This window comes from Gambusia affinis, linkage group LG02, assembly GCF_019740435.1.
Source record: "Gambusia affinis linkage group LG02, SWU_Gaff_1.0, whole genome shotgun sequence".
NCBI classification, from domain to species: domain Eukaryota; kingdom Metazoa; phylum Chordata; class Actinopteri; order Cyprinodontiformes; family Poeciliidae; genus Gambusia; species Gambusia affinis.
In genome coordinates this window covers 1858985-2091114 of record NC_057869.1, presented here as the reverse complement: position 1 = coordinate 2091114, position 232130 = coordinate 1858985, and the positions used below count along the sequence as shown (strand labels likewise).

Genomic DNA, 232130 nt, shown 5'->3' with positions numbered 1-232130 from the left:
CAAACTGGGATCTCTCCTGAGTGAGAAACAGAACCAGGAAGACGATGTCTAACCCAAAAGACGAGCTCTTCAAGCTGCTGCTCCTCCCCAGTGAGGAGGACGAGCCGGGCGGCGACGACGACGCCTCGCCGAGGAGCAACACGCGCCTGCAGGCCGCCATACGGGAGACCGGCTTCAAACTGCCAACCAAAACCCGGCGCCCGGCCGAACTGGGCCCAGTGCTCGTCAACAACTGGGTCACCAGCAGACCGGGCTCCTCCAGGAACCTGAAAACGGCTTCTGGCCGCACAAGACGCGAGTAAGTAAGTACCTGCAGGAGCGCCGGGCCGCCGAGGGACGAATGTGACCTAATCAAAGCCCTTTGGTTTCCAGAAGCTGCCAGGCGATGGACGACGGCGGCGACATCTACCCGACCGGCCGCGTGTCCAGGAGCTTCATCCTGAGGAAATCCATCCGGCAAACCTTCAAGCTCTGACGCCTCAGGAAATAAAACTGCTTGGATCCAAACATTTCAGGCTGGTTGTGTCGAAATGTAGCAGAGAAACTTTACAAATGTGAGGCTCGGGGGCCACTGGAGGCCCGGCTGGGGATTTTCTGCGGCCGTGAAAGAAACAAATTTGTCCCGTCAGCAGAAGAAGATGATGCAGATGGAGAATTATTTTCTTAAATTTTAGAACGAAGGTATGAACCGAAAATTAAAATCATCACATAAAGGTTAGTTACTATGAGGCAGGCTAAGAAATGTTTTATTATAAATCATAAAATTACATGAATGAAGTCATACTGGAAGAAATAAAAATAATATAAGAATAAAGTTATAAAATTATCAGAATAAAGTTATAAACCTTTGGGAATAGTCGAGAATAAAGTCAAAATTATGAGAATAAGGTCATAAAGTTATAATAACTGTCAAATGAAACAACACAAAGAATTAATTTCTGTTATTAGATAAAACCACATTTATCTAATCTGCTTTTAATTACGTTATTAAAACTTGACTGAATACAGCGAAGCTTCTCAGATAGAGGATTACCGAAATCATGTTTTTATTTCTAAGAATAAATTAAATCTTCATTTTTGTTCAATCAAACCCAAAATAGATGAAGTTTAGTAACTACAAAAAAAAACTATTTTATGTGTTTAAAATATTTCATGTTTAGTTTATTGTTGGCCTGAATATCAGATTCTAAATAAACGTTTTGGACGGGATTCATCCCAGTGTTTAAGCTGTGATTTCTGTGTGAAGGTGTGAGATGCAGAGCCGGCGCCGCTGGTCCGGTTCTGATGTGTGTTCGCTCTCTGCCAGCTCGGATCCGTCTCGTTAAGCAGTCACACCTCCCAGAAGGCCGCGCTCTGCCCGCTCGCTGTTCGCCCGATAATTAGAGCCGCCGGCCGGATGAAGCGGACTTTGTTTTTTTACAGCCTGGCTGTGAATATAGAGGTTCTGCTGGTGTCCCGCTGCGCTGATCTGAACGGACTTAACAGAACCTGTCAGCTCCAGACACAACAGGAAGCAATTCAGTGATCAACAGGAACTTTCCTGCATCTGCTTCTTTAGACACATTCCTGCAGGAATGAATTTTCCCACTGAACCGAACCTCTTACAACAGGAAGTGAGATCAGCTGCCATTAAAACGCAGATGACACTGAACTTCACGTCTGGTTCAGTTACTACAGCGAGAAACTAGAGATCAGGCTGAAATCTGGGTCTATGCTGCAAAAATACTAAATATTACCAAATATTTTTAGTCTAGATTCTGGTGCCAATATCTTAAAGTTTGAAGTGTGGGGCTGGAAAGCACATAATACTGTCCCTTTAATGCAGGAATGTGGGTTTAATGAAAATATGCTAAAAACCTGTTTAAAGGTTGTTTTCCAAAGGTGTTTTCAATCCAACAGAAACTGAACAGCTGCATTCATACTGAGGCTAAATTACGCCCAGGTGGACTAATTAGGCGACTAATGAGGGAGGAAATCCCATCGCTTCTTTATTTTATACCTGCCTCTGTTGTTTCACCTTCACCATCCTGGTTCTGCTTTTCTCTGGTAAATATTCCTGCAGCTCTTCGTCTTCATTATTGCTCAGCTGCCAGTGGGATTTCTACCCTCTTCTTCCTTAAATTGATACAAAACGAAGCTAAATTCACTGCATAAACGGGAGGAAATTGTCTGGAAATCATAAGCAAATCAAGGTCAAAGGTCACTGTTACCGTTCAGGAACATCCCGAACTTTACAGCAGTTCTGGATGTTCCTGTTTAATTTTAACATTAAATGGTTAAAAATGAAACATTTTGCTGAGCATCATCTGTACCTAAACACACACGTTGCCATGGAGACCGCTTCCTGGTTTGCTGTTGTCCTCAGGCAAAATATTCAATTTACCATAATGGTGTTTTGTTGCTTCAGGGCTACAGTTACAAACGAAAAGGTTTCCATTATTTAGTGAAGAAATGAAATGCATTAACATGTTTTTCTATTTAAGTGTAAGATTTTTTTTTCATATGGAAAAGGGAGAGGAAGTGTTTCCAGTCGGAAAACAATCCACCCAGTCTGACCGCTGGAGGCCGAGACGAAAACCAAAAACAGGAAAAATAAAGTTGTTTTAAGCAGGAAAGGCAAGTTTATTAATATGGAAATATTCATACGCAACAACATCCAAACAGGAAGAAAAATAACAAATCATTAAAGAAAATGTTTTAAATTACACATTTTAAATTCAATAAAGTTTGAAACTTTTTTTAGTCAGATAATTTCTATTTAAATATTCCTATTTCTATATTTAGTCTGAATGATTTTCAGATTAAACTCTTCCACTGAATGGACCTGCAGAACCCACCGTTCAACCAACGATTCAACCCGGTAACTGAAAAGTTACCGGGTTCATCAACTGGTACCAATTTGGCTCCAATTCCTCCCCTCCTCATTTCTATATTCTTTACACCAAATGTTTTATAAACATTAATGTTGTTTCCACATATCATCTCCAATGTCCGCTGGACTTCGGGTTGCTCCGTGTCAGCTGTTTGGGATTCCCCTCTGTAATTTCCCCTCAGAAAGCAGGAGGAGAATCCGGCTTTCTGATTGGCTGCCTGTCACATTCAACAGGCTGCGTTAAGCTCCCAGTGGGGGAAAACCCCTGATTTAGATCGGAGCGCCACAACGATCTACCGTAACACACCACACACTACAGGATGATCGGTTATGAAACCACAAGAGACAATCTGAGAACATCAACGTTCTCAGATTGTCTTGAGGGGAAAATGTAGGAGTGAACTAACGTGTAGTGTGAACTATTGCATCAGGTAGTCGATGTTCCATCTTCTCTATTTAAATCTAATGATTACTGAAGGACAATATGGTTTACAGACTTCATAATCTGAACTCATTTGGTTGAATCCAGTATTTATTTACACTTTGGTGTTTTTATTCTAGTACATTTTTGTTAATGGAGACTGAGAATCCATTTTATTTTTATTTTTGGTTGTTTTGTTTATTTTATCAGTTCCAGTGTTAAATGGTCTTTTGAAAATAAAGTGTATCTATCTTTGGCAGGAAATCACATGAATTATTATGTCATTTCCATTAAATCAGTGTAAAAAGGTCTTCAAACAATATTATCGTTTATCACAATAATCTTTGAGACAATTAATCATTCAGCAAAATTTGCTATCGTGACAGGCCTAAATATATATCTATACATATAGATATATGTATCTAGATACATATATCTATACGTATAGACATATATATACATATATATATGTATACATAGATATATGTGTACATATACATATATGTATATGTACACATACACACATATATCTATACGTATAGATATATGTATCTACATACATATATTACGTATCTATACGTAATCTGCACTCTTGTGTATGTGTACATATATATATCTATACATATATCTATGTATAGATATATATATGTATATATATATCGATCTATATATAGATATAGATCTATATCTATATATAGTTATATAGTATTGATATTTATATATAGATCGACATACATACATATTTATATGTATGTATATATATGTGTACATATACATATATGTATATGTACACATATATCTAAGTATAGATATATATGTATGTATATATATACATACATATAAATATGTATATATATATCGATCTATATATAGATATAGATCTATATCTATATATAGTTATATAGTATTGATATTTATATATAGATCGACATACATACATATTTATATGTATGTATATATATGTGTACATATACATATATGTATATGTACACATATATCTAAGTATAGATATATATGTATGTATATATATACATACATATAAATATGTATATATATATCGATCTATATATAGATATAGATCTATATATCTATATCTATATATAGTTATATAGTATTGATATTATAAAAGTGTCAATTTGCATTCACTAAATCTTTTTAGATTGTGGCAGGAAGCCGGAGCACCCGGAGAGAAACCTGCAAACTATTTATAAAGTTTAATTACAAAATTTTTATCCGCACCTAAAGAGAATTTAGAGACCAATTAGACAGACGTGATTTTAGACTGTGAGGAAGTCAAAGCGCCTGGAGAGAAACGTCAGACAAAAAACTGGTAAAATCCATTCACTAGAAGTACAAAAGTTTCCAATGCTTGCTTTTAAAATCCCAATATAGAAACATGAAAACAGAACAAACCAATGCCAAGAGAGAAAAGTGTGGAATTAGTAGCCCAGTAAAAAACAAGACAAGGAAAAAACACCCACCACAACAAACTAAACAAAAACAAAAATATTGGCATAACACCCTCCCAGAAAGTTTCTTCTATCCCGCCGTATGTTTCAGGACCCCAGTTTTCTATCTGACTCTCTCCCATTTCTGCTTCCTCAAAATGGCCGCTTGTTTCGTCTTCTGCACTATTCTGTTCCTGTTCATCCAAATGTGGAGGTTGTGGCTCCTCTCCAGAACTTTCTTCATCATTTTGGAGAGGAGGGCCAGGAGAAACCGTCACACTGTGTGTGTTTAGGTGGACGCTGTGGGGTTCTTCTACATTCGCTCGCTTCTCGTAGACATAAATAAACCCCCTTTCATACATGTCCTCACTGCAGGGTTCACCAGCAGGGAGGACATGTTCATCCACCACCTTGACAGTCTGTTGTCCGCGAATCAAATATGTGTAGAAATGTTCTGACTCGGCATCTCCACAAATGATGGACGACAGACTGTACAACTCGGTTCCAGTTTCTCCTGGAACCTCCAGGACTGGACTGGGAATCACTCGGTATCTTCTCTTGACCCACCGTGGCAGAAACAGCACGATCACATTGTTGTTGCTCAGGACATTCTTCCGGTTTAAGCCGGACCTGCAGCTGAAACAATCAGGCTGGCCCCACAAATTTATCCAATTATTAAAAAGTAAAGCGGTGTTGTTGAGCGAAGTCGAGGACGGAAGAACCACGATGGGGCTGTTATTCAGGAGCTGTGAGAACGACGACCCACATCCTGTACAAGTGTTCTCACAGTACATTTCACAATCTGTGCTGCCGCCGTACGAGTCGAGCCAAACAAGAACCGACTCCAGCAAACAAGAGATTTGAAATTGTTTTCCCAGCTCTGGTGATGGTTCCCTTTCCCGCAGTTCCATCAAAACCAGGGAGATTTCTGCTGGGGAGAAGTGATATCCAGGTTTGTGGACGGCAGTATGGATCAGACTGGCACAGTTTGGGATTGACGAAGCCTCTCTGAACAGGTGTCTCTGGGCCAGACACCGTCTGGTGACGCTCAGGTTCAGAACACTCTGAAACCCGGCATTCATCCAGCTGTTGTTGTAGTGGTTTACAAACCTACAGATGTCCTCCGTCTGTCTCATTCTGCTTTGTTCCTCGTGTTCAACTTTCCCATCCGGGTCAGTTTGTTCCTGAGGAACAGTGCAGGAATGGTTTCCGACGACTTTCCTCTCATTGTGAGAGACAACTACCCCGTCCGGGGTAGTTTTGTCTTTAGGAAACATTAAAGAACCATCGTTAGCTGGGGTTTCATTGCTGTTCCTGTCTGTTAAACCAGCCTCCCCGTCCGGGGGGCAGTTCAGTTCAGGTTCAACAGAAACCCCACGCTTTGACAATGAGTTCTTAGACAGATCTAGGACTCTGTTCTCATTGTAAACTCTACAACCCTCTGAAATGAATTCCTCGTCCGAGGAACTGTTCAAATCAGAGGTGCTGGAAAATGTGCCGTTGATCGATTTCATCTCTGACAAAGCCAAAGATGAAATCGACGAAATCAGAGGTTCCTCCGTGAGTTCAGTCCCTGAAGAAACTTTCCCAGCCGGGTCAGTTTGTTCTGTGGGAACAATGGGCAAATTGTTCCCAAAGACTGAACTCACATCCTGAGTTGCGACGGGAGACGATGTCTTGGTCAAATCCAAAACCGAGGCTTCATAGTCCACTTTCTGGTTGACAGACCAAACTGACCCGGCCGGGTCAGTTTGGTCTTGGGGAACCGTGGAAAGTTGGTTCCCAATGGAAGTCGTCTTGTCATCAGTACTGCCTTCTGAAATCTCCGTAAAATTAATATCATTGTCTTCGAAGATAAGTGGCTCCTGTTCTAGGCAAACTGACCCAGCCGGGTCCGTTTGCTCTTTGGGAACAGTTGTAGGTTTGTTCCCAGAGGAAGTGCTCTCGTCCTGAGAGACACTCTGGTCCAAGTCCTTTCCTGGCAGGTAATGGTCACACAATTTCTTCATACCTGTTGTAACCAGGTATCCAAGTCCCCAACCGAGTGGAAAAATCAAGGGGTAAGGCATCTCCGATATACTAAAAATCTTTGACCAACACGAAGCTGAGTTTCACTGAACTGTTTGGATCCTGACTGACGATGAACTGAGTTACACACATTTAAAGTCTCATAGACCTTCTATGAGGTCATCAGAGAAGGTCTGTGAGGTCATCATAGAAGGTCTGTGAGGTCATCAATGACCTCACTGGAACTCTGGTGCAAGGTCTTGCTTCTGGTCGTTGCTATGGAAACGGTCACATCAGTTCTGCATGACTCAAACTATAGATGAAATAATGACTAAATATTTGTATAATGTCATTTCTTTTAATTTATTTAACATAAAGAGATTGACAATAGATTTTTATATGATTGAATTGTTTCATTTGTAGTTTTCTGTATCTGCTGTGGTATAAATTGTCTTAACCCAATTATCCATTACTATTTTTAACACAATCCTTTGGTAAACTAGCTGTACCAAACTATGGTCCGGGGATCCCAGTTTGAGAAAGAATCTAATCTATTCTACTATTATCTGACACTTTGATTGCTCTGATTTAAGGGGATAAATCAGATGAGATTAACAACAATTTCCCAAAATGAAAAAAAGAAATGAAATGATCTATTCAGTTTGTCTTCAAGCAGCGAAAAGGTGCATAGACCTTGCAGTAATAGTGATGTAGACTATATTTTATTAAATGATAACCTGATAAAGAAAAACCTACTTTGAAATATATATTTCAGGACTGTCAGCGTTAATGACAATCAATACATGTGATTAATGATCTGAAAAGTTTAACTTGTTAATGTTCCTTCCACTGAAGCACCAATTTACTGTTAACAAAATGACTCATTTTAAACCGTCTTGAATATAAATCATAGAAAACTGAGACTAAGAATCCATTTTATTTTTGTTTTTGGTTGTTTTGTTTATTTTATCAGTTCCAGTGTTAAATGTTCTTTTTAAAATAAAGTGTATCTATTTTTGGTAGGAAATCACATTATTATGTTATTTCCATTAAATCAGTGTAAAAAGGTCTTCAAACAATATTATCGTCTATCGCGATAATTTTAGAGACAATTAATCGCTCAGCAAAATTTGCTATTGTGACAGGCCTAGAATTTAACTAAATTTACACAAAAAATGTCATAATTTGAACAGTAATGTAAAGATAACATCTTTAAAGACAATTTTAGAAAGTTTATCTGCAAAAAACCCAGACGGTTTAGTTACTCTATTTTTTTCTAATAGATGATACACTCTGTCCTCTCTTTCAATGTTTAACTCTCTGTCTCTTAAATTCAGTTTATTATTCAGATCAGTTTGAAAAAGTCTCAAACTAACTCGGTGCAACCTGCTGAGTTCCTTAAATAGAAATCTTTGTAACTAATTTGAATAAAAAAACTGAACTTGCTGTGTTTTTTAAATTTGAAGTCTGCCTGTATAATTAGACTGAAATGAACTTTTTTTGTAAAGTGCTTTGAGCCATTTGCTGTGATATGAATGAACTGAATTGTATCTCTATGATCTCTCTCTGTTTGTTTGCCACCAGCGATATTTAAATCTTTTCGTTTCTCAGGTAACTTTGTGGGAAGCTAGCTGCAGGAGTCAGCTCAGTGGTTCTTCATGCTTTCTGCTGGCGTTTGAAGTTCAGACATGGTGAACCGGTGAGATGAACACGCCTGGTTGAATTCCTAATTCTGCAGTTTAAGTTCAGTGTGAAAGATGAAATTATCATCTGATCCTCTGCAGGTTTCTAAAACAGATAAACGTGAATATAGATGAGCAGGAAGCAGAAACCGCTGCTGCCGTCTGTCAAAAAACAAATGCACTCAAGAAAAGTTAAGTCACCCAATAAGTTACTCAAGTTAGAGTAAAAAGTATTTGATTAGACAGATACTGAAATAGAGTAACTGCGTATTCGTAACACCTGAAGTAACATTTATAAATGAGACTGACAAAAATATTATGATTTGTCCAAATTCTGGCATTTCAGACACAAAAAAATTCAAATAAACATTTAAAAACTACGACAGAGGATTTAAATCAAATATGAAAATAAAACCATAAAATTAAGAGAATAAAGTTGACATTTTATGAGAATAAAGACATATTATGTTTATTTTATATCGTGCAATATTATAACTTTTTATAATAAAATAAAATAAAATTACAAGAATAAAGTAAAAAAAATTTAAATAAAGTCATTACAGGAATCAAATTTTAAGAGAATAAAGTCATAATATTCTGACTTTATTCTCATTATTATGACTATCCTTGTATTATTTTGACTTTATTCTCTTACGACTTTATTATCCTATTATTCTATTATTTAGACTCTAGTAATTTTATGACGTCATTCTTGTAGGGCTGTTGTAAACAAATATTTATTAATGAAGTAATCTATCAATTATGCTTATGATTAATCAATTAATCGGATAAAAATTATGAAATAAAATATTGGTAAATCTGGTATAACAGCAGTGTTACTATCGGATATGAATATCAGTCCAATTTTTCATATTTTTATAGTTTAGAAACGGGGGACTGCGGCAGATTAGAGGCGGGTGGGAGAGGAAATAGACCAGGAGACACGCGAGTCCAGGGGGTAAAGACGGACGAACAAACCTAATGTACAGGATGTGGGGGGGACAGGACCGGTAGACCAGGGGACGACAGGCCGCCTTTGTTCAGAAACTCGCCTACCAACCATGAACCGCCACCTGTTTGTTCAGACCGGGATGATATAAAATTTATTGTGCGGTTCGTCCGTAAAGCTACACTTTCACTGTAACCGTCAGCTACTCACCGCCCGCCGTGTTCAGTCTATCCGCTCACCTGTATAAATACCTGCAGCTCTTCCCGCCGTTCGCTTTCAACCAGCAGCTCCTGGAGGAGAGAGGCTGCCGTCCTCCAGGCATCATGTTAAGGTGCTTATTGGTCCCCAAAAACGATGAAAACCCGGCCGTTATGACCAATAAAATCCCGACGGCCGAACTTGAAAATTGTACATTATGCCGCTAGCACTTAGCTTTGGTCAACAACTCAAGCGGAAGTCAGAGCTCCGCGCAACGCAAATAATGTTCCGGCCGGAACACGGTGCTAAATAATAAAACATTAATTAACGAAGATTCAGGCAGGTAAATTTTCCTTGAGGAATTTTAATGGTCAAGGTACTCGAATAATTCGAGGAATCGTTTCAGCCCTACATTCTTGTATTTTTTTTATTTTACATTTTTAAGATATTTTTTATATTTATATATGTATACATTGATGAATGGTATTTTATCCAAACGCCTCAGCAAACTGAAAACAGGATTGGAACAACAAAGATGGCATATAAACAAGAGGTCTCACTTCCGTATAAACTGCTGAAAACAAATTATTTCCCTTAAAATGTGTTTTTTCTTCATTCACTGAAGTTAATCATAGAATATCCAGAAACTTAAAGTACATTTTTCCAAAAAACAGTTACTCAAGTCAATGTAATTCAGTAAATGTAACTAGTTACTACCAGATCCAGACCTGCTGTTTAAACTCCCTCTCTCCGTCTCCAGGCCGCAGGATCCAGTCTGACCGATTCTCTCTCGCTATCCAGCTTCCCCTGCCGCTCAGCATGACTTCCCAGAATCCCCTGTGGCGTGAGAAGAGAAGCAGCTCTGGTTTCTGATTGCACTGCGGAGTCTGAGTGGAGGTAAAGATCTGACACTGATCACTTCCTGCTGCGCTCTCACCTTCACCCTCTCCACTTTATTCTGCCTCCTCCATTTTCTCCTTCACGCTGTTTTCAATTGGATATTCAGAGCAGGTTGGACAAACTATAGACCTTCTAAAACATCAAAGTTCACACATTAAAGCTGCAGTAAGTAACTTTTATTTAAAAAATATTTTTCTTACGTATTTGCTAAAACATTCACTTTATTGTGACGGTATAATACGAGACAAATAATCTCTGAAAAAAATCAATCTCCTACATCTTCTCCTTGAGTTACTGCTGAAGAAATGAACCAAAATCAACCAATCAGAGCCAAGAGTCTTAACGCTGCCAATCAACCTTATGAAGGCGCTCACAGATAAAATCACAAAGTGCTTCACAAAACATGTAGGAAAAGCACATCAAACGTAACATGAAATTAAATTAAAAGCTTGTGTGCACAAATAAGACTTTAGCTGCGTTTTAAAATAATGTGTGGATGAAACGTAAAAACAATGGGAGAGAATTTGGAGAGTAACAGCTTGAAACAACCAATCTCTTTTCTACAGTTTCCAGAGTTTAAAATGTCATTTTCTATGGTTTTCATATGATCCCGCGGGCGGAACAATCCCCAGTAAACGGCCAGATTTTCCTCTCTTACTGCAGAGGATTAAAGATCATCACGGACTGAATCACTGTAAAGGAATTCCAGGTAAACAACCTCTGTCAGGTGATTCACTTCCTGCTTACACAATGTTTCCTGGTTTTCCTGCCAGTCATTTCTTTACAGTCAGACGTAAAACAGAACTGCTAAAAACTTGTTACAGTAAAAACTGTTTAGCTTTTCCTGGGTTGTGGTTTTCATTCTGGGTCCAAACTGTGCCGACGGAGCTACAGTGGAACGGTTTAGCTCAAAGCCGAATCGTGTTGAAGTGGCTTAGTCAAAGTCTAGACCTGAGTCAAAGAGAGAATATGTTGTAAAAACGTTACTTTGAGTAGAAGAATCAGTGAAAAGTTTTTAAAACATTTGACTCAGGATGGTTGAATATAAATGCACACCACACTTTTCAGTTTTTCTTTTGTGAAAGTTGTTTTTTTACACACTTTTAGCTGAAAACAGACACATTTACAAACCAACAAATCCAGGCATGATTTCTATTTGAGTTTCTCTCTCTCTAAATGTCGGGTTTTTATCTGTATTTCCTCATAAATCATGTAGTTTCCTGTGTCAGGTTGCGGTTGCTATGCACACAGGTGTCTCCTCCGGCGGCGAAGGGCGACTAGAATACAAATACTTCTTAATTAAGGGCTAATTTCCCGCTCCATTGATTCCAGCTCCCACGTTGCTGCGCCGCTCCGCTCAGAGGATCAATGAGCACACAGGCTGAACCCCCAAAGTACATACATGTGGATTTGGCTGCAGGCGTTTCTTTCTATTATTATTATTTCTCTCCTGAATCCAGGATTTTTTTAGGTTTCATGGATTTGTTTTGGAGGAGAGTCAGAAAGGAGGACGGTTACAGAAACCCAGGATATCAATGAGGAGCGAAGATGCCTCAGATTTATCAGCACTCGGTCGGGTCGATGGCAACTGATCATAAATGCTTCATTATATTCACAATCTGAGATACAAAGTCTAATAAATAAAGATCAAGATGATGGAAACAGGTGGAAATAAGTTCAAACAGTAACAGAGTTTTAGGACAAGACAAATTAAACAATTAAAAAACTAATTCTGAGGATAAACTCATAATATGACGAGAGTAAAGTCAAAGTATTCCAAATATATAGTTGTAATATTAAATATTATGTATATATGAATGTGTGCTGTGGCTCAGTTGATTGACACCAAATTTGTTTGATTCAAAGAAGGTGGGGGGTTGACCTTTATTGACCTCTGGAAGCATTCATTAATATCTTTACAATGATGGCAGCATAAAGGAAAGTTTTTGCTGCACAACATTTGACACCAATTTCTTTTGCTGCTGAAATGCTTGAAAATTTCATTTTATTTGGTTTTGACCTTTAAAATATAAGGCAGCGCAAAATAATATTTTGCGGCACAAACGTAGCCGGGTTTTTTGACACCTAACTTGTCTGTTTTGAGGAATGAGGTGGGGGGCTTGTTGACCTTTCATGACCTCTGGAAACATTTAATATCTTTAAAATGCAGCACAAATGAAAATTTTGCTACCCAAACGTAACATGAATGCTAGAAAATTTAATTGGATCTGAATAGTGTGAGGTCAAAAAGATTGTCCTTCTAACTTTCAATCTTTGACTTTCAAGCTCTGCTGCAGCACAAAATCTTTGCTGCACAAACGTAGCAGAATTATCTGACATCATTTTTCTGATCTGAAGAAGGTGGGGAGCTGGTTGACCTTTCCTGATCTCTGGAAGCATGTATTAATATTAAAATGAATGCAGCGCAAACTAAAATTTGTGCTGCAGAAACATAGCACAAATGTTTGACAACAATTTAGTTTGATTTGGTTAAAGTGGGGAGTCTGGTTGACCTTTTGACCTTTACACTTTCATTTAAACCTTCAAAGCAAAAGCAGCACAAATAAAAAAAAATATGTTGCATTTTCTGTGCAACAAAACTGTCAGTTTCTGAATATGGGTGTCAGAATTGGCACCAATTTTGTGGGATTACAATAAAGTGGTGAGTCTGGTTGGTTCAATAATATCGTCAAAAAAGCAACACAAACTGTTTTTTGCTGCACAAATGTAGCAGAATGGATTGACACCAGGTTAATAAGAGTTGTACAGTAAACTTGCACAATAATTTAAGTACTTTATAATACTGGATTTAATTTAGAAGTGAAGTGAAACTGTTCTGCTGCTGTTGGTTGTAAAGTAAAACATTTAATCACCAGAAACGCTTCACAGCGGTGAAAGTTTGCAGGTTTAATCGTTCAGCCACAGAACAGCGTCTCATCTCGTCTTTATGTGTTTATGTGAAAATCCTTGAAGCTGCTTGCGAACTGGGAACCAACAAAAACAACAGATGGAGATTATTCACAGGAAGGCGAAGCGTTGTCGGCGGCCTCTCGCCCACGTCCTCAACAGAAACGTCTCAAACTCTTTCAGACGCAAATAACTGATGAAAAGTGGGATTCACAAAGTTAGAGAATGAAAAGTTCAGGTTTTCTGTCCTGATTCTTCAGCGTCTGAGAACCAAAACAAGTCAAACTTCTCCATTTAAGCTCCAACCGCCGCCGCCGCGCTCAGGTCTCATTTATCACAGCTTGTTGTGCGGCAGCAGAGAAAGCAATTCTCTAAAAGTTTAAAGGCTTCCCCACCTTGGCAGGTTGCAGCTCCATCACTTAGCGGCTGTCTGCCTGGACGCCAGGCCCCCCGCCTGCAGCGCCGATCAGGCTGCTGTCCGTAACTGGACGCCACTCAGGATGAAAGCGCCGACCGGCTTAAGAAAAACACTCCATTTAACTCGCCTCACCTCATCTTCACTCTGATTTTTAATCTTGGGCTTCGGCACGATCAGACCAAACAAATTAAACAGGATCTAAAATCCGTCTTTTCATCCACTTTTAGTTTGTTTACGCATCAAAAAAGTCTGAGATTTACCAGGATTTACTGATTATAAAATCAGAACAAATCTCAAAATGTTGGGACGTTTTATTGATTGATTCTAGTTTCATCATTATTTCTTTCTTGTTCCTGCTTTAGTTTGGTGATTCTAGTTTTATTATGTTCCTTTTGTCTCGTCATATTTTAGTGTTAGATTCATTTATTAGACTCCTGTGTGCTCTCTCGCCCCGGTGCCACTTTCTCTCTCTTCTCACACCTGCAACCTGTTTCTACTTAGCAATCTAATCAATATAATAAATCTGATCAATATAATAAATCTGATAAATCTGATGAGTCATTTGTTCCATGTTGTAATGATGTTGTGATGTCCCACTGTCTAATCTTCCTGGATTTCTGGTTTTTGTTCTCCTCTGGCTCCCTGTGCTCCCTTCTTCTTTTTTGTTAGTTTTTTTTTTTTTTTTTTTTTTTTTAATTATTATTTTATTATTTCTTCAGATTCATTTCCTGCCTCAACCTTTCTGCATTTGGCTCGCCTTCACTAAACATAAATTATGACAAAAATGAATTAAATAAGTTAGTTTTCTGAAGAATACAATAGAATATTTATTCTTATTCTAATAACAAAAGATTATACAACAAAATTTGGGTGAAATCCCCAAGTAAAGACAATGTTTCACTTAAAGAAAATCTCTACTGGATTTTACTACTGATGGAGACGACAAAGAGGACAACAGGAAATGGCAATGCATGACTTTTAATAACTTATCACGTGAACAAACGTATTTACGTGATTTAATTGCGTTTCTTATTTAACTGGAACACTGAAGTTGTGAAATTGTGTTTTGCACAATATGACAATAAAAACCCAACTTAAATCAGTATAAAGAGATTTAAATATTTTAGATTTTTCTATATTTATGCATCAAAAGAAAAGGTGAATAAAGACTAGTAATTATTTATTACATTCGTTGGTCCAGCTGCAGACAGGAAGTGCTAATCTGCTGTCGGAGTTGGAACAACAGCAGTAAATCTCATGAATTTGTTGAAGAAAACATCTTGTGTTTTGTTTTCTTGCTGGTAAGTTATTTAATGTTGCTTTCTTCAGGGTTTTATTTGATTGTTTGTCACCTTGAGCCCATCAGGAACGCTCCTCCGTCGCCGGGGATGTTCAGTATCTCCGCCGGTGACACGCTTCCCGTTGAGGAATCTGCCCTGGAGTCACTTTCCTTTCATGTTTCTTATCATCTCCCACTTTTCCAGCCAGATCACGACGCAACACGTCAAGCTTATCGCCACCTTCCCCATCTTCAGATGTGTTTATCCGACTCCCCACACCTTAAAGTGGCTTTGTGCTGCTCAGATTTATCTCAAATTAAACTTCTTATCTTGCTGCACACATAACACTGCAGGAATAGTGGAGAATTTGTCACATATTACAGCTGTCAGCTTTATCTCACGGCAAAAATGATGCAAACTGCAGCAGAAACACAGAAGCCCAAACCTTCACTTGTTTCTGTTGCAGAAATATGCATTCATCAGGTTATAAAATAAATATAATTCCTTCAAGTTAAAGATAAATCAACATTTTATTTTTATTGATTGATCCAAAACATCAATACTAGTGTGGGAAAATTTATGCTTTAGTTTCAAATTTCCTCCTGATGTTTATTTTAGTTTTTGTATCATATCATTGTTTCTCAACTCCACCTCAAAAAATATCTTGTTCTGATTTGCTCTCAAATTATAAGTTTTTCACATTATTTAGAAAACAATGCGCACAGATTTGTTTGTTTTCCCTGTTGCTTCAGTCTGTCATGTTGACATGTAATCAAAATATTTTGTAGACGCCTGTCCACGATGTCCAGATCCTGTCCACGATGTCCAGATCCTGTCCACGTTTTCCAGATCCTGTCCACGTTTTCCAGATCCTGTCCACGTTGTCCAGATCCTGTCCACGTTTTCCAGATCCTGTCCACGTTTTCCAGATCCTGTCCACGTTTTCCAGATCCTGTCCACGTTGTCCAGATCCTGTCCACGTTTTCCAGATCCTGTCCACCTTTTCCAGATCCTGTCCACCTTTTCCAGATCCTGTCCACGTTGTCCAGATCCTGTCCACGTTTTCCAGATCCTGTCCACGTTTTTAACAAAATAATTCAAAGGAAAAAGTACAAATTTGTTCATTTTTGAGCTTGAAAAGTCAAAACTTTGTTAGAAAACAATTAAAAGAATTAGAGATCTATTTCAGATTAAACAAAAAATCATGGACATTTCTGAGCTCGAAAAGTTGCTTGAAAAAAATTCAGGAATTTCCTAGAAAATCTTGAAAATGTAAAAGTTGAAGAGTTGTAAATTTTCAAGAAAAGAATCAGAAAGTTAGAGATGAACCTCGTACATTTTCTAGAACAAACTTGGAAATTATTGACCTGGAAAATTTGCTTGAAAAATATGTGAATTTTTAAAATGAACCTCAGTAACTCTCTACAAAACTATTGGAAATTTTTGCGTTTTCTGTTCTCACGATTTTTGACTTTTGCAGCTCAGAAATTTTGCTTTTTCTAGAAAATTTCTGAGTTTAAAAAATCAAGAATTTGCTAAAAAAAAAAAAAAAATTTTGCGATTGATTTCAAAATCTCAGATTTGTTTGGCAGAAAACTCCTTGTTTATTTTCCATCCTGTCACTCCGGTGCTCTTCCCTCTCCTAGTGCCTCAGAGTTTCTTGTAGCCGTCAGTCGCCTCTGGGCGCCATCGACCGTCCGGCCTCCTCTCTGAGCTCCAGGACTAAAACACCCGGTAATTCACACAAACACGAGGACCTCCACTTAAACTAAAAGTCGATGAAGCTCTGCTGCTTTTGAACAGCAAAGGAGACGGAGGGCAGTGAGGAGCGTCCGGACGTTAGAGACTCTGACCGTTTGGTTTTTATTTAGCCGTTAATGGCCGAGGTGAGCGTCCGATGCAGAGAAATAATGAGGCAGATCGATTCCCATCGACCTATAGGCGATTCCTCTAACACCGATACCTCAGGGAAGACTCATCTGGTCCCACAAAAGAAAGAGAGTAACTGGAAATAATATTCAGGAGAGAAGCGCTGGGATAGAACTATTGATTCTTGTCATAAATTATAAAAATATTGATCGTTTTAATGCTCTGGGCCGCTGCAGTTGTTTTATTTATGTCGGGCTGCATCCAGCTCAGGTTGGTTTCTTATAAAACAAGTTGTGGGTTTAAAAGGATTTTGGCAAAAACACAAATATGTAAATCATCTATTTAGGAAAAACTTCAAAATTAAAAAGCAAAGTTTTGATAATTCATTAAAAACAACAGTGTTGGGGGTTTATTGTTAATCAGATTGGCTTCAGATATGAATAAAAATAACATGAAAAAAAAACAGAATTAGTTTTATTCTGTTGTAAAAACTTCAAAATGAAACGCAAATAAGTTTTGCTTAACTAAAATAATAAGAAGGACTTTTTCTACACTCTGTTGCTATAGCAACAGACTAACCCAAAACTATTGGCTCATCTCCCGATACACAAATGAACTCAATGAGCTCATCTTACTCGAGAGCTGATATCCCATAATATGACGTCATCCACACCTAAAACACCTTCAGCTCTTCAGTTTTTATGTTTATGGGGATTTTGGATCATTTCCCCAGAAATGCATTCATGAGGTCAGACACTGATGTTGGAAGAGAACTCCTAGCTTCTCGTCCAACATTGACTGTGTTTGTATTAACCATAGAATTGTAAAAATTGGAATTAGGAAAATAAATTTACCTAAAAGAAAGACTAATTATTATTTTTTCCCCACCAGGGGGTCTTTTTATGGGCTCTACTGTCCCTTATTCAAAAGTAGGCTGACAGGAAAGGGGGAAGACATGCGGCAAACGTCGGCCGGGTCCGGGAATCGAACCCGCATCCGCCATGTCGAGGACTGAAGGCCTCCAAATGTGGGTCACGCTATCCCCTACGCCACCACAGCACGCCCAAAAGACTAATTTTAACTCATATTTATGGATAAAAGGTTTTTGCAGTGGCGATTTTTCAGGCGTATCGAACCACTTTGTTCGCATCACGAGTCATGTGATCAACAGCCGGATGTTGCTAGATTCAAAAACACAGAAGACAACAGGAAGTGGTGTGAGGATGACGGTTTGTTTGGTTCTTTTGGACAACGAAGAGCGGGCTCCTCCAGAGCATCACTGAGATCAGTTCATTTTAAAAGCTGAGTCTTTCCAACGTGTTGAATCCATCGCTCTTCTATAAAAATCTTTCTCACCTCACTGAGTCAAACCAATCAAACCCCTAGAGCAACCTGTTCCCCTCCTGGCCTGTGGGGGCGCTGCACCAAGAGCCACTGAAGGAAACGACACAGAATGTAAGTAAAAATGGAAAAAAGTTTTTGCTTACCACTAAAACCAGATTTTAGTGGTTGGAGGATTTCTCTCTAGTGTTTGGTTAAAGACCAGGAGCCATTTCTCCCGCTAGCGCAGGGCTAGCATGTTTGTTTTAGTTGTTTTTACCCAGAATGCTCAGTAGTCCACTTCACAATCCAGCTGCCTTCATTCATAACTCTGAAGGCTGATTAATATATTTATCTAAAACTGTCTTTGATATAAAATATTTAATTGTTACCAAAAAAGCAAAACAGAAACTAAGGTGGGGAAGTACACTAGATATACAAGGTAGTACATGAAACATGTTGTTTTCTTTCTGTTTTTCTTGGAGGTTTTGCTCTTCAGGAGGAAGAAATAGGAAGAAACATCAAAGGAGGACAAAGGTGATCTTCACAGGTCCTTCGCTGTCAAGGCTGTGGCGGGAAATTGTGTTGATTACAAAAACAGCCCATGATTCTACATTCTCATTCAGGAAACGTACCGACAACACAGACAAACGAGGCTCAAATGAAAGATGATTAGCATTTATTTCCTCTGGAGGCCACGGCCGACCCCCTGCGGAGCGCTTCATCAGCTTCCTGTCGGTCAGGTGGGAGCGGCGACTCGTTCGCTCCAGAATGGGGGAAATAACACAACAACCAGGTGCTCTTGTTGTTTTCTCTCAGCCCAGAAGCTTTTCAACCAGTCTGTGTTTGAGAACAATTTTCAGGCAGCAGAAACCTCTAATTTTACAGGGAATTAGTTTTGCTGTGGCCTCTCTCCCACCAGGCTCCCCCGCTGCTGTCAACTGGAGATGTGAGACAAACAAAGGATCCGTCCGACCCTGCAGCTGCGCGGCGCCGCCCACACACGCTGCGATGGAGCAAATTAAAATACGCCCTTAGCTGCTCTGTTTCTGTTCAGCTGTCAAGTCAATTCAAAGTTTTAAAATGTCAATAAATATAACATCTACGCAACGTGGGAGCTACTTAGCAAAAATAAAAACTCAGGTGAAAGGTTGGACAGCAGGGGGCAGCAGCTTGTTGCAGTGACGTTAGACACTAAATTATAGATTTGGGGTTAAAATCAATAAAACCAAAAGATATTTCTGAAAAACTTTCTAAAAACAATCAAAGAGGTGAAGCACATCAAGCAATCATAAATCTATAAATCTATAAATCTGAAAATATAAATGTCGTTCACTAAACTGGAAATGATCCGCTCCATCTTGTGCAAAAAGCAGCCAAGGAAACACATCGACACTTCTGACCAATGAAACATTCAAAGTTTCAACAGATTGTGAAGAACAAACTCTTCACCTGAACAACAAGGTGTCTGGCTAGCAGATTAAAGCTACATGAGCTAAGCTAATTTTGCTAGTTGGTTCAGTATCTGATATTCATCTTAGTTTTACACAGAGGTTGGTAAAGTACTGAGAAACTGTGATCCAGTAATAGTTGTGATGTATTTATATTGTTGATAAGTTACGTAAGAATGAAGCCAGAGCTAGTTCTACGTTCGTAGCTTGTTTACTGTTGTCATAGCAACCACCTACCAAGATGGCTGCCAGTTACGTCACATGAGAAGTACGAGAATAAAGTCATAATATTATAGGAATAAAGTTTGAATGATACAAGAGTAAAGACTAATCATTATTTCCTCTCAGTACGGCCCTGGTACTCCACTGCATTTAAATCCTTTATTTAGTTTGAATAAACAATAAAAATTAACAAAACAAGTAATCATACAATTTTACATTATTAGTTTGAAAAGAAGCTGGTTGGAAATATAAGCTCTTATGATCTCCTCCCATCAACCTTCAAACATTTAAATCTTAAATTATTCCCACATTGAATGAATTATTTTATTATGAATTATTTATACATTTTTAATATCAACAAAAGCATTTTTGGTATTTATAATATGGATCCTACACAACATGTTTCCCAATAAGCCCCAATTTGAAGAGTTTTTAAACTATGAGCTTCATTAAATGTTTGTGTTATTTAATCTACTTCTTAGTCTGTGACTGTTTCACTGTGAACTAGATTACGATTAATTCTCTGTATTGTAACAGCAGCAGTAAACATGTTTGTCATTAATCCCAGTAACCTCGTCAGGCTCTCGTTTCAGCCGCCGCTCTCCTCTGATGCTTCAGCCTCGCAGCGCCTCGCTGCGCCTCTGTATCTATTAGTGGATTCAGACCCCAGAAAACATTAATTATGCTTTCATCTTTCTGCAGGAATGACAGCTGAGGAGGTGAAAGGAGTCACCAGAGTCTCTCCATCCGGCGGCCGGCTCCAGCCTCCAGCGCGGCGCACTCCAGAGGTTGTATTTGTCTAATTGAATTAGCGCCTGTGGCCTCTTGAATGTGCAGCATCAACAAGGGTTTAATGGGAGTCAAAGCTTGGAAAGGAGCAATAATTCGCTGGCAAACAACACTATGAAGAATGCCAGCCCCAGATTAGTGCTGACAAACTGTAATTGGATTTCCTGTACACTTAATTGAATTGGACTAAATGAGCATTTGCAGTTTGTTTGGTTTTTTGTTGTTGCCATGAAATCAGGCTACAGCCAGAATGGAGAGGAGGGCAGAGAGCCAGACATTTACCCCAGTAAAGGTAAAAAATGTTTGGTAAAAAAGCTGCTCAAGTCCTGAGTGACGGGTCAAATAATCAATATTTTAATATTTAACGTTTACATAATTAGATGGACCAAAATATAAACCTAAGTGGAAAGTTTTGTATAATCCTGAATTACTTTTATGTAAGTAATTCAAGTAAAAGTAAAAAGTTCCAATCAAAAAAAATATTTGGTAAAAAGTAACAAATTATCAATTATTTAGTATTTAAAATTTACATCAGCTGAAAGACCAAAATATAAAGTTAAGAGGAAAATTTGGCATTTTAAGGACCGAAGTGACAACAATTCATATAAGTAACAAAAAATAACAACATCAGGTAAAAGAAAATGTTTAAAATCAGTTTGAAATGTTAAAAACTGTCTGGTAAATTTTTAATTAAATCTTGTTTGTTTTTCATTCAGTGGGTAGAAAATCCAGAAATTATACTGAAGTAAAACCAGAGATAAAATAAAATAACTCAAATAAAACTAAGAAAGTACAAAAATACTCCAAAAATTGTCTAAATTAAAAGTGTAATTACTATCCAACTTACTTCCTGTGGCTGATTCTACTTCCTGTTGCTGATTCGACTTCCTGTTGCTGATTCTACTTCCTGTTGCTGATTCTACTTCCTGTTGCTGATTCTACTTCCTGTGGCTGATTCTACTTCCTGTTGCTGATTCGACTTCCTGTGGCTGATTCGACTTCCTGGTTCTGATTCTACTTCCTGATGCTGATTCTACTTCCTGGTTCTGATTCTACTTCCTGTTGCTGATTCTACTTCCTGGTTCTGATTCGGCCGGTTTCTCTATTTGCCTTTTCTCCTCTCTAAACTGTAAAATTGATGGACTGAAGTCGTTTCTATCAGAATAAAGTTTACCGATAGAAATGATTTGGTTTCAAAGTGGAGGATCTGAAACTTTCCTCCCAGCTGGCAGCCAGTCGGTTCCTCCTCCCTACACCCTCCCACACAGAACCGGGCCGCCGGTGAACGGGCCTGAACTTTGTTCTGCTGCTCCTGGTGGGCAGAGCGGGATGACCTGCTCCACACCAGATGCAAAACAAACTCATCAGAGCGAACAACCTCTAAACGTTCCCAAACATCCGCTCAACGTGGGTGAATACTCTCAGCAGAGCTCATTTCTTCTCATTTTAAATTCCTCCTCTTCCAAAATGCCGTCTTAAACCTGATTTATTTTATGCAAAGCAGCCGCTAATCACTGCAGCCGACACCAGTTGTGTGGGAAACGACATCAGATCCGCCCAGAGGGGCAGAGCACCGAAACCTGCACTGAAGTAAGAGCAGCACTTCTTCAACAGTAAAAGTAAAAAGCACAGTGGAGTAAAAGTACATTTTCACCAAAAAGTTACTGAAGTACGTTCTTTGAAATTATCAGGTGGTTTTTGTGGGTCTTTCTTTTCAGGGTCCATTAAGCTACTGACCTGGATTTGTAACAGAACTAGAGGAATACTTATGTGATACCAGTAGTCTTCATTTCCAAAGACTACTGGGAAGTTCTAGAAAGGTTCTGAGAAAGTTCAGGAAAGATCCAGAAAGCAATCTTGGTTTTAAAACCGTGCAGTCTGTTATTTTTCACCCTGGCTGCTCCGTTCTGATGGTACCTTTCCCTCTGGCTCAGCGGGTCTCTCAGTCGTTTGGCTGCAGTTTCCAACCGATCTGAGATCTGAGTCCATTTACCACTCAGGTGAATCCCTCCTCATTCTGGACCAGCCAGAACTCATTTCTGATCCGTGTTTATGTGTAACCAAGTAAACTCCGCGTTGGACTGTTTCCTTTAACCTTTTAGTCAGTAAGGAAAGGTTGACATGAAGTCTGAGCTTTCAGAAATAATGTAGTAAATTTATAGAAGCTAATAAGTGAAATGTGGAAATGGGCGACAGTGTGAAGGTCCTCAGTAACGATTGGTCACATGAAGTCTTTTAAACACCTGAAACCTTCAGGTGTTTAAAACGTTTTGCAGAGCTGAAAGCTAGCAGCCGCCTGCAGTACGCTAATCTCTGATATTTCTTTAGCCTCCAATTTGTTGTCATTAAAGTGCCTTTAATGAGCAGTTAACGCTACGCTGTGTTTCCTGCATCTCGATATCGACGGCGTAAAAACACCAAACAGGACGAGTCATGCACCAGCGAGTTTGCAGAGCAGCGTGGGTAATTAGGCGCCCGGACTAATTAATCATCCGACTCCCTCTGCTCTCCCAAAGAGCAGATTAGCAGCGAGTTGCTTCTGTAATTTCTTACATTGATCAAAGGTTTTCACGTCTTCAGAAGGAAAAACAACCAAAGAGGACGTTCTGCTGTTCCTGCCAGCTCTCATCGTAGCTAATCCAGTTGAATAACGTCTGATGAGTGAGTCAGGAAAGAGGCGTTTTGACTGACAGCTGGAGGAACGTTGAGTTTTTTCTCTCAGCTGTGCTAAATGATGCTACGCTGCGCAGCTGTTCCTGCTGGTTCAGAGGAAACAGAAACACCTGTAGACAGTTTTCCTGTCAGGTCAGAGGTCAATCTCTCTTTCTGTCATTGTTTCATTTCTTTGTTGGATGGTTAACCTGTGATGTGATAAAAACATCGATCCTCCTGCTGATGGACTCGCTCTGTGCTTGAGGCTGGCGTCTGATTGGTCGACTTAAACTTTTGAAGCATCAGCAGAACTTCACAGAGCTCAAATCTGAATTCATTTTATTTGTTGTTTTGTTTATTTATTTTGGATATTTTAAATATCCAGCGTTAAATGCTCGTTAGAATTTAAAGAGGATATTTTGGTGCATTTCTGTGTCATTACTGTTATGTTACATGAAAATGATTTCAAATCAACAATATCATTGTTTATCTCAATAACTTCTGGGACAATTTATCGTCCATCAAACTCGATATCATGACAGTCATAATTGTACATTTCATGTTAAAATGTTCATCTGACAGAAGGATATTTATCTTTTGAGAAAGTTTTAAACGAATACGACATGATGCATATTTTGAATTAAAGTTTCTTTCCTAACGGCGTGAGAATCTGAGATTGATAACTGAATCGTATCGACAGGTTCAGTTGGATTTAATCTTTTCGTCCTCAGATGAAGTTCAGATGAAGTTACAGACGGGTGGAAAACATCTTCAGCTGTTCTGGACCAGAGTTCATCTTTTTGCTCCGCACCAGAAGTCGATTATTCAGGCCTCCCCAAACGAACCGGGCTTTCTGGGTAAACGAACTGGAGTTTGAACTCTTAACGAAGTTTATCAAGAAAAGCCAGAAGACGTCAATGAGAAACCTAGGAGACGTAGCGAATGGTACTCTGCACAGAAAAGGTTTCCACTCCAGTCCAGTGCAGGTGAATGTCTGTAACCAAAGAAATGAAACTCATTTTTTAATTTATTCTCTTCACATCACTGCTGGAACCAAATGGTTTCATGTTTGTTCTTGAGCTGCAGAAGAGAAACCAGCTGATGGTTGTTTACTGAAACATCTGGTTCTGGCCTCAAGTGGAATAAAGTTTAATAACAAAACAACAACAAAAGCTCATGAGATTCATGCAGCAGAGCTTTTCTTTTCCCACTGAAGGTTTTCTGATCCTTAACCAGACGGGTGATCAGCTTTCTGAATGGTTGCATATTTTGCTTTCCTTCTCAGCAGAGGCTGTTTCTGCATATTTTCCTTCTTCACGCGTGTTCATCCAGTCCGACTGGCACCTGATAACGGCGACAGAATCACAGAGTGGGGCCGACCTGCTGTAAGAAGAGATAAGGAGCCGTAGATGAAAGTAACGAGGAGCCAAATGTCACAGCCGTGAGGAGCCGCGCTGAGAAACAACTCTGACATTTCTCTGCAGTGTGAAAGCAAAGGAGGCTCTGCATGCAAGTCACATAAATATTAATAAAAACAACACAAATAAAAGTAGAAAAACGGACAAATAATTCACATCAGCCCTGTTCAGTTCACTTTAATCAACTCCAGTTCGTTTGTCTAGAAACTTTGGTTCGTTTGTGGAGGTGTGAATGAGTAATCGAGTTCTAATCTGGTTCGGTTTGAATGGATATGTGAACGCCACGCGGACCGGAGACCGCTGCTTCCTCACAGCTGAAAGTGGACTACAGCACAGCATTCTGGGTAAATACAGCCAAAACAAACATGCTAGCCTAGCGCTAGCAGGAGAAATGGGTCGTGGTCTTTAGCCAAAAGCAAAAGATAAATCCTCCAACCGCTAAAATCTGACGCCTCCATTTTACATTTGGTGAAGAAGGAAGTTGAGCTCAGTTTTTCTTTCTTCAGAGGTTTTTGTGTCGCTTCCTTCAGTGGTTCTTGGTGCAGCGCCCCCACAGGCCAGGAGGGCAACAGGTTTCTCAACTAGTTTGGTTCGTCTGACCACAGCAGCTCAAAATGTAACAAATGTTGCCAACCAAACCGAGTCTACCGAACTGTTGGGGGTGAAAACACCCTTACAATTAAGAAGAGTTGGTTTTGTTACTGACTACTTGTCTGGTCTTTAAATCAGCCTAGATTTGATCGTGAACATTTTAATCTTCATTTTAAACCTGATGTTGAGGAAAGCAGAGGCTGAAATTCTGAAGCTCGTAAATTCAGGACAGTTTACAGGTTGAATGAAAAGATAAAATCTTTTGGATAAGATTCGTGACAGAAAGAGTAATTAGCAGAACACGCTTATGCTGGACACACTGTTCAGAATCAACCATGTCCAGGTTTCAGTCATCAAGGTGATTATTTGAGAGGAAGATGAAGTAAATCTCCAGTTTCTCCCTCTTGGATCTTGAGGGAGATCAACCTTCAGAGGCTGAGTGACGGTTTGAGAGCAGAAACTGTCAGTCTGTAGGTTCAGGACTTAAAGCAGCTGATCCATGAATCCACACAAAGACGCTCAGGACCGTCAACACTTCATGTAGCTGGAGGGATTTTTTTTGTTTTTCCTGTTCTGACTGCAGAAAGAACAAAGTTTGACAGGAACCAACATGACAGCACTTCAGGATCAGAGGAGATCCCATCGTCTTCTCCCATCATGCTCTGCAGAGACGAGAAGTGACGTCTATGTTAAACCTGAAGCTGAAACGTTGATGGATGTGAAACAATGGCTGACCTGAAAACAAGAGGAGACAGTTTCTGAGTGAAACCGGATTAAAATGCAGCCGGTGAGAACCGAATCAAACAGAAAGTGTTCAATCCGCAGCAGATTTCCCAGATTACGACTCATTTCTGGGGATTTGTGGCGCAGTGTGTGTGGAGATAAGAATGGCTTCATAAGCAGATGGAGGGAACGTTTAACACGGCAATAATATAAACATGAGCTGCTTCAGTAAAACACACAACAACCAGGAGCCTCAGTTCCTGTAGCTGGATGAAAACCTGGAGAGGATGAGGAGAGGAACGATACCGGCTCTCCACAAAAACGTTTACATTTAAAATAAACTAAAACTGGATGATGGATGGATACAAAGTGTCATTGTAGAGAAAAGAGGGTACATTTCTGTAAAAAAAATTTTTTTGTTTCAAATGTTGGAAATATTTTAATTTTGAAACTTGTTTTTTTTTTCTAGAAAATTAATCTCTACTTTTCTGAAGTTTCTGGTGGAAATACTCTGCCTTTTATTTTATTTTCTATTTACAATGGCATCAATACACTGTCTTAAAAAAGGTTTTGGATCAACAAATAAAAATCAATTTAGAAAAAAATAGAAATAATTTGGGTTGGTTTACTGGATTGATTTTAGGTTTCCAGAAGAATCCAGCTCTGAGGTGAGAATGTAAAAGTTTAAAGCGGAGAACGGGAGCCCCGCCTGCCTCCATCATTCATTACGTCTGATCTCATCTGGGTTGGTTCTCCACGTCTGAGGCGGTTCTGCATGTGAGCTGCTGGGTGTTTAGTTTGGCAGAATAAAGAGAATAATCTGCCAGGTTTGAATCGCTTCACACCGAGACAATCAAAGCGTCTGGTCTCAGCCTCACTCCTTTTTATTTACTGCAGGAGAATCACTTCTTCTCTTTCTTCACCTCAGACAGAAATGTTGAAAAATGTCAACATTTAGGCATTAGATCAGTCATTTTACCTGATGTTTATCCAGTTAGCCTTTATGCATTCGGTCATGTGACAAAGCGCTACACAGGGCTGGAATTGCTGCGCTGTCTCTTTAAGACAACGGGGGTCTGGAGTTTGAATCCGTCTTTTCTCCACCGGACTGCTGGGTTGATTTCATCCTATTTTCACCATGTTACAGTTTCAAACTGAATATTTCATTTAGTTTACCAGATAAATACTCAGATTGGAACTAAGTACTTAGTTAGCATTGAGCTAAATAATTAGTTTAAAAACTGACAACATATTTAGCTTGGGAATATTTATAAATAACCTAAATATTTCTCTGACTACATAAATAGTTTGGAGCTAAATATTTAGTTTACACTGTGACATCACTACAGACAGGATTGAGGCTGTTTGAGCTACATTTGGTAGCTTTCCTTTAATTCAGCTCAGTTGAGTCCGGTGGAAAAGCAGATCACTTTCCGCTGTTTACACAAACTGAACGTGTAATTAGAGCGAAGCCAAACGTGTCTGAAGCTTTTTCATCCTCCTGAAAACACTCAGATCAGATCAGGTAGATGTTCCCTGTGTTTGATGAGACAGGTGAAGTTCTCCTCCCTGTTCACATTTCAAAGAGACCAGGAGCAGCTGAAACACGCCAAGATCCCGTTTCTTCCAGCGCCTCCCTCCTACCGCAGATCAGAGGAGCAGAGGTTTTAAAATGCTAATCCCGTCGACCTCGAAGCCCTGCGGCGCCAGCTGAGAGAGCGGGGCGCGTCTCTCATGAGCCTCCCGTCACTCAATAATCAAACAAACAGACAGAACCTCCTCACATACCTCTACAGCAGCCTGCCTCCCTACAACCCCACAGCGCTCAGGAACACGTGTCGAAAACAGCGACACGCTGCAGACAGCAGGATTGCATCAGCCGGCGTCTCCTGGGACGTGAAAAGAGTTTAACCAGAAAACGGCTCACCATGTCCAGACTCTTCATATCAGAGTCATTTCCTCTCTTCATGATGGAAACTCTGGACACAATGCTCAGGCAGGCGGCGGTGTTTAGTTGATGCTAACTGGTTCAATATTTCCACATAAAGCTCTTTCCTGTCACTGTACAGCTGGACAGGAAGTCGTGTCTCATAAACCATAATCCTAGAAGAGGAAGGATGAGATCTACGATGTTTTCACAGCCGACAGTCCAGATAAACTTCATCATCTGCTCCACCTCCAGCTGCTCTGAGTCAAACCAACCTGTTCCCCTCCTGGCCTGTGGGGGCGCTGCACCAAGAGCCACTGAAGGAAACGACAAAGACATTTGAGGAAAACACTGAGTGCAACTTCCTTCTTCACAAAATGGAGTGGCGTCAGATTTTAGCGGTCGGAGGATTCCTCTTTTCTCCCACTAGCGCTAGGCTAGCACATTTGTTTTGGTTGTATTTACCCAGAATGCCCTGCACCGTAGTCCACTTCCTGCTGTTTGAGCAGTCTCTGGTCTGTTTGGTGTTCACATATGCATTAAAACCGCTCCAAAGCCAGACCCAGGTTTGTGGGTGGACCAGAGTTCGATAGTTTGGTTGATTACAGATTCACGTCTCTCCCATCAAATTGAACAAACGGATTAAAGCGACTGAACTGGGCTGGTGGGAATGAACCCGGAAAGTCCAGGCTCCAGAGAAAACAGGAATATATGAAATGCTCCAGAAGGGAAGAATAGATTCACAAACTGAGACTTTAAGAGTGTTGAACTGCTGACTTCCTTCTTTATACTTTGATCCTGGTTCAGATCCAGTGAAGGATGTCGGCTAATCTCCTTTTAGGATAATTAATCACTTTTATAAAAGACCAGTTTCAAATGCCTTGTAGCAAAGGTCAGGGAGACTCCAGAAAGAGAATCTGGAATCTTCCCACTTTGACTGGAAGCAGACTCTGGAGCGTTTTCAGAGTCCTGTTTCCCCGGCGGACCTCGCTGTCTGGGATTTGGAGCTTCAGTTCTGTCTTCTTACAAATCCGGGTTCCCTGAGGAGAGTAGAGAACATGTCTGCTTTCCCACAGAGCCGCTGTCAAAAATCCCGGCTCTTCTTCCCCGTGTGGAGGAGGGCAGAGTTATCCATTTCCAGGAGTGAATTTAAAGATGGAGGGAAGTCTTGACATGTGGCCAAAGTAGACGCAAAGTCCAGCGAAATGGTCCGTCTGGCACAGGAACAAGCAGCGAACAGCTGTGATTAATGTCTGTAACCTTCACTGTCCCACATCCATAACTTTGGGTAAACAGCACCGCCATCCACAGGAACCCAGAACATCATCACATTCATCCCTACGATTATGGAAATCTCCTCCAACAATGAATGTCTAAATCTGAAACCCGTGTTAGACTGTGGAGCAGGCGATGAATATTTAAGCTCCGTCGCTCATCAGAAGGGTTTCAAAATGTATTTCCATGTATTCTGTCTTCAAATTTCAGAAAAATATCCTTTAGAGAAACAAATACATACAAATACCTAAAGCAGGAAAACTAAACGCTGCAGCTAACATGAACCAAAGACCCAACATGGACGACCCAACATGGACGACACAACATGGAAGACCCAACATGGACGACCCAACATGGACGACCCAACATGGACGACACAACATGGACGACCCAACATGGACGACACAACATGGACGACCCAACATGGACGACCCAACATGGAAGACCCAACATGGAAGACACAACATGGACGACACAACATGGACGACACAACATGGACGACCCAACATGGAAGACCCAACATGGAAGACCCAACATGGACGACCCAACATGGACGACCCAACATGGACGACCCAACATGGAAGACCCAACATGGAAGACCCAACATGGACGACACAACATGGACGACCCAACATGGACGACCCAACATGGACGACACAACATGGACGACCCAACATGGACGACACAACATGGACGACCCAACATGGACGACCCAACATGGAAGACCCAACATGGAAGACACAACATGGACGACACAACATGGACGACACAACATGGACGACCCAACATGGAAGACCCAACATGGAAGACCCAACATGGACGACCCAACATGGACGACCCAACATGGACGACCCAACATGGACGACACAACATGGACGACCCAACATGGAAGACCCAACATGGAAGACACAACATGGACGACCCAACATGGACGACCCAACATGGACGACACAACATGGAAGACCCAACATGGACGACCCAACATGGACGACCCAACATGGACGACACAACATGGACGACCCAACATGGACGACACAACATGGACGACCCAACATGGAAGACCCAACATGGAAGACCCAACATGGACGACCCAACATGGACGACCCAACATGGAAGACCCAACATGGAAGACACAACATGGACGACACAACATGGACGACACAACATGGACGACCCAACATGGAAGACCCAACATGGAAGACCCAACATGGACGACCCAACATGGACGACCCAACATGGACGACCCAACATGGAAGACCCAACATGGAAGACACAACATGGACGACACAACATGGACGACACAACATGGACGACCCAACATGGAAGACCCAACATGGACGACCCAACATGGGCGACCCAACATGGACGACACAACATGGACGACCCAACATGGAAGACCCAACATGGAAGACACAACATGGACGACCCAACATGGAAGACCCAACATGGACGACCCAACATGGAAGACCCAACATGGACGACCCAACATGGACGACCCAACATGGAAGACCCAACATGGAAGACCCAACATGGACGACCCAACATGGACGACCCAACATGGAAGACCCAACATGGAAGACACAACATGGACGACCCAACATGGACGACCCAACATGGACGACCCAACATGGACGACACAACATGGACGACCCAACATGGACGACCCAACATGGACGACACAACATGGACGACCCAACATGGAAGACCCAACATGGACGACCCAACATGGACGACCCAACATGGACGACACAACATGGACGACCCAACATGGAAGACCCAACATGGACGACCCAACATGGACGACCCAACATGGAAGACCCAACATGGAAGACACAACATGGACGACACAACATGGACGACACAACATGGACGACCCAACATGGAAGACCCAACATGGAAGACCCAACATGGACGACCCAACATGGACGACCCAACATGGACGACCCAACATGGACGACACAACATGGACGACCCAACATGGAAGACCCAACATGGACGACCCAACATGGAAGACCCAACATGGAAGACCCAACATGGAAGACCCAACATGGACGACCCAACATGGACGACCCAACATGGACGACCCAACATGGACGACCCAACATGGACGACCCAACATGGAAGCTGCCAGAATGAATCAAAGTTCCAGTTTTTATTAATCAAAGGCGAATCTGAACAGAAATCTAAAGAAACTCAGTGATTCAGATGTTTGTGGAAGTTTGAAACAACAGCAGCAGATCTTTCATCGTTCAGTGGTTTATAAACTAGGAACAGTTTTGGGTGGCGTAGAACCAGATGGTGTAGAATCTGCATAATAATCCCTTTACTTCACACAACCTGAGCTGCTCCATGTCCAGGTAATCAGACTCACCTGTTCGCCGCTGCGTCACTGGCCTCTCCCAGTGTTTATATTCGCAGCTCTGAGCTGTTTTCTGTCTCCATGTAGATCTACAGACTTCAGAGAGTTTGGAAATTGTTTCTAAAATTTATCTCTAATATAATTCTGCTTCTGCACTGTGATAATAAACAGGTAACCCACTGATGTTAAAATATTCATGTCAGTATCTAAAATAAATACTGTTAACTTTATTACCATCCCAGATTCTCTTTGTTTATAAAACAAACAAAATCCTGATTCTGCAAATGTCTTCATCATCCATCCAGTGTTGCAAATTCATCTTCGAATTAGAAAAAACCCACAGTGTGTTTTAGTAAAATGTCCATATTTGATAAAGTGAGAACTGACTGGCTCGTTACCCAGCCATGCCTGCAGCTCACTGAAATTGTACACATCTCAAAAAATGTCGGAGCGTGATTGCATCTCTGCAATTTGAGTGAAAATTGGTTTTGAGGCTCGCAATGGTGAACAGATCCACGGCTATTTGTGGTTCTGTGTTGCAGCTGCGAAAAGAAACGCAGAACAATAAGAGCGATAGACTTTAAGCACCAGAAAGCATCTGGATGACCAAACTGCTTCTCGCTGCTTCGCGGCGCTTATTAGCCTGCGGCGGATGAAAAGGAAACATCAAAAACTAACATCACGAAACAACCTAATGCAATGTTTTGTTTCGTGATGTTAGTTTGGAGAGGCTCCCTCTTTTCTAGACAAGGGTTTTCAATAAAAGCAGCTTTTTCCAAGGTGATGCGGATTTTTACTGACCTGAGAATAAATATGGAGACTGCATTGAGCTGGATGTTTGAAAAAAGGCCACTCCACACCGGAGAAAGAAAGAGACGGCAGGGACGAGAAAATAAGGTGGAGATGAAAAGCAGGATTTTTTTCAAGGTAGACGGGCAGAGGGAGTATAAAAGAATGGATGAGCTGAGTCACGATGCACGCCAACTTCACAATGTCATGAAAAAGTAAAAGGATTTCCATGGACTTAGGGAAACTTTCATTATTACGCTGCAGGAAAAAAATATAGAAAAAAGCCTCTATTTTCCCTTTTCATGTATTCAGGCTCCTAAAAAATGCCACATTTTGCTTTTAGATCCTCTGGCATCTTTTTTAAACTGTCTTATAAAACTTAACAAGTGTATGAAGAGTTGCAAAGCCTAAGATTGGTTCCCTGCTGTGAGGAACTCTTACTAAAATGGTTTATTTTTCTTTATAAATATTTATACCCCCCATTAAAAATTTTAAGTTGTTTTTTTTTATCTTCTGAGGCAGATTTACAGATTGCATCTAAATCCCAGGTACAGATTAGAGTTAATCCTTAAATTTAGTGTTTGAATTTAAAACCATTTTGTCCCTCCAGGGCTTCTGTTGCCACTTAGCAGGTTTCACAGGATCAGGCCAGTCCAGATCAAAGATTGTCAGTATGAAATTCAGAAGAGTTGGAAAACTGAATATTTTCTTCTGGAGTACCGAAGCAGCCAATGTGTCTGAAAACGTCGATGTTTACGAACAACACGGCTTTGCTTCCCGTCGCTGCTCAACCAAACACGCTGCTGGAGAACAGAGCAGCTTTTAGGAGCCTTCCAGGCACATTGAGCCATTTTATACCACAATCATGTAACTTTATTAATTTAGTTTTAAAAAATGCCAGACGTCTCAAATATGACGTAAAAGAAATTTCATTTTATAATTCAATGTCTTGAAATTGGGCCTCTGTCTCTTTAAAAATTCCATCTCTTTCTGAAATGAATGCAGCAGTTCCACCAGCTGTTTGCTAATTGCAGCAGGCTAGTCTGAAGGAGCTCAGAGGGGGAGGAGCTGTGCCTTGAAGGCGGGGCTGGGTTCTCCAGGCGTTTTGCGCAGCTGAATGGTTGCCATGGAGATTTATAAAACATGCATGGAAGAATCAAAGCAACAGTCCAGGTTTGTTTCTGATGAGAATAACTTTCTAACATGATTTAAAGCTCAAAAAAGTCAATTTTACATCATACTCCCGCTTTAAAAGACAAGAACAAAAGTTCAGTTCGATTCAGTTTCTTAAAAAATGTTGTCTTAAAACACGTTATAAAAAAGTACATTCAATCACACAAACATGCCATTTGATCGCAGTTATCAATCAGTCGATTGAACTCAGATAATTATTCTAATTAGTTAAAAAAGTTTCTAAGGAAACCCAGCAGATGGTGTCAGTTTCCTGCAGCCTTCACTCCTCTTGAACGTAGCACCAACAGGTAATCACTTGCGTTCTGTTGTCGACACCCTCATATCTGGGCTGAGCATGCACATGGCGACAGTAGAGAGGAAAAACTCTCCTTTAACATGAAGAAACCTCCAGCAGAACCAGAACCTGGCTCAGTACCAGCAGCCATCTGCCGCCACCAACTGGAGGTTTGAGAGGTTGCTAATGCTTTGTGGTAGCTAGCATTGCTAGCAGTGTTAGCACTGCACAGTTATATTACAGTAAACCAAAGGAAAACTGAAGTGTTTCAGTGTTGCATTTGTTTTTTAACACTTGTTGCATAAAATGCTATTAATTCCCTTTTAACCAAAAACCTAATACTTATGCATTAGGTTTTACATAATAGCTTTCAAATTAATTCTGTGCATTGAAGATGAAGGAGGCCTTTTTATTGATTTTTGTTTTTGTTAAGCAGTGCCTGCAAATTCTCAGACACTGAATTTGCATCATCAGTTTTATAAAACTGACTTATTTCTTGAAAACCTGGATTTGAAATAACATGTAGAACTATTTTTTGTTCCTCTGTGGTCTACTTCTTATTTATATTCACACAAAACCTGACTTTCTAACTTTGCAAATTCTTCTGGCTGGTTTTTGTGGACGAGGCGAGAAGATCTGCTGCTGAGATTCACTGAGAAAATAAAACGAAGCACCAGAAGGAATAATCCGACTGGGACTTAATTTGGTGCAGATGTCATGTATGGCCCAGGGATCGGACCAAAACGCAGACAGGAAAGTGGAAATCTCATGACAACCAATTTAATAAAGAGTTCAAAAAAACACTTACAGCAAGATTTCTCAAGGGAGAAGAACGGGTGACATGAGCGGGAATCCGACACGAAACATGGAAACAGAAAGAAATATATGCAGATGGAGAAATGAAGGAAATGGGAAACAGCTGGAGGGAATTAGCAGCCGAAGATGGAAGCTAATGGATGCTGACACTAGGGGGCAGACACAACACAGCCAAACAACTAAAACTAACAAAGAGAAACTGAACTATGAAGATCTAGGAAGAAATAAAATCTACAAGAACAGAAACACGACAGAGAAGCACCTAAAAATAAATCTACGTAGTAATAAACCAAGATGGCTGACAGGAAATAAACAAACACCAAAGCTAAGGAAATACACAAAAAGATACAAGAATGAACTAAAAACCAAAAACAAGGGATGAAGCAAAACCAAATATTAGTAAATGATAAGGAATTGATCAAAATCAGAAACAAAGATTATATTCAAAAGTAAATAGATCTATTAATCAAAGTCCAATAATCATGAGGAAATGATCTAATGTTTCAGCTAGCAGTGAGCTAACAGATCCAACGAATGTTTCTAATGTTTTATTTAGCAATAAGCTAACAGATCCAACAAACATTCTAATGCGTCAGTTAGCAATGGGCTAACACATCCGATTAGCATTTCCACTGCACTTAGAATTGAACTAACAGATAAATGTTTGTAATGTTTCCGTTAGCAGTGAGCTAACACCTCAGCCTTAGTTGATGTCAAGTTAGAGTCAATATGATGAGAAACATAAAGTCAGATTTACCGTCACACATGAGCACAAACATCGCAACATTTCATGCAAACAGTTGGAAAGTCCTGCAGACAGTGACTGAAAGAACGAGGCCCACAGATGAGGATTTGATGTGCATCATAATCCACATGAGGCGAGATACTCATGGGATCCAGATCGAATGGATGAACAGAGGGAGCATGAAGTTGGATTGTGCTGTAAGAATGATAATCACTGCAGGATGGTGATTAGCTTTACATTTCTAGGCCTTCTTGTTTTTTAATAAAATGTAATAAACAGAATATTGTGAGTTTAAAAACATCCTTTAAAATAAACAACAGAATCATGAGGATAACCTCCATGAGGCTTGAATGGAGAGTGAATCACGGATAATTATAATTATTTCTGTCACAAGCAGCAAACAGAGGCTGAACCACAGAAACTCAGTTTCCAGCAGATTATTGGGCTCTGCTGCTCTTTCATCCTGTTGTCCTCTCATCCTCTGCAGCTCCTCTGTAAAGCTCCATAATTGCACGTCGTGTCAAGGGAGAAGAACAGGTGAACTTTAAAACGGACACAATTAAAACCTTAAAATTAGCATCTTTTAATCTCAGATATCTCTAATGTTAAACATCTCTGTAGTGGCGATCGTTTGCCAAACCAAACATCCAATAAAAGTTCCTTCAGCCACTTTAAGGCACTGGGGTCCAGTTTCTGTACGCAGGCAAAAGAAGGTTCAATGTCCAAACTTGTTGATTGTTCTGGATGATTTATTTTTCCTATTTCAGCAAACAATTACAGTTCAAACTTTCCTTTGTCCTCATGCTGCCTCTCTTGCTCTGGTAAAACCCACCGGCCCCAAACCCAAAACCTGCTGGTCCTTTAAGAGGCCCCTCACTTACAGGAAGTGGACCAACCCACATGACTTCCTCTTACTTAGAAAAAATAAATATGAAAAATGATAAAACTAAAAATAAATAGAATCAACAACTATTAACCTGCAAATAAACTCTGTAAATAATACAAAAAATATAAATTTAAGAAAAAACTAACTAAATTCAAATGGATAAAGAAATAAAGAATAAAAAGCTCCAACAATCTCAGTGCTTTAATAACTTCCAGCTTTAGTAATATAATGTTTGTTTACCCAATTCATTCTCTTGCAGGGAGACTTTTATCATCATTTTCCTGTTTATAGGAGAATCTATGTGATACATTAGCACTACCCGCTCCTTTTAAAACAGACGAATTACTGTGAACCATTTTCTGGTTTACTGAGTATTGATTTGGTAATAAGATTTTTTTCCCCTCATGGCTTTAACTCCTGCTCCTATCTGGGTTTGTCTGTGTTAGCTGTGACTAAAAATGAATCATCAAACTGTTTCCAAAACCAGAGCTCAGTAAAAGCTGCTGAGGCTTCATGTGAGGCTTGTAAGAAAGCACTTTCCTTTATTCCTACTTTGTCAGGGGTCCTTTTTGATTTTTGTCCTTTTTTACCCACATGGATTTTCTGAAAGCGTTTCATAGTCCTTTCGTCATCGCAGAGACTTTAGCGCCGCTGTTTTTTTTGTCAACAGTGAGGAACTGAAAGGTCACGGCTGTGATATCCCACTGCAGCTCTGCGTGTGGGAGCTGCGCCCCAACATATTTTCACTCGGTTTGGCCTCTGCAGACACAATAACAAAGCAGCGGCGGACTCAGAAACATCAGAGCGCGTGACGAGGTCAAGGCTCTTCACCGGCAGAAAAATCAGTTTTATGTCTGAAGATGAAGAGCTTACAGGACATGAAGAGTCCCTAACACAAACAGCTGCAGCCAGAGGTTTCTCCACTCCAATGTTAAGAAAATCACCGTTTTGAACCAGAACCGACGAAAATTATTTTTATTAACAAGAATAAAATGTTAAATGAGTTTAACTCCTGGCCTGTTTTATCCAGTTTAGAACAGGTTTGGATGTGTGTTTGTGTCGGAGCAGCCAACTGAGTCTCAGCTGTTTACCTGGCGCAGCATGATGCTTCCACCACCGTGCTTCACACCTGGCCTGCTTGGCCGTTGTCCCATCTGACCGCAACATAATTCTGGAAGAGAAGAAATGAGTTAAGCATTTTTTTCTGGTTTAATACTGGAATCACGTTGTGGTTTGGTTAACCAAAGAGTTATCTGGAGAATTAACCAAAAATAAATCAGCATTTTATAGGTTGACCTTTGTTTACGCTGGTTGTCTCATTTAAATCCAAGATCTAATTTAGAAGAAAGACATTTTTTAATTTAAAAATAAATAAAACCTTCCAGTAACAGTACAAGTAATGAAGAAATTCAACTGAATTAAATACGCTAATGAAACATGAGCTAAAAACAAGATCACGTTTTATTAAAAAAATATGAAAGCTCTGATTACTTTTGCTGCAATCAAATGAATAAAAATAAATACAATATTAGAAATAATAAAAAAGTATATACATGTTACAGCTGGAACGATTAATCATGATTAATCAATTATTAAAACAGTCACTAACTAATTTAGTAACCAATTAATTGTTAGTTTGAGTATTTTTTCCATTTGATGAAAAAATAACAAACTGTACATACTGGTCTATATAATCTAACTATACAATTGTTTTGCATTTTAGATTTATGTAATATTTTATAATACATAAATCTAAATGGTTACATGAAAAATTTGCTGAACCTGCCATTTTTTTTTTACAATGATTACACAATTATTAGAATAATTGATCAATAAAATAATTATCTGTGGCCCAAAGAAGTATAAATATATATGTTAAAACAATATCAACAGTAATAAAAAGCAACAACTATAAAGTCCAGAAATCCTGAGTCAAGGTTTACAAATCACAACCCCCTCTGTCTGCAATCAGAATATAATAGGTTTGTGTAGCAAGCAATATAAATATTCTAATATAAATATTAGAATAAGGACTTGATTAAAATTTGTAATCCAAGTTAATTTATTAAAAATAAGCAACATTTTCAATTCAAAACCACTTTAGTGCAAATAAATTATTGAATAGACAAATCAGCTCAATAGACAACATATTTATTGTTTTAAAATGAAATGTTATTTAGGTTATTAAACTATCAGACTGGCGCAAAGTTCTGTTCAGTGTTTCAGGAACTTCTTTGGAAATGTGGACTATGGACTTCGATGTTAGCGTTGGGATGTCTGTGCTGCTGCTACATGTTAGCATGAGTTGCTAATGTAGGTTTAAATAGCTTTGCTGATATGCTAACTGCTTTTAGCACAGCTTGAACAACAATAGTCTTTTTCAGCGACCCATTAAATTGTTTTTGGAGCTCAATTTGACACCCGGTGACAAATAGAAGCGTCTTTCTCATCCATCCACAGGTGTTAGCTGATGTTGTAGCATTGCGTCAGAATTACGGGCGTACCAGAAACGCCCGCTCAGAATATAAAGGTTCCAGGTCGGAACTTTAATTGTGCGATAAATGTGGTTAGAAATAAATAATAATAATAATAATAATAATAATAATAATAATAATAATAATAATAATAATAATAATAATAATAATAATAATAATGTGTTAAAATCTGCATAATGAATCTAAATTAATACGTCATAGTCCCTAATAAATATATATAATAGGAGGTAAATACATTAAAAATGTGTGCATGTACACATTTAAAATTGCCAACCTTTTATAGGTATTCAAGGTTGGCACCTTTAACATGGAGCAAATTAAAAACAATCTCAGGGTACCTAACCTGACAGTTTCATTGGGAGCAGCTCTCTCTGCAGTTATTAAAAACAATCAGCCTAACTTGTGCCAAAGAGGAGATAGAGAAATGACTCCACATGATGTGGTTTAATCCATCCTGGGGGTGAGGGGAGAATAACCATCAATCACTGGGAAAGCTGAAGAGAGCCAGGAACTGCCATACCACTCATTACATGCAATTTGCTGCTCTTCAAGGCTTTTAAATGAGTCTTGGAGAGCAGAAATTGGCTCCCATTAACTTCTGACTGCCGGTTGATTGAGTGTCATCAGCTGCTGCCGGAGCAGCGTCCTGATATCAGGAAGGAGAAAACAGGAGATGACGGACTGTCACATTTTAGGGAAATGTTTTATGACAAAACGCTCCTCAGAGGACCTGCATCAGCAGACGTTTTCATTTTAAATTTTCTTATCCCTATTAAAAGTTTCTTAGCAGAAAAAGATGGAGGTTGGGAAGGAAGTGTGGATGCTACGTAGCTTTAGCGCCTTCCTGTTTACCTCTAAGTGCACAAAGACTCCGATTTAACTATTCTTACTTATTAAATAGTCAATGTTTATGATTCAATTGTGACATGTAATTTAATTACCTGATGGCTGTGATCTTTTTCAGAATCAAAGCTCTTTATTTTATTTTTGGTTCTGAGCTAACTTTAACGAGGCTGGCTAGCTTCAGTTAAATTGATATTTAGAAGATTAATATTTAAATAACGCGCCTCAAAATAATAATTTCATGTCATTGTTCAGATTGTTTTGAGCTGGTTAATCTGCTTTTAAAAGTTTATAAAATGTAAACTTACTTGATAATAGAGTAAATAATGAGGCTTTCTGTCCGGCAGTGACATCACTTCCTGTGTGAATGAGGTATCGCCAAAAACATCAATAAATAGAGTTTCCTGTTTAATCAAGTAACAAATTATGTTTTTAACAACTTTCATTAACAATTAGCATCATTAGCGCAGTTTGTCTCTCTGCTAACCGCTAAACTTGGTTCCAACAGGCTGTGAGTTGTTTTAAATCCTTTAATTTTAAATGTCACATTTTCATAATATATAAGCAGAAAATTAGAATTAACTGAGAAAAATGCTTACATCAATTTTATGGAATAAAATGTGGAATAATATGTTTTATTTAATGATAAAATAAATTGAATAATTGAATAAATTGAATTTTCCTTAATATTCTAATTTATTCTTTATTTGTTCCTTGCAAAAATATTCACAGCCCTTTAAATTTTCCACTTTTTCTTACTGGTCACATGAATAACAAATTAAACTTTTTAAATTCACATTGCAAGAAAGAAAAAAAGAGTTTCTGAAAAGTTGGTGAAAATGACCTTCAAAAGACTTGGAGTGAAAATGTGATTAACCACAGATTCATTATTATCGTTTAAACTGGAAAGGTTTTTGCTGGTAGCTTAAATTTCCACCAAAATTATCAAAATAGCACCGATTTTGGAACGTGTTGGTTTGCACTTATTGGCAGCAATTAAAAGAAAAAAGTTCTCTAACTTTAAAAAAAAAAGGAGATAAATCTGCTGGTTATTGTTGTAGTTTGCAGGATTCATCCTTGTTGGTTGTTTTCTATCTGCAACCATTGAGGCTTTTTCTGATTAGAAATTAATTAAAAACGTTGAAAAATCAAAGGAAAATCAGAGCCAGGAGGAAATCAGGAGCAGGTCAGGAGTTTTCACAGCATCAGCATTAATAATGAAATATTTCATCATTTGGTTTGTCTTACATTTCTGCCACAGAGAGGAATGTTGGGGTGTGGAAATTTAGAGAAGTGACACCAAGCTGTGCAGGTAAAACTAATTTATCATTAAAAAATAAATCATTTCACGGCGAGAGAAAGAACAATCTGAGGTTTAATTTTGGTGGCAAATCTGTGATACGACTTCCTGCCTGGACTAAAGGCAGCATGGAGCAGAAACAGGATTGTTGTGTTGATTGTTTCTGGACAGAGATGAGTTTTTGCAGATGCTAACGGCCTCCTGGAGGGCGAATCACTGCACCTCTGATTCTCCCAGGACAAAAGACGAGTTGAGCAGAGAGACGATCATCCCACAGGAAAGGCAAGATGGCCCAGATTACGGCTGACACAGAACATTTTTACCCACACCGACAGACTGCTGCTGCTGCTGCAGAGTAAAGCTCGTCTATTTATACCCCAAACCTTCATTCTGAGAACAAACAGAAGGAGAACCTGGAGATGATGAGCCATTACTGAGTTTATGCAACATTTATAGACTTTAAAAGCTCAACAAATTATGATAAATGGAGAATTTCTGTTTGAACATAAACGTTTGTTTTAGCATAGCATCTGTTTAATCATGTCTCAATTTTAATGTAAATGTCAGTTCTACCAGACAGCACAGCTTCCAGTTTAGCATAAATTCTGTTTTGTAATTAATTCCGCTTAAATACAAAACAGTAAAATTATTGTTTTAGCTTTAGCTAAGCATAGACATTTTCGCTTTCTCATAAATTCCATTTTAGCATAAATCTCCCTCTGACTTTGGACTTTTTATTAGTATTTAAGACTAAATTTCTGGTTTAGTTTAAATTCCAAGTTAGCGTAGCTTCTTGTTACAAACCCCTGCTTGTACGGAAGGACGTTTGAGTCCAGAATGACCCGAGCGTTGGTCTTGGACCCTAAAAAACACCACCTCCCATTCATCTGACTCACATATTAAGAAAATAAATAGTTTCATTATTAAAACCATCATCTGCCTGAATTTTGTCGCTCAGAAACCAAGCGGCTCCCCGCGGTGTTTTCGTCAGAGCAGCACTCAGCGCCTCTCTGAAGCTCCAGCGGAAATCAGCGTTCTCGTGTCCATTTCCTGCCGGCACTCAGAGCCTCTCCACCTATCGGCTTCGCAGCTTCCTGAGCTCTTCGGCAGCGCCGAAGCACCCATCAGTCTGCGGGAGGCCGCCTGCTGAGCGGCGGCTCTGATGTGAAGTATGGAGATGCTGTGAGTGCACTTCCTGCCATAATGCGCTGGTGATAAGTGAGCAGGAAAGCAGAAGCTCTGATATGAGATTATCTTCTCTGGGTGAAGCGCTGAAGTTTAAAGCGGTTTGGGAACATTTTGTTGCAAAGCACCATCACATCAAGTTGTTGGACTATTTTTAAGCTGCTGCATTGAAAACTTTTACTTATATTTTATGTTAAACAGGCTTCAGCTTCTCTAACTAGATCTGCAGAATCATTTCTGGATCCGACATGTAAGAAATTAGAAATTTAATTTGGTGATTAATGGTGGCAGCTTTGGTTTGTTTTTTAGTTGAGGCAAAGTTTGATTAGACCAGGACTGAAGCTATCAGTTACTTTAAAAATCGATTAATTGGATAAAGAAAATTAATCCGATTGGTCATTTGCAGTTGTTAGGATGTGTATCCATGGCAACACATTGATTGTTTTTGCAGCTGGGAGCAGCTGATTAGCATCTGAAAAGCTGGAATAAACCCCAGAGGAGTTGAAAAGGAGGCAGAGCAGAGCAGCACCAAAGAGCACAGAGACTAAAAGAGGAGCGGCAAAAGCAAAGGAGGTGATTAGCAGAGCACTCAGAAAAACAAGACAAACATAATCATGTTTCCAGAAGAACAGCATCTGCCTGACTCTGTTATGTCTAGCAGAAAGTTTGGTGGAGGGATAACTATGGTGCGACACATCTGAAGGCTGCAGGAGGCCTGGATTGCCCAGTCCTGGTCTGTAAACCTGTTTCAAGTTACATCTGGATTTTTTGCGCTGTAGAACAATCCGTTAACAAAACGTTGTTTATTTTGCAATTATTAACAAGTGATTGCTGTGATAGGTTAGCTATTAGCTAAGCAAACACGGTGGGGGTTTTTCTTAAAACTTTTTTCCTGACCTTGTTATCTGGTTGTCATAGTCCTGACAATTAGTAGCAAACTTTTTCTTTTAAATATTATGCTTATGTTTAAGATTTAGATCGTTATGTTGACAACTTGACAGCTAATGCTAATGCTAGTCATCGTTGGCGAGCAGAAATATGGGGGCAGGATATTGAACGCTGCAACACGTCTACAAACTCAAACTGGGATGAATTAGAGATTAGCTTGTGAGCCTGGTCTTCTCATCCAACATCAGTGTCTGACCTCAGAAATGGTCTCCTTAACGACGACCATAAAAACTCATAAATACACGACTGAACACTGAACAATTTAAAACATCTCAGAAACGTAGAGCAACTGAGTGCAGACCGAGATCTTATCAACTTCATCCGAACTCTTTCCAGAACCACGAGAACTTCCCTGCAGCACAACGTCCTTCAGGACCAAAACACTGAGTGGTTGAAATGCAGCTCAGGTTCACCTTTACAAATAAAATCTGTTGTTGCCACACAAAGAATTTATTATCTTTGTCTCTCTGGATTTCGCAGCGCTGCAAATATTTTTCATTCCTGGAACAATCAGGCGTCGTAAGGAGAAAATAACCCCAGAATCAATATCTGCTCATTGGATTCAACGAATGCATCCCACTGGCAGGCAGGAATGAAAAGGGATTTCATCTGAACTAATAGATTTACGTCTCCAAACTTGGTGTACACGCCTGCTGCCGCTCTGGGCTCATTTCATTAAAAGCTATCGTGTCGAGGTGAGAATCCTGGGCTACATGTGTAGCTCTGCTTCCATTTGTGTCAGACGTTAGCAGAGAACGCGCCGGCAGCCGCCGCCATCGCTCACATTTGTGATTATGTTGAGTGAATAAAATAGGGATATGATGTGAGCTATCAGCCAGCGAATCAATCACTTCTCCTGTCCCTACGTGCTTCTGAGTTTCATTATGAAACATCAGCGAGTCATTTTCCAGCTGAGTGCTGTGAGGCAGCTTCTAATTCCCTAAACTCCAACTGAGTCAATATTGCATCTGAAGTGCGGCTGAACATATGCTCGGCTGCCGGAGACAAGAGTTTAGCTGCAACTCTTTGTCATCATTTCCAAGCCTCTATCTATTTATCTCAACATGCATCATTAGTCCAAACAGGAAGTTATTGCTGCCTCGACATCTGTTCAGCTAAAGCTGAATGTGGAATGAATTCAGACGAGATTTCTGGGAAGAACAGCCACAGTTTTTAGTTAGAAAGAGTAAAAATAACAGCGATAATTTGGGTTAGTTAGTCTGTCATAAGAGAAGATATGGTTCAGTTTTCACCAAGTTATTCATTTTTTAATGTCAGTTTCAGACTAAATGTTTAGTTTAGCAACTAAATGTTTAGCTAACAAAGTAAATATTTACACTGAAACTAAATAATTAGTTATCAGGTCAAAACTTTAATTTGAAGCAAAATATTTAGCTAAAGCTCAAAGCTAAATATTTAGTTTCGCTGCACACTATTAATGCTAATAGGGTATTTATCTTGTTAATTAAATATTTAGGTTGAAGCTAAATGCTTAGGTTTGGAAATTGATATTTAGCTTGCTAGTTAAATATTTAGTAGAAATGCATTTATATTTGCCCAATATTTATATTTATTGGTAAATTTAATTAATAAATGTATTTAGTTGGTATTTAGTTTACCAACAAAATATTTAGTTAGCAGGCTAAATATTCAGTAGGGTTTACCTTCCATCTAAATATTTATCTGGCTGATTTAGCTAAATATTTAGTTTAGTAACTAAATATTTAGAACTTTAGATATAGGAACTGATGAGAAGCAAAATGTGAGTAAAATGTGAAAAGATGGAGGAACCAGAGGAGAATCATGCAGAAAGGAAGTTGAACGTCGAGAGGAGGAAATGACATGAGAAGCAGAAGAGCTAATCACAGGCGAGTAGCTGCAGCCGGTGGAGCAGGTAGACCAGGAAACGAAGGAAGGACAAAGATCAACCAACAGAGAAAACGTAAAGGAAAAACCCTGAAACTGACGATCAGGAAACAGAAATAAGCATCAGTTTAAGTAAACAAAGAATATTTAAACCAACACATGGGATAAACTAAAACGGAGGATCTAAACACCTGAACTGCTGCGTTCATGAATCCGTATCCAAACAGCAGGATATTAAATCTCGTTGTCTGTTTCCTCCTCCGGTTTCTGTGTGACCTGAACAGCAGGCGCTGAGTGTTTGATAAATATTTAAATTCCTCCCGGCGCTGCAGCGAGGAAACATTTACTGCGGACGGAAACTGGAGCTGCTCGGCGGTTAAAGAGACGAGAAGATCTGATCATCCTGCAGCCGCGGGCGACTGAAGTTAAGTGATCAGAAAGTGAAGTCAGGATGAGATTCTCTGGCTGAGCCGCCGGCGCCGTTACTGACCGGAAGACGTTTGGTTCTGTGTGCCAGAGGAAGCAGATCGGACGTTAAATTTAATTCAATTCAGTTTTCTAAACAATGTTGTTGCATTTTATTGGCTAAATAAGATGAATTCTTTCAGGGTTTTCGTTAAAAATTCTGGAATTAATCTAAAAATTTCTGAGTTTCTTATACCAAAATTTCAACTATTAAAACTCAGAAATTAAAAAAAAAAAATTTAAGTAAAATTTCTGTGTAAGCTCAAAATTTCAGATTTTTTTCTAGCAAATTTTCAACAATTCAAACTCAGAAATTTCCATGTTTTTTTTTTTTTTATATTTCTGAGTTTTTTAGATAAAAAAACCCGAAATCTAAAACATTGTACTGGTTGTGCTGTTTTTTCAGGAAATGGCATATTTTCAAGTTTATAAACTAAAATTAACAATTAATTCATTGCTAAGTCAGTTGACATTTATTTCAATAATTAATTAATCCAATTAATTTCACTATTACGGATTAGAAACAAACCAAAATACTATTATTGTTTTTCTTGGAAATTTGTTTGTGCCTAAAATTATCTCCATTCACGCAATCATGAAAGTAAAAACAATTAAATAAAATCCCGTCCCAGTTTTTCTCATCTGTTTTCTCTGTTTTCATGGATTTTTCATATTTATTTGCTCCACCTTCAGAAACAAGTAGGTCACATTGAGACGAACGTCTGGATCACGTTTCCTCTGGGAAAACGGCGAGGAGGAGAAGTTTCTTTGCAGCTGATTATCAACGATCTGTCTGCGGGAATCAGCAGAAAAAACTCTGAGTTTTCCTGAGGGAAAAGAAAAGCTGGAGTTTAAACATCACAGCCAAATTCCTGAGGGTCCCACACCTGAAGGCCGACGTTATCCACCAGACAGACTTCAGGAGAAGAAACAAACTTCGGCTCCAGGTAGAAACCTGGAATCGCTCAGCTGGAGAGAAAGAGAAGAAACTTCGTTTGATAACAAAGACCAGAGACGTTCCTGCTGGAGAGACACAGACAGCAGAACCGTCAACCAGGTAGAGATGAAACCATTAATCGTGATTAATCAATTATTGGAATAATTGTCAAGGGATTTAGTAAATGAATGATTGTTAACAAGAGTATGCAAAGTAAAAAAGGCAATTTTTTGAAAGAACAAAAAGCTATGACTGTATAAAAAATATTTTTAGTTTTAGTTTAACTTGGCTAACATCCTGAAAAATAAAAAAATAAAATCTTTTAAGCACCTTTTGCTTAAACTGTTGTGAAACATGGCGAGTTTCTCACATATTGATGTTGGAACAAGTTTTCACTGAAGAATGCTGAACATGAAGCAGAAACATTTTTATTTTCTGATCAAAAAATTATTTGTTTGCATCTTTTAATGTATTTTTAATAATTTATTTAAAAAATGGCTAGATGAAATATACTAATCTGTTTATCTGATTAATTGGCAGAATAATTGATAGAATAATAGATCAGTCTTGCGATCAAACGAGACTCAAAGTCTCTGCAGAGGAAGCGGCTCAGCAGTTCAAACATTTTAAATTAAAAATTAAAAAGCCATAAATCAGCAGCATGTTTGTTACTGGCATGGATAAACTTTCCCAGTTCTCCCACTGATCCGGTTGCACTGGTCCCATCATCAGCGCCTGTCTGGCCCGCTCCATGAACCCAGGATGAACCATATCAAACCATCTGGGCGTCCCACTGTTCCCAGTCCAGACAGACTGGAAACGTTTCCTCCAGAACCAGATTTTCCATCAGATTAGTTTTTATTAACGAGCCGCTAACGGCCAGCGAAGCAGGAAATGAAACCTGATTGGCTCAAACCAGAAGAACCAGTTCAGGAAAAGAACCAGTTCAGGAAAAGAACCAGTTCAGGAAAAGAACCAGTTCAGAAAAAGAACCAGTTCAGGAAAAGAACCAGTTCAGAAAAAGAACCAGTTCAGGAAAAGAACCAGTTCGGAAAATGAACCAGTTCAGAAAAAGAACCAGTTCAGAAAATGAACCAGTTCAGGAAAAGAACCAGTTCAGAAAATGAACCAGTTCAGGAAAAGAACCAGTTCGGAAAATGAACCAGTTCAGAAAAAGAACCAGTTCAGGAAAAGAACCAGTTCGGAAAATGAACCAGTTCAGAAAAAGAACCAGTTCAGAAAATGAACCAGTTCAGGAAAAGAACCAGTTCAGGAAAAGAACCAGTTCAGAAAAAGAACCAGTTCAGGAAAAGAACCAGTTCAGGAAACAGTTTCCTGACTGGTGGAGAGAATCTACATCCAACCGTACATCCATCTGTTCATCCATCCATCCGTTTCCATGGTTACACAGATTGTGCCCAGCTCCTTGTTGCCGTTAGTCTCCTGGTGACTGAATCCATTCAGAATGAATCATTTCATTAATATTTCACTGGGAGCCAAAACTTTCTCCAGTTGAGTAAAAGTTGCGTCGGTTTAATGCGGAGCTGCTTTTCATTTTTCATTTCTGACCGATAATCAGGTTTAATAATTATAATCTGAAATAATCCCTGGAGTTATTGGAGTTATTACATCATCTTGATGTTTATGTTTCCAACAGGTTTTGATTTTTCTCGTCTCCTAAACATTCCTCTGGTTTTCCAGCCAGACTGCGTGAAAAACCGTTTCCGCTCCAACTCTGGTTTCAGTCAGACCCGGTTCTGCCTCACAAACAGAACCAGAACCAACTGGGCCGCTGCGCAGAACCCCCACAGGACTCACCTACTAGCATAAATATGTGTGTGTTTGGAAGCATTAGCAATCCATTACTAAGCCTGTGATTAATGATAGCATTAATGCTGATCATATCTGTCACGGAGACAATCAGCGTTTCAGGCCCTGCGGCTTCCAGAGAGCAGAGGAAGCCGATAAGACCGCACTAGATCAGAAAGGCTCATATTCAGGCAATTAAGATGTCAGAAAGCCATCCTCACTGCGCGGACGGAGAGAAAGCAACTCCAACCAGCAGGCCAATCAAACATCCTGCTGTTGCTCAGAAATGATCAAAATGCTTCAATTTCAATATTTTACATTTCTGAGTGAAGTTTCACTTTTTATCCGTCATAGAAAATACAGAATACATTAAATATAACCCTGTGATACGTCGAGATAAAATCAATTACCTCAAAAAATAATTCATGAATATGTGGAGATAATAATAAAACTCTGAAGTTTAAAGGAAATGAAGGACTTTGAGTAGGCCTGTCTCAAAAGTCATTACATTCCTCTCCAGATCTCCTTTAAGTAAAGCAAAAGGAGCAACTAGCTTCTCCCTACGGTATGCCTGATATGTCGAAAATATAAAATAAATAAAATTTTATTTCACTGATATAGACAGAAGGGAAAAGCTCATTGAACATATGAAATTAAATTAAAAGTCTGCTGGTTTTTTTAGCTGCGTTTTAAAATAATCAGTAGAACTGGAAATGATCAATATTAATCAGGAAATACAATTCTGAGAAACAATCATTTCACTCCCAAAACAGAAATGAATGTTTTTGTTCAAGATGATTTAAGGAATTTAATTTCTTCAGATTAGGGATGCAACTAATGATAATCCAGAACAATCTGTGCTTCACATCGCAATAAAGAAATTGTTGCTAGCGGCGTTGCCAGGTCGGACAGGTTTCCACCCAATCTGGCTGGAAAAAAACAGCTTTGGATGAGTTGTTAAAATCTTTGCTGCTTTGCACATTTTAAAAATGCTTCAGGTGAAAACTCTTTCAGAATAATTGTCACTGTGGGGCAGAAAAGCACAAAACTTTTTTTAAAATGCTGTGTTATTGCACTTATTTTGTAAGTCAGTTTATTTTTAAATATCTAGAATCTGTTGATTGTGACATCATCAATAATCAGTCATGGGTTAATCAAGCCTCACTGTGCAGTAGTATTGGAAAACAGAAATTTTAGGGCAACATCAGGACTTAAAAGGACAAAAAACAACAAAAAAATGTCATTAGAGGTTTAGATTTGGGCAAATTTTGCTTCAAATTTGATTTTGGGCTGAAAACTATCAGTCAGATCTGGCAACAATGCAGGTTGCTTTTTTGAGAAAGAAGTTGCTAAACTGGCAGCAGTGCAACAGTCTGACTAACAGCTAAACCTCCTCCACTCATCACCAGACATGGCCACGCCCCCATTTCATATAGGCCCCGCCCACTTTAGGGGGCGTGGTTATTCTTTCACAGGGCGTAAGTTACATGTTAAAATTTGAAAAAGCAAAGTGTTGCCATGGTCTAGTCAAAGTTTAGACCTCCACATGATTGAAATGCTGCAGTAAATCTTTCTGAGTGAAGAAACATTAGAAAGAAGTTAATTTCAGCTCCTCTTAGTTAATTTGCCATCATTTTTATCGAATTTTCATTGGATCAATGAGGCAATAAACTGCTTTCTGCAACAGGATTACATGTTTTGATCATAATATTAAACTTTATCTGCAGTGAACAGTTGGGAGTTTAAAGCCCTGCAGCAAGAAACTGATAAATATTCATCCGTTGCCACATACTGAGAAAAGCCCTCAGCAAGCTGGACTGTGATATCAGCCCATCTAATGTTTGGAAGGATGTATCGCCCCGCGTCGAGCTGCAAACACGGCTAATGAATTTGATCGCCTGTACCAGTAACGTTGTTTGCTCCTATCAATCCCAGCTTCCCCTCCAGCGCAGATTTTTAATTACGGCGTCTGCAACTCCACCAGCAAAACGTCGGTGGAAGCAGGAGGTTCCCTCCCGCCGAGCCGCCGCTCTCCCCGACAGGAACTCACTCACATCCGTCATCTTTAAAGCAGGAATATAATACGGCTTGTTTTCATAAAGAACTTCCTCAACTTGGCTTTTCAAAGCAGATGTTGATCTTTGCTGTGAGTGGGACAAAACAGCTGGTTCTCCTTAGTCTAAATGACATTTTTCTCTTTTACTCAAAACTTTGTGTTATATCAACATGTGACATGTTCATTTTAAACTGTAAGTGAATCACATGAATAAATAAATAAATGTTTTTTATGTGTAAATATATGTTTGATAAGAAATGCCTCATTTGAAACCCTGTCATGGATTAATTACGTCTCCACATTAGAATGGCATCAAAGTGTCAGTAAAATTTTTAGCTCTTTATTTCTGGTTGGAGACTTTGTACAGCAAGTTGTAAAGTCAAATGTACATTTAAAAAACTAAAAGCAACCAAATGAAAGTTGTCTGTTTGTGCAGGAAGGGGATGTTATTCATCACAGGTCCAAAAATTAAAACATAATTTTGTGCTGAATTAAAAGAAAAGCATCAAGTTCAGCTTCTAGTTTTTTGATCTGGATCAAAGAGTTTCAAAGTGCTTGATATATTTATTCAAGTTTAATCATTTAAATAAAATCTGATTTCGGTGCAGCAAAGTCGACTTTTAACACAGAAATTTGATACATTTCTGCCAAAACTCTCAGAAGATTTCTAGGAAAATCTTGGGAATTTCTGAGTTTCAAAAGTTGTAAATTTGCTACAAAAAACTGAAAAAAAATTCAAGAAAATTTTTTTACATTTCTATTCCAAGTTAAAAATGTTCAACTTTTCAAACTCCTAAAAAAATTCTGACAAAAAGTTTCAACATTTCTGAGTTGTTTGACAGAAATGTAATTAATTTTGAAATGAATGAAACGATCTGGGATTATTTAAGCAATCAAGTCGTTTCCATTCTTTGCATTTTCCATTTCCATATCAGATCATGTATGTCAAGCATCACTGGGTTACTAAGCTTTGGATTTTTTAAAACATTTTCAAGTGAAGACGTTTTCTGGAGCCCCAAGCTCCTGTTCTAACTGTAATTGCCAGAAGTCCTTCTGTTCAGAAATGTAATTTCCTGGGCTCTCCATCCTGCTGGCTGCCGGCCCACGAAGCACTCCAGCTTTAATCACCTCCTGCTTACAACAATCTTTGTCTCTACTAACGTCCCATCCGCTGCTTCACTTTCAGAGCCCGAGTCTGCAGGCACCGGTCCAACAATTAAATCTGAAGGAGACACCTAAAGCTGACACTTTTTCAATAAAAAACCGCCGGGTTGTTTGGTGAAAGTATCTGATCTGTCATTTTAAAGCAAGAGGACTAAAACAGGCGACTCTTTCTGAAAGGCAGCAAAATCCTTCTGGTTTTTTCTCATGTTGAAGAGTGAAAATGAAAGGTTACACTAAAACTAGACATAAAATCTAAAACTATGAATCATGAGAGGAGAAAACCTGGTGGAAAACCCAGGAGGATCTGACAGAAAGCTGATGAACTGAGAGGTTTTTAGGCTGCAGAGGGGATTAGAAACAGCGTTCAGCTCAGATAAATACGTAATAAATACACCAAGAATCTTAAAGTATGAAAACCAAAAGGTGCCAAATCCTAAAATAAAGCATCATTGTAACACAAAAGGTACTCTATAATGAAAAACATCCAGGCTGCTACAGGTGATTCCAGCCAAGCTAGTCATGCTAATAGCTAATTTAAGATGCTAAAACCTGTTTAAAATGGCAAACCTGTTGTTTGTTCTGACATAACCGCCTTCTGTGGCACACAGTGTGACGTCGCCTCTGCTCCAATATAAATAATTCAGGACACCAACAATGAGTGGCGAATTGTTAGCTAATCTGCTAACAGCTAATATTAAATTCAGCTAATTTTGAAAACATTTAGCTACTTAGCTTCCACTAAATAATTTTTTCCTTAAAGCGTTAATTTACTTGTTTGTTTGGTAAACTTCAGTTGAATAAAGTTCAACATCTGTGTCGATGTTTTGTTTATGTTTTCAAGTAATCAGACGGTAATAATCATGCTCTTATTTTGAAGTGGGTGAAGACTGTTTAGGCTGCAGTTTCATTTCCTGTCTCTTCTTTTCTTCAACTTTATCAAACAAGAAACAACCAGAAACAAAATAAAACAGACAGCAGAGAACAAGATATAAACACTAATGTCAAAATGAAACTGGTGCTCAAGAGTTGTCATCTTTCAAGGGCTAGCATTAGCATTAGCTTCTGCTAGACAGTGTGCTGGTGTAGCACTTTAGCATTAGCAGAACTAATGTTTGTGATTAGGACTTTAGTGCAGCTGATGTTTTAGCTAGCAGTGCTCAGCAATGACATTTTCTACAATCCTAAATGTCAGTGATGGAGGCGCAGATGAGAAAGAGAGAAAAGAAGAGAATAGCAAGATTTCACATGCAGATTTACCAATATTATCAACTATGCTAAATTTCTAATAGGTCAGAATTTTTTAAAGGTTTTCTTCTACATCTGTAAAATGGGTTTCTTAAAAATAAATTTCTCCTTTGCTCAACAAAGCGGGCATCAAACGAGTTTTCCCTGGAAAATTTTCATTTTACAGTCAGATGTAATTTAGAGGATTTTAGTGAATTTGAAACATTTCCAGTGATGCAGAGCGAGACAGCTTAAACATTTTAGTATTGAATTTAACAGAAAGTTGTTGTTGTTAGTCGACTCGTTGCCACATGCTCAGATCCAATTTCATTTAAGGACTGCATCAAATCTGAAGTAAACTGAGCTGGTGAATACGAGCCATCTGCATTTTACTGGGAGCGTCTCACTGAAACCACAAAACAGACTTGATGTGAAACCATCAACAAGCACACACTGCAGTTAGTGGCAGCACTAATTAGTGTGCATAATTACAAAATCTGCTGCATCAAAGGCTTTGTAGAGATCAATGAATGAAGCTGTGAGGCTTTCAGGCGCCTGAAACAGTCGCGCTGCGTGAGGAGCTGGAAATCTTCCAGTTTAACAACCCAGAGAGAAGAACGGACAAAACAGGAGCCGGAAACTCCTCCCGAAAAAAAACATCTGAAATTTTGAGATTCGTCTCTTTAATATTCCAGAAAAGACAAAGAAATTCTCTGAGCTCAAAAAGTTGTAAAAAAACTTTTTAAGATTCATTTCAGAAATTATCTAGAAAAAAACAAATAAAAACTTTTCAAGAAAAATCTCAGAAATGTTGAGATGTTTCAGAAAGATTCTTGAAAATTTTTGACTTTTGAAACAAAAAAATGTCCAAAGTCAAACATTTTCAATTGTTTGAGAAAAAAATCCATGTTTTTTCTAGAAAATATGTAAAATTAATCTCAAAATGTTTGAGATTTTTCCTGCAATTCTTTTACTTTTTAAGATCAGAAAATTCCCAGTTTCTTCTAGAAAATCACTGAGATTAATCTAAAACACTTTTTGACTTTTGGAGCTCAGAAATGACATCTTAAGAATTTTTCTAAAAATATGTGAAATTAATCTCAGAATTTCAGAGATTTTTCTTGTAAATCTTGGTCTTTCGTAGCTCAGACATTTTGAAGTGTTGTGCAGAAAACTTTTGACTTTTTGGCCTCATGGAATTTATTTTTGTTTCTTTGAAAATTAATTAAATGAATCTGAAAATGTTTCAGTGTTTGGGCCTAAATGTACTTCTTTCTTTACCGATCAGTGGTCCGAACACGCCGGTGCGTTTGGGAGGAGGACCAACCTGCTGCCTGTTTTTCTCTGCATGCAGTTTGGCGAATCCATCCGAGGCAAACAAACAGCGTGAGGCGTTTTCCACGCCGCCCACCGGCGATCTGCGGCGCGCTGCCCGACGCTCGGCCCTGAAGGAAGATCAAACCCAGATGGACGCTGGCGAACCGCAGCTGAAAAACAAGAACCGGTTCTGATAATCTGAGACACGTCCAGACAACAATCATGTGGATGTTGATAACGGCTGAGAATGTGAGTGAAAAGTGTATAGAAGAGCAGATGGTAGTTTATCTCTCTTCACAAAATGGCTTCACATTACCACCAAATTTAATCTAATCTCCAGAAGTGCGACAGATCCATTTGGATGCGGCGTCAGAGGAGAGCCGGGGGCGCGATGGGTGTGTTTTATCGCTGCCAAGGAGGAAGCTGCTCCATTAATCTGCTCCTCTGGCAGCGCTGCGCCGCAGACTGGAGCCGCGATCAGACGGAGAGGAAGAGGAGGAGAGATGAAAACCTCAGACAGTCTGAGGAAACGGCGTTAACCTGGAGAAATACTGAAACATATCAGGGAAGCAGCAGAAAGGCCTGATTTCAGCCCCATAGAAAACCTGGAACGGATCCATTCAGAGTTGGAAGGTTTTCATTTGGACAAATTTCACAATTTAAAATTAAACAGAACCTGAATAAAGATGCCTGACAGAAGATGAGACTACTCTGTGCTATTGATTAGGATTTAATGAAGAAATAAAAGTTAGAAACCTGTACTGAACAGTAGAGGTTGAGTACAGGTTAGAAACACCTGGGGAAAGAGCGGAAGAACTTTTAAAAACAAACATTTTATACGCTTTTGTTCTTCTATTTGTGTCTCAACTGCCTCTTAAAAAACAAACAACAAAAACACCAGCTGTTTTCTGGGAATAATTTTATGTTTGTTAATGTTTTGAAATTTCAAGAAGAAAAATTTCCCAATTGTTGAGTCACATTCCGCCATTACCGAGCAACCCCGGCTTAGCTCAACCTGTTACCTAGCAACCCCGGCTTAGTTCAACCTGTTACCAAGCAACAAAAGCAGAACTTCAGAACGTTACCTAGCAACCCTAGCCGAGCAACCCGTTACCTAGCAACCAAAGTCAAGTTCTCAGTTCAGCTACATAAAACTGTGAATGTATGAACTTTTGAAAAAACTGAACTTATATAAAAAAAGAACAAATGGAGACTTTTTGCTTTTGAGCAAAGTTCAACTCAGAGTTGTTGCGTTCACATCTTCCCAAACAAACTGGACTGGAGTTGGATTAACGTGGAGATTTGACACGATGTTCGAGAATAAAACAGGGTCAAAGGTCATCCCAAAGTTTCTAACAGCAGCTTTTTCCAAAGGACCAAAAAGTCAAAGGATCTTTTTAATCTATACAGAAATAATTATTCCAGTTTTTTTCTTCATTTAACTGAAGAAAACTTTTGTCATTTCAGCAAAAATATCCAGTTTTGAGAAATCATTAATTCATTCCTCAAAAGAAATTTCATTTTTATTATATTTTACTTAAAACCATGAAAAGCTTTTTCTTTGTGGCTCTTTATTTTGCCCTCTGTGTTAAAAACTATTAAACATCCATACGTCCAAACGTCTTAGAGAAACTTTCCTTCTGAAGCAGATTTTGTTCTGCAGACTTCGTTTTTAAAGCCTGCCCGTCTCAGCAGCTGGCAGGGTTACCACGGTTATCACCGAGTCACGCTCTGCGTCCGTCTGTTAGGAAACTTTCCAGAACTCCCTCGCTGACCCAGAGGAACTTGGACTGGGCTGACTTTGTCCCAACCTGCTGTTCCCTGATTATGCAGTCAGACTTTGTGGAGAGTGACCGCTTTGCTGCCGAGTCATTTTCTCCCAGCTGCTTCTGTCGGCCCTGAAGGTTCGTCCTGTCCTCAGCTGTCTACCTGAACTTCACCTGAACTTCACAACAAACCTCACAGCCTCACAGTTCTGCAGAACCGAGCCGCAGGACAAGATACGCCATGTTGGAGCAAGGATTTCTGACCGAGAAAAGTCTGAATCGCACAAAAACTGTAAGAGACGATGATTAAAAATTTGCTCTGGTGCAAAATACAGCTTACAGCAATGATTGTGTGTAAAACTGATATTGTTATGCAGACTGCTGCAGGGATGAAAAGTTGTGTTGAGAATATATGGAAAGCTAAGTGTGCCACAAATCGGCAAGTGTCTGTTTAGAAAGTAACAAAAAAAACACAAAAATTGGCAAATTTTAAAAATAATTCTGCATTTACTCAAGCGACTGAACATTGCTTTTTAGGTGTGATGATGTTTAAAGCAGCGTTCAATGACCAGAATAAACGCCGTAATTTTAATTGTTCAGAAGGTACTCCTGTATTTTTATGGGATTTTCTTTGTTTTTTATGGCATCCCGAGCCACAAAGGGCCATTTTTTGCATGACTTTCTAACCATGCACTTCATAAAAGTGGGAATTTGTGGCACAAATGGCTTTCCATACAAACAAGAATTCTGAATTTAATCTCTGAATTCTGATTTATTTCCAAAATTCTGACTTCTGACAGAATTCTACAATAAAAGTTGAAATCATTAATTATTTGTAGTGGTCCTAATTTTCTTCCGTACCTTCCCTTTACTGCATAGTTTAAAACCGATGTAAACATCATAGAATAAACAGGAAATAACAAAACAATAAACAATGTGATGGCTGAGGCTGTTAGATCATTTCTGCCAGTAATCTACCTGCAGGTCATGAACAGATCCATAATCTGCTCCATCAGAACCCAGCAGAACCAGCATGATGTTCTGGTGCCACTCTCAGTATCAAGACTTTATGAACCCGTTTCTGTTTTGTCCTGCCTCTCCTCCATCATTGGATGGACCTGAGGACTTCCAGCAGTTCTCTGGTGTTTTATCTGTTTCTGCAGCTCAACTACAATCGGTTCTGGTTCTGCTGACAGAAACCCGAGCCGGGCCGGGTCTGGACCCGCGGCAGGGGAAAGGTCGATAATCTCTGCAGACATTCCCGGTAATGAGCAGATTTACTGCGCAGATCTTCCTGAGGTGCAGCAGGTAAACGGCTCATGGTGCTGTGGGCCGCCACTCAGCGAAACGTGATTCCGATCCGCTGCAGGACCGGAAACCGGAGCGGGAAACAGTTTCTGGAGGAATTCAACATAAATGTGATCGCCTCCTCTGAACATCCTGACGGCAAAGAGCAACATTTAATCATTTTCTGTTTTTCCAGCAATGTTTTAGGATCAGACACGTTCTCTTAAAGATAAAATAATCTGACTTCTTTTGCTTCTTTACTTTGTAAATATTAATGTTTTCTGATTTTATCTGTAACTTGGAAGCATCATAATAAACTCCGCTCTCCGATATATTGACTGAGTTATTAAATCACATCTTTATGTGCAGCAGCTCGCTGTCCACACGGCGGCTCACTGCAGACGCATTCATTTCATTAAATCACAACGCCCTCTACATTTATTTGCATAACCCTGGAGAAAAGCCTTTAAATTAATCCAGATTTTATTACAGCGGCAACAAAATTCAAACTGGAAACATGAGAAAAATCCACTTTTGATTTAGAGAGCATTTAATTAGACGAGGTAACAGTTTGAGAAATAATTTAACCGATTTAAACTCCAAAAACATGGAAAATATTGAAGCTGTTCTGTAATTTTAAGGTCAACTTCTCATCAGGTTTTGGAGAAACTTTGGATTATTGATCTCTGACAATTTTCCTCTCAGACGTGAATCAACCTGAAAAACGTTTCACCGTTTCCCACCTTTAACCTCAGAGAAAGCCGCTGCGCTGCAGGGCTGCAGCACGTAATGCATGATGTGAAAGTGGGATGAAAATGTTTGATTTCAGCAATTTCCACAAACAAGAATCTGAAAAGTGCGGTGTGCATTTTTATTCAGCCTTCTTGAGTCAGAACTGATTTTACCTGCAGCCCTGAACATCTACAGACTGAAACGTTCAACTCTTCTCTCAACTGGTTGGTTTTACGTCTGGATTTGACTAGGCCATTCCAACACACCAGTATGTTTTGGTTTAAGCCATTCCAGTCGTCTGTGGATGAACACCGGCAGGTTTATTTCTCCTTCTGTCTGCTTCCTGTTTTCCTCCCGCCGTGGGGAAAACAGATTTGCTCTCAGACGGTTTTGTCCATTTTCAGATTATCGCTGCCACTCCAAAAACCTTCGCAGGAGCAGGTCGAGATATCAGCAGCTGGAGGTCAAACTCATCATGGAGCTAATTTTCTTCTGAAATTACAAAACTGGAAAAGAGTTGAGCAGCAGCAGAGAGAGCAGCTTTCCACACACTTCCAGACAGGAAGCTTAAAGTCAGATAAAACCTGCTGGGAATCATTTTATTTACTCTAAATCATATTTAAAATGAACTGGAATGAAAATGAAAGTCCAACAACTGGAGCTACTGTGAAGCATAATAACATAAAAACAAATAAAATAACAGATCAATATATAAATAAATATAGCAACGCTACTACATTTAAAATAAAGGAATTATTGCTACAAGTAAAGATAAACAGACAAAAACATCTGGGAGTGAGAAAAGGTGTAAGTGAGCAGCAAACACATGAATGATGCAAACAAAACTCACAAAAACAAAACTAAAAAACACTGCTAGCAAAAAATGCTAGAAAATAGAAGAAAAAACATAAAAACAATAAAACAAATTTAAACAAAATGTTGCAACAGGAAGTAGGAGGAAGGAGGAAAATGATGCAATAAAACAACAGTAAGTACGAAATGTTTCAAAGTTATGTCACAAAACGGCAGTCCTCCAGGCCAGGAGGGGGAGTTGTTGGTCAGTCATCAGAAACCATCAGTCTGGGACGTCATGATATCCAACCCACTCCAGACTCCCCCTAGTGGTCTGGAGAACTTTCATTTTGTATTTCAAGTTGGTTTTGTTATTAGCAGCATTTTCCCTTTTTAGTGGTTGGAGCATTTTTCATTTGCACTTGTTTCAATCATTGGCAGCGTTTTTCTGTTGGATTATTTTTGTGTTTTATCCTCTGCATGTTTGCATCTGTTAGCCAAAGTTCTTTTTTTGACACTCAGACGTCTTTATGTCTGCTTTTCTTTTCATTTTCATCATAATGTTTGTTTCCTTTATTTTTAAAGTTAGCTGTATTTTTTTTCTATTTACTTATGCAATAATTTCCTATATTGTGTTTCCTAATAGCTGTCATACAGTTGAAAACTATTTTTTTTAAATATATCAATCTGTCTTTGACATCTTCTCTGAAGCTTAACAGATTTGTAATATTTATATTTAATAGAAATCCCTGTGATAATTTATCCAGTTAAATATTTAGTGTTGATTTTGGCAGGTAGAGGCCTCCGTATGGCTGGCGCATCAATCTGTTTTTGTTTTCAGTGAGCTGCATGTGAAGGACGATCCGGCATCATTAAATGTACATTAACAGGAATGTAATGGGGTTTTAATGACGGAGCCCAACCCAGACATCAGCAGGGAGTCGCGTCAATCATCTTCCTTCTCGTTTTCTTCTTCTTCTGCTGTCCACTGGGAACACAACACAAAACGCTTTCCCACTCAGAGAACAAGTTCTGCTCTCCATGTAAAAGCCTTCATCTCCAGTCAGCCATGTTTAAAAGCCGCTCCTCTGTGAATATTTCCGGCAGAAACCAGATCTGCAGATGCTGTTTTGCTAACATTTAATCCCTCATTAGCAGTTTTTCTTCAGCCTTTTTTCTGCGCGCCGCTGATGAGAACTCTTGAGGAACAAAGGCAATCATCCTGGTTTTTACCGGAAACGCTTTGCGTCCTCCGACTGCGTCGACTCCATTACAAGAGTCCTACAGACGCCATTCGCTCTGGTTTGTGATTCGCAGCACAGAACTGGACCGGGCCGGGAAGTCGCTCAGGCTGCAGCAATTAAACCCACGAGTTGCTTTTTGTTTGGGTCTGGGACTCGGACGCCGCATGCACGTTACAAAACTTCATTAATTTGCATCCAGCTTCTCCTGATTTCCAGTCTTGCATGAAAAACATTTCAGAGAATTAGTTCTGCAGTTTGAACTGGAGATGAACCCAAAATCAAACCAGAATGAAGAAAAGAAAGTTTTAATCTGACAGAAAATTACTGCAGGAACAAATAAAACAAAATCAATCAATCAAACCATCCATCCGTCTGTTTGTCCATACACACTGAACAGAAACCCAGCAGGTATAATGATATCTGCGGCGCAGACATTAGCATTCTGTCAGGATGCTAGCCCTTCACTAAAAGCAGTTTGAGGATTTTCCTGTTTCTACATCAACCTGAAGAAAGCATCGACACCCAGAGCCAATAAAAGTGGAAAATCAATCATCATTACCCTCTGCAGAAAATATTTACAGTGTTTCAGAGCAAACTCCTTTTCATCTCTAACAGGGAAATCAATGTCATCTCAAGGTCAATAACTCTGAATCCTCAGCTTTGATATCTCTGCTCTCTGCAGGCGACTCTTCAGTCTCAGTCTGATTAATACACATCGACATCAGCGGATGAAAGGTTGAATTTCACCTCGAGACACGATAATCTGGAAGGAAAAGTTCAACGGAAACTGGGAGGCAAACGAAACCGTTCCTGAAGAAACATCGCCACAGATTAGTTCCTGTTGGAATGATGAGATGACGATGCGAGCGGACGACCTCCAGCAGAGGTCGGCGAGGCGTTCCTGAGGTTTTCACAGGAAATGACAATCCGCTGTGACTCGGGTCAGCTTAGGTTGCCAAAGTTTTCTCAGAAGTTACAAACTCTCAGGGTGAATTTAACAGTTTCTGAGTTTGAAGATGTTCTTCCTTCTTTTGTTCCTTCTGGTTGAAGCTTTTCACGTTCTGACAATTATTCCCTCCAGATTTTGATGCTGCACCGTTGGAAAGACTTCTACTCCTACTTTTTAAAAATTTCCTTTTGGACAGTTATTAAGATTCGTAACCATGGCAACAACGTTTTTACAACCAGGAGCAGCTATTGGCACATCAAGAGCTCAAATAAACTCTGAACTCTGACCCAACATCCCAGAAGAGTTGGAAAGGAAGAAGTTCAAACCATCTCTAGAAAGTCTTGGCCGTTTTAACCACGCAGCCATTCAGATGCTTAAAGGGAAGCGGCGAAAGCAAATGGGGCGGATTAGCAGCGCATTCAGTTTGTTTCAACTCTGCTGTCCAGATATTGAGCTGTTAGCATGTCATGATAGCAACAGTCTTCAGTCAGAAGCTTCTTCAGATTAGCTGTAAAACAGACTGCTACCCACAGCAGGACAGTACAGAAGTCGTTTAAAATACTTTAACGATGTGAGTTATGAGGACATTTAATTTCCCTTGAAAGTGGAAATTAAATGTCCTGCACAACCAGGAAGGATCCATTAAATGGATTATTGGTGAGTCAACAATAAAACTCTGGGCTTTTTCAACAGAATTTGTACTGCAGCAAAACCAGCTGACCAAATGTGCTGGAGATCAGCTTGGGTTGCTAGGTAACGGGCTGGGCTCAGGTTGGGTTGCTAGATAACGGGCTGGGCTCAGCTTGGGTTGCTAGGTAACGGGCTGGGCTCAGGTTGGTTGCTAGGTAACGGGCTGGGCTCAGGTTGGGTTGCTAGGTAACGGGCTGGGCTCAGGTTGGGTTGCTAGGTAACGAGCTGGGCTCAGGTTGGGTTGCTAGGTAACGGGCTGGGCTCAGGTTGGGTTGCTAGGTAACGGGCTGGGCTCAGGTTGGGTTGCTAGGTAACGGGTTGGGCTCAGGTTGGGTTGCTAGGTAACGAGCTGGGCTCAGGTTGGGTTGCTAGATAACGGGCTGGGCTCAGGTTGGGTTGCTAGGTAACGAGCTGGGCTCAGGTTGGGTTGCTAGGTAACGGGCTGGGCTCAGGTTGGGTTGCTAGGTAACGGGCTGGGCTCAGGTTGGGTTGCTAGGTAACGGGTTGGGCTCAGGTTGGGTTGCTAGGTAACGAGCTGGGCTCAGGTTGGGTTGCTAGATAACGGGCTGGGCTCAGGTTGGGTTGCTAGGTAACGGCGCTGTGTGACTTATCTATCGGGAGGTTTTTGAAACGGCTCATTTTCCAGACATGAAAAAAACCATTAATTTATTAATATCATCTGGGCGTCTTATGATTTTAATTGTTTGGTTGTTTTTAGAAGCAGCACAAACTCAAATGCAAGTATCAAAATATAAAAAAAAGACTTTTGCAGAATATTTTCCCTTTAAGTGCGACTGAGGAACTCCATCTCTATCCCTGAATAAATAATCTGTCTTGCGTTTGCTTTGTGTTTCATAGTTTGATTTATGTGCCCGGCTCGTTTAATATCGTGCTCTGAAGATTCTCCTCCACAAAGCCCCAGACTGTTTCTTTTTTGGGCAGCTTTAAAGGAAGAACTCCACTGTTGTGCTGGTCATAAATAATAAATTCCCTATTTGGAAGACAGAGGAGTGGAGGGGACTGGGAGTCTGTTCCAGCCATAAAGGGGAGAAAACTTCTCAGCCTCTCTGGGAAACTTTACCCGATGGCGATGTTTCTCCATCCTGCTCCAAACCGTCCTTTATGTTTCTGATGCGCCTCTGCTGCCGATTCAAACAACCGCCTCACCTCCTCAGGAGCACCGAACCTCCAGGTGGCTCAGTTTTTCACCAGTCGGCCGTAAGGCAGCAGAGGATCGCCTGGAGGGAGCCGGACAGTGAGCCGGACAGTGAGCCCTGAGGGCCGCCGCACCGCGAGGAGCAGGGAAAGCGACTGACCGATTGTTGAACTGTGGATGGAGTGGTTGGGCCGTCACCTTGGTAACCGGGAACCAAGGGTCAAACGTATGACTGGGGTTGGATGCAGAGCGACTTTTAGCTGTGACTTGGAGTTTGTTAATCCTGTCTGCATTACTGTCACCAAATCCAGCTTGTTTCCAGTGGAGAATACGGCGTCCCACAAGGCTCAAGTTCAGGCTCCGTTTCTGTTGACATTTGGTGAAGAAGGAAGTTGTGCTCAGTGTCTTCAGAGGTTTTGTGTCTTTTCCTTCAGTGGTTCCCAGTGCAGCGCCCCCACAGGCCAGGAGGTGAACAGGTTGTTCAAAGGGTTTGGTTGGTTTGTTGCAGCTGGAAATGCAACAAATGTTGCAACTTTGGTCCCCAATTGAACTACCAAACTATCAGGTGTGAAAACACGCTTAGATATTAAATAATATTAAGTTATAAGTGGGATAAAAATTATAAAATAATTAATCGGGACAAAACTGAAGTTATAATTATTGCCTCAAACATTCAGAGAGAAGCTCAAACACTGACAGTGAATCCTTCAGGTCAAGTCATTTTTTATTTAAACACTAAAAATCTAAAAAGAAAAAATGCATTTCTTAAAAATAAATTAAAATTGCAGCTGATTCCACTGAACCTGCACCTGATAAGGTTTCTGGTGAGTAGACAAACATTTTGTCTGTAAAAACTTTATTATCCACAGCAAGAAGCATCGTTTCACTGGAGAGAGAGCCGTTTGGGTTTCCCAACTGGACCTGGTACCACTTGGTTAAAGTCATTTTTATCCCATAAAAATTACATTCACACAAAACAGGTAAAACATATAGAGAAACGATAAAACATGTCAAATATATCGCTGAAAACGTTCATTTGTCTGCTGGTATTTGTAAAGTTTAGGGAGAATTCGCTTAAGAGCAGCCGCTTTTATTAAATCTGGTAAAACTTTGTGAATTTAATTTTGCACAGCTTCAACGCGGAGTTATCATCACATAAAAGCAGAACCTGATTGAGAAGTCGGTTCAAACCGTTATTAACGCCATAATTCAGCAGATTTATCTTTTTCTACAGAGAGGAGCTCCTCACAAAGTTCAGACAAAAGTTATTGCAGTGGAGCCAAAACCACCAGCCAATAACTCCTGTGCACAGATGAAAGGCTTTGGTAATTTCAGCAGGTTCAGCAGGAGGAACAAATGCAGTCGAAACACAAAGAGCGACGACAGAGCGAACAAAAGAGTCAAAGGCACCTAAAGCCAAACAGAAAGACAAGGCCAGATCAAAAGGAGGCTGCAGAGAGCCTGTAATCCCGCCGCACTTACCAATAATTTTCTCATTATTCTGTATGTGACCCGGCAGGTAGCCGCGCTCGTAATGGGGGAGCGGCAGCAATGATTTTCTCATCAGAAGTGAAGAGACTGCACCTGAAACTCTGTTTGGGTGCAGCTGCCGTCTGCTCCGCGTCAGGACACATTTCCCCGGAGGTTCGCAAACTTTGGGAGGAGGTTCTCGTTTTTTGTTTTTTTTTGTTTTATTGCACTGCTTCACAGCTGCTCCTGAATCCTGTCAGACGTATTAAAAATGCACATAAAAGGTGAGATATAAAAGCAGTGAAACTGCAAAACTTTAAAGGAAGAAGCTGTAGAGAAAGTCTTTGGTGCGTTTTTAATCTTTTAGGTTCGGTTGATATTTTGGAGTTAACTGTAAATATCCTCTTATTTGAACAAAATAATTAATATTTTATTGAGGTGAGCCTTTTTTTAGGTCTGAATATCCTCTGCTAAAATTAGAGACTCACCTTAAGTATTTCAGTCATAAAAGACTGAAAAGTCCTAAATTTTTTTTCACTAATATTTTAGTTACCAACATGAAAAACATTAAACTCAGTTAAACTGGAAGCTGCAAAAAGTCCTGGTTAAATGCTGGCGAATGAATTTTGTTTTAGTCTCCCTTAAATCAGGAAGGAATTAGATTATCATTATTTTGCACCTAGAAATAATCAATAAAATGCTTCACTTGTACTAAACTGATAAAAACATCTGAGCATCCAGAAGGAACTGATCGATTTGAGAACATCAAACCGGTGAGCGAAGACAGACGACGCCTCAAACTGCAGCGCTGACATTTTACTAAAATCAAATCTTTAATCAGCTACTGATTTAGCCGACCACCGCTAACTAATGTAAACATTAGCTGGGCTAATGCTAACAGGTAACTGTTTTTGTTTGATTAACTTTTCACACTGTAAGCGAATGCAAAGTGTCGCACCTGCATGATATTTAGCAGAAGCTAACGCTACATTGCTAACTTCAATTGAAGTAATTTCTCCCCTTGAAAGACTTTCAATCAAAGATGTAATTGTGACAAATTGTACATGCTCTATAAGATGTTGCATTTATTTTACTGCCTGTTTTATTTTGTTTCTGTGTTTCTTTGCGTTCAGGCAGAAAACTCGTCTGTTCTTCCTGTTTTTGTAAAACAGAATAAAAACAAAATGGTTTCCTTCAACTGTTAGACTGAAAGTAGCATGGAGAACTGTCGTTTGAAACAAAGAACCGCGGAGTTCTTCACTTGGCAGAACAACAGCTGTTAGCATTAACCTTGGCGGTGAAACGAGGTCTCCATGACGCCTTCTGCCCATCGGGTGCATGTCTGAATGTAAAGGAAACGGAGAGGGGAGTTGTGAAGGTCATCTGCAGAGCGAGTTGGTGGCTGTTAGTCGTCTCCTCGTTATGCCGCTGGCTTCATTAGCAGCCTGATTGGCTTTGAGTTCAGCGCCCTGATGAATCTGTTTGTCCCAGAGTCATTATCGGCTCTGACGGTCATTCAGAAACGGGCCGCGCACACAGCCACCCGACACTTTATTACTCCACTGCCACACGCCGTCTGCGGCTGTGAGCCAAACAAATATGGCATTAAGGGGAAACCTTCATTTGGTTGGAGTTTGATGCAAATTAGAGATCACTGCCTAATGAAGTCTGGAGTCGACAAACTCCGTCAGCCAGCCGCACACACTACCAACGGCTCCAGAGGCTGCCGACCTCCGAGACGAGATTTTAATTTGAAATGAACGTTGGGGGAGATGAAGAGATTAAAATGGAGGTCGGGTTGGAAGCGACGTGTCGCCGCCCCACCCTCAACACGCCGAGCGGCTCCGTCTTTACTGCAAACTAAACTCACAACTCCAGGATTTTCAGCCAAACAAGAGCAGCACACAAACAAAAGCTACGATGGAAACGTTGAGAATCTGAAGGAAATTTCAACAGTTTTCAGATTATGTTGGATTGTGGACATGAGATTATGAATTAGGGCTACAGCTGGATTATTTTAGTAATTTAAAAAATACATACGTAACTTAAATAAAAAATCTTTGTTTCTTTCATATTTGTTTAAACTGTCGCCATGTTGTGACAGATAATCTGTGAAAAGATTAAAGATTCCTGCTGAGCTCTTATTGTGAAGAAATGCACCAGAAACAACCAATCAGAGCCAGGAGGAGGGTGTTAGCGCTGTCAATCATTGTCATGAACATGCTGCTAAAAGTGCTAATAGCGGAGAAACAACTCACTGTTATCCGCTGTCACTGGTGGCTAATGCTAACTAGAGTGAGCATTCACAGCAGGGTAGCTAGCTGTAGCGTAGCAAAGGACAAGGAGGTAGGGGTTGTGACTGACAGCGCTAAGCCCCGCCCCCTGGCTCTGATTGGTTGTTTCTAGTTTGTCATGGGGGATTATCCATCCCATAACATCATAAGTGGTGACAGTTTCAACAAACATGCAAAAAGATATTTTTTATAAAGTTACATACTTCAGCTCCAAGCTTATTTTATACAAAATAAAAAATATGCACATAAATAATAAAATCCTTTTTCTAAATTTTTGCCTAAAAACAACAATCATTTGTACAACATGATGCAGCTAAATAAATACTCAAATAATCACTTCCTGCTTCATTAAACATGAAAGCAGCACAGGGCTGATTTGATGACTTTTTCTTTCAGCTAACCGTTTTTACAGAATCTGAACCAGATGAAACTGAAACTGACATTTCAGGAGCTCTGGATAGAAAATAAGATTTTTTAATATAAAATGTCTATCTATTTATGCAGTTTTATCTTAATGATTGTGTTTTTCTTGGAGATAAAAAAAAGTAAATATGGATGAAATGACAAAACAACACAAAATCTAAGATCATAACTAAATAAATGTACAGAAACCAAACAAAAAGCAGCTGTGAGATCTGAAACTGATGTCCATTTACTCTTCACTCTTCTTTTTATATCTAATGTATAATCAATGTAACTTTATCTCAATGAGCTCAGACCAAAATGTTTAGACGTGATTCAAGTTGAGCCTGGAAGTTACAGCTAAATTGGGATGAAAGTTACTGAAGAAAAATCATTTTATGTCTCTTTGCTGAAATATATCTGTTATTACTTTCTGCTTCTTTCACCAAAGCAATTTTCAGTGATCGCATATCAAAGCGATGCTGAAATTGAAATGGTCTGAACTCTTAGCACATTATTTTGGTTAGTTTTTGCGAAGCCGACTTCTCCTGACCTCAGGCTTCGTCTTCTTTTTGAAAACGCAGAAATCCGACACGGAGCAGCTAAGAGTCGAAGCAACGCTGAAATAAAACGCAGGCAAAAAAAAAAAACAACCTTCTAAGATGAATTTGTAACCTTCATTCATTTTCTGAGAAGTTTGTTTGTAATCACAAAGAGGTTTTGTGTAGAAAGTTTTACTAGAGAAGATATTTAAAACTGGGACTCTACCAGTTAAAACATGAACGTCTTCCAACAAGATACCAATGAAAATTAATTTGGAAAAAAAAAAAGTAGTTTTTCAGTTGATGACTCAAGACATTTGTTTATTTCTATATAAGTTGCCAATTTTGGCAGGATCAGTCCTCCATAGAACCCAGAAAATTATGTTTTAAGTCCATCCATCGTCCGTCAGGGTATTCATGTCCATGAACGCACCGTTAGGTGCTGCAGGCCTTCTGCCAAGCACACAAACAAAATATTGTCCTTAAACGCAACGCGGCTAATTTCAGCCTTCTGCATTGTTCTCCTGTTTATTAAACATCATTTTCCATTAATATGTGCAAATTCCTGTATCCAGAAAAAAGCCTGGAGGAGTAAAACTAACAAACATCTGAAGGTGTCAAACTGGCAGAGAGAGTGTAGGAATCAGTGGGGGGGGCGTCTGCGTGGATTCAGACTTAAAAAAATATAAATCTGGAGCAGAAAAATACTCTCAACAAACAACGAGGGGGACAAAGCAGGAAACTGGGATTTAAAAAGCAGCAGGTTTGCAGGAAGCAGGTGAGGTGATGAAACAAAATCAGCTTTTCCTTTCCCTCCTGGATCATCAATTTCAGTCGAAGCTCCAACAGTTTGATCCAAACTGGTCCTCAAATGAAGTTCAAAAACAATCCAGACACCAAACATCCATGAACAGACATGCTACCAAAAATACTTGGTAAGATTTTGTTTTTGCAGTGATGAACTGCAGCTGGGGCCACAAACAAACTCAGTCTAGGGGCCACATATGGCCCACAGACCGCACTTTGAACACCGCTGGCCTGGTATATAGTTCCAGCTGGTAAAAAAATTTAAATTAAGAAGTGAAAGTCTAAAATGAACATCAGTTGTCTTTGAGAACTGGATGTAAAATTATGTTACATCCAGTCCTGTAACATAATTTAGACGTGTTTTTTACTTTATTTTTGCTCCGGTTTTACTCCCTGTGGTCAGTTTATTCACTGCTGGAGATTTCGATCTCTCCGTCCTTCGGCCTCAACAGACAAGACAGCTTTTTAAAAGAAAAAATAATCAATGTTTTCTCTTTCACCATCTTCCTCCCACGCCGCGGCCGCTGCTCAGAGCCGGGCGCATTGATCGGTCAGGGCCGCGTCCAGCCTGCCGTCTAATTAGGGCTCTGTAAAAAGTGGCGAGTCCTGATGTCTGCATCACCTGCGTGCCACCTTTCCTTTTATTTCCATAAATGTAGGGCCTTAAAGACTTGCTTAATATGCTCAATAGACACAAAAAGCTTTCACCCTCAGTGGTTTTCAGGCAGGCGATGCGGCGCGTTCTCCAGGAAAGGCTGACATTTTCCCTTTAAAGACAAAACCTTGTTGCTTTGAACGGATTTGTTTCAAGGACAAACTGGTGAGTCTGAAAAACAAACCGGAGATGAAGTAGAATAAAATGTGACTAAACTGCCTTTCCTGGTAAACAGCAGGAGGAAATTATACTTTAAGTGGGCTGACAACCGGAAAAAATGGGATGTTTTGTAATCTTTGCATGTTTGTTGATTTGTTTCTGTCAAAAAGATTCCCGAAAAAACTCAAAAGAAACTGAAAGTAACATAAAGCTACTCATTAAAGTTATTTCAGCCAAAGCGGAGAAGACTTTCTGTAAAGGGCTTGAGGTTATAATTAATAATAAGAAGAGCAATGATGTATTTTGTAATTTAACATATTAAATCCATTTATTTATTCAAGGATACAAATTTTTAAGGAAGGTTTAGACATTAATATTTATTCTGAAAGACCTGAACATTTATCCAGACGCTCTAAAAAGAAGCAGGGTGTTACTAGCTAGCAGGTTAGCTGCTAGCATGTAGAGGCTAGCAGCTAGCTCACAGGGTAGCTGATAGCAAGTACAGGTTAGTTGCTACGTGCTAGCTGCTAACATGCTAGAAGTTAGCAACTAGAATGTAGATGTTAGCTGCTAGCAAGTAGCAGTTAGCAGATGATCTTCTAGCATGTAGCATCTAATCCCTTAGAATGAAGTAGAATGTTAAAAAACATTCTAATTACATTTTTTAAATTTATTTAGATTATTTTAAAATTTATTACAAAAAAATAAAGGCTCCTAGTTAGAAAGAAAAATAGATTTATTATTTATTATTGCTACTATTAGTGTTATTGCTGTGCAGAAATCCGATGAACAAACAGCTGAAACCTCCATTTGTTATATCCTTTGTTATATCTACATTTAAAAAAAACATGAATTTGTTCTTTTTCATTTTTAGCAAAAGTTATTAAGAGTCAAAAGTTGCAACAAATAAAAACCTGGTCTTGATTCTCTGATTCCTGTCAAGCTCTAAAATGGTGTAATTGGAATAATAAATGCAACCTGACGGCCAACAGCCAATGTTTATGTTTCTGTTATTAAATGAAAAACAGACATTTTTGCTACATAGACAGAAAACATGAGAATCTGTACATTAAACACTGATATATGATCATATCTGCTCCAGAAAGATCATAAAACAACTAATTTTCATGTTTTCTTTATTACAGCAGCTTGAATTGATTTATCTCTCTACGTTACGAACAAAACTCAAGAACACTGATGTGCCAAAAACCAGAGGAAGGTGATTTATTTAGCGGTTCAACTTAATATGCAAGCCATCTATCACCTCATATACGTTGCTTTAAATTTGGACGGTACATCTTATCCTTCAGGGTTCCCTCCTCTGCAGCAGATAGCAGCAAAGCCAACATAAATCTGGGCTGTAAAAGCTGTCAGGCAGCCATGCTGGATTCCTCAGAAAAGGCAAAAAAAGGAGAATTAATCCTGTCAACACCATCTGCTTTAGTCATTACGGTGCTCTAATATACTCTATGTGAACAATCCAGCCACATTTTCTCATCCAGCCTAATGTGACAATATTTCATCTCAGGAAAATAACGTTCGTTCCTCAGCTGAATGGGATGCATCCGCACCTAGAGGTGAGGAAAATTGGGAAAAATCTGCCCTGGAGGAATGAAATTCAAAAAACATTAAAAAAAGTTGCAGGTTAGTTGCAGTCTTCTTTATCTGATGCAAAAATAAAACGTTTGATATTTGATTCTGAATCTTCATTAAAATCATTTTGTGAGCGTCAGATGTTCGACTTTACTTGAAGCTAAATGTTTAGCTCTAAAGTAAATATTACAAACTAGAAACTAAGTATTTAGAGCTAAATACATAAATAAACATTCAGGGTCAAATATCATAACATAACCTCTACATGCTACCGGCTAACCTCTACATGCTACCGGCTGACCTCTACTTGCTACCGGCTAACCTCTACTTCCTACTGGCTAACCTCTACATGCTACCGGCTAACCTCTACATGCTACCGGCTAACCTCTACATGCTACCGGCTAATCTCTACTTGTTATCTGCTAACCACTACTTGCTAGTGACTAACCACTACTTGCTAGTGACTAACCACTACTTGCTAGTGACTAACCACTACTTGCTAGTGGCTAACCTCTACTTATTAGCTGCTGACCTCTGCATGCAAGCTGCTAACCTCTACTTGCTACCAGCTAACCTTTACTTGCTAATGGCTAACCTCTACCTATTAGCTGCTAACCTCAACATGATTAATAATAATTGGAACATTGAATATATTTGATGTGTTTTGATGATGGGACTCAATCAATGAAATGTTTGTTACTGCCAGAAGTTGTTAAAGTACCCAAAAGTTATACTCAAGTAAAAGTAGCACTACTTCAACATATTTTCACTCAAGAAGTATCCATCCAAAAACTACAATAAAAAATATTTGGTAAAAAGTCTATTCAAGTACTGAGTCACTAATTAAAACATCAATCATTTAATATTTAAAAATTGCATCATCAGATGGATCAAATGTAAAGTTATGTGGAAATTCTGGGTATTTTATGGACCAAAATAAAATAATTCAAATAAATAACAAAATCAAAAGAAAAAAATCCAGATCTTTCTTTAAAAAAGATGTGTGAAAAGGTGTGTGACCGAGTCTGATGAGTTAATTTAATTCAGTGAAGTTAGAGGATCAACTATAGAGTAGGAATACTCAGTAAAAATTAATAAAAAATACAGTGCAGTAAAAATACTCTTTCTTCTAAAAATTACTCAAGTAAAAGTAACTAGTTACTGCTCGCAGGTTTTTAATAGTTTCTTCTTATTTTTGTGTTTTTCTGATGTAAAGCTTTGAACTGCTTTGTTGCTGAAATGTGCTGATGACGTTAAAAATTAATCTTCTGTATGCATCAAACTTGTTTATTTTTCAGCTGATTCAGTTGTTATATCTGATCCGGTAACCCGATCACAGCGCCACAGTCAGTCATCTTACAGTAATATTATGTATTCACCTGGTTTGCGTAGCTTCCCGGACCAGATTTTGCCCGGCTCAGCGCGTTCGCCGGGCGTTTTGCATGCCTGCATGGAGCTCGTGTATTCCCCTGCAGAGGCTTGCATGCTGCACTGCAGCTGTGAACCAATGAAGATGGATTAGTTTCCCTCTCTGACTGACTTAGGGAAGCAGAGCTGGGATTGGGAAGCTCCAGCACATTACTCCACCCTGACAAGGTCCCCAGATGAAAGCTTCAGCGCTTCTGTTGGCTGGTTATCAAAACGGAGATGCAGCAGTTTCCAGCGTGTCACCTCGTCTGCTGCTGACTCAGCCGGCGCCTTGCACTGTTTCTGCTGTTTGACTTTCTGTGTCTGTATTTTGGTAAGAAAAAAAATAAAAAGTTTGTCCCATCTTATCTCAGGCTTGAGTTCTTCCTGCACAACTTGAGGAAACGGCGTCCTTGGGAAGGATCGTTTCCCATTAATGTCCCAGATTTGCTTATCGCTGGGAGTGGGTGTATGAAAGCTGCTGCAGAGAGAGTGTGTGTAGAGATACAGTTGGTGAATAAATGTGTGTGTGTGTGTGTGAAGGTTTGTTTCCACAAAACCTACATCATAATACAGCAGCCTCCACAGTAGTGGAGCTGCATATAAATCAATCTTTTACTACAAAGTTTGCTCTGCAGCTCAAGATCACAGAGCAAACTTTGAGCACATTTACTTAATGGCAAAAATAAAATAAATCTTTTTATCATGAGATTACACCCTTACATCAGTTTATTTATATAGCGATAATTCACAACATGTCATCTGGAGACAATTCACAAAAATCCTAATTTATCATTCAGATTATTTAAAAAAAGGTTTCTATAAGGAAACGCAGCAGATTATAACGAGTTATTGCAGAATTTAATCCCAGGGACAGAAAGTCGCCTGCGTTGTCGTTGACTTTGCAGAAATCCTTCATTCTCAGCATGCATGTGGCGACAGTGGAGAGGAAAAACTCCCCTTTGGTTCTGGTTCCGGCTCTGCAGAACCAGAACCGAGCTCAATATGAGTCACCGTCTGCAGGATTAGTAAAGTAGAAGGAACTTTACATTTAGATAAAAGTTTTACAATTTTTTTATTATTTTTTTTTTTCCCACCAGGGGGTCTTTTTGTGGGCTCTAGTGTCCCTTTTTTATCATGGTGGGCTGACAGGGGGGGGGGGGGAGGAGAGGGGGGAGGACATGCGGCAAATGTCGTCGGGTCTGGGAATCGAACCCGCGACGGCCGCGTCGGGGACTGGGGGCCTCCGGGCGTGGGGCGCGCTAACCTCTATGCCACCGGATCACGCCCCAAAGTTTTACAATTTTTAAATGTTTTCTAAAATAATCTATTACTAAAAAATAAATCAAAATACATTAGTTTTATTTCCACAAAAATAATACAAATATTTACAATTGTAAATAATACAATAAAATCAAAGACTTCTTTTCTTAGTGTGTCAATATTTTAAATAATGAAATGTTACGCTGTTTATCTTAAGTACAAATGTGAAATGTCAGTTTCTTTAAGCCTCTCTTCAAAATAGGAAATATAAAGGAACATTCTTTATTTTGTAAATTTTTTTTACACCAAGAGTTAAATATTGTAAAAATTGATCATTTTTTGTTCACTCCAGAGTTTAAGAACTTGGGGACTCGGCCTGTCCCATTTCTCAAACCCTCTCCTGTTTTTGCAGCGCTGCAACTTTGAATAAAATACACGACTCTGCAGACCTCGGCTATTCATCCTGCTGGACACGGCAGGAACGTTTAAAGCTGCTCTGCAACCAGCTGCTGCTCGGATTCACTTCATCTAGTAAATAAAGAACAGTTCAAACAAAAAAGACAAATCTTATCAGAAAAATAAAAAATTAGGTTCAAGATACGGAGGAAAAACGGTTTTCTGTGATGTGAATTGTCAGCATGATGCTAGTTTAAAGCTGCAACAAAATGGTGCATTAATAAAACTACAATAAACAGCTGAAATAAAACAGCACAAAATGGCAGCGGCGCCTCGACAAGAGGACAAACAGAAAGACGTCAGAGCATCGTTACTTTAATAATATTACATAACTACTAAATTCTTCACTCTTACTTGAGTAAGACAGTTTGATAACCTGTAGGTGAAGTAAATCTAAACAGGATTTCCATGGTATATTTCTACAACGGCAAAAAAATGAGGAGTAAATTTCTGCCAAAAACGAAGGAATTTTGAGATTAAACACAGAAATGTTTGAGGAAAAACTTTGGAAATTTCTAACGTTAAATGTTGAAAATTTGCTAAAAAAAATTCTGATTTAAAAAAAAAAAAAAAGATTCAAAAAATTGAAATTTATGAGCCTGAGAAGTAAATTTTTTTTAGGACAAACTGATTTTTTAGATTAATATCAGAAATAAAAAAAAAACATGCAAATTTCCAAAGGTTCCAAAAGTTGAAAACTTTTTTACTTTCAAACTCAGAAATGTTTTTTTCCAGCCGATGTTTGACTTTTGAATTCAGATTTTCTTGTTTTTTTCTAGGAAATTCCTGAGATTAATGTAAAATTTTCTGGGAATCCTGGTGGGAATTTGTTTATGTATCTACAATAGTTGAAATATTTCACAGGCTTCTCACCTGAGAAATATCTGTGAAATTTTTTAATTGAAAATTCTTAAAAATTTAAATCTAAAAAAATTAAATATTATGAAATGAAATGAAATGAAATGAAATGAAATTTATTCGAACATGATACAAATATAAAAATAAAATAGTGCACAGTAACAAGAAGTGCATAAGAAAGAAGAGAAAATACAGATTTTTTGTTTCAGTTAACATATCATGCTCAAAATGGGGTAGGAAGAAGTGAGAACTTATAAACTCCTACCCCTAAACACTTGAGACTTTAGAGTCCTACTGTCATTAAAAAAAATCAAAATCAAAGTGGCAGTCAGAAGTAACAGTTACTAATATTTACCTATACATTTTCCCATTTTATGCTGGTTTATCTTTCTAAACCCTGACACCAAGTTGTTATCTTCAATACACACCTTATTGCTTTCTGTCCCCATGTGTGTATCTATTGAAAATTACCTCTTTGTACTTTCTTTTGAATTGAGTTAAACTATTGCTTTGTTTTAAATCTTCATGTAACTTATTCCATAACTTTACACCTTTAATTGAAATACAGAAGCTTTTTCTTGTTGTTCTAAAGTTGCGGATCTTGAAGTTTGAGTGACCCCTTAAGTTATACCCCCCTTCTCTTTCAGAAAACGTGCTCTGTATGTGCTCAGGTAACAACTTTTTAGATACCTTGAACATAAATTGAGCCATTTTAAATTCTACAAGCTCGTCAAATTTGAGAATTCTGGATATTATGAAGAGCGGGTTTGTATGCTCATAATAACCGACATTATGGATGATTCTAATGGCTCGTTTCTGTAGGACGGTTATCGGATGTAAAGAGCTCTTGTAATTAACTCCCCACACTTCACAGCAATATGATAGATATGGTAAAATCAGAGAGTTATATAGAATATGAAGTGATTTAGCATTCAATACATGTCTAGCTCTAGCCAATATGGATATACTTCTACTGAGTTTACTCTGTAAATGTTGAATATGAGGTTTCCAACTGATTTTGTCATCTATTATTAAACCGAGGAACTTATTAGCAAAAACCCTTTCTAGAGTTACGTCCTCTATTTGAACTTGGATTTCAGTATTTTTATAACAGTTCCCAAAGACCATGAATTTCGTCTTGTCCAAATTTAGGGATAATTTGTTATGGTCAAACCATATCTTTAACTTACTAATCTCTGAAGTGACTGTTGAGAGAAGATGCTCTAAATTGTCTCCTGAGGCTAGAATATTTGTGTCATCAGCGAATAAGATAAATTTTAATACATTGGACACTTTACTGATATCATTTATATAAAGATTAAATAAAACTGGTCCCAATACTGATCCTTGTGGTACTCCACAGACAGTCTCCTGCCAATCAGATTCCACATCTCCCAATTTCACAAATTGTTTCCGGCTCTTTAAATAACTCCTCATCCAGTCAGAAACTACTCCCCTAATTCCATAGCGTTCTAATTTTTTAAGTAGGATTTCATGATTTATTGTATCAAAAGCTTTCTTTAAATCTATAAATATCCCTACTGCCAGTTTCTTACTATCTGTTGCGTTGGTTATTTCTTCTATTAAGTCAGTTACGGCCAGCGATGTTGACCGGTGCTTTAAATTTGAAACATTTTTAAATAAAAAATATTTCATTAAAAAAAAATTTTTGATGAATTTTTAAAAAATGTTTGATAATAATTTTATTAAAAATGTAAGTTTTTGCTAAAAGTTCATATAATTTATTTTTATTTTTAGATTAAAATTTTAGATTTTTAGAAACAAAGTTTCGGTGCAGGTTTCTGTTTTGAGTCGCTCAGCCAGGGAACCGGGTTCTGCCGTTACTCGGAGTCTGAGCTGCTGGTTCTGACCCAGCTCCGCCTCCTGATTGGTGTTCGCTCGCTGTCACAGCCCGCCGCCTGCAGGGATCACTCCGGCTGACAGGTCATTAACCCGAGTGAAGCGGAGCAATAAGCCGCCGCTGAACGGCGTCCAAAAGATCAGGGAAAGGTCAGCGGCGTGCAGCTGATGGATTCACCACCTCCACCTCATTGTCCAACAAATAACTGCAGCTTATTCACCTGCTGCCCTGCTGAACGCCGACGCCCCCGGGGCCTTTGTGAAGCAGAAAACCTGATGCTGGAGAGGTGGGGCGAAGACACGGCGCCGTTTTCGTCTTTGACCTTTAGCAGCTGCTTTCAACATAATTACACCAGTTTAAGAAAAGGGAACATTTCCTCTTCTGCTCTCGTCTCTAAATATGTCTCTGACTTTTCTTTCTGTTTCCGCTACATGAAAATAGCTTCATTTAGAAAATAAGGTTGTGACATTTAGTGTAAATGTCAGGAAAATAGAAACGTTTACAGGGTTTGACAGGTAAAAGGGTCAAAATTAGCATGCAGATAAGATTTTACGCAGCTGTCCGTCATGCGGTGAAGACGAGGTCTGGCTGCTTTAAGAAAACAGAAATACCTGAAAGACGAGGCTCTGCTGGAGTCGGACCTCTGGTCATCATACGACCAGAAGAACGATCCCAGTACAAACAAACTCTGCAGGTTGGGTGGCTGGACGACCCGGTTAAAGCAGACAGCAGCTCCGTTTCTATTCACCGTAAAATAGTGAAAATCTATTTGCCAATTTAAAAAAAAATTTTTTTTTCAGCCACATTAAAATTGTGTTTTTCGCTGAACTCCAGTGGAAACACTTTTTTGCATCGCACCAGTTTGTGTCCAAAAACTTATTTGTAGCAACTGGGCCACACTGGAGGTCTCGCAACAAACTTCCAGAAAACTGCAAAACATCCGAAACACTGACTTCATTTAAACCAAGGCAACAGACCATCTTGAGAAATGCTTTGGATTATTTTTGCTTGATGGTGATGCTATTTGACTAAATGTAATGTTTATTGCTGGTTTCATAACTGGTGATTGCATAATGAAATGCGCTGTAGACACATTGCAACATTGTGACGTTACGCCGGTACCACCGGTTTTAGCTGTCAACGCTCTAAATCCTAAAGGTATGCATAATATATGAAAGAAAAAGAGATTCAGTGATTTGCTGCTAATTGTCAACAAAACAACCAGATAAGGTCAGGAAAAAGTTTTAAGCAGTAAAAAAACAAGGGAGAGGGAAGTAGGTCAGCTATGCTAGCTTGACTTTGACAACCGTAACATCTAGACGTGCTGCAGAACTCGGTGCGTCTTGGTCCAGCTAAAACACGGAGGCCCATACACCAACAATCCAGCAGGTGTTTAAATTAGCTAACCGATCACCGATCTGTTCAGACGATCACTTATTGGCTGGAAAGTGCATCGTCTCCCCTTTCAGAAACCGTTGGGATTTTTCAGATAGCGCAAAGTATCACAGGATTACGGTACTGGGTTAGACTGTGTCGTCGCCGATACGTTCGGCCAAAAAGGGTTGAAAACGGAAAGACAAAGATTAACTTTGAGTCCAACTGCCATCAGAAATAAGCCGGCAGGTCCTCATCTTTATCAGTCTATTCTTTTCTCAGTAACTGTGTGGATTGGTGTGAGGCTATTTCTGCTCTTTTATTAGCTTGTTTCCTCCTTCATATCGGCGTCACGCTGCGTTTTCCAATCAGCAAACCTCAGCTCAATATATTTGTTCAAAGAACAAAGGAGAGGGAAGGAAACTCACAGCTCGCCTTGTTAAAGCAGCAGCTGAAGTAATCAGACAAATTGATGCTTTCAGCCGTCTTAACTGCTGCCATTTATACCACACAACAGCATTAACATCACTTTGAGCTAGTCCACCCCATCTGTCGATCCGACACCCCAAGGAAGCATTAGTCCTGCAACGAAGCCTCAATCAGTTATTGAACGAGCTGCTTGAAACAAATCAGCCAATGAAAACTTGATTCGTAGAGAAATCTCCTAGTTGTTGATAATTAAACTGTAGAAAAACAAAGATTGAAAGAAGTGCGGATTGGATGTTTTAAAACTTTTTTTTACAATGAATTTTACCTCAAATTGCCTGAATTTAAGCTGCTAGATAAATCAGAAATGCCAAATTATCTGAACTTTAAATTATCTGATTTATTTTTTAACAAATGGAAATTAAAATGTACTTTATCAGGGCCAGGATAGAAATGTTTTTCAAAAATTAAACTATGAGTAGTTATAATATCACAAGAATAAAGTTGCAAGAGAATAAAGCCATAATATTTTGAGAATAAAGTTATATTTTTTTCACTTCATTCTGATATTATTTCAACAATAATAATAATGCGACTCATAATTTTTTATTTTTTTGTCTTGGTAGTGTCATGATTTAACAGACCAACACAAAGCTAAACATTTCAAAAATAAATCTACTAAACGGAAAACATGGCAATTTTATTAAAAAAAAAATCTAGTTTTTTTAATAAAAGGTTTTGTCGCCAGAAAGAGGTGATTGTTTTTGGCCGTATTAAAATTTGTTTATTTTGAAAAACCACAAAGGAAATTCTTTTTTTCACATCACAGGAGTCACATGATCAACAACTGGATGTTACTACTGACAGAAACTACAAAGAAGACGACAGGAAGTGGATAGAGGATCATAACACGAGGTGATTTTTAATGACTTATTATGCAAATAAACTTATTCATATGTGATTTTAATTGTTTCTTATGTAATGAAAACTCTGAAATTATGAAATTGTGTTTTGTTTTGTGATTGAAATGCAGCTATTATCTCCACCTCAACAGTACAATTGATCTGGGAAGCAAACTGGTTTCAAATCCAAGAAGTAAAAGAGTTTCTCTCCACTGTCTCTAAAATGCCAAACTTACTCGTTAAGGAGCGTTGCCAGCCCGCCCACCTAGCGTTAGCTCGCTGCTCTGACCCGGAGATGGGATTTCACTAAACGCATCAGACGGCTCTATAAGTGTAATGTGTGTGCCAAGAGGCCTGTCAGGTCCGATACACTGACTGAAACGCTGAGGCCGTCGACCCTTTCCGCATCCTCTCAGGCTTCACATCTGTTTTCTCAGCACATACGTTTTAATCACGCCCATCATATTAGTTAGCTTAGGGTCATTTTATTCTTCGGCCGTCAGTTTGACATTGAGAACAACCTTGTAGCATTCAGCATGCAATTATCAGGGACCATAAAGTGTGTGTGCAGTTTCCAATTAAAGCAGCAAAGCTTGTCATTATAATTTCCCATCCTGCTGATGATGTCCCGGACCCTCAGCTTAGCTGCTCTACACAGCTACACAGTTCTGCATTTATGAAAATCTATTGCTTAAATAGCAACTTTTCTGCCTAAATAGTCTGGAAGATCTCTTGTTTACTTCGAGCACAGCGCAGGAGGAATCATGCTGAGGGAGCATGAAAGAGTCAAAAACAAAAAGCTGAAGTTTGTTTCAGACCTTGTCGATAATCCATAAAACCGCAGCAAATTTACAACAAAATGGTTGATGAAGATGAGAATCAAGGTGCTGGAATGGCCTAGTCAAAGTCAGGAATAAACTTGACAGAAATGTGGTGGGACCTTCACAGAGCAACGAAAAGCAAACTGCTGAAGTTAAGGTGGTTCTACAAGCTGCTGGTTTATCGGACGTGACTTTGTATTATTTTAAATAACAAATTAAGAACTTTGCTAAGATGTATTGAGGGGTTTAGCAGACAAACATGCAACAACTTTCCCAACTTTTCTAACGCGTAAATAATAGATAAATTTACCCTTTAAATGAACAGTAAAGAGTAAGACAGGATAGAGAGTATTTCTGCATTAATTTTATCCTTTATTTGTTACATTTTCTTCTAAAACAGTGCAGTAGCTGTTTAACTGGTTTCAAAATGTCATTCTTAGTTTAAAAATACACAAACTACTGAAATATGTTCATAGTGGTGAGATAAGGACTTTGAGCAGTTTTTTGACTGAATATAACCCTGTCAAGAGAAGACAGGGAATAATTACTGCTGTACAGACATCATAATTTTATTTTGGACTTTCATAAATTTCTGCTGAAAAGAAAGTTGGTCAATGAATCAAATGCTAAATGCTGCAATGGTTAAAGCTGTTCACAAAGCTTTGTTTGCTGTGAGCATTATTGTGTTCAGCTGCTCTCTTGCACACAGTTTATAAATTCCCTTCTGGGCCTCACCGGACCAAAACAACAACAAGCAGAGATCATAAAGCGTTACCTGAAGATTATCATACCAACTGTTGTTTAAAGAAGCCTCTGGCCTTGAAGCCAACATTAGCCAATTTTCTAAAAGTGATCAAACCTCACAAAAAACAGACAGTGACCAGCCTGTGGAACTACATCCATTATTAAATTTTTGTAATATTTAATTTTGTCATACTGGAATAAAGAGAAAAATAAAGCAAGTGTTCTCTTACTAACCGCAATACTGTTTGTAAACTCAACCGGCATAAACATACACAGAAAGACCATACAGATGCACCGCAACGTGTGAACGTTAGCATAATGCTAGCATGCTAATGCTAACTACCATGAAATTCAATACAAGCTAGCATGCGTAAGTCCGTGTAAACTTTGCTAAACGCAGTTTTATGAGAAACACAAGAACCATAGACTAATGATTTCATCAGGAAAGAAACTGAACAACATAATTTAGTAACTTACAGACTTATAGGAGCCAAACATCAGCAGGAAAAGCGGAGCTCTGTCGCATCCACGGTGCTGAAACTTTCTATTGACACAGTCACCACTAGGGGCGCTAAACATCCCAAATCAGAAATCTACACGAGCATCACGTCCGTAACGCGTTACACACACAGGAATGGATGGATATGCATCAGAAATGGATAAATGACTACAGACTGAAAGGTGATGATTTTTTTTGTATTTTCTAGATTGTTCCTGCCAAGCTTAGTAGATAAGCCCAGAACAAGCAGGGTTCTGGGCTCATGAATTATCTACCATCTTGGTTGTAATAATAATAGGATAAAGTCATCATAAATGTTTTATAGTTTTGTGAAAATTGCTCCATAAAAAGTAACTTAAAACATTAAAATGCAGGATGTTGAAGTTATACTTTGGTATCAGCTTTAGAAAAAAACAAATGCTTGATCTTTTACGTCAGAATCAATTTATTTTGGATTGCGGGACTCTGCAACAACCGAGCAACGAGTCTGTTTCTAAGAAATAATCACAGACTTGATAAATGTTACGTTTATTCTAAAACAACGTTTTTCTCATGATTTTACAATTTTTTCTGGTAATATTGTCTTTATATTAACATTATGACTATGCTGTCATAATGTTATAACTTTGTATTCATAATTAAGAAAACATGTCTGTGTCACACTGACATGAATTAATTAAAAAATGGAGATATATGAACAATATAGCAGGAAAAAGATAGCAGGTCATCTTGTGTTATTCCAGTAATAATAAATTTTATAATGTCAAATTTTAAATTCAGACAACTAAATGCAAAACAAAAAGTGGAGCCTCCTGCACAGTCAGCAAGAATGCATTAAGTGGTTTCTGGATGGTAAGTCAACAACAAAACACTTGTTTTTTCCAGCAGCCATTGTACAGTGGACACAGTGGTAAAACCACATATGGTGGAACAAAACTCAGGTTGCTAGACAACGGGTTGGGCTTTGCTGGGGTTGCTAGGTAACAGTGCAGTGCCCAGATTTTGAAATGCTATATTTTCCAGACACCAAAAACCATTAACGTCATTACAGAAAGCGGCAGGTTGTTTTTTTGGGTTTTTTTAATCACCACAAACAGTGTAAAAACCAAACATGCTGGGCTCCACTGGGGTTTCTAGGTAACGGGCTGGGCTCTACTGGGGTTGCTAGGTAACTGGCTGGGCTCCACTGGGGTTGCTAGGTAACGGGCTGGGCTCCACTGGGGTTGCTAGGTAGCTGGCTGGGCTCCACTGGGGTTGCTAGGTAACGGGCTGGGCTCCACTGGGGTTGCTAGGTAGCTGGCTGGGCTCCACTGGGGTTGCTAGGTAATGGGCTGGGCTCCATTGCAGTTGCTAGGTAACGGGACGTGCCTGCTGATATGTGACGTTACATTCTGGAGGTTTCTTAAATGGCTCATTTTCCAGACACAGAAAAGCAGGAATTTACTTCCATAAAAATGACTCTGTGGTTTTTTTTTTAAGCAATTGGGTTGTTTTTTTTTCTTTTAGAATCAGTTCAGGCTGATTCTAACCATTTTGAACCATTTTTTAGCAGAATTCCTGAGAAAAGGCAACACCATATCAAAGAAAGGCAAACTGAAAGTAAAGTAAAGTAGCTGCTACTGAAAGAAGGAAAACCTTAAAGCTGTGTAAGTTCTGGCAGCAGGATGCAGCTCTGCCTTTCAGACCTCTGTGTTTCCGTCGCCATGTGATGTATGGAAGGCATTTTAAGGCAGTTCACCCACATGTGGTGATAATGGCCCTGCACTCTTCTCGGGGTTATTGGTGAGGCTCAGAAAAAGCTCCGTCTCATTTCTCAACGGGCCGCAAAGACAGGAACTGGAGTTCTGCAAAAAACAAGTTCCAACATAAATCTCCTGTGGGTGCGTCCCGACTGTGACCGCGGGCAGAGCTGAAAGATGGACCATCGTCTGGTTGGCTTCATGCTGGGAACGTTTCTGGGTGGAGGCGTAAGATGTTGCTGCTGACGGGTAAAACAGATTAATAAATATCTGGGAAAAATAATGTATTTTTATGAGTAAAACTCCCTTTAATGTCACTGAAAATTTGAATTTATATAATAAAAAACTACAACCTAAGGGGAGACTTAAAAAACTCTGTTTGCGTGTTCAATAAATGAGTGTGGATATTTGCACCAATATATCCACATACTTGCTTTGATGAGATTCCCAATCATCAAGTCTTTTGTTTTAATGACTTTATATTTCTAATACTCTACTTAAAAGTAGTTCAGCTTATTTATCTTCCCAGACAAATTAATCACCATGTTTAATTCCTAACAGGAAGTCGTAGTTGTTTTGAAGCAATCTGATTGGCTGACAGGTTTTAGCTTTGCTCTTTACTGCCCCCTATCGGTTTCGCATGTTTAAAACAGACGAAGCTTTTCTGAAACTGATTTGGTGTGTATAATATTATCTTCTAAACCAGTGTTTCCCAATTCCAGTCCTCAGGCCCCCTGCTCTGCATGTTTTAGATGAGCCTCTACACCAGAACAGCTGATTCACATGATTGCATGACATCTTCTGCAGCCACCAAGTCCTGCAGGAGCCTGTTAATCACCCAAAGATTCAACCCAGGTGTGGCAGAAGGGAAACACCTAAAACATGCAGGCAGGGGGCCCCAAGGACTGGAACTGGGAAACACTGGTCTAAAACAACGAGGAAGAGATTTCTGATTCTTTAAAGATCTGGTTACATGTGAACAAGTTTTAAAATTGTGTTTATTTGAGAATGTATGTAAACACTGCAAAAACAAAAAAGTTTACCAAGTATTTTAGTCTTGGTAAATATTTGTTTTTGTAGTATTTCTAGTACAAATATGTAAATACTTTTTAAATAAGAAAAAACTGAGTGCTAACAAGCCGTTAGCATGTTTCACCATTTTTTCCACACAAAAATTAATGTGATGGATCAGTAAAAACTGATTTTGAAGGGAAGTTGTTGTTTAAAGTTGTTGTTTTTTTACAAATACAAAGTGTGGGTCTTTTCTGGCTTCAGTTCCTTTTACTATTGATACTCATAAATTAAATCCAGCTCATCCAATTACCTGCAAAAATCAGCACATTGTTGAATATTCACTTAAACACTCCAAATCACCCTGAACACACCAGGCCATAGCTGAAACACAGTGGTGGCAGCAGCAGCATGATGCTGCGGGGTCAAAATAATGTAAAGGAGACGGAGCTAAAAACTGGACAATTCTGGAGGATAACCAGTTGGAAACGACTAAACAAAGGAAAGATGGATCAGAAGTATCCTCACGTTAGAATGGCCTAGTCAAAGCTCAGACCTGAATCCAACATAGAATTTGTGGCAAGACTTGAGCTGTTTAAACACAAATGGATTGAAATCTCAGCCTCTAGTTGCAGTTCAGACCTGCGGCTGCAGCAAACAGTGACGCTAAACAACAAATAAAGTTTTTTTTGCATCATCAAAAAAACCTCAATAAAAAGCAACGAGGTTTGAAGTTGCAAAGGAGCCAAAACACAAAATATTACCAAGTATTTCTGTCTAGTTTCTCCTCCAAATAACTCACTACACCTGAAATAAAACAAAATCAATGAGCAAATAACTTTTGAGTAAAATATAGGAGCTTGTTTTCAGTAAATAATTCATTAATATTGGTTAAAAAGTTCTACCTCTACTGGTAAATGTTTCCAATCATAACATGGAAAAATGTTTTGTTAAAATGGAATAATCTGTCACGTTTTCATCAATATTAAAGAATTATTGACTAAAATGAAGCTCCGATATGTTTCTGTGAAGTTCTTTGTAAGTTAGTTTTGTTTTCTTCCAATTGTGCTGAAACAGAAACACTCGGTAATATTTTGTTTTTGCAGGGAACATATTTTCACCACTGTGTTTCTTCTGCATGTTAAAGCTAAACCACATTCTCCAAGTTCTGTCATTTCTGTGGTTTTAAAATCAGTAAATATTTTACCTTCAACGCCTCAGATGTTGACCAGACCAGCAGAACTAAGATGCGTATAAAAACACTGACATCAGGGATGAATGTGAAGGAATAAAACATTTTAAAACATTTAAATCTGACTAATCGGTGCTGCGTTAATGAGTCTGGAGACTTTGAGGAATCCAGATCTGGTTGTGGATTCCAGGGGAGTTTGGAGTCTATTGTTACTCCAGTCACAGAGGAGATGCTGTGAAATCTTCCCAGGAATCCCACATCCACGCAGCAGGAGGCTGCGGTGATTTATCTCTGATTCTCAGCCTGACGAAGTCGTCTGGCAGCAGAATATTTTATCTTCTCCAGGCGATTAAAAAAAAGATAAACATGTTCATCACTTCTGCTGTTTTTCTGTAAACAGACCAGGAGGTAATAACCGTCCAAAAAAAGTTACAAATGTGGATCTTCACCAGATTATCCGCTGCTGGGTTTTTAATGTGGAGCCAGTTATTAATTTTTTATTGGCCTTTACTCAGTTGACTTATTGCTCACGCTGCCTCCATAAATCAGAGTCAGGAGCTTTAATGGCCTGGGAGCTTCTCCCAAAAATGCTGCACACAGAAAATCTGAACATTTTTACACATTTTCCCCAAAAGATTTAAAAAGAAGCAACAAATGTAATAAAAACATCCAAAGTTTGATTCATTTGAGCATAAATAATGAATATATTTTAATTGCCTGGTTGCTCCTGCATGGTTTCTGATCTCCTGATTGGAGCTGCTTTGTCTCCCAGTCCCTTACTGGTTTTTTCCAGATTCCTCCCACAGTCCACAAACCTGCATGCTGGTTTTCAGTGAACCCAAACTGGGACTGGGAGGAATTATTTGTCTTTTGAGTTTCCTTCAAAGCGCTCAGTAATTAACTCACTTCTGAGGTTTACCAAAATAAAAGACTAATTCCTTTTTCAATCATTAAGGATTTCAAATGGGATTTACTGTCTTATGTGTAGAAACAAGCTTTAAATGTTTGCTTAAAATGACGCAAAATACAATAGAAAACATGCATTTTGGAAGCTGCAGTCGAACAACATGAAAACAGAAAATCAAATAAAACATTTGGTCTTAGAAAAATATGTAAACATTGTTTTTGCAGATTTATTTCCTCAAAGAAAGTTTTAAAATATGGGAGAAAGTCAGTTTTACTTAATTAAGTGAAGTTCATTTGCATAGGCTTTATTATCAGTTCAAAGGACTTTAACCAATGAAACATAAACAATAAAAAATAAGGAAAAAGGAACATTACATTACAGAAGTAATGAAGAGTTACGATCCAGACCAGAATTAATGTTCCAGTTTTTGTAAATTAAAGTTTCAGCCTTCATTTAAAGGAAATCTGTGTTTCAACTGTTTTGAAGTTTTCTGAAGCATGAAAAGATTGACGGAGTAAATTTTTCTCCCTTGAGTTTTTTAAAATATTTTGAGTTGATTTTAGTTCATTTTGCTAATAATCAAAGTTTGTTATCAGATGGTCGGTCGGTCGGTTGGGTTGCATGTGAGATGGTTGGTTGGTTGGGTTATTGGATAGTTTATTGGTCGGTCGGTTGGTTGGTTTACAGGTTTGTAGGTCGGTTAAGCTGTTTGGGTTGGATCTGAGATTTTCCTGCACGGTGGATCACTGTAAGGTTGATCTATGGTCAGTTACCAAAAACAGAAACCAACAGGCTGTAATTCAGCATAACTTAGATGTTTTTATAGATTAAAGTTTGTTAGCTGACCTGAGGAGAGATCAGTGCCAAACATCCAAATGCTGGCCTTTTCCGCCTCAGTGGAGACTCTCACACGCTGCAGATGAAGTGTAACAGTAATGGCTGACTCCTGACTGACCCTCCCAGAGCCCCACTTTAATCTGGGCCCAGAAGGCTTTGACATTTCTCTGACATTTCACATCACAACCTTCCTGCATGGGAGTGAAAGCGCCAGCAACCGGCTCTCAGATTAATATTCAGTCAGTTCATCCTCCTGCAGAGTCCTGCTGTGAAGGAGGGACGAGTGTAATCACATTAGAGCTGCTTATCACTTCCACCGAATCATCACCGGGACGCGGCGCTGCTGCTGCTGCTGCGGCTGCTGCTGCGGCTGCTGCTGCTGCTGCTGCTGCTGCTGCGGCGGCGGCTGCTGCTGCTGCGGCGGCGGCGGCTGCTGCTGCTGCTGCAGGTACGATCTGTCAGCGCAGAAAAACTCAAAAATATGAAGAAAAAACAATTCAGAGGTGAAAATTATTGTCACTAAAACATTTTAAAAATTCAAAAATCACTTTTTGTAGTTCATTAGAGTATTTTTAAGAATTTGGAGCCAGAAGCTGATAACTATAATAACATTAATTATTAAATGTATTTTATCTGAATGTGTAAAACAAACAGTGTTATTTCTCCAGCTGAATTCCCAGGGTGTGTCGATCTGTTGGGTTTCCTCTGCAGTCACTTTAACCCACCAGGTTAAAACAATTCTTCGCTCCGTTTCATTTCTTTTTGCTATAATTTAATTTTCCTTTTCAGGTTGGAGAAATTTACTCAAAATGCCTCCAGCTATTTATGCTGTGATGTTCAGTTTTTTCCCTCTTGACGTACATTTGGCTTTTTGCCTGAAGCTTTATGAAAAACAAACTGATAAACTGTTCACTTATGCAACATAGTTTTAAATTATTTTAAATGTAGGCATGAGGTGAATGTTTGATTTATTGCTGCATATTTCAGGTCAGTAAAATTTGTGATTCTGTGAGAAAACGATGAATGACTTGTTGACCCTCTCTGTTGGTTTATCTCTGTCTTTTTGTCTCTGATGTTTCCACCCATAATCCCACGCTGAGAATCCAGATTATCTGTATCCATCAGAGTTACGACTCTCCACTGAGTGGATGCTAAATAAATGCTAAATAAACGGCAGGATATTAAGGCATGAAGCTCATCTTCAGCCGGTTTCACATTGAGCCAGGAGGAAGAGCTTCAGGTCGGTTGCTAGGTGAGGGGCGGTGCCCACCGTTTGTGATGTCATAATCAGGAAGATTTTGAAACGCTCATTTTCCAAACACCAAAAAATGTTTTTTTAGCACTTGGTCTGTTTTTACAAACCAGGAAGGTTTATTAGGCACTTTGTAAAAACAAAAAAGGTGTAGGGAGTTCAAACAAACATTGTTTGAACATTTTCAGTTTGTAAATTAAAAAATTTACAAACTCAGAAAAAAAATCACAAAAATTTCCATGTTCTTTTTCTGGACAATTTCTGAAATTTCTCTCTAAATTTCAGAATTTTTGCTAGCAAATTTTTCAACTTCTCAAATTTCTTTTTCTTTCTAGACACTTTTTGAGATTAATCTCAAAATTTTTTATTTTTTCTGGGGTTATTCTGTTGTGTTCCGGGGCTCTCTGTCCTATTGGTGGGGTTGCCTGCGCACCGTTCTACATATTACCACCAGTAGGCGACAGGTTTCGGATGGAGTGCGGTGATGTCATTATTTTCCCCAGCTGTTCCCGATCACCTTCATCAGCGGAGCAGACAAAAGGAGTGGGCCGTCAGTCCAACGTCGCCTGAGTGTTGTGCCAGTCACGGTACCTCTGAGCCCCCCTTGAGCTTGTCTCAGTGTTCCTTGTTGCCTAATTCTTCTAGTGAATCTTTTTGTTCTTCTCCGTTGCCTTCAGGTTGCCCGAGTTTCCAGATTCGCCTCTCCGCTGTTTGCAAATCTCCTCTGGACTCCACGGCTGGCGGCCGTTCCACTCCTCCGTGTCTCCGTTTCACCCGAGCCTACCTGTCCGCTCCCCGCCGCACTCCTCCGTTATCCCTGGATCCATTAGGGACCGAGACCCCGGACAAACCCAGTTTCCCTCCACAACTCCGCTCCAACAACGACAAGTAAGATCTACCCGTTTTCTTTCCCCGAGAGTTTTCCGTTCTCCCACGACCCCTGAACTTACCACCCTGCTTTTTTCCTCCCAGTGAACCGCTGCTGCCGTTACTGTTTATTCCCCTGGACCAGACCACCCCGACTCACTCTCTTTGATTATTGTGTGATCTTTAATAAATCATTTTAAACTGATTTCACTTCTCCTGTGGTTGTGTTCTGCATTTGGGCTAATATTCAACCCAACATGACAGAACACTCAGGCCAACCACTTAGCCCAGCAGACGCAATACGGAGAACCCTGTCTGAACAACAATCACTTTTACAAACGCACGATACTGCATTAAGGGAACTAAACAAATTGCAAACAGAAACTAATCAACAATTAACGGAGTTAAAAGACTTCCTCCAGCGCGCCTTTCCTCAGACTCAGTCTCCAGCTCCCGCACCTGATCCAGCTCCAGTCCTCGCAGTCCAGCCTACGTTTTCCGATGTCCGACCTCCAACTCCTGAAAGATTTTCAGGTGATCTAAATAAATGTAATGGATTTCTGCTTCAATGCTCAATAATCTTCAACCATTCTCCACAAAGTTTCTCCCATGACAGCGCAAAGATTGCGTATGTTATTTCCTTGTTGTCTGAACGAGCGTTATTATGGGCAGAAGCCCGTTTCCCGGACCCCGCACGGTACGGGTGCTCGTTTAATGATTTTTTAAAGGAATTTAGACAAGTTTTCAGCCACGAATCAGACAACTCCTTTAATTCTAGGGAGTTGTGGAATCTCAAACAGGGCCACCGAACGGTAGCTGACTTTGCAGTGGATTTCCGCATCAAAGCCGCGGCAACCGGCTGGAATGCCGAGGCGTTAAAGAGTGCATACTTTAATGCTCTGAACGAATCTTTAAAAGATGAACTCGCTACTCTCGACGAGCCTAAGACGTTAGAGGAACTGATAAATCTCACCATTCGTCTTGACAGTAGAATCCGGTCTCGTGCTAGAGAAAGAAGCCGAAGAAATCAGCCGGCAGAACGCTTGACTCCCACTCCGAGGGTTTCTCCTCCCCGAGCCTCCCCGGAACCCGAACCCATGCAAGTAGGACGGACTCGGTTAACTCCGGAGGAACGGCAGCGGCGCATCACTGCCCGCCTATGTATTTACTGCGGTGCCCCTGGTCATTTTCTCGCTCGTTGCCCGATCCGTTTAAACCCCCAGGTCCGCCTTTAGAGGCGAGGAGGTTGGCGGACCATTTATTAAGTAAAGATGCTCCTCGATTATTACTGCCTGCTACTTTGAACTATCAGAATTATTCAATTCCGTTGTCCGCCCTTGTGGATTCTGGCTGCGAACAGAACCTTATAGATGAATCCTTGGTTACACAAATGGCCATAGAAATCGAGCCATTACCAGTTCCATTGCGAGTAACTGCCTTAGATGGAAAGACGCTTCCACAAATCTCCCACCAAACCAAACCGCTTCACCTAATAATCTCCGGTAATCACAGGGAGTCCATTTCATTCTTTGTGTTTCCCACCTCTAACTCACCTATAATCCTCGGTTTTCGGTGATGGAACAGCACAATCCACAAATCAATTGGTCAGACAGGCATGTCGAATCTTGGTCCACTTCTTGCCACTCATCATGTCTCCGTTCAGCTGTTCCTCCAGGTGTCCCGCCGGCTGAACTCAAGGAGGCTGACCCCGTCGACTTGTCGATGATTCCTCATGAATACCATGATCTAGCTCCTGTTTTTAGTAAATCTAAGGCCCAGTCTCTACCTCCTTCTCGTCCCTACGATTGCTCCATAGACCTTCTACCCGGTGCTCCATTACCTTCCAGCCGATTGTATAACATCTCCCGTCCCGAAAGAAAGACCTTGGAGAAATACATTAATGAATCCTTAGCCGCTGGCATCATCCGCCCATCTTCGTCACCGCTGGGAGCAGGGTTTTTCTTCGTGGGAAAGAAAGATGGGTCATTACGTCCATGCATCGATTACAGGGGTCTAAATAACATTACAGTTAAAAATAAATATCCTCTGCCACTATTATCAGCAGCATTCGAACCAGTTCATGGAGCAACTGTATTCTCCAAATTGGATCTAAGAAACGCTTACCACCTCCTGCGCATCCGTAAAGGGGATGAGTGGAAGACTGCATTTAAAACGCCCATTGGACATTTTGAGTATCTTGTAATGCCATTTGGATTATCGAATGCTCCTGCCTTTTTCCAGGCGCTAATAAACGACGTTCTAAGAGACTTCTTAAACATTTTTGTGTTCGTTTATCTCGACGACATCCTGATTTTCTCTAAATCCTTAGATGAACACAAGTATCATGTCCGTCAGGTTCTACAAAGACTCCTAGAGAACAAACTATATGTGAAGGCAGAGAAGTGTGAATTCCACAAATCATCCGTGTCATTTCTGGGTTTCATTCTAGGGGGCGGACAGGTAAGGCCGACCGAGGAGAAGATTCGGGCTGTCTTAGATTGGCCAAAACCAGAGACCCGCAAACAGCTGCAACGTTTCCTAGGATTTGCCAATTTTTACCGTCGTTTCATTCGCAATTACAGTCAGACAGCCTTGCCCCTTACCGCTCTAACTTCTTCAAAGATTCCTTTCAGTTGGACCCCGAAAGCTGAAGCCGCTTTCTCTCGCCTCAAGAACCTCTTCGCTAACGCACCCATCCTCATCCAACCGGACCCCTCAAAGCAATTCATCGTGGAGGTGGACGCCTCTGATTCAGGAGTTGGAGCAGTACTGTCCCAAATTTCATCCCAAGACAGTAAGACTCACCCTTGTGCCTTTTTCAGGTTAACACCACCCGAAAGGAACTATGATGTTGGGGACAGAGAACTACTAGCCATAAAATTAGCCCTGGAGGAGTGGAGACACTGGCTGGAGGGGGCAGAGCACCCAGTGTTGGTCTGGACCGACCATAAGAATTTGTCCTATCTACGTTCCGCAAAGAGGCTAAACCCACGACAATCACGCTGGTCACTGTTCTTCTCACGATTCAACCTTTCTATCTCTTATAGACCAGGATCTCGCAACGTAAAACCTGATGCCCTCTCCCGTCTTTACTCGCAAGATGACTCCGAGAGGGACCCCGACCACATCCTCCCTCCCAGCTGCACGGTTGCAGTGATAACCTGGGAGATGGAAGACATTATAAAACAAGCACAGCTTTCCGATCCAGCCCCTGACTCCTGTCCACCCGATAAGATCTTTGTTCCTTCCTCTGTTCGAGCCCGGTTTCTTCAGTGGATCCACGCATCCAAGTTTTCCGGCCACCCTGGCATCAGTCGCACCATCGCCCTAGTAAACCGAAAGTTCTGGTGGCCATCCGTTCACAAAGACGTCCGGGATTATGTTCAGGCGTGCACTGTTTGTTCCCGAAATAAGTCCTCCCATCAACCTCCATCTGGTCTTCTTCAACCACTTCCCATTCCGAAACGTCCATGGTCTCACATAGCTATAGACTTTGTCACCGGTTTGCCACCTTCAAAAGGCATGACCACCATCCTCTCCATTGTTGACCGCTTCTCCAAAGCCTGCCATTTTATTCCCCTGCGCAAACTACCCACTGCCTTCCAAACAGCCCAACTTCTGGTTAAACATGTTTTCCGGCTCCATGGCATTCCGCAGGATATCGTATCTGACCGAGGACCACAATTCATTTCCCAGGTTTGGAAAGCTTTCTGTTCTGCATTAAATGCCAATGTCTCGTTAACATCTGGTTTTCATCCGCAGTCTAATGGTCAAACCGAACGTCTCAACCAAGATCTCGAAACCACCCTCCGCTGTTTCACATCCTCCAACCCTTGCGACTGGTCCCAGTTCCTCCCATGGGTGGAGTATGCCCACAACAGCCACGTATCCGCTGCTACAGGTCTGTCCCCTTTCGAGGCTTCCCTCGGCTACCAACCACCCTTACTCTCTTCCGAAGAAAAGAATATTTCTGTCACCTCAGTCCACCACCACATACGTCGCTGTCAGAAGGTATGGAGGACGACCATACACAATCTCAACCGCACCGCAGAACAGATTAAACGTCAGGCTGATCGCAGGAGGATTCCTGCTCCTACTTACACACCCGGTCAACAGGTATGGCTCTCTGCGACATTCCTCTCAAATCTATGACTAGAAAACTCTCTCCCCGCTATATTGGTCCGTTTACCATTGAATCCATAATTAGTCCTTCTGCCGTTCGTCTCCATCTGCCTGCCTCCCTCCGCGTCCATCCCACCTTCCACGTGTCCCAGATTAAGCCCGTCCAGACCAGCACGCTCTGCCCTCCAGCCGAACCCCCTCCACCCCCCCGTGTTATTGATGGCCATCCGGCCTACACTGTCCACCGGATCGTGGACTCCCGTCGGCGAGGTCGCGGCTGGCAGTACCTCGTCGACTGGGAGGGCTACGGTCCGGAGGAACGTTCTTGGATATCTGGTTCATCTGTCTTAGATCCGTCCCTCATTTCAGACTATCGCTCCTCATTGCCATCTACCTCTTCTAGGCCGCCAGGTGGCGACCATTGAGGGGGGGGTACTGTTGTGTTCCGGGGCTCTCTGTCCTATTGGTGGGGTTGCCTGCGCACCGTTCTACATATTACCACCAGTAGGCGACAGGTTTCGGATGGAGTGCGGTGACGTCATTATTTTCCCCAGCTGTTCCCGATCACCTTCATCAGCGGAGCAGACAAAAGGAGTGGGCCGTCAGTCCAACGTCGCCTGAGTGTTGTGCCAGTCACGGTACCTCTGAGCCCCCCTTGAGCTTGTCTCAGTGTTCCTTGTTGCCTAATTCTTCTAGTGAATCTTTTTGTTCTTCTCCGTTGCCTTCAGGTTGCCCGAGTTTCCAGATTCGCCTCTCCGCTGTTTGCAAATCTCCTCTGGACTCCACGGCTGGCGGCCGTTCCACTCCTCCGTGTCTCCGTTTCACCCGAGCCTACCTGTCCGCTCCCCGCCGCACTCCTCCGTTATCCCTGGATCCATTAGGGACCGAGACCCCGGACAAACTCAGTTTCCCTCCACAACTCCGCTCCAACAACGACAAGTAAGATCTACCCGTTTTCTTTCCCCGAGAGTTTTCCGTTCTCCCACGACCCCTGAACTTACCACCCTGCTTTTTTCCTCCCAGTGAACCGCTGCTGCCGTTACTGTTTATTCCCCTGGACCAGACCACCCCGACTCACTCTCTTTGATTATTGTGTGATCTTTAATAAATCATTTTAAACTGATTTCACTTCTCCTGTGGTTGTGTTCTGCATTTGGGCTAATATTCAACCCAACATGACATATTCTGGCAGAAATGTACTTTTTTTTATTTACTTCAGCCCCATTACATCATTATTATAACCAATCCCCCTAAATTTTAATTATTCTTCATTGCAGAATTAATTTGTTCATTTTCTAATCGTAAACACTTGATGACCTGAGAATTTTAATTTTTGAGCTTTATTCCTAAAAATGGTTGCAAACAGTAAGAGAAAAATGTTATTTATATTGTCTCTATTTATTTTAATTTTTACTTTTCGACCACCAGAAACACAGCCTCTCTCCTCGTCTTATTTCTAAACATGAACCAAACGTAAATATTCAGCGTTTCCTTTAGAAATCGTGCCTCACATGTTACTGAGTTCCTGGTGAATTATTGCAGCTTAAAAGTGTTTATTTTTAAGACACTTAAAGTAATCATGTTGTTTCTTCGCCGCTGATGAACGAGGCGCCTGGAGGGTTTAAATCCATTAAAATCGTAATAAACGTGTTAGTGTCCGTTTGTTGTCTGCTTCCTGTGTGGGTGTGAAGGTTAATAGGGCTGCATGTGTTCCTGTGTGTGTGGATGAGTTTTGGATGAGGCCCATTTGCGGCGCATCATTACTCCTCTGGCTGCCGGCTCCGGCTGCTGACAGGCTGATCTATAAATACGAGCGGTCCGGACCGCCGATGTGACGCCGTCGGACCGAGCCGCGTCTCCAGACAAACACACCAGGACATAAATCACACAGAAATGAGGCCTGGCTGCTCTCCGTGTCACCAGAACCAGCAGACAGCCGGGGAAATAATGATGCTATTTTATTTCCTCCAGAATACGATCTGCTTTTATATCTTGTGGAATTTGATGCTTTCACAGAAAATTTCCCCAGAAGGCTTTCAGTGTTTTCTGTAGTCTCTAGAAAAAACAAGGACATTTCTGAGCTGCAAAAGTTGAAAAATTGATTGAAAAATCTCAGAAATTTTGAGACTGATTTCTAGAAAAAAGAAAAAAAAACAAGAAAATCTTTGAACTTCTAAAGCTGAATATTTGTTTAAAAAAAACTCAAACATTTTGAGTTTAATCTCTGAAGTTTTTAAAAAGAAAAAAGAAATTCCTGATCTACAAAAGTTGAAAACTTGCTACTAAAAATCTGAAATTTTGATACAAATCTCATAAAATTTCTAGAAAAAAACAATGATTTTTTTTTTACTCTATAAGTTGAATATTTACTAAAAGTAAATGTTAAAATCATTTTAGATAAAATAAGAAGTTCTACAGTTTCAAGAAAAGAAACTGTAGAAAAACTTGGAGATCAAAAGTCAAAAATGTTCAACTTTTAAAAATTTCCAAGTAATTTTTTTCCTTTTCTTCATGTTCTGTTGTAAAATATTGTACTTCTCAGACACTGAAATTAATTAGGTCATTTTTAACCAAAGTTTTTGCAGATCTCTATAACTTCCATCTGACTTCCAGAGGCCTGTTCAATCTTTGATTTTGCATCAGAAAAAGTTTTATGTAAACTGTTTACTGCAGGAATCTTCACTCAGAGGAATCAGGTGAATCTTTAAAACATGATAAATAGCTTTAAGAAATCCCTGAAATCCAAAGTAATGCATCTCCATCATTTCCCCCATCATGCCTGGACCTCCAGTCGGTTAAACCTGCAGCTGAAGCATCTCCAGAACAAACGAGGCAACAAGACAGAGAGATGAAAGGGATCGGTCCGATCCGTTCTCTTTGATCTGAGCGTTTGACATTACCGCTGAGACGAAACCTGACAGCGAGCGGCGCCCTGCGCATAACGAGGCCGTCCGCCCAGCCGCCTGTTCCACTCGCTGCTGGGATCAGATCGTCTGGTCGATAACTGGGAAGGAACGCGAGACGCTGCTGCAAAAGACACAACAGAAAACAACAACATGAGAAACTGGAAGCAGATTCAGACTTTACTTACAGGAGGAACCAGATCTGAAACGCTGGAGAAGGAAAGGATTGGCTGTATTAGATAAAAAAAATATGTTTATTAGTAAGTGAAGGCATATTTGTTCAGTTTTAGCATCATTTAACGCAAAGCAATTTGTTAGGAAAGTGAAAAGTTAACTTGCCTGAGTTAACTTATATCAACAAGTGATATAAAAATAGAAAACTGAAGAAAATACCTTTTATTATGTGAGAGGTTTTCCCTGTCTAATAATGAAAATACAGTGATTTTGAAGACTTCTTTCAGCATCTTGCAGTCTGCTTTCAGGATGAACTCAGATGTTTGAAACGTCATCAACTTGCAGAATATTTTCTGTGCCATGAAATAGAAAATTTGGTTGAAAAATTTTCAAGCAAATTTTGATTGAGTCTTTTAAATCCTGTAGTTACGACGGAGTACTTGAGTGTTTTTCCCACCTGACAGTCCAGCAGACTCTGTTTGACTGGGAACCAAAATGAAAACATTTGCTGCAGATCTTTTTCTGGCTGCACTGAGTCAAACCAACAGAAACTTGTGCAAAGCCTGTTCCACTTCTCGCCTGTGGGGGCGCTGCATCGAGAACTGCTGAAGGAAACGACACAAAAACCTCTGAAGACTCTGAGAGCAACTTCCTTCTTCATGAAAGGTAAACAAAAATGGAGGCGTCAGATTTTAGCAGTTGGAGGATTTCACTTTAGTCTTTGGCTAAAAACCACAAGACATTTCTCCTGCTAGCGTTAGCCTAGCGTGTTTGCTTTGATTGTATTTACCCATAATGCCCTGCATTGTAGCATAATACCAGAGTAATATATGGTTGCAAATCTATAGCAATCATGATCATCCTAAATGTTTTCTTTTTGTTTCATGATTCATTGTCCAAAACACTAAATGCTCATTAAACTGGTCAGATTTATTTGCTATGAGTAGAAAATGGATGCATGAAGCTCCAAATACCAAATATTGCACCGATATACTGTGCAGCTCCATGTGAGGAGTTTATGTTCAGACAGACTGGGTTTGTTAAAATTGTAGTTGTGCATTCAGTATTGATGTTGGTGGAGCAGTCAGCAGCTGGTTGATAGAAAGTTTAACATTTAATTCTCCTTAACACCGACTGAAGGCAGCAGCTTCAACCACAGAAACTGATTTATACTCAGAAACAGCAACAAGGAGGAGCACTGGAAATATAAATGTAAAGACTTTTACTTCTTGGATGTTTTGCAGTAGCAGGGTTATGACGGTTTGGGGCTTTTCATTATAGTTTAATTTTAGTTAATTGTGACTTTTTCCTTGTTTCATTCAGTTCGTTTTACTTAGTTTTTAAGAGCATGTTTGCTAGTTTTTATTAGTTAAACGTTGTTGGCTCATTTCAGGTGCAGATTTGAAAAATGTCAAAAATATTGTTAGACTATTTACATCAACTGGGTAATGAATACTCAACTTCTGTTGAGTAATGAAGGAACCAGTCAGTTAGTTTTTACTCAACCAGCTGATTCTCTGTTTTCTCCTGACGTTTTTTTGCTGCCGCCATCTTGCGGACTGTCTGCCTTAATTTGAGACAGCTGACGTAACTGCTTGGATGGGCGGGAAAAAATTCATTTCACATCAGTTCGAAAGACAAATAAAGATTCATAAACACGAAAACGAAGGAAATTATATCCATATTTTCAGTATGTTTAGTTTCATAAACACACAATTTAGTTCCAGCTAGTTATACTTTTTCCTCTTTGCTTAACGTTTTAATATTTTATTATTTAATTCAGCTTCTAAAAATGTTTTCCTAATACCAGTTTTTGTCATTTTGTTAGTTTCAGTTAATGACAATAAACCTGGAGAGCAGAAAGACAGTCTGACTGTAGAGCTGAGACTAGAGAAATATCTGTGTGTGTGTGTGTGTGTGTGTGTGTGTGTGTGTGTGTGTGTGTGTGTGTGTGTGTGTGTGTGTGTGTGTGTGTGTGTGTGTGTGGCACTGACTGAGGCAGAAGAGCTTACCGGAGCATTTTGTGCTGACTGCTGACAGAGAAGCCCGTTATCATCAGAATCGGGCCGTAACATCCAGGAAATCAAAATATGATGAAGTTAAGGCGAACCCAATCAGGCATCTGCACGGACAGCCCCGTCTCGGCTCGCTGCTGACGTCAGCAGGTGACATTTTGGAGAGGGTCACTGCGGGCTCATCAGCCTGACAGCTTTCAGAGACTAAGCAGTTTCCGTCTGAAACCGGGGAAACGGGACGCTCCTCTTTTTATTTGTCCCTCACGGTTTTATCTGTTTTACGGATCGTGTAAAATTTTACTTCCAGCAGTTCATTTTAAAGCTGTAAGAGTGCTTACATCTCCGTAAATTCTGTTTATCTGTTTATTTTCACACAAGCAGAAAATAAACAGAGCTGAAGTAAGCAGACTTGAGAAGTAAACATTTTCCCATCAAATCCAGAAGATCCAGTTCACTTCTGGTTCTGGTTCTCTAGATTAGGAATCCTGTTTGTCCTCAGATAAACATTTGGTAATTATTCTTCAATATTTATCAAGTTTTCTTTTCACCTTATAACATTTAATCCATCACAAAAAATCTGCTAAACGCTGATTTACTAATTTTTTTAAATTGTGAAATGTAATATTATTTTATAAATTCCAGCATTTATCTGGAAAATTAACCTTGTGGAAGCTAAGTGCGCTAAACATTTTCAAAGCAAAACAGTAAACCGCTAAACGAAAATGTAGCTCCGCTATTAGCGCCTTAGCATATTAACAGAAGGGCCCCACCGCAGCTCTTAGCCCAACATGTTAGCATCAACGGCTGATCAACTGAGTCTCCTCTGTATTCTTAGATGGTGGAAGCTAAATTTCTCCAGAAATTGCAGAAACAACAAGCTTTAGCAGTCAGATATTTGCCAAGGAATGAGCTAAATGTAGGAACCAAAAACCATCTAGATCATTCAGACTGCTGAACATTTGGGACAAAAGCCAGGAAATGGTGATGATTTTCCCTGTTATTGGAGCATCTGGTCCAAACTTTATATAAATCAGTGTCTGTTGGAGGCGTAGTGCATCTGAAGGTGGTGAAACCTTGTGCTAATTTCAGTCAACTAAAGTTTGAATGCATCTAAAAACCAAACAATGAGGTACTTAATAGATTCCAGTCTCCCTTTTTTCCTGAAGTTTGATTGTTTCCCTCAGATACTGGATCTAATTCAAGACTCTTTACTCTTCTTCTTGGGGATAAATTGAGTTCATCCTGACTTTTAAATGAAACTGCTCTGCTTTCGACTCGATGTTATCCATCGCAAACAAAAGATGAAGGCGGCGGGACAATGGAGGACAGAGCTGTTCTTCCTCTGAAATCCCAGTCAGATCTGCCAGAGGAGGAAATATCTCTTAACAAAAGGTTCGTTCTTCATGACTGAGACGGAGCTGATAGATTAACCGACTAACGCCACCAAAAGTCTTTGACTGCACTGAAGAGCAGCTCTATCTTTAGTCCCGCGGCTCTTGATTAAAAATAGAGGTCGCTCTCGGTGGTAACTGGAAAATAAAATTAGACTCGACTTGAATGGAGTTGAAGTGAAAGCGAAGACAAAGGCTGGAGAGAAAGAGCTGGATCCGGAGTAATTAATGACGGTAGTCAATGAACTGTCAGCCATTGTTTTAGCTTTAATGAAATGCGCCGCCGACACCAATTGTATCCGCTTCTCAGCCCAGGAGCAACCGGCTGTTTATCAGGAGGCTGAATTTATTCATGGTTTTTTTTAGTGTTGGAAAAACAAAAACCCAGAGCCAAAGGTGAAGCCGATACTTAGAAATCCAGAGATTGTTTTTCGTCTTTCGGTGGAGGAGTTGCAAAAGTTGAAACCTTTGTTGTTTTGTTTGCCATGTTTTTCACCACTGTTTTGGTTCCAGTTGGTTTGACTGTCAGGTTTATGTGAATTTCACTCCTTTTTACTGCTGCAATGTGAAATCCTCAGGAAACGTCCTGGACTCAGGAATCTGCTTCTCACTGTCCGGCTGGGTCACGGTTGGAGTTTCTTCCTCCAGACGCTGACAGAAACACAAAATATGTCACTCAAAACAGCAAATGTAACTCAGAAATTATAGTTTTTTTAATGTAATTTATGTGGGTTTAAAAGCTCCGTTATTAAACAGCAATTTCTCCTTATCCATTTCTTCTGTTATTATTATTTTTTGTACTTAAAATGCTTCAAATCAGCAGACAAATTGTTCATCAATGCTTTCTGATGTTTTCCCACTTTATAGTCCGACAGACTCGGTTTGACTGAGGTCCAAAATCACCTCATTTGTTTCATTATCAGCAACCTGTTCCCCTCCTGGCCTGTGGGGGCGCTGAACCGAAGAACCACTGAAGGAAACGACACAAAAAACCTCTGAAGACACTGAACACAACTTCCTGTTTCACCAAATGAAACCAGAGACGGAGTGGCGTCAGATTTTAGCGTTTTTTTCTCATTTGTCTTTGGCTAAAGACCGGGATCCATTTCTCCTGCTAGCGCTAGGCTAACATGTTTGTTTTGGTTGTATTCACCAAGAACGCCCAGCGCGGTCGTCCACTTCCTGAGACCGAGGTTCAGGTGGACCAGGGATCGATCAGCATTCACACCTGACCATCTGAACCGGACTTTCTAAACAAATGGACCGGAGTTTGAGCCAGAAAACTGTTACACTTTTAAAAAGCTATAAGTTTTGTTTCAATGAATAATTAAAACAACTAATACAGTTTTCATTATTTAACTTAACATCATCTGATAAAAAGATCTTATGCCTCTAATGGAGTAAAGTTTGAAACTCCTGGCAGGAACCACACATTTATTGTCGAATCATGAATTTCCCGACTGTAAAAACCAAAATTTAACTGCAGAAGAAAGAATGTGACAGCTGCGTCTCCAGCGTCTGCAGCTCTTGTTGTGCGACAGCCACACAATCTGCAGACGCTGTGCTGCTTCAGTCTGCGCTCCCAGCCAGAAAACACGTCTCCCTTCTCATCCTCACATAACCAGATTTTCTGTGATTACAGAGTTAAACGGCTTGTTTTCTGCCAGACGGCTGAATCTCAACGCGACCCAAGACGACTCTGAATCTCACATTCAGCTAATCACAGATTATCTGTGACACATTAAAAATAATTTTAAAAAACAGCATTTTGAGTCATTAACCTTCAAATGAAGCCATCATTAGTGTCTCAGCAGTAAAATAAATCTCCTTATTCAGTGTTTTCTCTGAAGGTGTTTTCTATTTATCGTTGGCTGCAGGTTGCGTTGACGGTGCAGTTGCGTTTTTTTGTGTTTTCTAGTAAGAAAAGCTCTTCTTTTGGAAACAAAGACTAAAACACACAGTAAACAAAGGCAGGAAGTAGAGGAGGATGTAGAAACACCCCGAGGGAAATCCCGTTTGCTGAGATTAACTCGGAGAGAACATCTCTCCCCGCCGGGCGTTAATCCGAGATAAAACGCAGGAGACGGGATTAGAGCGCGCTGCTGTGAAAGTAAAACTCCTTTGTGTCCCCTGCTAGTTCGTTAAGTCTTGGACTCCATCTTTGATTGTAAAACGTAAGCCTTTGTTCTGGCAGAATGAGAGAACAAAACCGTCAAACATCTAAATACATCGGTGCATCATCAGCATAAAAGGGAGCCGCTGTTTTCCAGACGGATGGAAAAATGTTTTTATGAAGAGGAGCTGAGGGCTGGCTTTCTGAATGGAGGTTGGAGGTTCTCCCTGCTCATGTTCGGGTTCTCTCTGGGTGCTCCAGTCCAGAAACATTCCTGTTGAGTCGATGGGCTTCAACTTTAGGTTTCAGTTCAGTTGTTTGTCCTGAGACAGGCTGATGAACTCTTGACACGTTATTGGAAGCTGTAAAGCCTCCAAAATCTTTCATTTCCTCTCAAATCAACAGCTGCCTGGTTGACGCCTGGATTCAACTGGGAGAATAATCTGGAATGTGAATTCAGACATTTCCAAATCGGATGGCGCATTTAAAGTATCATGTAAAAATGATGTTTTGAACTTTACATCGTCTTATAAAAACATTGTCTTCCATGCATGTTTGAGAAATCTTTTAATCTCCATGGCAATCTTTTAATCTCCATTCAGCTGTGCAAAACACCTGGTTGGACCTAGCCCCGCCTCCACTCAGCTCCTTCAGACTAGCCAGCAGCAATTAGCAAACACAGGGTGAAACTGCTGAGCTCATTATAGGAGCTGCTGCTCAGAGCAACGCTGGTAAAAACATTAAAGGGTTAATAGAGGAGCCATGTTGGGATGAGCTTCTTAAAGAGACAGAGGCCCAATTTCAAGATGTTAATTATGAAGTCAAATATCTTTAAAGTGATGAGATATACAGCAGTTTTATAACAACTGATGATAGTTCTTTGATTAAGCTGTTAAATGGCACTATGTTCCTGAAAACAAATTATACTGCCACTTTAACCAAATGTTATGAAATTATTTGATTTCATAACCATCCCTGGTTATTATTCGCCTGATTAGATCCTCATGTTAAACTATTTTACTAAATGAGAGTCTATCTAAAGCAGAGAGTTTGATTCGCGCACCGAGCCAGGTGGAACTCCTTGGGAACTCAGTGGTTCCCAAAGTGTGGGGCGCGCCCCCTATGGGAGGCGCAGTGCCACTGCAGGGGGAGTGGTATGGATGAATGAAAAAAATAAACAGCTACACAAAAGAGTTTCACCATTAAGACGGTTTATAGTTTGTTTTATTGCAACCTGAAGTGTAAAATAAACTTCAGTTTGAAAACAAAATGTGTGTGAAGGTTTCTGTCTGGTTGAACGACCTGTGACCAGTTGATTCTTTTTTCTTTCTTGGGGGGATTTTATTGTAATCCATCGGGGGGCCCAGGAGGAAATGTTTGGGAACCACTGGCCTAGCTAACGCTGGAGGACGAGGAAGACTTGTTAGCATGAATGAACTGACGTCTGTCCAGTAAAACCAGTCTAAATCTCATTGGTTCAAGCCTCGGTCAGACTTTAACATGCCAACTGTGTCAAATCCAGCTGTGCGAATATCATCAGAGACTTTCGCTAATGCTGCTTCAGATGAGCTGCTAGAGTCGCCTGGTATTCACTCTGAGGGTCCTCAACATGAAACGCTTCATGTTTATTCTGGATTTGATGAGCTGTAAGTCATCGTTTGCAGCAGTAAGCAGCAGCTTTCTCCCCAAACGGTGGTGAAATCCTGATTTCTCCAGCCCAGTTTCTCGGCTCTGATCAGGAGGAATCTCACGTGAGGCTGTGAATTTCAGAGAACCTCTCTGCTGTGAGCAGATGTTGAGGGCAGGTGTTTGTGCTGCTGTTCCAGATGAGAAGCTGGTCAGTAATTGGAGACCTGAGGTCACGTTGTTTTGGACACACATCCATATTTCAGAGCGCCGACGTTGCACCGCTTGGGCTTCATTTAGCAAATGTTGCAGCGCGTGTCTCTAATGAATCCATCGTGTAAATGTGTGCTCACCCCTTCGCCCTCATTAAGCACAACTCCCACCGCAGAGATGGATGTCTGGAATGAGAGAGCGGTTTTATGATCCATGTTTCGTTTCTGCAGGTCTGAGGCCGACCAGCGCCAGGCCCGGGAGCAGCCTGTTTAACGAGCTGAAACCTAAACATCCATCCACCTGTGACGGGGCGAGAGGGGGGGATGCCATCCATGCTAACGCTCACAGCTAACGGCCATCCGCGCTAACGCTCACAGCTAACGGCCACCTAGACAGACCAAACAGTCTGGGGTTTGGACTGACTGAATATTTAGGTAATTAGCTATTTAGCTTAGTTTAATGTTTAGCTTACAAGCTAAATATTTATCTCTAAACTAAATATTTGTCTTGCTAGCTAGATATTCAGTTTGTAAATTGTAGCATTTAGAAATGACAGAATAACATGGTGAAATATGACTGACAAAATGAACCCCTTATTTTGGCTAAATAACCCAAATTATTGTTATCTTTAGGTTTAACCCCCACTGGGTTACAGTTTGCAAACTCCTGTCCATATTTTCCAGCTCCAGCCTGAATCCACTTGAAGATTTTAATTCAAGTCAGAACAAAACAGCAAGAGTTGCACCATAAGATCAGAAATCCTGTTTTTAATCAGCAGAAAATAAATCCCTCCATTAATCTCACGAAGCTAAGAGCTGGAAGTCTCTGAAAGCCAACAAAAGCATCTGAAATGCTAAATCTGCCAGATTGATTATTATTCTGTGAGAATACACAAAGTTTCACACCAGGGACAGAAACAGATCACTGACCAACAGGCATCTCTTCATTCTGACAGAAAAACACTGCAGGCACGAAACTAATTAGCTCTGAATTTTTAACGACGTGCTCTCAATAAATATCTGACCTGTCCCACCAGATTACACAGCTCTTAATTTGTTCCGAAGCAGAGATGGGACCACCGATGGTGTCAAAAGTCACAAATAGACAAACGTCAGCAGGCGATCAAACGCCAGACCTCCTAACTGGACAAACGTTTTATTATCCAGATTTCTAAATTGAGTTCGGCTGTAGTTTTAAACTCCACTCATCTTTCTGAAGAGATCTTTGACTCGGTTCGCGCAGGACGTCCAGAATCCTCCCGAGGATCCAGCGGTCAATGGAGCAGCGACAGGACAATAACAACCCGGAGTTAAAGCTGCGTCTGCCGGCCGCCTGAGCGGCTAATCACGGCCGGGGAGAGACGGGCCCCGGGCCGCGGGCCGCCCCTTTATCGAGCTCCTGGAGCGAGGACGGAGGAGAGGCAGCGCTTATTGCCATTGATCCAAAGGCGACGAGTCCCCGGAGCCGCTGCTGGGAGTCGTTTTTTGTTGGAAACACATCGATCCTGCCGCAGCTCTGACTCCAATGATTGGCCCTTGGCTGGCCTGCCACGGCTCCATCCCAGGCCCGACCTCAGGAATGATACCGGTTCCTGCTCTCATCAAACCCTAAACTAATTATTACACATTCTAATATGAGCATTAGTGTAAATGCATCTATGATGCTAATTAGCCACACTGGGATTTTATGGAATGAAACAGAGATTTCTCTCTAAGGATGTTTGTTGTTTTATAGATTCTGCTTTTGATCAAACAAACCTTAAAATGAAGTTATAATATGTGTAAATAAATTATGTTATTATTTTTTGTGTCTCTTTTTGGTGCAGTTCACCTTCACTTAGTTTTATCCATTTTTAACTTCCAGTTTTAGGTTTGATGTTTTTATTTTGAAGGGATAATTTCCAGTTTGTGTTTTACTGACCGGCAGCTTAACACGACAAACAGACTGAAGACAAGTTGATGCAGATAAAGATTAATTAATTAATTAAACTTCATGAACTCAAACACTTTTTTGCAAAATAAAAACTATTTCACAGATTAAACTTTAACATCTATTTTTAAATAATGCTGCTTAAATACAGCTAAAGTAATGAATCTATCTCATCTATATGGCTCCTGGGTTTCAAAATAAAATAAAATTGCATCAGGTACCAGTTGATACAATACAATACTCTCTTAAAAAAGATTTATTCATTACTATTGTTTCTTTATGGTAATGTTTTTGTAAAATTTGATTCAAAGTTGTACAATCAAATTAGATTCATATAATTTATCATTGTTATAATTATACCTGACACATAAAGTTCAATTTAACTTTTTTTTATTCCTTAGTTGCCTAATGTCGCTAAAAAGCTTCACACCTAAAATCAGAAATAGCTTTAAGAAATCTGGTCACATGTCTATTTTAATATATTATATATAGATAACATTAGTAAACAGAAATATATTCTATTTCACAATCTGACTCAGGGTTAACGATTGTTTGCAGTAGTTCCCACTTTTACCACTAGATGGCATCAAAGCACTTTAATGGCGTCTACTTTATGAAAAACATGGTAGGTGGTATTTTTGGGTCTCCTTGGCTGCATTCACATCTAAACAGCTAATTAGCTTCAGTGGCTCATGAAGGGTTATTTAAAGGTTGAGATTCTGCTAATGAGAGATAAATAATGTATTTCTGTGTGTTTCCATCGGACTAACAGCTGAAGGCGTGGAGAGGATGACCTCCTGCTGTGAACCCAGAGCTGGAGGGTCCTCCGGCGGCGCAGCGTGGGATGGACGGCTCTTCATGATGAAACCTCTGGAGAGGAACCATGAGTCGGTCCAGATCTGCTGCTTCTCTCTGAATCTACAGAAAATAATTAAAATATTAATAATAATCTCTGACCTGGTCGGCTGCAGTTTAAGTTAGAGAAAAAGATTAAATGGAAACAGGAACACTGTGAAATTACTGCCGTTTGGTTGCTGAAAAAAAACTGAACACAAATCTGTACATTTTTATCTTAGTAGATAAATATCAATAATTCAATTCAAAATACTTTAATTATCCTAAAGGGAAATCTGATGTCATAACTCATACAGTAAGAGTCACTCTGGAGGGTGAATCCTGCAGCTGCTCCAGTCAGTGCTGCTACAAATCTGAAGAACCCTCTGACTGAATCAACCTTCCACAGTAACATCTGAGATTTGGGGTCAAAGTTCAGATATTACTTGAGCTTTTCAGATGCTAATCAGCTACTCCCAGGACCCCACAGTCCTTCTCACATAGACTGTGGGACAGATACAGGAAATCCTTCCTGCCACTTGCCATCTCACTGTCCAACAAAAGATAAATCATTGTTCTGCACTAATCAGCCCAATTTTGCACAACTGCACTGTGGCACACTTGCTGTACATATATTTACATTTACATATCTGACCAGACCAATTAACCTGACAGTCATGTTGTTGGACTGTGGGAGGAAGCCGGAGAACCCGGAGAGAACCCACCATGCACAGGGAGAACATGCAAACTCCATGCAGAAAGACCCCGGGCTGGGAATCGAACCCAGGACCTTCTTGCTGCAAGGCAACAGCTCTACCAACTGCACCACTGTGCAGCCTATAGAAATAGATCAAAACATTAATATTTTTGTTGAACACGAAAAGTTTTGAAAATCAAATTTTTTTCCACCTCCAGAAAATAACATTTAAATTCCTTGATATAAACTGTATTATTATAATTTATTACCGAAATTAATCAACGAAATATTGCAGAAAACATAGAAATAAAACACATAGAGCTGTTTCCCTGGCAGTCAGATTACTGATGAGTTGATCTCTGAAAAAGATGAAACAAAAATGAAGTTATGAAACTTTCTGTGGCCTCCTTATAATCACTGAGCAGCTTTTACTGATTTATCTGCAGAATTTCTGCTTGTCTTCCATCTTCATTTCTGCTGTTTTTCTACTTTTGATTTCTTTCTTCTGTGAATGAAGCAAGCTCTGGAGAAAAGTTCAGTGAAACTATTTCTCCAATTATTTCTCAGTGATTTGCATTTAAGCAGGAGGAGAAGCCAAGGGACCAATTTCTCCAAAACAATGTCGTTTCTATTAAAAGTTTCTTACTGGACCAATTACACACATGGAAGAGCCGCTCGGCTTCAAACCGCTGACCCCGATAAATATAAATGTTGGATCTCCCCGGACGTTCAGCCCGCAGAGGAAGGAATATAAATAATTTCACAGGGCAATCCAGAAAACAAAATTAGCTCTTCCTGAGGACAAAACACGCAGCAGGCGGAGTAATTAGAAAAGGGCAAATTTATTTAAAGCACTTACATAGAAAAATATGATTGATTTGAGTCAACAATAATAAATAGAGCCTGTCGGTTCCAGGCCGCGCCGTCCGTACGACTGTACAATCAATATCCAGTTTCACAATACAGCAAAAGGCACTAGCATTTACCACAATCAACAACAAGAGGGTGGAGGCGGCGTGGACGGAGCCGCCACGGTCTCCATGACGACGGTCCAGTCGCTCTCCGTCAGACGCGATCCGAGGTTTGGTACCGGGACGTTTCCTCCGCCGGGGAGCCGCAGCGACGACGCTTCCCTCAACATGGCGGCGGCGTAAAAACAAAACGGTTCAAAACGAGACAAAGATTAAAAAAATAAAAATGAAAATCAAACCAAAGTCCAGAGGAGAAAATCTGAACATTAAATACTTTTATAAAAAATTAAATAAAAACAGGAAATCCAGCTGGAATTAAGACGTTTGTCTTGCTGCTCGTTTATGATTGATTATAGATTAATGAATTAAAATGGATTCTTATTTATAGTCAGGCGATCAGGTGGGACCTAAATGTTTCCCCTCACAGATTTATTTTCTGTTTTGTTTAAATGTTTCAGTTCGAAGAGAAAACTGAATGTTTCCAGAACAATTTTAACTTTCCTAAAATGTTTTTTTTTTTATTAATTTTTTTGACCAATCAGAGGAGGAATTACTAAAATGTTGGTGATTATTTCCCCAGAACATCGGGGTGATCTCTGAGAAGGTTAATGCGCTGGTTCTGGTGTCGGATCCCTCCCGCGGCGGCCATCTTTGACCAGTTTTTCCCTGTCACCGTTGAATCATGACCTCTGACCTTAACTGAACCTAGGACTGGGCCATAACTTGATTTTATCTTCTTTAATACTAAAATATTACTATTTAATAATATTTTTTTCCTCACCAATGTTGTCCTGGGGTCTCCATCGTTCAGTGTGATGTCATCACGCCCATGGCGGCCATCTTGTTTTACAGTATTTTCAGTTAATTTATCTGCCACTGGATCAAAATGAAGGAATTATTAATTAAAACCAGCCTCTGTGTCTTGCTGAAACGTGTTCTAGGATATTTGCACCAGAAATTCGACCAAAGTTACTTTGTAAGGTTTTGTGTTTTTTCAGTGTTTGGGTCTAAAAAACAAAGAATTTCCTTAAATATGAAGAATTTTGAGGCAGCAGCAGGAAATGAGTTGATTTCAGCTGGATGAGTAAAACTCAGCAGGATGACGAGTGAAATCGGTCAGTAGTCGGCGCAGACATCCAGTGACTCAGACGTAAAGTCCAGTTGGTCCCGGTCGGTCCGGTCAGAACTTCTTGCTGCTGTGAAACCCGAGCGATGAGATGAGAACCTGGTGCAGCGGTTTACATGCAGGACGAAGCAGGCGTGACTCCGAGTGGCGTCGCCGCGGCGACAGCGGCGCCGGATCGCACACACACTTAAAGCACACAGAAACGTGATCTGATCCGGAAACCGTCGGGTTCTTTTCCCTTAAACCCGTCCAGAAATATAAAGCCGTAATCAAAACTCTGTAAATGCAAATGTTTTGCTATCATTGGTTCAGATTTATGCCTTAAAAAAACAAAAAGTGTTATTAAATATCTTTGTAAATGTCATGAAGTTGATAAGGCTTGAATCGTTCTCCAGTTCGACTGGTTTCCCCCGACCCGGAGCGCCGGGTCCGGACTGGTTCCCAGTGGGAAAAGCCCTGATTGTCAGAACAAAGTGAAAACCGTTATGGTTCCTGTTTTCCTGCTTCCGGGCCTTCGCCGCCGCCGCCGCTCTCCGAGGGGCCATAGAGCTTCACGGTTCCGCCCGCCGCGCTCCGTCTGGAGCTCACATGCTCCTCTGGGCCGTCAGGTACTTGAGGGCGGCGGCGCCGTACTTCCTGGACAGATCCTGGTGGAACTCGTCCTTCAGCGTGTTCAGACAGTTGCGGTAGCTGGAGCTGGAGCGAAACTTGGAGATGTCGAAGCTGGGAGCGTGCGGCATGTGGATCATGAAGGCGTTGGGAAGGACCATGAGGTCAAACTCCTGCAGGACACAAACGGAGAACCGGAGTCAAAGCTCAGGATTTTACCTGCAAGGTTCTGAGAAACCCGATTTATTATTCCACAGTTTCTATTCCAGTTTTACTGAATTCCACTTTAACTACATTTATGAACCCAAAATGGATGTAATTATGATGTAAATGGAGGAAAAAATTTAACCAGCAGCTGGAGGTCAACATTCTGTCTATTCTAACCATGTTGGTTTAGTGATTTAGCATTAGCATTAGCCTATGCTAATTATTGTGTTCGTTTAGCGCTTTAGTCTTATCTTCTGTTAAATTTATTAATTTAGCGCTTTAGCATTAGCTTCTGCCAAACCTGTTTTAATTTGTTGGTTTAACAGAACATTTGCTCCCACATCATTTTTTTACAAACTCAAACATTATTTGCAAAATCTCCATTTTAAAAATACTATAATGTTTAAGTGAACATCAGAATGTTTATCACATAAAAAACTTGCTAAAAGTAAAAGCGAGCGCTCTTCCATAATAATCCCCGTTTTCCTGTGGATTCCATTTTGTTTACTAAGTTCAGTCCCGTTCGGTTCCAGGCGGTGGCGCACCTGAGCGTCCAGCTCCATGATGTGGGACACCTTGTTCCAGCCGAAGCCCACGAAGCGCTGGTCGTACTCGGGGCAGTCCTGCCTCACCACCACGTACGGCTCGAAGTCCGACTCCCACTCCACCTTGTAGGGCGTGGTCGCCGTTCGCCACTTAGCATAGTTGGTGGGAGCGTGACCCTTCGGCCACACGTGGTACCTGCAGACAGGGGGCGCTGTTAGCTGGGTGTTCTGCTCCTCTGGAAGGTTCTGGTTCTGGTACCTGAAGGTGTAGAGAGTCCCCATGTCCAGCATGGAGAGGAGCTCGGCTTTGGATTTGGGGAAGGAGAGACGGTAGCGCAGCGTCTCGAAGGCCGGCACCACCAGAGCCTTCTTGGTGTGAGCCACATCCAGCTGGACGATCGACTTCCTGAAAGACCCAAAACATTCAAGATCGTTGGGTTTTGTTTTGGCTGAGAACCAGCTGGACCATTAACCATTTAATACTCAGCAGATTTCTTAAATGACAAAGAATGGAGAGGTCAAAGGTCAACTGTGAGAGAAAAAAAATCTGCATTAAATATGTAGCAGTAGCAATTGGTTAGCAGCTAGTTAAGCTTCTGCTAAATACCATGTTGGTTTAGCGCTTCAATGTTCTTGCTTAGCTAATTCCCATGTTGGTTAACAAATTAGCATAAGTTTCCACTAAATATCATGTTTGTTTAGCATGTTAGCATCCATTAAATGCCCTGTTTGTTCTGAGATTTAGCATTAGCATCCACTACACACCATGTTTGTTTAGTACTTTGGCATTAGCTTCCACTAATTGGCATGTTAGTTCAGAGATTTAGCATTAGCATCCACTACACACCATGTTTTTTTAGTGCTTTAGCATTAGCTTCCACTAATTGGCATGTTAGTTCAGAAATTTAGCATTAGCATCCACTACACACCATGTTTGTTTAGTGCTTTAGCATTAGCTTCCACTAATTGGCATGTTAGTTCAGAGATTTAGCATTAGCATCCACTACACACCATGTTTTTTTAGTGCTTTAGCATTAGCTTCCACTAATTGGCATGTCAGTTCAGAAATTTAGCATTAGCTTACAATATGTATAATATTGGTGTAGCACTTTAGCATTACTTTCAGATAAATATCATGTTGGTGTAGCTGATTAGCATTAGTGAAACTAATGTTTTTGATTAGCACATATATCTTTTTATTTAGCGTTGAAGCCACAGACACCAGGATCAACTAAATGTTTTGTAACCAAACCTGCAGGCCCGCTGTTCTCACCTGAGGTAGTCATAGAGACCGTACATCGGCAGGAAGTCCACGTCTGTCAGGAACACGTAGGGCGTGTTGGCGTTCCTCAGGGCCACGTTCCTCACCAGGTTGACCGGGTAGAACTGGCCTTCCTTGTAGACGATGTGGTAGCCGACGTTCTTGCGGTTCTTGAGGACCTCGGAGGCCTGAGCATAGCGCAGGAACTGCTGCGCCTCGGCGTCGGACATGTAGAGCGCCAGGCTGATGGGGCCCTCCCAGTGCTTACAGATGGCCTCCAGCATCTGCAGCCTGACGGACACAGGAGGAAGAGCTCAGAGCAGCAGGAATCAAACGCTACGGAGGGCTGGAAGGGACAAAATTCTATAAATAACTACATCATTATCTTAATGTGCCATGAAATAAATAATTGATTTGATAGATGGTTCATTTGTTAAATAAGTTATTCAAGTCAAGTCAAAAGTTATTTATATAGAACATTTAAAAGTTCTGAGCTTCTCAATAAGTCTCAATAATCATAGACAGAAAAAAGAAAACAAGAAATAAAATTAAGTTTGAGTAATTTTTTAAAAATTTGCAGTAAAATACCAAGAAAATAATAATAATACAAATAAAAGACATACTGCAGCAATAATAATAATAAAATAAATATTGGGGGCGGGGCTACCAGAGAACCAAAACAGTGGGCGGTAAAAAGATGGGTGGAGTTAAAGTTAATAAATTAGCTGTTCATTAAATAAATTATTTTAAATACTTAATGAAACATATTTATTTCATGTTACATTTACTAAATATTTAATTTTGTATGTATTTATTTAATTTTGTCCCTTTTAGCCCTCCATAATCTGCAGATAAGAGACTTTACGTATTCATGTTTGCTTGTTTAAAACATGGCTGCCATTCAGCAGATTTTTTCCACTGCAGCGAAACGCATTAAAGGAGGATTCTGGCAGTTTTACTCATCATTTCTTCATGTAAACATAAGGAGTTCCTCCAGGTTCTGCTCTGGGCCCAGCCTTGGTCTTTCCTCTGTGGTTAGTTTTAGCAGACATAATGCCAATCAAAAATAAAAACTGATGATTTTATCTATAGTTTTCCTTCCTCCACCTGTCCATGGAGAGCTGAGCCACCAGCGTGACGTCGGTGTCGTCCTCAGCCGGCGTGTAGTCGTACTGCAGGAAGTACAGGTGGACCCGGTGCACCGTCAGCCGCTCACGCCGGAAATCGTAGCACTGATCGTCTTCGTCCAGCTCCTCCAGCGCCGCCTGCAGCTGAGGAGAGGAACTACAGCTTCTAACAGACTCTTTGCCTTTTTTATGCTTAAACAAATGCAGGGTGATTCGTTTTCATGACAGAATGGATTATTGAGATGTAACGAGCTCCTGTGTTTATTCGTGTGTGTGTGTGTGTGTGTGTGTGTGTGTGTGTGTCGTACCCGGACGCTCTCCGGACTGGCCTGGCTCGGGCAGCCGAACAGCTCCCTCCGCAGCAGGTTGCCGTCGTACTCCAGGAAGGTCAGGTAGAGGTTCCTGAAAAACTCCACGTGTTTGTTCTTCACTCGCAGTTTCTTTGGAGAGTTCCAGTGGATCACCTGAAAACACGACAACAACATCAACAACAACAACAACATCAACAACAACATCAACAACAACAACAACATCAACAACAACAACATCAACATCAACAGGTTGTTTCTCACACTGGACTAAAGAAACAAAATATCAGCTCAAGCTGCGGCTAACAATTATTTTAGTAATTGATTATCACATTCATAATTCTAACAATTAATCTGATAAATAATTGGCACTTTTACATATTTTTCTTTTAATCAATATTAGAAATTTGTGAAAAGATGCAAAAATAACACAGTAAATTTTTAATTAAGGAAATAAACATTTAATGGAATAAAATGCAACGACAGAATTCCTTCACTGAATATGAACTAAAACTACAAAGACGTTTTGGTTAAATGTATTTATTGACAAACTGTTTCTTATCCTAAATGCTTTATGTTAATTACAGCTGACTGTGTTGTTCTCTCAGTCGACGGCCTTTTTTCTGTTCCAGTTAATGATTAATTAATTACTAAATTAATTGATGATTATTTCAATAATCGATTCATTACAATTAATCTGATCAATTTTCAGCTGTCGGTCAAGCAAATCAGATCTCACTATTTCTAACAATAGTTTCTAATGCGTGTTTGAAGGTGACCTATCATATGTGTGGCCTATACAAAACATGTTCATAACATTTTTCAGTCAGTCTGCTCAGTTCTGATTATTCTCAGCTGTTTTAGGGTCTCTGTAACTTTAAATCCAAATGAGCTGCTGCTGGCCACGCCCCCAAAGCCAACATTTCCACTCACACATTAAAATGTCTGCAAACAGAAGCAAAATTATACATCCGTACACCTTTGAAAAGCAAAAGTGGAGCCTCCTGCACAACCAACAAGAATGTGGAAGTGGTTTATGGATGTCAACAACAAAACACTTTCCAGAAGCCATTGTACATACAGCAGTAAAACCAGCTGGAGTTCCGATTGGGTTGCTAGGTAATGGGTTCAACTCTGCTGGGGTTGCTAGGCAACGCCGCGGCGGCTGCTGATTTATGTCGTTACATTATGGAGGTTTTTTAAACGGTTCAAACATCGGGGTGATTTTTAAACTCTGGTTGTTTTTAGAAGCTGTAGAAAAAAAACATGCAAAATGTGAGAGTTGCATAAATAACAAATCCCTTTAAAAGGTTTAATTCTGGGTTCTTCTTGCACACGGTCATTGAGCCCAACCAGAGGAAGGCCGCCGGCGGGTCGGGTCGGGTCGGTACCGTACCTTGAGGTCGGACACCTCGGTGTAGCATTGCTCAGAGCGAGTGTGATCCGACAGCTGGACGTTCCAGAAGCAGGGCAGCTGGTGAACCAGGACCGGGTTCTGCTTGATGAAGGCATTGAAGATGTCCTACACACACACACACACACACGCACACACACAGAGAAAGTAACGCTCTGATAAAAACATCTAGAGGAGAAACCAGTCCTTCAGATCAGATCAGCTGCCAGTTAGAATATTCTGATTGGCAGGTCGTCTCACCTGGTCCGCCAGCGACGTACTGAGCATGCTCATCAGCTCCCGCTCTGCCGTCAGGCGCCACATCTGTTCCCAGCTGATCCTCCGGAGCCGCTCCAGGTAGAGCAGGATGACGCCTGCAGCGGCAGCAGAGGAGGAGGAAATGAAACGGCTCAAAGCTTCACCAAACATACAGGAAACAGAACCGCTGCCTACCCGTGTTGAAGCCCCGCCCCAGCGCCGGCCAGGGCTTGTGGTTCTTCCACAGGTTGCCCAGGTACCAGTCGCTCTGGTTCTCCACCAGGCCGATCACCTGCTTATCTGGAAACACAAGAAAAACTTCAGTCAACCAACTTAAACTCTTCTGGTTCAAAAAGCAGCCTGAGGGAATTTACAGGAAGTTGATTTTTATCAAGTCAACTTCTTGCTTCAATCATGTGGAGATGGAGGCTGATCCAGTCGGATCCCCAGGAATCTGATAAACTCGGATGAACTACAGAGAAAAAAATGAGCTGCTGCTGATCAATCAGAGAGAGAAGAACGTGATCGGCTCTGCCTGCAGCAGAGAAACCGTTTACATCCTGGATGTTTTCATGATTTTGTTTTCTGTTAGATTACAGAGCAGCAGAACCGATCAGTTAGGATGTTAAAGGTCAGAAGGACTGAAGGAGGAAGTCTCAGTACCGGCATCGTCTTCTGACACGTAAAAACTAAACATCTGATCAGCAGAAACATTCAGAGCAGCTGAATCCAGTAACCTGACTTTAACACTGGACCAAGTCAGAAATATGGGGATGCTCAGATATCCCAGCTTTTCTTCTGCCTTAAACGCAGCATCATAATTATAATCCTCTGATTTTGAGAAACTGTTTACACTGGAAAACCAAAAATCCTACCAACTAATTTTGCTCTAGTTTCTAGTGCAAATATTTTAACTATAAAAAGTAAAAGTAACTTTTCAGTAAGATTTGCTTTTTATTTGCTTAAATTTGCTTTAAGCAAATAATTTCTTAAGATTAATGAAAAAGTTCTAGTTCCACTGGCAGATCATTTCACTCGTAACAAAACATTTTCCCATCTTATAAGTTAATTTATGCGCCAATAAAACACAAATAAACGTAAAAAAGTTAGTTTTAAGTTATTTTGTCTTATTTCAACTGTATGAACAAGACATTAGACCAAATGACTTGGTAAGATTTTGTGTTTTTGCAGTGTACCTGAATGTTGACGTTTGCATTTATAAGTAATGTTTTACACTTACAAGTCTTGTTGTGAATGTGTTTGACACTAATTTAGCTCCATATAAACCTGTCTTTTTATGCAGATTGTAAACTTTCTGAACAGGAAGTGAAGTCTGTTCTCACCAGTGAACTTCTTGAAGATGCCCCACAGCTCGGCGATGTCGGTGGCGAAGGTGATGTCCGTATCCAGGACGATGACCTTCGCCAGGTCGGCCGGCAAAGCTTTGGTTAGCGTCAGCTTCATCAAGCCGTAAATACCTGAGTAATGCTTGTTGGGGATCCAGGAGACTTCGGACTGAAACGGCAAGCAGACGGAGATCATCTCTGCTCTGATTGGTCGGTTTGCACAAAGACTCTTTCAGCCATTTTCTGGCAAACACTAAACATCAATCTGCAAACAGAGTCCTTTAATTAATTCTCTCAATTCAGAGTAATTGGATCTGCGTAAGTGCATCATCTGCAAACATAAGCGGCTTACAGTCGCCGCCGTTTCCCTCCACTTAATGGAGAGTGAGGGGCGGCTGCAGGTCGGCACGGCGACGGCACAAAGAGCCGATTGTTGGGCGCGGCGGCGGCGCGGGAAGAGAACGTGAAACACAAACACCGATTCATGCCTGATCCTCTTTATTCCACTCAGACCACATCCATCAGCATCAAACTGAGTGTTTACTGGTCAGCCTCTTTCTGACGGCTTTAAGAGTCCAACTCAGCTACACTGTAAAAACACAACATGTTACAACGCCTTCTGATCTGGTTTCTAGAGCAAACGTCTTGGATAGATCTGTCACTGTAACACAGGAAGTTATAAACAATAATATGAAGATAATGGTCTGGGACACGTTTTCAGAGATCAATACACTTTAAACTCTAATATGTCTAAAACTAGAACTGGAAGACATTTAAAATGTCCAAAATAAATAAACAAAACAATAAAAATAACAAATAAAATTAATTATAAAGTCTCTGCAAACAAAAGTGTTTTTCATAAAAAGGCCAAAGCACCAGAATGAGAGAAAAGAAATCAATTAACTCATCTTAATTTATCATGTTATTTAATTGATTTATTGCTTTTTTCAAATATTGAAATAAGACAAAACTTAGAAGTAACTTATCAGCAAGACACAGGAGCTTATTTTAGGGCAATTATTCCTTAATATTAATGAAAACGTAACAGTTCCTCTGGCAGATTATTTAATCTGTGCCCATGTTATAAATGAGATAATCTGAACTAGAACTTTTTAAAGTCAATATTAAGTGATTATCAAGCTCCTATTTCTTGCTGAAATGTCACTTGTAAATTAGTTTATTTTATTTCAAATATGCTGAGACATTTGCACCAGAAACTAGACCAAAATACTTGGTACGATTTTGTGTTTTTACAGTGTAACTCCTCTGTGACTAATTAAAAACTTGCCACAACCCCACAAAACTAGCAGCAGCAGATTTTAATCTCATGTACAAATGACTGAAACTGATTGAGGTCCATCTTACCCTGATCGCCACGGCAACCAGAGACTGACTGATTCCACAAATATGGTCATGTATCCTGTAACCGAGAGCGGAGCCTAAACCTGAACCCGGCTCCAGAGGTAAAACAGGACAATGCTGCGCCTGATGCGATACGATGCGATACGATGCGGCGCCTCACCTTGAGCTCTTCGGCGTCGTAGAAGCTGACTTGAACAGACGGAACCATCCAGGACCGGAACAGGGAGCCGAGGATCCGACTGGCCACCGAGTCGGTGATGAAATGGAAGTGGAGAGGATTCCTCCTGGAACCGGACGACAGGAAACGAGAGCCGAGAATGAGAAAGGAAGGAGCTGTCACTCAGCTCCTTCAGACTAGCCAGAAGCAATTAGCAAACACCTGGTGGAGCTGCTGAGCTCATTATAGGAGCTGCTTCTCTGATAAAAACGTTGTGAAAGGATTAATAGAGGGATGACTTCCTGAAGGTGCAGCTTCAGAAAGAGCAGGAGCTTCTTAAAGAGACAGCGGCCCAATTTCAAGGCGTTAAATTATAAATTCAAATGTCTTTAAAGTCATATTTGACATTTGTAACATTTTTATAGCAACTGAAGGAAACATAGTTACTTGATTGTACTACAAAACGGCTCTATGTGGCTGAAACACATAGCACTGCCCCTTTAAATCTAAAGGTGGATTTCCAACCCCTGCTTTGGTGCAGAGGTTGCTATGGAAACCATCTGATGCTGAAAGGTTTCCAACACATTTCCAGATTAAATCAGATCCCCAAACACACCTTCAGGCCGCGGACGGGAGGAGGATCCTCCTGGCTCTGGACCGGTTCCAGACCGGTTCGGTTCTACGGACTGACCTGTGAAAGAGGACGGACTTGACCAGAGTGACCACGTCTCTGCTGGCGTTGTGACCGGCACAAACACACGCTACATGGATCAGCTGCAGAGACACAGAACCATGTTGGTTAAAAATGGTGTCAAAACAACAATACTATCGCTTATCGCAATAATTTCTGGGACGGTTTATCACAAACATCGTCATGGCGACCGTTATCTGTGACGAGACAGAAACTCTTCCTGACCTCACACTTCTGGACCAGCGGCGATCGGGAGCAGTCTGTGTGGTTGCCCTTCTCCTCCGCCGTGTTGTCGCCGTCCTCCGGCACCGTGTCCGCCGACGCGCCCCACTGCTGGTTGCCGTAGTTACCGTCAGCGAGCTGGGCGGCGCCCTGCGACTGGCTGAGCTGCAGCTTGATCTGACGGTTCTCCTCCTCCACCTCTCGGACCCGGGACTCCAGGACGGCTCGCTCCAGAACCTGAGCGGCGGGCGTGTCGGGCAAGCAGGGCGCCAAGAGGAGGGAGCGGCCATCTTAGGAGGAACGACACGGCAACCGGCTTTAGCTTAAACTCTAAGACAGTTCACCAGCTGTGATAAAAATAAAAAAAACTGGATTTTCATCACCAAAATGGTTTAAAATCTACTAAAAACAACTTTTTATAACAGACTACAGTGGAATGTGAAGCATAAAATGCTTCTTTTTGTCTGATTTTATCTTGCAGCCAAACATCAGAACCAGAATCTGTGAGGCTGAACTTTGGGCTTCCAATCATCACGTCTCCATCAGAGTCGCCGCCGCCATCGTTGTTTTCTCGTCTGCGACACAAACAGACTGCGAATCTGTGAGCTAAACCTTCTCCAGTCTCACACTTCAAATGTGGCTCATCGCACTTCCTCCTCCTCTTCCTCCCCAGGAGACGCTTCGGTCTGAAACCTCGGTGGGTCTTTGCCGAGAAAGAAAATCCTCCAAAGCTGAAGGAGCGTTAAGGTTGGATAATCTACAGTTTACCCTAAAATCACACAAACGATGAAAATGAGACAAAACTGGTGTTAAAATAAACTGGACTAACGTCTTCTTCTTGTCTTTGGGTTTTTGCATCAATCGTCTCTCTAACTTAACTTTCCTCGTCGTTCTGTCCCTAAACCAAACAATATTATCGCTGCAGCCTCCTTCATTTCAGTGTTACTGAAACTCTTTCCTCTTGTTGTAGCAGAAGGTCTAAAGAATGACGAGACAGTAGGAATGAGATTTCTCTGAGAAAAGCATTAAATGCTACATTAAACTATAATGATTTTATCAGTTTTTAACAGTAATTTAGATAAAAGAATCTGTCATCTGACCTAAACTTGGGCCTGGTGGGCGACACAAAACAACCAAGTCTGACCAGGTTTTGGTAAAATGTTCGAAGGAACTGAACCAATCGACGGATTCAGACCAAAAATAAAACTCTGGTCCGTCTACAAACCTCGGACTCGGTTCTGTTGAAGTGAACTCTGGTGCAGATCAGAGACCGCTCCAAAAGCAGGAAGTGGAATACAGCGCAGGGCATTCTGGGTAAATACAACCAAAACAAACGCACGTGTGTAGCTCTAAGAAGGGAAACGGCGGGTGAGCTAGTTTTCTTTGCACTTCTTCTTTTTGAGTTTTCATTTCCCTCAGTGGTTCTTGGTGCAGCGCACCCACAGGCCAGGAGGGGAACAGCTTGCTCTAAGGATTTGGTTGGTTTGAACCGCAGCATGATTGACAGCACTAAGACCCTCCTCCTGGCTCTGTTTATGCTTTTCTGGCTGTAGGAAAACGCAGAGGAAGTCAATTTTTTTCACAGATTATGCCTCATTTTGCTGTCAAAACAGTTTTAACTGTAAAAAGCCTATATTTTAATAAAAGTTACCTCCTGCAGCTTTAAAGCTCTACCCTTTGAGGTAGTTTCCACATTACCTCACAAAGGCTTTCTGGGGAAAATGTCTGGATTTTAATTGATTTTACAACCATTTTTCTGCCTATCAGCAGAAGAAGACTCATTTTCCTCCTCATCTCTACACTTAAACTGCTAAAAGCTGAGTTTAGTCATGGAGAATAATCAGGTCATTTCTGACCTTTGAGAGAAAACTCAAAGATAACCAGAATCAGGACGATTCTGAACTGCGTGTCTGTTAGGAGCCAGATCTAATTCACTTTGGCTGTTTTTCTGCCAAAAGGACAGAAATGCAAATTGCGCCTGGGAGTCGACTGGAGCGTTTCAGAAATGGAAATGTGTGCAGCATCTGCCAACGCTGCGTCCTCTCCTGTTTGTCCCGTCCGCTTATCGCCGCTTAGTGAATCACATGTATTGCTCTGCATGATGCTGACTCATCGGTACGTTTCCTCTCGCATATGAAATGTAATCATAAAAACCGACGGCAGCGCTCAGAACAAGGTGTTAATCACTGCGTTCCAGGTAATAGTCACACCCCGTAAAAACCGACAGAAAACATGAAAAACTCCCGTTTCCTGGTGAGACTTAACTCTGGAAGCGGCTCAGTGCGTCACACACCCACACACCCACACCCACACACACACACACACACACACACACACACACACACACACACACACACACACACACACACACACACACACACCCACACACCCACACCCACACACACACACACACACACACACACACACACACACACACACACACACACACACACACACACCCACACACACACACACACACACACACACACACACACACACACACACACACACACACACACGCACACACACACACACACACACACGCACACACACACACACGCACACACATACACATGTTTGCGTGGCTAGTTTGAGCGGCCCCAACTTCTAAAATGTAAGGAGTGATACAAGTTTTAGTTTTTAATTTGATTTGATTTGTAAAAACAAACCATTTTTACTAAATGAAAACTTGGTCCTTCCCTTTTAATGACCTTTACAAAATAAAGCAGGAGCGAACCAAAAACACACAAAAATGTAGAATAATTTGATCAAGCTGAAAAAAATAAGATTATTTTATTTAATCTGGCAAACCTGCAAAACCTTTTTTATGTTTTAAATCTTCAGTAAACCTGGAGAGATGTGACCGACATCACAGTCAGTAAAATAGTTTTTGCAAAACCAGAAATATTAAGAAGTTTGTCTCAGTTCGAGTCCGACCCAAACCGACCCGGCAGAACCACTTCCTGCTCCTACTCACTCTCCAGGTTTCCTGCCAGCAGGTAGAGCCAGGTGAGCAGGACGACGGCGGTCAGAGACGCCACCAGCAGCTTGAGGCGCCCGCGGCACAGCAGGTGCATGATGGGACGGCGGCGGTCGGGTCGGGACGGGGGTTCAGGTGGGGCTCAGTCCGTCTTCAGCTCCCTGCAGCATCTTTTCATCTGAGGAGACACATCGGGTCAGAACCAGAGATAAGAACCCAGAACATTTCAGAAACTGGATGGAGCTTCAACTGGGACCAAAAAAACTAAAACCTGCTGGAATTACAGACAGTTTTCATTTTTTCTGCTTATGAATCCATTTATTAGACTTTCAAACTGATGTGAAAATATTATTTCTTCACCACACAAGCAGTGGCTAATCTAAGATAATCTGTAAAATGGCAGCAGCAGAAGGGAGAAATTCAACCCAATCCATGTAAACATAATCACAAAATTAAAAATACTCAAAAAACAACTAAAACTAAATAAAACAATGTTTATCTGAAACAAACAGACTGTAAAAACTCATTTAGACCAACTGAGTACAAAACTATCATGAAAAACCCAAAACTTTAAATAATTCTGGTCAGAACACAGGAAGTGGTTCATCAGACACACTTTCCTCCCAGTTCGGCTGGGAATTCAAAATAATCCCTGGGATTAAACATCTCTTTTACAGCATCAGCCAAAAGACAGAAACCGACAACATTTACACACAAGATCCAAAACAAGGAGATTTAGAGTTTATGTTGAAAAAACAAACAAAAGTTAGGAGGGAAATTTGGGATTCAGGATCCGAGAAAGTAAAAGAGTCACATGAGAGGAAACCATTAATGAAATAATCCTCAGATCATTTAGTAACTGATTCATCACTAACTGGATCACTAAGAGATCCAAAAAGCCATTTAGTGAAAATTAACAGTTCAGTTCAGAGAAGTAATTAAATATAAACATTTTACAGTTAAAATGAAAAATCTTTTCACTTCAAAGCTTTTCAAGAGGCAGTTTTAACCTCAAATGGTTCAAATTCTGTAAAAATCTCTCATTTTTTAATATCCAATCAATAATCAATTCATCTAAACAAACCAACAGATCAGGCAGAAAGTTTTCAATCAGCTGCTGCATTTCAGGATTCTAGGCAATAAAATGTTCATCTTCTGAATTAAAAAATGATTAAATAGTTTGTTTATTTGCATGTATAAGTTAGAGGACGGAGTCTGAGGAGACGCTGACCCAGAGGTCAAGGGTCACACTGGTCAGGTCAGAAACAGTCGTTACTGTTGAAGGTAAACAATCCAGATTAGCTGCAGGTGAATCCTCACCCAGTCACAGGGGGCGGGATTATTAATCCCTCTGAAATTACCCAGAACCCCCAGGGGCAGCAGAGCAGGAAACGACCAGGTGGGATTTTACAGAAACTTTGAGGTTTCGTTCGTCTTCCGGTGGATTCTTGGATCGGTACTGATCCGGTTCCGAGACAGAACCACAGATTACAGATTAAGGTGGATTAAGATGGTAAACCCTCCTGAGTTTAGGACATATTTAATATAAACATGTTGGAATGAGAGTTTTAAAGTAGTGAAGAAACAGATTTGGAAAAAACATTTTATGTGTTTTATGATTTTGTAATTTTGTGTTTTTATTATTAGAGAACTTTGAAACGCCTGAAAGGTGCAAATAAACTTTGATTGAAAATTACAGAAGAATTACAGAAACAAGAGATCTTAAATAAAAAGTCAGGCAGATAATTTCAGATTATAAATCAGATTTTTGGAGCTTAAAGGAAAAATAATAAAATAATTTTTAATTCTGCATAAAGCATCCGATCCAGGAGTTTGTTTCCCGTTGGCTGAACAGCAGAGCTGTTCAGTAGATGTTAGCCTCTGAGCTAACGCTAAACCCTTAACGCGTTTTAGGATGTTTGATGTTTAAACTACAGATTAAAGAGTCTGTTCTTTAAACAGGCGGCTGATTTCACTGTTAGCGACGTTCAGAAGTTGGTAACACTGGATATTTTAATTACTTACAGGAGGAGTTTTACTGCACGTACTTTTCTCTTTTACGTCAATATTATTATTATTATTATTATTATTATTATTATTATTATTATTATTATTATTATTATTATTATTATTATTGCGTAGATTAATTTAAAGAAATAAACTCCACAGATTGGAAATGTTTACACAAATTTGAGCTTAATTAACTTTTTATACATGTCACTGTTTACATCATAATTGTTCATTTTGCATTACTAAACATGGTTATTTTATATAAAAGGTTACATAAAGGTTTGTATTAAATTAAAAGCGGCTGGAATCAGAGATAACTGGAGAACAAAGAGGAACACGAGTTCCTTCAGAGTGACGCAGCATTAAACGCAGCACAAATATCTGCTTGTCTTGTGCCTCAAAGCGAGAGCAGAAAGCCCTCCAACGCTCATTTAAACTTCCCAAGTATGATTTATGAGTTAATTAGAGAGGCTGATGTATGCGCTGGATGCCGTCAGGAGCCATGAAAGCTGCTGAGACGGCCAAGAAAAGAAGACGAATGGAGAGCAAAGATTAGGAGAAAGAGGTGAAGAGGTGACGGGAATTACTGGAAGGAGAAAAGGACAAAGAGTGGAGAAAAAGAGAATAAAGGGAGCGGAGAGATAAATACAGCGAACAGGAAAGGTGAAAGGAGGAGAGGCGATAAAACAAAAAGCAAAGATTAAACGGAGCGAAGGCAGAAAGATTAGACAGAAAACAAAGAGGGAGCGATAAACTGGAGGAGATAATAAACAGGAAGATTCTGTTCAGCAGATTAAATAAGCAGAGAGGAGACGGTGGAGGTGATAAACCGGGCCGGGACAGAACCCGGACAACCCGCCTCTAATTACGACAATAAAACCCAAACGACTGGCTGACAGAACCTGAGCAGAGCGGAGGACGGCACCGCGGGGCGCCAGGTTAGAACGCAGCGGCGGCGGCGGCGGCCCGGTTCTGCTCACTAATCCTGGAAACGTTGCAGAAACGACCGGACCGATTCCAGAACACGGAGCTCAGAAAACCCAGAAACCCAGAGAGTCGGGTCAGAGGAAACACAGGGGGGAAAATCTGATGTGGGTTCGTTTTCTCTGGAGGCAGAAGTTCTGCCGGACCGACCGGACCGACCGGACCTTGTCTCGATCTGGTCTCCACAGGTCTGACAATCAGACGGTTTCCTTTTGACTGACCGACCCACCAATGTTTGGTTATATTGAACCATTTTTCAAAAATAAGAAACAATAAATCCGTGATTTGGATCCTCCATCCATCTTCCAGAATCCCCACAGCATGATGCTGCCATCACCCTGCCACATGGTCTGGTCTGATCAGAGCAGGTCTGCGTTTCCTGAGGTCATTTCTTCCACCATCTTCCATAAAAGCCAGACATGTGGAGCAATCGAGTGGAACGGCCCAGTCAAAGTCCAACAGAGAGTGTGTGGTGAGACGATGAAGAGGATGGACTCACACACTTCCTCTTCCCGCCTGGGATTTTCCCAGCATTCCGAGCTGCAGCAGCAGACGAGCGGGGTGGTAATGAACGCTGCGGCCGCGCCGCCGCTCTGTGAGCTGGGAGCTAATCACAGAGCGGACGGCTCTGATTAGCAGAATAATCAACAGGCGCTTCTTCCATCAGAGAGATGAGAGAGCAGAGCAGTAATCAACTCCCCTCACGCTCTGCGTTGACCTCCCTGACCTCTGAGGAGGAGCTCCGCCTCCTGACGTGGCTGCCATCACATTCTGATCTGCTTCCACAGAAAAACCCCTTTAAAGATTAAACTCCCTGAGAACATCCCTCCTGTCTTCTGACCAGCAGGAGGCGCTGCGACGAGCTCTTTCTCTCTAACCCTTAATTATCTGCTTCCATCTGAACGGAGACGTCTGGCTGGATTTCACAGGCAGCTGGAGTTAAAAGTGACCATGACGGTCCGAGTCCTCCAGGCCGCTAACGAAGCTGGACAAGCAGAGAGTCAGAGGTCACGCCGAGGGAGGGGTCACGACCTTCAGAGAAATAATCTCTGAAGAACAGCTTCACAGACAAATCAGTCGGGATCCGACCCAAACGTCACCAACACCGCCTTCCTCCGAGGTTTTCTTTTCCTACTTCAACACTTTCCAAACTTTTATTTCCAGTTGATGTTTGACCCATTTTTAAAACTCTCATTTTAAAGTTTACTGTGAATTTACAGCAGATATTTCTACAGCAAAACAAAACTGGAATAAAACATTAAAACCGCGGCTGAAGCCTTCAGGTCACTTTCTGCAGCCAACAAAACCTCAACCTCACTTAAATAACTGATATTTACAGATATTAGATATCTGTAAATATATGTCATATATCTATATATATTGACAGAAATAAACATCAGTTAAAGTCAGCCCAGTTTTACTTACTGATACTTTAAAAAAATACAAATACAGATACAGATGCTAATGACGTTTCATCCATCTGCAGTAAAACGTTCAGTATTGTGGTTTTAAAATGAGATCATCTTTAGAAGAGGAAACATCGGGGTTTGTTTACTGCAACTCCAAATGTCTGTTAAATTGTTCAACACACCATTTTTTAAATAAAATACTCTTTTTGCAGAGTTTAATATATTTGGAGAACCAAACTAACCCTAAATCTTACTGGGGTTTGAATAATCTGAAACTTTCATCTCCTTTCAGTCGGGACTGAAATCATTTCTGCTTCCTCTGCCTCAGAGAGGGTTTTAACTTTTTTATTTGTTTTAAATTAGCATATTAATGTTTCTTTATTTTTTTAAAAATAACTGCAGCTTTAACAAAAACTCCAGCTTTTAAAATGTTTGATCAGCGATTTATTTATTTTTATTATATTAACGTTTCATCCACATGTTCCAGATGTTCCTTTTGATCCAGAATTTAATCTTTGCTTCCCGTCTTTTGTCCAGGCAGCAGATTCTGCTGAATGTCTCCATGTTTTTATCCTTCACAGGGAAAACACGACGAAGAATAAAAATCATGAGAATCGTTGACTTAGTGCGGATCGGTTCCTCAGACATGAACAGAACGGTTCTTATCGGCCGTCTCCCGTCCTGCTCTGGCTCTGTCGGCTCTACAATCCAGTTGTAAGATATTTAAACGATGCAGCAGGTTCCTGCAGAACAGGATCTGTTACATATGAAGCTGGAGGATCTCTGATCGGTTCTGATTTCCACTGCGCTCAGGTTTTGAACCCTAAAGTCAACTTTTCAAAACAACAGCTTAGAAATGAGGAACGTCAGTCAGAGTGGAGCTTTGATCATAATCTCTAGAATAATAGCAAAAAATAATCAAAATATGACAGGAAACCTGACGCCGATCCGATCCAAGGACATAAACAGCTCAGTGGAGAAACTCCATGCTGGACAGGAAGGAACAACGTCTGATCCGGAAGATCCGGGTCGGATTTTACTCAGATCTCGTCCACATGTAGCCACGTCTTTATAGAAACTAAATATCACTGAAATATTGTTTAAAAAAAACAAACATTGTAAATGGGATGAGTTTCTGAAACGTTTCATCCACAGGAAACAAACCTGTTGTTTTAAACATGCCAGACCCACAGGGGGCAGTGCAGCGATCAGACTGCTTCATAACAACTACCACTTCCTGTCAGGAAAAGCTGCAGCTTTCAGTTTCATTTCCCAGAAATCAAAGTGAAAATTGGAGAACTCTGATTTCCTGAAGGCGTTTTTATTAACCTGTAAGGTTGTGAATGTCTTTGAGTTGGTTTTGGAAAAATAACGTCTTTAAAAAAACTTCTCTTTAATAATAATAATAAAAATAGTTTTTAAGTTTTATGATGAACTGCAGAGTTTATAACATCTTTGCTAATTTGCTGCAAAAATTCACACGACTTTAGTGAAGTTTGACTAACAAAGAAAAATCAGATTATACTTTTTAATTTTATACTAAGAAAAAAAGATTTATGATCTGTTTGTGTAAAAATACAAAAACAAATCCTCCTTAGGGAAGAATTATTGAAAATGCAGAAAAATATTTTTCAGTTTGCAGTTTGATCTTGTTAATTTTTGACCAAATGAAATGTAAGTTTATTCACAAAAACCTACGAAACGTTTCTGTGTTAAATAAAACAGCTGGTTCTTCCAGGTGATGTTAGTTGAACACAAATAATAAAATTCAACTCAACTGAGTTTCATTGTGCTGAACAAACCTAAATGATGCATGTAGATTAGGTTGGATGGAGAAACTGCCTTGAATTGAGCCGCGTTCGTCCAGCGAATCATTTTCCAGCGTGTGAGAACAAGTCGGCTGATCCTCACTAACTGACTTACAGTTAAGCCAAACAAGCTAAAAAACCCCAAAAAACTCCCAAAGGCACAAATCCACCGACCGCCTGCAGAGGAACGAGAGCGGAGCGGCGCCGCTTGTTTCGCTTCTAACTCACGAGATCTACAAGATTCTTGCCTCTGTTCATCCTCTGAATGTTTCAGGGCAGAAGAGCAGAAACACGGAGCTGCAGCAGGAAAACCGGCGGCGGCGTTTCGACCTGCTGGATGTGTGGAAACGGATCGAAGCTCAAACAGCGGCGCTCAGGAAACCTGCAGAGGGTTCGCTCCTTTCTGCAGCTCGCTGAGTGAAAACAGGAAGAAACCAGAGTAAACTGCTTTAGAGGACAGAAATGGCAGCAGTGACCTTTGCCCCCGCCTCCCCACCTGGATATTTCCCGACCTGCGATCCAAACAGAAACAAGTCCAAGTCCAGCCGCTCAGAGAGTTCAGCTCTTCCTCCTCAGGATCTTCCTCAGCCCCGGGTCGTCCTGGATCTGCAGACCTTCGTCCCACTTCTTCCTCCTGCTTCTCCTCTTCCTCGCACATTAACAGGTCATAAATCTCCTCCACCTCCCAGGAAACTGCTCCGATTTCAGCCCCACTCCCTTTTTTTCCCACTTTATGGAGAAAAGAACGGATCATCAGGAGGAGGGGAGGAGGGGAGCGGAGCGGTGTCACCTTACATTGTCGGGAACAACAGAGGAGCATTGTGGGGATTTTCTTCCTGCACCGAGGAATGCACCGGTCCCCTCTGAGGCCTCGTTTGCTTCTTTTCAGCATCATGAACGGTTAAATGGTTTGTGTCTCCTCCAGGAAACACAGCTTTCTCTGGATAGAGTCTGATCCTCCCTCTGTTCAGCTCAGGAAGGCCGTTTATCCAGAAAGATTAAAGGATTCCTGAACTCATCCCGGTAAAAAGACACCTTATCATTTATAAACACCACTTATAAATGATAAGCAGTCAATTATCATTTCCAACCTCTTTTATTCTGAAGTGTTGATTTTGTTTTCCACCCTTTTTATTTTTAAGTATTATTTGTATGAAAGTCTTTAGATTTCTATTGACCAGTATGGGGATTGAACCAGTTACCTCAGAGTTATTAGCACCACACCTCATCCAGCTGAGCTAACAGCTGGACAGAGTTTTCTTAAGTTAATCATAAGTCATAATGTTGAGTTTCCATGGATTTCAGAAAATCTTACATGATCTTAGCACAACAAAGATTTGAGCAAGAGCTGATATTCTATTGTTTTTCAAAATCAATGTGCATAATGGTTTAATATACAGCCTCCTGCTAATTATAAAAATTGATTTTCTCAAGACTTTAAATATCAGTTGGCCAGCGTGGGCATTGAACCCACAACCTTGGCTTTAAGAGCACCACGTTGCAACCAACTGAGCTAACCAGCCATACATACAGGAAGGGAGGGTCAGTGGAGAGCAGCGGAGTTGAGCCTTTTTTCATTCAGTGTCATCAACAGAAAGAGAAAAAGGCTGGAAGAGACGATAATTAAAATGACGTCAATAGTTTTAATTTATCGTACAATTAATTGATTTATCGTTTATCACGAGGCGATAAACTAGGCGACTTCTAAGATTGTCGTTTGCGATCATCCTGTAGTGTGTGGTGTGTTACGGTAGATAGTTGTGGCCATTCTACAACGATCTACAACGGTAGATCGTTGTAGATCGTTGTAAAATGGCCACAACTATCTTTTCAAATTTGACTTTTAAAAGTCAAATTTTCAAAGTCAAAAATCAACTGAAACATTAAATTCTTCCGTCATTAGATCAAAATGTTTAATTTATTATGAATCAAAAGAAACTGCGACCAGCCACGTTTTAGTCTGGATGTAAAGAAACTCAGTGTTTCGGCTGTTTTTCAGTTTTCTGGAAGTTTGCTCCAGATTTGTGGTGCATAGAAGCTGAATGCTGCTATAACCAGAAGAAATGTGCTATTTAAATAAACTGATCTAATCTAAATCTAAAGTATCGACCCAATACCGGTATTCTGGATCTTCTGATGGATATTTAGGATCGATGCGTCCAGCTCTTCTCCTCAGAGTCAACATTCAGAGATCAGAGCTGAGTGACGCTCCAGTCAGGATTTCCTTCTCTGTGGAAGCGTCAGACCGGCTGCAGGTTTCATGCAGAACCTGCTCAGGAACCCGCAGAACCCGGCGGCCATGTTGGTTTAGTCTAGAGGTTCTGCACCATAAACGTACCGTGAGGCAGCGATGGCGGCACCATTACAGAACACAGACATCGGGTCCAGGTGGCGAGTGGAAACGAATCCTCCTTTCCACCCAGCAGAGGTCAGCAGGTCAACAACACCTTCCTCTGTTTACTCAGAGGAACTCTGACCCGGCTCGCCCCTCCCCCGCCTGCTGCTGGGAGCCGGATCAGGAAACATAACCCAGACGACCTGACAGTCCAGTGCAGACACTTCGCTGCTCGTTATGGAGTCAAAGGTCAGATCTACTGTCCCACAGACACTGAGGGGGGTCAGGGGGATTCCTGGACCTGCGGCTGTTTGCTTCTTTCCTTACCGACTCTGAACTATAAATAAACGTCTGAACTCATTCAGAATCCACTGATGATCGTTTCCTGTAACGTCTGGAGCTGAAAGAGTTTAACTTTGAGACGGGAACATTTACCGCCAGAGTCCAAACACAAACCGGGACACAAAAACACACACACAGGCCAACACACACACACACACACACACACACGCACACAGGCCAACACACACACAGGCCAACACACCTACACACACACACACACACACTGGGTCTGGATGCTAAAAACAATATTTTTTCCTGCCTGGTCATTCTGTATTTAGTACAATCAAGTTACTACGTTAACTTCAGTTTTTATTAAATTACTATATAAATATATATATATCAAGTATGTCTTAAAAGACATTTGATGTCACTGTCTCTTTTAAAAGTCCTGCTCTCTCTGAAGTGAGAAACGTAAGGAAAAGTGAGCTGCAGCTGCAGAAGTGGGAGGACGAAGATCAGCCGAGTTATTCTGAATCCAGATCGCCGTTCTTCATCTCTCTCAGTGTAAACACGCGCCGCCCACACACACGGACTGCAGAAATAATTCAACAACACAGCGCTCTGAGCCACACACAGCAGCTCTTCTGTGTGCCGCTGCGCTCCGGCTGCCCACACACTCCACTTCCTTCCACAGCGAATCCGTTTCAGGAGCAGAGAGGGTCAGAGGTCGCATCGGGAATCTATTATCAGCCGCTGCGTGTTTAGCTGCTGGATCCATAACGTCCTGGAGACGAAGCCGCCTTCGTTCCAGATCAATAAGGCGACTAAACTGGAGAGTGCTGACTTTTAAAACTTTCTGGCACAAAACTTGAAATTCCCCCTGGGAAGATCGAGGATCCAGATTGGACCATTTCTGGGTAATTAGCTTAACTCATTCTTTCAAACTCCTCCGAACTTTATTCCTGTCAGCTAACGCAGCTAAGCTAACATGAAGGCTGCGCTCCAAACATGGGAGAAACGCAGCTGAAAAACATTTTTATTTTATCTTGGACCTGTTTGCCCAGGTCCAAACGTTTCATTGAAGAATTTAATTACACTCATGATGTTTTCTGACAGAATCGCCTGCTTTCTTCCTGCCATGGATTCAACAAAACGTCCAAAATGTTCTGCTACAACCCAAAGGGTTTCTGATGAACTCACAGGAATACCTGTAAAAATGTTGTTTTCTTTAAACAAAATAAATAAAAGTTTTAAGTTCTAATGCGTGTAATTAGTGTGGAAGAATTCAGAAGATTAAAAGAGCAACATGTGAGGATTACTGCCATCTAGTGGCTGTTTTCTTACAACGCAGAATCAAACTGATGCTAATCTGTCGCTGTGACAGAAACTGCAGCAGAAATCGGCCAATTCCAGTTCAGTATGTGAATATTTTTATGTGGAATGTGACTCCAAAATGTTTTTAACAGAGCAGATCTAAAATAATCAAACGTAAATGTAGCTTAACAGCTGAAATACTGATGCTAATGCTAGTTGACATGTGATTGGCTGACATTTCCAAGGCAGCCAATCCAGGAGCACCATTTATTTTCTTAGCACCTGAGTAATGGATTACTAAAATAATTATTAGTAGTTTATCTGATTTGACTGATTATTTTGGCATGAAATGGATCCATAAACACTGGTGGAGTAACAAACATCCAATCTGAAATTTACCTCAATGTTAAATAAAGCTTGTTTTTTATAAAATATCTAAACTTTGTGGTTAAGCCAAAGCAGGAGGAAACTGAAGAACCATCAGCTCTGTGTCCTCCTGTCCACAGCTTCCTCTTCCACAGAGGATCCAAACTTTTCAGAATTTGGACGGATCCAGAGCAGATGTTTGGTTTCTCTGTCGGACGGGAACGTCGCCGTTCCACCAAAATGTCTCGGACTGAATCGGGTCGCAGAGCAGCACCATCGGGCTGAACCACGCTTCCCTTCGTCCGGTCAATGAGCTCCATTGATTGTGGCCCGGTGCCATCGTGACGGTACCGGCCCAGCGGCTGCAGCACCATGATCCGTCTGGACAGAATCGAAGACTTTAACCGCTGCTGTCAGGATCCTGATTGGTTGAGAGACAAAAACGAGTCCAGCGAGACGACAAGATGGCAGCGCAGATGTGAAACAAAGATCCGATTGTATCTGAGGTTCGACCGTGTTCAACCAGAACAAAGTGGATCAAAGTAAGTTCAGCCCGGTCCACTCAGCAGCTGCAGCTATCAGGAGGTTTTCTTATCATTTTTAATCCGCTGGTTTTGTTTCTCTTTCTTGATGCTGAATGTTTTCACGAGTTCTGCATGTATGTAGTTTATTTTCAGTTACAATCTGCTGCCTCCAGGCATTTTAAAAATCAAGGTTAAGCAGACGACTTTGGCCCGAGTCCGAAGAGGGAATGAGTTTGGGTTGGAGCGAAGCCTCGGCGCGGCGGGAGAAACGCCAACCTGTCAGTCAGGATGTGGATCCTGCTGGTGGAGCGACGTCTCTTTAACAGGAAGCGTCGGTTCTGATTAAAAGCCAATCAAGACGACAGAAGGAAACCGACCTGCAGACGGGAGGAAAGCTCTTAAAATAAACGAAGTTCCTGTTTGTTCAGCATGAGGGAGTCTGATGGACTGTTCAGAAAAGGTGTGTCAGTGGCCTAGTTAAAGTCCACACCTCAACCTGGATGAAATGCTGTGAATGTGGATCACAATCATTTATCAAGTTACGTTTCCTGATAAATGATTGTGGAAACCTCTAAAATAAAATCCATTTATATTTATTTACTGCTTTAAATAATCAAACTGATTCTAACAGAAATAAACTTTAATCTTTTTAGAAAATGATCTTAAATAGTTTTTTTAGGAAATAATTTGTAAGAACATTTAAAACTAATTTGATGTTATTTTATATTTATTTGTTTTTATTTTATTGCTTTGTTTACTGTCAATTTATTTTTACATTCTCATCTAAACTCCATTTAACTTTCATTTTATTTCCTTTGAATTAAATGTTTAATTGTGTTTAATTACATTTTAAAATTTTAATCTTGTTTTAATTACACTTTTGTCTAATTTCAGTTTCATTCCCAGTTACTTTTATTTATCTTAATCATTTTTTAGCAATTATTTACTAACAAAAGGAAAGTAATGAAGACGTAACTCCAGTTAAATCTTTATGTTTCTGGATCCTCGGGGTTTTACAGACATAAAGCAGCAAATATCAGAGTTTGTCGCTGAAGCTGGATTATTGTTTTTAATTTGTTTTATTTGTGAGAAACGTGAACGACTCTCATGTTTAAACTTAAACCTCAGTTTCCTCAGCGGCGTCCTGAGCTGTCAGGCGGCCATGATGCCGCCGAGCCGATCAATGAGCCGATCAATGAGCCGATCAATGAGCCGGCGTTCACACGCCCAAACATTTCATCAATAATCCGTTCAATATGCCGGAAAAATAACTGGCTTTCTCCCTTATGCTCTCGTTTATTTTAAATTAATCTTAATCTGAGGTAAAAACTCTCCTTTAATGCACCAGGAAGAGAATTAAATAGATTTTAGTTCACACTGACTTCAGCTCTCATTTCTGTCACTTTTCTAAATGCTTTTTAATTTTAATTTAAATAATAAAAAAATAGTAAAAATATGTTTTTTGTGATTGGAAAAAACTAATTAATTATAAAATGTTTCAACATTCAAACAGCTTTTCTGGTTAAGATGTAAAAAATAAATTTTTTCTCCATAGTGCAGAATTATTTATGTGAGACACGTTTATGTGTTAATTATGCAGGAGTTTGGTTTCCCAGTGAGGATCTGCAGAGATCACTGGTTCTACTGGTTAGTTACTGGGACTGACTGGTTAAATATTGAGACGTGGGCCTCAGTGGTTCTGAATATTTTACCCATAAGCCACAGCTGCATAAAATGCTGCATCCATTCAGGTTCACATTTATCAACAATCAAGAGGATTATCTGCGTCTCTGATCTCTTGATATTGCTTTTAATCTCCATGGAAACGAAGGTTTCGGCTGAACGTTGACCGTTACGGACAGAGAGGGAGAATTCTCTGTTCTGGGCCCAAATGTGTCTCTGAGGTTTCAGATGGCAGCAGTTTTTACTGAAGCTGGAAGAACAAAAGCAGAACAAACTGGTGCTTTAACTGGTCCGTCTGTCCTGGACCAGTTCAACTGGGACAGGAGAATGATTGAACTGGGACAGATGGATGGATGGATGGATTCATTTGGGACAGGTGGATGGACGGACTGCTGGGTTTTGCTTTCAGCTAACCACCCAGAGGGTAAGCTAACTGTAAGCTAGCTGAATTAGCCACGTTGTGCCGTATTTCTGTCCGGACTGCCTCATAAAATCACAAACATTCATTGTTATGAACCATCTCTCCTCATTCCAGCAGCACTTATGCAACAGCAGGCGGTGAAATCCGTCCTGCTCCTCTCTGCTGATGCGCAGGAATCCAGCAGGAATTCATGTGGGACACAAAGTGCTGAGAGGCGTCAGTTTCTGGGAGCTCCGGGATTTTGTTTAGAGACCGAAGCGATTCCTCACCTCAGCTGTCAGCTGGCAGAGGACAACAGAGAGGCGGAAAGAGCAGAGAGAAGGAAGACGGCAAGAACAAGGAGTGGAGGTAAATGATTAAGTATAGCTGTGACTTAATTTCCCCAGCAGAGCTCCATTTCTTTCCAGTCGCCAGCAGGAGATTCATCTCCCTGACAGCGGAGGAAGGAGGCGCGTGTTGTTGTTTGTGAGGTGGGAGCGTCGAAAAGCAGCAGCAGACATCCATTAATGAGAGCTTCTCACTGTACCAATCACATGTTGTCTCCTTCAATCTCCGTCCGTCACTTTTTCCCTCCTTCAATCTTCGCCCCTCATTTCTCCGCCAGTCATAACAAATGTAGTAGATGGCTCTTCTGGAGCGCCTCATCATTTACCGTCTGTGAAGGAGAGGAGAGCGAGGGAAGATGGAGAAGCCGCTGAAGGTCCATCTCAATGTGCTGCTGGTGAAACGGAGATTCAGCTTAGAATTTTTTGAGTTCAGATCCACAACCAGGCGCCCAGTGGCCGTCTGCACCGGAGGAACCGCACATCATCACTTCCTCTCCAGCCTCCACCAATCAGATATCAATATCCACCAATCAGATATCAATATCCACCAATCAGATATCAATATCCACATCAGTCTCAATATCAAAAATCTAGACGGGGTATTGGTGACAGTGGGCAGATCTGTTCAGTGTATTTCTATCTTTGTGCTCTGAGCGACTTCATGCTTTATTCTTTATTTCATCCCACATTTATAATTTCTAACTGTGTTTTCTGAACCATCAGACAGTTTATTACTACATGTTGCTTATTCTTTGAGTTTATTCATTATTTTCCATTTGCTGTTCCAGTGGAGTTTTCTTATTTTTACTTCAGAAGCTGTTGGTGTTTGTCAGCATGCTGCACTGGAGCAAAGATATCAGATAAATTTGTAATTCAGTGGATTTATAACATGTAGAAATGTTTCAAGTCAACGGAGCTGATGGACCTCAGACGTGTGTACCGACACTCTGCACTGGGAAAACCTTCATAACCCAAAACCTGACCAGTTGGGCTTCATCTCCTGACCAGTTGGGCTTCATCTCCTGACCAGTTGGGCTTCATCTCCTGACCAGTTGGGCTTCATCTCCTGACCAGTTGGGCCTCATCTCCTGACCAGTTGGGCCTCATCTCCTGACTGGTCTGCAGTGGGAGGATGCTGGACGTTTCTAACTGGTTGAATATTTGCAGCATTTTTTTTGCTCCTCCTCTGCAGGTCATGTTTTCTGTTGGGTGCTTTTTTTTTTTTTTTTGCAAACATTCAATCCTGTCTGAGCTGAATCTGCTGTCTTACAGAGATTACATTCCAATACATTAATAAAATCTGCCGACATGAGCGGAAATATTCAATTAAAAAAGTACCGACTTTCTGCTTTCATTGTCTCCATGGAGACGGAGGACGAGAGTTAATCTGGAGATGTTAGTAAAGTTTGGATATTATGTCCTGACATTAAGAAAGCAATCACCTTTACCCCAAACTGTTTACTGTCCACTGATTATTGGTCTGAATGAAACCGGGGCGCTGCAGGGAGGGCGTCTGGATTATTAAAATCTTCTGAGTTAGAAGTGATTTTAACTCAGTTTTACAGTGTAACCACAGCGAAACAATCAGACATCATGGCGGCTGACCAGAACTCTGCAGCAGCAAAACCCCTTTCATCTGTTTCAGACTCGTTTCCATCAGGTCTGGAGAGACTTTACACAAGTTCTTAATGTAAACGCCGTAAAGAATCATCAGTGGTTTCATTACAGAAAACCAACCGGAAAGGATTTCATCTCCCTCGTCAACGCGCAGCAGTCAGGATCAATTCAAGATCGACTCAGGTTTCACATTTCCACAGGCTTCAAGGTGACCTTGAGCCAGGATGATGTTGGTGTTTCCAGGCCGTTAAAGCAGAAACGGGTCCATGTTTCCCCTCTGGACTCCAGAACAAAACTCTGTCTCACAACCAAACAGTTTGTTTATGTCTGGTTATTGACAGATGATCAATAACCAGACACTGATGTGTTTACTGTGGACTGACCGATCGACTCGTGTGAAAACTGCTGCAGTCCAAACAATCTGCCACTGATTGACGGTCGGCTGTTTTTACAGGAAACTATATTTATGCATAACGATGGCAGCTTTATGTTTGTCTGAAATATTCATCCTGATATTTTTAGTTTTTATCAAAATCCTGCTAAACCACAAAGAAACATGTTTATAAACCCAAAGTGAAGCAAAGACAACCAGCCCACAATCCAGCTAATCATCAACAGGTGAAATTATGAACTTCTTTTCTTTTTCCTCTTCATTAAATCCATGAAACTCATCAGATTCCAAACTACCTGGAGGGTCAATGATTTTTTATTTAATGCTGGATAAAAACAAAGTCTAAGCACCGGCTCAGTTTGTTTTAATTGGGAGTACTGGGTCATTTCCTGGTGGGCCAGTGGGACGTTTCCCCTCCCAGTCTGAGGGAGGAAACTCCAGTAAAACACACAGGTTTGATGTGTTTCTGCTGCTGGACAAACCACAGGAACCAGTACTAACTGGATACCAGAACTGGTCAGTAAAGGTCTCAGTTCTCCACAAACGCAGCACAATCATACAGTTTAAACGCCATTATAATGATCAAGTTTGTATCGAATGACAACTCAGAAAATGTAGAGTACGACATAAAACCAGGGTTGTTAAAAGACAGAAATGTGTCTGAATGATTTCCAAATGCTGAACAAGATATGAACTCGTTGCTCGTTAATATGTATGAATTATTGCATCATCGAGGCGTCGTGTGTAACACTCTGTGTTTCTCTAAAACTGTTTTTATTGTCTGTTTACTATAAATATTAACATTAAATAGTTGAAAAACATCTTTCTGTTGAATGGATGAAAAATAAACATCCAGTCCTTCTGACCACAAGCTGAACGACAACATCTGGCTCCAAAAACCACGTCGCACTCTGACGGTTTGATTTAAGATCTTTGCAAAGGGAGAAACCACAACGGTGGGTAAAATGTCCCCTTTATTTACAGGATTTACAGCATGCTCTTTTTAAAAAATAATAACAACAAACTGGGGATTGGTTTATAATCTCGTATTTATGAGCGCCTCAGGAGTCTACAGTGATGATTTATGAAGGAATATCTGGGATTAGATTTGTAACTAATGTAACGTTAATGTTTCATGCTGCAGCATGTGGTTCATCTTCCTTCCCCAGAGCATGATGGGAGCAGGATTTTGGTTTCAGATGATAATCTGACCTGGAGGTTTGGTTCTGATAATCTGACCTGGAGGTTTGGTTCTGATAATCTGACCTGGAGGTTTGGTTTTGCTGACTTTGCAGCGTTTTTTGCGCCGTTTCCCTTCCTGCTGCGTTTCCCTGAACAGATATTTAACACCCTGCTGAACATCTGGGTTCTGATTCAGGAAATGTTCTGACCCGGTCCCAGAAAACAAAGTGTTTCTGAAACGGGGATTACCTCGTTACAGCGGTTAGTGAGAGTCAGGTTTTAGTCAGGTTTCCCCAGCAGCTCAGCCTCCAGTTTGTCTGAACCGCCCAATGAGAGGTCAGAGGTCAGAGGTCAGAGTGCTCTGAATGGGAGTGGGGTAGATGGGAGGAAAAGCTCAGTAAGGCTGGTTGTTGTTTTGAGAACATTTTAAAGTATTATAACAGTAATGATGATATAAATCATTCTAACAGATGTGAAACTTTAAATTCTAACAAACATTGAACTCTGGAACTGAGAGACGTTTTAAATATTCAATGGATGAATAAATAAAACAACAAATTAAATGAATTATGAAGTGTCTGTAAAGAAAACTGCCCTGGTTGAGAAAACATGAAGCTGATCTTCTTCAGCTCAGCAGAGGTTTGAGAATCAGCCGCTGTCGTCTGCAGCTTGGATTTCACAGCTTCGACTGACGGACCAGCTCATGTTTACACTTAACAATAGTTGCTCAACTGTTTCCAACTCAGCAACTTTCTTCCTCCATTTAGCAACATTTCAGAAAAAACTAAATCATTATTGGCCAAAACCAACTTAGGCTTTTAAAAGATTGGTGCAATTTTAAATATTCACAATAAATAAACAAAACAGAAAATTAAATGAATTATGAGTCTCTGTAAACAAAACTGTTCTTCAAAACAGGCTTTATCCAGCAGGGAAGATTTTATTATCTGGATTTTAGAAGAAAGAGAGAAAACCATAAATAATGCAAATGGAAATGACTGAGCTCCTTTTAATTTATCATGCGATTAATTGATTAATTGAGGCAGCTCTTTTGTTTTCGGAGGAGTGAAAACCTGCCTGATCTCTGCAATATTCTGCTGTTTTATTATTATTATTATCTGCTGGCGGCGCCGCTTACTGGAGCAGAACCACCGCAGGTCAGACAGACCTCGGTTTCATCCAGCAGGGAGTTTTCATTAGCGCCGCTTTGTTAGCTCGGCACTCATGAGCCGGTTCTGTCTCATGAAGCCAACGGGTTGGTCCGACCCGTCACTCGGAGGGCGGACCTTCATCAGGATGCTGCAGCAGACTGCTGCAGCAGACTGCGGCGCTGGGGACGGGGGAGGGGTGGCTAATTGAAACGAGGTGCGAAAGTCTGAGGGGAGGATGAGGGACGTGGTGACAACTGGGCTAAAATCCCCCATCAGCACTTTGGGTCTCCAGCTCCAGTCAGAGCAGCTTCAGCACCAAAACCCAGAAACTCCTCTGGAACCGGACCGCACAGGTTCTACATGTTTAATGAACCAACAGCAGAAAACAAACTGGTTTACTGAGCTGATAAAAAGGCACCGAAAAGAAAAACTTCACAGTTCAGGAGGAAACGGATCATAAGTCCAGATAATCAGGAACATTTTAAAAATAACCTTAAAAATCAGCAATAAATAATGAAATAATATTGAATTTATAAATGGGTACATTTACACCGAAAGTAAAGATTGTTCTGGTTTGTTTTTAATCTTTGAAATTGGTGAATTTTTGTATTTTAAGGTATTTCATAATGTTCTTCTGTAATGTTTGTAAAAGGTTTTAATATTTCAGACGTTTCATTTTGTCTTTGTGGCTTCAGGAATTTCATTCTGTCGTTTTTTGTAATGTTTGTGGAACAGTTTCTACAGGGAATAAACAAACAAACAAAATATTTTAAATGTTTTTTTATTGAGTCCTTCTTAGGTAAAAAAACCCAAAAACTAATTAGATCTGGATGCAGTTATGGACGTCCTGCTAACAGCGCGGCTACTTTCTCAGTTTAGCATTTTAAAATACATCGAGTCAAGAACAAGATGTGATTGGTCGACTCTGTGGTGGGAAGCTAAATATAGCATTGTGTAACTCAGCAGTCTTCCATTGTTTTAGCATTAGCACTTTAGCATTAGCTTCTATTCGCACTTTAGCATTAGCCTCTAAATACCATATTGGTTTAGCGCTTTAGCATTAGCACAACTAAGTTTGTCACCACTGAGAGTATTTGACTATTTATATAAATATCATAAATATGATTAAAATCAGACTAATAATGATTAAAGTATTGATCCTATGCACAGAGATATTGTGATCAGGATAAAACCAGATTGTAATCATAACCTTTCTAAAGCAAATCCTGTTAAATGTTTATCAGGAAACAAATCAATAACCACAGAAATGAGCTCCTGCATCTCAACCCGACCTGGAAGGCCTGATTTGTGAGAAGCGAGTTTCTTCCATTTAACAAATATGGTCCCTCAGAGCATAAAAGAGAAGCTCTGCAGTATCGATCTGCCTGTGGTGCTTCTTTTAGAGCTCGCTCCTCTGAATGAAGCGCCGCTGCTGAGCTAAATCCCAACAAAAATACCTCCAGCACATATAAATAATTTCCTCTGCAACTCCTCCAACGGCTGACGCAGAAAAGAGAAGCAAACAAATAACATGACATGATAGGAACACGGTGAGAGCCCACCTTAACAGCCTGAAAGCCAATTTAAAGGGAGAAACAGAGTCCTTACCAGATTCACTAACGGAAATCCCAGCATGAGGAAACCGATGAGCGGTGACGGAAAGCCTCTGCGAAGACTTCAGGAGAAAATCCAGCCTGCAGAACACAAAGGAGGAAACGGACACAAATCAGACGGTTTAAAGACAAAAGCTGGAACAAACTAGAAAACAGGAGAAGATGCAGAAAAGTGCTGGACGTGAGGCGGTGAAGGCCTCAGAGGATGAAAGCGGAGCAGCAGACGGAGCCGCTGCTCCTCTCATCATCACAGCAAACATCCACCAGCTTTCCTTCTTTATTCTGCTGCTGGAGCGCGCCGCCATGTTGACGACACGACACCAGAACAAGACGAAGAAGAAGAAGAACGCCACGACTCCAACCATTTTAAACCCAGACAAGGCCAAGTTAACAGGGCTCACAGCAGGGGGCCCAACATGTGGCCAGGGGGCCATTTATTATTTGAAATGATTTTGTTCAATCACAAGTAAAGATTGGTCAAAATTTCTCCAATGAAACAGAAAACAACCGTTGACCCAAAAATGTAGGAAACTGCAACAATCTGAAGCCATTTTTAGATTTTTAATAATATAAAGATTTTATTACAATGTTTATAGTCGAGCTGGTAAAAGCAAAAAATGAAGAAAAAAAAATAAAAGAAATTACAGTAACTAGGTTTTGCATTTTTACTTTTTGCAAAAAGCCTCGTTTCCCGGCTGTACCTGAATGCAGCATGAGTAGCTATGTAGGATGTGGGTCGTTTGGGCGGACCGGACGCTACAGACAGCTGGATTTGGACTTTAGCCGACTGTTCTCCAGAAGCATGGAGGTTCTGGTTCGGTCCACCTGACTGTGTCCCGCTGCAAGAGGAACCGTAGCGGTAGCTGGGAGTCCTTCCTGTTTTGTTTCCATGTCACTTTTTAAAGTTGAACGCTGCATTCTTGGTTCCAGATGTAAACATTCTGAATGGGTCGGTACCGAACCGAACTTTCCGTCCCAGTGATGGACTCGCAGGCAGTTCCGACCCGGAGCGCAGCGGCAGCCATCTTGTTGAGCCATCAGCTGCACCGTAACAAACCAAACTGGTTGTTTCTGTCGGACGTCGTTTCCATTCTGCAGGCAGCGACGTCTGGGGAGGAGATGCTCTGCGGACGGAGGGGCAGATAAAAGCAGATTCTTGTTCTGGTTTCTCCGGTCCAGATGGAGGAGGCCGCTCCGCGCCGCAGCGATCAGAACCCTGAAAACTCCAGATCGGATCCGTATCCTGAGACAAACACTCTGATCTGCATCAATGCGGTGGGATGCGGAGGTTCTCGAACAATCCGGCACCGCAGGAGGTCCGGGACGCTTTTATTGCTGCTGTAGTGAACTAACAGCTCTCTGATGGCTGCAGGAGCGCCGCCAGATTGGCTCGTAGCGTGAAACAGCAGCAGCCATTAAAGCTGCTTCATATGGCCTGAGGCGATGAGGGGCCCCACACGGAACGGGCCGGGCCGGGCCCAGTGTGGGGCGGCTCATTCAGATGGCAGCAGACCGAACCGGAGAGAAGCAGCTGCAGCTTTTGGTACCAACATGATGTAACGATACAAACTACGGATTAAAGTTACAGATCAATGACTTCATTTGAAGTTAATTAGTAAGCAGCCATTTTTTCTTTGGTATCAAGAGGGCCGGCCATATTTTCAGAAAACCTTTATGATGCTGAAACTTTATATTTTAACATTTTAATGACCTGAGAAAACTGAGAAAACTTGCTAAGCCTGGTGGTGGCGGCGCCAGGGCAGCCATGTTTTTCAGTTAAAAAATGTTTAAGGTTAACAGGAAATTCGAAAATATCACAAAGTAATTGTGTTATTTGAAGACATTATTAACACTTCCCACACATCAACTATAAAGTCTTAATAAGGGGGAAAATGATCGTAAAATATATAAACAAGCAACGGCCCCAGTCAGCCTGGAGACCCGCCAGGCTGATAAAACTCTGAGGGAAACCCGAGTAAAAACTGAACAGATAACTGTAGATTTCTCTCATTAATAAACTCAACCAACTTACATCAGTTTGTTGGTTTTATTCTTGAATATTTTTCACAATTTTATCTTTTTAGTAGTTTAATAGTTTCATCATTTTTACGGAGATTAGTTTTGTCTTTGCAGCTCAGTGACTTTGTTGATTTAAGTATTTAGGTGTAAGTTCTTTATATTGGTGGGAGTTTTTTTGTGTTTATTCCAAACGTGTAATGATATTAAAATAGATATTAAATTTTATGTATTTAAAAATAACAACTGAGGCTGAAATATCAGGCTAATATTTTCTAATAATCAGGCATCCAAACTTGCCAATTTTCATCTAAAATATTATTTTTTCCTCGTTAGCCAAACCAGAGCTCCTGTTGCAGGACATCCTGGAGTTCCAGTTTCATTCAGGTGCAGCTTTGCAATTTAAAGTGATTCTGTTACATTTCTCTCCAAACAAGCCACATTTGTTCAGTTTTTCCCTAATTCCTAATTTCACTTTAGTCTTTGATGTAAACAAATAAAATCAGACGTTGAAACACTAACCAGGCAGAAACAGACGAGAGAAACACGGCAGAGATTAGAAACCGAAGAGACGTCATCAAACTGAAACCAATTAGCGAGTTTCAGAGCGACAGTCTGAAAGTCAACGCTTTGATGTTTGAATTTTCAAAGCGAAACGAAACAAATCATAGAACTCAAACGAGGAGAAATCACGATCACACTGCTGGAGTTTTGGTTTTCTAAAAAAATAAAGACAACTGGAAGGATTTCAGGGATCATCTGGAGTTTATGTAAACAGAGCCGCAGCATCAAACCACCGACTTCCATCCATGAAGTTCAGTTTTAACTTTACTTCCAAAACATCAGGGAACAAAATGGCAGCAAAGTTTTTCCTCCCGTGTGCAAGTTAGAGTTTATTTACAACATAATGCTGAACGGAGCGAAATACAAGAAAACTATGAAAACAAATTCTGAAAAACTGCTAAAGATTCGTTACCGGGGTGAAAGGTCACCTTCCAGCAGGACAACCACCCTAAAATACAGCCAACGGAGGGTTTAGGTCAAAGCAGATGCATCTGATAGAATGGCCTAGTCAAAGTTCAGACCTGAATCAAAGTGAGAATCAATCAGTTTTTCAGGAACATATCTTCATTTTATAACACAATCACGTAATTATGTTGTTAAGAAAATGTTAATCAATCAATCAATCAATCAATCAATCAATCAATCAATCAATCAAATTTTGTTTGTATAACACGTTTCGGGCATTTCATAGTGTTTACATCATAAACACAAAGTCATGCAACATAGAATCAATCAGTTATTTATCAAATATGACTTAAAACTAATTGGACTTCCTGATTTAACACCTTGAAATTGGGCCTCTGTCTCTTTAAGAAGCTCCTGCTCTGTCGTCCCAACATGGCCGCTCTATTAACCCTTTAACAACGTTTTTACCAGAGAAGCAGCTCCTATGATGAGCTCAGCAGCTCCACCAGGTGTTTGCTAATTGCTGCTGACTAGTCTGAAGGAGCTGAGAGTGGGAGGAGCTACGCCTCGAAGGCGGGGCTAGGTCCACCCAGGCATTTTGCACAGCTCAACGGGTTGCCATGGAGATTATTTTATGCAAACATGCATAAAATAATCAAAGCAACATTTAAGGTTTGTTTCTGATGAGGAAAAAACATTTTAACACGATGGCACGCTCATAAAACCGCCCCTTTAAATGGGCAGGGCGGCTTTGAACCGGTTCCAGAAGCTGACATGCTGTCAGACCGGAGGCGGTGGAGGCGGAGGCAGCGTTCCCAGTCACAGACTGGGACCCTCCAGCCGCCCTGGTGTTAATTTTCTGCTCTGCTTGTTTGTAATATCTGCAGCTGAATGTACTCTGATCATTAAAGTCAACGATTCAGAGAACACTGAAGGCTTCCCCTGTTGGAGTTTGATCTGCCAGCAGCTGAAGAGCTGCAGGATCATCGACAAGCAGACATTAGCTGATCAATCTAATTATAAAGGCTTCATTAAAAACATCATTATTTCTGCTTTTTGGCTCATTACAGGTTCTCCTTATTAACTCATAAGGTTACATCATAAAACTGAAACTTTGTATTCATCCAACTTTATAAAAGTTGGATAAATATTAGACAAATTACTTTAGTTTAATAAATCAAACAACAACCAGCAGTAATCTGGAGATTAAAGGGTCAAAACCTGAAAGTGACAAATGAAAACAATTTATGTTTATCGGATGGATGGGATTCATCTCTCTATTTTTAAAACTGTAAACACGAGGAAACAAACTTACTGGTTTGAAACCAGTAAGTTCTGTCTAGAACCAGTGACTGGTCTCCTGGTGTTTTCTGCTGCTCTTGTTTCCTGCAGGATTCCCAGAGTGAAGCTCGGCTCAATGTGAATCTGGTTTTTACTCCGAATACTCAAAGCAGCTCAAACAGCTGAAGAAGAAAAAATAAAAAACTGGGAGGAACAGAGATAAGACGGATTGTGGGATGAGTTCGGGGACTTGGGGAGAGATTGTGGCTTTGGTTAGAGGCAGCAGAGGGAGGAGGTTCAAACTTCCAGCTCTGCGTTCGGCGCTGAAGGAGCAGGAGCAGCTTTGTGTTTCCTCCCAGGTTAAAACAATGAAGATTTTAAAATATCCGCATTAATTGGAGCCGATCCTCACAATCACCCGCAGGTTCCTGTGAGGACGGATGAGAGAAAGGAAAATGTTTTTTTATCTTTATGATAAAGATCGGGGTCTCTCAGAATGTCTCAGGAAACAAACGACGCCGAGCCGTTTGGACTCGATAACCGGGTCGTCGCTGCTCCCCTCAGACGCTTCGGACCCAAATGTGTTGCTGCAGTCGCTCCTCCATCAATCTCTTCAGGTTCATCTGTCAGATTCTAACGAACGCAGAAACAAACACGCCTACGTTTTGTTTCTCCTTTCATTTCTTCATCACCCACAGAATCCAGAATCTGGGTCAAGAATTCACTCGACCCGTCGTCTCCATGAACGTTTAAACATGGCTGCCTCAGTAATGGAGGAGGTTTCTGCACCTGCGCCAGCAGTTTCAGGCAGTCAGGAGGAAACGGAGGCGTTTACACCAACTCAACACCAGAGGTTGGCGTGCTGTGGTGGCGTAGGGGACAGTGCGATCCACATTTGGAGACCTTTAGTCCTCGAGGCGGCCGTCGCGGGTTCAATTCCCGGACCCGGTCGACGTTTGCCGCATGTCTTCCCTCCTCTCCTTCCCCCTTCCTGTCAGCCTACTTTCACATAAGGGACACTAGAGCCACAAAAGACCCCCTGGTGGGGGGGGAAGAAAAAAAAAAAACTCAACACGCCTCGTTACTCTGACATCACTTCCTCTGACACGCCTCGTTACTCTGACATCACTTCCTCCGACACGCCTCGTTACTCTGACATCACTTCCTCCGACACGCCTCGTTACTCTGACATCACATCCTGCATCCACATAAACTCTGTCCTGGTTTTTTCCGGTCTCATTCTTCCTCCTTCGTTTCATCGACGTCCTGCATCAGATTTCAGATTAAAATCTTAAATTCCCAGTGAATATTTTGTCCAGAGCTTTTCTGAGTGAGGCAGGATGTGGGCTAATCCGGCGCTCTACATCACACAGCGGTTAGACCAACACAGGAGGAGGTGAAATCTGACACACAGGCTGGATGTTTGCTCAGCTTGAACACACACACACACACACACACACGTCTCACATTGACGACCTCTAACATTTAAACAAAGATTAACCTCGTCAATCAGTGCTTTGACTCCCCATTCAGATGGAAACAGGAAGACAAACAGAGCTGAGCAAACATCTAATAACCAAAGATGAATCATTAATATCTAAACTAAATAAGAAGAAACACACAGATATGAAACTTTAGGTCTTTGAGACTTGGAGGTTAAACTCCTGAATCCTTCTCCGATGATATTCCAGGCTGCACTGCTCCATCAGGACCGTTTTAAAGTTTCGACATCGTTTAGACGGACTGTCAGGAAAGTTCTCGCTGGTGTCTTCTGGTATTTAAGAGCTTCTGTCTTGAAGCCAGTTGGGCTCCAGCCTCGGCAGCTGAGCGTGAGCTGATCATGTCTGACCGGGAGGAGAGCCGCGGCTCCACATGTGAAATGAAAATGGACAGAGCGCAGTCTGAGCCCCAAGGCAGTGAGCCGACCTGTCAGAGGAAATGAGCCCGACCCAGGCCGGATCAGCGTCTCTGTTCCCGCTTGAAACTCACTTCACCCAAATCCAAACGCCACTTCCTGAACCGCAACCTCCTGCCGTCCAATCAGAGCCCGTTTAAATCTGGAACAAAACCTAATCTTTGAGTTTAAACCAACCGTAACTGCTGATACTCTTCCACCTTTATAGTCATCCTGACCGTTGATATGTGAAACCTGAAGCTTGTGCAGAACAGGAGAACTATTTTAAATCATGAGTCTGGCTTGTTTCAGTCGGTTTCCAGCCTGTATCACGTCTGTTTCATACAGTCATTATATCGTCACCAAACGAGGGAAAAACACATCAACTGCTGCAAAAAAGAAATAAAAAGCTTCATTTTAAGGTGAGTAGTGTTACATTAATACCAAGTTTTATTTTTTAAAATTAAAACTTTATTCTAATTTCTGTCAAAATTAAAACTAATTAAATAAAATGTACAAATCACAACAAACATCTCAGTGTAGATTCACACATTCAAGAAGCTCAAACTTTACAAAAGGCAGCAAGAATCTACTGTAACTTTAGTGGGAAACTTTTAAAAATGACAATAATTTGGTTTAGAAAAAATTGATAAAAATATGAACCAAACAAAGTGATGTGTCGCCCTTTGACCCTGCAGCTGCAGGTCAGTTTGGCTCAAAGGTGTGAAGTTTCATCCACCCAGTTCAGGATTCAACGAGGTGGACAGAGAACCTGAAAACATGGTCGAGTAAGAGTAGAAAAGGATTTGGTCGTAACTGATCAAATTTAAAAATTACATCATCAGGGGGACCAAAGTGTAAAGTTATGTGGAAATCTTGGTATTTTTAGGATGAAAATGACAATAAATCATATGATTAACAAAATTATGCAAAAGAAAATGTTTCCAAATCAGATTCTCTCAGTGTAAACCTTCAACAAAAGCTGCAGGTGTCTCTCTGTCTGGTGGATTTCTGGTTAAAACATGTTTGATTTTCATTCCATGAGCAGAAAATACACAAATTTTACTCAGGAATGGAAATACTTCATAATAAAGTTACTGAAGTAAAGGTGAAAAATACAGTGTGGTAAAAACACTCCTGAAAGTATTTTTTTCAAAACATGTATTTAAGTGAATGTGAGTATTTTCTACCCAGCTGAGTTAATAATTCATCGGTTGGATCAAAACGTTTCCACTCAACCAAAGATCCAAACCGGATTCTTCTTTCCTCCTCTTTGTTTCCGACCGAACCGAGTGATTGGACTCGGCGCCGGCTCGTCTCATCCGGTTCATTAGCCTGTTTCCAAACGACGAGCCGACGCCTTTTATGGTCTCCATGGAGACGATGAGGGGGCTTCAAAACGGTGCAAACCCCATCTGCCGCGCTCTTCACCAACCTGAGCTGCAGTGGGAGCAGAGGTGGAGCGGCGCATGCAGTGAAGATCTGTTCACACACACACACACACACACACACACCCACACACACACACACTCACACACACAAAGAGCTGGGAAAGCACACAGAGAGTCTGGCTCTTCAGGAACAGGAAGGAGACGAAGAAAAAACTTTGGTTTATTTTGGTTTTAATAATTTCACTCCAGAAACATTAAATCTTACCAGCTAATGTTGGTCTAGTTTCTAATGCAATTATCTTAATGCCACATGAAATAACACAAAACTAACTCAAAAACAAGTTTTCTGCTTGTTTTAAGCCAATAATTCCTTAATATGGATGAAAAAATAATTGTTCCATTAGCAGAATATTTCACTTATTGCAAGATGTTTTCTCCATGTTTTTAATGGAACTAGTAGTTTTTCATTTGAAATAAGATTAACATTTAAGTTAGTTTTGTCTTAATTGATATTTTTGCCAGACTAAAAATGTGTTTTTGCAGTGAACACGTCTCGACCAGATGAGTTAGAAAGGTTTTATTCTGACTGATTAGAAATGAAACGTTAGTTTGGGAGTTTATAAAAGTCTGTCTGTTCATCGTCCAGAATGACATCAGGAGGTTACGCAAACGATGAGTCAGACCTTCATAAAATAGTGATTCTGCATTCATCATTCATCTCTAACTGTCCAGCATCGCTGCATGCATCTGTGGGTAATTAAGTGAACACAACAGTTTGATGAATATTAGATTAATACGGGTTGTAACGAGGCTCCCTGGTGATTTCTATGGTTTTGTCCGTTCTGCGTCGCTGCTCAGAGGAACCGTCACCAGGCGGGAAGCGGAGCGCTCCGTCGGATCATCAGCTGACAGAGAGCATGCAAATGAGCCGCTTCCCTGGGTGACCTGGTTTCTCTGAAGACGGAGTCTGACTTCGCATTTAGCTAATGTGAAGAAGAAAATGTGGGGAGGAGGAAAAATATTTTTTTGGCCTTCAGGAGCAGGAGAGGCTCAGGAAGCTGAATTCCCATTGGAGGAACAGAACTCAGTAAATCCAAGGAGTCCTGCAGGAAGGTTTGACGAAGATGAAGACGACTCACTGATCGTGAAACTCATGTTATTGTGTGATATTTATTAATGATTAAATCAATCAATATGTTACCCCTCCAGGGGCTTTTTGTGGGCTCTAGTGTCCCTTATGTGAAAGTAGGCTGACAGGACATGCGGTAAATATCACCAGGTCCGGGAGTCGAACCCACAACTAAACATTTTAGCTCATTTTAGCTAAAATGACCTAATTTAGTTAATTTCATTAATTTTCTGTATCCCATCCAAACTTATAGTCGCTAAATGGAACAACAAAAATTTTAATCTTTGGGGGTTATAAACATCCTAAAATTTGACAATAAATCAAACTTTTATGACAATAAGAAGAACAAAATATCACGGTAACGGTACAATAATAAAACTTGTCACGATATATTTTGCTGGACAATAAATTGTCCCAGCAGTTATTGCAATAAACAATAATATTGTTGTCTGAAGACCATATTTATGTAATATAATGTAATTCCAAAATAATAATCCAACATCCTCAGAGATCAATAAACTTTAAATTCTAAGGAACATTTAACACAAGAACTGGAAGACAATTTTAAAATCCAAAATAAATAAAACAAACAACAAATAAAATTCATTATGAAGTTTCTGAAAACAAAATTATCCTTCAAAAGACGATTTAGTTGAGATAAAATATCAGACTGAAGACTTTCATTTAAACTGCGTCTTCTGATCAACAGTAGCAGCAGCATTTCACCATTTGTGCTGATCCACATCACACACACACACACACACACACACACACACACCATCCTCTAGGGCAGGCGGTGATAAAACTCTACACACTCCATGATGGCTGCATGGAGCCAAACCAACACTGGTTGTTACTGTACAGTCCGACTCAGAGCCTCCATCCTCCTGCAGGAATCCAAACGCTTCGTTTTTGATCAACCACCAACACTTTCTGCACATTATTCATCCCAGGTATCACATTTGGTCAGTCTGTGACACACAGCCTGAAAACCTGCTGGACGGCAACATGAGCAGAGAAACCTGGACCAGCTGATGACGACTCAATACTGTTCGAAGTCTCATTTAGTGCTGGAATAACTTTAGCATCAATCATTGTAACTAGGCAAGTCGCAATAAACAATAAATCAATTTATCGCATGATAAATTTAAATTAGTTCAATCATTTCCATTTGCATGTTTACCATTTTTCTCTTTTTCAACCAAAAACTGGAAAAGTCACTTAACCCTCAAAGGTCACCAATAGATTCTCTAGGGCCGCCGAGGTCACCTATAGGGTCGCCGAGGTCACCTATAGGGCCGCCGAGGTCACCAATAGGGCCGCCGAGGTCACCAATAGGGTCGTTGAGGTCACCAATAGGGTCGCCGAGGTCACCTATAGGGCCGCCGAGGTCACCAATAGGGCCGCTAAGGTCACCAATAGGGTCGTTGAGGTCACCAATAGGGCCGCCGAGGTCACCAATAGGGTCGCCGAGGTCACCAATAGGGTCGTTGAGGTCACCAATAGGGTCGCCGAGGTCACCTATAGGGCCGCCGAGGTCACCAATAGGGTCGCTGAGGTCACCAATAGGGCCGCCGAGGTCACCAATAGGGTCGCCGAGGTCACCAATAGGGTCGTTGAGGTCACCAATAGGGTCGCCGAGGTCACCTATAGGGTCGCTGAGGTCACCTATAGGGTCGCTGAGGTCACCTATAGGGTCGCTGAGGTCACCTATAGGGTCGCCGAGGTCACATATAGGGCCCGCCGAGGTCACCAGTAGGGTTGCTGAGGTCACCAATAGGGCCGTTGTTGCTGCCTCCTGTGCTTAGTTTGGGTTTTTTCTAAATTTACCATTGATAATTCAGGAATTAGTCTTTGATTCATTTAGTTATTCACAACTAAACATGTTTTAAATAGAAAACAGAAAGATGAATTTAGGCTCCAGCATACATTCTGTGCCTGAACACCTGGAGGCAGAGAGCGAACCGGCATCGTTTCAAGCTGATCCGTCAGCAGCCGTCAGTCTGGACCCAACAGCCCCGTCCGGCGCCGGCGTGCTGGGAGCAAAGTTCATGTCCAGCCGGACTGACGAGAGCCGAGGAGACAGAAACAGACAGGGAGAGTGACGCTTCGCTCCTCCTGGGCTGAAACACGTCTGAGGAACCACTCGGAACCGTTTGGTCCATTTCTAGACGCCACAACAACAATTACAATAATATGGACGATTAATTAGAAATAAAAATCTTAAAATGCTGCAGATCAAAGCATAAATACCTCCTGATTATTAAAACATGAATATTTACATATTTAATTTGTTTTATTTCTACCTCCTGGTGGTTAGAGAACTCATCCAACACAAGCTCCGTCTGCTCCAATATAAACACAGCAACACATCCAAATATCTGACCTTTGACCTGAATATCCAGCCACACCTGTGACCCACTGAGACCCAACAGAACAGAACCGCAGAGAAGGAAGAACCGATTTTAGTCCCGACATATTCATCCCTAAAACAATCCTGTGGATTATCTAAGAACAGGAATACACACAGAGAGTTATTTACATTTAAATACATTAATTTAATTTAATACAGTTGTTCATATTGAGTGTTCCAGTTCTACTGTGGAGTTTCAGATATTTTACTGCTCAAAAATATTTATGTATTCACAGTTAAAGTAACGACTGCTCATATGGATGTTTTTAAAAAAATTATACATAATATTATTAATAGGTATCCAATGAATTATTTGTGCACTACTCACTGGACTAGATTAGATTAGATTAGATTAGATAAACTTTACTGTCCAAAGAGGCAGTTTGCTTTGCAGATAGAAACATTAGAGAAAGAATGACTGAATCAGAACTGAAGAATCTCCAGGCTGTTCTCATCCTGGTCAGGCGTCACAGAACGACTTTTTGAACCAAAGTTCAACCAAAATCTGTTTTTTCAGTGCAGCCTGGGCTTTTATTTTGAAATAAACCACCAGAAAACCACAGCATGAACATCTGTGCAGAGCTACGTTTATCGTTTCTATGAATATTATATAGACCAGAGCACACACACACACACACACGCACTCACACACACACACACACACACACCCACACACCCACACACACACACGCGCACAGCTCAGGCAGCCAAACAACCTCTGCAGTTCCAGATCTTCAGTCGTCTCCATCTCTCCATCAAATCAGACATTCCCAGTAACTTTCCGAAACCACCGCCGACCTCTGATCTCCTCCCACACCCACTCGCCTTCTCCTCCGCCCTGCTCTGCTTGCAGCAACTTCACCTCTGCCTGTTCTGGTTGCAGCAATGCAGCTATTAAAGTTACATTAAACTCTTCAGCAGATCCAAACGAGGCAGAGGAATCCCAACAAACTGAATCTGTTCAGTCTGAGCTTAATTCCTGCCTGTTCCTCAAATACACAGAGAAACAGAGAGGATTTAAGAGAAAACAGAGAAACAGAGAGGATTTAAGAGAAAACAGAGAAACTGAGAGGATTTAAGAGAAAACAGAGAAACTGAGAGGATTCAAGAGAAAACAGAGAAACTGAGAGGATTTAAGAGAAAACAGAGAAACTGAGAGGATTTAAGAGAAAACAGAGGAACAGAAACTGAGTGGGTTAAAGTGAGACGCCTCACCAGCTGAAGGTCCTGCAGAGCTGCAGCTTCTCCTCTCACGCCGACATCCAGCAGCAGCTGATGTGGATCTGACTAAAGACCCTCCCAGTGCAGCTCAAACACCTCACTGCCCCCCACCGGCCCCCCACGGGGCATTCACAGGCCCCACAGGGGGGCCACGCAGTCAGCAGCCCACCCTGCAGGGCAAACAGCCCCACTCCTGTTGGGAGGAACGGATCGACTCCATGCAGAGACACGAAGCTGGACGAGCAACAAAATCTAAAATATTGTGAATCTAATGGATCAGAGTGCAGATTGGTTCTGGAGCTGAGCGCCTCCAGAACCTCTGAGTTCATTTTACACCACAAACATCTGGAAGCAGCAGCAGCTCCGTCATTATAACCAATAAATTATCCCAGGAATTACTCTGATTAACGATAATATTGTTATTTTGAGACCATTCTTAAGTAATATAACCAGGATGGCATAATAATGCAAGAAAACCTCCTAAAAGATCAATAAGCTTTAAATTGTAATAAACATTTAATATCGGAACAGGAAGATATTTTAATATCCAAAATAAATAAACAAACAACAGAAACAACAAACAACATGAACTGTGAAATCTCTGTAGACAAAACTGAGAGACGAACCCGTTTAGTTCCCGACAGTCAGGAGGAATAATCCTGATCATCTGCTACTGTACGCAATAAAAGCCAAACATTTTAACCACATTAAAACATTAAGATCAGAGCAGGAAAACATTTACATTTTAAAATAAAGTTACCATACATCAACAAAATGAGCACCATTTTCAATTCAAAATATTTCTGCTGCTAAATTGTTGAATATGAGCTCAATTACAAAGATATCATGTTTTTAATCTGATATTTGGCCACCAGATTGGAGTAAAATTCATCTTTCCAGAGTTTCGGGAACTAAAAGTGAACTGTGGACACAGTCATTAGCATTAGCTGCTATAATTTTATCCCTTCATGAAAAACATACCTGGAGTGTTGCTCTGATTCTGTCCTGCAGGTTTGAGAAATCCTATTATCTCCATGGCAACCATTCCTGGGTGGATCTAGCCCCGCCTCCGAGGCGCAGCTCCTCCCAGGAGCTAACGAGCTTCTGCCTAATAGAGCAGCCCTCCCTCACTCAGCTCCTCCAGACTAGCCAGCAGCAATTAGCAAACAGCAGGTGGGACTGCTGAGCTCGTTACAGGAGCTGCTGCTCAGAGCAACGCTGGGAAAAACGTTAAAAGGTTAATAGAGGAGCCATGTTGGGACGACTTCCTGGAGTTACAGAACGAGACAGAGACCCAGTTTCAGTTACTTAATTATGCTATAAAATGGCACTATGTGTCTAGAAAACACAGTACTGCGCCTTTAATTAATTGAAATTAATGTGTTAAAGCTCCGCCCCTAATTAATATACATTGTAACAGATAATTAATAAAACGCCACTGAGAGCACACCACCAGGTGGGACTCAGACATCTTCCTCTTCCTCTGGTTCTGTTGGAGATGAACACAGACGCTCGTTCGTGGAATCAGATGTCAAATCGTATTTCCCTCCAACAGAGCTGAGGCTCACTTCAGCGCAGTGATGGTGATGAGCTACAGGTGCTGCCAGGACACAGAACCGGGCCTGGAGGGAAGAAAGCAGCAGCTGGTCGCCGACAAGCAGCTGGAAGCTGAATCTGATCAGCTGCTGCTGCGAAGCTTCAGCCTGATTAGCATCAGGTAAACCGAGGAAGAGGAGGAAGGTCGCTCTTCCTCCTGCAGCTGCTGGCTTCAACAGAGTCTAACAACTCCTGATTTACATCCAATTAAGACTTTAAATGTGTTTCAAATATTTATTTCATGCATAGGAAAAACCAAATACTTTGTGTTCTGCATAAGAAATTAAATTTAATCTACAAACATTTAGTTTTATGTTCATGAAGATTATAGTACATATCTAGCAACTACCTTTAACGTTTTTCTATATTCTTAGTTTTTGGGTTAAATTTTTGCAATAAATAACAACAACACATTTTGCTAGATGATAAATTGTCCCAGTATTTACAGTAATAAAGAATAATATTCTCATTTTGAGTCCGTAATATATCAATAACGTCGTAATAATGAAATAAAATCTAATTTTATTTATATTTCACGGCTTCACATCATAAAAACGACTAACTTTACATTTTTATAAATTTAAACATGAAAATGTTGGTCAGTGTTTCATTAAAGACTAAATAAAATTTAATTCTGTACTGAAGATTTAACTGGAAGACATTTTAAATATTCAGCAATCAAAAACAATAAATTAAAAAAACGCAAATAAAAAGCACTTACAACCGAAACCATAAATAAAATGGATTATGAAGTGTCTAAATAAAACTGACCATCATCAAAAAATATTAATCATCAGGATGGAAACTGTAGAGCTCATTTTAATTTATCAAGAAATTAATTGATCAGCAGTTTGATTCTCAAACAGCATTTCTGATAAATTACATCAGAGTTCAGTTTAAACGCTGGAAGTTTCTTTTGTAACCAAAACTGTAATAAACTTCCTGTATGCGACCGACTGCCAATAATTTAAACAGAAAATGAAATAATGTTTCCAACCTGAGAGAAAACCTTCGGTGATAAAGAATAACTGGACGGGACAGTTTCTGCTTCACGACAGGCAGCAGATCGACGAGCCAACAAACAGCTTCCAACAGCAGCACTTCACTCTCGCTTGTTAACATTTAATCCTCAGTGAGGCTAAAATAAAACTCAGAAAACAAACAACCAGCGGAAAGCAGCCGGGTCTCAATCAGCACCGTGGGGAAATGGATCCGGTTCAGCCGAACACAAAACAAACCTGAGGTCCGTTCTCCTCCCTGAACACAACGCAGCGTCCAGCATCCGGCTTTTTACCTTCTGGTGACTCAGACATGCAGTGAAAGAACGAAATGCTTGGAGGTGAAAACCGCAGCTACATGTCTGAACCAGAACCAGCAGAACAGCAGCAGCACCAACACTCCAGGTTTCATCCAGTCTGGGGTCAGAAAGTCAAAACTTTACCAGATGAAACTGTTTGTGATTCACTGTTGGACTATAAAAAAACCTCCTTCTATGTAATTCATGTCAATAAATGAGAAATTCCTCGTTCCTGAGTTTTGCTCCGATGTGTGATTTCTGCTTCTGCACAGTTTTAAAGGCAGATAATTCAAGATTAGCAATCTAGAAACAAAAGTATCTGTTCTAAAATCAACTTGTTTATTACTCAGTGATTTATTGCAGGATCAGGACTGGAGCCTGTGGGACTCCAGTAGCACCAGTAACTGCACCTGACTGGAAACAAAGGAAAAGAACAACTTCACTGCCTTTTATAAAACATTAAAGAATTTTTACAAATGACTAAAAAGCTTAATTACTGTTAATGTATAAGTTAAGGGTGCAGTGTTATTGCTTTGTTCACATCAACACAAATAAACCAAAGGAGGAAACAATCCAGAGATCATTTAGGAACCAGAACAGAAACTTTTATTCCACCTCCAGCTGCTGCGGTTCTTTCTCTCTGCTCTGAGTCAGACCAACCTGTCCCCCTCCTGGCCTGTGGGGGCGCTGCTTTAAGAACCACTGGAGGAAACAACACTAAAACCTCTGAAGAAGAAAGACACCAATAAATACCAAATGGTAGAAGAAACAAAGTGGCGTCAGACTTCAGCAGTTGGAGGATTCCTCTTGTTTCTCCTGCCAGCAATAAACTAACACGTTTGTTTTGGTGGCATTTACCCAGAGTTCCCTGGGCTGTAGTCTGCTTCCTGCTTTTGGAGCGATCTCTGTTCACACCAGAGTTCACTTCAACCCGAGCGGAGAGCGAGGTTTGAAGGCGGAAGAAGTGGAGTTCTGATGATCTGGTCACCTTTTCAGGATAATTAAACCAACTCTGATAGATATTTGATCACTTTTCAGATGAAAAAGAGTCTTGGCAGATAATCCTGGACACAAGCATCACAAACATCTTGGATGCTGGAACAGAAGCGGCGGATGAAGGTGGAAAGTGCGAGCCACTCGTCTTACATCACATCGATTTTATTTTTAAATATCCCGTTACACAACACAGCAGAGGCACAAGACCATTAAAAGTGAGCCCAACATGGAGTAGATACTCAGCTGCAGAGAACAGAGCGTTCAGGACGTGACAGCTACACCTTCTGGCAACCGTTTCCATTAAAGAGCAAAGTCAGGCTGGGTGAGTGAGTGCAGCGCGCCGAGCTAAATCTGAGGCCCGGCCGCCTAATGTCTCCTTCTGCTTGGTCAAACACGTTATTTATTTCTCATTGTGTGTGTCCACGGGCCGTAAATATGTTTGTAATTACCCACACTGCCATCAGGTGGGGTTAATGGAGAAGCCATTAGCACAGATAGAAAGTGGATGGATGAAGGCGTGGAGGGGAAACTGCATTAGAGAGGCTGTGGAAGGAGAGACGGGCATAATCAGCAAATATAAGTCATTAATTCTGCTATTTATACATCCAGCTGCCGGCCCGCTTCCTGCTGGACCGGGCCAGCACTTCAAACCGGATCGCACTCAACTACAACAGCAAAACGGTCATTAAAAGTCTGGAAGAGGCAACAATGACTTTCTATCAACACTAACATGCTGTGACACTTTCTAACTTTTCTACATTTGTTCACTGGAGGAGAAAGTGTCATTATTGTTATTATTGTTGTTGTTGTTGTTGTTGTTGTTATTTACAGCCCAGGTAGGTCTATTGACAATGTCAACACAGAAACACTGGTTCCCTGTCCCAAACTTTTTGCCCTGGTGGCCAAAACCGGCAAATTTATGTAATCCATGTTATTTTAGCGAATATGAATTATAGCCTGTAATACAACATATTGCCAATAGGTGGCAGTAAATGGCTTCAAAACAGCCTAAAGCTGCAGTGATATGCTCCAGAACAGGGGTCTGGTCTCCTGCAACCTTTAGATGTGTCTCCACTTCAACACACCTGAGTCCAATCATGAGGTCATCAGCAGGACTCTGGAGAACCCGACTGAACTGAGGAGGAGGTTCTGCTGTTGGGTTCAGGTTGTTGGACCAGGGAGACTCTAAGAGCTGCAGGACACCGGCCCTCCAGGTCTCAAAAATTTGTTTTTAAGACTCAATTTCTTCTTCTTCTTTTTTTTTCTGTGAATCTCCGGTTGTTGTATTTTTCCGTTGAGAGAAAACGCATGAAGAACGGCGAGTCAGGATCCAAAAGAGCGGATCCACATCGAGTCCACGACGATGCCAATTTTGAACATATTTACACGACGCAGGTATCAAGTTGAGTCAAGTTGAGTCAAATATGTTTTACAGGAGAATCAGAGTAAAACTGTCAGAAACGTGTATCTGTGAACATGTGGGGGTCTTTATGGTCAGTTCAGTTTGGTGCGTCGTTTTGTTTAATTCAAACAAACTTTACATGAATGATGTTCGCTACATTTTAAAAAGGTCATTCCCTAATCCGGATCGGTCAGTAAATCCAGATCGGAGCGTTTTTGTTGGGTTGAAACGGATTCCAGCTGAAACCGATTCAGACACATTAAGAAACCGTCATCAAGAAAACATAGAAACCTGCAGCAGGACAGGAACATGGCAAACCGTACATACAAACTAAAAACTCATGCACCAGGATAAACTGACACCACTGCCATACTTAAGATTCTAAGCACTATTTTTAATGTTTTAAATAGGAAATAGATATTAACTGATAAACATGTTGAGTTGGTTCACCTCCATGTTAACCTCCCTGAGACGTTGCAGCCAGAATAACTTAAACGTTTTACAAAAAAATGATGCGATTCATAAAAGTTTAGAGGCAGAACAAAACGTATTAAAACTCCATCAGCTGCATTAGCCAGAGATTACATTAGGCCCATTAAACAGAAGCATGCTGCATAACTGTATCGGATATACTTTTGGAATATTGATCGCCTTTTTTTAACGGCTCGTTTTCAGCTTCTCACACAATAGAGCAGGAAGAAGTCATTACAGGAGTTTACAGGCTGCAGACGGAGAAGACAAAGAAGGAGCTGATCTGGATGCTAAAATCCAGGAAATATCCAGGACCACCCTGGATTTATGAGGTCGTCTTAAAACAAACGTCAAGTCTTAAAACTCATTTTTAAGGATTCCTGGTGGATTTAAAGCAGACAAACGCTGAAGACACCTGCAAAGGTCAGACAGACTTTAGAGCCTTAAAAAGCTTTTAAAGACTCTAAATGTGATTCCAGACATTTTCTCCCCTGATCAATGAAGTGATGCTGCAGTCAAATGGCAGTTATATAATCTCTCCTCTGGTTGTAAAAGCAGACTCTCCTACTCAATCTGGGAACACTAACAGCATGCCGATGATGCGTGGCAGGATATAACACACACGCACACACACACACACACACACACACACACAGAAACACACACACAAAAAGAATCAGCTTGTTCTGCCACTGAAATGGATCCACAGCTACGAGGCTTTCAGCTTCATGACAAATATCATATTTAGCATAAAGACAACATTTCCTGGTCTTTACGGCGAAACAAATGTCTGCAGCCAAACAGTTCCTGACGTATTTTGGCCACTGCGGGCCTCTGTACCCATTAGTGACATTCCACTGATTTCCTTTCCGATCCAATAATCAGTAACACTCACGCTGGTGTCAGTGGTACTGATCCAAAACCGATACAAAAACACCTAATGTGTCTAATAAATCTAAAACAATGAACATTATTCAATTCTTGGCTTCACCATTCTAATTTATTTATTTTAAACTCAGATGAAATAGCAGGCAGTCATACAAAATAAATAAAATTGTAAATTATTAACCCTACTGAAAATAATCCTTGTTTAATTATTAAGAGCTACTATAAAATAAAAGAATAAGAAATGCAGAACGTGTTAATGAAACTGCAGCAAAACGGACCCATTTTGACATTTTTCAGTTCTGTAATCTTTTACCATCCAGCTAGAAAACAAAATCTCTTCTCTTTCCGATTATGGCTGATACCAATTTTATTGTCTGAACTGTTGCTAAATAGCATGAAAGTCACTGAGTTGGTAACGGTGGGGTGATTATTGTCAACCAAGAACGTGTCGGTCTGTCAGTCAAACCTCCGTCACTGCAGAGCAGGAGAGGCTGATTGGTAGAAAACATCACCTTCACATATTAACATCAGCCCATTACCGATCCCCCAAAATTAAGGAAATCTGCTGCCAATAAATTAGCTTCCCGATAAATCGGTGCACCCTTAATATGGACAGATCCCAGTTTAATGGTTCCGTCTCCCAGCAGCCACTACTTGGTTAACAGGACCAGAAACGGATCAGCAGCAGCATGGAAACCTGCCGTCAGGTGAAGACGTAACATAAAGATATCTAAGGTTTTCAGGATTTTTGAGAAACTGCTACAGTATTAAATGAACCTTCCAGATTCTTTCTCCTCTTTTTCATGACTAATTAACGTTGCAGCCACGCGTTGCCACGGTAACAGGTCACACTGACCATGATGACATGTCTCAGAGTGAGTCATCCCGTCATCAGGAGCGTCATCACCTGGTCTTTATCTCAGTCTGGGTGTAGAAATGTGTCGAACAGCCGGGTCCCCGCCTGCGGCGGCGTTCCCAGCAGGAAGCGCGCCTCGCTGCAGGGATTACGTCCTGCTGCTGCTGTTAGTATTCCCGTTAATCCCAAACGTGCTAAACGCCGCCGAAGCGGATTATACCGCACCGGCTGGAGGTGGCAGGCGAGGCCAGGGCTGCTGTTAGCTTTCAGGATCACACACCTGCACACAGCGTCACTTATTATCAGAAGAAAACTCGACGAAGCTAAAACCTGGAAAAGCAGGAAAAGGCCCAGATTGGTTCCGTTTCACGAACCGAACCAGATCGTCGTTTAAAGAAACAAACGACGACATTTACTCAACAACTGAAACAGAAACAAACCACGGCGCTGGAGAAACGCTGCTCTGTAAAACCTGCTAAAGCTAACAGCAGCTCATAAAACCCACCTGCAAACATTTCCTGTTTTCTTTTCATTGTTTACATCGGCAGGGTCGGCCATCTTGTTTTACAAATTCAAATTTAGTTGAACTTTGAATTCAGGTCAACTCCCAAAAGGGATGATAGAGGAAAAAGCAAATTAAGAAAAAAAAAAAATTCAATCATTTGTAATTTGATTTTAAGAAAATAGTCAGACTGGCTGTGACTAACAGAGACATTAATAAAGATATTAATAAAGATATTAATAAAGCGTTCAGATCGTTGATCTTCCATCTGCCTAAACTGACAACATAAAACTCAGAAGTGAAATATTTACCTGCTGGAAACCAGACAAGGTCTAGTTTCTCATTAGTCTTTATCCACAGAAAAGCAGTAAAATATTTGTTAGCTCCAGGCACTGATGCAGCTTTCATGATGTTTATGATGAATAAACCAAAGCATGGCGGTTTAACACATTCATGTTTTACTGATTTCTTTGCAATAATCACCAAATAATGAATATTGATCTCTGCCATGCTTCACTTTTTGTTCATCTTTTCCATTCAGTTCATCAAAATACTTTAAAATATTAAAGCAAAGGGAAGGAAAACCTTGTTGCTCTGATCTGATAACTCCATGATGGATATAAGAGGATTTGAACCATAGCAGGAAACTGGCTGGTGTCTAAAAGTGGGCGGAGCTCAGCTTGATTGGTCGTCAGGTGACCAATCAACCAGCCAATCAGCTGACAGTAACAGAAGCAACCAGACAATAGGAAGAGTCAGCAGATAACAGGAAGGCTTCATGAGGACCATTTATCCTCACTTTCTTCTCCTACTACTCTCCAATTTGCATTTTTGCTGTTACTTCAGATGCAGCTTCTTCAGAGAAGCTACATCTGGTCTGGCGTTCTGATTGGTGGAGGTTCCTACCTGGAGGAGCGCATCGGCTGACATAATGCTGCCATCACCAAGCGGTTCTCTCTCTCCTGTAATTAACTTTTTACTTTTCACCAACACAGAAAGTGAGTCCTGAGTCAGTTTTCTGTCTCTTCTTGTTTCTGCTCTGTCTTCTCAAACCCAGTCGGTTCCAGTGTTGGGAAGTAACAAAGTACATGTACTTCGTTACTGTACCTAAGTACAATCTTCGTGTATCTGTACTTTACTTAAGTATATTTAATAATGGATACTTTCGACTTTTACTCCACTAGATTTTACAGTAAGTATCTGTACTTTCTACTTCACTTCATTTCTACAAAACCGGAAGACAGGAAGAAGATGTTGCTAACTTGCATGGACAAAACGTCTGAAGGTTCGGACTCTGAAATGTTTCAGAATTTTTCATGCCTCTGGTAAGGAACAGACCCACCAGTGGACGGCAGCATTTGCTACATCAGAACTTATTCAGCAAACGTGTTTCCATCTCCCCTTTAGCGCATAAAAAAAAAAGCCAAACTTGGTTAATCTCAGGCAACCGTAAAAACTTTTCCTGCAAAATTCAGGAAGTCACGTCAAATTTTATCAACTTTTCAAATGTGATACATTAAAATGCACATAAAAAACATTGGTGGAAAACAAATGTTTGCAAATTTTGTCAAAATTCCGATTATGTCAAAAAAAAATTTGTAACTGCAGCATTTTCATTAAATATGAAATGTCATTAAAATGACACATGAATGACCTTGTTTATGTGATAAGTCATTAAAAAACATGCTGCACCACGATCCTCCAACTACTTCCTGTCGTCTTCTTCTTCATAGTTTTTGACAGTGGAAACATCCAGTGTGACTCAGAAAAAATGTTTTCATTGCAGTTTTTCAAAATAAACCAATTTTGATAAAGCAAAAAAAGAAAACTCATCCAATCGCTAAAATTTTGTATTGAAAAACAAGAATTTTTTTTTTGTTCTTTTTTCCAAAATTGATGTTTTCATGAAGCAAATTTATTTTTGACAATATGTAGCAGTTACAGTGGAAACGCAGCTGATGACTCGATGCAATCTGATGAGTTTTCTTAGATGGAAACTTTTTAATCCTTCTGGTGCGGCATGTGGGACGTCTAACCCGACTCCAGCTGGGTTTAAAGCTTTAAAATATATCAGAACAGAAATAAAAAGGCAGAAATTACACTACTACAGGATTTTTAATCCCAGATTTATCTGGGAGGTTTTTAAATAAAAAAAACAACATTCATGCAGTCAAGGGATCCGGAATAAGATCTTAAATCTTAACTTTGAGCCTCTAAATGTGGATTAAGAATCTCCATCCTTCCTTTAAAAATGTGGATCAGTCGTTTCCTGCCTGGGCTTTAATTGTCCTTTTACACCAACAGATCCTCAACACACATCTTATAAAAGCTCTTTAAGCTGAAGAAGTCTCCACGCAGCAAATAAAATCACCTGAATATGCAAACTCATGCCTGGATGTCAGGGAGAGCCTCGGAAAGCCCGGCGTCGGCCCGGTCCGCGCTCCCCGACACGCATGGCCGCCTCCCTCCGCTCACCTCGCCAACCGCAGCATCGACATCAAGTGCTGGAGGTGAAGTGTGAAATGGTTCTGCTGCAGCTGGCAGCCAAACTCTGGGGACTCGTCAGGAATTTCAGACTCACACTTGGAAGGATTTGAGCAAATGCAAAAAGGAAGTTTTTCCATTTCCTGACTCTGATTTATGTTTTTTTTACACATCCTGGACGGGTTAAATAAGGCAACGCGCTCCAGCGCACCTCCCAACAACTGATAAATATTTAAACTGCACTGTGGCGGGAGCAGAGGTGGAAACTCCAGCAGTGGTGTTACAAGGAGTGAAAGGAGAAAAAGGACAAGCAGCTGTTAAACCAGGACTGCAGAGGCCAACAGAAGCTGCGTTTCCTTTGGCCCTAAAACGGCACAGATTGGAATTAAGAAAATTAATTTGCATAATAGAAACATGACAACTTTGTAATAAAAAAAAAAACAAACTTTTTTTGCTTGAATGAAGTGGTTTTTCAGCTGTACTGAAATGAGCAAAACTGCAGTGGAAACACAGGAGTCATGTGATCAACAACAAGATGCTACTACTGGCAGAAATGATGAAGAAGACAACAGGAAGTGGTAGGAGGGTGATGACGCTGCATGTTTTTTAATGACTTATCACATGAACAACCTCATGTGATTTTTCATCACAATTCCTAAATTGTGTTTTTACAACATTAGCAGATTGTGCACAGTTGTAATTAGTACACAGCTGTACAGATGTTCACACTGTTTATCACATCAGTCTGCAGGTTCTGATACAATCCAGTTCTTTGAGAAAGCAGAAGTGTTTTTATTTTAGCTTTAGATGTCCAAAATGATCCAGCATTCATGGCTGGGCATTAAATAAAAACTGTATAGTTTTATGGTTCATGAGATGAATATTTTTTATTAGTAAATGTTGTTTTACTTTCTTTATTCAGCATATTATAGAAATTAACTATGACTGGTAACAGAAAAATAATTACACTTGTTTCATTTGAACCTCCAATTCATGAAAGAAATAAAGATTCTGTTGCCTGAAAAGGTAAATTAATTTAATACGGTTCAAACTCTGATAAGAATCTAGTGAAAAACCTTGAACAACGTCTGAATGTGACGAGTTTGCAATACAACTCCCAATCACCAGGTGGCGCCAAAGACAAGGAAAGAGGCAGTATGTACAACCATAAACAGAAAAAGAAAAAACACAATCTCATGATTCAGGGACTCAAAAAAAAAAAAAAAAAAAACAGCGTTACCGTAGTAACGTCTACTGACTTCTTTAGCTCTGCTCTCAAGATTACAGCCAATCAGCAACAAGGAGGACGAATTGCGCTCCTGGATTGGCTAATAGCATGCTAGGTAGCTTTGTGTCTTGGTATTTCAGCTTCCTAAACTGCAGTTTTTTAAAACAATACTTTAGATATACAACAAAAATCCACATGTAGGCAAATTCTCCAGAAATAATTTGGAGCTACATTTCACAGAAAAATCTGTGACTGTGCAGTTCTTAAATTAGATTATGTAATTAAATTACACTCATGTTTTAATACTGGGATTAGGACACAAAACTACAGAAAACTAAAACTGGTTTGGGGGTTATTACATTAACAAAAGAATATCATAATTTTAACACAATAATTTCATGTTTCAAACAAAAACGTGACAAAATGTTGGATAAACAAGAAATTCAACAACTTAACATTTATAAAATTTAATCATGTAGAGATAACATGATTTATTATAGTCAGACTGATCTTGTGCTGAAGACGACGAGCGAGATCACAAGAGATCATGGAAAATCACACGAGGCCACGTGAGATAATCGTTTTTTGAGCCCTGGAAAACTCCAGCAGCAGTTATGAGAAGATCATTTTTCTGGCAGCATTGTGCAGGTATTTATGCACGATGTTGCTGTTTGGTCACGTTTCTATGTAATTGATGCACTCATTCAGCGGCTAACATGCTAACATCACATGAAGTGATGGTTAGCTGGCAATTAACCAGAGTTTCTCTGCCATTTGCACCATTTTCTGCTTGTTCCATGATTGTGTCAAAAATTTCATTGAGGTGGTCATTGCATTTACAAAAAAATAACATGTTTTAACAAAGTAATTTTATGTTTCAAAGGCAAATGTGATAAAATCAGATAAACATAAAATTCAACTACCTAGCATTAATAAAATGTATTCAAGTTGAGATAACGTGATTGAATTGAGTCAGATTGATCTTCAGCTGAAGAGATTCTAGCGAGATTAAGGAAAATCACGTGACATAACCGTTTTGCGCCTGGGAAAACTTCAAGGGTGGTTTTTCAAGAGAAGCGGGGAGATTCCTGACGTGCATCTAGATCATTTGAAAAACAATTAACACAGATGGCTGTGATCAACACAACCCAGCTTTGGCTGGAAAAACAAAACTTTAACCTTTTGTTGTTTTTTAGTTACACATTAAAATACAGATGTTTGTGCAAATCTAGGAATGTTTTTCTGTTATTTGTTTTTCTCTGCAGGGCACTATGATGGCTGAACTATTTTGCAGTTTCTTGTTACTAATTAAACACCAACTTTAAAGGTTTTGTTTAAACTATTAATTTAAACTAGTTTAAATGCATGTTATATACCTTTTGTAGTAAAGTGTCTGCACAGCACAAGTAAAAAAATGAACAACAATTTTGAAAATACGGTTCTGTTGTACCTTTTCTAATTATTGAGTTTTCCTTCTACCCTTTCACCCAGTCCAGTCTTAAAACATTTAATTTAATACCACTTTAAAAATGTCTTTGAATTAACAAAATTAAATCATGGAGAGGATTTCCACATGATTAAATAGCTTTCCTTCAGCATGAAGCATGTTTGTTGAGATAACTTAACTTTCATGAGTTGGATCAAGTATGAAGGTATCACTGCAACATAAGATGGTTTCAACTAAATTTTCATTAATCTTAATCAAGTAAAGGAAATTATTTGGTCCAAAACATTACAAATTAGTTGGGTTGGTTCTATTAAATTACATTGGGTCCAACTAAAGTAAACGAGTAGAACAACCTTAAAAGTTAAATTAGCCAACACATTTTCTTTAAATAGGAGTAACAGAATTACATGGTGCTGAAATAAAGAAAAGTAATCAGGTGGAAAACCTTTCCATGATTTTTTTATGTTCATCAAAAACGACCCAAAATGATTCGCTAAAAGGCAACGCTGAACAAACAAAACTGCTAGCCAAAGCGCTATTAGAGGTCAAACTAAGGTTACGTTCACACTGCAGCTCGATGCTCAAACTTTTAAACTTTATTTTAAATTTAAATAACATTTTTTGCATGGTTGTTCATACTACCACCAAACAACTCTTCTATGTAAACAGTTTATGACCCCAACTCACATGCGCAGAAGAAGAACGTTGACGTCACACAGCTGTTTATGGAAGTAAAGATGGCCGCCCTCTGGTTTTGGCTCAAATGGCTTCAGCCATTGTTTACGTCTGAATCTACTGCTTCTGGCTTCTTCTGATGCAGAATTATGACGCATGTCTCACGTCAATGATGTAAAAGTCAAGATGACCATTCTCTGAAAACTACTGGACACATATCTGATTTTATGCAAAATATGGAAGTGCCGTATGGACAAAAACTAAAATCCAATTTGAGCCAGAGGTATTGTGAAAAGACTCTAACAGGAGTGAAGGTAAGAAAAACCAAAAGACAACTAATAGATAGTTTCTACTGGTGCAGTCGTGACGCATTTCTCACATTAATGACATAAAAGTTGAATAAAATGTAACTTGACCTTTCTGATTTAGTTCCAGACTGAAGTGGTACAAATTGGTAAAAAGATCAGAACCGGGTCGCTCAGACATCCATGAAAAAATCGGACATGAGTCGCATTTGAACATAGACCAGGTCTGACAACTGGACGATGCTTCGTTCAGAGTCCATCAACCTGAAGTTGCCTCAATCCGTGTTGAGCCGCTTCCTTCAGCTCTGCTTGGTTCTGACTTTGAGAGATTCGGTCCAAAACGTGGCGGTGTAACAGACCGTAAGGCGGAGAGCCCGTCTCCACCCAGGAAAAACAGCATGACTGAGGGAATGGAGACCATTCCTGCTGCATGAGTGGAAGAGACGTGGACACAAGATTTCAAAGCAAACTGACAGCTTGAGAACTAGAAATCAGAGGTGGATTATTTCTGAAGTTTGTCCAAGATAATTTATCATGTTTTGAAAATGAAGACCAGTCATCCCGACGAGGTCAAACTAAACCCCAGCATGACTCAGAATGCCCCAATCTGTCTGCGGTTCTGCATTTTCAGTCATTTCTGGAAACATTTAAATGCCTTACCGCTTTAAAAATATATACACAATACAGTCTTAGATTAAATATGAGAAAAAATATGATCCTTTATAGAGAGGAAGTCAGGGTGAGCACAGATTGTACAAATGGATTTGACATCAGGATTAAAAAAATAAAATCAGTGGTACTGGATTATCATATAAACTGCAACAGATTAATTCATGGTAGGTTTTTTTTTCACAATATTCAAGATGATCTTTTGCTCCATACAGCCGATTTCAGTTGGAAAACTTAATATATGTATTTTAATATAAAACAAAGTAGGAATCTGTGCAAGATTATTCCCAGGATTTATCTTCAATCCAAACAGAACTGGGTCATCAGTCACGAATTTAAGACCGAAGAAGGAAAGCTAAATAAAGATGCGTGAATGTGCGGGATCGTGGGGAGTACCGAGGAGGGTTCATTGGATAAGAATGCAGCTCAATTAGATCTCAACAAACACACAGGTCACATGGACCTTACACACACACACACACACACACACACACACACACACGCACCATCACCAGCAGAGTTACCAGCTCACATCACCTGAATGATAAGAGGCTAAAACTGCTTTCTGTTCGCTCAGATAGGAGGCTGAACAAAATTTTAAAAAATCATCCTCACCTGGAAATCTCAAGGTTGTTCCTTCGACTTGTGTCCTCAGCGCAGAATATCCATATGCTAATCCAGGGAGGTCGGTAAAACGTTCAAAAATCCATGTGGAACCACAGGAAAAACCTCGGGAAATAAAAAGAAGATAAAGATAGCACTGTTTCCGATCCAGAAGGTCGGTCTCCGCTCCAGCAGGTTCCCAAAAGCCGCCTTCATGCGGTCATGCTAGCACATCCAGCGGAGGCAGAGCAAGAGCAAAGCCGGCCGAAGGAGCACAAACCCCCGCGAAGTACTGCGGAGCCCTGGGCGGGAAGAGGCCGACTCAGTCCCGGAGTTCAGCCCCGGACTGTCGACTCCTAGCCGGTGTGGCAGAGCCAGCAGTTGTCAGATCCGGTTTCCGCTGGTTCTTGAGGACAGTTGGTGCCAGCTCGCCCCGATCTGGCCGCGGTCTGCCCCGGTCTGAGGCTCCGTTAAGATTGGGTCAGTATCACCTCTCTCCGATCTGCCCGCTGTGCTCCTTCTGGAGAAATGAGGCAGACTGCAGAAGCACCGCCTGTCTGTCCCAAAAGCCCCGCCCCCCGTAGAAATCAACCAATGGCAGTGGTTCTGTTGTCTCCTCGGCCCGCCCCCTCTCCCTCTCTTCCGCCCAGCTCTGATGCAGGGAGTTTGGCAGCGCGGAGCTTCCCAACAGGAGCCAATAGCACACATTCACCCTCTAACACGAACAGACACGCTCTCCGCCAAGCTTATTCAGCCACAGAGACACTTCTGTCCACACCTGACTGAACCACATTAAAGGCATTTCACAGCGTTTTAAAACTGAATCACCTCCTGAAGCTGAGCTCAGTTTAAAACACTTTCATATGAAGAACCCAAACCACCAATTTTAGTCAGAAAATATAAAGTTAAATGTACGTGGCTCAATGCCCAGAGCAGCAAAATCATGGGGGATAACATCTCACAAGTTTTAGTGCAGGGGTAGGGTTAGGATTACCGTAACCCTCAGAAGAAGACAAATGCAACTTCCTTCTTCACAAAACATAAAGAAAAATGGAGTGGCATGAGACCTTAGCACTGCTTTTGGAGCGGTCTCCAGTCTGGTTGGCGTTCACACATGCATTCAAACTGAAGTGAGTTCGATTGAATCCACTTCAACTGAAACGAGGCTTGTAGGTGGACCAGAGTTCACTTCTTTGAATTGATTTACACGTCCACAACTGAATACTGTACTTTAGTACAATGCTATTTGGCATGATATTAGCTGATATTAGATATTAGCAAGCCAACCAATCCAGGAGCACCATTCATTTTGCTTGGTGCTGATTGGCTGAAACCCCAACAAAAAAACAGTGAGAAACTGTAAACATCAGATTCTGCAGCAGTGCCAAGATGGCGTCTATTGAAGCATTTAAAGGTACACTTGGTGTCTAAACAGTTAAAATAATCAGTTCTAAGTGTTTTTGAACAGAATTTAATGTATTTTGGATTTTAGTTGAGGAAATTCTCAAGATGAGGAATTAATTCATGAATTAATGTTGTGAATAATTGAGGCAGTTCTGGAGACAGAGGGTGAAAAGTGGTTCCCGTGAGGTGTAATAAAAACAAGTCCAGCTTTGGTCTGCATCATTCATAATAACCTGGACCTGGTTTCCTGCAGCGATGCCTCTTGCTGGAGGTGTTAGACCTTCAGTTGCTGCTAATTAGCCAACAGGCTTCTGGACAAAAGAGAAAATATGATCGACACTAAAGGAAGATTGAGCCAAAAGCTCATTTTACACACAACTCATTAATAAAAAGGTTTAATTCCTCCAGTAAACTGATTTATTCAGTCACTGAGACCTTGAATTATTATTTTTTTTCCCAAATGTTTCCCCAAAGACGCTGTGGTTGTCTAGATAACCTCTCAATTGGTTTGATTTCCCCAGATTGTGTTCACTGGTCTGTAACTCAGGCTTGTTCGTAATAAAATCCTCCTTTTATTCATCGAAGCCTGACTAACAGAGTCTTCACTATTACATCTCACAGAGACAAATTAGAGACAAACCGATGATACCTTCAAAAGCTCCAGAGTTACAGCAAACTACCAAAAATCACAATAAGCCTCTCATTTTTATTTCACAAGACAAAGCTGGAGAGTGGCAAATAAGTTTAAATATTGAATAAAATCACCTGATTTTCTCCTCATGATGAACCAAACATAATTTACTGGATTTGAAAATGATCACAAAGACAAAAGGTTTTGGAAATGTACTGAGCTGAACAGCTGGATGCTGCTGTCCATGGTGCTGAACTGTTTTTACTCTGATGACCAAATCAAATAACAACCTTATCGGGTCTGTTAAATTTACAGAACCAACAGAACAGCTGCTTCTTAGTGGACGGCACCGTTAAGAACCAGAACCAGAACCAGAATGTCCAGTCAGAACATCTGGATCAGCAGCAGCAGCAGATGTGGAGCAAAAACTCACCAAAGAGGTCATAGTTCAGAGGTCAACGTTTAGACCTTCCACTGGTTGGTTTATGTGACAACCTTTGACTTGTGTCACATGACTCCATCAGCCAATCAAATTCCTAGATGACTTGTTTGTTGGTTTTGATGCTAACTGTGAACGTTGTCCCGTTTAACGGCCGAATTTCAACGTTTGTTACTGAATCTTGTGTTTTGTCTCTTATTTATTTGCTTTTTACTGACCAGAAGTGGAGGTTCTGTGTCCTTGTGGCTCTTATTTCCAACTACTGATTCAATTATGGGTCTTATATATTTATAACTGGGGAAATAAGATGCAGTTGCTTTAAAATATCAAAACATTTTTCATTCAGGAGCCTTAATGTTTAAAAAACATCCAGCTTTTCATAAGGAAACCTTTGCATTCATGCAAACATGTGTCCTTGGTGGTGATCATGCAGCCACTTTCTAAGCTTTAATCAGGTTTAGAAGGTAGAGTTTGTATAACTGGGTTGAATTTTTAAAAACAGCAAATTTAAAAACTTTATGTTAATTCTGTCTGAAATGGTAAAAAGTTCACTCAGTTCAGCAAAACTCCTACATTTAAACTGAATTTATCTTATTAAAGAAGATTATTAAACACATTGAACATTTCTGTTATGTAAACTCAGTGCGTCCAGTGAATTTGACCTTTGACCTGTGCCTTTAACTGATGTTGCATTTGACCAGTTCTTTTTTCAAGAACTTAGAGGATCCAAATGATACAAACTGGATCAAATATAAACGTTTGCTGAAAGGTTCCTGCACTCGGCTGCAGACATTTTTCACTGGTTGCAGCTTTCTGTCTGGATTAAATCTGTTTTCTGTTTGAGAGAATCACTTTCCGGTCAAAGTTCAGCCATAAACCTGCAGATCGGAGGGGAAGGTGGAAACCCTGCAGTGAACTTTCAACCCTGTTTTTATTATTCCTTCCACTTTGACGCAGTTCTGCTGAACTGAAGGCTGTTTATTTTTATTTCATGTTTTATGTTGTTTTTCATGGAATCTGCAAGCATGTGGTTAAAAACGAAAAGTTCAATTGTAGGATTTTTGTCATATAATCTGTGTAAAAAGTGTTTATTACATTTTCTTTAACACTAGTAAGAACAAAACAGAATCCTGGACATCAAAGATAACTTTAAAATCTTCATTAAATCAGATATTAAAGTGAAACTGACGCCCTATGAAAGCTAAGCCCCGCCCCTAAACGGGAAAGTGGGTGGAGCCAATAGCTGCTGGAGGCGTGGCCAAGGAGGGGCGTGTTTCTTTGTTTAATGATGTTCTTCTGTTTTATATTTTAATGTTTTTGAACAGATTGTTGCTGAAAATGAGAATCTGCTCTCAGTCAGCTTAACTGGTTTAATAAAGATAAATAACATAATAAAATTAAACTGCACCGTACAACCTAAAGAGGGCAGCACTGAGAGGGTTTTAGGCTAAATATTGCAGAAATTACAGAAAAATGTCAACATTTGAATAGAAATATAAAGATATCCTTTAAGCTGCCATATGTAAAAATATATTTTTACATATTTGTTAAAACTATCAGCATGATGTGACAGTAGAATATGAGATCAGTTTCCTCTAGCGTCTCTCTTTGATTCAGCTGTTATCTGAAAAAAATAACCCACTTCATCACAAACAACCAATCAGAGGCAGGAGGAGGGTCTTAGTGTTGTCAATCACCTCGTGTACATGCTGCTTACATCCCACCGCTTTCTTTATTTCGCTGGTTCATCACAGTGCAGTCTGCCGTGAATGCTAAAGCTAGTTAGCATAGCGGATAGACAGTTTTCCTGGATTAATGATTTTTTTCTCCAACAGAATGCATGTAGCAGCGCGAACACAAGCATGACTGACAGCACTAAGACCCGCCTCCTGCCTCTGATTGGTTGTTTGTTTTTTTACATTTCTGCAGATCGTTATTGTAGCTCCCCTCTGAGTTACAAACTGCAGCTTTAATGACTAATTTATGCAAATTAGCTGGTAAAAAATGATTTGAGGATTTAGTTCAACAGTAATGAGCATAACCCCCTTCTGCATTCACCATGAAAACCTGTAATAAAGATTTAAAAGTGCAGGCAGGCAGATTTGCAGTCTTTACTACACCCTCAACATAATACCTCCACCACCGTGCCTTACAGCTGGAGCAGCGCTCCCAGGTTTAAAAGCCAGTCCAGCTTCAGGTTCTGATGGATGTAAACTTTAAATGCTCCAATTCAAACATTTTTACAGTTTTATTGTGCAAAGAGCCTGAGGATGAAAACTAGTCTGAACTTTTGTTGTTGGAAAGACTGAGTTGAGACAAACGTTGGTCGGTTTCCTCAGAAACATTTAACAAACCAAAGATCGCCTCAGGACAGAAACACAGTAAATGTTTGCATTAGCCACAGCAGACACATCTGAAGACATAAAAGGAGCCCAGCTCTGCATGTTCTGAGAAATCAACCGCCAAGGCTGACAGGAGCTGAAAGGAAAAGTTCACAATGCGGCTGCAGAACCAAAGAAATGTACTTCGCTCACCAAAGCTGCTCAGAAACCAATTAAAACTTGTTGAATCTTGTTAGATGCGGCGCCTGGAGAGCTCAGATCAATAAAAACTTATTAAATAAATACACAATCACCACGCTGACAGAAGCACAATTACAAGTCAATCTGCTGTTTCTTTGTTTTCGGTCATTTATCAACGTTTTGTTTCATTTGTGGATTCCAGATGTTCGTCCAATCAGGTTTGTTTCTAATTTTCCTGGCTGAACTTTGACCTCTCTGACCTGAATAAACATGGAGGGACAGATTATTAACACGTTTTACTTTATTCAAAAGCAACTCACTACTTACGTTGTTTTTTTAAGTACATTTGACATTAATTTCAGAGATTTTCCAGGAAAAATGTGCATTTTTCAATCTTAGAAATGTTTTATTTTTCTTGGAGTTTTTGGCAGAAATTTGCTCTTTTTGGCCATAATGTGCCGTTGTAAGTAAAAGAAAAAGGATCATTTTTCTGTTTGTTTTTTATTTTCTAACATTTCTTTGGCTGCGTGATGAAAAACCTTTTGATAATTTTGACTTGTGATGAAATGTTTGGATTTTCCTGGATGTAAGAAAATCAAAAATCTCCTCAGTTCTTCTAGATAACAGCAGATAAATACTTTTCTTTTTTTAAACTGACCATTATAAGCTGTTTTATTAATCATCTAATTTTCCGAAACAAACTTCTTGGTTGAATGAAAATACTAATTAATCTGTTTGTGTCTGAAGGACGGATGCAGATTAACTGCTGAGACACAAACCAACAAATTAAAGTTTTCTCAGATTCTCCAAACTCAAATGTTTTTATCATTATAAATTTGCTGCAATTTGTGTAGATAAATAAGAAATGTTGCATTTTGCATAAACCCTGTGATTCCTCATTTCTTTTATAAAACAGTCCAATTCTGGATCAGCACTCTAAACCTCACATTAACATCCTGACTGGCACCATTTTAACACAAAAGGCCAGTTTTTACCGTGAATCTTGAACATAAATGGAAGTTAAAGAATTTTTTCTTGCGTTCAGCTGCAAGCGTCTGTTCGTTCTTGCATCAGCGTTTAACCTTACAGCTCGGATCCTCGGGGAGCCATGAGCAGAATTTAAATTTCAGCAGCTCTCCTTCAAAACTCCAAGTCAAACAGCTTCTTCCCCAAAACACGACAGCCTGGTTTTCCACCTCAACAGGTTAATGAACGGCAGTAAAGCGCAGACAGGAGGCGGTTTAGTGAGGAAAAGGTTCTGAACATGAAAAACAGACGAACCCGGATATTAATGAATCTGTGAAAAGGTCGACAGAAGAGCTGCGTCGGATCTTTTGATTTAAACATCTGAAATGTTCCTCAGCTTTTAATCGGGAGATTTTGCAGGAGAGCAGAAATAAAAGGTTGTTTAACTTCCCAGATGGCGATTCTTCAGGTTCCTGCTGTTCATCTGCTGATTTCAGAACCTTTAAGATTAAAACCCAAAACTCTGCAACTAAACCAACCCGGTTCAAGCAAACCGACTCAAAATCTCCTGGAAAATCAGCAACTTGGAGGAAAACTTCCACACATCCTAAATTTAGATAAAATAAAAAGTTCTCAAGTCAGTCTCTAACCTTTTCCTGTATGTTTTGTTTTTTTATTTTTAAAGAAAGTTTTATTAAATATAAACACCTAAAAATAACATTTTTGCACTCAACAACGTCTTGAATGTACAGCCAAAGATAAATATCTGGGCTTTGACTAGGTCAGGATTTTTCTGCTCTTCATTCTGTGGATTTACTGGGTTTTTCGTCTCTCACCATGACACCTCCACCGCCGTGCTCCACAGTTTGAATCAGGTTTCCATCCTTGCTTCCAGAAGACGGTTGAATCTAGTTTCAATCAGCATTTTCTCTTTTTTGATCAAAAATGTAAAATAAACCAGCAAATTTTCACTTTAAATATGTTGATATCTGTAGGAAACAATTAAAAGAATCAAAGAATAAAACAAAAACAAACCTGATGAAACTTCATCCCAACCCTGAAGCTAACCCCAGATGTTAGCCTGAATGCTCTCACCTCCTGTGTGTGTGTGTGTGTGTGTGTGTGTGTGTCCTGAGCAGCTCCACAAACTGACAGCAGCAGCATATGGGTTATTAGCATAGGATGTTTGTGCAGCGTCCTCACCTTGAGTTTCAGTTCTTAGAGAATCAGAGGTGAAGCAGAAACTCACTAAAAGTTGTTTTTTTTCATACATGTATAAAAAACCAGCTTGTTTCTGAATAATTTATGTCCTGCTGCTTTTCGCTTCTTTTCCTCTGTGAATCTGGATTTAAAGCTCCTCTTCATGTCTGATCCTGTCTGAGCTCTGATGATTCCCAGGAATCAGCAGCAGATAGAAAACAAACTGTTTGAATGACTTGGAGTAAAACTGTTGCTTTACATCCGCAGAAATGTTTTCTCATCATTATTTAACCAGTGTTGGACCAGAAGCCATGACGTCATCATCTGGGCTTTTACTAAATGTTAGGCGCACAGTAATCTTACCGTACGTAAACTTCTGAGTTTGATACAACCTAAAAATATTTACGAATAAATTTCAGAAACTGGTGTTCCAGAATGTATCGATAAAACTCAATAAATTATAAAAATATTGCCTCGGCACTCAATTCAATTCAGTTAATCACCAATTCAGATCCAAAAATCCATTCGATAAAATTACATAATGTTGAACCTCCAGGATTTCATGACTGTTTCTGTGATTTTGAGCAAAGATTTTGTGCAAAGTTCAAAATATTTGCGCTTCTGTATGACGGAAAATGTGACTTTTTGTTTGAATCACGGAGTATTAAAGCTAAAGCAACAGTGGAGCAGAAATGAGAAACACTGCCACCTGCAGGTGGGAGTTAGCATCACCAATATTATTTTTAAATTTTTGATCTGCATTTAAAACAAACATTACAGTTTTAAAAAGAGGTGTTAAAGTACGAAACAAATAACCAGAGAATGAATAACAGAACAAAAATAAAATAAAATAAACAAACAATAACAAGAGTAACGCTTTAAAATGGATTCATTCAGGACAGAAACAAAACGCAGAATATAAACAACTGGAGTCAAAAGAAAAACAATTAAATTGTTTAACATTTTTGTATTGTGTTTTTTCTTTAATGTTGGCAGATATTTTCTGATTTGCATTATTATTTTCCTTTTCTCTACTTTTCTTTGCCTTTTGTTAATGTAGGATTACAAACATTTTGGGTAGAATTGGGGAAGAGAGAAAAGAAAAAGAAAAGAAATAGATAAATAAATAAAATGATATGATAGAATAAAACATGAAAAATTAAATAAAGAAGCTCAACGTTTTTGTTTTTGTGGAAAATTTGCAGTAAAATCACATTAGCTTGAAAACATGCAGGAATCTGTTGATTTTGAATGAATTTCCACAGAAAACTGGAGGAAGTGATGGATGTGTTTTGGTGATTGGAGTCTAGAGGGCCACACATAAAGCTAAGGCGGGCCGGTTTTGGCCCCCAGACCTTCAGTTTGACATATGAGAGACATTTGTTTATGCCAAACCAGCAAATCAATTTTTTTCCTGAGTTTTTCTAAACTTTCTGCTGCTCACCTTGTTGATGTTTTGCTGCGGAAAGAGCCGCCGCATGCAGCAGGAACACACACATGTTCCTGCTGCGCAGCCGTGTGTGTACAGGCTGCAGCAGACCGGCACACCTTCAATATTTTATAAGCTTCCAGATGGTACCATAGAGCTTCTAATAACCGTCTTTAATCAGAGGTGTGTGTGTGTGTGTGTGTGTGTGTGTGTGTGTGTGTGTGTGTGTGTGTGTGTGGGATTCCTGCGATCAAAGAATCTGACTCAAATAGCAGGCAAACATTGAGAGCCAGACGCAGCATCAATTATTCATAAAACCCACATGAAATCAGCGACGACCACAAAATGTCGTCTTCTGTAAGAACGTCTGAAGTTTCATCAGAAGTTTCCGCAGATCGACGCCAGAACCAAAACTTTTCCTGGTAGTTTTAAGGTTTTCATTTGTTGAGCGTTTCTGCAGAATCACTGTTTCCTTCAGCAGTCGCTCTTCACCTCAGAGTTTCTGCAGATTCACTCACAGCCACCCGCTGCCAGCAGAGCAAGCTCTGCCCCGGTGGCATCAAGGCTTTAAAAGATGATCCAGAACAGAAAGTTCTCAGCTGTGAAATATAGTAAAATAGTTAGAGAGCTAACTAAACATTTATCTGAGCTAATTAAATATTTAGTTAGATAAATATTTGTCTTAGAAATTAACTATTGAATTAGCACAATAAATATATAATTAGTTATGAACTACTTTAATAAATAATACTAACTAAATATTTAGCTACATCAGATCTCATTGTTTATAAATAAATAGATAAATAAATAGATAAATATTTGGCTTGTAAACTAAATGTTTAACTTACTAAATATTTATTTTGAACCTGATATTTATGAATTAATGAATTTGTAAACTCTTTAATTGGTAAAAATGGTGAAAATATAACAGAAAAATTAACCCGTTTTGTCTCTTATTACAGGCTAAATAACCCAGATGACTGCTGCTGATGTAACTTCATAAATGTTATAATCTGACTCTGATTTTTCTGTACAACCTGAATGTTTTGCTGGGAAAAATCTCTGGATGTAGAGACCTTTGGATCTCATTACTGTCAGTTCGTGATCGTTTTCTGTTCGAGCAACATTTAAAGTTCTTCTAATTTCTAAGACGTGCCGGCCGTCCTCGCCTAAATCTGCATCAGATTATCATCCATAATCCACAGAAATGCCCCCAAAGGCCCATTAACAAGTCCAAAAAATTCCTCAAGTCAACTTTTGACTCACGCGGCTCATCTGAGAGCTTCAGTTTACAACCAGGAGGCATTCTGCATGGAAAATACGAAGACCCACATAAACAGGAAAGTGGGCCAAGCCATTGGCAGCCGTCTCCCATGTAGGCCACTGCAGCGAGCCGCGTTCGCTCCCGGTTTGATCCGAACAACGGAGTCAAACTTATTTATGCATGAATGTGACACTGTCTCAGGAGGATGCAGCCAAATACGAAATTTAATTTTCTATTAGAGCCAAAACTCTCAATATAGATGGAGAGTGATGAAGCTTTAAAGGGAATGTCTGAGTTTTACAACAGGACAAATAGAAAATTTACAACTTTTCATGGCAAATACACACAAACAGCTGATGTAGAGAGTGTTGATTTAATAAATGAATTAAATCTTTAAGACATTTTGGACAAACATCAAGATCTGAACTCACCGGCCAAAATCCTCTGTTTTATCTGCAGCTTTAAGGGCGTTGATGTTTCCTGCTGCAAACGTTTAATTTATGTCATCTGAAACATTTCACTAAACCAGAAACAAAGTCAAAATAGAAAACTGTGTTTGAGAGGCAAGGAGAGGGTTAAAACAACACGCTGAGGAAGAGAGGCAAGAAAAAACCTCAGGCATTATTATTAATCCTAATAACAGAATATTCAAATAAAAATATTTTACTGTTGTAGACAAAAAATTAACTTTTTACATGAACTTATTTACTACTGAAGCAACAATATAAAGCTTCAAATGAAACAAAAACATGAGAAACGATCCTGTGTTCATCCATCTGTCCTGATCCAGTTAGGATGTGATTAGATTCAGTTTGTTCATTTAAGATAAATATTTAACTTCATATAAAACATTCTGCCGAATTTAAGGATTTTATGGTTTCACTGCTAATTGATCTTCAAGAAAATAAAACCTGTCATGATCATAAATGTGTCAATTGCTCGTTTGTTATCCAGTTTATCATTTTGGTCAAAAAAAAAAAATCAAGAAAGCAAGAAAAGGGTTTTTTTTGTGTTTTCATGTTTCAAACTACAAAACAAACTGCCTGATTGGACTCCGCCTGTTGCTTTTGTTAAGTCAAACATTTTACATTTTCATGGGTTTGCATAAAACAACATAAAAACAGAACCAAAACAGAACCAGTGAACCATGAAACGCAGCAGCTGAACTGCAGAGGGATGAACACGGAGCCCTGCAGAACTCCAGACTGATTCATCAGTTCTCACAAAACCTGAGAGGAAACTGCAGGAGGCATGAAAGAGCAGCTTCAGCACAATGCTTTAACATTCAAATGATGCATTATGCATTCGCTTAGAGGGAATCCTGCATAAAATTATTAAAATGAATGCAAATCACCAGCAGAGAAAGTTACTTGCTATTGTTTCAGATCAGATCAGTGTTAAAATGCAGATTGTCTGCAGAAGGAAACATTGAGCATTTATTTAAGAACAGATCAGAAAAGGTGGAATCGATCCTCAACAACAGAGAAAACTGAAAATAATTTATCCAAACACATCATTTAAATAAAACATGTTTGAAATTTTATTTCCAGAAACAGCATAAAGCCGGACGAACGCAGCAATAAGAGAAACAAAGAAAGATCAGAAACATCGAACATCCCAGTTTGTTTAATTACTGCAGGACGTTTCAGGGCCACTGGAGCCTCAGAAACTCACAAGATGAAAATAATTAAAGTACAAACAGAGCGCAGCGACTCTGGGTTTACTGACGTTTGGTCTGACTGTAACATTCAGTCAAAAATAAAACTGAATAATCGGTTCTTAGAAAATAACGAAAACGCTCAGACAGAAGTTTACATCCAATCTGAACGTATTTTTATTATTTAAGCTTTTAATGATCAAATTACATCATTTTCACAGGATGGAAGGATTAAAAATCATCCAACCAACCATCCAACCAACCCACCATCCAACCCACCCACCAACCAACCCACCATCCAACCATCCAACCAACCATCCAACCAACCAACTATTCAACCATCCAACCAACCAACCCACCATCCAACCCACCATCCAACCAACCAACCAACCAACCATCCAACCCACCATCCAACCCACCATCCAACCAACCAACCAACCAACCATCCAACCCACCATCCAACCATCCAACCAACCATCCAACCAACCAACTATTCAACCATCCAACCCACCATCCAACCAACCAACCAACCATCCAACCAACCAACCCACCATCCAACCCGCCATCCAACCAACCAACCCACCATCCAACCCACCATCCAACCAACCAACCCACCATCCAACCAACCAACTATTCAACCATCCAACCCACCATCCAACCCGCCATCCAACCAACCAACCCACCATCCAACCCGCCATCCAACCAACCAACCCACCAACCAACCAACCAACCATCCAACCATCCAACCAACCAACCCACCATCCAACCAAACAGTCATCCAACCATCCAACCCACCATCCAACCATCCAACCATCCAACCCACCATCCAACCATCCAACCCACCATCCAACCAACCAACCCACCATCCAACCAAACAGTCATCCAACCAACCAACCAAGCAAGCATAATCAGTTATTGATCAGTGAAGCTAAACCAATCAGTTTTCAGTATCATCAAACCACTGTCGCAGGTTGAAACCTGTTAAATGTTTTTCTTGTTGTGAATTTTTCCCTGTGAATGTTTTGGAGCAGTGAACTGGTTCTGCTGGTCCAAATGAAGCAGGTTGAGGGATAAACAGCTCAAAGCGCTGGAGGGTTAGAAAGGTCAAAGGTTACAGAGGTCAAAGGTGACCTGCAGCAGCAGCACTGATGGGTTCATCGCAGCTGCTGTAAGCTCTCTGAAACGGGTCAGAGTTTAAAATACCCGAAAGAGAAAAGAGTCGAGCAGGAAAACCGAAATACAGAAAGATCAGAGGAACGTTGACGTGTCTGCAGCATCAGTGGACAGGAGCCTCATCGGGTCATTACTGATCAGAATATACATTTAACATCAACATAAATAAGAACGGATGGATGATGGATGGATGGATGATGATCCTGTCATGGCTCCTCCGTCGTTCTTCTTCTTCTGTGTTTTTGTGTTTTTTGTATTTCGGACTTTAAAGGTTTTTCTGGTGGCAGATGAAACTGGCAGATTTAACGAGACGCAGTTTTACTGCAGCGTGAGGCGCCATCTGCCTCCATCTGCTCTCACATTCCTCAACACCTACTCACTCATACAACCTTGGACATATAAAACACACACACACTCCCACTGCACACACACTCAGCGCTATACACTATACATGAGGAAAACAGAAACACTAAACCTCGTCTTTTCTAATCACACCAATGCAGTTCCGTCTGACAGATGAAATCTAGAACTGCGTTTTAGAGCCTCTGCAGATGGAATAATAGGAGGAGAAAATTTTCACCAGAAAACTTAGAAATGTTGAAATTAACCGCCACAATTTCTAATATAGTTAAGGGAAAAAAGAAGTGTATTTCTGCCTCAAGAGAAATATTTGGCTATAAAACTCAACATGTACAAGAAAATAATTAGAAATTTTTAGATTAATCTTTGAAGTTTACTAGTAAAAATGAGGGAGTTCCTGAGAACTAAAAGAAAAAAAAAATGCAAGAAAAAACTCAGAAATGTTGAGTTTAATTTGAGAAATTTTCTAGAAAAATTTACTTGGAAATTTCTATTTTTGAATATCAGTGGAGCTCATTTTTCGTTCATTAGTTTCTTAAATAGCTTTAAAAACATTTATCGCCTTTAAGTTGATTTTTCTTAATAAATGGTGGTAATTTATTTTTTTTGTTCCCCACCAGGGGGTCCTTTTTGTGGGCTCTAGTGTCCCTTATACCACAGCAGGCAGACAGGAAAGGAGGAAGGAGAGGGGGGAAGACACGCGACAAGCGTCGCCGGGTCCGGGAATCGAACCCGCGACGGCCGCGTTGAGGACTGAAGGCCTCCAAACGCTGGGCGCGCTACCCTCTACGCCACCGGAGCACGCCACCGGAGCACGCCACCGGAGCACGCCACCGGAGCACGCCACCGGAGCACGCCACCGGAGCATGCCCCAAATGGTGGTAATTTGTGGTAATTCTCTTGCCTGTTTCTTAATCTTTCAGTTGAATAAAGTTCTGCGTCTGTGTTGAATTTTTGGTTATTGACAGATAATTATTCAAGCAGTTAGACATTTATATTCATGCTCTTATTTTGAAGTGACTGGAGTCTGTTTAGCAGCAGTTCTGTTTCCTCTCCTGAATTTTCTCAGGTGTATTTTGGATAAACAAACGATGCCATAGTTAATCCTGTACCCAGAATGCATTGCAAACAGTTTAAAATCTTGTCATGTCCTGCGTGTTTCTGACTGAATCCCTTCTCTGACTAATAAACCAAAATTAGCAACATTGTTAGCAACACCTAATCGCTCAGGGGGGGCTGCAATAACAAATCTGACCCTGTTGATGGCGATATACTACGTAGTAGGAAATGTTTCACTGACACATGGTGGGGCATCAACATGGTTGAATTTAGCATGTTAGCATGTTGGTGTAGCGCTTTAATGTTGGCAGAACTATTGCTTAAGATTAGTGCTTTAGGGTTAGCACAGCTAGCTTCTTAGCTAGCTGTTTCCACCACTTTGTTTTCAGCCTTGATGATGTTTCCCCATTGGTTTTTGTCACTCAGGCTGCCTCCCATTGGCTACATCAACAAGATGATGAGAAAAGGGACAGAGCTACATTTCAAAATAAAAGCATGCAAGCAACACCTACAGTTTCATGGCGCCTCATGAGGCTGACTAACGCTGGTCCTGGTGGTCGTAAATAAATAAAAGTAATAAAGTATAAGAGCTGCTCAGTGAGACGTTGTGTTGTGTTTATCCTGATGTAGAGAAACTGTGAGATGTTCATTGTGGCACTGAGCCATTAGAGGCCGGCGTAAACAAAGAGCTATAAATCACTGATGGTATCAGGCGGCAGGCCGGAGGAAAGTGGCCTGGACGCCGCGGTCAGCGCCGGAGGAAGACGAGTGTTAGGATGAGATAATAACACATCAGGTTTTACTCCTCCATTTAAACACAACTTTTATTCTTTAAACAGCTTCTTGGTCAGAGAACAAAATAAATAAAATAAAGAAATCAGTTGAGTAACACAGACCGCGGTTACCATGGTTACAGTCCTGCACACAGTTATTGTCTTGTTTACTGGGTCAGAAAATCCTGGTCTGGATCTGCTTTCCGAGGGTGAATCTGTGCATGACTGCAGTGAAATGAATCTGCATTAAACTGTATTAACGTTAATAATCAGCCTCAGATTCTAAATCAACCAAAATCAGCCTGAAAATTAGTTAATTACATTTCCCACAATTCCCAGGTTTCAGCAAGTGAATTTAAGACTTTTTAAGACCTTTTAAATGTCACTTTGAATTAAAGTTATGACTTCAATTCTAGGCCACGGTTGGGGGAACTTGCTGAATTGCAACTAAGCTTCATAAAACCTGTGAACCTGCCGTTGTACACAGGATTTCTGAGTTATCGACTTTCAGCTGAAACTTCCTCCAGTCACAGAATGCAATGAGGATGTTTACATGCGACTCAAAGTTTTGAAAAGTCCAGCGAGAAAAACTACATTCTGCCACAAGAAAATTTTATCAACAGTTTTAGATGAAATGTGAGACGTTGAGACATCCAGGCTCAGTCAACTGTTTCTACACGTCACCGATTAACAAGCAGCTAAAAATAAACTCATCCTCAAGAAAAGAAGGGAAGAAGTTTTAATGTTATGATGGAATCAGTGTAAATTAAAAACACTGAGTTTTTTCACATTCCACTCTAACAGAGATGCTGCAGGTTAAAACCTCCTGAACAAACTGATTAACTATTATTATCCTCTGTCGTCGTGTTTGTTTCTACTGAACACATTTTGTAAAGCAGAAAGTCAATAATCTTAAATAACGTCTAAGGGCAACAAAATGCAGTTTTATCATCATGATGGGAAACATATTTGGTTCTTTTGAACTTCGTTCCCTTTTGCAAAGAGGCTTTTCATTATTTAAAGCATGTTTTTAATATTTGATGGTGAACCACAGTGAGGTGGACGGTCCTGCATGTTTTAACGTGTCTCTGCTGCAGCACATTAAAACGACAGAAATAATAATATAACTAATAATTATATAATAATGTAATATTCAGCTGTGAAAACACTAAAAATGCATCTCAGGTCTAAAATAGTTTTAGACCTTTTTTCATCACAAAGGCAGTAAAATATCATGTTAAAGTTGATTTTCTGTAATTAAACGTTTTTTTACTGTCAGTCTGCTGAAATGTATCTGGAGATCCGATTATTTATTCACACCAAAACTCAGGATCCAGACGGTGTGCAGCTCTGTGTTTAGAGAAAAGGCCATTGAACCCAGGATTCATGTCAACATGAAGTTAAAATCTGCCTCCGACTCCATGAGCTTTTGGTTTCTAACAAACTAAACCGTTCAGTCTGTTAACATCAACACAGGAAGTAGATTCTGTTCTGATCCAGTAGAAAACATGCAGAATTTAATCATGCCATTATTTGGCTTTTGGGTTTTAAATGATCTAAGAAGTGAACCGATCAGACTTTCAGAACCTGTGGAGAGTTGGAACTTTAATAAAAGACGGCCGGCGTTTGTTTATTAGTTTGTTTAAACGAATCGCTCCAAAGCTGATTTGAAACCGAGACAATCGCCTCCTAATGGTCTCCAGGATTGTTCTGATTGTTTTGTTCACATCAACACAAATAAACTGCGCCAAGGAGGGAAACAAATCAGAGTTCATTTTGAACAAAGTAAACATTTGTGAAAACACACTGAGGTCCGACGGACTCGTCTGACCAGAGACCCAGATCATCTGCAGCTCTGTGGTTCTTCCTCTCTGCTCTGAGTCAAACCAACTAAAACTCATCCTGTTTTCCAGAACGAGGAGGAACTCTTCAGGCGTTATGGACAAACATGTAAAGTTAATGATTCTTTCCTGCTTTAGCAGCCAGTTGGCGTTAGCAGCCCTTCTACTCTTCTGTAGGAATATTTAACAGTCTAATAAGTCACTAAATGCTCTCCTGTCTCCATATTAAAGCTGATACAAAGGGACTCAGAGGATGTGTAATTTTTAGGAACTGGTCCTGATGTGAAGCTCTGCCACTTCTCTTGCTGTTTTTCTCTCTCCAACAGTCCTAATACGTCGTCAGACTTTTAAGTAAAGATTTAAAATTGATTAAACAACTTTTTTTTTTCACAATCTGCCAATGGAATAAGCACTTTTTCATCAACTTTAAGAAGTTATTGATGTAGAACAAGCTCCTGTTTTTCAAGTGTACAAAGATATTTACACAAAGAAAATAACTAAGCAAAATGTAGAGAAAAAGGTTTAAGATGTTTAATTGTGACGGTGAGAGAATCTTGCTGTCTGCAGATCCTGACGGCAGAACTTTATCCTCCACTATAGGTCACTAATGGGAAGAGTGCAGCGGTTTAAAATGCTTCTTAATGGACAGCAGGCGAGCAGCAGGGCAGAAGTTACAGCTTTCTACAGAAACTGAGGTGGATGGAGGACGAGAGCGACAGCCGGCGGTAGATAAGTTAAAGTTCACGGTTTTATTCCTAAATGCTCAAGTTTAACCGTAAATATACCAGAAAATACGCAGAATAACCACAAACTCACAGTGTTGGTGCGTAAAGTGCAAGTTATTAAAAAAGATTCCCTAAACGCTGCAGTCAAAAAACCCAATACAAGAACTGCAGAGAAATATATAATATTAAAATGCAAAGTGAATAAGTTTCAAGGGGAATTTTCATTTAAGAGAAAAAAAAAAATCTATATTCATAAAAACTCCCTGCTGTGGAGTCGAAGCGAATGCATAAACAGAACTGTGCTTTCCTCTGAATTTCTGCTTTAATTTGATAATATTATTAGGATTGTTGTTTCTTTCCAGAATCTGATTCAGTCAGAGACTCAAATACATCCTGCCAAGAAAAATGGGCAAAAAATTCAGTTTATAGACGTGAAAATCCAAAAAGACCTGCAGCAGGAGAGAAGAGCTGAATACAAACACGCAGCGCAGCTTTCAGAGAATTTGTTTAAAAACTAGATGGATAAACGTACTTTCTGTCAGACTGCAGGTTTAACATCGGTACACTGCAAAAACTAAACCTTACCAAGTGTTTTGTTTAGTTTCAAGAGCAAATATGTTGATGAAATAAGACAAAACTAACTTATAGGTAACTTTTCAGCAAGACACAGGAAAAATGTATGGAAGCCCATTCCTGCCATGAAAGAAAAAATAAAATCCCAACAAAAAGTCAGAATTGTGACTTTTGTGTCATAATTATGAGATCCAAAGACAGAACTATGGGATATAAAGTGATAATTTCAACATTCTGAAAGGTTTTTTTTATTTTATTGCAGATAGCATGCTGTCTGAGATATACACAGCGTTCCATTTGATCTGTCTAATATAGAATATTTAAAAGGCATCTCACAACCATGACTTTGAATCTTATAATTATAATTTTCTATCTCATAATTATGACTTTGAACATTTAAATTATGTCTTCTTGTTTGGCTTTTATTTTTTCCTTCATGGCAGGAATGGGCTTCCATAAAATATCCCATTATAAGTGGAACTGGTCATTTAAAACAAAATCAATATTAAGGAATTATGGCTTAAAACAAGCTCCTATTTCTTGCTGAAAAGTTACTTCTGAATTGTTTTTGTCTTTTTTTGAGTGTACTGAGATATTTCCACTAGAAACTGAACCAAATTTTAGTACGTTTTTGTGTTTTTGGAGTGTATGAACTGTTCAAGCTTTGCCCTCCAAAACTGTTTGACCAGTTCAATTAGGATCAATGGTAAAAAGTTAATGACGCTAACAATCATGAGCTTCAATAAATGTTGCTGCCAAATCTTAATGAAGTGTGTGAAATTGCTTTAATGTAGAAAGATGCTGTAAAAAGCACAAGAAGATAAATGTTGCATTATGTGCAGAACTGTTCAGACTCAGAGTGAAGTAGTGATCATGATCTGTTCAAATTATTCTGCTTGGTTTCGTTTCGATGCTTTCAGCTCCACAGAGAATCCAAACGATGTTCTTCAGCAGGAGATTTAAGGCTAAAATAAATAAATAAAGATATAAATCTTTATTGTCATTGTCACAAGAGCAACGAAATTTAAAAAGTGCCATCAGTCAGTGCATATGCTTAAAAAATAACTCTCTCAATTTACACACAATGTAAGAAATAAATAACAAATAACTGATAAAAAAACTAATAAATATGAATAGCCACATTCTCACACATGATGGTTGTTTTTGTTTGCATTTAGTTTTGTTATTGCTGTAGGTTAAAACTGTCTGCTAAATAATACACTGAATTTATTTAATTACATAGAAATATGTATTGAATGTTGTGTAGTTATATGATGGTGAACATTTGAAACATGAGGGTAAAAAGCCAACGATTACACAAAATGAAGTTAAATTACATTACAGAGACATATTATACAAAATTCTATTTTTTTTTTATGTTTTTATTTTACTTCCATTTGTTTCTCAGCTTCTAAAAGCAGCTTAAAAAACATCTGGACATTTTGTGTTCATGATTTTAGGTGTCTAAAAAGAAGCAGTTTTAAAATCGTCTCAATTTTTGAGTCACATTCTACAAGCGAGCCGTTACCTAGCAACCCCAGTGGAGTTCCGCCCGTTACCTAGCAACAGAAGCTGAGTTCCAGCAGCAGATTATTTGGATTTAAAGTGACAGATCATTCTGATAGGAGGTCAAAATAGGCAGAAGTCACCAAACTGAAAACTCATTCTCTAAGAATGAGTTTCAAATGAAAGTGTTTTGTATAGATCTATAGATCTATAGATCTATTCTGACAAGAAATCATAACACGTCTCCCTTAAAGGGGCAACAACACACTAGATAATTCTAACATTTTTAACGGACTAGTTTGTTTATATGAATATATTGTGTTTTTACAAGAGAGGAAAGTTTACACTCATGGTATCAATCTGATGTGGGAAGAAACTGTCTCCATGGCAACTGGTTTCTGCTAGTAGTCCTCTAGCGCTGGTCTGAAGGTAAAAATGTAAACATTTTGCGTCCAGCATGTGTGGGGTCTGCAAATATTTTAGTTTCCCTTCTTTTTTAGTTTTACTAATTAAATCTCCATTTTCCTCTCATTTTAAACAGATGATTTACTAAAAGTGAGATTAGAAAAGGTTCAGTTTGTTCCTGGTTTCTTTGTAAATAAAAAAGCAAATTTTATTTGCTCCAATCCGTAAAGTGTTACTAACATTTACAAAATCATACATTTTTGTTTCATTGTGAATGGTTGTGATTTAAATAGAAAGTGAGAGTTTAATATAAATCTGTCTGTTTTTGTCACGTCGGTTTCAAAATGATGACAGTAATAAAAAGCTGAGGACAGATGGAACCTGCGTTTTGTGTAAAGATGAGCAGTGGAGAAGTCTGGCTGCAGCACAACATGAAGGAGGAGAAGAAAACCCGTCAGCAGCTTCCCACACAGAGAGAGGGAGAGAGAGAGAGAGAGAGAGAAAAAGAGAGAGACAGAGAGAGAGAAGGAGGGGGAGAACTGGAATAAAATCCGACTGAAGCCAAAAATAAAGTAGCTGAGAAGCTGCAGGTCAGCCTGCAGTCGTGTTTAAATGGACCACACGGAAATATTCTAAATTATCTAATTTATATTTAACATTCTGCTTTTTACAGTGAAGCTTTCTCTTCTTCAGGAAGCAAAGAACTGAATTAATCGATTACTAAATTAGTTGACGATTGTTTCAATAATCGATTGATCCGATTAATCGCTTCAGAACCAGCCAACATCAGATTTAGATTTTTACTCATCAATTTTATTCTGGGATGAATTTAGAAATATTTGTGATATTTGAGTTCATGTATGACAGGGAATGATTAGATTTAGAAATCACCCTCCTCTTCAACTGTCCAGCTCTAAACGTGAAAATAAAAACAACTTTCAACCAGCAGCGCAGATGGGGACATGTTGCTCCAAAATAAAAAAGAAAATTAGAATACAATTCTTTATAAAACACACAATAACGGCCAAAACTGATACATAACACACTAACAAACAACAATAAACAACATGAGCCAGATAATTCAACATGAACAACAACTTCCATCCAGAAATGAAAGATATTCCCCTCAGCAGCGCAGAACGACACCGCCAGGGAAAAACTACCAGGGCTACAGAAGCCCAAGAGGGACAAAGGAGGCAAAGTGCAGAAAGGTGATTCCTGCAGGCAAAAATAACAAAACGGCAAATAAAAACAACTGAACGACATAAAAATTTACAAATATTAAATATAAAATGAATTAGAAATAATAACTTTTAAAACTACATTTGTAAATCTGTTGCAATAGTTATGAACTTTATGATTCACTACTTTATTTAGTGGGTGTGAAGGTTTCTGCAGTGAGTGGAGAAACGTATTAACTCCAGATTTAACATGTATTAACTTGATCCAGCTCCGTCTGTGTTTTATGGTTCCCTCTGATGAAGACAGCCTCCGTCTCTCTCTCGGCTGTTTTGGGTCTTGATTTGTGACGCCGGACTTTGAAAAGGCCAAACTCATCAGCGGGTCTCCGGAGGACGAGGCGCAGACAGGCGCTGGAATTGGTTCCTGCTTTAAAAGTCCAATCCCAAAGCTATGAATCTCAAACAGGCCGGGAGGAAAATCTCAGGGTCTCAATCCCAGCGCAGCCTGTCCAGCCGGAGAACAGCTTCACTAAGTGATTCCTCTGACTGTTCAGTCCGTATCGGCGTCTCACCTTTGCGGTCAGCAGGGCTCCAGGATCCGTCGCTCCGGCGGCGGCCATTACACGGGAATCAGCTCCCGGTGTGGCGGAAGGTCGCTCACTGATTAAAGTTATTTGAGAAGAACCTCGCTGCAGCAGACAGAAAGCGGCGGGACGGACCGCTGTCAGCCTCGTGCCTTAATTGGAAATGGGACCATTGCACTCCGGAAGTGAAGGGGGCGCTGTTTCCTATATTATCCCAGGAGGCCGAGCTCTGGGAAGATGGCGGACAGGTTAGTCAGGTTGTGACTTTATCCACAACATAGAAGCACAATTTATGCTGTTATGGGACGATTCTTACTTGGCCTCACTAAAAGCTCAACAGTTCAGAGTTTCTCATAAATCCTTTATTGTCGCTAAATATCATTTTCATTGCTCAGGTAGGGTAAGTCATGCGTCGCTGCATTTTACAATGAAGTTAAGTTTTATACTATCGAGTATCAAAGACAAAAAATAGCTACTAAAACAACTGAAATCTGTTTTGCCTTGAATGAACAGTTGGCAACTGAAGCCCTTTAGCTTTTTCTTTCTCTTGAATATGTTTATCTGTATTTGTTTTTTCTTGATGCAGAACAAATGTTTCACTCTGTTGTTATACAGTGTGTCTGTAAAGAAAGTTTTTTTAAAAAGCATCCTCTTTTGTTTTGCAAAAGAACCACAGGAAGCTGCAAACAGAAAATGAGCAGCTACAGAAAACCGTGGAAAGCCTCAAGATTAAACTGGAGCGTCTGAACAGAACTGACAACGAAAGCAGCTGGCAAGCAGACAATAAGATTCTGGTAAATTCTAATGAGTACTACAAAAAACAGATAAAGAAACTTCATTTGGATCTGGATGAATCAAGAGAACGATACAGTAACTAAGATGTGATTATGACGTCATCGTAAGCCTAAACGTGACACTGGAAGAGAAAACTCTGAGAAAACATATAGAGGACAGTTTGAGAGAAAAGACAGAAAAACTGGACTGGCTAGAAAAGGAAAATCAAGAGTTGAATAAAGAGATTGTTGCTCTGAAGCTAAAGCACGAAAGAATAAAATCCAGGGTGGCTCAAAAGACTGATGATGTCCCACAAAGAGAAGAGAGCGTCATCCTGGAAGAGACGCCAAAACCGACGATGATTCAGAGAATCGGGTGAATATTTATTGATACGTATCAGTCGGGGACATTGAGGTATTGGGTGCCACCCTGGATTTTTTAATTACAGAACAAGCGATGCCATTTTGACATAAGGGTTTCTATATAGTCTCTATTGTTCACTCATTTATGTCACTGAAGCCTGATCCTGATGCTGTGATGTGTTATATTCAGTATCTGGGTTAAGGTGTAGATTAAGTTTAGACTGAGGTTAGTTTTGTGTTCTGGTATTGTCAAGGTTTGGGGTCGTCTAATGTTCTGTTCACACCAAACGCATCTGGTTCACAGTCAAAGTCTAAGTGGAGGCGGGTTGAAGGTCACTGAGCGTTTGAATTGTTTGAATTGTTTGAATCAGGGGTTTTCAAAGTATGAAAGGGTGAGCCCCCCTCCAAGGAGCACAATGCCTGCTGCGCCTCCCCCCCCCCCCCCCCCCGACGGTGGTGGGTGGGGGGGGTTGTAAAAACTCCGCCTTCAGCCCCCGCTCTGGCCAAAACCAGTGATGGCATAGTTACTTTGAAAAGGTAACTTTAATCGGACTACTGATTACTCCTTGAAAAAGTAACTTAGTTATATTACTGACTACTTGACTTGGAAAGTAACTAAGTTACATTAAAAGTAACTGTTTAGTTACTTTCAGCAGCTGCTAACAACAACGCTCCACCTCCTGTGAAAATCACATTGATCTTTGTCAATACTTAATTGTAAGCTATTTTATAATGGTAACATCAACAATGTGTCTCCACTGATAAGGTTGAACTGAAGAGGAGATTGTACAAAAAAACAGTACAAAAAATAAAAAACGTGAGTAATTTGTGTGGTCCTCTGTTGTCTGGAAAACTCTAAGAAGGATTTTAAAGCCCCCCTCCCCCCAGCCTCCAGGTTCTGCGTTACGGCCCTGCGTTTGGTGTCACAGCACAGAGCTCCTCCTGCAGCTCCACAGCTCAGATGGCTGCACAGATTTGTGACACTTATCTTAGTATTAATAATTAGAATTAAGTTGCCATTATAACTATTGGAAACTACGGACACGTTCATTCGTGGCTGTTTTCACGTTTATTGCGCTGTTCATATTGGTCTCGATGTTTGCAGTTTTCTGGAGCGCAACGCGAAGCTCGACGTCATTCAGAGGTAATATATTAACTTGACATTAACAAAGACACAGCGGGACGGATCATCCGGGAAATGATGAACAGGGAGAGACTGACTAAAACTACCTTAATGACGGACAAATTCTGGGATTTATTATGAGTCTCTGCTTATTTCCAAGCCCAAATGAGCAACTTCACGTTTAAAAACGAGCCCAAAAAGGCGCAACCAGCAACTCGTTAAATTTTCAAACGACTTTAAAAAAAAATGAAGCCCAAAGCCGCTTATAATAATCGGACTTGTCGACAGAAACTCAAAATAGTTCCAGTTTTTCCACCAACAAAATGCGCATCTCCCTCCATTGTTTACATTTCTGTCGCATAGAGACGTCGGTCACTTGACAAGACGAGTAGAGGAAATACGATTAAATAACAAAATAAGATAGTAACGCAAAAATGATTTTGATAAGTAACTGTAGTCTGACTCCTGGATTTGAAATAGCAACGCGTTAGATAACTGGTTACTGAAAAAAGTGGTCCGACGTCAGTAACGTTACTGACATCACTGGCCAAAACATCCTCTAAGGGGGGAAACATTTCCACTGATCCCCACTCCACACACGCACCCCACAGTACCAACTTTTTCCTAAATCCACAGAGTTGATCGTGTGCGTAAAAGACGTTTCTCTCACATCAGTAGACAGCAAGCAGATAGCTTTTCCGGTTTATTTTTTCCCTGGCACCGCGCCTCCCCTAAAGTGCTCTGGCGCCCCCCAGGGGAGGCGCGCCTCACACTTTGAAAACCGCCGGTTTGAATCATTTGAATTGTTTGGAGCGTCCAACTGAAAGCAACAGAGCTGTTACCTGTTACCACAAAGTTACTGGTATGACTTTCATATCTGTATTGATACATTTCAAGCTGAAAAACAGAGATTGCTAATAATTTCCTTGCCAAAATAATAATTTCTAGATTTTCTAATATTACTAGAATAAAGTTGCACAGCAATAAAGTTGTAATATAAAAATAAAGTTGCAAAATAAACAGAAAAACGTTGTAACATTGTGCATGAATAAAGCTGCATAAATGCAAGAATAATGTCATTATGGTACCAAAAAAAGTTACAATATTACAACAGTGAAGGTATAATATGGGAATAAAGTGAGAAAAAAGTTTTTCTTGTGATTTTCTCCTGCTCACATCCCAGATGGTGGTTATTGTTAATATTAAATTAAAAAATCTTCTGTTTCTTCCTCTAATAATTCAGCTCCTCCCAGTCAGTTTATTATAAATTAAATATGTTAAACGTGCCGACAGGATTCAGATCCAGACCGTTTTCCACTCCCTCCATCCAGGATCCAGATTTATTGGATCATCACTGAGCTGGTGCTGCTGGCGCCAACGAGGGGCGAGTCAGAACCAGTACCTGGTTTTCTGTGTTTTCACACATGAACAGCTCATTGGGTGGAAATCGAGCAGCGCAGAAATCATTTAGGAATTCAACCAGCTGATAATGTCTGCAGCCAGTCCAACAATTAGAAATCGTTATTCATTTGCTGGCTCAACAGCTCACTGCACAGAATCAGAGGGCTCAGAAAATAAAGCGATAATGAGGAGATTATTCTGCGCTCCGAAATATTCTGGGATTTCACCTCCTTCCTTATCAAACCTCCAAACAGCAGCAGAGGTTCAGACATTTTATCAGGAAATTAAAAAACTTTTAAAAGAAGATCTGCAGCTCTGACAAAATCTTTCCAGCATCTAGAAGAAGTTAAACTGTTAAACTTCAGACTCTAAGAGTCTGATACAACCAGACTGAACACATGAGAACCAATATCTTTTACAAACAGCAGCAGCTAAAAACCAACAACAACAGAAGGAAGGAGAGATTTTTGTTTCCTCATCAGGAGCTAAACATGAACATTCCCACTAGCCAGGTTTATTCTTAGAGCACATTTTCAGAAGCAACGCATTTCAACCTGCTTTACATCAGAGAAACATCCTACAGTCAGCCACCAAATGAAAGAGAAATTAACATAATCAAATAATCAATAATCAAAATCCAGTAAATCAAATCAATCGAATCCTGGAAATGTTTCTCAGGTGAGAGAAGGCCGAGTTTGGAACCGTCTTTATGTGGCTCTGAATGTTCAGGTCAGAGGTCAGCCTGATCTCTAGTTTCTATCTGTAATAACTGAAGCTGTGCGTTCACTCTATAACTCTAGATCTATAACTGTAGATCTATAACTCTAGATCTATAACTCTAGATCTATAACTCTAGATCGTTCCTCTTTAGGTCCAAAGATAAAAACTTCAGTTTCTGTTCAGGTGGAGAAAGTTTGGCGCCTCAACGGACTGATTTGTTCTAACGAGCTGTTCAGTGATTGGATGGTTGAGAATCACCTGGTGACATCATAATTTACAGGTGTGTATCATCTCTTCACAGAACACACTTCCTACATCGGGTCTTTGATAGTTTACTCCCCTTTTTCATGGTCCTGTGAAGGTAAGGAGGACTCTGTGTGGAACTGATCAAAGTTTTGTTCTGAATGCTCTTCGTTTTGATCCAAATAAAAAAGAAACACTAAACAAATCTACTTAAATCCTCCCACAAACTGAAAGAAAAACATTAACTTCCTGTTATGTATTTAGTAGAAGAAAATTGGAAGGGTTGTTATGGTGGCCGGCGGGTTCAAAATACGCTGCAGACACATGAACAATGCAAACTACAAAACAACACACAGAGAAACGCTGCGATTAGAGAAAATAACAACAAAAATCTACAATCAGCAAGAGAGAAAAAACTGAAACCACAACCAATAAGAGCAAAAGGAAAAAATCTGCAAATAGCAAAAACAACATCAAGTATAACATGCTGCAAATTTGATCCACTAAACAAAAAATCCTCCAGGCCACTAGGGGGAGTGTGGAGTCTTAACCAACGTAAACATGCTGCTGTTGTGTCCTGTCTTTGTTGAGAGTCCAGTCCCGTCTGATCAGTTGACCGACTCCCCCTAGTGGTCTGGAGGATTTCTGTTCTGTGGAGTTATTTTGGTATTTGTTGAAAGAGTGAACGCGAAATGCGATATGCAGTTTACTTGCAAGTAGGAGCTTCAAAGATGACCAACTTAACCGCCTTGTTAAATCGACATTTAAGTATTTTGAATTTATTGTGATTCTCAATAAAATAATTTTTTTTCTGCACCTTTAACAAGCAGGAACAGTCGACAGACTGATGGATGGATCAACACTGAACTAATATAAGACAGAGAATTGCAAAATCTACAAAATTCTAACCATTAGAGAACAACTAGGAGGTGAGAAACGTCAAACTCTTTGCTGATGTGAAAACATTGTTTATGCAGATTCCAGCACTGCAAGCAGGAACTTTGAACACAAAATAAACAGGGATTCTTTTTTTATCATTATTACAGAAATAATTCAGCCGAGCTGACTGTGACGGCTGTGAGCCAAGCACTAATGCACCATTAAGGTATTTATCTCTCCTAAATAAACAGCCGCTCCACAGTGTCCTCTGCCTCGTTATGCTTCTAATACAAACTGGGGAAAGTCATCCAAAGAGGCTTTTTATGGAATTGCTGGATTAACCTGATTTTTTTCTGTAACATCCTGCATGAATGTGTGTTTTCAGTGAATTCACTGTACAGCATCCACCTCTCTCTCTCTCACACACACACACACACACCCAAAGAGAGAGAATAACCTTTTGTTCCACCTCCACAGTCCCCAATTACAGTAATCTCCTTCCTGAGTTAATCCCGCTCCGTGGAACTTTGAAGTGGAGGCGCTTCAGCGAACATCAAAGTTTTCTCCTCGGCTCACGGCGGCAGGAGAAACTCTGCGGGAAATAACGGCCGAGGACGGAGGAGGATGTCATGGATGGAAAATCCCACACAACACAAATATGCCCTTCACCGGACCATTAGAGGGGAAATCCACCTGCAGCTTCAGACTCCTTTCACCGAAGTTTGGTCGTTTTACAGAGGAACTGGAGGGCAGAAAATCCTGTTAAATATAAAAGAGTCAAAATGTTCGGTCAAATGGATCCATAAAGCACAACTTTAGACTGAAGTGGACCATGTATTAAAATGTTTTTGTACCATAATAGAACTACAATCCACTATGGATGAAGAACAATATGAAATGTCAGTTTTAAGATTAATTGGACAAATGTAACAAAACGATACGGAGATTTATTTAGATTGAGAAGATTTGATGCTAAAAAAAACCCCAGCAGGTGTTTTTATAACTGTTCAGTTATTTTACTTTAACACAAAATGACCTGTAGATTAATACATCTTAAACACAAACAAACTAAATGCTGACTCACTTAGCATTAGCAGCTAGTAGCTTTTAGAAACAAGAAATAGGAAGCAACCAGCCTTAAGCACTAGCAAGTAAGGAGCTAGTAGCTTTTAGCATTAACTTCAGTTTATTTAGAGAGAACAAATGCTGCAATAAGACACTTTACAAAATGTTACATTAGCAGGTAGATACCTATGATTAGCAGCTAGGTAGCTAGTAACTATTAGCATTAGTAGCCATGTAAAAAGTTTTTAGCATTAGTAATTAGGAAGCTAATTGCTCTTAGCATTAGCTAAACTTGGTAACTAGACAGTTTTACAATTAGCTGGTAGCTTAGAATTAGCCAGTGGAAATTACTAGTTAGCTTTAAATTTCATGAGCTACAGGAGTTTCCTTTTGCTACCGGGAACAAAATCAAAACAGCTTGAAGAGTTTGTTTTCACAGCAGATTGGTTTCCTTTCTTACTATTGTTTTTGTCGGAAAAGTTTTCATTTCTTTCTTGTTAAACAGAAAATGAGCATCAGAATTAATTTATATCAAGTACGTCAACTTATATTCCACAAAATAAAATATAAAGCTCTTCTTTTATGTTTTTACCATAACAGAAATTATAATGAAAACACTGAGATGTTTTTTATCTTAGCAGTAACTACTTGAGGCCCCCTCACCGCCCTCTAGCGGCCCCCCGCAGGCCTGAGGCCCCCACTTTGAGAAACACTGAACTATTTTATGGCCCAGCCTATTAAAAAGTGTTTCCACCTCCAGTTGGACTGGTCGTACTAGTGCAAAGACAAACCGTGTGTTTCGTGCATTTCTGTCCCCCAGCCAACGCACCACAGTTTATTGGTTCCTGCTAACCGGGTCGGTTTTATTTATCCGTTTCCAAATTAATTCTAGGATTTATTACCAACGTTTTAATTGTTTCTCTGTGAAAATAAAGTCTAAAAAGTCTGGATGCTGAAACTGAACTGAACTTACTTCAGCAGAATGTTTTCTGAAGGCCAGTCTTGTTATTGGTCCTTTTCTAAAATCCTACTTTACTTTTACTTCATCCTTCAGGATAAAAGTTGTAAAATAATTCAGAGTTTTGACAGTCGACTTTTAGACGACGGGCTCAGCTGAGGTCAGGGATGATCCTCCAATAAACACCAGAAATAAAATCAAAATGTCGTAATTAAAGGTTACAGCCTGTGGAGAACACAGGTCTGCACATAAAACTTTAATAAAACCTAAAACCAGGATTCATGTCTTCCTCTCCTGATCCACAAACCTGCAGCTTTTCTTCATCTTTACCTCCACACCTTATGAAGCGTTTAATCATCTAATTCACCCTCACTGCTGGTCATGGTCGCACTAACAACTAAACCAGCTTTGATTAATTATTCAGGTTGAGTTTCCTTTTGTCTGCAGGGCTTTCAGACGATTAATTAGAGTCCAGACGGGCGGCGCGGCGCGCCGCGGCTCCTCGGCCCTGAATGAAAACCGCCGCAGTGGAAAACAACCAGGAAGATTTTCTCCATCTGCTTTTGTGAGCAAATCAATTTGTGGCTAAAACGTTTTCTAAGAAGAGAGGCAAAATGTCGTCCTCATTAGCTTTTAGTTTACCGACGGCTTTCTGAGTTAAGACAGTCAGAAACAAAAGGCCTTTATGGACCCAACATGTTTCAGATCATTTTCCTGAGCGTGGATCTGAACCGGTCAGGGCCGCTGAAACCCGAACTGAAGGAGGAGGAAGAAAAGAGGGTCAGGAGGCAATCACACAAAACATGAATCTAAGAGGCTCTGGGTTTTAAAGTGGCTCTTTAATAGCAGCTTTATGTGAGTTATAACCGACACAAAGAGGAAGAGGAAGCAAAACGCTGCCAGGGCCTCAAGGTTTGTTTCCTATTCAGCCTCAGAAACGCTCAATGATGACTTTTCTCCATCAGCTTCAAAATTATTCACTTCAAAATAGTTTAACCATTATTTATACATTTTACCTGTAAAAATTAAACAAGAGTTCAGGCGTGTATGGAAGAGGATTAGTGCCACTGAAGGAAAAAAAAATAATTTCTCAGAAAAATAAAGTCAAAATTGTGAGAAAGAATTCAAAGAAAAAAATCTGGGAAAACAATCTGAATTTTGAGATTAAAGTCCAAGCTGCAAAAAAAGTTGATATTCTGAAAAATGTCAGAACTCTGAAGAAAGTCAAGATTTCTAGAAAAAATTCAACATTCTGAAATTAAAGTCAAAATTGTGAGAAAAAATAAAACTTTTGTCTTAAAGTCAGAAAATCTGAATTTAATCACACACAATGTAATTTTGACATTAAAGGAAAAATTACATGAAAAAAGTCAAAATGGTGGGAAAACAACGTGAATCTTGAGATTTAAATCAGATTTTGTTTTCATTGCTGCCAACTCTTCCACAGGAATCAATCCAGCAGTTTGATGATTAAATCCTCAACAAAACTCACTGAAACGTTATTTTTTAAGTTTTATTCTGAGTTAACGTTTCGCTGCCAGACGCACCAACGTGAATCGTTAATTATAAAACTTTTAGTCATTAATAATCTTCATCATGAAACCAGGAAGTGAAGAAGATCTGGGAGGAAATACAAACATTTACCCCAAATACTTTATCCAGATAAAATAAAAAGCCTGTAACTCAACGGTGTGAAATATTTTTAGAAATGCACTAAAATATTTAAGAAATCTGATTTCTTCTTCCTGACTGAATATGATGAAGTTTTTACACTTTGTTGGTTTTTTCAAAACTCAATTTACAAAGAAATGATTCTATTCCTCGTCTTCAGTGTTTGGTTTTTTTAAAAGATAAATAAAGTAGTTTCATGTTTATCAGATGCTTTCAGAAATAAGCTGTTAATGTGGAGGTCAAAAAATAATTTTAAATTGTTGCTGCAGCAGAAACAAAGTGGATGAAACTGGAATAAAGCGGCTCTGCTCTCCTGATCGATTGAGGAAAATCATCTTAAAAAGCAGAAAACCTTTCTTTCCTCTGGAAGCTGAGCAGTTTTAATCAAAGGCAGGAAATCTTTTGGAGCTTCTTGTTGTTGTGGTTCAAACAATCTTTGATGCTGCAGTTAATTTGAGCTGCTGGGTTTGATGTGAAGATGAGAGCTGCAAACTTTAACCGCTTCTGTTCAGTTCTCATTATTTACATGAGAGCCGCTGCGCAGAAACGGTTATTTTAAGATACTTTTAAATAAAACCCAAAACAAAACTTTAAATCCACCGTTTCTTGAATCAGCAGAATTATTTCCATCTGCTAAAAAACAACGTTTTGGTTCAACGGGACAGGAAAAAAATACAAATTAAATCAGATTATTATAACCATGGAGCTAATCCAGTCTGATCAATCAATCAATAATCTTTATTGTCACTATAGAAACCAGGAGGTTCTGGTCCAAAATGTGCAAATCGACCCAGAAAAAAGCAGAACATGATTGTGGATCTGCAGCTGATTTTGGTTCCAAAACATCAGAATCTACAGAGAAACGAGTCGAACAGAAAACCCAAATATTCACTCAGAAACCGTCACAGAGAATAAGTTACTGAGTAACTAATCAAATTAATCAATTAATATTTACAAATTACATCATCAGACGAACCAAAATGTAAAGTTAAATGGAAATTTTAGTACTTTAAGGACCAAAATCACTATAATTAATAAAAGTGACAAAAACAAATTAGGCAAAATAAAATGTTTCTAAATCAGTTTCTTTGCATAAAAAAACTTAAGGTGTTTGTTTCTGTTAAAGTTTGGTGGATTTCTGGTTGAATATTTTGGTTTTTCATTCAGTGGGTAGAAAATACAGAAACTTTTCTCAAGAGATACTTCAAAATAAAAGTACAAACTAGCAAAAATACTCCTAAAGGTAATTTTTTTTAAAAAGTTACTCAAGTAAATTTGCCAGCTTTTTTGCAAAGAAAATTAAAATAATCTAAAGTTTAATCATCCACATTAAATCCAGTATTAAAGCTTCTCCAACATAAAGGCAGAAAAAAAATATAAACCCAGAAGAAATTATAAATAAATTAACTTCAAGTTCCTGCAGGTTAATCTGACCTCTTGAAGAAAGTTCTGTCTGTCAGAAACGATCCACATTCTCACTCATCCGGTTTTAATCAATATTAAGGAATTATTTTTATTTAAAACAAGATCCTATATTGTCCTGGAAAAATACTTTACAGCTTCGATTTGTCTTATTTCAAGTTTAATAAAATATCTGTGGATGATTGTTTGCATTCGCAGTATGTAAACTTCTGGTTCAATCAGAATCCAGGAGTTTTGATTCTTTTCATTTTATGATCTTCAATCTTCAACCTGAACAAGCACGAGGCGACAGTGGAGAGGAACAACTCCGGTCGCACAGGAAGGAAACCATTTGGAAACGTTTTATGGGAAAAGAAAAACTGTGAAGTTGGCAGCAATTATTGCAAGTTAGTGCATACTTTTACATTTCTACCACACTTTTTCCTTCCACTTAATTTTCCTGTAATATGTTTAGATGCCTTCAACAAAGGCAGTTTTTTTTAATAATGTTAAATGGTTTGTCCTTGTGAAGGGATTCAGGTCTCCAGTTTTCCATCTGTAACTGAATATTTCTGCTTTAAAACTCTTTTTTTCTGGTTTTTATTAACTTTGTGATTTTGTAGCTGAGAAACTGAATGTTGGATTTTTACTCAGCTGATTCCTCATCATAAAAAGAAGAAAAGTGATTAAAGAAAACATTTGTACTGATTCCCCGTAACGCCTTGCTTCCAGTCAGGATTAATCTTTTTGAGATTTTCCAGGAAACGAGAACAGAAACGTTTTATTAACCGCAGAATAATTAACTGGAAACTTTAAACAGCAGGAGCTAAATAACCAAAAATTGGATTTATTTAAAACACAAGCAGCATAAATAATTACAGTTCATGTCTGAATCTCATTACTGAGTAATCCCCCGCGGAGCATAAACAGAAGTTTATGTTTTAATAAAACATAAACTTATGTTTATGATTATTTTCTCTGCAGGGAGAATAAAATCTGCTGATCCAAAAGGCGAAACGTTCGGCCCAAATGGACGGAAACGATAACAGAACCGGAGTTTCTTCAGGTCGTTAATGAGAGTCGCACACAGTTAGTCGATCCGCCGTTAAAACCTTCAGTCTGGAACAAATTTAAAGCTTCAACAAGTCAGATTCTTCCTTCAGTCGCTTCGTTTTCAACGGAAAACAGCAAAAGAACCAGAATCAACTTTTACACGTTTTGTTACTTCACAACAAAACAACTAAAATTATAATTGAACTAATATTATTATCTAGTTTGTAAAGTTACACTGTCAGAAATGTATTTGGGTTATTTAGCCTCAGTGTTAGTATTTTCAAACTAAATAATTGACTAAATATTTCGCTTGCTAACTAATTTATAAATTAATAACATGGTAAAAATGTGATTTTGAAAGATTTTAACTAAATAACCTAAATTACTACCGTTAATATTTGACTGTGTAACCTAGCAACACTCCACACTAAACAGTTTTTTCATTCATTCCTGTAAATAATATGAATTTTATTTATTATTTATTCATTTTATTTCTCTGCTTATCAGAGAAATAAAATAAGTTTGGATCTTTGTGAGGAAAACTTCTTCTGTCCTTCTCCACCTCTCTCTCTCCACCTCCATCCCTCCCTCTCTCTCTCTCCTCCTCCATCCCTCTCTCTCTCTCTCTCTCTCTCTCTCTCTCTCTCTTGAACCCAGTTTTCTGCCTGCTGGCTGTATAAAGTCGAGTCTTTACTCACATTCTCTCCCTCTGCTGCTCACATCACATATTTCTGGAAAATCACAGACAGATGATCCTGAATTATCCAAAGTTCGTCTCCGGGCGGAGAGGCAGTGGAGCGGCAGCGCAGCTCTAACGCAGCCTGACAGGAAAAAAAAAAGAAGAAGGAAAACAGGCACGATGCATTTAAGCTGAACTCTAAGAATAAAACTCTTGTGGCGTTTAGTTGTTTGTTTTACTGTTCAATAATCAATTATTTATCCGTCGCTGCGTGTCGGCGCATCGTGTTTAAAGTAAAGCAGAGAGCTGAGCAGCTGCAGGAGTTCATTCTGTGTTCAGGAGAAAAACCGAACCTCCAGATCCGAACATTAAGACATGAAAAACAAATAAATCAGAATTTATTCTCTGAACAGCTGAAAGACTCGCATCTGGAAAAATCATCTTTCAGCTTCAAACTTTTGTTTTTGGTCTAAAACTAACATTTATTTTGAAAACTAAATATTAGTTGACTCATTAAGTATTTAGTTTGAACCAAAGTATTTAGGTTCAAACTAAATACTTAAGTAGCTCAGAGCTAAATGAAGCTATAGTTAGCTATTGCTAAGGATTTAGTTAGCAGGCTAAATATTTAGATTACAAACTAATTAATATCAAACCTATAATTATATATTATTAAAGCTCTGAGCTAAATATTTATCTTACAAACTAAATAACTAGTATAGCTATAGTATATTAATATTATTAAAGCTTCCAGCTACAGGCCACTAGATAATTAGCTTCAAACTAAATATTAGTTAGCCTTGAGCTAGCTAAGTATCTCGTTTTAAGCTAAATGTTTAGTTTGCTAATCAGATTACGATTTATAGACGCTCTGAAAGCAGCTTACAGCAAAACCTTCATCTCTGCAGACATGAGATTTTATAAGGTTTAAATTAAAACTATCTGGATTTTCTCTCAGTATTCTGAGCAAAACTAAAAATGTTTCTATGCAACAATCAGGTTTCATGTGTTTCATCCAAACCAGCGAAACAAACAATAATGTTCCATGAAAACCATGAAGAGGAAAAACAGCATCAGACTCAGATCCTGCAGAAATATGAAAATGGAGAAATGTAGATTTCTGAAAAGGTTTTTTTCTTTTATAATATTTTAAGCTGGGCATCGTCTCAATTCTGCCCACCAGCAAAACTGTGAATAAAAGCTACATTCACAGCAATTCAGGAGCAATCTGGAGATAATCTGTGTTTTCCAGCCCACAGTAATAAACGTTCAGAACATGGACATGTTGGACCTGCTGTCTGGAAACGGATCCGAACCCTGACCTCGTTTCCATGAACTTCCAGACTCCATATTTTTATGCTGAAAGCTGCTCCTGTATGTTTCACTCAGCAGATTTAGTCTGGCCCTAATTAGCTTCTTTACTTGCCAGAGGAGGAAAACGTCCTCAGCTAGACCTAAACTTTCATTACAAGATGTGCCGAAAACTAAATTCTGACCTTAGAAAGGGAAATGCTTCATCCTGCTGTAAAAAGGAGCCTTAAATGTTCCAGCTCTGGTACAAGAGTTACAATTCGCTTCATTTTTTCCCTGCTGGTCGGTAGTAAAGCTAAAGAACAAACACTCCCTGATGCAATTTCTTTCTGATTATATTAAGGCTAAATAGGAAATTTTAACTTGGAAAGAGAAAAATAAAAATCAGCAGCCATGTTGTCTAAACATGAACAAAAAGCTTCATTGCTGCAAAAAACCCAAAAAGGTGAAAAGTTTTTTTGGGACTAAATTCTGGTTTCAGTTACTCTGATAAAAAAAAATTGGTTCATGCTACAAAGTTTAAGTTGACATTGTGTTTACTCTGAATGTAACTTGTTTTATTTAAGTTACATTAGAAATCAATGATCATAAGATTTTCCAATTTCCAAGTCAGAAAAATCAACCAGAAGTCTTTAAGTAAAAGAGTTGACCTGGAGAGCCGTTCCAACATGACCGCCTTTCTTTTTAAAAATATTGACAAATTATTAAATAATGCGCAGCTGTTCGCTCTTTGTTAGTCAATTGGCTAGTGCTACATAAATCCCACAGACTAATGCTAATGCTACTAGCATTTTTCTTTTTTCTAAACATTGTTTTACCTGATTTAACACAAGAAGCACTTTGAAGAACATTTTATTCACAGTATCTGAGTTCCACATCAAAAAGTATCAAACAAAAGTAGAAAAACAACTCAATTTTCAGCCCAGACTCCAAAGCCGCTAGCAGCCACTAGCTGCTGAAATCCAACATGGCTTCCCCTCAGAAAAGCGGCAAAGATCAACAATTAATTTACATTTCTTTCAGTTTATGTTTTAATGTTCTAAGTTACTTGTGTTAAAAGTTGGTGGATGGAACGTGTCACTCTGTCAACTGCAAAGCTAACGAATTAGATGCTAAAGACTTGAGCTAATATGTTAGCATTACAAACAGAACTGAACTTAATTAACATCCTGGGTAGGAAGCGCTGCAGTGAAGTTATGTGCTTTTTCCTTTACAGGTTCAGTCTTTTGTATTGAGGAAGAATAAATAATCTTAGAAATTATTCCTTTAATAATTAACTCGGACTCCATGGAGGAACTGTTTTCCTTCCCGCATCATGCGGTTTGACAGTTACATAACCAAGGACACGCAGCGGAACTGGAACCCAACGGCTAACTTATCTCAACTCCGAGACAACAAAAGAAAACTTAATTTACCTCTGATTCATATTCACCTTTAAACGGCGCAAACTGTCGGTAGCTGCTGTGATGTTATTGCGCAGAGCTGGAAGGAACACACGGCTGTTTGTCGGACTAACAAAGCGTGTGGTTTCCAGAAGCATCCATGCTGCAGTAAAGGCCAGAAGGTGGAGATTTTACGGGGAACACGGAGTGTAAGTGCACCAACCTGTGCTGGACATGGATTAGCAAATGCAAGCAGGGCGAGGTCGAGTGGTGCAGCTTTCTGCATGAGCGCTCTGCTGCACATTTTATAACATCCAGAGCTTCACTGCATGCACACGCAAAGCAAAGTTTTCTCCTAAAAAGCTGGTTGTTTGAATAATTTACCAACAAACCGGGCTCTGCAGATGAACCAGCATTAGTTTGAATGTTTTTATTTTGCTTTCCGTCCCAAAGCACCATCTAAATATAATTATGCTCACACTAAAACTTAAATAAAACAGTGTTCTTGTTCTGTGAGAACTAATTTAGAGAATATTTTCCCGATTTACAAAGTGACTGTTGTAACATACGGTGGCTGACAAGTGCCAATCTACTGCAAACTCCAAAAACACACAAAAAACCACATACAACAGAAAAACAATGCAAACAATTAATACTGCAATTACATAAAATATCAGCAAAAACAAATGCAAATAAAAACACTGCAACCACAAGAAGTGAGAGCAAAGGGGACAAAAATAGTAAAAACAGTCAATATAAAAAGCTGCAAACTCTCAAGTCAACACGGAAGTCATCCTGACCACTAGGGGGAGTCTGGAGCAGACAATATTACCTAAACAAATACGCTGCTGTTATAGTGAAGTATAATGCACCTTGTCTTTACTGAGGGTCTGGACTGTCCATGCAACTTCCTATTAACTAACAGGTTTCCTGTCTGACTGATTTACAGGTCAAACACGGCGGTGGTAGTGTGATGGTCTGGGACTGCAAAAAAGAGAGAAGGTTTTCAAATGACCTAATCAAAGTCTGCAGTTAAATTTGATTGAAATATAGTGGTATGATACAAACAGACTGTTTACTCTGGAAAAATAACTAGTGAAAAATAATTCTTCAAAGAAAGGTGAACTAAAATCAGATCCATCTCAAGACGGGTGAAAATATCTGGCTAAGTTTTTTCAGCCAATTTTAATAAATTCACATAAAATCATCTATTAACTCAAATATTTACTAATAAATTTCAGGAGCAAAACCCAAGATGCTTTTTCAAACTTCAAATAATTGGAGACTTTTCATTTTTGCCGTATTTCCAAAGTGGGAACCTCTAAGTCAACCTGTGTGACCCTGAAACAAATAAACGACAGAAGAAGAAGAATCTGACAACAGGAAACGGTGACAGCAGCGTGAAAAGCTACAAATATTTACTTCAACCCTGACAAGTTTTATTTGATGGATTATTGATTAAAAAATAAACTGTTGACTTTCCTTTCATGTAGTTTTCATGATGAAAGTAAAATATTTTCAAACCTTCAAAGTTAAATTTTGATGCTGAGAAATAAAAAGTTTTCCGGAAAAACATTTCAGAACAGATAAAACCTGGTAAACAGTAAGTACAAAGTTCATATTTCTGGGGTACAAAAGTAGATTTTACTTTGCAGAGTTTCAGAAAAGTTCCAAAGCATGTGGAATATTTTAGAAATAAACTTCCACAAACTGCAGAAGCAGCTTTCAGTATTTATACACCAGAAATCTGAAGCAAACTACCAGAAAACTGCAAACCAGCCGAAACACTGAGTTCTTTTAGGTTAAGACTAAAATCCCACTTTTGATTAGCAGCAGGTTGAACATTGATCAACATGTTTTCTGTGTGTTTGCTTGATGAGTTTGTTTCACACAGTGAATATTTATTACTTGTTTCATAATTAGTGATGTTTTTATGAGGTAAAGCATTTTAAACTGGCTTCTTGCTGAAATGTGCTGCACAAATAAACTTGAACATGACTTTTGGTCATAATTTATGGAGACTAATCTCTGAGAATGTTTCACACCGGATGGTCCAGTCGACCCGGTTCTATTAGGACCAGAACTCCATCATCTGCTGCGTCTTCAGCTGCTGTGGTTCTTTCTCTCTGCTCTGAGTCAAACCAACCTGTTCCCCTCCTGGCCTGTGGGGGCGCTGCATCAAGACCCACTGAAGGAAACGACACAAAAACCTCTGAAGACGCCGACAGCACTGACACTTCCTTCTTCACCAGATGGAGAAAAAATGAAGCTGCGTCAGATTTTAGAGGATTTCGCTTTAGTCTTTGGCTAAAGCCCACAAGCCATTTCTCCTGCTAGCACTATTTGGGTTATATTTACCCAGAATGCCCTGCACTGTAGTCCATTTCCTGCTTTTGGAGAGGTCTCTTGTCCAATTGGCGTTGACATAACCGAAGCAAAGTTCACTTCAACCGAACCCAGACCGAGGTTTGTAGACGACCAGAGTTTGATTAGCGTTCACACCTCCACAACCGAACCGAACTTTCTAGAGAAACGGACTGGAGATGGATTAAATCGGACTGAACTGGGCTGTGAATGAACCCCAAGTGTTGGGGACATATGGAGTGTTTTAGTGCCAAGCAGATGTTTACAGGAGAAGTTGTGAAATCTGAAGTGTAACAAGAAGCCGCTGACATGAACGAAGCCTCATGTTTGTTTCTGCAGTGGCTTCAATTTAAAAGCAGCAGCCGAAACTTTCAGCTGAGCACAACGCTGACATGAACTGGAAAAAAAACCTAAAACATTCAGCTTGTTTACTGGCAAACATTTTCCACATGGCGATAAAGGAAAAATCCATAAACAGGCCATGAAATATTCATGGGTTTCTGCTCACCTTCCTCCTTCGGCTCTTTGTTGCAGAAGCACTGAAACAGAAACTGTCAACTCGATTATTCAGACAGACAAAACACAGCAGTGCTTCTGACAGGACTGTCAGACATCAGCGTTGCATGGTGGGTAACGTAGGCACAAGGTCCTAACGTTTCGGACCAATAAAGAGAAAACTACGAGCATCCGGCGTCACTTTCAATTCCCTCTGGGAGCCGGCCGCCGTTTCTGGAGTGCAGAACTAAACTGCTGGAGTATTGTGACGTTTATAGAAAGGCGGTGGTCATGGTCAAACGCTCCACTCTGACAGTTGCTAGGAGACGACATGTGAACAGCATCCTGAAATCAGTGGGTTTGTATGCCGGAGGATCCAATCCGACCTCCTCCCGCAGAGCCGGCCGGTCTCTGCAGGAGGAGCCCCAATTGGACACAAGTGGGACTTTTTACGCTCAGCACTTTTCCAGTGGCTGCAGCGTTGTCCTAAACAGCAGGTGGTGGGAAAGGCGAGACGGAGGGAAAGACGGAAAACAGACACTGGAAAACGCAGCTAACCAGCAGAAACTGAAAGAGCTCACACTCACCACGGGGTTTGGTTAACGTCAGAGTACAAGGCTTTAAAATGCGTCAATAAAAAATTAAATACACAAGTAGAGTTCAGTGAAAATGCCTGAGGCTCGCAGAAATGTGAATGTTCAGCATTTCTGCATGTTGGAGTAAAAATATTTTACGACAGAAGCAAAACTTAAAAATGTGTAACTTTTAATTGGAGTACTTTGACCCAGAGGAGGAAAAACCAAATTAAGAACTAATTACTTTACAGAACAACATCCTGGCTGTGATTAGCTTGTATAAACTAGTTCTTGGTCAAAGAGCAGAACTCTGAGGAAAATTGTGCAAAATGTTGGAAATCCAACATTTGATAGTATTTCAAATGTTTTAAACAGAATCTCTCTGCATTCATATCAAATAAATGAGGCTTTATTTATGTATTTATTGTGTGCATATTAGTGTAAACTAAACTGAAACAAACAATTTCATTATTTCAACAAAAGTGTTGAAGAGTGAGATGGGAAAAAATACCACCTGCTGAAATCTGTTGTCATTTTGACGCAGAAGAAGAAAAAAGGCGGGAAACTCTGTTTACATATGTGATGGTAGGAAATCATAAGAAGGCCATCATATTTTTTTATTTTTATTTCTGAACAATTGGTTCCAGCTGAAACCAGAACTGAATTAGCAGTAATTCATTCAGCTTCCTTCCATCCATCCATCCATTTTCTTACACCCTTCTTCCCTAATGGGGTCGGGAGGGTTGCTGGTTCCTCTCCAGCTGCGTCCCGGGCGAGAGGCGGGGTCACCCTGGACAGGTCGCCAGTCTGTCGCAGGGCAACACAAAGACATACAAGACACACAACCATTCACACACACACACTCACACCTAGGGAGAATTTAGAGAAACCAATTAACCTGACAGTCATGTTTTTGGACTGTGGGAGGAAGCCAGAGAACCCGGAGAGAACCCACCATGCACAGGGAGAACATGCAAACTCCATGCAGAAAGACCCCGGGCCGGGAATCGAACCCAGGACCGTCTTGCTGCAAGGCAACAGCTCTACCAACTGCACCACTGTGCAGCCTCATTCAGCTTCCTTTTTTCAATTAAAACAAAAATATCTGCAGTTATTAGAAGCATTCAGAAACCAAACAGACCAGAAGACGGATCCTTCCTCTGGCCTCCATCTTGTTTCCCTCCTGCTGTTTCTTGGCTGGGCCTCGTCTCCCTGGGAGGTTTGGGTAATGAATTACCTCCTGACAGCACGATGCTGATTAGAATGCATGTCTGAGGTCTCTGTAAATCAAACCAACGTGAACAAAATCCAATCTGTGGGCGTCATCACACAGCTGTTGCCCTAAACGGATGTGAGCTCAAGAATGATGGCGGAGTCGATTTAACGGAGACGGAGAGGACGTAAACAAACCCGGCGAGACGCTTCAATATGTAGTTCATCAGGCGCCGGCGCTTCCTGTTCAGCAGCCACTTCCTGTTCCAACGGCCACAAAAAGCTACAGGAAGTAAACCCACAGGACCGGGCCTGAGGTTCTGTCTGGAGATTTACTGTTCATCTAGCAGGACAGAACATTTCAGTCGTTTTCAGGCCTGTCACAAAATTACATTTTGCTGGATGAAAAATTACCTCAGAAATTATGAAAATAATTTGTTGTTTTGAGGCCATTTCTAAGTAACATAATGGTAAAAAAATGAGTATTTAGCACCAAAACTGGAAGATATTTTAAATATCAAAATAAATAAACAAAAGAATAAATAAAATGAATTATCTCTGTAAATAAAACTGAACTTCAATAAAAGGTTTAGTTGAGATGAAAACAGACTGGAGACGTTTATCGTCCAGGTTTTAGTAGAAAGAAAGAAACAATAAATTATGATGAAATTATTGAACTTGTTTTAATTCAACATGTGATTAATAGATTTATTTTGACGGGCCTATTAAACTGACCGAACAATAAAACAAGGGAATCAATTCAGTTTATTTAATTTGCGTTGCATTGATTATCAATCAGTGCATTAAGTTCAGTTTATTGTTCAAAGCAGTTTAAAAAGTTTTTATTTTATTTTTGCATGGAGTCAGTTGCTGCGATTCCATTACAAATGTGCAGAAATCTTAGTCTGCTAATGTCAGAAAAACAAAATGTTTCCATTAAATAAAAAATGTAATTAAAATCAGGCATGTTAGTTACAGAAAATATATTCATAATTCAGCGCTCATCGTCTATCAGCCAATCAGAGGAGGCGTCTTGTTCCGGTCGGAGCAACAAGCCCCGCCTACTGCAGAGCGGCAACCTGAGCAAAGTTTTGGGGAAATTATGGTCGGCCATTTTCCTGACTCAACAGGTTGGAATGAGATCAAACTTTTCCAGGATGATATTGAGGCTTGTTTTACGTTAATAATGTCTTAAAATGATCTAAATTTAATGTTTGTTCCTGGTTTTTCAATTGGAGACTGTTTGTTGTTTTAATGAAGTTAGTTTTGTCTTATTTCAAGTGTGCCAAGATATTTGCAGTAAACTGGATCAAACGTGATAAGAGTTTGTTTTTACAGTGTGGTAAATTGTCCACCTGTGTTTTTATGAGACATCAAATGTTTATGATTTGTTTCTAAATGTAAAAACAAATCCTCCAGTTGAGAAAAGGAGAGACAAATGCTTATGGCACTACATACATGCTGTAATTCCTATGAATTCATCAGAAAGTTTGCATTTTGCCCGGATCCCGATGGATTTCTGCCTCTGCAGAGACATTAAATAAAATCCATCTGGGCTAGAAATCTGGTTCTGGCTGGAAGAGATGTTCAACTTTCACCTTGACCTTTCACCCGTTGGGTTTAAAGGTTCTGATCGACTAAATCTAAACCTACATCAGGTTTTTTTTGTTTCTGTTCTTCTGAGACTGAATAAAAGGTCAGTTTGGGTTTTTCTTCCAGTCAGCGGATCCAGGACTTCTTAAATCCAGAAACACGTAAGCAGTCGCTGCCAACATGCCAACATTTTGTTCCCGGGCTGAGATGAAAGATGGAGCGCTGCAGCTGATCAGCGCGGCGCCTGCAGCATCAGCCCTTTCCTGGTTCACTCCTCCATAAATTATTTAACTTCTTATTTCGCCTCCTTCCCCACAGTTCCTGGACGACCACCGACTTTATGACTCCCATCAGGACAAACATGCTGATAAAACTGTAGCAAAGACGACTGCAGCCGTGTTAACCAACGTTTTGTTTTCAGCAGAAAATCATCCATTTATATATTATTCTGACAGGAAAGAAGCAAAACAAGGTTTCTTTTCACTCGTCGTTCCACAAACAGGAGCTGCTCTCATTAGCCACAAACAGCCGATATTTGTTGGGTTTTTGCCTTTGCATCAGGTTTTTTAAACGGTGAAGGCAGGAGAGCTGGAAGTTCAGCAGAGCAGAACTGGAGGTGCTGAATCATTCATCTTCATCCAGTTATTTTCCCGTCTTCATCGCTGTGAAGGGACTGCGCTACATTAACAGGAGCCGTGCTGCAGGCTGCACACATCAATACACATTCCAGCACAAATCACTGGGATCTGGCTGCTATGAAGACCAATCTTTGGCATTTTCATCAAAATAACTAGAATTTTAGTCGTTCTGGTTGAATTGGAAGAGCAGGACTCATTTTAGAGGGAATCCATGTTTTTCTGTCAGCCGATATCTCCAAGGAAACATGCTGTCATTAAAAAAGCTTCAGGAATATCAGCAATCAGAAGATTTCACCCAAATCTATGACAGGCGAGAGCCACGAGAGGGACGGAAGAGAAAATTCACTCCAAAAAATAACCCAGAAAAGTTTCAGAAACTTCCTACAGAAAACTTAAGACACTTCTGAGTTTGGAAAGTTAAAAATTTGGTCCAAAATGTTTTTGAAAATAATCTAAAAAATGTTCCAGAAAAAACAATAAAAAATTTTTAGGAAAAATTGTTCTAGAAATGTTTCTAAAAAAATTTCTACAAATAAAGTTCTCATCCTCAGAAATGTTGAGATTAATGTCAGAATGTTTTCTTTCTAAAGACACAAGTTTTCAAGTTTTATACTTTCTGAGTTTTCAAAAGTTGAAAACTCAAAATTTCAGTTTTTTTCCCAGAAAAAAACTAAAATGTAAATAATCCTGGGTGAATTTGGGAAATAAAAGCTACATTTTGATTAAAAATGTCTGACAGAAAAGAGCCATGATAACGTGACAGAGAGCTACTCTTCATCACTCGCCTTCATTTCGGTGAGATTCTAAAATCTGGTTTCTATTTAAAGACAAACTGCGAGAATAAAACCATCAACATCATGTGAAGTCAGAGGTTCATGTGAAGAAGCAGCAGCTGTCAGGTTGCAGATATTTATAACTGAATTCTGTTTTTCTGCATCCCTGACAGAAACAACATCTCAAAAACATGAAGATTCTCCTTCGAATATGACGAAACTTTCTTCTTCCAGTCGCTTTAGCTCTAGTGTGTGTCACCCAGACGCTAATGGAGGATAAACCAGTGGTGTGTGTCAAGAAAACCTATTGAAGAACCAGTTTGAAACTGGAACTTGAAGTTCTTACAAGCAGCTTCTCACAAATACACTTTGTTCCCATTTCGTTGGCTAAATTGCAAAAAAAAAATAAAAAAATGAAATATAGTTTTTCCCCAAGAAAAAGTGCTGGTTGCTGTGAATCTTTCAGGTTCTCTGTCAGAAATTTACTTTCAGGTATTTTTTAAATGATTTTTTAGATTTCCTTTAGCCATAATGCTTTCTGTTTCTTCATTGTTCAGACACACAATTTAATGTCGCAGTGAGAATGACAGAACATGAAATGATTGAAAAGTACAGAGAAAAACATCTGAAAGAAATTCAGAAAGTTTGGCTAACTACTAATTAAAATGTCCTCTACATAGAGGCAGCAGTCTCATTATCACTGCTTTAGACAGAGAGAGAGGACGCTAGCTACTGGTAGCATTACTGACAGCTGCAACTGAGCGCACTAGTAAATGAGGAGATTCACTGAAGCTAGCTTTGGAGAGGCTAGTAGTGACTAGCATGCTTTAGCTGGTCACCACCGGATTGCAAACTTTCTATTGTCCACTAGCACAGATAGACTGCTGTTAGCCTCGAATTGGCTAGCATTAGCCTAGAAGAGGCTAGCATTAGCCTTGGAGAGAGTGGTATTAACCTTGAACAGGCTAGCATTAGCCTCAAATTGGCCAGCATTAGCCAATTCTCTCTTGGAGAGAGTGGCATTAGTCTTGAACAGGCTAGCATTAGCCTTGGAGAGAGTGGCATTAGTCTTGAACAGGCTAGCATTAGCCTTGGAGAGAGTGGCATTAGTCTTGAACAGGCTAGCATTAGCCTTGGAGAGAGTGGCATTAGTCTTAAACAGGCTAGCATTAGCCTTGGAGAGAGTGGCATTAGTCTTGAACAGGCTAGCATTAGCCTTGGAGAGAGTGGCATTAGTCTTGAACAGGCTAGCATTAGCCTTGGAGAGAGTGGCATTAACCTTGAACAGGCTAGCATTAGCATCAAATAGGCTAGCATTAGCCTAGAAGAGGCTAGCATTAACCTTGGAGAGAGTGGCATTAACCTTGAACAGGCTAGCATTAGCATCAAATAGGCTAGCATTAGCCTAGTAAAGGCTAGCATTAGCATCAAATAGGCTAGCATTAGCCTTGGAGGGGTGGCATTTGTTGTTGCAGCATGACTTGCTAGTAGCTCAATATCCAGAGACGATATTCTTCAGGAATGTCCTGGATGTCCATTAGCTGTTGGCAGCTCTGCTAATCCGCCTCGTTTTCTTCTGCTGCTCCTCTTTAAGTCTCTGTGTGGCCATATGCACTAACCTTTCCCATGCTAACACCAGTCTATACAAGGCTAATGCGAGAACAGGAAGTTTAAACTTCTTTCATTCATTATAATTTCCAAGGTGTTTCGGCTTCTAAGCTACATTTGGATAGGCTGATAGTGTTGTATAGGCTAGAGGCACTTGATGGACTGATGTTCTTGAATAGGGTAACATTAGCATTAGACAGGCTAACATTAGCCTTGGATAAGGTGGAAATGCTACCAGCTAGCATGCCTGGCTTGGTCACCGCCTTATTAGACTCATTCTTGTTTCTTTAAAGAAAATTTACCAAGAAGAAATGTAGGCATACAATGTTTTTAAGCGATATACATTAGACGGGTTGACATGCAGACAGTTAGTGACCATCATCGCCATGCTAGTCACTAGCTTCCCCAAAGCTAACGCTAGTGATTAGCCTCCAGTCCAGTCTCATTGGAGCTGCTGACACCTCAGCACACCCTGGAGTCTGAAGCACCTGCAGATTCCTGAAAGATGACTAAAGATTGCAACAGAAAGGTGGATTTGAAGTTTATTTCTTAGAATATTCCAGTTATTCAGCTGGCAGAGGACACAGATACGGCATGAATGTGAGTCAGAAAGAGAAAAGCTGAGGTTACAGAGCAGAGAGATATAAAAAGCTTTTCCTTCATCCAATTTCCTTCCCTCGGTCCTTTATGTCCTTTTTCACTTATTACTTACCAGAGAGCACATTATACAAACACATCAGGCGAAGGAGAAAGAGGTGATACAGGATGGAGAATCACCGCGCGGCGAAGCATCAATCACACTTAGATTATTCTGACAATGGCTGTCAGAACAGACTGTGACTTTATGGATCAGACCCAGAAACCTTGACTCCTTCGCATTGCCGAGAAGGTAAAACGAAAAGGTCAGGAATCAGCTGTAGATGCTGGAAATCACCCCAGTAAAAATGAGTTTTATTTCCTGAAGTCACGTCTAATAAGGCCCCCATGTGCAGCTGATGGTCATAATCACTCCGAACATTAAAAATGGCAACAGCTGTGGCCTGGAAATGTTTAGAGGCGATCATTTCTGGTTAGCGGCGGCTTCGTCTCCCCTGGTGCCTCAGAAATACCTCAAAGATCTCCACAGGCTGCAGAGAAATGTCATTCTGGGATGTTTACGAGCCTCCAGGTCTCGCAGCGGTTTGGAGAGGTGATAAAAGCTCGACCTCGAGTGGGACGGGGTTTTAAAACCTGCTGCCTCTGAGTGTTCCTGACCTTTACTGCTCGCTCCAGAGCATAGAAAGTAAAAATATTATTTAAAAGTGTTACTGTTGGTCCATTTACAACCACTTACACATTTATGAGCAGCTCTATTTTTATCTTTTCATCTTTTTTATATGATTTAAGTTGAAACAATGAAATAAAGAATAATTAAATTAAATATTGTTGCATATCATCCACGTCTCTTCAAAGAGTCACTGAGAATGATGATGATGATGATGATGATGATGATGATTATGATGATGATTATGATGATGCTGAGGGTAGCAGTCAGTCCTGCAGCAAATCTGAGGAAGCCTCTGACTGAAGACGGTTGCTGTTTGACACGCTAACAGATCAACATTCAGGCAGCAGAGAAATTATTATTATTATTATTATTTTTATTTTTATTTTTTTTTATTACTGTATTTCAGAATAACACCATCAGTTGTTAGCAAGCTCTGCTAATCCACCTCGTTTGCTTTTGCTGCTCCTCTTTAAATTTCTTATTTAGTTAGTTAATATTTAGTTAGCAAGCTAGATATTTAGCCTTAACCTATTTAGTTTTCAACTAAAATTTTAGTTAGCTAAATAGTTTGAAGCTAAATATTTGGCTTGCTAGTTAAATATTTAAGCTAATCATTTGTTATTCTCCGGTCCAGTCCTCTAAAAGTCCAACATGTCTTCCATGTTCTGGCTGCGCAGCACAGCAACAGGTTCTGATCCGGTCCGTCTCTGCAGAGTTCATGCTTTCTATAAACAGTGATGGCTTTCCCCCGCTGACCACTGACCCTCTTTCATCAGGTCCAACTCATGATCAGAGGCCAGAACCAGCAACTGTTGCCAGAACTGAAAATAGCAGCGCTCCAATTAGCCCGTCTCTGACCTTTTTCTTTAGCTCTGCAGACAGAACCGGGCTTCCATGCCAAGTTGGGACCCGGCCAGGTCCTGCAGATGGGAAATCACGAGTGCTGGAAATAAAATGATAACCAACAGGAAGGCTGGACGGCCGGAGCTGCAGAGGCTGCAGGTTGCTGTAAGATGCTGCAGGTTGCTGTAAGTTGCTGCAGGTTGCTGTAAGATGCTGCAGGTTGCTGTAAGATGCTGCAGGTTGCTGTAAGTTGCTGCAGGTTGCTGTAAGATGCTGCAGGTTGCTGTAAGATGCTGCAGGTTGCTGTAAGATGCTGCAGGTTGCTGTAAGATGCTGCAGGTTGCTGTAAGATGCTGCAGGTTGCTGTAAGATGCTGCAGGTTGCTGTAAGATGCTGCAGGTTGCTGTAAGTTGCTGCAGGTTGCTGTAAGTTGCTGCAGGTTGCTGTAAGATGCTGCAGGTCGCTGTAAGATGCTGCAGGTCGCTGTAAGATGCTGCAGGTTGCTGTAAGTTGCTGCAGGTTGCTGTAATATGCTACAGGTTGCTGTAAGATGCTGCAGGTTGCTGTAAGATGCTGCAAGTTGCTGTAAGTTGCTGCAGGTTGCTGTAAGATGCTGCAGGTTGCTGTAAGTTGCTGCAGGTTGCTGTAAGATGCTGCAGGTTGCTGTAAGATGCTGCAGGTTGCTGTAAGATGCTGCAGGTTGCTTAAGAAGAGGAACATTTTAAAAGTAAAATCAATTTTCACCCAAACTGTGAACAAAAACTGAAGATTCCTCTTCCTGCTGCCAACTCTTACAACCTAAACTCCATTATCATGTTAAAAAATAAAAACACTCTTTCTCTCTAAAGTTCAGGCTGAGGTCGAGAGCTGGAGGAGGAAGCTGCAAAGTGCAAGAACTGTGAAAGGTCAGATGTGATGAAAACGCCAGATCATCGTCACGTGTTTCTGCTGAGGCCAGAATGAAAACAGGCAGAAAGAGAAGAAGAGCTGGTCTGAGCAGAAACCATGAATTCATAGGGAGATTATTGTGATCTGAGTAACAGTCAGAGACTCTAAACACCAGAAACACACGACGTAACGCCAACAATGTAACGCCAACAATGTAACGCCAACAATGTAACGCCAACAACGTAACGCCGGCGACATAACGCCGCAAAACCTCAAATGACAATAAACATAACTGGTGAAACTGTTAACTTCACCAAATGCTTCAGTAAAAAAATCTAAACTTTTTCTCACTTTTATTTACTATTTAATAGTTATTATATTTATTTAGTATAAAAGCTGCCTCGTATTTTCTGATTTTATTAATCCAGGAGTTATTAGGGGTTTTGCAGCAGAGTCTCATCTACAGCTTTATGGTTCCTATGATCTTTTTCTAGTCAGACACTTTTCCATTTCATGCTAGCTATGCTAGCTTGAGGAGCAAAGATGGCTGAAAATTTGACTGGTTGCTAGGTAACCGGGCTGGGCTTGGCTGGGGTTGCTAGGTAACAGTTTAGCGCCCATAGAACAACTTAATCTGGATTTTTTTTTTTTTTTATTACAAATTTTCCAGTCACCAAAAAAAAAAAAAAAAAAAAAAGCTTGAGTGTTTTTAAGCACTTTGGTTCTTAGAAGCTGTAGAAACCCAAATGGATGTATGAAAATTGCAAAAGGTTAATTTTCCATAACAGATTCCTTTTAATTCCTCCCCCATCCAGCTGCTCCTCTGAAACCTCTGAAACCTCTCTGACTTCCTTCTGTTCATGTTTGGTTTGCAACACTTAAAAATAACCTGCATTTCTTCTTCTTTTAATGAAAAATATAAAACTATTCTGCAGACCGAGTGAAGCAAAGAGCAACCATCATTCCTGAGAGTCTGAGAAATATCCATCCAGCTCTGGAGCAACATTAATTTTTAATCTGCGACATGATCTCTGATACGAGTAGAATCTGTTGGAGGATAAGAGATTTGTGATAGCGCTGCAGAAATCCAGAGAGAGTTCCTGAAAGTGCCGGTCGCAGACGGATATGGAGCATCATCTTTTTATGATGTTGATGGATCCAGCTGCAGATCCGCCTTGTTTGTTTGGTTTTTCAGCTACAGTCACTTTAAATTATTGATATCCTGCTTTTCTCTGAATATGTCTCAAACTTTGATCTGTTTTGCTTGGATGCAACTTTTGAGAGGTAGATTTGAATTTCATGTCTGCATTGTTTTATTTCAGTCTTAAACTTCACCTTAAAAGCCAAAAATATTCAGATTTTTACTCCATTTTTAAAATAAAGATTTTTTTTCTGAATTTGATGTTGACGGATTCATCATTTTTTAATATTTTTCTATCAAGGAAACTGAATTTGTTTGCATCACTTGGGATACAAATAAATCTGAATCTGAATAATCAGCTGGAAAAACATAAAACTGCCTGTACTAAGTTTTACAGGATTAGATACAGCAGCCAAATGCAACACGTATCCGACATGGCAGTCCGTACGGCCCAAAGCCCAACTTCTGATCCAGAAACAATCCGATCGGTGCCACACGTGGAACTGAATCATATCTGGTTGTCTGCAGTCTGAACGGTCACGGCACATTTTATCCATTGATGTGAGACACCAGAAGAAGCCAGATCAGAAATCTGGACGTAAACAGACTGAAAACAATTATTATGAAATTATAAAAGAAGTCTGTGACAGTGAAGAACATTTTATCTGAATCTCCTGACCTCGACTCCCCATCCAAACCAGAGCTGGGCAGGAATAGTTACATTTACTCCAGTAACTCTATGGGAAAAAAAATTACTTTTATGAGTAGTGCTGTACTTTTTACTTTTACTTTAGTGATTGTGTATAATGTATCGCTACTCTTACTTGAAGAGTATTTCTGGGGTTTCTACATATGAATAACTTCACTAAATTAAGAATAAGTTTGTTTTATACAAACATTCACCAGACACACAGCTGTAGTTTTTTGTTCAAATTTTGTGAACTTTATTTTTATTTTGAAAAATATTTATTTTGCTTGATTTTGTTATAAGTTATTTTTCATTTTGGCCAATAAAAACACCAAAAATCCCACATAATCATATTTTGGTCCATCTGATGATTTAATTTCTAAATATTAAATAATTGATGTTTTGATCAGTTACTTAGTGCCTGATTCGCCTTTTTATCAAATACTTTTTAATCTTACTTGAGTAATTTCTTGGAAGGCTATACGTTTTACTTTTACTCAAAATAGCGGTTCTCTTAAAATGTTTGGTTCCTCACCTCTGATCCGAACAGACTTCATAGACGGTGCAGTCAACTCTCCATAAAACCCGCTGCTGTTGCTGTTTTTAACTTTTATCAACTTCCTTCCTCTTGTTCTGATTTGGTATCGATGCTTTCCGCGCTCAGCAACTTTAAAATCCATCCACAGACGGCGGCGGCCATTGTTACTTCCGTAAACAGAGCGCTGCTGTGTGACGTCAGCGTTCTTTTTCTGCGCATGCGGGTCGCATTTTCACAGAAAACTGACTGCGGTTGAACGGAACAAACACGCAGAAAAACAAGAAAACAAAAATAATTTTTAATCTAAAAGAATATAAAACATGAATTGAGCATCAGGACCTGCTGTGGGAACGCAGCCTCCGTCTGTTCACATAACATTTTAGTCTTGTTTGACCAAAGCATGATCTACTAAATGTTTGTTATGGGACTTCATGTGACTTTATGTGACTGGATACAGAAAGACATATTAAAGTTTTCCTTTTTAATGTGGCAAAAAGTAAAAGTTTTTCCAGACGCTATAAGTCTGGATGTGCATAACAATAAGAGTTTTCCTCGTGTCTAACAACCTTCCACCCTGTTAAGTTTTCACATTAAGCAACATCAAAGGACCGGCGGTAAAGATTGGGGCTGAAATCAGGCCTGGAAACACAATTACTTTCAAAAGCATTGTATCAGTCTTCAAAGCAGAACACAAGTATTGAACACTAACCCATAAACTATCAGATATGTTTTCTTTATAGAGCTGGAGCTTCAAACGGCCGACAGGCTTTCCATCACAGCTCACACAGAAAATACCGCAGAGAAAAATCAACGGTAATGAAACAGGAAACAGACATGAAGCTCCCACTTATTAAAGGTAGTGAACGTTTTATGTTTTTCTGCAGAGAAGATATTTGGTCATTTATATTTCTAAGTTTTTAAATTTATTTTTCACACATTTTAAAGAAACTAGATGCTCATATTTTATATTCCTTCACCATTTTAAAACATTTCCAAGTTAGAAGGGAATAAAAAATTGCCGAGAAGGTAAAAACGAAAGGAATCAGCTGTAGATGCTGGAAATCACCCCTGTTAAAATGAGTTTTTATTTCCTGAAGTCACATAACAGTTATTATAGTTTTTGTAAATAGTTGTTTTCTTTGGTGCTGATTGGATGAAGATCCAAAGTGGAAATGAGGAAGAGTGTTAGCTTCTGCAGTATTGCCAAGACGGTTTTTCCACTGTGTATTATCAGATGTTAAAGTATATTTGGTGCTCGACTTATTAAAATAGACAGTTGTAAATGTTTTTAGAGGAGGTCTCATGTATTTGTCAATGTGGATGTATTTATATGGCACATAAAAACAACAGACGTTGATTAAACTGCTGTACAATTCAATTAAATAAAGCAAGGCAACAATGAAAACAACAAAAATACATATTTAAGGATGTTTTCAAACCTGACAGTCCAATAAACTCAGTTGAATTGAAGTAAATTTGAAGCATTTTCAGTTGCTGTGGTTCCCCTCCTGGCCTGTGGGGGCGCTGCACCAAGAACCACTGAAGGGAACGACACAAAATCTCTGAAGACACTGAGAGCAACTTCCTTCTTCACCAGATGGAGACAAAAATGAATCATGTTAGTTGTTTTTGGATTTCTCTTGTTTTTGGAAAAAGGCCATTAGCACTAGGCTAGCACATTTGTTGTTATATTTACCCAGAATGCCCTGCGCTGTAGTCCACTTCCTGCTTTTGGAGCGGCCTCTGGTCCGGTTGGCTTTCACATTCAGAGACAGAGGTTTGTAGGATCAGAGTTTGATTTCTCATTCACGTCTCCTCAAACGAACCGGAGTTGGACTAAAACAAAACACAAACATGCTCCATATAAAAATATACTTTTCCTCACTGCTCTTCCTTATCTTTGCTTTCTGCAGTGAGGCTCTCTCATTGTCAGTGTACATTTATAAGAGGGAAAAGCTTCACCTCTGGAAACATCTTGAGGGAATATTCCACATGTGTACTGACATTAACTAGATGAATGATCACGCCTGACATGTTGTCATACATTTGCTCTTTTCATACTGCAAACAGATTGACGGAGCGCCACAGCCCTTCACTTTGCCGTCCTGAGCGCTGGAAGCTGACACTGATCCAACCTAAATATCCCAGCAGCAGGAATGAGTCAGGAAGTCCGGTAAGACGCTCCAACTCAGGACTTTCAGCAGAAAGCTAAGAGCTCTGACTGCGGACACAAATCTGACTGATTTGCAGGAGTCTGCTGAGGAAAGCCTGGACGTCTCCTGAGTAATGAGAGTCCGGCCGGAGTAAACGCTGCGTCAGATCTCTTTCCGATGACTTTGTCACGTTTCGGGATGAATATTTAGGAGCGGCTCTGCGCTGCCACCCACAGCAGAGAAAATCCTGGGGTCAGCAAACAGCGCGGCTGCGTGCTCGACACAGAAGATTAGCTTTGACAGTGTTTTCCACTGATTGTAATGAAAACAAATTAGCCAGTGTGGAGAGTGGGGCTGTTAATGCTGGGCCCCATGAGGGCGGTAAACGGCCTCGCACAGCAGAGCATGACTAACCTAATTAAAGCTGCTACACAAGTGGATAAATGTGAAGTTTCTCTACCAGCGATCAATACACCCACTGTCTGCAGCTCAATCAATCAATATATCAATTTACGTTAAACTCATAAATACACTTACTCAGTCCAAACTGATTACTGGTTACTGCAGTTTGGAAATGCATGGAAAGTATTTTTATTTTCCATGTGCTGAGATTCAAATCTGGTTTTAAAAGTTTGTATGGTCTAAAATATTTCCATTAATTTTTACACCTTCTTATTTCTTTATAGATAAAAATGTTTTCCATAAATTCAGTGTGAACTTCTAAAATATCCGACTTAAATTGTTATAAGATTATAGAAAAGCAAAGAATTGACATTAAAAAAGTACAAACAACCCAAACTTTGTTTGTTCAAATAAAAAAATGGGACTAATTTTGATTAGATTTTAATGCAATTAGTCAATTTATTATTTTATAGAAAAAAACAAAAGTAACAATCTGGAACCTTTGTGTTGTGTTTCTGGTACGCCTGTAAATCTGACGCACAAGTGACATCCGCTAACAGCGATGGATAAAAGTTGCTTCTCTCGGCCCTGTGGGGGTTCGTTTCTGCTGATTGGATGATGGAAAAACTATTGTTGTGCTAAAAGGAGTTAGCATGTCAGCAAAGCTATTCAAGTCTAAACTAGCATCTCAGTGAAAAATATAGCTAACGCTAATGTTAGCGTCCACATTTCTAAAGACCTTCCATGATTGATCAGTGGCTAGAATAACTCTTTGCTCCACATAATAACCTGAATAACCGTTTAAAAACAATAAATATCTTTGTAGTTCAGCTTATATGTCTAATTAGTCAGTAATTTAGCAGCAAAAAGGTTTTTTTAATTGAAAATGTTGCTTATTTTGTCTACATATGACCTTTGAAAAAAGTTATTCCACACTGTCAGTGACAATATTGACCTCCGAGTCGCAGCTAACTGATAAAACGTCTTTAATTTCTGTTTGAATCAGCCAATCAGACGTCAGGGTTTCCACTAATCCCGCCCACTGAGTTTTGTGGGTCAGAGTGACAAAACCATCATCCTGAAATGTAAATCTGCAGAACTGATGGATGGTTTAGTTTGTTTCCATAAATTTGGCAAACTAAGACAGATTCCTGTGATCACAAAACAAGTTTTATGTGAGAAAAACCATAAATAGCTACTCATAAAGGCATTATTTAAATAAAGTATTCACAATAGATGGTAATTATTGCATAGACTTATTCACAGTGAATATCATTAAAAAAGAACCAAACTCCAACATTATTTTGCCAAAAATATATTATTGTAGTTTTTCTGAGGCCATTTGAGTCAAAAAGAGAGAAAATCATCATTTATCTCTGCTGTCAAAACAATCAAAGCCACAAGGGAGAAAAAGTCAACAGGACTGTCAACACGCCGGAGGTGGCGTTATTGTTGGCGCGCCGCTCAGGAGGGCTGGCAGCCGGGACCGACGTGTGAAAACCGACACGCTAACATCCTCTGCCCAGACGACACGTTCAGACCTGAACGTGACACAGTTACATTTTTACTTAGAATGAGAGTCAGAAACAAACAAACTGTTCAAAAATGATGTTCTGTTTACAAATGTTTAGGATCTTTAACGTATTTCTTCTCTTCAGTTTAAAATGGTTTTTGTACACAGTAATTTAAAGTCTAGAAAACCATAAAATAAAATCCACCTCTTTAGCTTGCTGACCTTATTGATACCCACCAGCTGGACGTTCAGCAGCCCTGCGCTCACATTAGCATCTCAACATTTACGTCTGCCGTCATTATACTTAAAAACTTTATCCTGTTTATCCTCACATTTCAATTCAAGCTGTTTAAATTGAGTACATGCACTTTTTTCAAATTGTTTTGGAAATCCGTAAATAAAACTGACAAAATTACAGGAATTAGCTTTTTTAAAAATGCTGGTGCTAATATTAGCTTACTAACATTAGAGTAAGTTTCTATGTAATAATTTACTACAATCCTACACTTATTGTCTTTTTCTGATAGAAAATGTGTTAAAAATAACTTTTTTGAATGTTTTTTCCTAAATAATTTGTGGCTCAGATTATCACTGATATAAAATTACAGTAATTGGTGCTAACATCAATGTTAGCATGCTCAGTCAAATTAGGCCACAGCGAACTGTGATGAATTGATGAAATATAATTTATAACGCATTAGATTGTCATACTGGGTAAAAATCCAAAAATCCAACATACAAACATGTTGGATTTTTGGATCATTAAATCTTCGCAGAGGTTTGAATTGGAGCTTTCATCCTAAATTGGACATAAAATGAGGTGGAAATTTGATAACACTTGTGTGTATAAAAGTCGATTTGCTGTAGATGTCGAGGAGTTGAGGGAGATAAATGCTGGAGTGAGGAGCTTCCTCTTGAACAGACTATATCTGCAGCCTGGTTATGAATAATGAGGTGGGATGGAGCCACGTCAAGGACGAGTGGTCGAAAAAGTGCTTCTTCCTACCTGGACTAATCTGAAGGCCCATTATATTAACACCACCAGCCACCGCCGTAAATTAAGCTAAATTGAAATGCACTGTCCACTTTGGTGCGTGAAAAATAGGAAACCTGCTTCAGAGTGGATTCATTAATCCACCTGTGTTTCTGTTTGGAGTCCATTTGAGTGTTTTAACGCTGGAACCAAGCTGAGTCTCTCTGCATATCTTGAATGAGAGACAGAAACGCCTGCAGCCGCTGCGCCGATGCTTTCCGTCCTCCTCCGCCATGCCTTCCTTTCACACGGCTTTTATGTTAATATTGTAACAAAATATGCAAGATAATGTCAGGAGAATCACTAATGTAATAAAAAAATGTAAATAAAATGTAAATATCCATGTAGAGTTAGTTAGCAGTCAACTGCAGCCTCGTTGTGTTTTTTTTAGATTATTATATCTTTTAAATGCTAAAAAATGTTCCTGGAAAATAAAATTAAAAATAAAATGGACAATAAAATTTGTCTTGACAAGAAAAGTGGTCAAACGTCCAGACAGAGTTGTTCCAGAAGTTTGGACACAAGTGGTGGGCTAACGGCTAACTGCTAATCATAAACTAACATGGTATTTATCATAAGCTAATGTTAGCCTAACTGTGCAATACAGCAATGCATTCTGGGTACAGAATAAATGTAATTTGCTGCACTGCTTCACATGGAGAACGTGTTTTAACTGTCTACACCCCCTTCAAAATAAAAGCATGAATATAAACTTGGACTCTTAATCAAACCTGCAGATGTTGAACTTTGTTCAACTGGAAGTTTAGAAAACATCTAAATACGTATAAATTAAATTAGAATTTATATTGTTAAATTAATTCAGGGTAAATCTGCTAAATATTTTCAAAGTTAGGAAAGACGCTGAAGAGCTAAACAGAAAATTAGCTCTGCTATTAGCGGATTAGCAGACCAAAGGTATGTGGTCGTGGTGCAACTCGTTTAATCCACATATCAGTGCAGGTGTATTTATATACCTGAGGCAATAAGTATAAGTTTTGCTCTGTGTGCTTTAGAGAACATAAATGGATTTAAAAACTCAAAGCTTGTTTTTAAAATAAATTTTGGTGCAAATAAATAATGAAAAACCCCAAATTAAATCTGTTCAGGTGAATGATGAGAGGACAATCCTGAGATCGATTCTGCAGACATTCAGACAGGCTGCAGCGTTTATCCAAGCTCAAAGAGGGAGTCTGTGTGGTATATTTAATGAAATTAGTTTTAAATGTATTCACCTTTAATTCTCCACCATCATTAAAACCCTGAACATGTGGGATCTGAGGCAATATGAGAGCGTTAATGTATTTATGGCTCCATTACTGCTAACTTCTGCGCTGCTTGTTTTAATCATCTGCAATCATGGGGAAAAGCAGCTCATTAAAATATGATCAGGCACAGACCAAATATGAAATAACGGTTCTGTAACATCAACAAACTGAGGCCTGGATCAGTGTGAGGCCAGCTCTTCAGAAGGAGCACAATGGGCTGTAATGGATTCGGCTCGCCTCCTCTTGGAGACATGAGAGGGATTAGGCTGTGTGAGAGACAGCTGGAGGACGGAGACGGGACGGAGCGTCAGCTTTGATCCAGAGACACGGAGACACGTCACAAACAGAGAGCATGCAAAACAAGGCTGCACCGAAACAAAGCTGCACCGAAACAAGGCTGCACCGAAACAAAGCTGCACCGAAACAAAGCTGCACCGAAACAAAGCTGCACCGAAACAAGGCTGCACCGAAACAAGGCTGCACCGAAACAAAGCTGCACCGAAACAAAGCTGCACCGAAACAAGGCTGCACCGAAACAAGGCTGCACCGAAACAAGGCTGCACCGAAACAAAGCTGCACCGAAACAAGGCTGCACCGAAACAAAGCTGCACCGAAACAAGGCTGCACCGAAACAAGGCTGCACCGAAACAAGGCTGCACCGAAACAAACCTGCACCGAAACAAACCTGCACCGAAACAAAGCTGCACCGAAACAAGGCTGCACCGAAACAAGGCTGCACCGAAACAAGGCTGCACCGAAACAAGGCTGCACCGAAACAAAGCTGCACCGAAACAAGGCTGCACCGAAACAAAGCTGCACCGAAACAAGGCTGCACCGAAACAAGGTTGCACCGAAACAAAGCTGCACCGAAACAAAGCTGCACCGAAACAAAGCTGCACCGAAACAAAGCTGCACCGAAACAAAGCTGCACCGAAACAAAGCTGCACCGAAACAAAGCTGCACCGAAACAAAGCTGCACCGAAACAAAGCTGCACCGAAACAAGGTTGCACCGAAACAAGGTTGCACCGAAACAAAGCTGCACCGAAACAAGGCTGCACCGAAACAAGGCTGCACCGAAACAAAGCTGCACCGAAACAAGGCTGCACCGAAACAAGGTTGCACCGAAACAAAGCTGCACCGAAACAAGGCTGCACCGAAACAAGGTTGCACCGAAACAAGGCTGCACCGAAACAAGGTTGCACCGAAACAAAGCTGCACCGAAACAAAGCTGCACCGAAACAGAGAGCATGCAAAACAAGGCTGCACCGAAACAAGGTTGCACCGAAACAAAGCTGCACCGAAACAAGGCTGCACCGAAACAAGGCTGCACCGAAACAAGGCTGCACCGAAACAAGGCTGCACCGAAACAAAGCTGCACCGAAACAAAGCTGCACCGAAACAAAGCTGCACCAAAACAAAGCTGCACCGAAACAAGGCTGCACCGAAACAAAGCTGCACCGAAACAAGGCTGCACCAAAACAAAGCTGCACCGAAACAAGGCTGCACCGAAACAAGGCTGCACCGAAACAAAGCTGCACCGAAACAAGGCTGCACCGAAACAAGGCTGCACCGAAACAAGGTTGCACCGAAACAAGGCTGCACCGAAACAAGGCTGCACCGAAACAAGGCTGCACCGAAACAAGGCTGCACCGAAACAAGGTTGCACCGAAACAAAGCTGCACCGAAACAGAGAGCATGCAAAACAAGGCTGCACCGAAACAAGGTTGCACCGAAACAAAGCTGCACCGAAACAAAGCTGCACCGAAACAAAGCTGCACCGAAACAAGGCTGCACCGAAACAAGGTTGCACCGAAACAAAGCTGCACCGAAACAAGGCTGCACCGAAAAAAGGTTGCACCGAAACAAGGCTGCACCGAAACAAGGTTGCACCGAAACAAGGCTGCACCGAAACAAAGCCGCACCGAAACAAGGTTGCACCGAAACAAAGCTGCACCGAAACCAGGCTGCACCGAAACAAGGCTGCACCGAAACAAAGCTGCACCGAAACAAAGCTGCACCGAAACAAGGCTGCACCGAAACAAGGTTGCACCGAAACAAAGCTGCACCGAAACAAGGCTGCACCGAAAAAAGGTTGCACCGAAACAAGGCTGCACCGAAACAAGGTTGCACCGAAACAAGGCTGCACCGAAACAAAGCCGCACCGAAACAAGGTTGCACCGAAACAAAGCTGCACCGAAACAAGGCTGCACCGAAACCAGGCTGCACCGAAACAAGGCTGCACCGAAACAAAGCTGCACCGAAACAAAGCTGCACCGAAACAAGGATATTCATGAGCCGAAGTTACTCATTTCCCTGACAGGATAGAGTGCAAACACATCAGCAAATCAAAACCTAAACTGCAGAGTTTTCTGTCAGTAAATTCAAATTAATCAACGTAATTCATAATAATTGCAGGAAAATGAAACGTTCAGTGTGTTGAACATCTTAATTATCCAGACTGTGATTCAAAGGTTTACAAAGTGACATCCTGCACTGTGCAAACATCCTGATCAATCCTCTATTTGTTTTAGATTTTACATCTCTGGAGACAGAATATTCTGTAATAATTCTACTTTCTACTGAAATTCTGCTGCTTCTTCGTACATTTTTTAATGTTTTTTCTTTATTTTTAATCATAACTGAAAAGGTGACAACTAATTTAAAAATATTTAAATTAAACATTTCAGTCAAGTTGTATAAAAAGCAATTATTATTTAGCTTTTATGAATCATGAACATGGTTTTGTTTCCCAAACATTTAGCTGCTATGTAATAACATAAAATCATAAATTAATATGTTTTAGTTTGTGGTTTTATCTGAAAAGCTTTTAGGAATCAGATGAAAATCCTTTTCTCAGACAAATTATACAAAAAGCTTAAAAATTCAAACATTAAAAAATTACTGCAGGTTTACTTCTTAAAACATTTAGAGACAATAAAGAAAAGATGATCAGTAAATGTATATGCATCCTGTCTCAACATACATGCAGTGAATTGAACAGTCAGTAATTATTTTCAGTCTTTCTAAGAATCAATGGATGAAAATTGCAGCAGTTTAAATTTTATTACTTTATTTAAATAACTTTTAGTCTAACATGGATTTATAACTATTGTTGCTTTTGTAAATTCTCAGCTGCACCAGATTTTCTTTTTGCACCTTGACAAACATTGTCAGTAATTTCTCAACCTCAGGACAACCAGCAGAAAGGCGCCTGGTGGCCTCGGCTGCTGGAATCCGTCCTCTGAAGCTCAGATTCATTCAGAGGAACGAAGGAGAATTAAAGGACAAATCTCAGACAAAGTGAAGGTCGTCTCAATTATGAAAGAACCTCGGCAGCAGAATTTCACACAAACAGAACAAATAATAACTCTGTCCCTGCAGCCTGATGTCTGCGTTACGGGAAAAAACCTTTTCATCCATGCAGCATGTTTAATGTCGACTGAACATTCACAGCTGTCTAAATATTAACACCAGTAGAATTTCTACATAGCCACATTTAAACATCAAGTTATTTTAAATCTTAGGAAAGTGTTGAATTTCCTGCATTTCCTTTTAAATTATAAAAACTTTTACAGTTGATTCATGTTGCTCCTTTAACTGGATCAAACTGACAGATCCCAGTTAAATTAGGAAGGACACCAACAGAAAGCTCCAGTAAGAACTGGCGTCCCGCAGGTTTGTGTATTCGGCCCACTGTTTTTAATTTCACTGGCAAAGTCTGAAGAAACCAAAAGTTCAGTTTATCAAACAATAAATCAAACTTAATTCACTACTTAATAACTGGGATAAATTGGAATGAAGGGATGTTCGTCTTGAAATAAGACAAGAAATAAATGTACGCCAAAAAAAAGTCCCATAATTTTTTAGATCTCAGAAATTTTCTAGAAAACAGTTTGAAATTTCTGAGTTTGAAATGTCAAATATTTTCTAGAAAATATTTTCAGAAAACTTGAACATTTATGAATTGTTTTTTTATTCTGACTTCTCAAAATCAGAAATGTCCAAGTTCTTTCTAGAGAATCTCAAATATTCTGACCTTTCCTCTGGCAAATTTTCAACTTTTGGAGCTCAGAAATTTCCTCTGTTTTTTTTTAGAAAATTTATTAAATTAATCTCAAAATCTGTTTTTGTTTTTTTTGGCATAAATTTACTCCTTTTTTCTACGTACAGTGGCTCTAATAAACCATTGTAGTTTTCTGCAGTGGAGTGCAAAATATATTCAAAAAACAAATTTTTTTTCACACCGGAAAACAAATTAAAAATCAAAGCCGTGAGAATCAGTGATGATGCAATGCTATTTTAATCTGAGTCGTAACTCAGGAGGTCAGAAATGTTACAACACAGATGGTTATTTTACAAAGGATTTAAATAATTCACATCCTGCATCAGCACCGTGTGAAGCTAAACATCAGCTCCTCCAAGCAGCAACAGCAACTTTTATTCTTTAATGACGGCAGTGAAAGTTTTACATTAGAGGATGCAAGTCGCTAATGCAGCCATAAGTGACCACAAGAGAGCGAGTAAAGCCGGCAGATCATTAATTTAAGGAGACACGTCAGAAAAAAAACTTTTTAAAGTCATCCGCCGCTGAAACTTCTTAGTGCTCATCTGCTCGGAGCGTTCTCATTTACTTATTCAGGACCAAGCAGCATTAACACGCAGACACACTCGGCTGCATGCCTTCACAGTCCACTGCACCGGCGCCGCTGCGTTCTCACTTCAATGCAACATTAATCGCATTTGTGATATCACTGCACTGATTTCTCAAACATGCAGAACCTCAAAGGTGAGGCGGAGGAGAGAGCAAAGATCACATCTTCTGTCTTTCATGTGCTGGAAATGATTTGATGTAGAAATCCTGTTTATTCTGCCGTTAAGATGCTGACAGGGAAACAGTGGAAGGAAGATTTGAAGGAAAACACTTTGTAGGAGTGAAGGACGATAGAAAGATTGTGAAGGTGACGACACTAAAGCTTCGTCACTGTTTTTCTAATGCATGTTGGTAGAATGGAAAACATCCATCATCTGTTGACGCCTCTGCCTGTAGAGTCACAGGGCGGCTGCTGTGCAGCGCTGATTTGGATCAACAGATTATTTCATAGTAACGGAGTTTTGGCATAATTAAAATCTGACCTGAACAACAAGAACTTCTTTGAATTAACTTTTCAAAGAAGTTCCCGTCACATCCTGGGAATCCTCCTATTTAACATCTACATGCTCCCAGATTACAACAAACAGGAAGATTAGTTACAATAAAACTGTGGATGAAACACAGCTCTGCATTATGATGTCACCAGGTGACCTTTGAACCCATCCAATCACTGAACAGAAACACAGAACAGATCAATGCGTGTCAAAACTTTCTCCAGCTGAACAGAAACAAACTGAAGTTATTATTTTTGGACCTAAAGAGGAACCATCTAGAGCTACAGATCTAGAGTCAACGCACAGCTTCAGTTCTTCCAGCTGGAGATCAGGATGACCTCTGACCTCTGACCCACATAAAGCCGGTTCCACAGTGGGTCTTCTAGCAGCTGCAGAACGTTTCCAGAACCAGAGACTAAAATCTCAGACCAGAGAAACTCATCCAGGCTTTAGTTTCTCTTTAGTAGCTTTGGTTCCTGCAGCGTCTTCACAGGTGTGATTGACAACCCAACAGTCCAGAACGCTGCTGCTGGAGTTCTGAGTAGAACCAGGAGGATGGAGACACCACCTAGTTCTACACCACCTGGTTCTACACCACCCGGTTCTA

At 40.0% G+C, this 232130-nt stretch overlaps 2 protein-coding genes and 1 long non-coding RNA gene across 16 annotated transcripts; 1 reads left to right on the top strand and 2 right to left on the bottom strand.

Moving 5' to 3' along the window:
- Nucleotides 1-15658: 15658 nt before the first annotated feature.
- Nucleotides 15659-81181, bottom strand: LOC122824458. 10 transcript variants are annotated; one of them, XR_006369520.1, is made up of 7 exons: nt 81119-81181; nt 54308-54456; nt 54002-54161; nt 46372-46453; nt 46172-46277; nt 37474-37553; nt 15659-16154 (listed from the first exon to the last, which is right to left on the bottom strand). XR_006369520.1 is itself a non-coding variant. In XM_044105198.1 (5 exons), exons 1-4 carry the CDS (start codon nt 54213-54215, stop codon nt 37506-37508), a joined length of 450 nt encoding a protein of 149 aa, XP_043961133.1. In that variant the 3' UTR covers nt 15659-16154; nt 37474-37505. The 10 variants fall into 10 exon arrangements, 9 of the variants coding, with proteins under 9 accessions (XP_043961133.1, XP_043961140.1, XP_043961125.1 ...); XM_044105198.1 differs by lacking the exons at nt 54308-54456; nt 81119-81181 and having other exon boundaries at nt 54002-54215; XM_044105205.1 differs by lacking the exons at nt 54308-54456; nt 81119-81181 and having other exon boundaries at nt 15659-16134; nt 54002-54215.
- On the top strand, nt 46453-54434 carry LOC122824504. The gene is made up of 3 exons (XR_006369522.1): nt 46453-46541; nt 54029-54240; nt 54332-54434. It is a non-coding gene; the product is annotated as an uncharacterized LOC122824504 (long non-coding RNA).
- A 26604-nt stretch (nt 81182-107785) lies between the features above and the next one.
- On the bottom strand, nt 107786-205569 carry large2 (LARGE xylosyl- and glucuronyltransferase 2). 5 transcript variants are annotated; one of them, XM_044105133.1, is made up of 17 exons: nt 205422-205569; nt 202715-202837; nt 140937-141022; nt 121523-121703; nt 118549-118835; nt 118324-118406; nt 117636-117759; nt 116111-116282; nt 114963-115067; nt 114771-114883; nt 114513-114638; nt 113117-113272; nt 112789-112952; nt 111694-111972; nt 110680-110826; nt 110421-110616; nt 107786-109841 (listed from the first exon to the last, which is right to left on the bottom strand). In XM_044105133.1, exons 4-17 carry the CDS (start codon nt 121620-121622, stop codon nt 109644-109646), a joined length of 2250 nt encoding a protein of 749 aa, XP_043961068.1. In that variant the 5' UTR covers nt 121623-121703; nt 140937-141022; nt 202715-202837; nt 205422-205569; the 3' UTR covers nt 107786-109643. The 5 variants fall into 5 exon arrangements, with proteins under 5 accessions (XP_043961068.1, XP_043961061.1, XP_043961051.1 ...); XM_044105126.1 differs by having other exon boundaries at nt 205439-205569; XM_044105116.1 differs by lacking the exons at nt 202715-202837; nt 205422-205569 and adding an exon at nt 168687-169205.
- Between the last annotated feature and the right edge of the window lie 26561 nt (nt 205570-232130).

Excerpts from the sequence above, each read along its gene's own strand:
- LOC122824458 (XM_044105181.1), bottom strand. The coding sequence starts at position 54,215 with ATGATTGTTGTCTGGACGTGTCTCAGATTATCAGAACCGGTTCTTGTT. Across the intron at positions 37,554-54,001 it reads CAGAGAAAAACAGGCAGCAG|AATTATGTTGCGGTCAGATG; the intron begins GTTGGTCCTCCT and ends CTTCTCTTCCAG. Across the intron at positions 16,135-37,473 it reads GAAGCATCATGCTGCGCCAG|GATCTGGACAACGTGGACAG; the intron begins GTAAACAGCTGA and ends AAACGTGGACAG.
- large2 (XM_044105133.1), bottom strand. The coding sequence starts at position 121,622 with ATGCACCTGCTGTGCCGCGGGCGCCTCAAGCTGCTGGTGGCGTCTCTG. Across the intron at positions 112,953-113,116 it reads CCAGTCCGGAGAGCGTCCGG|CTGCAGGCGGCGCTGGAGGA; the intron begins GTACGACACACA and ends TCCTCTCCTCAG. Across the intron at positions 109,842-110,420 it reads TCATGGAGCTGGACGCTCAG|GAGTTTGACCTCATGGTCCT; the intron begins GTGCGCCACCGC and ends TGTGTCCTGCAG.